Source organism: Brachionichthys hirsutus, chromosome 7 (assembly GCF_040956055.1).
Source record: "Brachionichthys hirsutus isolate HB-005 chromosome 7, CSIRO-AGI_Bhir_v1, whole genome shotgun sequence".
NCBI lineage: Eukaryota > Metazoa > Chordata > Actinopteri > Lophiiformes > Brachionichthyidae > Brachionichthys > Brachionichthys hirsutus.
This window is the reverse complement of record NC_090903.1, coordinates 6,668,994-6,957,351: the sequence shown is the minus strand read 5'-3', so window position 1 is coordinate 6,957,351 and position 288,358 is coordinate 6,668,994. Positions and strand designations below refer to the sequence as shown.

Sequence of the window (288,358 nt, the reverse complement as noted above, 5' to 3'; positions counted from 1 at the left end):
TTAGTCTGAAAACCTTCCCCGACCTCGCCATCGCCTCTCTGAGTGGGACGACAAATATATCCAACCTCTGCATTGCCAGAGGTGCTCCTGATGTTGAGCTTAATGTGTAAAGATGGGGGCGATGTGGAAACATGTAGGATGAGATATTTCTGAGTTGCAATAAGCACATAAATAAGGGAGCAGCACAAAGCTATCCCCCAGGACTGCTGTCAGCTGGCATCTTAGCACGCTGGATACTAATGAGGGACAATGCAATGCACCTTATGCAACATACAATGCTCAAATGGATAAGTTCCTTTTTTTTTTACAACCTTACAGTAAACTGGAGGCCTGTGGCATGATGCTTGCAACAGACATTCAGCAGACAACATCTGTTCTTGAGATACCAAAATACATTTAAGGCTCATTTTCATTGATAATAGATTGAAATATCACAGGTGGGCTTTAATAATACTCTTTTATGAAGCAATTATTTTAGCACAAACAGTTCAAGGTGGAATCTGTGCAGATGATGTTATTCTGTTGGCCTCATCGAGCCTGGACCTTCAGCATGTACTGGGAAGGTTTGCAGCCAAGAGCGAAGCGGGTCAGATGAGGATCAGCACTTCTAAATCTGAGGCCATGATTCAGAAAAAGGTAGGAGACACGCTGGAGAGACTCGGTCTCTTGGCTGACCTGGGACTGCCTCGGGATCCCCCCCTCCCCCCCGAAGAGCTAGAGGAGATATCTGGGGAGATTAAATTCTGGACATTCCTGGTCAGACTGTTGCTGCGTGGGTTCTCTCTGGGTTCTCCGGCTTCCTCCCACCTCCCAAAACACGCAACTTAGATAAAGTGGACATGCTAAATTGTCCGTAGGTCTGAATGTGAGTGCACATTTTTGTTTGTGTGTGGCCCTGTGGTGAGCTGGTGACTCATCCAGGGTGTAACCAGCCTCTCGTCTGTAGCCAACTGGGATAGGCTCCAGCATACCACGACCCGTATTTCGGATAAACGACTGAAGATAAAGCAACTACAATCTTCTTGTCTTCAAGAAGATGAATGAATGAATGAAAGGAGTTCTAAAACTACCTGAAACAAGCCACATATGCTCAGCTATTCTACTTCATAAATGTTAAATGACAAAGACCTGGGCATGCAGTGTTCCGGTTTAACAGGAAGGAAGTATGCAGTCCTGCAGTGGTTCCCAGTCAGCATGTTGGTGTGCAGCCTGCTCGTCACAACTGAAGATTGAGCTCAGTCAGTATAGACACAGCTCTGACCTTGCCTTCTGACATCAATCTCACATGAATGGTGACAAAGACACATTAGCATTCATTGTTGTTCATTGCTTGTGGAACTTAACAGCAACAGTAATGCAGAACGTGTCATGCCCACGCTGTAGAGCCTTTCCCCAGACCCTTCCATTCCCTTACTGCCTGGATATAGCCCTCCTTGTTGCCTGCTCCTTGTTGTCTGGTTCTGTGCTTTGGTTCTATTCATCCCTCCATTGGTTATCACAGAATGCCATGAATGAATGTAAACAAAGGTGATACAACCACAACCAATCAATATTTATTTCAATTTGAATGGAAGGTTTGAGCTAATGCTGCGCACGAGAATGCCTGAATCTGCTCCTGCATTTTGTTATTTAAGATTTAAATTCCCCAGTGATGCGCATTCAATCGAAGAGCGATAACAGCTCCACAGCTTCAGATCAGTGGAGCTCTGAGGCACCAGAGAACTGTGGTGGTGGTGGGGGGGGGGGGGGGATCTTGATAATTGGAGGTGGTGAGGGCTGCTTAAAGGTCTATATGAGCAACAAATTATATCTGAGACTTCAGAGATGAATGTTTTGGAAAATGTGAGAAATATTTTAACTTTCCAGATGTTTCCAATTCAACTCTGTAAAAAGTCATTAGATCCAAGCCTTGCATTTATCCAAACAGGTTGTTTCAGAAAGTGTTTCAATACGTGTGCATAATCCTTTGAAATCCATTAAAGTGTATTGATGACAACCACCAACATGAAATCTTGCCAAGCTCAGTGGCTTCAATCCACTCACTTATGACAAAGAGATAAGGGTGTGAGTACAAATGTGCAGACAGGGTGAGGATATGTATCCCTTTTGATGCAAACTTACACACCGCTAACCTTTATGTCTTTAAAGTGAAGTGACAGAATGTTTTTACAGGTTTTACAAGCAGAGATTTGCTGGAGTGTGGGCTGCAGAGAATGAGCACAAAGGCTGCATGCTTCATTAATGAAACCTTGTGCATTCCCGTCTATTAAAGCACATCATGTAAATAAGTGTTCAATTAAAATGCATATTCTCTTCAACCAGTGGGGGGAAAAAAGCTGTTTCAGGGCTGCTTCTGCTCTGCAGCTCAGAGAAGTGTAAGCCTCCTATAGCTGAAAAATGCTGAGGCTGAAGGTGATTGTTAGTGCCCCTATGAAAAATGATTTAGATGAGATTTTATGAAAGTGATGTGGGATAAAACTCTAGAAGTTTCAGAGTGTAATGCCAAGAAAACTTGAACAGTCATCCCCCCAAAAAAGAAAACTCAATAGAAACATATGAGACGATCGGTTCCATTGGAGGTGTGACACTGTGGAACAACCAGTCCTAACCAATGACCAGCAGTCAATTTACTGTACCAATATGGATATAACATTTGCTTTCCCCACAGTGATATTTTTCTGAATAGAAGAGTAAAATGTCTCAAAGCTAAATGTAATTATCTCCCTCAGTAATCATCTTTGTTCTGCTTTCAGTAATGACTTAATTTAGATTCAAAGTAATGGTTGCAATGCTTCAGCCCCGCCCCTGTATGACCCCCCCCCCCCCACCCCCATCCTCAATTTCTCTGGCTTCTTACCCAGGTGCAAATCAACATTTTCATTCCTCGGTCCAGTAAATGAATTCTGCTTTAATTACAGCACATTGAAAGTATTTAAACAGTGGTGTGAATAATCTTAATTGCTCAGTTTCAGTCCATTACTCATTCATTAATTCATGTGCTTCATTCACCACTTCTACCTGATAATGACTTGTTGTTGCTGGTTGTGTCGGATTTGAGTCAAAACCATTAAACTAAAGAAATGCAGGGAAGCACCAGTGGACAGGTCAGCTGTTCACACCAGCAAATCACTATTGATCGAGTCAGCACGCTGTTGCTGTTTTGTCACCATCTGTTAAAAATCTAAATGCACAGTAGCACTATTTAAGACTATAAAGATCATTTTTGAATTTTTACTAAGCTCTGTATAGATTGTTTAAAAAAAAAATCAAAAAGTTTTATATGGTCATTTACATTTTTATCTGACACCAAGGGCATTTGAGAGGATTCTGCCTGATTAGTAGGCAGAAAGCAACAGCCAGGAAAGTGAGCTGTGACACTTGAGAACCAGGAATCCTGAGGCACCATGATCTGGAGGTCTTTGATCAGTCTGGCATCCCCTGGCCAGTGAGGTGAACCAGTACCTAAGCAGAACAGGCCCTTTGAAGATCTCAATCATATGTTAGTGATAAGCCTATTATGCTGTTGCTCTGTGCCTTCAAGGCTGTAATCAAATGTGACACACACTGCCCTTCTGCTTCTCCCACAGGGAGGCAATGAGGTGTATGCCAGCAGAATTATGACAGGGGAGGCTGAGGGTGGGGTTGGTTGTAATAACCCTACTACCAGCTGCAAAGCCAGCAACCAAATGTTCCTATCTGCAGGTGTAAACTAGGAAAGTATGCACAGGTGGTACCACAGTGTCTTCATTCCCAAGGAATCCAAGAGAAAAATGCATGCATTCTATTACACTAATCTATATCAAAACCACCTCTTTTGATGTCACTTGTTTAAGCCTGGCACAGAGGAAAGGCTTTTATTTTGATAGCACAGCCTTGAGAAGTCACGAACACATTTTAATGAATATGCAATACATGCGTCGGAGTTCTGCTCAGCTGACATTAATATGTTATTAGTTGTCTCTTGGATGTCGTACACATAATTATCTCAGCTGCCACCACCTCTCAGTGTAAACATGAAGCAGAATCAAACAAAATCAGCCACATCATGACTAATTAGTGTGTGTATCAACTCGACTGTGCAGGACTGTGTGCGACATTCTCAGTTCTCATTATGGAAAAAAAGGATTTGTCTTCCACCTGTTGTAGAATACTGAACAGTTATCTTTGCTGCTAATTTTTGTTCAAATGGTTTGTGCGGTTTCCACGAGGCTATGCTGTTGCCATTCTCTTCATCATTTTTTTATATTAACTCAAATCACTCAACCCGACAATGCGATGAGCACACAGAATACGGAAAAAGAATAACAAGCATGGGGAAGACTTTAAAAATAAAAGTTTTCTCTCTAATCTTCTCCATCACACTCCTAAAATCCATTGGATTAGGCCTTGCACCCCTGAGCTCACTATCATAGTGGAGACTACTGGCGCATGAAACAACTCTTATCACCTTCATTTCATTTCTGCTATTCATGTCAAGCTTTCTCGCTCAAGCTCTGTCAGAGGGATTTTCTTTTGTGCAAATTCAAGAGTTTTATCAGACTGGCAGGATTTTTATTTTATTTTGAAATAGTCACTTTAAAGAAAAAAGACCACCTGTCCTTTACACTCCTTGTTCCATTCCACCTCTGTGAATTCATCATCATCTGCATTTCTTGTAATAAACAATATATCAATATTTTTGCTCCTCGCCGTGTCAAACCCTAGTGCCATTTTCTTTCCCTCTCTGGCCCCATTTACATTTCAAGTTCCACTCTAAAATAATCCATTCTAAGGGAGAGATTAAAAGCAAGAACCTTAAAATAAATAAACAGTCAGCCTCATCATCATTAAAGACTAAGTTATTTTCTAATTTTAATCAGCTGTTTTAAAGTTAAAATATTTCTGATGTAGCGCTGTTTTTAATCAGATGTTTGGCTTAATTATGAAAAATGAGTTTGCCTTTAATTAATGCCTTTGGTCTGCTGCAGGAACACCTCAGAACATTACATCAGGATGAAATCTGTGTTCTTGACTAGCAGTATCCGAGTGTGAGAGTGTTCCCTGCAGTCAGTTAGTCGCTGCTGTCTGCCTGGTCTCCAGCCGACCAGCTTTGCAGTCGACAACAACGTTCAAGACATTTTTGCGCTTAAAGCACCGCTTAGGAACAGGAGAACAACCAGACACACATCAGTCATCTGCAGCTACGCCTTCAGTAGCTCTTTGGCGCAGGCTGCAGCAAAGGCAGGACTTCCCTTTCCACGAGCAATTTCACCTGTTCCACCTTCTCAACAAATATCAATACAGCCTTGTTCATCCGAGCAGCACTTTTCATGACACTATACCCAATTCCCCCCCCCCCACCACTAGGGCCACCTTCTCCACCGTGCATGGAGAACTGGCTCCTACCTCGATGTCATTCTTCCTCAACAGTAAGGAGAGCCCATCAGAAGTCATGACGACATGTCAGCAGCCCGGCAACAAACACACAAAATAAAGAAATAAACTAACTAAAACTAGCAGAAACAACAATAATAATTAGAAAGAAGAAGAAGAAATTGTCCACACATTTGTTTTTGGTTAGGATTAACATAAATTAAGAACATCAGAAAGAAGCCGGACAAGGCCAACCTGAAGGTCACCAATCCATCATATGCTTGTTAAATGACTAAATTGGAACTCAAACAATAAAACTAGGAATCAATAGTATCTAAAGCTCATGGATCAGACCAACTCTTTTGACAGGGATTATCAGCCAATCTAGCTGCTTTTTTAAATGGCAAGCCTGGCAGTGAGCCCTTCAGTCAGTGGGATAAGCCACAGCTCTACTTCATGCACATTTCTCTCCCTTCTGTTGTGATATTTCTCCAGGCGTTGACCTTTGCAGTAATATTTTCAGGCACATATTGTTAATGGACATGGCTAACATACAAGGTTGACTTGACACCAAAGAGTCAGACTTTATAGCCACTACAGTCATTGACAGCTTGCTCAGTGTGTCTGTCACAGATCGCTGCCTCGGGGTAGCTGTTTGCTCATGTGAGCAGATGATTAGCAGTACAGTAATTACGAAACAACATCCTACTTGTATCATTGCATAGTTGAAACATATTAGAAATTAGTAATAATATTCAGCTTGATAGACTGAGTCTTCTTTTGTTACAGACCGAATCATTAAATTGTTGTATTTTTTAAATAATTCCATCTTTATTCTGTAATTGCAAACATTTATCAGAACAATTCAAGTAAGCAATATAGTAATTTGATGTATTTATTTATTTTTACCATAATTGTGGCATTATATTATTTCAAATGAATTAAGAGTAAACGGCATTCACTATAATGGGACTTATACTACCAATAGGCTATAAGGTTGAGGGGTTCCTACTCAGAAATATTTGAAATGCTGCTAATTCAAACAACTTTCCATTTATTCTTTTTATATAATGAAAAGCACCCTTCATGGTCATTACAGAATTATTCAATTTATCAAGACCTGGGCTCTAACCCCGTGAGTTATGTCTAATCAATAGCAGTAATGGTCATTGATAGTTTGCATTAGCCATAACCTCATATTGATTTGGTTGAATGAGCAGACTTAATGGGCTTTGAAAGTTGCTACAAGTTCGGGGATGCATAGGAAATACAGTGCAAAAAAAGTAGGAAAAAAACCTTAAACTTTAAGTCATTGTTGTTTGTTAATGATCTACTGAAAGATGTCGCTTCAGTCAACATTTGCAGTCAGTTTGATTACAGAAAAAATGGACACTTAATTGCACTCATTGTTATGCATTGTCACTTCACTGGTCAACACATTGTTGAATATCAATGTGGGCCTGATAATCATGTATGTGCTGAACACTCAGGGAACACAAAGGCAATTGCCCAATGTTGCTCCAAGGACATAAAAATCTAAATTAGATACTGACATGTGCTAAATGGAAAGAGGACTGAGGACAATCTTGAGAAAATAAAACACAATTTGGCCTACATTGTCAGTTAATAAATCCACTCTACTTAGTGAATGTACTTGTTGCTGTTGCTATTCTGTTGCTATTTTGCGCTATTTTGCGATTCACACTCTCTTTGTGTATATATATATTGTTTCTTAAGAGAGATAATTTCGTTTTTGTTTTTGATTATGTTATGATGTGTGCCTTAAGCCGTGGGCCTTCACACTATTTTATTATGTTTGCATAATGATAATAAAGTATCTTGAATCTTTATGCTTTAAATGCAGTAGAATGAGGTAATACTATGTGATTAAAAGTTTATTAATATAATGATTAAAATGAAGTCTGAGTTAAACAGAGAAGTGAATTCATTAACATAAATGGGAAACAAGTGTTTCATGTAAGTGGTGTTTGGTGCAAATCCAATAAAAAAAATGCATGTTAATTTTTAAACTTTTATAAAGACAAATGACAATAAAGTTCAAATTCAAGTATTTTAGGAGACTTGATTAAAAATGTCACTGTATTGGTGATACCAGTAACATCAGATTTTATTTATTTATTTATTTATTTCGACCACGTAAACAACAAAGAATAAAATAATAAAACAACGCCAAATACATGTGCACACATATACATAAACATATACACAGCACATATACATAAACATATACACATATATAAAGACATATTCACACACACACGCAGCACATGTAATAATAATTAGCATTAACTCAAACAATAAATATTAACCATAATACACTAACTATACAATTTACGTGAGTGAAAAGGAGTAGGAAGAAGTATTACTTATTTAACCCTACCCCTTCTAAACTTAAACATTATCTTTCCTTATCAATATACTAGCTAATGTACATAACATTCTTTACCTTTGTATAATCTACATTTATTGCTGATGAAGATAGCAATTCCCCCCATGTTTGATCAATTGTGTCAGGTATTGTCCCTGTATGTTTGTAAAATCATTTCCTTGTGTCTTCTTTTAAATAAAGTCAAACTCAACATATTTTTCATTTTATTTCTCAATCTATTCCACAGTCTTACTCCAGATTGTTCCTGTAAAGATTGCCGGATGGTATTTTTGAACTCTGTGTTATCTGCCCTCTTCCTCTCAAGGTGCATGACCCCTCTCAAAGCTCTGATCCAATACACCAGTTGTGCAATCTGCTTTTAACTCTGGAGTCTCTCTTACAGGTTTTAGGTGACCGTGCAGTAAGATCCTACTAAACAGAGCTTTAAGGCACTAAAAGGAACTGCATTTATACCAGTCTGTATAAATAGTACACACAACTCCTCGTGAGCTCATGGTGGAGGTGATGTTTTTCATTTTGGGTGTATTTTATTTTAGTCACTCACATGTAAAAATTATCTTCTAGCCCCAAACCGATAAACCTTAACCCATCCATGCTTGGGGTTGAGTTCATGCAGTTGCCTAGCTGACATATTTTTAAGTATATCTCACTGAACTGTGGAATAAACAGCAAAAATAAAGCAAAACAAAAAAAAAGCTTTTCAGACAATTCCTTAAAATTGGGCAAAACTGTAGCAGCCGCTATGTAGGAATATATCAGGGATAATGCAGACCTTGGGAGAAGCAGCGATGTCTTTGGGCCAATGGTCCATGAGCTATTTAATGAGGACTTGGGGATTGTCCCTCCCCAGTTTAGCGGGCCATATGGATTACAGCAGCTGCTCGTTATGAATGCTGATCACGAGTGGCGCTTGCGGCTTCGGAGCAATTGTGACTATTGCACCAGTTTATGGTAGCTTTACAATTTAGTGTTCAGAAAATATGGGAAACAATAAACTTTGAAGTGTCAGCATCATTATACACTTTAACTCTATCCACTCTGGAACAGCATACGTGAATATTCTGATAGAATGTAATGTTAATTTTCTGCTTTCTGTGATTGAGCCTAAACAACGCTTTGCTTTGGCTTTAGTATGGATTGCTACAAGGAAAGTACTTTACACCGTGATCCGCTGGAAGAAGCATATGACAATTAAACTGTAGGCTCATCTCCTCATTACACCACTGTGAGAGATCACCATTATTGGCATGAAGTAAAGCTAAATTAAAGGTAATTACAGGCTGCGTGTGAAAAGCATTATTGATGTGGCTAAAAGCTTTTCCAGCTGCAAGTCATTTAAACTTCCAAAATAAAATAGGTCAAAGGATTTAAATAATTTACAGCCAACCATGTTTCCACAGGTTCTTCTTTAGTGTATCAGTTTAAATTCTCTGTTGTCTCCTTTTTTATTTCCTCTGGTGTTTTCAACTGGTGACAGGGGAGTTGCTCTTGCCTTATAATACAGTACCGATTGATGTATTTTTCATCACAAGACAGCTTTGTAGGACATACAACATGCTCCTTTTAGAGCTTAAACTAAAAAGGCTCATATATAGAAACTAATGAACAATGCATCTCATCCACACAACACTAAATTCAGCCTTTGTTACACAAACACGAAACAGAACAGGCTGCTTTACATAACTAGAGTGCTTTGGCTCATGAAGAGCAGAGTGCCCCATTTGCATCAGACAATTGCAGAATTGTTAGTTATGAAATGAAAACACTTACTTTTGCATCAATATGGTGCAATTATGGTCTTCAGAAAAATAGCTCATGCAACAAAGCAATCCATATTTCTGTCACTTGCCACGTCTAAAGATGCAATCATAGGTACAATGGATGAAGTCAGATCCGAGCTAACGCATGTCTTTGCTGAGACAGAATAAAACACTTTCTAGAGAAAATTAGGTCCTAATGTCCCTTATTTAAGAAAATAAAAAACACCTAATTAAAGAAAAGCTATAGCAGCCACAGCTAACAGTGAAAAATATTCCTGTCTTTACTCTTAAAAATCATGAATAGGAAAAGGGAAAATTGGTATTGTACATAAATATGGTGTTCTGAGATTTACTTTCCACGCCGCCTCAAAATCATACACCAGAGTGTAATGAAGTCGAGGCTTGATCAAAAACTCTGCGAGAGGAGAAATGGAGCAGAACAAAAGCATCTGGAAGCAGCAAAGTATAGTTTCCTCAACGTGCTCGGTAGAACCACTGGAGAACGGGGCCAGTTTGCATGGTCTCCCACAGGGAAACATAACTGTGATTAATGACTGCTATTTAAATAAATGTTTGTTTAGCCACAAGAGGACACCAATGTGACTCTGCAAGGAATTAAATAGAACTAGTATTTTTATCTGTGCATTATTCTCTTTGTCCCTGCGTCGCGACGCAGGTGAACAGTCTGTAACATAGTTTCCTATACTCAAAAACATCCAGTTATACTACTCCACATATCTGACTAGTAATTCAACCATGCTGATTTTCTGGATTAATTAATTCAAAATAGCTCATTGAGATATTCAACTGAACAAATTACCATTGATGTGTGACCCATTGTCATCAACATCAATCACTGCTGCCGGTAAGTAATGGATAGATTTAATTTCTTGTGAATTGGACATGAGGTCACCCATTAAACAAAACTTCAATTCCACACAAAGGAAATTATCTTTACTCAAGTGGACCCAATCATTCTATCCGCCTTTATGAATGGGGAGTATACCAACATGAACAGAATCATAAAAGCAAAAATAAATAATAACTGGATGAATAGCTACACTTACACCATGCAGTCAGCGCTCAACATAAAATCGGCACATCAATGATAATGAGTGAGTTGTAGCGCACTTTAGCATCTCAGAAAGAAAACCAAAACACTTAATGGAAATCGGTGTCATGGGTCCATGATGCTTAGCATGGCATTGGAAAATAATCAGAACCATTTTGTACAGGATTCTTTCCAACAGAAGGATGTAAAATACAAAAGTGGTGCATAAGAAGGTCTTTGCCTCTCCTTGCTGGGTCCACTGCTCTCTTAAACCGACAGAGAGACTTCCGGAGGGAAAGTGAAGGTGATGGATGTTCTTCTGAGAAACATTATCTTGCAAAGTTTTAGGCTGCTGCAGCATTTATCAAATGGTAATTTCCCCCTCTTGTAAGTCGGGGTGCAGAGGGAGGTAAGTGGCTTTCCTCATCCGGTCTTTATTTCCTTACATGGGCCAGACTCTCTGCTCTAAACTAAGCTCTAAAACCTTGACAGAATCTTTATATAATAAAAAAATCTGTCGATATAGGTGAGAGTGCTTTGCTAACTCGATTACTTTGTGTCATCTATGAAAAAAATCACACAGATGAACACATAAAAGACTACCTTCTCCTGTTTGTTGATACTAGAGTGGATTACACAGAACAGAAAAGTACAATGACCAGTATTTGGATACATTATGGAAATACATTTTAGAATTCTTATATATTCAAGTTCAGTTATTTGTATCTCACACACCCCACACTCTAATGTTAATCTATATTGCTTCCAGTACAACAAACAATGCAGCCGTTTAACGAAGGATTTATGTCTTGGTACATTGAATTTAGTGCCTGCTCAGTGCAAAGTGAAGATCTTACTGAGCAACCGGGTCCCTTGTTCTAATACTGTACTTCACACTCCCTCCTCTGCCCGAAAAAGTGATTTTATTATACTAAGATAAGGAACTGATGGAAGTATGTCAGAAACGTATTTTGTCAGCGTGAAACTTCAGGATATGTGTGTTTTAAATGAATGTGATCCTTCTTTGCCGATTGTGAAACCTTATTTTAGTGGTGTGTTAAAAAGCATTGTAACAATGTCAAAGTAATTGTGAAAGTTGCTGGGAGTCTTTTAGCACCCTGTGATTATTTAAACTTCCAGCAAGACTGGATACCCAGAAACATTTCAGTCAGCTTTGATGTCACATTATTATCTGAAAGAACATTTAAAGCGGTTAACTACTAAATAATATTTTTATTATAAGTTGTTGGTACCATATTTTGTACTCTGAGGGAAGAAATCTCTATCTGTCTGACAGACAGGCAAACAAGCCAAAGCCGGTGATTACATAACCTCCGCCTCAGCGGAGATAATTAAAGGGCAAGTTAAATATATATTGACCTGTGACATAAAAACCGAATTATCCCATCTTCCCCTGTTTCTCTGTGAATATTTTAATGATGTAAGTCATTCCAACCTTGTGTTGTCCCTTGATCCCTGCTGAGAGCAGTGACGAGGGCGTCCTCTCTTGCTGACAGCTACAGGGTTGAGAAAGTATCACTTTGGATCTTTTGTCTCCGTTTTTGATTTCTTTCTTGTGTTTCAGAATATTAACTAGAAAGCCTGGCTTTCAACAGTAGAAAGGTTGGTGGTGGAACATTGGATTCAGTAGTACAGAAAGGGAAGGAAACCCATACTGTCCTTACATCTATAATCCTTCCCTGTCTGTATTTTTTCTCTTAATTGCAAACACGGCAGGCACGAGGGAATATCCGTCACGGTTCCACAGATGTTCACTGTTTTCTGTGGAAAACCCTGATGCGAGTTGCTTTGAACTCCAGATTAGAAGTGTCGCATCGACAGCATTCAACAGAACACCGATCACATCTCTGATTTTCCTGTCATCGCTGAGCTGGGTCGATGCTGGGGTTTTTTGTTTTTGTTTTTTTTAACTAAAATCATGCTCTTCACAGTGAAGCAGCTATCAAAGTGCAAAAGTGTTACTTAATAGATAGCTAAAAAGCTTGGAGACAGCTTATTAAAGAAGACCTAACTAATAAATACTCTAATTAGCAAGCTTTATAGGGGATTGTATCAATATAGTATTGGTTACCTTTATTCATAGTTTGCTGTTTCTCCTTAATTGCAATTTCATAAGTTGTATTGATCCTATTATCTAGCAGTAAATATACACTTTCCTTAAAAGTTAAGATATTCCTTTAACTTAGGTATGCAAAGATATCTGTATACTTACGATTCCTAAAAAAGTAAAACATAGAGGCTGAACAAAGTGAACTTACATATACCGGTAACTTGATATTGGTCTGGCGTGACATCGCTGTCTGAAAGTTGCAAACAACAGAAAATGATTTCATAAATCTGGTGGAAATGCCAAGAGAAAAGCAGATTATGAGGCCATAACAGAAGCCCGTCAGTGCATTTAAGTGTTAATTATGCATTTTTCTTCCCTCATAAATTTTAACTGCACTCTTTTGTAATTAAAACAAAAATAATTTCCACAAGATTATCCTTTGGGAACCGGCTTCCTTAAAGCCCTTTAAGAGAACAGTGAATAATAATAAGGCTCTAATAAAAACGATCCCTGGAGGATCCTGTCTATTTTTTTACTGTCCATGCTGCAGATGAGTTGTTGCGCTTAAATGAAGTCCACTTGGGCTCAGAAAGAGTGAGCAAACAATCACCATGCACATAAAGTACACAGCAGATGAACTCTATGTGGTCATAAAATATGCTATAGCCTCTGGGAGCTCTAATTGCCCAGTAATCAAGTTAGTGTGCATTATATTGGCTCTATGAGGTGGAGGTGTATCAACAGCAATTTCCTCTTTAATGTGTTTAGTGGATGGTTAATTTGATGGCTATTCAAAGGCAATATCAACCTACTTATCCTTGACACAACTAATCTCAAAAATGAAACCCTCCTCCCTTTTCATTCCAACACACACATATAGAACAGAAATGTTTCTAACCACATGAGCGGCAGATCAAACATGTGCATCATATTTGTTATTCACAGCCACATCTCTGTCCATCGACACCCACCACTAGATGTCACAATATCAACACCGGGCAGTATGACCTCACCAAATACCCAGCTCTGATTCATCAGTATTCTTACATAAATGCTGCAAAGGTATCCAGTTCCCACCCCCCCTCACGTGTCTCTAGCCCTTTCTCGCCAGCAATAAACATCCTCCTTGCTTGGCACAAACCCTGCCCATCAGCTGGAATTAAAAATAATTTGTGACGGCCAAAAAAATGATGCTTTAAACGTGGTCAGCGATAACATTGGCACAGGAAGGTAAGGATTACCCCAGTGGGAGCGTGCAGGTTATTATCCAGTCACTTCCCTGCTTCATCTGCAGCCAATAAAGATTTTATGCCAATTACCAGAATGTGATTTTAATGAGAGAGTAAAAGCATCATGCTAGAGCTCTGACACAAACAGATTCCCCCATGAAGCACTTTTAATTAAAACTATGATGTGGAAGGATTTTTTGCAGCTTTAACTTGAATATATAGGAACATAGGTTTTTCCTCATGGATTTCAAACGATCCGCTGCTGAATTACTTGTGGACATTATACATCTTATGCATGCATTATATATCTAACTCAGAGCTTGGGTGCATTTCCATAATGTTATTTTCCATACCTGCATGTGTCAGGGTTTGTACTGACCATGTGCAATCCTTCTTTGAATATTCATATACTGATACCTGAATGCAAACCCACTGTATTTCATTATATTTTTATTAGAGGCTACACAGAACTGCATGGAAGGCAACACAGACACTTTCAAGGTGCTATAGCACAGGAGGATGTTGATGCCACCATTACAGAGTGAATCTTCAAAATCAATCCATAGATTTCTGCTTTATTTTGCAAACAAACAATTAAATGTGGGTGATTAACCTCCCTCGGCCACTCTTTGGTGGAGGTGATACTTAGCACTTCATTGAAGGCACATATTTTGTCCACATTTAAATAGTTGCCATGTTCATTTCCTGTGATGGACTTCTAATAAACAGTTGCATCTGCCCTGAAGCATTCATAAAATATATGCAAAGCTACATTTGCATTGCATACATGGCTGTAATGCGTTCTTACTTTAAAACGGTTCACTTTGCAGCACAGGTGAGCTGAACTCACTCTAATTTTAATGTCTGTATCACCAGTGGACGGCGTTCTCCATGATATAGCATTTTGAATGGACCTGACCGAATAGTAAATGAACCGCATCCATCTTTGTGACACTGCATTACAGGGTGCTTTCCTCCACAATCATCTCCAGATGTCCTTGCTATTTTAAGTTTCTTGTTGATATACTCTCTGAAGGTAGGCTCATTTAATCGCCAGTGAACGATAAAACCAGCTGACATTACTGCGTCTGCATCGTGCTGATTTTAGTAAGACAGAAGGCATATGGAAGCTATTTATGAAGCTATTCTACCTATTCTTACACCCAACTATAGATCAAGCTTTTTGATTCTGTTAGATAGTTCTGTGATGAAGCATCAAGCAATGCCGAGTAGAAATATCCACGCATGCAACACTTTTAGCTGTTTATTTCTATACACTTTGTATTAATCACACACACATATATTAATAACATATAAAACATGATGACACATATCAAACTGATGCACAGTAGGAATAAGTCAGGTGGATAGTTAGCCCATCCCAGAAGGAGGGTGTAAAGACCCACTATTTAAGATCACTGCTGTAGAACATCCAGGACTCTTCTTCAGAATTGCGATTCTGCATCTGTTGAAGAGTCCAGCGCTATATTTCCTTACCAACTTTGTATTTAATTAAAAAACTTAGTAAACTTTATTCATTTTAAGATCTGAGGGAACATGGAAAATCATAACAATTAAATTAAATTTTTTGTTGCAGGACCAATAATTTCAGTGTACCATCATCATCATCATCATCACCATACATTTGACAGTGCCAGTAAGAAAAGCAGAAACTGTTGTTCCATTATCAGAAATAGTTTATGAGGAGATGCTTAGCATATAAGATATATAGTCAGAGCTAATTTGCAATCCCTGTCCCCGGCTAGGCCATTCAAACCTAGTCTATTCTTTTAAAAACTACATTTCCCAGCTGTTTTTGGAGTCCTTTGTGTTTGTGACCTATTTCTTAGGAATTGGCTTAGGCATTAATGGGCTATCATCGAATTTGTCGAGGCTTTGGAGATCATTATTTCGGATGTTCTGGTGTTCGACACTCTTTTGCTCATGAATATATACAGCTGTAGCAGCAATTTGCAATATTTCATTCAAATTACATTTCTTTTTATCTCTGTCTCTCCCCCGCCCTTGATAATGTTGAGGTGATTTATCAGTTAGGCCTTGCTATCTATAAAAGACACGTACTGCAGTGGATGTCAACAACAGAGAGAGAGAGAGAGTTGCTGAGGTTTGTAACGGAATCCAATTATTTTTCAGAAGCCTAAAACAACCTGAATGTTGTTGATAGATACATGTATACACCAACATTTAAATATTCATGTCCTTAATAAGCAATATCCCCCTTAAGCAATGAACAAATTAGGAGATATCCAGTCTGAAAAGGCCTCAAAATATTTTTATATCACTTACCAAGAACAGGTTTTCCAGAGAGACTCTTGTCTTGAAGGACTAAACGCTCATATTTACCCCCCAGACATGTTGGTTTCAAAGACCTTGTTTGGGTTAGTTTGGTATGAATAAGAAACAGCTACAAATAGTCAGAAACTAAAAGTTGCTGCTGTTTTTTTTTTTCTACAGTTTTACTTATGAACTTTCTACCTAAAGACAGCAGGTTATCATGTTAACTTCACAGGTATGCAGTGTCAACAGCACATACTGAATTTTAATAACCCAAAAGAAACTAATTATGTTTTTTTTCATTTCATATTTATGCAGGATTCTTATAGCCGTATGAGTGAAGACTTCTAAAGCATCCATTAAATGTAGGAGAAAATAATATTATCCATTTAGAAACTGCATAAACTAAGTGATCCAAATGTATTCATAACGCAAAGCAGACTATTAGCAAACCAGAGACCACATAAATATAAAATCCTGATATGTGGACATGTGTAACAATGAATATCTGATCATCATAACGTTTCCTTTTTTGTGTCCCTGTGTCCATTACACTGAACATAGTGTGGCTGTATTCTTTATGAATAGATATTTAATTTGTATATGTTTGTTTATGCTTTTAAGCACTTTGTTCCCACATTTAAAAAGATAAAGCTATAGTTCACACAAACACCGCAGCAGAACCTTGTCTTGAACTCAGACGGAAGCATATGGTTCAACCCTCAATTATGCAGGGCTAAATTCTTTAAGAGGGAATGAGCACAGTGTTATTTCGGTACGAGGTGACCTCTTTAACTGCGGTAACATTTGATGAGCATCAGGAAGGCTGGCAAATGTAGGAGCCACTAATTTTATTTAATTCTCATTGACATAACTATGACTTTCAAGCTTGTTATTTTCCTTATAAAACTGTTTCACTATTTGAAATACGTGTGCATGAAATACTTTACAGATGAGCGGGTGTTGCTGCAGTAATTCCAGTGACATTTGTATGAGACTTATTCAATTCAAGATTTGGGCAAAATGCATTCAGTACCTTTTGGGCAAATGATGAAGTATGTTCCAGCGAAAGCTCCATAATTAGTGTGCTACATCTAGCTATATAGAGTAATGAATTCCAGCAGAGGCCATAAAACTTACTGTGAAGTGACAAAGTTTGAGTTGAAGTAATTTACGAAGGCAAATATCTCAAATGCCCGTATACCATGATGATTCCCAACCGAGTTGGAGCAGTCTGAAAGGGGAATTTCATGATATATAAAAATCATAATTTGTTGCTACCATTTCAATCAGAATCCTAAACAGATTTTAAAAAATACCAGCACCGCAATTATTTAATATATCAAAGTCCAGCGGGGTTTCTCAGTGTATTTAGAAGATGCCTGGTTGCCAGCTGTTTACATATTCATTCATACATATGCACAATAATTTAAAGTCAACCAGTCTTTGCAGAAAATCATCCAGCCATGAATTAATTAAGGGTTTCTGCTCTGATAAGTACCAGCCAAGAAGAGAGGGTGCTGCATGCAGTCTTTCAAGAGTGTATAATCATTAACTCCCTGCTAAAGGGAATTTCACTCAAAGAGCTGGTCTTCTTATGAATGCTTGAACTGCTGCCAAAATATGCGTACATGGTATTAGGAACTCCTGAATTTCAACAAATCAGAAATCCAGTCTGAATGCAGACAGAAGGATCGTGAAAAGAACATTTTCTCGAATTACACAGATTTACTTTGGCAAAAATTTAATTTTCAAATTCCATTTTAATTGATCAAAAACTCATCAACTCATAACATTTACAGTATCTAATTGATGTTTCTTGTATGATTTACGCAGTAATTAAAATTATTCTTGACACAACTGTATTTTATGGCATCTGAAATATCATTGACAGCCTTTTACCGGTACTCAAAATTGGTTTTGCATTGAAACCGTTAAACCTACATGCAGACAGACAGACAGACAGAATAGTTTACTGCTTGTTCATTAGTTAATTGGAGCGAGGAGCAACTCTATCACTTTGTTGAGGAACGTTTCATAAAAAAATGACAGGAGATGTTGGCGGTTTTCTTGGCTTAACATTAACACTAGAGAAAGCGTTAATAAGGTAGATTTGGACTCGCTGAGGGAAGAAAGAAGACAGGAATCAGCACTTCTCACACCGTAGTATCAGTTTAACAGCAGCGTGGGGCTGGGCAGGGGTGGCTCTGCGAGTTATAAAACTGCTATTTTAATTACATTTCTAAGCAGATAAAGCTGTCTAGACTCTGAATCTTTCTTCTGCAGAAATGCGAGTTAGTGATGCGACCTACATTCATTCAGTGGACACATATGTGCCGCTGACAAATATATATTATGACGCTGACATCAGAAAACAATGCTTACAACTGATGACTACCACACACGAGGTTACGGACATGCTATCCAGTCATGCACGTGTCTCAGTCCAAATTAAACATGTCCATGTAAGCACTGTGCATGGATGCAAGTATGCATGGATGCACGTGCAATGTAGAGTGCAGCGAACCTTCATTTCATGTAGACTAATTAGGAGCTTGAATCACTCCAAATATCTTATCCAGGACAAAATAATTGATAGGCAAACCATGTTAGTTAGTGAGACTAAGAGGTGATGCTATGTGGGTTTTCTTACCATTAGTAAGAGGGAGACTGGCTTTATTGAGTTACAGCATCTGATCCTGATGGAACCATATGCCAGCCTGCTTGCATACATTCCTTAGTGGATAGTTATGGGACCGGTGTCAATCTTCTTATCAAACTCGAGATGAAAACTGCTTCAAACAGCTACTTTAAGTCTGTTATTGCCATTTTTGGTTCCTTTTTTCACATGTTCATCCATTGGTTTATAATAAAATAATAAAAAATTATGTTTAAGTGTGGAGGATTAATGGGGTGTTTTGGTAGAAATGCAACATACTATTCTTTATTATGTTTTGGTTGTTTTGTAATCACCTTTTTTTTAATCTGAAAAGTTGACTCGCATGCTTTCATGGTAGGTTAGAACAGACCAACACCACATCCAGAGAGTAACTGCTTAAATATAGGCTATATATAATTGTTTTTGCAGACACATAGGGGAGCAAAGGTGTATTTAGTTTAACATTGAGTGACCTCACTGTGAAATGGCAAAGGATTCTAGAATTGTGATGAGCACTAGAGCGTTCCTCAAAGCACTGCAAAGAGCCCCATTTAGCTGTACATCCAGACAAGTTTAATGTGTGATGAATATTAGCACCACTGTGAGACACTTACTTCTTTTCTTTTTTTTCCATTACCACCTTCAAGAAGGTTTTGTTTTTGATGCCGCTTGCCTGTTTGTCTCTTTATTAGCAGGATTACGGAAAAATGTATTTATCTTGATGCGGAAAAAAGACTGAAAATAGGTCTTGGTCTAAGTGAGACATCATCAAGTTTTGAGAGCAATCTGGATATCCGTCTAGATACAAAACAAATCTGTCTTTTCCCATTTACTTACCGGTAATAGTGACTTTCTACTTTAATCCAATTTTTGATATTGGTATTCTGTGTTCATGTGCTGAAATTAATTTACCATCATCACAGCACCAGTATCAATGCACATTTGTGTGTGTGTGTGTGTGTTTTATCTTTCTCTGTTTATGTTTTTTTTACACAAGCCACTTTAATCTCTGTCCTTGAGAGTAATCTTGCCTGCGTGCAAAATGGCTCACTTTATCAACTTGGTGGCAGCGTGCCCTGCCTGGAGTCTGGAGGCAGCAGCAGCAATGCTTTCCTCATGACAGCTCAGACAGAGCAGACGATCACCTTCTCTAGAGAGCCGCTGTGCATTCAGAAGGGATGAGGAACAGACTATGGGTGTTTTACGACTGATAGAACTCTGATCAAATGAACGTCCTCTATCAAGAGGTATCATTTTAAAGACAGCTGTCAAGCTACTTTCTTCACTAACTAATTAGATTAGTGTTAATATGAAACATATCTATTTTAAGTACTGTGAGTACTGTACATTGTTGACTATAAGACTGATACAATTTGCTTCTTTATGATGAATAGTAAGATAAAGCCAGCTTTTAATAAAATATATGAATAGATATTGTGTAACGTTTTAAAAATCTACAGTTAATCTTCTTTATCTAACTCATGCAATAACCAAGTAAAAAAATAATGAAGCTCCAGTTTTGCTATTGCTAAGCTAAACTTGCTCATGGGTATACTTTTATATTTAACAAACATATAGTATGAGCATGAAAGTGGTATTAATCTAACTCAGCAATTAAAGTGCTTCATTTGTCAGAATGTGATCCTATGTGAGTTTTATTCACGCATCTCATTGCTCATTCATACAATATGGCACGTTCACCTTTTTCTGGTCCACCAATATCTAATAATTCCTCCAAACCGCAGCAAATAGGAAGTTACTGTGTATTACCCAGTGCTTATTTCATGATTTCATGAAAAATCCAAGGTGTTTTTATTTCCCATGCCCATTCTCTGAATATGATGAAATAAAACTTAACAAACAAAATTGTTTGAGGGCATTTTAATGCAATATTACTGCATATTATAGCTTTCAGAGAAAGCACTTAAAAATGAGTCAATGAACCTTTGAATTATCGCTGGAAAACTCCTGCCGCTGAGCTGAGAGGTAGGGTTAGTTCTATTCACAGTTGTGATAAGTTCATTTATGTGTTTGTTGAGTGTCATTAAAAGCATTTGTGTAATGTCAAGAAACAATAATACAAGGCTACAAATGTCAAACTGAATCACTGATAGCATTTACACTGCAAAGAAAGACAATCAGCTTGATCATCTGGTGTTTGTTTAGCTGAAGCTGTTTGTGAGTGTTGCTGTATTGGACCCTCTGTTGAGTAAAGTATGTTTGTGTGCTGGAGGAACAATCAAGGGATCGTTTGTGGCTCAAACATCTGTTGTGAATAATTCAAAGTCACTGCTACCCCTGTGCACCATTTACTACAGCTTTTCTTCTTAAGCAGTGCACAAAACATATCTCTTAATAGTCACCAACTGTTTGACACATAGATCCGTATGTGAATTGTATAATGGTCAAGATCCCTTAAAGCTTGAACACATACCTGCTGAATTTATGTATTCCCCACACTCAGAGTATATTTCTAGTTTTATATACCGGTAGCTACTTTTTCAGTCCAAAAACCAATGACTGCTTTAACAAAAAACAAATAATCCAATCAGGGAGAAAAATAGAGAGACAACCATCTTCTTATACAGACATTCCGATTTAAGTATTGCTGTCTTAATGACTGACTCATGTCCAACTCCTCAAAAGGTCTCTGCTGACTCAAAATAATCAAATGATGGCAAATAGTAGCTGCTTCAATACATTAAATAAACCCAAATCATTTTAAATTCAAGAAGACTAGTGCCCCAAAAACATTTTTTTTCTTTTTTCATGTTAAAGCTTTTCCTCTCACCTCAATATAAATAGTACATCATGTATATTACCCAAGCAAGATGGGAGCGTTCCACAATAAACGAGCAGCAGAAGAGGCTCAGTGAATGAAAATGAGAGACAAGAGATTCGACAAGATAGTACTGCCTAAACAAAAGGGGTTTCACAGGAAAGTGTGCAGCTGTGCAATGGGGCATGAAGGAAGCCTAGGAGAGCAACAAAGGGAATCTGCAAAATCCAAAGCTTCTTTGAGGAGCACATTCTGTGTGTATCTGCCCTTTAGTGTCATTCATTTTACCTGGCACACTTTAGGTGACACAATCAATTTCTTTCCAACATGAACCTTTTACAAATACATGTTTTTAGATAGATGATAGATTGATATATAGATAGATAGATACCTGAAAGATCACATGTCCACCTACTTCCCTGGTGAGTTAGTGCTTCAGGGAAAGTGATCATTAGTAAAATAGTGCAGTGTTGTGGGTGTAGGATGCTGGCAGAGCGATGGATAACTCTGTTAGACATGGCAAACAGAGCAACAGTGAATGCAGTAAACAAATCAGACCTGATGGGCATCTCAAACAGAGAGCTCTCAGTTATTGGTTTATAACCCTTCTAATAATGATTAATGTAAACTGTGGGAGAAGGAAACAGCAAAACGTTCATGGCTTGTGCCAATAGTTGAGATTGTACCAGACAGGTTTGCTTAATTCGAAGACCTTGCAGTTGCTAATTCAGTGATGTATTTTTCTTCTTGAACTGGTGCTACGGTGAGAATATAAGGACTTGGTTCTCCTTGCTTTGGATGAATACCAATATTTTTTAATGCTTGTATCGCCCACAATTGTTCAGTATGCAGTGTGTGAGTTGCACCCCTTAAAAAATGCATGTATTCTTTCTGAATATTCAGAGGTACGTACTGTAATATCTGAGCACAATGTCCACAGTGATATGGCAGCAACTGCTGGGAGGCATTTGAAACAGTATATGCATTTGATCACTGAAGTTAAAAGTCAGTTAGACTCTCCGATATATTTGAGTTCTCTGCCATTCAAAAATTATACAAAGGCGCTGTTCCACGTGTTTAGATATTATTAGAAGTCCTACAGTGACCATTGCTTTTTAAATGTTACCTGTTTCTGGTTTGTTTATTCTTTTCAACGGTTTAAACTTTGATCAGACGGAACGTAACAATGATGCTCCTTTTGTATGCTGATGACGAAATATTAAGTATGAAAAAACAAAGATTTTAAGCAGAAAGTTTCTGCCACTTACTGTACTTAATAGAGATTGGAAAACCCGAAAGACTGGCATCTACAACCAAAGTTTTAACAATGAGAGTCGAGTTAGATAAAAAGGTAACTGAACAGTGAGAGGCAGCCTTTCAGAAAGGAGGTTGCCAAACGTGCACTTATCACATTTGTTCTGGTCAAGTTCACCAGAGTCCATGCCTCATCACATCCGGTCACCAGATCATGTTTGTCATCCATATACAACCCCAAATGTCTCGCCTCCATCCATCATACGGCTGACTTAAATTATCTAAAATGTATGTAGCATCCACATCAATAATGTGTGTGTGTGTAGCGCAGGTTCACAGAAAGGTTAGACAAACAGCATGTCCCTGATTAACATAAAGTAGTAGCTCTGATTCACAGCATGTTCACACAACGTACTAAATAGTAAATGTATTCAAAGATTTGCAGACGTGTGCAATGTTTTTATTTTTAATCCCAAGTAAACTGTCTTCATGGTTACATTGTGGGGCCATACATAGACATAAAACAACTCGTGCACACACGGACAATTTAGAGTGATTAATTCACCTAAATTGCATGTTTTTGGAGGTGGGTGAGAAGACCTACACAGCCATGGGGAGAACATACAAACTCTACACAGATAGGAATTGAACCTGCTACCTTCTTGTTGTGCCCTACCCACTGCACCACCTTGCCACCAAACAATGGGCTATTAAATCTAGAATTTGTCTTCATGTCGGCTTGAACACAAATTCTGATTAAGTAGTGTACATACAGTACAGAGCTGATTTCAACAAATACTATTGCTGCTGAATCTCATATTTTCTGACTGCAATCTTTAGCTTTTATCCTTTTCCTTTTAGCTTTCAGTTCATACAGTTGTGATTCTGTAAATGTGAACTAACATCTGTTTTCATCTGCATTATGTTCTGTCCTATTTATACTTGAATGACTTATAGATCCTCACATACAGCTCATATCAAGCTGCTGTAATTAAAAGCAAAGGGCTGTCCCTGGAGGTTCGGCCAGATGCATTGCCAGTAAGTTGCTCACAGCAAAAAAGGAACAGGAGCTCCTTCAATAAGTAACAGAGACTGAGCCTTTTCAGATGACAGTTTTTTTCTGCCAAAAGGAGAATCATCCAGTCAGTCGAACTGTTAATAGTTTACTCAGATGCCACTGCATCGACATCTGTCTCTGAATTCTTGTAATTGGTCAAGCAAATGGAGTTGCAGGGACAATTTATTACCATGGCGGATGTGCTTCTTCTGGGATGAGAGCCAAAATGATTCTCCTGTTAACTCCCACGCTACACACTATCTGCAACAATTCTGTGCACTATAACACAATAAACTTTATTCAACATTTCCATGTACAAAGACCTGCATCTTTGGTCTGGACCACAAACAGCTGAACCTTTTGTCTTGTTACGAAACAAATGTAACAATAATTTTGTTGTTTTCTATTTGGATGGATTTTTCCAAACCAAGAAATTTTGCTCAAAATCAAAGCATGTTCGGACTTTGCTACCAGTTTGTGGGTTCCATTGTTGTTTTCCATTGTGCATTGTTTAACATGTTCACAAACAAAGTGTGATGATGATGATTCAAATCTGAAGCAGCAGAAAACAGGATTGTTCTTTGTCTGAGATGTAAGAATAACAGATGTGTTTTGTAATGTGCATGGATGGTTACGTGCTGATGGCTGGTAAGAACCCCCCCCCCCCCACACACACACACACACACATTATTAGATAAAGGATAAAGACAGGAAAAAGCAATTAATTGTTTGATTTTTTCTGAAAGGAATGGAATTCAACCTAGAGGATCTCTAAAGATCTTTAATTAATTATGTTTTAAATTAATTTTGTATTTCCGAGTGAGATTAATTTTAAAATGACCAAATGTATCCAGTGTCATCCCTCAGCTGTTTGCTCTAGAGACTGTGAAAGTAAGCAGGTGGTAGTTTTGACATTGGAGTTGGGCCAGATGAGTGAGGGCTGCACTAACAGAAGCCCTATAGGTCTATTTCCATGAGCTCTCCCAAGGTCATGTAGAAAGAATTCAGTGCAGTGACAGGCTGCTTATCTTCTACTCTGGCAAGACCCGGTAGCCCCATAAATAAATCACTGGAAGTTCCAAGTCACTGACCAAATCAAGGTTTGTGTTTGCATGTAAACTTATGCACATGCATTCTAGCTTTATGAATTCAAGGTCTAAAAGTAGAGTCTGGTGATTCTCAAACTATACTGTTGTGGAGATGCATTACAACGAACCCAGTCCTGTCCTTATAGCAGGCCTCCAAATACTTGACGATGTGATTTTAATTTAAAGGATTACCAGTCCCCAGGTACAATAGAAAGATGCTGCCGAGTGTGAAACAGAAACATAGTTTCAATTGCAAACCTTAAAATAATAAATTGGCAAAACTGCAGATTAGTTTATTTTCCATCATTGTCTGTTACCAAAAGAGAAAGTGAGACAAAATACTTTGCATGTCTCTCAAGGTAGACTAGGATTTCCTAGTCCAGGAACAGTTTTTGTTGGAACATTAATTTGTATTAAATGTGTACAGAAATGGAAATAATTTACACAAATCTCCAATCTAAAACATATGCACACTGCAAAAATACATTAAATTACATTGCACATGCCTGTGTGATCTCTGGAGGAGCAACTCCATGAAGAAGTTGCCATAAGTGACGGGCTTACTTGTGAGAAAACACAAGAGGTATGTGTGGATGAGAAATTTGTTGGGAAGTCTGCACAGTCCTGTCCATCTCAAGTTGCTTTTATGTCTGTTAAGGATACAATTCCTTTCTTACAGATGATGATTAAATGTATGCTAGCAGATTGTGATCATCCCCCTCATCCTGGGCCTGCAGTGAAGAAGCAACACTGAAACACTGTCCTTGCCTTTCAACTGCTCCTCTGCTGCCTGCTGCCTTTGTCTGTCCAAAATCAGGAATTGTTCAACAACCCATTAAAGGACAATGACAAGTTTCACACTCAAATGTTCCCTTTGTACTTGCCATAGTGCGGCTGATTTTCACGTAAATGAGCTTTTTGTGCTGACCTCGGCATATGTTGCCATTTGCGGGCAAACTTTTACTAATTGTCATGATCATAGTTAGAAAGACTGTTTCTGTTATAGGTATAAGGTAAGCATGTTTTTAATACTACCATAGATTGCATCCTTTATGTTTCTCATCCACACTTCTATGCTGGTGTGCATATCCCGGAAGTAGAAGTGCTTGCTGATGATCGTTACGAGGCCATCTATTGTGAATGAGTAGGTTTGGGCATTGCCATGCTCTTCTGAGGTATTCCACTGTAAAGGCACACTGATTTTCATCACATCTTCACAATAGCAGTGTGATGCTACTTTAAGCTGACAGAGCAAAGCTTACACTTGGGTGTGTGTTGCTGCAAGGCCATGAGAGAAGACGTTTGAATGAGAGTGGATTAGAGCGATAGAACTCCTCACGTCTAACAGCCGTCCAGATGGATAGTGGATGTCATCTTAAAATATATATACGCAAGATGGTTGTATGCATATTGATTGGATGCAGAGTGATGTCAACACATGATCCACACGTGTTTTTCTTTTTTTTTATCGTTCAGCTTTGTCAACATTGAACAGCTCAGTTGTTTGTTTTTAGCATTAGGAACACAACCAGATGCAGTATGTACTTCAGAAAGCGAGAAGGGGCTTGGCGAGCGAAGCAACGTGACTGTCATCTGACATCCTTTTGGGATGTGATGGTCACGCCTTAATGGAGTAGATATGTCCCTGTAAAAGTTTCAATCCACAGAGATCAATCAACAGCTCATGGAGAACTCCCAGTGCTCTGTCAATGGTGCTGGAGAAAATGCTCGCTTTCACTTTGCTGGAAAACCTTTTACGGAAAGCCTCACCAATTGTAAAGACTTATTAGCAGACAGACAGCCCCATCAGAAACCAAAGCTCTCTCTCTTGATATAATATCAATTTGCTTGGTAGAGAACGCAATTTCAAAGATCTGTTTCAGTAGTTTCCACTTTGGATATCTGCACTTTGACAATTGTGTTTCACTTGCACTCGTCGAAACAAGTTCTTTCTCTTTAAAGCTTTTTGTCCGGGTGAAATGATGTCCTGCATCTTAGCTCACTTTATTAGAACAATAAGTTTTAAATTCAGACCCATTTTCTGAAGAGAAGCAGGGACTGGCCAATCCGGTCCAGCAGATATATGGCGCAAACCAGATGGGCTTAATGTGCTTTTGTTTAATAAACTCATTTACCATCCAGAGGAAGGAAAGTTTCATCTTGCTGTTAGAAATACTTATGGTGTGGTATAGAGGATGAACCCAATAATTTGCATTTCACACTTATAGTCAGAAGGCCTCGGCCAGTCTTTGGTGGTTTTTGATAAAATCAAGTTTTACATCCATGCACTAATAGCATCCATTGTGTATCTATAATAAAAATAAAATAAAGCAGTAACCTTAGAAATAGCATAACTGTCAATTGTTTCTCTCTCCGGCCTGTGATAGCAAGGCATTGAGGGAACCTCAAATGCACCACACCTAAAGGCAGCAAAGCAGCTGGCGGTGTTGGACTTATTTCACACTGCAGGCTGAAGTGACCCAAAAAATCTTTTTTGCCCAAATGCCCTAAATCCGGTACATATCCGATCTTTTGCTAAGACACTTCAGTCTGAACGGCCAGGTCGCATTTATCCGACCTACACCTGCATGCACATGTGGATTTCTCAGGGTCCAGACATACTGTATAGTTCTCAAAGCTAATTAATTTGGCTTTAATGTAAAAATATGATAATTGAGAGAGATGTAGTTTGTTTTGTAGTGTGTGGTTCTATGCCCAGCGGCAGGACAATCCCTCTTGACAAAGTAGCTCTGAGGAACTGCTGCAACAGTAGGGTACAGAGGAATTTGTACCAGCTGCCATGGTAATTAGTTCCTCACTGAATTATGCAGCAGCAAAAATGTCAAGAATCAACCACGATGTGATTTAGCCAAGTAGGACATGCTCCTGGATCGACACCCCACATCGCATATTTGTGGACTGGCGGTGCAGTCAACCAATCCAAGCAGTCTTGCATCGTCAGTGGAAGAGAGCTTTCTTCGAGCCACAACAACATAAGTATCTTTTAAGTTGGTGAATTATCTTGCCATTAAAGCCAAATTAATTAGCTTTGAGAACTATACAGTTGCCAGTGAAAATGCAAAAGCTATTTATAACTATGGGATATATATAGTATACACTACACTAGTGGTTCTGCAGGTAATGGCCACAGACCATTTCTGTTCTCATCCCTTCTGGCTCAGGTTTTGATCACTTTTACATTTTGTCAGTGCTCTCACCCCTGGAGGGTGCACGATGAAGTGCCTACAACCCAGTTGCTCAGGTGGTGCGGCTCATGGAGGATGGCACGTCAACATGAACTCTGGCAAGAATGTTAGCCGTCTCCCAGCACAGTGTCCAGAGCATAGATGAAGTACCAGGAGACAGGGCAGTACACCAGGAGACTTGAAGGGCGTGTAGGAGGACAACAACCCAACAGCAGGACCACTACCTCTTCCTTTGTGCAAGGAGGAACAAGAGGGTCACTCCCTGCAAAATGACCTTCGGTAGGCCAGTAATATATATGTTTCTGCTCAAACTGTAAGAAAACATCTCATCTTCTCTAAGGCTTAATTTCACACTGCAGGCTGAAGTGACCCAAATCCAAATCTGCCACCTCATTCAGAGCAGGCCTAGGCGTGGTAGGGACACTACTGTTGGACCAGCCTGTAATGGGATTTTGCACTTTCATTTCGAGTATGATTTCAAATCCAGACGTCCATGGACGTAATCCATGATTTTGATTTACATTGATCATTATTATGTTATTTTCTTCTCAATGCATTCCACTACGTAATGGAATAAAGATTTTCAACTGGAATATGGCTGATTTGCTGTGGTGACCCCTGATGGACCAAGCCAAAAGTAATAGTAGTAGCATTGAATTTTTAGATATTGATGAGGATGAGGGTGTCAAATTATGAATTAATCTGAAAAACCTACAAGCCTTTTGTTGTTCATGCGCTTACTTGTCATCAAGTTTGGGTGCAGCCACTTCTAATCAGTGTCCACAACGGGAATTTGTTTTATAATATTTAAACAAACAACTTAACAGATAATAGATCAGGCATATCTATTAAGAAAGCTTCGGTCATCTTAAGGCAGGGTATACATTTTTCTAAGGAAATAAATTGCAGCTAGATCAATAGATGCCATTTCATATTTCACATAAAAAGCAAATATACTTCAAAAGTGGATTTGAATTTGAAGTCTGCCAAATTTCGCTGTGTCAGACAGCTTATTGATTTTGAAATGTTTATCGTTGCATCATTAGAACATGATTCAAGTTGGGCTTTACTGCTCCAACCTCATCACTCCCAGTGGGTAGGTTCATATTGAGACATTGGGGAGTGATGAGCAAACTTACTGAACTCCCTTAACAAGAGCCTGCAGGTGGATGCTGCGCTGATGTTGGTGCTCAAACTGTTATACACATACAGAGTAGCAGCGGCAGCAGCACTGACAGGCGATGCGAGAGATGGAAAATTGTTGCAGCTCAAATAGACCACCACCTCCATCTAGACTGAAATTACAGCGTAGGCCTATTCTCAGTGTGGCCATGTCCTGTCAAAATCTTTGTGCCTACTGTCAGAAACTAAGCTATGGCTCTCTGAGCATGCTGCGCCGCCTCTGTGTAAGTGTCAGTCACCTTGAGCTTGGCTGCTGCCGAAATGACAGCGTTGTGAATACGAGGATACTCCCTTTGGCACCGAGCACAGATGGCAAAGCATTACATCCTGCTTACCACGTAGCCTAGTCATTCGGCTTTTTTTTTTTTTTCTTTTTTTTTAGAATGCATGATCTGAATGTTTGTAGCCGGAAAACACATTTCCTCTATTAATATTGGAAAACAACAGGATGAGTTTAACATGTTTTAACTTAACAAATAGGAGGAGAAAGCTAGTCAGAGCCATTCAAGTTCAAGTTAGCAGTACTGCTTGTCATGTCACAGTGCCAGGTCCTCCTTGCAGCCCAGTACTGTGTCTGCTGAAGCAGAAACAAGTGATTGAATGGGATAACCTCAGAACTCAAGGACTGAGATTGCTATTAGCTAGTATATTCTCAGAGGATAAGTTTTTCAGTCACTGTCTGCTGAGGATTTTCCTCAGAGCAGACACTGACATGCACACAGAAATATGTCAACCCATTCTGGAAGCAAAGCACATACTCAGATACACAGTACTGCCTCAGCGAACATAAAAAAACAAACACAAAACTTACTGAACCTTTGTATTCTGCACAAAAAGAAAAGTCTTATACAAATCAATAAGTGTTCGCTAACCAAATCCCTTGCCTCCCCCACTTGCTCTCAGTAGGTCATGCTTGTTGATTCAAGGCTAACCAGATTATAGACGAGTGTATTCATGATTCCATTTCCATGCATGCCTCCAATTTGAACAAGTTAAATATTTAAAATGTCTATCCAGAATCAGGAAATGTTGCGTGTCAGTAGAATTGAACATCTGAACTCTGGCTTGGGTTTACTCAATAGGCACTACTGAAACACGTCCTCTGTGTCATACAGCGGAAAAATAATATACATGAGTCTAAAACAGGAATTACCGTATTAGCTTGCAGGCATGTCTGTTGAACAGCAATTGAAGGTCGGTGAACATATTGTATTCTATAAAAATAACACAACTGTTAAAAAAAATTCTACAGTCTTTTTTGTAGCCACTCTGCATCCACTTCGCTAGTTTTCAATGTAAAATCCATCCAACTCATATATGATTACATTTTATCAAACCCACTCTAAAGCCTCCTGTGCCTCATATTTGCCATTGTCCACACCACCGTGTGATCAAGGCAGCAAATGCACTCTCGCCAAAATGTATTTTGAACCATATTACTGTAGTTGTATACAGTTTAATGTTGTTGAGACTACTAGATTCTGAGGATTTGAATGTTTGTCTGAGATAACAAACCATGTCACCAAAATCGGTTTTAGTGCAGCATGCCCAATGTTACTGCATTATGTGGGAAACACGATAACTATAACATAATGTGAATCATCCGTCTGATAGCGTTTAAGTTTGGAACTAACTCTTGGCCACTTGAATTGGATCTTATTTGGGTCATGAACTATGAGAGACAATACATATTTAACTTTAATGGTCCTGGGTGCTGGTTCGTGCAGACTTTGCAGTATGGGAAGCGCCTGCATGCCAGCACTTGCTGCCATCGGTTACGGCGGCACTATTACTGAGGTAATGTGTTTCAGGTCATCCTGGGCTGCTGTGCTGTGAGCAATCAGTTCAAAGGGATGAGTGCGATGGAGTTGATGCCACCATAATTCAACAGAGTTAAGTTACCCAAAGGATTAAATGTTTCCTGAAATTTGAGGTGAAAACATTTCAGAAGATAGAAACGATGGCTTCGTCTAACCTGGGAAAATGTATGATATATTTAAAGTAATGCAGTGCATGAGGAAATGAGTTTCTCTTGTTTCACCCCCTGTTCAATAAACCTGATTTATTCTGTCTTTACTTTACAACCTTGGTTTCATCGGTTTCCACTGTAATGTATTAAAAAAGCCTGGGATTTAAGGAAATATGTTATTTGGTATGTTTGTGTGTCTTTGTTCAGAAAATATGAGTGATAATTAAATCTGAGTCATGTATTTATTTAGAACATTTTGCTATGAGTATGTGTTCATGCGTGGATGCTATTCATGAGCATTAGGTAATTATTATTTACGAACAAAAGCAGTATATGTAAAAAATAAATAAAAAAATGCTTCTATCAAGGAAATATCTAATCTACATGGTAGAACTCCTCACATAGTATTGTATTCTGCCAAGTGTTTTTTTATTTATTTATGTAAGTGACTCATAATATCTACATGTTTCAGGACGCACAGGCTTACCTTGAAGCTATTAACCGCAATGCTGTTCTTTGCCATTTAGCTGTTGTGTAAAGCAGATTGCCTGATCATTTCATCTCCATTGGACAGACATGCTGGCTTCTACTGTGTTCTCTTGTGGAGATCTCATTCTGTAAGTGTTAGCACTGGGACGTGGTCCCAGAAAGAACCCAACGGCCCTGTTAATCTCCGCCTGGGCCCACAGCCCATCACTGGGGCCTGTAATCTACCTTGGGTGATTTTGTTATCTTTAGTGCTGCGTACTCAGCCATAGCTCTTGGCTCCAGCCAGCACTATAGGCCTCCTTTGTCCATATGCAGCTTTATCTTTGTTTGACAATTTCCATCTTCACTGTCCTGTCCTTGTTCATGGTCTTTACCAAAAGGATTTAATTGTGTAATCTTTTCTGCTATAATATACTTTTTTTTTTTTAACAGCCGGGGAAATACAATAGATAAGACCATCCAGTTCACTGTCAGAATGACAGGAGGATTTAGAGCTCGGATGACCAACTCTTCCACAAAGAGAATTTCTGTGATAAAAGTGTCCAGTTTTATCTTATGCAGTACTACAATACTATTTAAAACCAATTAAGAAAAACCTAATACACGTTTTTAACTTGAGTCAGCCAGTTTCTGACATTTGAAGGAGTTGGGAGAATGACGATGGCAATCCAGCTCACCCAAAATATCAATATGGACTCAAAGGTCAACGTGACGTTACAATTTTAGTCTTTTTCACCTTTCTCATCAGACAAGGGACTCTCCATCATAAGCAGAGAGCCATTAAGGTGTCTCCTGCTTAATGGACTTGTCGGGAAACCATAGATAGGCATAGATAGACTAGTGATAAATGGTAAATACTAAAAATGAAGGTGGTTAGGTGTGGAAAGATGGTGCGGGAGGGTAGGGGGTTGTCCTGAGCCCACACTGATTAATTTGTCAAATGACAGAGTCTAATCTCCTCACCACCAACACATTACTTTCCATCCTTGCCTCCATTAAAACAATACTGCAAGCACATCAGAGTGGCATATGCTAAAGACTGTTGGAAATGTAAGATAACATACTTTATAATGCATAGATGGTACTGATGCTTTGCAGGTTTCACAACAGGACTGTTATGCTTGTCCATTCAGATCCATCTCTTCCGGTGCAAATAATTAATGATAGCACTGGAAAAATCTTTAATGTACACATATTCAAAAATAATACTAGAATAAGTATAAGATAGGCAAATGTGTTAAAGACAGGTAACTGCTGGTTCTTATAACAGTAGAAACGTTTCGTCAGTTTAGTCAGTTTCAGCATGATAAATCAAAGCTGGATGGATAAAGCAGGATGGATAAAACAATGCTGTTTTACTTGTTTGATAGCCCAGTTATTTCCTTCATGCTGTTATTTTAGAACATACTATTATTTTAGACCGAACTGTACAACCCCAGCCTGCTGTGTGTAACACACGCCATACTACCGAATGTCTCAACAGGCCTTTCAACAACTGTGTATTTAGACTTGATCTTCTGAAAATTCATTACACGGTTTTGCAATATATCAAATATATTAGATATAAGACCACAAGACACGAGCATACACTGCCGCACCCCGATCACACAGAGATTTATCTCTAAGGGCACAGCTGCTTCAAAAACCCATTGGAAAAGTGGTTTGGTCAAAACAGTCTGCGCCTGTGGATCAGGGCTGTGTGTGAAACTTTTAACTCTCACTCACGTCTAAAAACCACTGGGGGGGGAAACCTGGCTGCAAAGTGGTTTGCACTTGGTCACATGATAACAGGAAGCTTTTTCCATCTTGTATTTGTATGAGGTTTCTTCCAAGAAGTGCAAGTTGATCCCATAGTCCAAAGCCATGTTAGTTAGGTTAACTAGTGACTATGATTAATAGTCACACAATAGTGGAAAATACTGTACAAATGTAGCCAAGAGAAGATGTTTCTGCTTGTGATGTGGCTGGAATTTTAGCTGACTGGACTGAATAAACAAAAGCCAAAGATCAATCAATATGTTCTTTTTCAGACACAGCCTCTACTTTGTGATACATTCTATAGCCTGGTCTCCTCTGCAGAGCAATTACACACACAGAGGACAGCCCTATAGTAAGGTTCATTTACAGTGGATGGAAAAAATGTTCATACCCCTTGAACCTTTCCACATTTTGTCACATTACAACCACAAACATAAGTATATTTTATTGGAATTTAATGTGAAAGACCAAAACAAAGTGGGACAAAAATATAAAGTCCAGATAAAACAGCTGTTCTAGGAAGACTCAGAGGTTAGTTAAAAGAATACTGGGCAGCAAACAGCATCATGAAGTCAAAGGGACACACCAGACAGGTCAGGGATACAGTTGTGGAGACGCATAAAGCAGGGTTAAAAGGATTTCACGAGCATTGACCTTCGAATGAGCACTGGTCAATCCATCCTTTGGAAATCAAAAGAGAATGGCAATCAGCAAACCTACCACGATGCAGCCCCAAGGCCCAAGGTGACCAAGACAGACAAACCCTGGCAACTCAGCGGAATTGAAAATGTTGTTACTTCATATTTTAGTCAGGCTGAGTAAGACAGGCAGCAAACCCTAAAGTGGGGTCATAGCCAATCCAAGTCTCCCTGTAGACCTGGGCCGGGCTGGGACAAGTGAAACAACGATGCTGATGCAAATAGCACAGACAGACACAGCATGCAGCACACAACTTGTGAAATTGAATATCCTTGTAAATGAAAACATAAGTTACAGCCTGTTTTACCCCCACTGGATCCCAAGATGCAGTTTCATCAAGGGAATCGTGCTGCGGGGAAAAACAGGACAAATAGCTTTCAAATGTTCTGACTTTTCCAATCTAACAGATTAATGATTCTCACAGGCCAGTGCCAACTTCATCCCCACTGAAATAGGACACATGGTGCTCTAAGATATATTTATAATACACCTACTACTAGTACTAATTATTATTATTATCATTAGTGTAGATAGATTGGAAATAACTGATACATCTGTATTGTGTGTATTTATTATTTTCTGTAAACATTCCAAAACACACGCACACACACACATAAACGAAACACAATGTCATCATTTCAACATATAGCAGTTTTTCTTCCCCCAAGCTTAGGACAAGAGCAACACTTCATAACGACCTCACTCCGAGCTGATGAGTCTGCGTATAAGACGCCGACAGACCTGTGGGGGACACTGAGAACCATTCCACAAAATATCTTCAGGTTACTCATTTACTTTTGGGTGTTTATGTCACCGTGCAGTGTTGACAAGAACACTTTATTCTCTAGGCTAATGCCCCAGGTTGCACCATACCAAGTCATATGAATGTGTTTGGTACGAATTTTTTTTTTTTTTTTATTGAAAACCTTGTTTGAATCCAAGTGCATCCATAGCTAAAATAGATGAATAAATATCTAGTTTTAACCACTGCGATGCACTGGCGAAGCATTCGGGGGTCGACTGGGATAGGCTCCAGCAAGACCCGTGATCTGCAAAGTGGATAGAACAGCTGAATGAACTGCAGATGATTTCATCCTCCCAAGGGCAGTTTCTGGCAGCCCATAGATGAAACCTATATGACAGGGGTTGACCTTGACCACTCACACTTAAGTTACATATCTAGAACTCCGCATCAGCCAGTCAAAACTGAAGAAGCCTCTTGAATGAGAGGTGAAACATCTTCAAGCTTTTCCTAAGAGTCCAGTTGCCTTTATTCAACTCAGAGATCTTTGCATTTGATTGTATCCACCTCCTAGCCCCAAGCGTTTGGTCCTCCATTTGCATTCGGGTTAGTTACCCATTTCATCACCTGCCTTGCTATGCATTTCCCTGTGCCTTTTGGATTTAATCTTTGTCTGGGCCTTGGGTTGTCTGCATTTGGAGCCTGTAGATTTTAAGCCGGATTTAAGCCTTTTGTAATTTAGAGACCCTTCATGTCAGGGTAAAAATAGAAATAAGAATAAAAATTTCCACATGAGAAATTCTTACCTCATGGCGGACAAGTAGTGCAATTTTTTTTCCAATTGCTTTGCCTCTTTGCTCAATGACCAAGTCTGAACCGGCTTTAAGGAGGACATGACCTGAATACTTCTGACAGCTTTTTGCATTATGGAGATATGGAATCCACGGTCATTCTCATTTATGTGTGATGCAAACAGTAGAGATTAATGGAGCTTAATCACTAAAAAAGCAATAAATGTCATGTTATCCAAGTAATCTTGCTTTTATGCTTCAGAGGCAAACAATAAACGAGCTCTGGAGTGTATTTAATAGAAAGTCTGTGACAACTGCCATTGTCATCTTTTATCAACATGAGCAAACTCATTTTACCAGGCAGGGAGAAATGTAATTATGTCTCCTAATTGAAACTGCCAGTGAAGTAGAGTGGAGCGAGGGGGAATAAAACGGCCTCGCCAGCATGAGGAGGAGTAAAATAAGTGACTAAGTTTGCAAACTTAAATGACAGTCCCACGAAAACGTCACATTTGCATGCCAGGGCTTCCTCTGGAAATCATTACACAGAAGGGACCAGAGGATTGACAAACAGATGCAATAATATATCCATCATGAGATAATGTTTCTTGGAAGATGATATCAATAGATATTACAAAATGACCTTCAAAGATCTTATCTCTGCCTCAATGTGGACGATAAACTGTTATTATAGCACATCTACTTAAATAAATCAGCAGGACATTGTAACCAGTTTGTATACACTGGCTGGATTTACGGTAGTAATGGGGTTTGGCCGTTTTTCGACAGAAGTACTGTGAATGCTTGCAGAAGGGAACATCAATATCAGACAGGAGATTTAGAAGCTGTGTGCAATAGACGAAGGCAGGGAGAGCAGACATTAATATCAAGCTGAGACAGAGGCAATAAAAGCACAGCTAGAAAATAACATCAGAAGAAGAGCGACTGTAGTGCAATGATTCTACACTCAAACAACGGAAAGAAATAGTTGTGTTGGATTACATCTTGTTTTGACAGAAATGTAAATTTAAAGCATCAAAGGAATGCGCACTATTGTACAATTAGTGTTAGTAGTAGGGGCTTTATGGTGTCTAGGAAAGCTGTCGGCAAGGAAACAGTGACATCTCCAATGTCTTACTGGTACATGCTCTGGTGCGCCATTTAAGCGACAGCACTGTTGTGCTCACTGACAGACAACACAGCTCAAGGGTGTGAGGGGCAGGGACTCCCCTTCCATTAAATTGCTGAAGTCGTCCAAACTCAGTTGGGAAATGCTCAGACTTTAATGTCAACTGATAACAAAATGCAGACATTAAAACTGAGCAGGGAAATTGAGGAACATCACGGATAAAAAAGATTGGAGACAAGCCAGTTATTTAGGAGAGCTATGACATTTGGCAGGTAGTAGTATGTAAAATACACAAAAGCTGTGCCTGGATTGATATGATTCTAATTCCTTTGATTTTTTTTGTTCCCTCCTGGTTATTTGGTGACATCTCCAGATGTTGATGGTCTCTGCTGTGTGAACGCACCCTAAATTCCTCTTTTCTGTCTGTCAGAGTCTCAATAAACAAGACATTCAACTTGTTTCCAGTATTTGCAGAAGTGTTTTGCATGTGTGTGAAGTTTGACAGGTTTGTCTTGTCCTCGCTCAGGGACTTTAATACTTTGGCAATTTTATTTTATGTATCAAAGGATAACTGAACTTTTCAACTACAATACTGCAGAGAAAAGAAATATGGCTATCTGTTTGTTTTTCCTGAACCTCTCAAGGTGGTATTTTAATTTGTTTGTGAATCTCACAGAAACAACAACAGATTTGCTTCGTGAGCTTAAAAAAAACACTGCAGGACAAAACAGACATTATGAGAACCAGAGAATTACAAGGCAACATGCAAATACCAGAAGTAACAAATACTTCTGGTATTTGTTACTTTTGTTAATTTGTAGTAGCACCGTTAAAATGTGTAGATGTCAGATGTCTCCATTAGTGTCATTGTTACTTTGCCCCTGTAGATGTGTTAAAAGCAAGGGCTGGAGACTTATTGCACAATCCTTAATGTAAAAAGTGACATTTTTTGTTCAACATTAAAATGATGAAAATATTTGGATACATATGGAATACAGTTCTTGAACGCATCACTTGAACTTGGGCCATCTGAAATAATATAACTATATAATCTTTAAAGTGCTTTTAAAGTGGGAGAGTGTGTTGCACAAAGCAACGCCCATGAAAACAAGGACACTAATTACAGCTGCTGCTCAGCAGGGTGTCGGCGCTGGGCGTTGTGAAGACGGAGAATGGGGGAAGACAAGGAAATTAAGTAATGGGAGACAATACGGGGGAAACTAGTGGCTTCACACCTGGTTTTGATAAATATGACAACCTGCCAGCCGCGGTTTTCTTTGGTGGGGGGCTGCTGGCAGTCAGTGACAAACAAAAGGCAATAGTGATAATTGAAGTTGAACAACTTTGTTCTGCTGTTTTAGCTGAGAAGAATACAAATTAAAGACGAGGAAATTACATTGGTTTCTTATTTTACAGCTCTTATTATAACTGTTTTGTGACATTCAATGTTTCCCTATGTGAGGATATCAATGCTGACAAGATTTTAGGGTCTACAGTATTCTTTAACATTTTGACCATAGAACTAGCTGCTTACTTTGGTAAAACATTCTGAGCATAGAGTTAGTGTAGTAATAGTCAGAGAAGATCTGGACAATCATCACCCTCAAATGAAATGAATAAAGCACAAAATAAGTAATGTGTACAAACAGAAATACTGTACATACATTAACAGTAAATAAATAGAATATGTATTCAATCTCTGTGCTTTATGGCTGTGTTCCTCTTAATAGTTGTCTGGTACTTCTACATTTAAGTCTTCTAGCTTGTGTTATTTGAAAGGTTGCAAAGAATTGTCGTGTGATGAATGGCAGAGAACTGAGCTGAAATAAATTAACTTTTGTCTGGATTTTAGAAGCCAGTGTCAAATTCAATGAAAGTTTTATTAAGAAGGATGTTGCATGGAAGACTCTCCATCCACTTGTTGTCTTTCCAGCATTAGGAATGAGGAGTCTGAGACTTTGCCAGTGATCATGCCGTTCCACCTGTTCATTCAGACTGTCATTCATCTGAATTATTTTTCTCAAGTGAACAGTAAACCAAGCTCATCACTTTTCAAACAATCTGATAATGTGAAATCCCTCTGCAAGGGTGGAAAATCAAATGGCATCATCATTATATCATCATCATTAAATTTGTTCCCTTTCAGGCAATATATACATCTATATACAATTAAGGGATGTTTGCCAATCAATTTATCTCTCTTTTTTTTCTTAAGAATATAAGCTTTGTTACCATTGACAGGTAATATAAATGTAAACTACACAATATTCAGCAAAACTGTGCAAATATATAAATTTCCTTTATGAAAACTTGACTGTTGTCAAGTTTGAAATCTTTCCCATTACATTTCACAGCTGTTACAACGGAGCATGCATATTTTCTCAGTGGAATGTAGTCGACTCATGTAAGACACAAAGATGCCATCAAAGCCTGTTTGGTTGGGATTCAAAGGGAAAGACAAACCCCCGTGGGAAACAAAATCATATGGGGGAGAAGGCAATGTCTTTGAAGCTTGAGTAAATTAGGCGCTTTTGCTCATCTGGGGAGTGGAGGCGAGAATGAGTGAGAGGATGCCTGTGAAGCAGATAGACAAACCTGCAGATAGATTGCTTCACAGTAAGGGCAAGTGCTACATATCTGCAGCTCTGTCATACATGAGGAATAAGGGCGGTATTGTGCTGCAGTGTGGGTTGGAGTGAATTGTGCGCACCTTATTTTCATGTACTCAAACCAACATTGTATTAACATCAAAAATGTGAAAGGTTTAATCTTTCAGCAAAATTAAGGAAATTAAATCCACATAATGCAAAATGCTTAAAAATTGAAAAAAATCTGTATGTAAATTAGCATGAAGAATGTCATTCTTATTTGCTTTTTTCTTGGGAGAAAAATATGATATGATACTTCAGATGCAATATTTGTCTCCAGCACATATAATGCTGCAAGTAAATTGTCAGTTTGAACAACAGGGAGCAGTAATTGAAACTGGAAAAGCAAACTGCATTTCCACAACAATAAACTATAGGATAAGGTCATCTTCTAAAAGTTTATGTACTGTGTTCCTTTGAGATATTTAATATTTATACTTTCCCTTCATTCAATTAAATCTGCTTTACTTGTCACTAAAGCACATGCACACTACACCCACATCCACATAATTAATTTAGTGGCAAATATTCCAAACTTGTAAGTGGCGGAATTACTCATCATGACTGTGTAGAATGTATTGATAAAGTGAATGAAATAGCAAGTGAAGATTAATCCAATCAATTCATCTGTTGTTCAAAGTGAAACACGCACATAAATATAACTTCTCCTAACTTAAAGTGATCATTTCTAAAACAGGTCAAAACAATCGCCACCTGTTAAGTAACTCAGGCCGTGTACAATAAGAGAGACTTTTGATCCTAGTGTGAAAAATACACCACAGAGAGCTGCAAAATAAATGCGATGGTTTAAAAAATCCTTAGAAATGCCACATATTTTGGAAAATATGAGAAATGCTACAAATTTACGATGCAAAACTCCTGTTTGTTATCCTTTCTCCTATTTTGATGGATTCTTTCCCCTGAAAGTAATTATACAAATGTTATCATTATACCCTGAGAGATGGGCTGTCGTCTCCCTAATCCTTCGCCGTGTGACATTTGGTGTAATTAATTTCCAGTTGAGCCTTCCATTTCTGGCTGTGCTGCCTCTAATGAAAGCTGGACTGTGCAGTTCTATCACCTCTAGCTAACAGGTTTTTTCTTCTTCTTTAAATCTCAACAAGGAGATCAAGCAATTAAACAAGATCACATTTGCATGAGTACAATTAGCAGTTAATTTTATTTTTTGATAATTAACTGAAACTCAAATGTTTCAAATTATTTTTGTTATTATGAATGTCTGCCTTATAACCTCTAATCTTTATTCAATTTGATGACAGACCAAGATCTTTAAAATATCTTGTGGTCTTGGTGGACGGTTATGGCCGTGAAGGAGGTAATTCTATTTTGGAATTGATTGCATTACAGAGTAGAAACCCAAATCATATTTTGACATCTATCTATCTAATTCATTCATGCATTCATTCATCATATTGAAGACGAGATGACAACAATTGCCTTGTCTTCAGTCGCTTATCCGGAGTTAGAGGTTGTGGGTTCTGCTGGATTCTATCCCAGCTGACTCTGGCGAGAGGTGGGATACACCCCGGATGAGATGCCAGCTTATCGCACGGCCACATGAAAGACAGTTAATCATTCATATGCACGTTCTCACTTACGGACAATTTGGGGTGATCAATTTACCTAAGTTGCGAGAACCCACGCAGATATGGGGAGAACATGCAAACTCTGCACAAAAAGCTCAAGGTGGACTCAAACCCAGGACCTTCTTACTGTGAGACAGCATCTTTCACATCAGACTGGTTAAGTCTGCAGATTTGAATATCAGCAAGGAGTGAACCTTTGGCGGCGTAGACAGAGATGTGCACACTACTTTAAATGTAAAAATCTTCCAATACCTGTCTGTCTGTTTGTCTATTGAGAACTTTCCTGAGCTTGATAAAATAACATTTGAATGACACTCCCCTTTGTTCTGAGGCACACAGGTTGTTTAATTTTCTTGTGAGTTAGCGCCCCAATTCTGCAGACTAAATAAAATGATATAGAAAAGAGAGAACTGAAGGAAAAAAAGACAATGAGAGCTCGGGCAGAGGAAGAGCACTAAGCTATCTGGAACTGCTGAGCTGTAATTTACTTGTGAGACGACAGGAACGATACAACCAGAAGTCTTGGACTGATAGCTTCTGGTTATGAGGGGAGTGGAGCATCAGTTATCTGGTGGTTAAGTGACAGAGCATGTTGATTGTACTCCAGCACAGCCACAACTCCTCAAATAGGAATGAAGGGTCTTAAATCAAAGAAAACTCCTGTTGTTTCTCTTTCACCTCCTGCTTCAATCTCTTTCACCTTAACATTTCCTCATATGAACATACTTCTAGGCCAGGGGTCGGCAACCTAAGACACACATGTCATGTCTGGCACGCGAGGGAATTTATGTTGACACGTGGAGAGGCAAAAACAAACAAACATTTAACGCCTCAGAAGAAGAAGAACACACTGCGACTGCACGGAAGTGAAGGCTCTTTGTTCCACTTGTTCTTTCCAACATGGTTGGACAAAGGATCATGGATTTATTTCAAGAAGAGACTGGAAGACAATTCATGTCCATCACACTTTCACAGCAAAGTGAAAGTGTGGTGTGATGGACATGGAGTGTGCGGCGTCATTTTGAGACTAAACAGGAAACAATGCTAGCACATATGCAATATGCTCATTGTAGCAGCACATTCAAGGCATTTTATATTGTTAAAACCCAGGCAACGGAGGCGAGTTAGATGCGCACTCTTATATATAATGGTTAACTAAGGCACTTGGTAGTTAAGTGAACATGTTTAAATACTCCCCTAGACTGTATTGGCTTGATTCATGCTAAAAAAAAAATTACTTTGCAAAATATTCGCCCAGCTTCAGTTTGCTCAAAATAGTTAAAGTGGAAAGGGAATGTGCATATTTTGACTCGGTGATGACAACTCTACTGCTCACAGGAGCAAGAGACATGCACCAAAATGTATTACACACTATGTTCACATAAGCTTTGCATGTTGCCTGCACATTTTCACTCTTTTGAGAAAGCCAAACTTTGCAAGATTGTTTCAAGTAAACACTTGACATAGGCAGCTGTGCCATGATATCAAATGAAAGCCAGTGTTATCCCAACAGCTACACAGCAGCAGGCAGAAGCTCCCATGGCTGAAGGCTTGAATTGGGCTGTCAGTGCAGACTTTGCAGACTTGAAGGAGCAGCACAGGGCCTCCAGCAGCAATTATCAGACTGGCAGCTCCTGATAACTGCCACCAGACAAAACAGGACAGTGAAATATTACTCCTCTATGCTCAACTTTTCATTTTCACATCCTCCACTCTAAACACCTTTGCGACCTCCCCTGCAGTCCAACTACATGTGCTCACCAAACCACCTCTTTTTGAAATTACAGCGCTGAGCTGCGTTCACTGGAAGTTATTAGAGTTATTATTTTTCTGCATATAGTTTTGCAGGGACTTGATTATAAGGATCTGCTGTTATATGTTCTTTGATTGGTTTGAATAATAATAAGGCATGATATGATATGATTCATGTCAATACCAACCTACCTATTTAAACTCTTCAAAACTGAGCTAAATATATGCCTTACAATAACGAAATACATCAAGATATGTGACACTTAAGTTAAAACATTTTGACAATTGTGTGCATATAGTTTTGCATATACAGTATTTGTTCTTTTTCTTTAATTATCAGTATAGTTAATCCAATCATCCATTTTCTTGTAGATGAGACAACCTCAATCGTCTCATGTGCAGCTGCTTTATCCGCCTTGTGTGACTCACAGCTTGAGCGGATCCCAGCTGACACAACGAACACATCGCCAGCGCATCGTGGGGCTCAGTAACCTCTTCAATTCAAATAAACTATATGATATTACTATTACATAGACATAGAATAATAATAATTAATCATAATATTAATCATCATCATCACAATGCATTTTCTTCCTGCAGCAACAACATTATAAGGACATTATAAGACATGAATGCTGTTGGATCATTTGTCTTCATTCTAACAACCATTTGCAATTATAAAATATCTAACCTGTCTGAGACAGACATATTGATGGACTTTTCTCTACAGTACGGGGATTCTTGTAGTTCTCGAGTCAAAGAAACATCTTGTCGAGCTCTGTTTGTTTTTCCAGTGTTAAAGGGACAGTTGCAAGTTGATATGTAACTGATTTGCACGACAAACCATGTGGAATAAAAGTTAACTCATGAATACAAATCAGAAACGATCTCCATTGAATTTTAACAGGCCGATTGTTTGGTACATTGTGAAAAAACTGATATATTACTCTTGAATAAACCTGAATCTGATGCGATGGGATGTGAGTGCTTCTGCTATTTCCTGTGCACACTGAATGCTACGTGACCACAGCTTCATGCCCCTGCCTATTGCTGCTGCTGCCTGCTCTCATCTGCATTCCAGGAGTGGTATAAATTATATCAAATAATCCTTCCATGTCAACTCCATGCTGGATATGCCAGAATGAGGACTTTGATGATTTATATTTTACAGCGTGGCCCCCAGTCGACTGCCTTGCAAGGGGAGAGCGCACAGCTAGATCCTTTCAATCATGTTCCAAATTGCACACATTTGATTTTTACTTGTTTGTGCTACAAACTGCAATAGATGAGCTTGAGGGTCAAAACTCAAGGCACAACGTTTGTATGAATTACATCCCGGTTGCATTCTACATCCAGCCTTTATTCATGGCAGCAGCATGAAGATATGTTGCTGAGCTGGTTCATCCAGTCAATTTATCCTCAACTACTAGCAAAAGTCGTTACTTTGTGCTTGTGGTTTGTAGATTCAGTTCTCTTCAGAGCTGTCAAAGCTCAGCTTCATTAATGTCAAAGAAAGTTGTTCTTTCAAAGTAAAATTGTAATTTTTTTTCTGCTGTCTTCATTCCTATTCTGTTCTATGTTCAGGTTTTCAACATTGTAAGAAAGGATCAGTTTTAAAAAAAAACACTTTTGTGCCGTTACTTCTAAAAAATGCCCATTTAGGCCTCTAGCAGCACATATCACGTACAGTATGTGACGTGAATTACACCTCCACATCTCATCTGATCTTTCTTTGCCCTGTTTGAAGGGACATTTTTGTCCGTTGTGTTGGACTATGTTGAGTTCCGTTATTGTTTCTGAGTTTGACGAGCCTCTCTTTTTAAAAGAAATGTACAAAATTCGTACACAAAGTGAAATCTATGTGGATGCACCTGTCATACTTTACATGAAACATATTGTTCTTCGCAGGTTCTCAAAAGGGAGCAAAGAAAGTTTAGTGCGAGTAAGTAATATGCGGCAAAAGAGAGAGGTTCACATTTTAGCCTGCACCTCTTCAAATACGATAAAACACTGTCGCTATACTGGCAGTGTTTTGAGCTTATGTGATTCTTTTTTTTCTTTTTTTACTCTGTTCTTAACAGAGTTGGACTTTTCTGATTTGGAGTTACTTACATATTACCGGTAAGTATACCCCTTTCAAGGGAATCAAAGAGAATAGCGGCGCCGTCTCAAACTTCATCCTGTCCTGACAGAGATGAAGGTATTCATCTCTTGCATTGCTGAAGCATTTAAAGAAGAATGGCAAAAAGGATGATAAAATCACACCATTTAGTAACCTGGCCATGTTATCCTTGACTTTGATAACAAGCAAGTTTAATTTGCACTTTCAAATTAATGCCGTATGTTTTATTATTAATTCAGCTGGGAATTTGAGAAGCAATTCTGATCCCGGTTCTGAGGGATGAGATTATTACCATTTTATCAATGTTTGTGAACCACCTCTTGGTGAAAATTATGCCTATCTTGACAAATTAGATTTTCTTTTTTTTAAATGATGGTTTTATCAACTGTCCTCCTTTAATGCAATGGAATATCCAAAATGACTCACTCACACTCAAAATAAATTCAAATCCCTTTCTCCATAAGGAGATGTGCTCCTATTATTGTGAATGTTTGCATGATACAGCCCGAGAGGGGCTGTGATTGTTTTGAAAAATAATCTATGCTATAATTATTGTCTGGATATCATGGGGAAACGATCATCTGACCAGTGTGAAGGAGGATTGGTATTAATTGTTATCACCAGTAATTCCCTCGTGATGCAACTTGTGAATATATCGGATGTGGTCAGGCCCTCATTAACATTACTTGTATAACATGCACAACCGCAAACTAGAAAACAATGGCAGGAATGATAATTAGTCAATTTGTGAATAATAAAATTGCCCTTTTAACCAAACTGAGATCTTGACAGATCATCCCTAAAATGTACAGTATTTGTGCTATTTTAATTGTATTTCAACAAGTTGCTTTACGCCGTAGTCATGTTTGCATTTTACAAGCACAGTAAATAATAACACTAATTTGTCAACTCCTGCTTAAACTGGTTATTTAGCTTTGCCTCTACATAGTTTATTTTATTTTATCACTTTTCTAGTGATGCCAAAGTCCTCAGGTGAAAGTCATGTCTGAGAACTGCTCAGGGCTCAGCTTTTATTAGACGTCAGTTAATTAAGTGGCTTAAAAAGGCTCCTCTTGACGGTTACTTTGTGGAGACCTTTGTGGAATGCATGATCAAACTAATGAGTTGTAATGCTTTGTTTCTTTTTGGTTTGTCCTTCATCAGTTTACGATCTCTGTGTGGGCATGGACATGTAATTTGTATAATTTCCTGTTACCGGTATATTCTTCTTGGTCCATTTGAGGACTTAAGTTGCTGCTGCAGTTATATTTTTTCAATTGTTGTAAATTTCTGCAATGTCAGAATTGTGCCTGTTGCAGAAACATAAACAAAAAAACAACAACACACTAATACATTATTTTTCTCATTCAACCTTAAGTTTACACAAGTTTGACAAATGGTCTTGCAAGTTATTGTTACCCAGCATGTGTGTTCTTTTATGTGAATTAAGTCTGAATGTATTGTTGATAGTTTGTGTTTCAACAAACCAGTCAAAGTAAGAATATCTTTATTAGCAGCCCCACTGAGGCAAGATGACTCAGAGTGAAAATGAGCTACGTAATCTTAATTCCTAAAACTGCTCTAATTCTATTTTCACAATGACTGATTTATATCTGTTTATGCCCCCCCCCCCCCCCCCCTTTTTTTTTTTGGGGCACAACAAATAGGATTACTTGCTGTCTTCACTACCTTATTCCAGCATTAGAACCCAGTTTATTGCATATTTATTATTATCTATAATGGATCTCCCTATGTTTGCTTATATATATATAAAGTTTAAAATCCAGAATGTGGTAATGTCTTTACTCAAATACCTCTTCAATCTATAATTGTACTCTAAACTAGCTTTTTTTTTAGATATATTTCTATTTGATGGTTCACCAGCTCAAATGTGAAAGTGAACAGTTAGATTAGATGGTGATTAATACGTAAACTGGGCTTTCTATCTTTCTATGACTAACATTTCTGTTATTGCTTTTTAGTCTTGCGTTGAATGGTGAATAATTACCATCTAAAACAGGGGTGGGCAATTATTTTTTCAATGAGGCCTAAATTCTGCATAATATTAATTGTATTTCTTTATAATAATTTAAAAAAGCAACAAATAGCATTGTTTTGACAAGCTTTTATAATTAAGTAATGAAAAATTGAGGTTGCCTTAAAAAAAAGTCCTTTATTCAATTAAATGTCTCAAAACAGTGGTAAAATAAATGTGAATGGTTTTTTTGCTTGTGGGTGCACAATTTAACTGAAAACCAGCACGATCACGGTCCGAATATTTATTTTTTATTTTCTTTAACAGTGGGAAACTGCTCCATCAGAGATTATTACAGGCTACACTATACTGACAAACGTTCTTCAGGGGGCAGTATTTAGTTGAAAAGACATAACAAATATGGTCACCTGAGCATCGGGGCACCCTTGGGACCATGTTTGTCACATGGCATCGCTCTTTGTCTGTAAAGAATAGTCTTTCACAGCCTTCACAGGTAGACAAAACTAGCAATATTGTTTAAGGAGCACACTGCCTCCTGAGTAGGAGTACAGGATTCAGATTGTTCTGCATATATTTGTCTTCTGCTTTAAGGACATGACACAAAACATAAATTGATCTTACTGCTGCTTCAAAAGTGAAAACTGTCGATAGCCAACTGATTGCAAATCTTGGTATTTGGAACACATTCAACAGTACCAATGAATACAATGACAACTTGCATTCTCATTACTCACTGAATATTCAATATTTCCCATTGGGCAATTGTCTCCGCTGCCAATCACTGTTGCCAAATCATCCAACACAGCAAGAAAAACATCCAAAAATAACTTTCATTTCTGAATTACTGTTCAGCATGATATTCTTTTAGACGTCTTATCCTCCCGTTTGTGGAAAAGTGCATCTTTTCTTCAGGCGCATTTCTTTCATCCCCTCGTGGCATTATTAACTTGATAAATATCCCATGTGTAATGCCAATATCTGCACAGAAGGAAAGACCTTATTGTCACTGTCCCACAACAGCAAATCAAAAGCCTTCGTTGCCATGGTTGCCTGATGCAGTTGCATTACAAGATGGCCACACTACAGTTCATTGAATTCAATGAGTTTTGTTGCAAAGACAACTTTCATTGTTGTGAAATGCAGAAATATGAAATATGCAGTTTTTGACTGAAGGCAAATATATAATATCTTCCCAAAACGGGAACATTGGGAAAACTTTATAATAACACTGTATACTGTCAATTTGTGTCAACTGACAAATCATTACTGCAACAGAAATACGTGTCGCAGCACGTAACCCAGAGCATACGTACAGACATGGTCAGATCAAATACATTCCATGCACAGCCTTCAAACTCAACTAAGGACTTCTCCCCAAACATGAACTATCTCATCGTGGGCTCTGATTTGCCACTGACAACAAAGGACAATCACTCTTAATATCAAAATGGCATAACACATCCGCTGGTGAAAAACAGGCAACCTTCTCACAATTGTTCATGATAGTTATATACAGGAAAAACTATATATAGTATCTATCTATATATAGTCCATATTTGGAATTTTATAGATTGACTCCAGGGTAAAATGACAACTTTATCTAATGACAGTATACATAGATCACCCTTTAGGTTTTTACTCTTTTGACCATTGTATCTTATGTTTCTCTTCACAATCTGGCCGACATTTAGTGTGTGATTACATGTTGCAATATAACATCAGACAGTGTGTCCGTGTTTTGTAATTATCATATGATACACTTTATCAAATGTTCTGCATGCTTTCTAATATTTGAATATCTTTTAAATTCTATAGCTAATTAAGGCACTCATAATGACTGATGCTGTCCAACACAGATTCTTTCCAGCGCAGCTCTCATTTTTGTTTGAGCATTTGATATTTTCACCAAGCCCCGAGAGCTCTTGTACATCCGTGTGTTGATTTTCTGTTAATTAGCCCTGTTCGTTTTATGCCCTGATGCTCTTGGTATATGTTCCGTAATGCAAGACACAAATGTGTGTGTTTACGTAATAAGTCTATTGCACAGTTAGTGCAAGTTATACTCTATGCTTCCAATGCCCATTTCTGTGATACAAACATCAAGGGGGAAACTTTGGAAATCTCCTTTCATTATTTTATCATTTATTGAAAAAAACCAAACATGATCATTAGTTGTTTATAATTAGTTCACTATTTGACTTTGATTATCTCATTATGTCTACTCTATGTCTGACTTGTTTGCTTGCAGAGCCTCTGTTTACACACCATGCTTGATATATAATTTTAACTGTAATCCAGGCAGGATCAATGAAGCTGTGTGATGTGAGCGTTGCATAATCTTCAATGTATCTACAATCACCACTAGTAGAGGCCATACTAGTGCTCATTATGCAAATGGTTTATCAAGGCTCATTTGGTGATAATAGCAATAATAATTAACTGTCATCGTAGTGTAATTGCATTTTGATTTGCAAATTCTCTGTAGATTGAAATGTGTGATTTGCTTTGGCGTGTTCTGTTTGTAGCCTTTATGTCGACCAACGACCAGCACAAACTACTTCCTTCCCTCCACTTCCCCGCAACACAACTCCAAACCTCAAGGAATTGCCGAAGTGGAATTTGCACTTCAGGGACGTACATCCAGCCATTTCCTGTGGCGAGCGTGAACAAGCAAAGCGTTTCATGCACAAAAAGGTCCTCCTGTGAAGCAATAACCTGTGAATTCTATTCAAAAGAAGAAATCATAGGAAGGTCACGACATATGAAAGTACTGAGCAAATAAAAGAATATACCAACAAGCATGTTTGTTGTTCATTCAGCAAAGATCCAGCAATACTCATGAAGTTATAGGCTACATGCAGTTGACATGCAATTCAATAATTAATAATAATATCTTTATTCTGTAGAGATGATGATGGGACACAGAAGTTAACCAATAATTCAATATAAGGACTTGAAATAATTACTATTACCTAACTTCAAATAAATGTATTAGAAAATAAATATCAATAAATTACTATGAAACACACATTTGTTGTATCTCAAAAACAATGACTGGCAGCTCAATCCTTCAGACCCGTTTATGTTAAATCTACATTTTACTGTGACATCACAGATTGTTGCTGACAGAGAAACACGCATGTTAAAGGGCAGCTGCTTAGTGTGGTTCATTTTAAAATTATATGCTACAATATTATTGTGCAGGTTACATAATTTGGACTGAAGGTTGCCTCTATTTATTTAACTATCATAGGCCTCAGGTTCGTGTGTTGCCATAGCAATTTCTCCAAGACAAGAATCAGGACCACAGCTGTGTGAGGCTGAAGCCAAATGAGCTGCTTGCAAACATGCTCCCAATCACAGCAGGAACATATTTATGTTTAGCAGTTCATTTTTAGAATGGTAAATATCTTATGCAGCATGTTGGCGTGTTAAACAGAAAGTATGGGGCGGGCGGTCCCAGTCGGTCTCTCTATCCATGCTTCAGCCTCATTCTAACATCAAACACATTCATTGCCATTCTCCGCTTGTCCACCACGTGTCCCTGGACGTTCCCTCCTTTCACTGTAACCAGAGTGGTTCACCCAACTACACCTTCCTTATTCCTACAACCGCCCTGATTCCACCCTCACACTGCTAATACTTAAATATCTGCAACTGCACAAATCTGAAACAAGTAAAACACAGAGAAGGCGTGGCCACGCAATCGCACACAAACACTCACTGCATCGTGGGGTTCTAATTCTCTCTTAAAATAAATAAATAATTAAAATAGATATTCTGTGGGCACCGTGGTCAAAGTTACCACAAATATAAACAATCGTGTTTTAAAAGGTTGCCTCCCTTGCCACGTTATCTATCTAAATTCATCGACACCACTGGATTCAGAACGGCATCGCAGTAAATCGTTGCTGATTGTGAACCTCTCCCTCCCACCCTGGCTCCCTCTCAACCACATCTTTGTTCTGGCCACGTCTTGAAGGCTGAGCATGGGAGCACTGACACTACAGGATGAGAAGAGAGCACAAAGCCAGAGCTAATTAAAGTCAGCAAACTTCAGTGGCCTTGTCTGGCTCTCATTGACCTTTATCGAAACACTGGCATTCATGTCGTGCAATTTCTGGCACAGACCACTGAAGGCAGCGTTTGGGGAAGCGATAAACAAACAGGGCCTCATTAGAGTGCACAAGAGGGTCCTATCACCTCTGTAATCTTGTGATGCTTAACAACTTCGTGCTACCCCCCCGTCCTCTGGGGATTAAAAGCTATGGATGGGTAATAATAGGTGCGTTAAAGATGCCAATAAATTGATTGTCACTTTTCATGTCATTAAATACAAACAAACCAAAAGTAATCAATCAGTTCTAAATATTTAATGATATCACTCTCATCGCTGATGGGCTTTCTTTTTTCCGATCATTTCAAGTGTACGCTTTTATACGTATTCTTGCCAACTGATGGGAATTTGTTCTGGGTTTTTTTTTTATCCGACTAAATAAGGTTGACAAAAGGAAGCTACCACTCCATGTCAGAGGAGAAAGCTTGGATGATCACACTCAACATTTTATCTATAACTCTAAATATGTTTTCATGTAATTTCCATGCACTGTTCATATTAAACTACTACAACTACTACTACTGGCTTGTCCCCTGAGGGGTCGCCACAGCAAATCAACCTTCTCCACTTCACCATGTCCTTTGCATCGTCCTCCGCAACACCAGCCACTCTCATGTCCTCCCTCACTACGTCCATGTATCTTCTCCTGGGCTATTCATATAGAATGAATGAGAATAAAGTCCCTATCTCTCCTCTGACCTAATCTCCAAAACGTATAACCTTCACTGTCCCATTTCTAATGTTCACATTAAACTAAATAACAACAAACACTTTAAAGGATGGGCACTGTTCTCTATGGCTTAGGATGTTAAAATATAGGTAAATATGCTTATATGCTAATCAATAATGCTATACATCGCACTGTGAAGTGATCTAAACAGCGTGTGGGTGGTGAAGCATCCAAGTTTGCTAAATAGAGATGGAGCAATCAAAGCGGCGTTAAGCGGAACTAACACAGAGCATCTTTTATAAAACATAAAAGTCATAATGCACCCAAGCTAGAGAACTGTTGAGTTTAAAATGAAACTCAGAGCAACAGTCTGTTTAATATTGTATGACTATGTTGTACTAATGTAATTATCCACTCATTTTCTAAATCCCTTCTCCTTTGCAGAATTGTCAGAGACTGGGAAAATCTGCAAATGAGCAACATCCTATGGGCAATTCAAAGGCTGCATCTTACCTGCGTGACTGAACTGCAGGATGCTACAATGGCAGAGGAAGCACTTGAGAACACAGGGAACATGCAAATTCAGCACAGGAAGGTCCCGGTTGTGTTCAAACCCAGAGGATGCTTGTTGTTAGGCCTTTTGTGATTAATTTGGTTCTATTTCCCAACCTGAACATTAAAATAATAATAATAATACAAATTATTCTCTTTTATGGTAATAAATGAAACTATGTTTAGACAAAAATGTAGCTGTAAAAGGTCTAATCATGGAACTATGATTTTCTTTCTTTTACTGAGGCTGATTATACTGCTAGCCTTCTCTGGTCTGACTGTTTTGCAACATGACAAAGATATGAGAGGGAAATACTTTGAAGAATAAAATGCAAAGAAGAACCCAAAGGGAGAAACCGATCTTGCCATAAATTATTGTTGCAATAGTTGGAAGTTCAGGGTTATTTTCAGCTTCAGCGGCAACAAGCAAAACACATTTCACTGTAATGACTCACGTCTTGTTTGATTATTCAGTGAAATTACTCGGGCAAAACATCCCAAGAGTGCATCGTCTGACAGAAGGAAACTGTGTGGAGTTGTTCCCACTCGTGGAGTTCAGGCATCAGTGGGAATGAATTACAGCACAGCCTTCACCTCCGCTGTTCCCTCAGCACCTTAGCTAAGACATTGTCCAGCCACCACTGAAGATTAGCCGTAGGGAAGACTTAACTCACGCTGACAGAACTCGCTGTCACAGTTTGACGCATTTTCTTCATGCTCAGAAAGTGACACTTGTAACAAACACAAGCAACGTGTGTTTTTATTTTTTACTCCTCACTGCTGTGTACATTTGCTCTTTCTTATGGCTCTTCCAACAGAGAACAGCAAGCGATGAAGTCCTTATCACTTCTTTTTCTTTCATATCCTCCTCTAAATCATTGTGGATGATGTGTCATCATGTGGGTTAGCAGACGGCCGGTGAAAGAAATGAATGAATGATGGAGGGGTACTGAAATGAATATGCATTTGTATTTGTTTAGATCCACATCAGATGGAATTCGCTCTCTGATTTGACCCATTCCTGTGGTGTGGCTGTTGGACAGTTTTACAGCACCTCACTCCAGGATACCATAGTATGTTAAGTATCAGCACTTCATCCATGAATCGATTCCTGATACGGAATGTACATACACATGTACACAATGATTCACTGCAGAGGGACACCATTTGTTATACTATGTAGTTGTGTCTTGATAATTCACATCTCTTGGACAATAATTATTTAGTAATTATTTAGCAAAATCATGATGTTGCTGGTTTTTATTCTCAAAAAAGATACCATATAAAGAAGAAGAGAAAAAAAGCATGATATAACTAAAACAATAATAAAAGATACACATGAATTTGTATATGCATTTTTATTTATTTGCTGTGCAACCTCTTATGACTATCACTTATACGTGAGTCACAATCAAACAATCAAACACACAATAGAAATGCACACAATCACTGTATACACACAAAAGTAAAAGCCTAACACAAGATATAAGATACAGAGGCGCCACAAGGGGAAAAAAACCCAGATCGATTCATACAGGGAGTAAATAAATATCTAGGGTTTCCGTCTTCCGTCTTTATTCCCTGTTACTCTAGATCTTTCTAAATCCCTGTCATCCCTTTACTGTCTTCCTGCCAAAGTGTAAACAAATGACTGTGTTGCGATTACTATTTTTATTTGGTTTAGTTTTAAAGGGCAGCACAGTGCTGTCCTATCGGTTCAGAATTTGTATGTTCTCCCCATGTCAGCGTGGGTTTTCTCCGATTTCCTCCCATCTCCTAAAACATGCAATTTAGGTGTATCTATGTGTATCACTGCGACGTGCTGGCGATGTGTCCGGAGTGAACTCCGCCTCTCGCCATTACCCAGCAGGGATAAGCTACAGCAACACCCATCACATGCAAGACAAATTTCTAGTCTACAAGAAAATGGATGAATGAAGGGTTTATTTCTTTTTCTGCTATTTATGTCATGATTAATAACCACAGGATCGAAAGCTAGAGCTGACTTCACCCTCAAAAGAAATGACTCACTTTTTCTCTTCTCTGTTGCTCTCTTTAGTTTCCCCCCTTTTTTTTTTTTGAATATCAAACCTTTAGGAGGCGGCTCGGCGGCGCAGTGGTAAGCACTGTTGCCTCACAGCGAGACGGTCGCGGGTTCGTCTCCGGCTTGTGGCCATTCTGTGAGGAGTTTGCATGTTCTCCCCGTGCCTGCGTGGGTTCTCTCCGGGTTCTCCGGCTTCCTCCCACCACCAAAAACATGCAGCCTAGGCTGAATGGTGACACTAAATTGCCCGTAGGTGTGAGTGTGTGTGTGGCTGGTTGTCTGTCTCTGTGTTGCCCTGCGATGAACTGGCGGCTTGTCCAGGGTGTCCCCTGCCTCTCGCCCATTGACTGCTGGGATTGGCTCCGGCTTGGCCCGCGACCCGATAGCGGAATAAGAGGTTAGAAAATGAAATGAAATGAAACCTTTAGTAGCACTGAATTATTTGTAGCAAGCCACCAACTGATAGCTTCATCTCGGGAACTGACGGCACTCTGTCGCATCACACATTTACTATAAGGACGGGAATTGAGGAAGCTTTTAAGTGATCTTTTCGATGGATCCAGCATTTCTCATTGTGTCTCACATCAACTCAACAGAAATTCAATAATTCTTGGGTCTCATTAAGTGTTGGCAAATCACCTTCTGTAACATTTCAGCAGCACATCTGCAGTGAGAGCCCTTTAGCACACTAAGTCTTGAGTGCACCACAACCTGCAGCAGCTCTGGCGGCTATTGTTCATGCAGCACCTCACTCTGGTGCCCAGTGCTTCACAATTCTTATTCAGAGAGAGCCCTTCTCACAGCTACTGCACATCCCATCCCTTTGCCACCACCAACAACAACAAAAAGGAGGAAATCAATGAAACCAAAGATCAATGGAACGCCTCCATCACCATATCCATCCGCTCCTTTTTTTTATAAGATAGTGTAATGTTCAGCAGTGAAAATAGCAGCAGCTTGACAACAAATCTTTCAGCTAATTGCTTTTAGTAATTATAAGTAAAAACTCATTTGAAAATGAAGAATAGCAAAACTAATTTTGCTCATTTTGGAAATACCTGCTACTACAATATATATATTTAATCAATTCGAATAAATTTACATCCTGTTCACCCTGACATTTTATCAAGGAGGATGCATGCCTTCTGATAAAATACCAAAAGCTGTAATCTATATTAATGCAAGGTACTTCTTCTCGCCTCTGCTTGTAGTTTGTCAAGCAACCTTTGTTTCCTCTTTATTTGCTAAACCAATCTATCACAGTACAGTATTTTAGAGAATACACATTATCGGCCTGTTGTGATTCAACCTTCACATTTCAAAACATGTCTCCTAATATTATCGCACGCTCACTTTTATCTCTGTTGTAACCAGGCATAGCATTTGTAACCGTTATCGCTGATACACAATGAAAGATTGTTGTGCCAAAGACCAAGACTTTACTTAGAATGAATGAGAATAAAGGACAGAGATTGTACAGATAATGGCAAACAATAATTCATGCCAGTGAGACAGTAGGTTACAAACTGCACACGAGTAAGGACATATTGATGGTGAATGGATTGCACTTTACCATCATATGGCGCTTTCTACACATTCACGGTGCCCAAAGTGTTTTTCAAACACATTCATCCGTTTCACGCACGCATTCACACTCCAGTGGGCAACTGCTACCATGCAAGGCATTGTCAGGCCCACTAGGAGAACTTGGCGGTTCAGTGCCTTGCCCAAGGACACTTTGTCAGAGCCAGGATTCGTGCTTCTGACCTATCAGTCACTGGACGACCCACTACCTACTGAGCCACAGCCGCCCCATGATGTATTGATGATGTAAATGAAGCAATAAAAAATGATAAAGAATGTGTATGTCCATTCGTCCATCAACATTTTATTCCCATAATAAATACAATCACTACTACAACAGGCCGATTTTACTCTCCCTTGATACACCCAATGAAAACACTGATCAACTACAGCGTGGTAGGTACATTCAGTATAATCACAAGAGCAGCTGAAGAGTTTAAATCGTGTTTTTTTTTTTTTTTTTTTTTTTTACATTCTGGAGAATGACTGATCTAACGCTACCTTGAGTAATTCACTTTATCAATGCTCTCGAGGATGATTGGAATGGATCCACAGTGCTGCGACCAATGACATAAATAAGTAACTGCACGGGTTGCAAAAAGGAGGAGAGGTAAAGTTTCAAGTGTTGGAAGGAGACAGACCAGTTACAATGACAGGAAGTATCCAGAGTGTGGAATCGTTTTAGTCTGAAAAAGAATGGAGGTTCCGTATCCATGCTTAACATCTGCCAACATCAAGTCCTGGCACAAAGCAGCGTTTACATTTTTATTAGTGAGACAGTGAAGTTCTTCTTGACATTTTTTTTTTGCCTTAGTAAGTGGCTGTTTGTCTGTGTCCTCATTTACAACAAGGAAGTGACAAAATGTCTTTGCAACATTCTGAGTTCAGGTTCGTCCATCTGTTCAAAAACAAATGCTTTTTTAGTTAGATGAGGGAGCAACCATTGTGTTTGGATTTGTGCCGTACATTGTTCCTATATGATGATACTATTGCTACCAAGCTCAGGAGTTAGTATCTTCTTCCATCTTCTTCCTGACATGCCTCTCAGCATGCTTTTAGAAGTCATCAATTATTTATGACATATTATGTTACCTCATTTCTTCCGCAGCAGTTTAATGTGTTTGGAAATTTTATTGAAGCACAAATTATCCTTTAATACTTAAGTATGAAATAATGTCATTTATATTACATAAGTATAACTGTTAGTTGAAGTGATCTAGTCCCGAATCAGCAAATTGGCATGCACACAGAGTCACAGTCCCCAATAATTACACTCTCCTACACGATGCTTGCAGGGAAGCGTTTCATGAACTGGAGTGACCCAGTCTCGTTTTTGTCTGCTTTTATCCCTCAAGGCACTGACTGCATCCTGTGTCTCCCCAGACAAGCTGTGTAAAGATATGGCTACAGGTGATTGATTGAATAATCTTCTGCATCCTTTATCTCAGCCCGCTTCATTACTCCATCCAACCTCCAGAGCAGATCTCCATATCTCTTCACACTAAAAGATGGGCTACAGGTGAAAACAGCGCTTTCAAGCCTATCTGCAGATCTATCTCAGTCTCTCTTTCATTTTTCAACCCTTTTTTTTTTTGTTCCTTCTCAAACATTATTCTGTGCTTTGTGTATAAAACATCTTACTGGTAAGTGTGTGCATAAATTAATTACATACATTAAGCTGTCTCTAATGTATTGTCATCTGTGAAATGTTAAGCCACCCATATTAACATGTCGTTACCACAACGATCTACATGTTGAGTATAAATCCACCCAACCCGCCTGCTGTTGGCCTATTTTTTATACTGTGGCCCTGCAAAGACCTTTTTTTCTCTTACTTATTACAGACTACAAATCAATGCTTGGCTCCACACTTTGACCTTGGGATGTCTTTAGTGGCTCCACATTGTAACCAGGCTTGACTTGAGCTAATTTAACTAAATGAGGATATCTCCCAGGTGAGATAGGAAGATGAAGGGGAACCTCAGCAGCTTGATTAATCTACCTACAGGAATGACTATGGGTGCATTGTAAGGCACTGCGGGCAACCTTATAGGACCCAAAGAGATTGTTAAAGTGACTGATAACTGAGGGTTTCTTCAGACGTCAACATTAAATTAGCAACACCGCTATAGGACACCAGCTAAGATACCATTTCACAGCCTTTCACATACAGAAATATAGAGGTTATTATGTTTGGTTATATATATCCCACAATGTGCTAGTGATGCATATGAGGTGTACCCCCCCTCCTCTCGCTCGTAGTTAGCTGGGATAAACTCCAGCAACAACCGTGACCCGCAAGGTGGATAAGCGGCTGTAGATGTGACGATTGAGGTTGTCTCATCTACAAGAGCATGGAGTTCAAGCAGCTGGTATCTAAATGAAGCTCAGTTTTTTCCAGAGCAGCCTTCAGAGAGTCCATCTTGTCCAACTGAGCCTCATAGGAGACTCAAATCCTGACCCCATCGTTCTTCCCTCCTGTGTGTTGATGGGGGTGGTCACATGGAAAATTGAGACAAGCATAAGTTCAGTCAGTTTGTCCAACAGTTTCCATCCACAGACCAATGGGCAGACAGAGAGAGCGCATGAACCAGAGATTGACTGCAGCCCTGAATTCTACCTCCTGAAGTTCCAATCTGGATTGGGTTGAATAGGCACACAATTCTTCCCTCTCCACTACGGCCACCGGTAGGACTACTTTTGAATGTGCAGTCAGAAATTATTGGGGTCGCACCCACTTCACCATGACCCCCTCCAGTAATGCCAGATAGGGCATTACTGCAATACTTAACAATAAAAAAGAGACTGCTGGTGAATAATTGAAAATAAATGAATGAATAATCATTTAATTGAGGATGCTGTGGAGGATCATTAAAATTACTGTGAATAACGACCATTCAAATGAGACTGAGAGCCCCATTGGTTTACATGAGATGGTGTACAATACATTATTACGTACTCAGCTTCAGTCTTTGTTCTTGGCAGAAGGGATGAGGATACAAGTTGACAACTGGGGACAGGCATGCATCACCTGCATATGGGACTCAATGTGCACCAAAATATTTTTTAAGTTCTTATCTTAAACCTAATTTTTCTGTGAGATTTGCTCTATGTCTGCAGTATTTATTTATTTATTTTTCAAGATAGAGCTAATGGGATTCCGAGGATAAAAATATTTCATCATTCATCTCCCTTTCTGATGGCCCACACATGTTGAGAGATATTGATGAAGTAAATCCAGTGGAATTAACTAATAAATAACAGCAAGGTTTTCGCAGCTCATTTCCTTTGACTGACTCAAGCTCACACTTACAAGGAAATGAGCCAGGGCAGGACTGACAAGCCTATTCAGTGTAATGCATTGATGTCTTTGTAACATTTGTGCTTGTTGCCACCATCCTCTGCCTTAGGAGTGGCTACTGAAGTGCGTTACCATGCCCAGGCACTTTGAGGAAATCACAGAATGGGACAATCCCTCACTCCAAGATAGGACAGAGGAGAGACTTGTGGCAGGGCAGATTTTAATTCCTGTCAGGAACCGACATGTTCAATAAATGAGCCTTTACTCTTTCCTATTTCGTCTGTCTGTTTACACACCTGTGGCCTGTGAAAGTAATTTCCACATTAGTTTAAAAGAAAACATAATTTATGCTGGTAAGAAGCAACCGTCCTACTCCCTCCCTCTGTGAGCCTCACAACACTGCAGCAACAAAACGGCCAGCCTTCTGTAAACCACACTGAAATGTTTCATCCCGAGTCGCTCTCACGCTGCAAAGACAGTGTGAGGCTATTGGGCATTGCTTGCTGTCAAATGAATTTGTGCTTGTGCATGCGTTCATACTAAACATTTGTTCTCATTATCGGAACCAGGACTTCCTGAGCTCAATTGCAAAACACAGAAATACCTATCCGTACATATTGAATATGGATGTGTTTACTGATGACTGAATACCGTTAACTTTATAATGAAGCAAGTAATGGAATAATAGAAGTAACATTGAGGTTCACTGAAAACCACTTGGAAAATAGAATATAGACTGTTAAAACATCACTTCTTAAAGCTTTAAAATAGTTGTAAAAGAGTGACACACAAATTTGAAGAGTTGTATGCTGTACAAATACACTCTAGTGTACCAAAGGTACAGACATATTCTGCATATTGGGTTCTACAATGACGGTCATTTAAAGAAATAATAATATCGAGCTGAGAGGATGGGTTCTCCAGACTAAAACAGAAAGAGTCCCATGTATGTGAGCAGTGATTGCAGAATCTAGATTCTAAAAAGCTTTCAGTTGAAAATAAAGACTACCGGCAGTCATGACTGGTGGACACTGCAGTGTTAGATGCTTTAAAGTGTATAAGAACATCTGGAATACACTCCACGCTACTGTTGACCCACTTCCTGTCTGTAACAGTATCTAAGCACTCTTTAGTGCCTCATTCATCATACTCACCCATAGCACATTTAGAAAGTACTGCTGGACGCATTACTGCCGTAACCTCCCGTTGCACAGAGGACGGTTGAATTCTATTCCACCTCAATCCGGGAACAAGTCTCATGCATTTTAGAGGAGCTGGCTTTCTCGTCCTCATGGTCTTAGACCATGAAAAGATCGAGGATCAACTCAGCGTATTCTTCAATGATTCCTTTTACTACTTGAGAAGGTGAAAGGCTTTGAGGCAATACTGAGGTTTAATCGCTCTTTTTCTTCAGATTGAATCCCTAAGGTGTCCTCCCTGTGCGCTGCATTCTTTATGGTGGAAAATGCCTGTTAATAAACTGATATATGAGGTACTTCTGAAAATTATATCACTAGTCCTTTCATAACAGATTTATGTTGTGTCCTCATTCAGTCATATGTAGACTAACACAGCAGTGGCGTGCATTTCAAAACCTCTCTCTATTGAAAAAACGCTTAATCTGACTGTTTAATGAAGTGACGGACAAGAAATCCTTAAGCACAAGAATAATGGAGCTTCATGGCCATTAATCACTTATTCACGGTCTTTCTGCCGGACCATCCCTTTACCGCTACTCTCTAGCCACTCTGCGGCTAAGCCATTTAGGAATCACACAGAGGACATGCTTCTTTAACTCGTTGCTATAAAAATGATTCAGAATGTGATATTTTGGGGACTCTCATAAGAAGCACAAATAATCTCATCTCTTGACTCTGTTTTCTGAATCATGAAAATTCTAATTAAATAATTGTGTTTGTTATGCAGGGCGGCTCGGTGGCGCAGTGGTTAGCACTGTTGCCTCACAGCGAGATGGTCGCAGGTTCGTCTCCGGCTTGTGGCCTTTCTGTGAGGAGTTTGCATGTTCTCCCCGTGTCTGCGTGGGTTCTCTCCGGGTTCTCCGGCTTCCTCCCACCACCAAAGACATGCAGCCTAGGCTGATTGGTGACACTAAATTGTCCGTAGGTGTGAGTGTGTGTGTGGCTGGTTGTCTGTCTCTGTGTTGCCCTGCGATGAACTGGCGGCTTGTCCAGGGTGTCCCCTGCCTCTCGCCCATTGACTGCTGGGATTGGCTCCAGCTTGGCCCGCGACCCGATAACGGAATAAGCGGTTAGAAAATGAAAAAAAAAAAAAAAAAAGGTTTGTTATGCATTTGCTCAACTTTGAAAGGATTCTAAATCCCAGTGTATAATGGCAAAATTAATTATGTCAGCATCATGAATTAACCCATGTGAGAATTAATTCCTGAAAAAATATTTTAAAAGTAAATTTCCCCAGTTGCACGTTAGCTCTTTTCAAAAATTGATTTTTATTTATTCTTTTTGCCATTTATTGACATTAAAATATTTTCTGCGTATGTTGTACATTGTCATTGATATTCCAGTACAAAATCCAAATCCAACACATAACCAACTGCATACGATGAAACAGACACAGAGATTCTGGTGACTTGTCAGCTGAGAGCTAGAAAGGCTGTTGAGATGAGACTCTCATGTGCTTTTTTTATTTCTAAATATTTTTTCTATGTTCATTGTTTCCCTCGTGTGTCTTCTTGTATTTGTTATGCAGTGGCAGGCAGAATATATTATACAAGAAGCTTGACTTGAACTTTCTGTCTGATGTTTGGTAAAGAAAATCTAATGTGGCTAACAAATAATGTCCATTATCTGAATTTGGCATGTTAAAATATATTTTGTGTCTTCCATGACATCTGTTATGGATATATATATATATATATGTGTGTGTGGTTCCCTCACTTTTTTGCTATGCTGAGTTTGCTCAGTCTGTATAACGTCTATTCATGGTAACAGATCTGACATTCCAAAATGATAAGGCAAAGAAGCTGCCATAAAAAATGATGGGATTACTTTATGTCATAAGTAGGTGTGTCAACATTTTAGCAGATCATTCCCCACCAGCTTGCACTTCAATGAACGCTATTCTACATGCTCATATGATTTAAAAAATACCAGCCAACGATATGGCTGCTCCTCCTCCAGTGTCCACAGATTGCATGGACTTTACCAAGTTAATCTCCTGTATGAGACTCACAATAAAGAATTTGAGGACTCGTGTGGAGTTTGCATGTTCTACCCGTGTCTGAATAGGTTCTCTCCAGGTTCTGCGGCTTCTTTCCACCACCAAAAACATCCAAAATTAGGCCCAATTGTCCGTAGGTGTGTGCGTGAATGATTGGCTGTCTTTGTGTGGCCCTGCGATGGACTGGTGGCTTGTCCAGGATGTATCCCACCTCTCGCCCATAGACTGCTGGGATAGGCTCCAGCACGACCCGCGACCCGGTAAAGGTCAAAGCGGTCAGGGAGATGAAAGAATTTAAAACCTGTTCAAATTTATGCAGCTGAAAGCTATTTCAGTGAAGTGAACGAGACGCACCTGTTACTCATCGCCCCTAATCAGCTCCTGCCTATTCGGACCTGACTCTCTGGACTGCTCTTTGCCAGAATCCGCTCTTCTCTGTGAGATGCTTCAGGCCTTCCTCGTTCGGTGAGTCTTCGCATATTTTCCAGCTTCGTTCAAACGTGCAAAGTAAGACCTATGATTCAAGATACTTTGTTATCATTATCATTATGCGAACATGGGGAGAAAGGATGCAATTATTGAGGGCTAGAAGAAAAAAAGTAACTTAAAGTAATAAGTAACCAGTTACTTTTGTAAGAAAAAAATAAGTAAAGTATTTACTTTTTTCAACAAGTAATTAGTAATATATTACTGATCTTGAGTAACTTCTGCAACACTGCCTACACTGCATTTACTGCATATACATTTACAAATAAGCCTGGTTTACAGACTTTAATACCTTCAACCGTCGGCTGACAGTTTTGCAGCTAAAAATGAAACCTGCAATCTTCAAATATCTGCTGCTGAGCCTGAGCCACATCCACATGCATACATGTGCCTGATAATAATTTTATCTGTCTTCTTTTGCTTGCTCATTAAAAGAGTGTGAGGTCCTTTGTGAGATGGGACATACAAAGCAGCTTTTCCCACATTGAATAGAAAGACTGATTGCTCCACAATTGCACCAGATGTAAGCCCACATTTGCAGAAAACCTGCCTTATCTGGAGCATATATCTATTGTCTGAAGGTAAAATGTAAGAGAACTGCATGTACAATATGCATGTGTGTTTTCCCCCTTGCCCTCTGCAGTATAATATAACTGCATAGCTCCTTCAGTACCATCCATCATCTTAAAGGTCTAGTTTTAACCATGTGTACATTTTACAGAAGAGTCATTGATGTGTGCTTCTAAAAAAGTGAAAAACGTTGTTTAACAGTACAAAGGAAGATTGCAGAATCAGTGTTTTTTACCTCTGCCGAAGCGGCGGTTATGTATACGCCGGCTGTTGTTTGTCTGTCCACCTGTTATCCTGAAGAGATCCTGGATTATGGATCATCTTGAAATTTGTGTTAACATTGTAGTCAATGGAGCTTCAAAATTTGTTCCTCAATATCTCGGTTGATTATTGACCAATGATTATGGAATTTGACAGTTATGTAGGGTGGAGAGCTCTAGCTCGCCACCGAATTTCATGTGGATCGGCTCCAGAATGGAGTCAGGAAAAAAAAAAAAAATTTAACTTTGAAAACTAAATTTATGGATTCAAAACTCATTTAAAAATACATATAATCCCCGAGTCAATTTTACTTTTGATAACTTTTTGATGATGTTCCAGATCACCATGTGGACGGTGTAAATGCAATTAGGAGGGGAAGGTCTGTGCTCTCTGAGTGCTTTTCTAGTTTTTACAGACTGGTCTTAGAATAAAGCTAGATGCGGAACAAACTGCATGAGAATACGTCACTGTGAAATATAATCGATGCTAGTCCTGCTACTAACACAAAAAAATATATCCTGCAGCCATGACCCAAAAATATTAAGACTGTATGTAGTACAGACCTCAGCTCGGATGTGATTCTATGTTTGCGCTTCACATTTGTAAAGCATCATTGGAAAATGTGTGTCAGCAGGGCTTGATCTTCCCTTTGCTCTCCAGAGAGCGATGATGATAGTACCACACGGGGCCATAGTGTTTCCTGTCAGTGAGCTGCTACTTCATTCCTCATCCATTAAGTACTTTCCTTCGAGTACACATTGTTGATGTACTGAACCAGTGCTCTCTTCACTCAATCCATGCATATATTAACACACTAATCTGTGTGCATGAATGCATTCATTCATTCTCTGAAATAAATACAAGGAACTCGAATAGACTGAAACAAAAGCTGGAAACCATATTTCAGTGTAGCAAATCCCTGTGCAACATGTAGGCTCCACAGACTTACAGCAGTAGTTCTATAAATGAGTTCTCTGTGTGTTTGAGTCAGATCAGATGCAATGATTCAACATCATTGATTTGTAAGATGATACGCATGTTGGACCCGTAGTGTTCTGTAATGACATTGCTCCTGATCCATCTCTGGCAGCGCTGCGTTCAGAATCTTTACTGCGATCAATTAAATCAATCACAGCGGTTTTACAAGCCTTTATTTCAAAAGTCCCCCCCCCCCCCCCCATAACTGTCCGTGGACGGATGCTCGTGGCGGCAGAGGCGCTGCCCAAGTTGCTGCATCCAGCCCCTCCCCGGTAGACTTCACCGGAGACACGTGATCCGCTCTGCCTGTGGCTCCTGACAGTCGCTGGAGAAACTCGGCAGGGAAGCAGATCGCGCCTTCTCCTCCGCGTAAATAACCGGATTTCAGCTGCGCGCCCGGACTCTGTCCATCCGGCGCGTTTATTCTCTCTCTTTGGGCGTTACATCTGGAAGCAAACTTGGAGGGCGGGCTTAAATTAAGGTAAATATTTTCTGTCTAAAGCGGTGGGTTTATTAGTAGAGTTGGAGTAAAAGTGTGCCATTCTCTCTCCCTCTCTCTCTCCCTCTCTCTCTCTCTCCCCATCTCACTGATGCTGAGATTCGTCTGAAGCAGATCTTGATGTGGAGGTTTCGCCCGAACGGCTCTGAGTTTACAGGCTTTCAAACACACCGACAATATGTACTGTCCTGATTTAGAGGATGTCAGCTCAGTGGAGCTTAAATTCATGATGCGTTATTTTGCTCCAACTATCTAGCGTCCCGTGTAGGTATTGGATTACATGTGTGGAAGGCATTTTTCACTAATGCGCGACTGCAAGATACTACGATCAAAATATTTTCCTAATTGCAGTCGGACCTTTTGAAGCTGCCTTTGTTTGTCAGATGTTTGTCATATTATTGATGATGTGATGAACCGGTGAATTCCGGTGCGGACTACGTTCCACCGGTTTTCATCACATTTGCTGTTTTCGTTGATGTTTCAGGCTGTTTAACACGATCTCTAGTATATGCAGCAGCTGCGTTTTTATTCTTTGCAATTAAACTAATCGCTGATATTTGTAAACTGTCTTTTTTTTTTTTTTTTACATTTCATTAATTAACGCGTTTTAGGGGTTGTAAGGAAAAGCAGATTCCGGCTCATATTTCGAGTGAGGAATATCGATAACATGATGAGGAGCCCATTTCGGGGGTCCGACCCGGTTCGGCTTCCACAAACCGACCATTGTGAATCAAATGACGCACTTTCTCTCGGGTTCGGTCTCCCAGAGAGGACAGACCAGAGAAATCCGACCGTATGTCGGAATGCTGCTGACAACGGGAACGTTCAAAGTGATAAAAAATAGTTTTGATATTTTATTTTCTTTTGACTAAAGTGTGAATCAGGCTGGCCGTTGGTGTTTGTTTTAGGACGATAAACATCTGGGCGCGTACAATGAGGCAGAGGAGGTGATGAGAGCTGATGTTTTTTATTGAAACGCCGCACAATGCTGAGCTGTGTTTTTTTTTCATTAAAATGCACGATTTTATTTAGATGAGAAAACTATATATTGTATCTGTGTATACTGTAATTCCTTTTCATGTATACACAGCATGCAAAAACACAGACCCCTGAGCTGAAGTATAAGTGTGGATGCAGTGATCGGGTCCAGAGCTGCTGTTTGCCTCCTGGAAACCCTGCTGAGATGAATCTGATAGAGCCTGTGTTTATTAATAAAGTCATTTTTATATGGAATAGGTTTGCTAACCAAGCCTTATCATAGTATCTCTGACTTTTGTATAAATATTTGGCCAAAGTGAGTCTGAAAATTATTATCTAAGCAGAAAATACTGGTAGTGTAATAAATGTGCATTTCTTTTGCAGAGCGCTTGGGGACAGACGACGGCCTTGAAACCAGACTGCTTATTTTTGCTGAGCTTATCAGCCAACGTTCCTCCATGTGTCATTTTTATTCTAATTGCTGCAAAGGATGCAGGGTGAAAGGCCCTAAGCAAAGGCTTCCAGTCGTCCGCCAAAGAATACTGGAATGAACATGAAGATTAAAGCTGCCATTTCATCTCAAGTGAAACCGTGCACACTCTAACTGGCACCAGAAGGGACAGCTCCATAATTACATGAATTAGACTGAATGTGGCCGGTGGATATTTGAAGGCTTCTAAATAACCATGGCAGAGAGGACCTTTGCACAGTTCAAACTATTTTGGCGTGAACAGTAAGAGGTTTGGCCTGCGGTCTGGATATTATAAGGGAATGTCGGCCAAGTCCTTTGCTAAGCAAACACACCATAACATTTAGTCTCATGTCTTACAATGCATCAGTTCATTCTTGTCTGTCAATGTAGACAGTCAGTTACTTGCCAGTTAAGTCTCCTGCAGTCGACACAACATATTTCCTGTTTGCGCAAAGGTTCTTAAAGATATATTCCACCCGTTAAGTCCCTATTCACCCACACTATTTGTGATCACACAATGGTTTTACAAAAGCAACATGGTGCCCATGTCATATGGCTTGGTCTGCTCATTTGGTGCTTTGTAGAAACAGGCACTTGCCTAGAATTTACGGGTGCGGAGGGTCAGTGGGCCAGATTTCCAGTGTGGAATGCATGTTGTGAAAGTGAAATGAGTTTTAACATGAAAACAAAAAGCTCCCAGGGACTTCTGGTTTACTTTGATGATGAGGGCTTCTGTGACTTTTTAGAACTTCTGATACTGAATGGTAAACTCAGCCTCCGTTTTTCCATCTTCTGTGCCGAGCCCGCAACCGTTGTGTCCGACGCAGCAGTCAACGATAGCCAGTGGCATGCGGTCACAATAAGGAGAAACTTTAAGAACACAACCCTAACAGTGGACGGCGAGGCAAAATGGGTGGAGGTGAAGTCAAAAAGACGGGATATGACTGTTTTTAGCGATTTGTTTGTTGGTGGAATACCACCGGAACTACAGTCTGTCGCATTACGACTGACATCAGCCACAGTCAAGGATCAGCCACCTGTCACTGGATGGATAACGGACATAAAGGTCAACAACACGGAGGCTGTCATGATCAACAATGAAGGAGTCTTGCGTGACCTCTGTGGGGTAGCCAACATGTGCTTAAATGGAGGAGTCTGCAGTTTAATCCACAACGAACCAACGTGCGACTGTTCTCAGACGGGGTTCCAAGGAATGGACTGCAGTGAAGGTAAGACATCTTTATTCAGTTTAGACCTTACATTCTATCAGGCAGACATACGACCTAAGCCTTTCCGGTCATCTACAATATGAACCAACGAACCAAATGAATTAAAACAAGTCCACCATTGTAATTTACATCAATCCTGAAGTAATACATTCCCTTCCTTGTGAGGCCTATATCTGTCTTAGCCTCACAACGTGTGCCAGCGATCTGCAACACAGTTTGTAATCAACAGATCTCCGGCAAGGCGTAATTAGCAAAGCATGCAGACGTTCTCCATCCCCAAAGGTGTCTCTCATTTTTGTCAAACAGGTCTGAAGGGATTGGTTGACCTATGAGATCTCCTCGCCAATGTGGTTACCTCAAATCCAAGTGCAGGAGTAACCATTTACAAATCAGATGGAGGGAACATGAATGATATCATTGTGTTGTGCCCAAGAAAGAAATGTGAAGATTTATGCTGTCAGCAGAAGAGGATTAAAATGCACTGAATCACTAGGTGACACTTTTCTATTAGCTGACAGCTGACAGGAGCATCGTTATTATCGACGAGGGTTTGTAGCTTTGCCATTAAAAGTGCAGAATTACGATCATTAGCATCACATTTTCTACAAACTAAAAGTAAATGCATCACAGCTTCATTGCTGGGCCTGTAATTCCAACAGGAGAGCAGCCCTAATTACTTTCTTTCGTGATTGTACAGAACACTGTTGCTTAATTCAGGTGAATGAGATGAGATGAAAACCCAGCTGATCAATGCTAAAAGGGAACATGGCGTTCTCTGTGTTAGCGAGACAAGTCTCTGTTGCACTAAAATAGGGTGATTATTGCGTCAAGATCTGTTTTTAATTCTCACACTCCTTATTATTCATGAAGAAGATGCATTTCTGAAAAAGGGCGGAGCTTCCCACATGTTAACAGTTTACCGTGGTGGAGAGGAGCTGGTCTGATGGTCAGACCATGAGCTGGGGGGGGTCTACATATGTGTATGTATGTGTGACTGGAAGTTTGAATGGTTTTGTCTCTTTTAAAAATCTCTCTTCATGATCTCATGTACCTTTTTATCCAAGCATGTACATGTCTTATTAACAAAAAGCTCATTAAACCAGCATTGGATGGGCTACTAATGCGGCAAAAGATATTCCCATCTGACTACCATCAGTCACTGAAGCACATAAGCAGAACCGCTAATTAAAATTTTCTGCCGTATCCAGGTTTTGTTGCGGTGTTTGTACATCGAGTGGAGGTTCTGTTTTTAACAAGCTCACACACAGACAGGACGGCTGAGTGTTGCTGTAGTTCGCTAAAAGGCTGCTGCTGTTGGGCGACATTAAGTGTGAGATTATTTAAAGCACTACACATCAATGATAAATGAGAGTTTGTATAGCAATTGAAGCTTCATGAATAAATCTGCATCGGAATTTAACTGTGGCAGTAAATATTCTTGGACACAGCAGCCAAATGGCTTTGTTGTTCCCTTTCTTGCTCTTATTAAATGCAGACTCTCCACAGTGTCATCGCACTAGGTTTTAACTGCATCACCACTATGCATTTCACTTGTTTGGTTTGTACCTGTGGATGAGAGATCAGTTTTGCTTTTAGTGTTTGAGTGTTAAAAAGAGAAATTATTGCATTGTTGCTTTTTCTATTATTCTTGCTAGTAGAGTTAAAAAAATTATTTTAAAGCGCAAATGTCCTCTTCGTGTCCTTTTCTATTTTATGGATGCTGCATTCCTCCAGAAGACTCTGTTGTATTTCACAGTAAAATCTCTGTCATACGACAGCAATGGTTTTACTTGACATGCATGCTGCTGGTGTTGACTTTTAAATCCCAGGTCACTAGCCAAATATATATATAAAATTTTTTTTTTAATATGAATTAGTGCTATTCAATTGCACATTTAAAGATGTTGGTAATATGCTTGAGTCAATAATAAAACTAATTTTCAAAGGTTAACTTGGCATTCCTCTATAAATAATTCAAGGCTTAATATTTAATAAGAAGGTAGAGAATTAGCTTATGAGTATTTTTATCCTACTGGCTCTTGAAGTGAGAAAATAAGTGCCAGTATTGACCTTATAAAGATGAAAATACATGTTTTGGACGCACACATGTACTGTAGTTAACCAAGGGTCAGACATTTTAATTACTGTATCAAAAAACAATTAATAACATACAAATACAGTCTTCCCTTATTTAAAGAATGAGTAGAGCTACAGAAACAGCATGAGGTATAAACAAACAACAATAACAAACCAACATAAATAAGCTGAATAGTGGTAGGGTGTCCAAACATTGCCTTTTGAACATCCAATTTAGAAAAAAAACACATTTTTCATAGTTGAGAAGAAACATTGATTTGGGCCTGCAAAAATAAAATAAAGAAACAAAGATTGGACTCAACCAGGGCTCTTCTAATTGAAGTTCCTATACATTGCACCTCTTTAGGTCACTTTTGCCACAACAAAAAGCCATGCAAGTGACTGGTAAGCAAGCAAGCAGTATGATGTCATGGTTAACCAATCAGGCAAAATGGACCGAGCAGACATAGTCGAAGTGCAAGCTAGTTTGGTACATCTGCACATTAACCTTATTTGTTTACATCGGAGTTTGAGATGAGAAAGCACATGCTCCCAGTGCTTCACTTCCACCATGTTTTCCATTTCCTCTCGATGGATTAGAGTGGCAGAAACTACACCCTTTTAGACAGGAGGGGTGAAGGCAGGCCTCTACGGTCGTTGGCAGGCTCGGATCATTTAGTCCCCGATAGAAAGCAAGTAGGCAGATGAGAATGGGAACAGGTGAGCATTACGCTCGGCCTCCTGAGTAACACTGTTTATTTATGGAAACCATGAATTGCCCAGAGAAGGGCAGAAAACGTGTCAAATGTGGAAGTGCCGCATTCAGTGAGTTGTGGCCCACTTTGTAAACTGGATTTTGCCTCTATCATTTGGTAAACTAGAAAAGGGTTGTATTCAAAAGGGTTTGAAACACCGACATATTAATTTAGCAGCAAAAAAAAAGAATTATAATACAATTTATGGAAGTTACATTCTTCAGGCTACCCTTGCCATTTCCTACAGACTTAGTTTTTATGAAAGATGAACTCATTTCACAAGTTTAAAGGTAAACAGTGAGAAGAAGAAAAGCGTCTGAAACATTTGTGTAGTCGTACGTAGATACTTGCACATCTGCTGTCATGCTCCTTATAGCTTTCCTGAGTTACAACACTGATCCATGCACCAGGCACTGCAGGTTACGAAAGTCATTGGATACACAGAATATGTCTGAAAGAATGTCAGCAATCGAAAATGTAGCGAACAAGAAAACACAGATTTGACCTCTCATTAATCCACTTCGTGCCAATATACTGATTTCTCTCTTGTGCATTTAAGTTTCAAACTTGCCTTTCCATTATATAATTAAAATGCTGTTGTATGACTTTGATCAGATGAAAAGATTACAGGATTTACCACCAGACCTGTTGACTGTCACCAGTGTAGCCATCCGTCTTCTCTCTCTGACACAGAAACACACACGCGCACACACACACACGTAATTCTCTTTAAGCGGTTAAAACAATCATTTAAATGCACTGTTCCATCTATGAGCAGAAGGTTCTCTCCTTTTCCCATTAGGGAAATAATGTAGATGTATCGCATTGTTTTGTCCCAATAAAGTGGTGTATGTATATGAGTGTGTAGCTTTTAAGACGTTGTTCCCGGTATCTGCCTGAGCCATTCACCCAGCTCGACGGTTACTGCCCCTAGTACCCCGATCACTACTGGCTTTCTTGCTCAGTGTGGATGTGGGGTTACGATGCAACCATTCTTCCATCATGCTCAGCATACTTGTACTCCCTTTCGCTTGGGTTTATTTATTTATTTAATTAAAAAGGATCCACATTAGTTGATACCGTGGCATCAGCTGGCCTTCCTGGTTAGTTTCATTCATTAGTTTATCAGAATAGAGTTACAAGGACATTTGTCCTTATACCTCATGTGCACAGATTTGATAACAAACATTGAATGCCCATGAACGTCCATCCCTCAGGTGGCGCTGTACTGAAAACTGAGGCGTCATTTCAAATTGACTTTATACAGTGTACATATATGCATCTCTCTTAAAGAGTCCTTCTGTTTGGATGCTCCTGCAGCTTCACAAAAGCAGATTAATAGTATACTGCTGTCTCTTAGTCCAGACACAGATATAGGGATCAAAAGATTAGAAGGATTTTCCTAGAGGATTGTTGCCTTGTTTAAATACTACTGCTCCCGCCTGTCAAAAGGTGTTTGTGAAATTATTTGACGCAAAACTTCTCCTTTAACAGGATTTGTTCCACGGCGTCAAATCAACACACCTAAATACCCCTGCCACACACACACTTGTATTACAGTACATGTACTCTAGTATATACCGGGGTCGACGATATGAGTTTAGAGAGAATAACTCTATTTATTGATTGAACGCAACCATTGTCTTGAAACGATTCCCGGAATATATAAATCCTTCCAGACTACTGGCCTCAGAGACCTCCTTTCTTTGTTCATTATACATTATGTTTTTTTTCCACACTTCTGCATTGTGTGGAAGAATATCTCACACTCCATAATTTCTGAATATTTTCTATTCAATCTAAACAGTTTGATCCCCCCAAGAAAATAGGAAAGTAGACCTCAAGGTTGACAGTCTCCGTCTTTAAATTCCAGGCTGTGAATGGTATTTTCATTTTGAACATCGGTTGCTTTTGATGCTGCTTGTTAGCACCATCAAACGTAAAAACAAGTTGAAAGTGTACTACCGTCATTTGAAATGTACAAATCATTTTTGGACATATTTGAATGTTTTTTAATCCTTAAACAGCAACAAAAATATAGCTAATATCTGATTTAATTATAGTATAGGTTGTGTGTCACATTTCACTGTTGTTTTTCCTTACTATTTTAAGAATCACATCTTCTAAACGATGTCTATGTAATTCAGCATATCTATGCACTTAATTGAGATTGTGAATTTAATAAGATGACTGCAGTCAGTGTTTTTCATCAGGGGTGTTTATGTAATCTATAAAGGAAATTTATGTAGCTTGGCAACAGTACATTACACAGAGCTTAGCTGTATTTAATGCTCAGTGTCTTTTATTATTTATTCTGTGTTTTATTTTTTATATTCTACTTTAGCTGAAGAGTTCCTCTTCAGATGGGGATTTGTTGCACAGCAAAAGCAGCCATGACTTCAGATTCCTTAAGAATGATACTGCTGAGCTGGAAAAGGTGCCTGGTGAACATTGGTTCACGTCACATGAACATGAGGCTGTGGTGTCTTTTTAGAATAAATTCTGTATAAGCTGAGCTGTTCTTCCAAACTTTCAGTTACCATTAATTGTTTTGCTCCCTAATAGTGATAAACATCCACTGCAATGCAGGAAAACAAATCTGCAGTTGTAATACATTTTCAGAGATATTCAATCCTGGGATTAAAATTATTAGAACGCTTACTCTATAAAATGCTCTGATTGTTCAATTGAATCATCCCAGCCTAGAAGATCTTTCATAAATCTGCTACAAACCTCTAGCCAGGAAACAGCTGCCTTTTATATTGAATATTGTCAGGCCATGTTTTCTGAGCACCGTGCAAATGAATCTTTGACATAGACAGAGGTGCTATATTACGAACAATCTTGAATATGAGGCGCAGAATCACAGAAACGCTCAGGGGCTGCAGTGACATGTACTGCGGAAGGGGCTCTGGTGATGATGCTGAATTCTAGACACTTTATGGAAGAGTTGGAGATGAAGACCAGAGGGTTGCAATTATTAGACAGCATTGGGGAATGCTTTTCAATTTTATAATTGGAAAATTAGCATGTAGCTCAGTCCATATGCATTAATTAAAAAACTGGATATGATTACAAGATTGATGAAGATTGCCTCGATGTCTGAGAGATAATCTTCACAAATCATCATTTAAATCAATATAGATTTATAGATTGAATTAAAAAAAAACTACACAGAGGAGCTCTGCATTGGGCAGTTCATAAAACACAATTATGATTGTCATAATCATATTCAACATTTGTTTAGATAAAACACATAATATCGACAAAAACATACATTTGAATTATCAACAAGCTTTGCATAAGACATTGCACAATCTCATTTTGTGTGTTCCAGTGTCAGTGCCGTGATCGCACACTAAAAGTAAAGTAACAACCTTACATATGGCCCCACTGGCCAAGTCTCCTGTTTGGTTCAAATTGTGCAGTGCAGCCTTTGCTGTGGGAGCTATCGATCTTCATCAGGGTGTCACCGTGAAAGGTTCCCCCCTCCACCCTTTCTGTTGCTTGAGGAGGATAATTAGGACGATGGTGGGTTGTGCAATGCCACGAACCCTCCTCTGGTACATAGCTGCATTACGTTTTTGCTGTGGAACTAAGGGACAAGCCCTCACTTGTACTCATTATTCCTGATTTGCTTCAAATTGTAATTTAACAACAACTCGATCCTCTGCTAGCTCTGACCTTTGCAGCAAGGCTTTTACATTTGCCTCTGTGACGACGCATTTTATTGCAGTCTTCCTGGTACTATTTTTAAAGTCTAAAACTGTCTGATGGTCTCGGTATTGATGCCATTTCTTCTCTTCGTTGTCGTTACTGCATGTATGATGATGAAATTTGCACCCCTTCACATTTTATATAAAAAAGATAATTTAATAAGAGCTCTTATTTGAAAAAAATCCATTTAGATTTTACAGAGTTGCATTTTGTCAGATGAGACCACGGAGAAAATATTCATGTATTTTATAAAAAAACCAAATTTGTTGCACTCCTGAAAGGTTAGAAAGTTAATTTCACTTGTCTTAGTTTTCATTAACAAATCAATGCACTTTTATTTAGTTTTCCTTTTAAGTGATGGAAAAATGTTCAGACAAAATATTTTGAAAACGAAGTTTTAGCTTTTCCAGTTTAAACTTAGCTGACCTACTTTGCTGCAATAATAAATGGTTTAGTATGTGGCTTTAAACGATGGAATTGAACTACTTGCATTAGTAATTCTCAGTTGCTTCCCAATTCATACGTTACAATCCATTCAATTCACTTAATTTTATTTTGTATAGAGCCAGATCATCTCAAGGCACTTTCCACATGGAGCTGCTTAAAGAACTGCTCTTATAGAACCAAACTTGTCCCACATGAGCAAGCAGTGATAGAGTCAAGGAAATACTTCCATGTAACAGGCAGAAACCTTGAACAGAACCCAAGACTCATAATGGGCGACCATCTGCCTTGACCGGGTGAGTGGAGAAAGGCAGAGAGACCATGACAGAGAGGGAGAGACAGAGATGAGGACATAGGAGAGAGAAAAATAGAGTGGGAAAGAGAGCGATGGAGAGACAACTACACAGAGCAGAAGGGAGCGGGACAGAGAGAACAGGAGCAGACAGAAGATAATGTCGATACAGTGGTTCATAATATGTGAAACTGCCGATGAAGCTCGTGACTTGAGAGCTCAGATGAAATACTTTAACTACAGACGCTAATGCGAGCAGTGACGATGATAGTTTGGCTGATGGGCTACATGTAGTGACAATCACAGGTCCCGGCTCCATAGACAAAAGGATCTGCAGACTGAAACGGATGGAGGCATGTAGCAAAGAAAAAGAGACAACATTAATTCAAAATATTTTTGAACCTGGAGATGGTGTCTGCCTCCCAAAACAAATCAGGGAGCTGATTCCACAATAAAGGAGCTTGATAACTAAAAGTGTTAGTGCAGAGATGCTAGCATATCTGGTTTATGTTAGAACACGAGCTGCTGAGTTCATTACTCCTTTTAGTTGAATCAAAATGATTATATTTGAAATTATCCAACATGCCCCTATCTAAGTCAGTCTCACTTCCTAACTCACCAATCTACCTCTTCAAGATATTACACTGAAAAAAAGGTATATTACACTACATTACATTTTTAAATATGCACAACTTTCACAGAGCGTTTGGGGCAATTGATTTTAGAGCTGTGGCATTACACACACAATTTCACTCTTAGAATAGGCTGCAGAAATAATTGTTGAACGGCTATGATTGCATTTTGATTAATTGTTAAACTGTTAAAAATGCACGGGAAAACAATGCATACTGATATTGTCTTGGTGTCAGCATGTAAAAAAAACTACAGCCTGTAAGTGAGGTTGTTGTTGTAATTATGATGGCATACAGCTGAATTTAGTCAAACACACATTGTTTCAAAGAACAAAGCTTCTTTGTTCTGCTTGTGAAAATCATTTTAGTATCCTCAGCGAACAGCAGGAGAGCAGGGAACATTCAGAGTTTCCTCTCAGGAAAAAAATGTGACGGTAACTAAAAGGGTCTGATCAATAATATGTTTTTTACACAACATTCACACAACAGTGCAAGAATGGACAGACCTGAAGCAGCTCAGATTCAGGCAGAAGAGATGCTCTCAAGTCGTCAAATGGGTGAGAAAAATGAATAAAATCCAATAGTAGACATTGTGTCTAGTGAATGTGACACATGTTCCATTTTGTGAAATGTAGCGTCGCCCTGAATCCTCTCCGCTCCTGTCGCTTCAGCCAGCACCATTCAGACAAGCTGCAGGACAGATGTGAATGTTTCTACGACATTTTGTTGAGATAGCTGATCGTAGCCTGCATGGATTATATTGGTGGACTGAACACTGCGGCCGCCATGTTGGCCTTTGTCAAAGCTTGAATGTGAGTCAGAGCCAGAGGTTTCAGAATCATCTTTTGAGAACGAGAAGATGCCACGGATCACCGTTTGGATATACAGTATTTAGTGTATTTGATTTGTTTCCGGTGCTGCACACCAGACTGTTGATTAGGTGAAGTTTAAATTTGAATAGCAATGTAATAATTATTTTTCTTTAAGGCATACTCTGTCCATGCCCATGATTAACGGCACAATACCATCTCCAATGCCGATTGTCTGATAGACAATTGAGTGCTTTTTGGTGGAGTGTTACCAGCACAATGGCACTGGGATCATTTTGTCAGGGGGATTAAATGGATTTACGCCTTTGGATTAGGATGTAACCAGCTGGATACATTTGTGGAAGCAAGTGTGTGTGTGTGCGTGTGTCTGTTATTGGGGGATTGTTTTAATGGTCTCTGTCAGATGATACTGCTGTTTGAGGGAAGCTCCTTTTTGTTCAGAACACTACCAAGTGAATCCTCTCATAGTAAAACCGCTGAAGATTGCCAAAGAATTACAAATGCAACTGGAGAGCATTTGCATAAATTGTTTTCCCTCTTCGGTTCAACTTTGCAATGCTCTGTTTTGTTTTGTTGTTAGACCAGCTTTTCACATTTAGGAATTTTTCTCATTTGTTTGGATTAATCTCACCTGTGTGTAGCCATCTCGTAGTTTAAAGAAAATATGATACAGTAGTGTGTATGAGTCACTTAGTATACTACCGGTAAATTGAAATGACAATACTGATCAAAATATACAAATCATGTATTATGATAGAATTGCAATTTTGGTTATTTAAGGAAGAGAATCACAACACTACAATATAAAACTTACAATATTATTAATAAAAATAGTGCAATTAAAAAGTCCTATTGTGCCAATGATTTCTTATCGTGGCAAAAATTAACATCAGTCTTTATGGTGCTGACATCACTGTAGTTTGACTCTGCCCCTGTCAGATTCATGCTTGCTTTTGCATTTTCAGCAGAGGGCTTTTCATCATAAAGCTGATTTTATTTTGTGAACAAAGTGCACTTTTTAGAATTGACCCTGTATATATCGTACTGTTGGAATTTGGAAATCCTTGTGATACACAAAGTTGTAAACAATGCCTTAATTAAAAAGATTGAACATTATGTACAAAATCCATGATTTGCAATACTGAAATTCAAGTTTTATTTTACTGTAGAAAACTATCCAAAGAAATAATCCCTAAATTATTTCTTGAATTTGCATTGTTTGCTTGTATGAAGAGTGTGTTGCACATTTTACACAAACATTGCATTGTTTTCTTTGCTCACAAACTGCTGATTTGGCATATTTATGTGCATGATTTCTCATTTGGAAGGACTGCCAGTGGTGATGGTAAGTTGCGGTTCAAACATTCTCTTGAATCTGGTCAAACATTTTAAAGAGGTAGGAACTTATTTTGCTGTCTGAAACATGGATTTGTGCCAAACTATCCATGTGGCCAGTAATTGGATGGATTTCACAAGCAAATTTTTTTTATACCTTATCTTACCACATAATAATGTCACACCTATTTATTTTCCTTCTGAAGCATGTCGTTTACCTAATTTATATATACACACCGGTATATATATTCTAGGAAAATTTAATTCCGAGGGCAATCCCCGTTTGCTTTCCCAACATGTGCCTATCACAAGGTCATTACTTCAATACTGTGACAAATTCACTTGAATAGAGTTTGCAGTCACAAGACCTTACGGCTTACTCTGAACCCTTAGAGGCGTATAACACAGAGCACTCTATTTACTGATTTGTTATTTTTCACTTGGAATGCATCACATGCACTGTGGAGCAGCAATTCATTTAAAAACAAAAAACAAGGAACACTATGATCAGATTCCCTTGAGTCTATGAAATTAAATAGCTGTTGAGGCTGACCGTTACAGTTCATAATAATTTAAACAAGTGAAATAAATATTTTACAGAGATGACAAAATTAGAATGAAAAGGCCTCACGATCAATCCTGGTTGTTCTGTCTTTTGACAAGTTGTTTCTTGTTATAGCAGATATTCAGAAGGGCTCATTCACTTGCAGCTCTGGTCTGTATTTCAAGTCAGTGATTGTGCAAAAACTGTGGAGGGCAAAAGGAAGGCCAATGCATAATTCAGCATTTCCTCTGCAGGGGCTACAATGGGTCACTTGCATGTTATGTTTAATGCCTTGCATGATGAGTACTATTACTAGTCTGCATGTTGCTTAATGAGTATCTTCCGCTCTTTTTCTTTGCCTGTCCGTGCTACCAGAAGACAAGTATACTGAAGGTGGGTATTTTGATGAGTGGCTTTAATTTGTCTGATATTTGCATGCATACACATTGTCATGCCAAAATATCCTTAAATAAATGTACGCAATTGGTTTATAATGCAATTTGTATCGAGTACACTGGACTAGTAAATTTGATTGGTCACGTTAAGCAGATTTTTCTAAAATGTTACACGTAAAAGATATCCTAATGAAAATCCACTTTCCCTCTTTGGTAAAATAGATGTTCAAGGTTTACCAATTAAAAGTTGAATAAGTTTACATAGTAAATATTTAATTGTAACCATTGTTCTCTCCACCTGTAACCATTGTAACCATTGTTCTCTCCACCTGTAGGCACAGGTGTGCATATTGATTTTCTTGAAACTTGATTTTGACTGACTTCAAAGTCGAGATAACTTAGCATTCTCTATTCTATTGTGACTATGTCTCTACTGACTCAAATATTCCACACAGATGGGGACCTTTTTAAAACACCTTGTTACAGGACTAGAAGAGTAACAGGAGCAGAGCAGTCAGTTTAACAAACCCAGAAACATCACCACTTGATGCAGAACTAGATGCAAATACATGACATGGCAACCGAGACTGACTCTGTAAAGAGAAAACGATGCTGCTGTGTTCAGCAAGTTGAAATACAGCAAATTCAGACCTAGCCTACCAGATAGTTACTGCATAGATCCAAGGTAAATATGTTCTTTTCACAGCACCACATGGGCACATTCTACCCATGGACTTGTGACCTATCGGACAGGAGGCAGGTGATACGCATGCATGCTGGATCAGTTCTTTGAACAATGGAGCAGCGTGAACAGGCATGACGTCTATCCAGACAGTCCTAGGAGTGGCCTGACTCAGTCTTATCACTATTCCACTACTGACATACCTAAACTTGCAAAGCTCCTTTTGCAATGACATGGCTGCCTTAATAGTAATTGGCAGAGGGCCTTGTACCAATAAGAACCAAGGAGACTGAGCTCGACTGGCCCCAGCTGCTATTTTGTTTGTCTTGAACCTCCGTCCATCACCTGATTCTGCAGGCTGTACCAGCTTGAGGGAAAATGTTTTCTGAAGGGGCTCACATTCACAGCTCTCACACAAGTATGCAAAGGTGCAAGGGACACCAGCAACCCTCTCCTCAAAATATGTTTGCATCGGGCAAATACGGAGTCAAGCTGTCTCTCAGATTTCAATCATGGGGTGACTGCTCCACCAAATGAGCTGAACTTCCAGCCCTGTGATATTGCATATCTTAGTGGTTTTGCATTTGCTGCACACTGCTGGTGTTGAGGATTAATGTGTAGAGAAGAAATTACATTTGGGTGGTTGTTTTTTTCTGTCTTCCTATGATTTTCACTTTTCCTGGGCAGACAATTGCCACCATATAAGTGAACCTTCACTACATGTCAGCACAGTGCTTCAATCATTGCTATTTGTAGCGCTGTAGTGCTTCTTATCACCCCTTGGTGTATAGACATTGAGACGACCTTTGTCAACATGGACGCAAGCTCCACTTCACTTCCAAGGTCCCAGTTTTACCGTCAACAGGACAGATGTTCAGAGGGATTATTTATTCTCTTTTTCTGGCTGTTTAGACTCAGAACGCTTTGCAGATTTCCCACTTCATGGGTCTGACTGAAAAGTAATAATGGAAGCAGCGTGCAAACTGGCAGCATAATATACTTAATATATGCCTGTCACCTCACAGTGGCTTTAGCTGGACTTAGTAGTGTCCAAATGACCATTGGCTTTGGCCATGGCATAATATTATCACACCTATTTGGCATACCAGAGATTGGAAACATGAAATGTAACAGAAACCTATTTCTAATAGCCTCAGTGCCTGACAGTGACCACCAGAAAGCTACACTGCTGGTACTGAAACTGACATAGCCATTCATCTCTGATGTATTTTCCCACCCTGCTTGGAATCTACAAGTGAGACAAGGGAGTCTGGGACATCACCCAGAAATGAGTGAGACACCAGCTCTCCTCTGCACATGCATGGTGGATATTTGACTGCTCAACTTGTGAGCAGATTAGCAGTTCCTGCTGCTTGTGCTTTGTCTTTCTCAATCTTTTATATTTTCAGCAACCATGTCAATTAGTGCTTCATATAGAATTTGTATGCCGGTCAGTGCTGTTCGTGTGAAATGTTATGACAGCTGAGCCCAATGTACAAATGGAATGTGTACCTAAGTGCACAGAGACTTTGTAAAATAGACAACATGGTATTGCAAAGCGTAAAAAGGTGATTTTCCCATGTTCACTTATGGTAGTGAAGTCAATGAAGTCACCTCTAACTTAATGTTGCTCAGTAATACTTTGAGTAGCTCCTGAAAAATGCTTGTCGTGTGAAGTGTAAAATGTTTAATATGTAAGTTAGCTATTGGCTGTCTTGGTATTCCACGTGGAAGGAGTGAATGATTGTAAGTATTAGTTTGTGGTGCAGATAAATTACATTGCATGCAAGTTACAATACACAAGTGTATACTACATAGCTTAAACCTAATCTTGGTAATGGAAAGGTCTAAAATTATATTGTTGGTTCTTAACATAAAGCCTCTTCTTATACCAACTTGCAGGCATCTATTCAACAGATGCTTCTATAGCACTAAACGCGTTGCGGTATTTCCAGTTTTGAAATGTTGCTCTCTATGTTTGATAACAACAAGACAGATGTCACCTGAATGCTAAAATAATTATGGAGAATTTACTGCATTGGTCATATGAAAACAACATAATTTAATCCTCTTCATCTTAATTTGCACTCAGAATCAGGATGGTCCAGTCGCATGACCGATCAGCCATTTTTTGGTTTAGATATGTGAACACTTGAGACTCGTTGGAGTTGAAGGTAAAGTGCATTTGCATACACTGTTGCACGGTGATTTCTCTCCGAGTCGCAGGTGGGAAAAAAGCATTTTGTTATTTTCATGTAAGGGAGAAGAATGTAAACCCTCGATCTGAATTTCTATTTCTGACCGATGACTCGTAAGTGGCTGATGATGCATTGCAACCTGAGCGGTTGACTAAATGCTCATCATAAGGACCTTGTCTGTGCACCCTCCTCTCTCTTGCCATCCCACTCTTCCTTATCCCAGTACACAGACATCTTCCCAGTAAGAGATGTCTGTGTGTGTGTCAGTTCCTCACAGCTTCCCATGATCCCTGGTTCTCTGCTGACTGTGCTCTTGTTTTCCTTTAAGGTCTGGCACACCTGATGATGGGCGACCAAGGTATGAATTCTGTTCCTTCTTCCCACCATTCCTCCATTGTTCCCACTGTGCTCTGAAATGTGTGTCCATGGAACATGGGCAATGCTCTGGCTTGAAGCTGAACATGTATAAATTGTCATTTTAATTGTTTTGGATGACCTAGTTCATTTTATTCTCCCGCTGAATCTTTTTCATGTGACCTCTTTTTTTAGTTTTCTATTACCAAATCTTCTGGTTGTTTCTTCCCATCTCTTCCTTTTTAAATAATTCAAAAGTTCTATAAATTCTAATGTTGTATTATGATTACATTTACTTTGCATAATTAAGAAGTAACGCATGGTGGAAATTAACTTATGGAATATTTAAGATAGTCCTTATCTGTCCATTCTTCTGTAATGCATGTTGCTGCTGTCTGAGCAGACGATCAATTAAATCTCCATTTCTCCATTTTTGTGGCTACAGCATATCCTTATCATGCAGCAGGAAGAGGTTTTGAAGTATTGCTCTTCTCTCTATTCTTTTCATCATTAGTCCCCCATTCCTTCTTTTATATTTGCATCCAAGCCTATTTCTCCCGTCGTCCCTTTTCCGACTTGAACATTTGGTGTCTCTTCTCCTGTGTTCCCTTTTTTGTATGGAATCTGCTTCCTTCATGGAACATTTCATCAAATCTCATAGGTAAAAGCAAAGGTACTGACCCTTTCATTATCTGAAATAACTCTACACATTCATGACGGCAGTGTTTTCTGACATGGCGCACACTTGTTAAATTAAGAACGTCATTCATTGGCATTTTCTCATCAAGGTAGGTTCTGCACTCACACATTTAAGCTGTGTCACCTATTTCTTTTCTTCTGTATTCATGGGGGTCATAAATGAGTCTTACACGGGCAGATGAACACAATAATCCCTGTTCTAGATACAGTAGTCCACCACCATTACCACCCAGGGGTAACCACACTCTTTCATGTTTTGCTTGATAATGAGTTTCGGGGTTGCGGGTGAGGCCTAATTGTTGTGTTGTGGGCCGTCCATCCTGGCTGTGATCCTCTTCTCCCTGAGGGGTAAGTGGACTTCTGATCTTTGCCATTTGACTCTCCTCCTTAGGGCAGAGAGGGGAAGTTTGGCTTTTAAGGTCCCTCCTGAGCATTCAAGGTAATTTTTTTTTTTGATTCTATCTCAAGTTTGTTACTTTTATTAAAAAAATAAAACATGACTTCTTGCTCGTGTTATGAAGTTACTGAGTTATTAGTTCTAGTTTTGCAAATTCTTAGAGATTTTGAGTTTTTATTATTTCTATAAACAAATTAAAATATATTGTTTTATGGTGAATGCTTTTTCATATCATATACCTGTGAAGCATCATATGAATAGGTAAGTCTCCAAACTGCTCTGTGGATGTGTCGGGCTCACCTTCATGCTGAACACAAATGTTATATCTGTATATAAACACAACACACCCATGCACTTACACACATGTGTAGATATATTCATGTAAATCAAACCACTACCCATTAAAAAATAAGGACATTGATTTTTCCATTCCCTAAGGTAAGTGTCACTTCAATAATCCTACATGTAGCTTTTGAGTCTGTAAACTAATGTGTGCTTTACAAAATATTTACAGAAAAAGTATTACAGTTTATTAAATCCTTGTAAGCTTTTATTGAACTATTTACAACTAATCAATTTTAATGCAGCACACCTGTCTCAGGTAAGCATGGAGCGAAATGGTGTTTAACTTGTCATTTATTGCTTAGCGTTAAATCCCTTTTATACACCTTATGCACACTTGCTGCTGACCTGTGTCCTGAATGTAAACTGTAATGCTTGTTCTGAAAGCCACAGATTTTATTTTTACTTTGAACGCAGACCCTCGTTTGATATGGCAGAAGGGAAGCCACAGGGGGACGTGGAGAGCATGCTGATGAGGCACAAATCTGAAAGCACTGCTTCTAATTTAGTCCATTGTTGGTTATGCCATGCGCCACAATGAGAAACTGTCAGGTCGATATATGTGTTGTCAAAAACGCATAACCCAGTTTGACGATTAAAGCTAGATGTGAGGACGGTGCCTGGATATACTGTCTGCTTCTTGCCCCCCCAGTGCACCTCCAGCCCCTATGAGAACCTCCTCTCGCATGCCCACTTGTTTGGCTATTGCTTCGCATCTGGTCCCTTGAGGATGAGATTCTTTGTGTTCTGTTTTTTATGGATTTTGAAGACCTGGTTTCCATTTAGCGGGAGAGAGCAGGGCACGGAATGCACAGGGTATTTAATTGCTGTCGTTGCAATGAACATTCATGTGCAGCTTAAGAGGACTTGCAGGCTGTGCAGACAGGCTTACAGGTACAACTGGGCTTTTTCTAAATTAGTGTACTTTTTCATTTCATTTTTTCATTTTCTAACCGCTTATTCAGTTATCGGGTCGCGGGCCAAGCCGGAGCCAATCCCAGCAGTCAATGGGCAAGAGGCAGGGGACACCCTGGACAGGCCGCCAGTTCATCGCAGGGCAACACAGAGACAGACAACCAGCCACACACACACTCACACCTACGGGCAATTTAGTGTCACCAATCAGCCTAGGCTGCATGTCTTTGGTGGTGGGAGGAAGCCGGAGAACCCGGAGAGAACCCACGCAGACACGGGGAGAACATGCAAACTCCTCACAGAATGGCCACAAGCCGGAGACGAACCCGCGACCATCTCGCTGTGAGGCAACAGTGCTTACCACTGCGCCACCGAGCCGCCCAAATTAGTGTACTTTCTAATGTAATTGCTTTCACGTTATAAATAAGGACACTGCCCTGTTTCATTATGCTATGCATACTCCTGGGGCTATCGGTGCGATCCCTTCGCTCATTTATTAGTATATGGTGTGTGACATCTCACATGTCAAATGGTTTACAGTGGTTCTTTTAATTTCTGAAAATACTCTTGAACATTTTTGCGGAAACCAGTTGCATATTGAGTTTGACCAGTGGAGCTCTGCATTGTGTTTGTGCAGGACAAAAATTTAACTCAGGACCAGGGCGCTGTTTGACGAGTGACTCCATTTAATGCTGACTTCAGTATACGAAATAACAAACATTCAGCTCTTCACTATGTAAAATTAATATCAATGACTAATCATATGAGCCTATTTTATGCATGTATGAATAAAACATGACTGGATTATATTATAATAACTTGAAATACATGAATGGACATAAGAGACTAACTTAACATATAAGGTTAGGACAAAATATTCATATAAACTGCAAGAAATAATACGATGTTATTGGATAACTGATAATAGGTAATGAATAAAAAGAGCAGAGGTCAGGGTATAACTAATATACAGATATTACTGCAAAAAGTAAATATGGGCAAGACAAAAGAAGCTGGAGTCAGTATAAAAAAAAGAATTGAAGCATTGAACTGATTGTGTGAAACTATCATTATAATAAAACTGGTCTAGTGACGTTTCCAAGTGCATTTTTAGATGCTACAGTTTACTGCTAGATTTGAATGAACGCGTGCCAAAACTGAGCACCACAATCTCACTTTTTCTGTAACATTGGGAGTTAACATGGTATTGGTATTCATCATGGTCGCACATAAATCCCCTACAGTTTATGGGAAATGACAATATAAACTATGTGTGTGCGATAAATGTTTTAATGGTCTACTTTGAGAGAGCATTAAATAAAAACAATGGCGAATTACTGTTTTGTCTACACAGCCTGTTGGCTTTGGCATTTGTCTAGGCAATAGCATGCGAATTATCAAATAAAATGATCAAATCCATGCAAGACCGATACGGATCGACATGAAGCTCTCTGTCTAAGGCAAAACAAACGACAACAAGGTAGAACTGTAGCGATATATGCTAATGTAAGTACCTTATCTCATGAACCTGTTCACTTAACACTGACAAAAGCATCTTGTAAGGCGATGTGCATATGTTTGCATTCGTAATGACACGGTATAGTGCTTACACTGAGATTCAGCTCAGTTCAGTGAGTGGGAGGATTTTTGGTTCAGTAAAAGACATTTAAAAAAGCCTCACTTAACATACAGTATGTGGGAAGTACCACCCGTGTACTTCAGCACAATCTCAGTGGGATGCATTCGCATCAAATTAGTGAAATTTTGACAGCCTGCAAAGCTGGTCATAATGTACTCGTAAAAAATATTTTTCTACCACTAGATTCTTCAATTCATACAAAAATAGTAACACTGACAGGCCACCTATATCCAGTAGTTTAAATGTATTTTTAGCATTCCACCATTCAATTATGCTCTCCGGCTTCCTAATGTGAAATTTGTTGCAGCAAATCTATTCCAGATGCACCGTGCAGCGCTTCCCCGGCTTTACTTGCCTCTGACAGCACCATGGCCAGCAGAGGAAATCATTTTCATTTTCTGGTATGTTTTGGTTTGCATAAGTGACTTCACTTGGGTTATGGACCAAAGTGAAGCGTAGCAGAATAAATCATCGAAGCCGCAGGTGAGAAAATACAGCAGAACAGGACACATTGGTCCCACGTGCACTGGCGTAAAGGTCAGGCTGGCTTTCCAACAGGCTTCACGAGTTCCTCCTGCTTAGCTGTTAGTTGGACAGCTTTGTGAGATGAAAGCTTAAAAGTGCTGTATTAAGAGTGCTTTTTGCACATCACTGTGCTTACATGTCAGTAAGAAATAACAGCCATTCGGACAAAACTGTCTGGGTTTACCACAGTTTTCTGAGCAATAATATATAAGCAATTTATAAGCAATAAGTCTTTCAGATAATGTGGACCGGCATGTCAGAGTTCAAATATTTGCCTTGTTAACTGACAATATATCTGAACTCCATGTAGCGTGCATTGAATTACAAACCATGCTTGGTTGCCTTTTTAACTTCACATAACTGGAAGATTTTCAGCTCCACAGATGTCTCTCAGGATTGCAATTTCACAGCTCTAACCTGAGATATTACACACGTCTGGGGTGGCAGACATTTCAATAATTAATGCTTGCCAAATTAAATTGAGGTCAGAATCTTATTAATCTTTATTGAGGGTGGCATTAAGTGTTTGTTTTTGAAGGTCTTCATCCATAATAATAACACCTGACAGTGAGCATTCCTCTGGACTCTCATTATGTTAAATGACACTGGATGCACTTTCAGAGAGGCTGACGCAGGATTTCAACCAAACTCAAAACTCAAGGATACTTTAAAATTACATTTGACTGAAGATGTGTTAAGAAAACAACAACTTTGGTTTTATAAGAGTAATTTCATCACACCCTTAATGCTTTGACATACGAGTATTCCGAGATAATCTCTTCTTTGCTCGAGATTACTGTATTATCGACTGTGATAAATGCTAATCCAGACAGTATTATATTTACCTAAGTTTATTTATTCGTACAAACGTCTTAAAGTGTATTATGTGGTTTTCAAGGAGATCCCAATACATAAAATTGTAACGATAGTAACAACATTCACATAAATAGTTAGCTACGTATGAACATAAAGTTCACAGTTATCCTTTCCTATAAGCGCTATTAGAAACATTTAAATGTAAATTAAACTGAAGCTGTGTTTAAACAACTTTGTTATGAGAGTAATTTTGTCACAACCTTAATGGAGTACAGTAATACCTCGACATACGAGGGCTTTGTCATAAGAGCGTTCCAATATAACTTTTCAGCACAATCTAACCATGCAGGATTTGAATTGTTTAAGTTTGGTTGAAGACATTTCATCTCTCATCCAAAAAAGCTTATTCAGTTCTAACTGACTGGTAGAGCATCCATATACTATATGTGTCTCTTGATTTACCTCGATCTGGATAACTGAGAACATACACAGAGATGTAGTCTAATTAATCATGACATGGGGCATGGGAGTTTTTTTAGAAGAAATGCAATTGCACTTGATAGGTCTCAGAAGCACCTTTCACTGTAACAAAGATGAGGAAACAGACTCCTCTGCAGTACAGAGAAAAGTGGCCTGTAATTGCCTGGAGTGAGATTTGTGTATCTTGACATGGAAAATTGGCAAGACTGCACTAAAGCTCCCCAGATTAGCACATTTCCACAGATTCTGTTCCAGAGGGGGATGCAGGAAGACAGACAGAGTGAAGGACTTAAAGCAAAGAGGCATTTAAACAATGAGCACAAGAAAAGGGGCAGAGAAACGAAGAGGAGTACTATGTGCAAAAAAAGGGTATGATAGAGCAGGGCTGCAAAATATAGGCATGCAATCAGAATTCAAATATATAATATATGGTAATTATTCTTCAATGGGACGCAATAAGACCATTTTTGAAGAACGTTGGGTTTGTTCTTTTCAAGAAAATCATTTATTTGCATTGATCACATCCGACTGTTTTACTGTCAGATTCATCACCAGCATCAAATGAAATGTAATATGCACAAATATTTCACTCGAATGAGGGAACCAGGTTTCATGTTTCCATCCTCTTGAGTAAACCTTAAATGGCTAATCCAGCATTAGACTTTAGATTAATAGTCATTAAAGCCTTTGCTAAAGAATATCTAATATTATAAATGCTGTCAAATACATATTATTTCCCAATCGAAAGAAAGGACAGAGAATGTAGCATAAAACGCTTGGATCAATATAAACAAGGCTCATCTGGCTCCCCAGGTAGACTGGAACGTTATCTCCTCCACATCAATATGGCTGATCAATGCCAAGGAGAGACTACAGTGATGAAAAACTATATTTCTTGGCTTGCATGAGGGATTTGATGGAGCTCAGCATAAAATGGATAAAAGGCAGATGCATGTACTTTAGTTGTGAATCTTGAAATCTAATGCTTGCATGTTGTTGAGCTTAGTTATGGTTCAGCTTTCAGATCAACGATAATAGAATGCTTCCATTAAGCTTTAGCATAATGATAATAAAACTCTTGAATCTTGAATATGGGGTATGAACTCATTCTTCAGCACATGCTATGAAATTAGATTCAAAGTTTTATAGAGTAATGCATGGTGTTGTGCTTCTTTGTTCAGGTGATTTATGAGAGCCCAACAGTGGTTTAGCGAGCGTCAGAAGAGATTTCCCCATATTAAGGGTCCATTAATCTTCTCCCATTTCACAGTAAATACTGGAGTGTGTAAGGCAGCAATACAGTGTGACTAAATTATATATAATAACTCATCATCCAATTTATGTTTCATGTCTTTATTATTATTGCTGCCCAGCTCTTTCATTGTGATGCTGCAGGGTTTATTGAAGGAAATTAGAATAAGCATGCATGAACAAAAGAACATCATTGTTATGAACTTCCATTATTGCCAAATGTACACATCGCTAATGAAAACAATGAGCACAATTGTAAAAAAAAATGCATACATTTTGTACAAACAGTTTTTAGAATGATTGACGGATTAAAATATTAAAATATTTCTTAATATATAGTTTAGTCAGTTAAGTCACATTGCAACATTTTTATATTTGAACGTTGACATCATGGCTCCGGTCTCATGTCTGACCATGTTTACATAAATATATATATATTGGGGAGTGACAAGCAAACTTCATGAACCCCCTTTAGCTTATACGTAGATTCTTTGATAATGAAATGCTTGAAAATGCATACAGATATATATATATACTGTGTATACAGTATATATACAGTATATAAGTAACAGCATCTTATTGTCAGAGATGGGGGTTGTTGCAGCTCAAATATGGCGAGGGTGTGTTTAGTAACAAGTGTGTGTGGGTGGGGGTTGCATGTCACATGTTTTTATACTTCTACAATGACTGCCTCAACTTTGTTCCCTTTAGGGGATTATGACCATCATGATTGTGTTCTTTGGGTATATAGTACATTATTTCTCTGTGACACGTGCATGTGTCAATCTTATTGTCAGATTTTCCCTCAATGGAACTAGATATACACCCCAAAACCACAAACACACACACATCAAAACATATATTTAACCTTAATTAATGTCACTGGTTGACTTTAATAAGTAAGCATAACCGATCAAACGTGAAAGTAGAGGCACTTTCATTGATGCAGAGTGAGGAAATGCAAGGATCCCTGTGGGAAATTGGAATAGTCTATTTCCAATCAAATATGCCCTGGAAAATCCATGGGGGTCAGTAGCAATTTGTCTCAGGAGGTCTGCACAGATAGTCATTAGCTGAAGACCAACATGTCCCTGGAAACAGGACCATTCTCTATTCCCCTTTGATCTATATATACAAATTCCCCTTTGCCCTTTTGGTTCCTCTTGCAAATAGGTGGGAATAGTTTCCCCTGTGTCGAGGTGTAACATATAAATTTTAAGTTCCACAGCAGCTGATAACAGCTAAAACAATCCTACCCAAATGATACTGAGGCAGCAGTTCATTCATTCGTTCATTCATTTGACAACCGCTTTATCCGTTACCGGGTCGCAGGCGAGATCAGCCACTCACACACCTACGGGCAATTTAGTGTCACCAATCCGCCTCGGCTGCATGTTTTTGGCGGTGGGAGGAAGCCGGAGAACCCGGAGAGAACCCACGCAGAGAACATGCAAACCTCCTTGCTGTGAGGCAACAGCGCTTACCGCTGCGCCACCGGGCCACCCACAGCAGTTCAGTAATATGTGTGTTTTACAAATTTCTCAGGTTCCTTATTTTCAAGTGTAGGACACACTTTGTAGTTGCTCTTGATTAAAGTGTCATGGTAACAGCCAGCACACGATCAGTCATCACAGTTTGCTCATGTTCCAGGAGGCAGGTGACCTTTGAGCAAGCACCAATTCAAAAACCTCACATAGTTTACCTGGGTTACGTGCAACGTGACTTCATGTCACCTTCATTATGTTCCTCGTGTTTTCTCAACATGTGGTTTTTGAAATTGCACAGTGTTTGCACGATAAAGCAACTCTCTGCTGGTCCAATCATGGAGGGGATGATTTTAGATTAAAAATATTGTAATGATCCTAGGGGGTTATTGTTGGTGTTATTGTTGCACTGTTCCTTTAAGTTATGTTATGTGCGTGCGCAGAATAGAGAGAGAGATAGAGCGGAGTGTTGTCCGTGAGTAAATGTTGGCGTGGGTTTCGGCCGAATAGTAACCCTGTATGATTGTTGCGTTTACTCGGTGCTGGAATAAATCCTGTTAAATAATCCATCATCTCCTGCTTCATGGTTTGCACCGACGTTACAATATAATATGTGCAAGAGAACATGAAAATGAGCAGGAACTTGATGAGATCAGACAAGCTAGCCATTAAAAAAGTTTAAAGTAGTTTATATTGTAATGTAATGTAATTTTTCATAGTCTTCTGGCAAAGGCTATTTGGACAATGCTTAAATAATAGAGACATTTTGCTTTTTGCTTTTATTTTGGAAGCAGTTTAACCAGCAATATTTTCACTGTAGATGCTGTAAATTTATCCACCTCCGTGTTATTCATGGCCCCTTCTTTCCCCACATTGGCTTTTCTCTCTCCTCCTCGGATTCAAATCATCTCCTTAGAGACTGGAATTGAGCCGATGAGATTTATTTACCCCAACTGATACATATAGCTGCTGCAACAACTACCGTACATTTTAGCCATAAGCGCAGTCTTGTTTTTGCCCATGGATGAGAGCTGCAGAGAAATATGAAAAAGCTAGCACTGTTTCTGTCTTTTAATTTTATAGTTGAGGTTCATAAAAATTGTGTTGTAGTTGCTCCGCAGTGTTCTGTTTAACTCGTGTAGTTGGTCCTAAAATACTAAATGAGGCTTCTTTTCAAGAATACAGTTTTCGAGAGTTGCGATTTCCAGACTACCTGTCATGGTCACTTGCAGTGCGTAAACGCCACACTATGAACTCAGGAAAACAGTTAAGGCACTAACAGGCTAAATGACAGTTTAGGAAGGGATGCTACCATGTAGTGGTACTGTATAATGTTTCACATAACATTTTAGAAGTGTGTAAACCAAAGCCTGAGACAGACTGGTCCAAAACTATGATGATGATGTAAATTATTACAAGAAACTCAGTTTGCGTTTTTAAGATCTAATCAATAAAATAGCTTTGAGTGGTCTGCTCCACCTGAACAATCAAGCTGACACTGACGAGTTTCATAAGCACCATCAAAAACAATATCACACCACAAAATCAATAAATGAAGAAATGACAACACCCGGGTTAAAGTCATGGCATGTGTTTGCTGTGCTGAGCTTGGATACTACTGGCTGAGTGAACATTAAATGTGTATTACAATATCTTAATGAGATAAAAGTGGGAATATTCTTCTCCCTAATGGCATTAACACCTCTCATGAATTATAGATGGATCTAATTATTTCAGTCGTGGTGGTTCCCTGTAGTGTTGGAGTAATCTGTCATTTATCTCCCTGATCTCTGTCACTGTTAAAGACAGCTATGTTTTGTAAACGCCTCATTGAAACCTCCCAGGGACAAATTACAAAGACGTGACCTTGTCTTCCTTGTTGTCACTGCACATCAAAACAAAAGGCAAAAAATATTGTGCATGTTGGAACTTTTTCAGACAACAGAATCAGGCTCACAATTTGCTTCCTAATAATTTAAGCATGATTCATTCGGATGTTTATGGTGATGATGATGATGATGATGATGAATATATTTATTAGATAGAATGTTAGAGTACAAGTACAGTAAAACAGTAGCATGTATTACAGTACAAGTGCAGTCAAACATTCTGTCTAAGAAGAGCATTTCAAAAAAGCCCTTGCGGTCTTGTTTCCATTGAAAGTCCTTCGTACATAAATCATCGACATTTAACAATACAAATGAAATAAAAATAAATTACTCCACAGATGCAGACCTCAGTTTGAAACTGCAAACACACATTTGGCACTTATTAGCGCCTGATAAATGCTGCAGCGACTGATATAATGAACTGTAAATATATTACTTTCATATGGTCTTGCTGAAACTATAATCTGCTGTCCCTGAACTGAGGTGAAGGTCACCGGGGAGCTGTCAAAAATGTCCACGCTCTTATGAACACGCTACCACAGTGCCGCTCCAAAGAATTAAAGTGGCTCTGTGAGCTGGCCTGGATCATCAGTTTTCATTTTTGTACTCAGTCAGCTGTTATTTATTCTTGACCTTTATAATTTTGAGCTTTTGGGAAGCAATAATTTCCTGAGGTATTGAGTTTATAATTTGGCAAAACAGCAACTCAGCCTTTCCAACCACCCTGAGATGTAAAACAGCATTATGGATTACAACAATTTAGAAATTAATAACAAGGCTAATAGTTATGGGGGGGGGGGGTCATCATCTCAGCTAAGAGTTGAGAGGAGTCCTTGGATCTCCTGGAAAACTGAATAGTGCTTTCCATCTTTTCTGTTTTGCCTGAGCTCTTATGCATTTTCTGCAGTTGCTGGTCACCTTACCCTGCAGGAAATTAAAAATCACAAACCTCTCCTACATGGCAGCAAACTCACAAAATCTCTTTCATATCCTGGTGCGGTTGTTCTGTTATCAGGGTATACAAATTTTAAACTTTCTACCTTGGACTGCTGGCCTGAAGCGTTCATGTCGTGTTGACGCCTCAATATTAAGCTTAAAATATTGCATTATGATAATTCAGCTTTTTGCATTAAAAAAAAAGGACATTTGAAATTGATGCTTTATTGCTAATCATGCTTCAATGAAGCTGTTCATGAGGACATTTATACTTTAACAGAAAAGTATTTTTAAAGTTTAGAATCTTGATCAAATAACAAATTTAATTGATTTAAGAAGCAGTATTAGTGACTAAAATAGTCCCACAGATAAAAAAGGACGAGGAAGCCTTGCTCATCAATAAGAATGAAGTATAAAAACTCATCCCTTGGCTGCCTACTGTTCCACCAGAGAGACAGCAGCTTGATAGGGTGCTGCAAAATTAAGCCTGGGAGAACTGCAGACCTACCTTCCTCAAGTTGCTTCATTTTAAAGCTGATCTGATGGGGCGCATTGAAGCACACCCCTCCATGATGGGTAAAATAAAACAGGTACAGCAGAAAGCTGATGCACTTTCAGGTTTTTATTTCTTTATCTCATAAAGTTCCCTTTGTGCAGGTATAGCAATGTGCAAACCTAAAGATCATCAGTTCACATGCAATGTCCTGCTAAGGAATAAAAAAAAGCATTATATAATCTGCAGAAAATTTGGAATATACTATGTTGAAAAGAAGGGCTATTGCCTCTCTTCTTCTGATTTCATTTTCTTTTCTCTATCTGCATGAAATTACTGACTGACTTGCTTTGTGCCACGACGGTCTTATTTTAGTGGTAGAGTGTTTGAATACATAATTTGGCAAGACGGCATCTTTCTCATTCCAACAGCTTTTAAACATGATCAAATACCACTTCAGTGAGTCATTCTGTTACATGCTTGCAACAGCAGTGTAATTAGCCACAATATAACAACGGCAACTGCAAGCGATCCGATCAGACTCCAACTTTGATTTACGAGACATTACGGGCAGTTTCGGTGCTTACTTGCGTGTTACATATAGTATATGTACTCTATGGGTGGGTATAGAGTCTGACACAGAATCATTGCTACCACGTGCAATTCCATGGTGACATTACAATTATTACTGTAAAAACCCACAACAATGTTCACATATAACATACAGTATATTTTAATAGTATTTTCTTACCGTTTAAAAATCTGTAATACACTGGGCATCCATTTGTGAGTTTAAAAACAATCTTAATTCTATAACCGTTTCTATGTTGGTACAACCCCAGATAACAACAAATAATCTACGGAACTAAATGTCTAAATGTATTTGTAGGTAGTGATCTTTATTTGAATATGGCGAGAGCAAGACAGGCAAGAAATATTTTTGTTTACCTCGGTGGAGAAGGATCATGGTCTACACAAGGTTTTTTTTTTTTTCCCTTAGAAAAACTTCTCAAATACTGCAGCCGATGGCTGAAGAAAGAGCTGACAAGGATTTCTGACATCAAAATGATTGTTAAGGCCTGTATCGGGAGCTGTATTTGAGAAACAAATGGTCCCGTCATCAGGAACAACCCATCTATAGTTCTTTGTCCTTCTTTCGTAAACAGTTATTCCGCCTATGTCGGCCTTGGTGCCAGAAGATAAATAAGGGGAATTAATTTGTGTCAGGATGACACCGCAGACAGAATTATTGATGATTAGATGTGTGGACTGCAAGGACCGCAGTCACTCAAGGGGAGGGCAGGAGAAGGGGAGCTGAGCCAGGAGGACAGGGATGATGCTGATGCAAGAATAGGGGGAATATTCAGCTCCGTGGCAAATCAATAGACGAATCTAGAATAAGGATTCTGGAACACTCCTCTGCACGCCTTACTTGTCCCAGTTGCCTTGCACAGGTCCCTTGCTGTGTGATGGTGCAATATACAAAGTAGACACCTCCCTGCTTGCAGGAGAACAATGTGTTTTGTTAAGGCAGCAGTCTGGTCTGTGGACCTGTGACCTCAACAACATAGATCACCCATTATTGTAGAAGAAGAGGCGTCTTCATCTCCTGTGTGTATCAACTGTATTTGTCATTGTTTTGCCTCATCTTTGTAATAGCAATAAGAACAATAGTTGCTCTTATTGCTATTTACTTACACCAATTTTTCACGACACAGAGAGAAACACTTTACTTCTTTCTCATGCTGACCCACCCCACAACCCCTTGTATTATGTAACTGCAATAACGTGTTGTTTAGCTACTCAAATCACGTTTCAACTGCTTTGAAGAGAGTTTGTTCAAACTGGTAACTAGCTGCTGAGAGTGTCACATTTATGCTTTCAGATACATTGGTATGATTTTAATAGATATTAATGGTTAGTCTGCGGCCTCAGCTATTTTAACAGCAGTTGTGAGTTAACGAAAATATTTGCCCTTCCAATATTCATGCATTTCAGGCTGCATGTTGCTCCAAACAAAACACCCAACTTAAATAAATATTATTATTATTAATAATAATTTATTTGCAACACTATCAGCACGAAGTCACTGCTGGGTTAAAACAAGAAAGCACTATAATTGGAAGAGCGGAAAGTCTGCATGGTTGCATTTCTATACCAGTGCTGCAGAATAGAATAGACAATAATATTAGTATTTTTTTTTTCTAGCAAGAACTTCAACACATGAGGCAATGAAGTCAGATTTCACAAACAATGAAACACACTGCAGTAAATGAGACACCAGAACTGAGCCAGGCCATGGGGTGAACGTTAGTGCAAGCCTGCAACATCTTCAAGCAAAAGGATGATGCAGAAAGCATTTCCCCCCACATGATTACTTTGCAAAGATGTAAACAAACGGGACGTTACCAGTTCAGAAGTTCAGGACTGAACACGCAAGATCTTGAACTAACGGCATGGTAGATCCAACTCTATATCAGATTCAGAGATCATTGCATTTTTGTTTGTTAACTTTACAATCAAAAGCTTTTAGTGCCTGTCATTGATCTCATTCTGTCACACGCATGTCATATGCTGCTATGTGTGTGGTGAGTGTGAAGTGCTTTTTTTTTTTTTATTACATAAAGGTCAAGCATGCACTTCATATTTTTGGTTGCGTGTGGGTGACTGAAGATTGCATCTCCAGAGCATTTAGCCATCACACCCACATGGTGCACGTTAATGTAATAGTCTGTTTGTTTTTTGCTCAGCTTTTTATGGGTGTGCAAGATGGGCTGGGAAGCTCATTAAAAAAATGCAATGAATTGCACAAATACAGACTATATGTGTCATCAGTTATCCCCAAAAATATTTATTTTATTAAGTATGCATGCAGGAAACCGCCTGTGTTACTTGGTGTGTACAAACAAATCTGGCAATAGATGAAGATAGCAGAGAGTGCAGGGGTCTAGACAAACATGTGATTATTCCTTTGTAATTAGCTTGCCAGCATCCCTGTAGTAAAAAACAAGGGTGGTAATTATGACGAGGAGGTCTTGGGACTACTATCTCTCTTCAAGAGACAAGTCACACCGGGGGATAAGACAATCAGACAGGGACAGGGGGCTTATGGAAAGGAGGGATGACTTATATTGAATGTGTTCATGTTGTCATAGAAGACAAAACAGAGTTTTAATTGCCATGCATTGAGGTTAACCACAGAACAGGGAAGCATTGATGTGGAATTAGAGTGAAAACTGTCTTCTTAGAAGTCACTGGAAAATGTGTTTAGCTCATTTGTTGGTGCAGGTGGGTGCATCATTAAAGTTCATCTGAATTTGTTGTCGTCACATTTTACTACACATTTTATTGCATCTTGTATATGTTCATGTCTCACAGTATCCCACATACAGTAATTGGCATGGACACTCTGTCTAAGTTGGAGGGCCAGAGGGTCACCAGGGGCAAATGGCGATCCATCACAGCCTCGACTACTGCTGGTTGGATTGCAAACACCATCCCTGGAATCACAGTGCTCGAATTTCTGCAGTTGCTTGGCAACCATTTCTGTAATTAGTCCAGAGATGTAGCACCTCAAGTCAGATGCTTAGTCTTCACCGCTAGGTCAGACCACAGTAGGAACAGAGCCACACCTACACAGACTGCAGCCACTCAAGTGAATTTATATTAGACAGAAGCACATTGTCAGCATGTGAGCAAAGGCAGCGTCGTCCTCTAATGGCCTTACAACTCATTTCCTTGGATTTGCTAACAGAGGTTAAATCGTCCACTTGAAATTATTTTCATAATGGTTATTGCATTTAAAAAATGTTAGTCCTTAAGTGTGTAAAGTAAAAGCAAAGCATTATTCCCAATATTTATATGCAGCAGGTTGAGATAAATAACAGAAAACAGTATTAATATCATACTGTAATTATTATTTTTTTGTATAATGAAAGAGTGATGATACAGCCCGTTAATATCAGTTCTCATCAAACACAGTGAGGCAAACATTTTTCCTTGGATAGATTTTGCTTCATCGGGGAAACTTGACAAATGAGATACGAAGGAAACGAAAAGCCACTTTTGGCAGAATAGGGGCGAATGACCCCCCCCCCCCCCCAGCAGTGGCCGCAAAGGCAAATGGAGGCTAAAATAAAGACAAATTGCCAAGGCTATATCTTGGCAAGATTGCATTTACCGATGGACGAAGAGAGTAACAGCACACTTTCCTGAGAGACACGGACATAAATAAATCATTCCATTTCATACAGTTGTGTATAGACACACACACACACACACACGGTCACAAAACCAAAAGAATATGCTGAAAGATTCTAAATTACACTGTCCCATTATCACACTGAGATCAAGAGAGTTTTGATAATTATGTGGGTTCTTCACTATACATGATCTTTTCTACATTTCAGGTTGCTTTTTATTGATTATAAAAAGTACCAATGACAGCAGCTCAGGTCATGCACCAGTAAAGTCAGTTAAACTTGCCTTCTCTATAAAAAAAGATGCTGATTTATACAGATTTAAATGTGTTTTATTATTTAGTCCCGAGATTAATATCAAGTCACTGACATGGTCTTGTTGGTTGTGATTCAAGATCCCCACTTTTATTGGTGACCCCTAAAAACTCTGCACATTGTCACGTGGTCAGTCCTGACTCGATAAAGTCAAAGACCAACTATCAGCATCCTCAGGAAGAGATGCAATGAAACAGACGTAGCTCATAAATGGGACCCTGTGGACCGAGGGATAGTCCCCCCCCTCTTTCTCTACTATGTGAGCAACATTGAAGTCAAACGTCTTTGTCCAGAGTTGCTTGCTTCGCCTCACAGCGAGAAGGTACTGGGTTCGAGTTCTATCTGTGTCTGTGTCTGCATGGGTTTTCACCTCCAAAAGCATAAGGTGATTTGGGCACGCTAAAATTGTCCGTAGGTGTGGTGTGTGAGTGAGTGAGTGGTTGTTTGTCCTTCGTGTGGCCCCATGAAGCGCTGGTATGTACCCCACCTCTCGTCCTTAGTAATCTTGGATAGGCTCCAGCAACACCCGTGGCCCGCACGGTGGATAAAGCAGCCGAGAAAATGAATGAATGATTTAATATAGCAGCAATAATATATGGAAATAGTATCAGTTGGATCCATGGTTGTGTCCACATGATTAATGTAATAATAATGTTCACACTCCTTTTGTAAAATTATCATGGTGCATATCTGGCTCCTTTAGTGCTGGGCAGATTATGGGCCGTTTTACAGCTTTTTCTCTACCCTATGAGACGGGTGAGGTTTTAAAGTGTGGACTAAATCAAGCAAATGTAGGTCAGAAAGCAAAACAGCAGACTAGAACTTGCTATCCAGGTACACAGAGTAGAAGACAACAGAAAGATTAGCTAGCACAGTTCTGTAAATTCAAGGCATTTGGACTGGAATTTGCTAACTGGAGAGTCATTATGTTGATGAGGTGTTGACATTTGTTGGTATGTTTTGAAAATGGACTCGGCTTGGTTAAGTTATTAAATATAATGGTTCTGTTTCAAACAAAGTTATATTTTATATTAAGATAAGTGTTTTCATACATTGAATTTTGTTCTTAAGTTTGTTTTTTTCCAGGCCTTTTTTAAATGTCATGGCAGCAGGGTGGCAGAGTGGTAAGCCCTGTCGCCTCACAGCAAGAAGGTACGGGTTTCGGATCCTATCTGTGCAGAGTTTCTATGTTCTCTCCGTGTCCATGTGGGTCCTCCCCGGGTTCTCCGGTTTCCTCCCACATCCAAACACATGCTGTTTAGGTCAATTGGCTACTACCATGCTGCAGTGAAAACCTCTTCTCTGTGCAACAACATATCCTTTCCCAAGATAGTCCCCCACTAATACCTTCACCTGGGTTCAGTTCTGGATAAAGACCCCTGTACAAAAACAAAGCACTTTGTCTCTGCCAGCTCAGACAGCCAATGCTAAAGATCATCTTCGTGGAGCTTTAGCATCCTGGACAGTCCCGCGGCTCGTGACATTTCAAATTGGACAAACAGCAGTCATGGAGACGCAGACATTTGATGCACAGAGGCACTTTAATTCCATTTTGGTCCATTTTGGTATGAACAACATGCCGTGAGAACGATGTAGATATAAACACACTTTTGACAAATGTTTCATTGGGTCCTTAACACTGTCCAATTCATGTTGCAAAAACATGGCTCTTATGTCACACACAATACACAAATGTGGATTGTCATGCTCAAGACATCAAGTTGAGCAGTAGAACGATGCAGAGATGAGGAGAGTGTTTCAGAGGTTTGGCTTGTTTCTCACCAGAACACACAGTTTTTCTTCACTTTTATACTTCTCGACTTTAAGTCTTCAGCCCACACATGGGGATGACATAATTTGAGTCAAACTTTAAGATTACTGCACAAGTCCCTCTGGAGTCACACAAAACATTCAACATCTTGTTTGACATTTAGTGCAATAGCCAGTCCCCCAGACATGTAAACAGACTTTGATGTGTAAAACTGGTAGAATTTGCCTCTCAAAATGAGGATTTAAGGCACATTTCAATGGCACAACAGCTACAAAGCTCATTTTCTCAACTGTAGTTACTAAGTGATTTTATCAGATGGTTTATGATAGATTTCATGTTCTCAGTAGCACCAGTGTGTTTTTTCAGACACTGAGACAAAACAGATCACTGGGGTGACATGTCTTTCCGATCAGTTAAAGGGGAAACGTCACATTAATGACGTATCAGCAGGGACATCTTCAGTTGTCTGTTGTACAGACTGCTTAAGAACTTTACTTCTCATGAATAGTGTTGACAGAATAAAAAAAAAAAACTGAAGTGGAAAAACTGTTTGGTTACTTTTCCAGGCAATAATTGAAGAAATGTTTATTTAATTTGTAGGTCGGATGTCATCTGTTGTGAAAATTCTACGAGATAAAAGTCTTACCTGGACTTGCTTAAGGTTGGTCGACCACCTGAAGAAGCCTCTTGGATGAGAGGTGAAACATCTTCAACAAACCTTAAGCAAGCCCAATTTAGTCTTTCACTTTTTTTTATTTACCTCGACCTGGATGACTGAGAACCTACATAAACAATTTCTACAGGATATTAATCATTAGCATGTCTTGCATTGATAAATCACGTCCATGTTTCTCAAATTGTTTTATTAATTTAGACATTCACAGAAAATAACTGACTACCGGTAATTGGCTCTTAAAAATGTATTATCGTCAACCTGTCATTGAATTAGTTGGAACAATGGTCCTGTGTGTGTGTGTGTGTGTGATTACAGTACTGCATACATTGTATGTCTTACTTTTGTCTGCCATGCAACATCTTTATAGTCTGAGTCGTGTCTGCAATAGTATTTATTATAGTTATTATATTTCTCTGCCCTCTTTTTCACTTCCTATAGCCCTAGGCCACAGGAAAAAACATATTGGGACAATCATGGGAGGTAACCATCAAAGTTGTAATCTCCTTAATACAAATAAATCCACAGTATCCCTTTATGCATAATGGTGGACAGGATGACAGAATGGCGCACAAGTGATGGTAGCAAAGACGGAATTTACCTAAAATTTACCTAAAAACATTTGTTCCAAATAATGTTTGCAACATTTTTATAACATTTTAATTCAAATGGGAGTTGTGTGAGTTGGTTGATGTACATAAAATAGTACACCGACTCCCTGCCAAACAACTGATCATCACCTGCTAACAGTCAGCGGTCAAACTGCTTAAGTAGCACTATACTAGAATTCAATTTGACTAATTATAGAAGGATGAAAGATGCCGGAAAATATGAATTTGACAAGTCTGACTCTCTGCCATCCAGATTGCTGAATAATGCACACCCAAACTCTGAAAATAAACCCTCTGCTGCTCCATTCGGCCTCATATCTCAGCACTGTCTGGAACTTCACTAACACTCCACTCTAAATAAAATATATCGGCCCCCTTTCTGTGCTGAGAATGACAGGAAGTGCAAAAAAGGGCATTAATTGAAATTACTTTTGGGACATTGCTTTTGTTTATGACCAGTGGCAGACAGCACTGATATTTTTTGAGTGTGGCTGTCTTGTCCTGAGATACAGAACCCTTATTCTTTGTCCTGGATTTATGGTGATTGGCCTGAGCACCCTCGGGCTCACAGCCGCGCCACAGACTTTTAGCTCTTGATTGATCTGCGATGTTGACAGACAGCGGCGTTTGATTCTGCTCCTGTTATCTGTAATGTAGCCGAAGCGCTCAATGGGCTGACAAGATTAGAATGCATTACTGTCAGAAAGCAGGGTGTCCTGGGGCTGCACCATGCTTGTTGAGTGTTAATGACTCAGACGCACCAGTGCAGGGCATGCGCTGACAATCCACATCGTCAGTTGCATCTCAATCAGAGTGGCTTCTTGCCCGAAAAGCAGAGAATGGCAGCTGATTTAATATGATTGATATCTATGCAGTATTAAAACAGTGCTGATGCCAGCTATATTATATTTCTTAAGTCACAGATGTGCCGGCTGACAGACGGATGTCAATTTTAGAACAGTCGGGTGTGTTTAAGAGCAGGAGATTAATCACTGATCATTTTGAATAAAACAATTGAAGTTGAAGTCCCATGTATTTTTTTATTTTTTTTACTACATGACCAACCTAGAGTGAAGGAATATCTTTATAATTGTTAAACTATATGAAGATAATATGTCATCCTCTGTGAATGTGGATATTAACGCTGTAACACAATGGCGGCAAGTCTTTGATGATTTTAAAATCTCCTTACACATTTGTCATTTGTAGTTCGTAACAGTTCCAAATATTTCTTATATGAAGAAAACTGTTAAACACTTTAGAAGTGCTTAACTTATCCCTTGGAAATGTGTTAATATTTTATGAAATACATTCGAGTGTGTGATTTACCCCTGCACGATATATGTCAGAAGCAGGTGTATGTCCTTGCTGTTTTCAAGTTGAGAATCCTGTCAGAAAGCGGTGGAGAGGTCCTCGTGGCTCCCGCAATGGGGGAATTGAATCATCAATCCTCAGGTCTTTAATAAGAGCCCGGGGGGAATATTAATATCCACTTACTACCCTGTGGCAGAGGTTGCTCATTTAATCGAGTAAGCAGTGTATTTTACTGCTCATATACAAGCAATTATCGTCTCAAAAATGCTACCTCTTTGATACCAGTGATTGACGATTTGCTTCTGCCTTTCTTTAAAACTGGCACTCGTAGGCATCAGACGCACCCATGTGTATGAGGAATGCAATGCTTTTTATTGAGCCTCACTTAAACACACAAAGCTTTTTACTGGCTTTGCTGCAGCTTCAATAAAAAGCCAGTGAGCCTGCTTTTGTTTGACATGCCAACAGTGCTGATAAAACCGTGTTCAGTGGCATAAGCACTGGCAAATGCTGATTCATTCACATACAAATGGTCACCTCATTACAGCATATTTTGACTTTACTCCAAGGATAACCTGTCCTTACCATTGCCATAGAGACAGGGATTCCATTGTGGAAGGTGCAACATCATTTGGACATTTTGCTTTGTGTCATACATACCAACATTACAACTGGAACTGGGTTTGGTTCCAAAAGGAAAAAAAAAGAATGTGCAACAGATCATATCAGGACATATTCAGATAATGGAGAGTTTTAAAAACAACATGTTATGCCAAAGATTGATGTGCATTTAGTTTATGTTCTAACCATATCTTTGTTTGAGTCATTTGATTGTTAGAAATACTTCATGGGGATGAATGTGCCAAGCATGCAAAAGAGGCAGTCTTGTCAGGTCTTTCTGGGCTTTGTGTTCCACTGGGTGCTGTTCTAAAAAACTATACAAGCTTCAAATGTCATTCACTGTTTTTTTATAAAGTGAGTTGTTGCTGTTCAGGGCTAAATTTTTCTATATATATCCTTTTATGTGAATTTAGAGAACACCTTGACTTACTTTGCTTCACATTCTCTCAGTTAATGTTCTATTTATTTTCATTGTACAGAATAGCTTTTTAAAAGGCAAGAACTTCTATGTAGAACTGCATTTAAACTACATTTTACATTATTCTATGCTGTCCGTGTATTTGAGTCAGTTGGATTTCTTTTTTAGGTTCCAATTTTAGTTCTTTGATCTCTTCCTTGACGTGTGTATCCATCCATCCATGTTTTTGGTGGTGGGAGGAAGCCGGAGAAATCTCACGCAGACACGGGGAGAACATACAAACTTCTCACAGAAACAAATCCAACCAGGAACATTCTTGCTGTGAGGCAACAATGCTACCCACTGCACCACCATGCGGCTGGTGTCAGAATATTTAAGGTTATTCATAAGTGCTGGCACTGTAGCTGTGTAAATATGAATTGAAACTGCCCTTCCTGGCTGGACTTAATTGGAGTGTTGCAAAGCCCTTTTAAATAAATGAGGTTTAAAAAAAAAATGTCTCCCATGCAAACTGCCCAACATGGACGCCATCATTACATCAATGAAGACATTTTGTTATTAAGATACATTTTTGCATGAACATTTGTTACACAACAAAATTAAGGACAAGTGGAAAAGATCTAAGATTTTTGACATTTGCGGCAGGTGAACACGGAAATTAGGAAATCCTTTTATGGCCATACGATAAGGACTGGATTATCTGATAACTAACATTCATAAAGCGCGTGTTGTTTGACGATAGGATCTTTGGGCTTTTACAATGAAATCAAAAGGGGAAAGTGTCTTTAGAACTGATTTGTCTTCCTGTGATCTTGAAATGTTTTTTTTTAATAACAAATCTGTTATCGAGTAGAACAACAGTATTGCAGCCTGATGCCTTTTACTCTGCATTACAGTGACATAGCCTCAGTGTGTAATATTTTATGGTCTTCCACTGTGTATTCTTGCACAGTCAAGATGCATGCGGTCAGGGAGGTCAGGCAGAGCAGTAGATAGTTGTAAATACTCTGTGGACCCAGGAAAAAAAAACCTTTTGCTTTTTTAAAGCCTACAAACGCACCTTGAAGCATGACAAAATGTCCTCATCATTGAACCCTGCAGAGAGCATGGCAATGGGACTGCATATAAGTGTGAGGGAGAAATAGAGATGCTCAGCGCATGACAGAAAGGCAGGAAAGTACCAAGTGTCCAAGGAGAGGACCACCTAAAACAAAACCTTGTTCTGTTATATAATTGTGCAACTGATGCTCTACAGGTGCACCAACCCCGTTATAGCTGTAATAGGGAGATTAAGCTAATACAACACCTCCATTTCCAATCGCTTCACACCACTACAATGGCCTCTAACGGCACAATAATTTAACATGTATGATTCAAATGACTTTATTGTAACGTATAGGATTGCATTCATCAGTCTCACTTACGACACTAATTTGTAGGCTGTGTGCCAGGCTGCCTTTCATGTGCTGTGTTGTTGCTGCTGTCAGCGGCTCCACTTTGCCGCACAGCTGAGGCTAACACTACACTTGTTACCGTATATGGGTGAGAGAGAGGGGGCAATCACAGCATCGAGCTTTCCATTACAAGGGCCACTGCAGAGAAATGACTGCTGGTTTCTTCTAAAGTCAGGTAATCCTGCATTTTTCATCACCAGACCATCCGCACCTCCCTCCTCTGTTCACCTCCTCTTCAGGTGTCAGCTTTACCAGGCAGTGAGATCCTCTCTTTTGCCCAGTGGCATAATGAATCACGTGGCATGGCACCGTTTGGCAGGGCCTTGTCTCCTCTCAGCTCCCTGAGGAGCCATGTCAGATTGATGTACCAGTCACCTACAGACTTCTGCACGTTGTGATTAGGGCAGCCAACCATCCACTCCAACTATGGAGGGCTTACCCACAGGACAGGCACACACTATTCCTCTTTCACTCTTACGCACACACTTATACACACATGAATGGACACAGCCTTAAATAGCAAAGGTGATGCAGCAGTCACACCAGCTTTGTCACAGGGCTTCAGTATGTTTGTGGCCCCCGGCAATGTTTCCTGATGTGAATCCACTCATTAAGCGCAAACCCATTCCCCTTGAACACAGCACGCTCCCAGCCATATTTTTAATTAGTTTATTTAGCCTTCCCTTTGACTCAAGGATGAAAACTGCCCTCTTCTGGCACTTGGCTATTCGTTAGTACTTTATTTAACTCTGCAGGGGCTTTAAGTGTGGCAGGATTTCAAATGGCAAGTGTGCTTACAAAGGTGATTCAGGCCTGCAGATTTGAAGACGTGAGAGTGAAGTTTGCGTTGTTGTTGTTTTGTTGCTGTTGTTGTCCTTGTGTAGCCAGGCAGAGATTCAGTTGGATGCCAGGAAAATTTAGAAGACATTAAACAACACAGAGCAAAACAAATTATGAAACTTTTGAACACCTAATCTATTAGAAAACCCCATTACTAGAATCATTGTAAAAAAAAATGTCTGTGGTTTTTATTGTATAAATGTCTACCTCATGAAAACATCTTTGTTTAATACTGAGTTTTTCCTGCTTCTTAAATAGCTTTTCTTGGATGGAACTTCTCAGATGCGTCATCTGTTCATTTTTCCTGTTCTAGCCAGTTTTAATCTGATAGCAAACTTTATAATACTGCTGATTATAAACAATAAATCTGAAAATAACGGACCATGCTGAAGTCCACAACTCAGTTGCTCAACAGAAAAAATATATATAATATACTTATACTATTTACTAATTTGTGGATTCATTAGGTTAGTGTGGAATTTTTAAAAACAACTTTCTCTTTTAGAATTTTTTTTCAATTACTTGGAAACAATATATACTTGTTTGGTGCATTGGCTTTAACATTATAAGAGTATACAGGTGCAGCAAACTATAACATATTGATGTAAATTAAGAACAAACATTTGTTTCAAGCTGTGTTTAATGTTGAGCTGGAGCGTTTGACTGATGGGGTAGCTAGAGGGATTGTCTGGGCGAGTAGGCATGTAAGCACACACACACACACACACACACACACACACCCGCCACCGCCTGCCAGTAAGAAGCTGAGATGGCACTTTCCCTCACAGATGGAAGGATTGAAAGGATACAAAGTGCAAATTAGCTCCATATCTCAGCTGGCAAAGGTTCATCTACCGGCCATCATTTCAATCGACAAGTAATCTGCCTGTATTTATTCATAAATTCCACTCATTCTTTATTCATCGCAGCCATTTTGTTTCACAAGCTCTTTATTGAGGCTCTGACATGCCGAAGAATGTGTGCACAAACACACACGCACACACACACATGCATGCATGTTTTCAGCTCCAGTGTAAGATTGCATCGCGCCCATGGTATTTCCTGAAACTACTTAACGTGCCAAGGATGTGATACAATGAAAGCAGATGATATGAGATGAAAGTGGGAAAAGAGTCTCCCAGTGTCTTAGCAGCGATCCCCCATCTCTTTATTCAGTAGAGAGGAAAAACATAATGCCAGTTTAAAAGCCATGTTCTGTACAGTACTTCCATCAAATTTACTGCTTCATTTATTTACTATCTGCAACTGAGGTCTGTGACAAGCTATATGAGAACATGAGCAGATACTGGGCTACAGGAAAGCTTCCCTCTGTCGACATCAAAAGTGTGACTATAAAAATGAACAGGCTGTACCTCATCATATAAAGAATTGTATTAGAGTACACTGCAAGTAAATTGTCTTGTTTTAATAGATTTGCCCGAGTACATTCTGAGGCTTTTTCAGCTTCCTGGCGCATTTACTCTATAAACAAGGTAGCTGTATTTCATCCTGATGAGGCGTCATGTGATTTAGTAGTATTAGATAGATACTGGGTAATATGTGTTGCATATTGTGTAATAGTTCAATGTCACCCCCATCAGCAGTCCTTTGGTATCACAGCTGTTTGTTTTAGCTGTAAGAAGTATCACCGGCCTTGTATGACACCTGGACCTATTTTCTCCTTGGACCTTCCTGGTGATGTCAGCACTCAGTTTTATATGGGATAAACGTAGATGATATGCCATTGGATGCCTCCTTTATCTTCCATTGCAGTCTGCTCTTCGCTTGTGCCCCTGTCTGCATTCATATATTCTTTTTTTATGGCTTCTGGCCTGCCCTCCTCTCTATCAGTGCTGCTCGCTGTCCTGACACGGAGCTGTGCACTGCAGGGCTGTTGGGATGGTTTGCATGCTAAGTAAGGACCTGGGATGGAGGGAGTTGATGCCAAGGCTAACACAGGTGACCTTGGGGCTGAAGTAATGACACCAATCACATGAACGGAGGGAAACATGCTATTTATACAAGCCCCTCAGAATGCTGCCTTTTGGAACACACAGAACGATAAGCAGCAGTCATTACATACTTTTTTCTCGTGACAGAATTAGGCTTCAATTTCAGTATTTTGCTTATCTCTCCCCCCTTTCTTTTGTTCTCTTTGCCTTCACACCAGTGGCCCTCCTCCGCTGTGAATAATGAAGTTCCTCTGCCGGCACAGCATCACAGAGCGCATCTCCTTTCCCAGGGAAAAGCTTGGGCACCCACTACCTTGTATGAATAAATCCTCTGCCAACAACATTAATCTATGTTGTAATTGGCCACCACTGACACAGCAGCTCGTGCTTTATGGGCAGACATACAATGGAACCATTCACTCACAAAAGCTGAACATTCAGTGGTGTAATCTAATGACATGGCTGTGTAAATAAGCAGTGGGGGGCAGTCAGTAGCAAATACACCCAGGCAAATACCAAATAACACTTAGAGCAAAGAACAATCTCCTCCAGAAATCCTTAACAATAATAAAAAGAGCAATGCCGTAATAGCTCGAAAATCACTCAGAGAGCTCAAACCTCCGCCAAGCAGCTCATTCCCCTCGTAATTGGATTTACACGGTCCACATGGTGATCTGGATCATCATCAAAAGGTACTAAATTATTCGTGGTATCTTTATGCACCAACCATGAGAAGTAAAAGTGAATCTGAGTTTTTTTTTAAACTGATTTTTGAATCCATAAATAGGGTTTTCAATGTTAACATTGAATATTTTTTCTGACCTCATTCAGATTCAGAAGACATTTTGCATGATAGTTCATATCAAACCCTTTATGACTCTGATTCGGATTTAAATATGTTGTTGGAGGTAAAATGTAATGTTGGCCTCAAATTGATTTTGTAAGAATATTAGAATCACAGATAACTATTGATCCCCCGAGGGGCATCTTGCTGTGCAGCCAACAGAACATAAAACAACACAAAACAGAAAGAAATCACAGCTCTGTGTGCAACCAGAGGAACTATACAGGCAAAGTATTCATCAAGCTTGTCTTAGTGTGACTTTTGGCATTAACGTCCTTTTGGGTGGGCAGAAGGTAAACTAATTCCATACTTCAATAGTTTCTTCCACAAAGCCAGGTCAAAGATGACAGGACAAATCAATTTACAGTGAGCAATGCAGTCACTGTAAATCATATGTTTTGAAGTGCACTTTAAATCTTCACTTATCATGAACCATTTTAATTCAGAATCTTCTTGAGAGCCTCGTCTGGTGTTCCATCATCACATTCAAGCAGATCCGTAAATGTTAATTAGAGAAGCTTAGGCTTCAACCAGTTTGAAAGTCAATGGGGCATGTCTTTGGCTCCCTCCAAATCTCCTATTAAGTTGTCCACAATGCAATGGAGAGTCATTTCTTTTGCGGTGGATTGATTCAAGTTAATAGGGAGCTGTAGATCCAGGCTGTCAACTCTAAGGCCATATTTACGGCTTAAAAGCAATTAAACATTGGTCTGATATCAGCCCTGCCTGACGGACTACCACCCTGGGGTCACAAGAAAAGGACGGTCGGACCTGCAAAGGGACAAGAATGGAGTTTCCACATCCGACTTAGTGCCTCAAGCTTTGTATCCTTTGGCTGTCTAAATTTGTTGACGCTGCTTTAATCTCAGTAAGCGCCGTGGTAAATGAGCGCAGGCATCAGTGTGAATTGCTTTCCTAACAATGCAGAGCCGATCGCTGCCGGTTTGGTTTATTTGGAAAGGCTTATGTGAAGTCATGCCCTTCACCATGCCTGATTGCCAACCCATCACAACCCCGCCCACCTGTCATTGTTGCTACTGCTGTTGCCCTGAGGTCTTCAAAGAGGACAACTAGTGACACTCATCGTTTGCCATTATGAGTATCTCAGTCTTCCATATTGTTGCATTGTCTCAGGTTGAAATCCAGTCAAGGAAGCTTCCTTTTGTTCTTGAATATAGTTGAAAAATATTCTTGGTCCCCCCAGCCCACCCCCCATATGCAATATCTGCTGCTTTCAGCAAACAAGCCTTTAAAACGTTATGCTGCTACCCTTCCTTGTTTCTTTGTTGTAGCGCTGGCTCTGTCACGGGCTGCTTGCATGGATGGTCAAGTTGTTAGATTTGAAATAAAGACAAAGGTTTGCACCATGTCTTAAAAACCTACATCCTTTCCACAAAATGCTCGGCAGTCAGTGTGTGCGTGACACACAGGTTTAAGTCGAAGCCGCATGACTGGCTGTATTGACTGCTTAGCATTGTAGCCCATCCATCTCCGAGAAGAGATCAATACGCTTTTCAACATGAGTCACGCACACGCTATAACTAAACGGTTCAGTCAAAACAACACATCAAACTTCATGCTAAGTGATCATGATCTTTTTTATATGTATAAATTCTATTAGCATTATTTGAACATGGTTTTCCCTCCACCCGCTCATTAGTCCAGGTAGCATCCAGGGGTTAATGCACTGTGATGGGTCTGGAGGTACGGCTGCATGAACAGCCCATTCAAACACAGTGAAGCTAAGCATTGCCTCTCAAATGCACATGCCACAGATTGGCCCTCTTGCATGAGAACACAAGTCAGCAAATGTGAGTAAACAATGCAAAAAGACAAGCGTAGAGATAATATGTTCCTGTTGGGGTACTCACAATCACCTCTGAGACCAGCGATTGTAATATCTGAACAAAAATAAAACTAATTTCCTCTTCAAGGACAGTGAAGCGACAGAGTGGGGTGACAGTGAAATGTCAGGAGGTGGTGAGTGTTAGCTGGCAGGAATCCTCCAGCAGCAGAACTCGGTTTGATCCCAGTGGCTCTGCTCCATCTGGCTTTATGCTGACCATGTTACTGGCTCTCCCTCACAGTAACAACACTGGCTGCTGTCTGGGAAGGCCTTTCAGTTCATTAACTGAACAATGCAGTGTTGTAATTATTATTATTATTATGAGTATTATCTAACATTAGCCATCATAAAGCCATGTCTTTGTAAACAATTCCTTTTTAAAATTCATCTATTCTTATTTAAATTAATATGCATTCATTTTGAAATGGTTAGATATTGTCATTTGTAATCACATGAAACCTACAATAATTGTATTTCCAAATACAAATGCAGATAGATTTTCAGTGTGGCCTCTCCCTGTGTTTGAAAGGCAACCATATGCGATCATTCCACCAAACGTTGCGTGATTTATGAAGTTCTTCAGCAATCGACGACGCTGGGGGATTCAACCTCCTGAATCCTTCGTATTATAAATGGTGACGCGCCACTCTGATAACCTTAATGAGGACCGCAGTGCTCCTTTCCATCCCATAATGAAATTTGCCCCAAGGGGAAATGACCAGAGATGCTTGGCGGAACATTGAGGCATATGGCAGAAACAGCCGTGGTTTCCATGGCAGGTGGCTGAAAACTGCAGATAGGTAAAAGGCTCCGTCACCCAGGGCTGTGGCACTGATGAGTGAGCGAGAGAAGGACTCTGCAGTACTTAGCGTGCCAAAAATGATCACATGTTTGCTGATAAGATGACATTCTCTGTGCTTTTGTCAGCATTAACCTGCATGCATGAAGAATAAATACACCCAGCTGTAATGATACATGTATACTACACCAATAGAGTGCGCTGTATTTACTGTCTGTGTTCATTTCATGTATTTCCTCCAAGTAGCAAAAAAAGAAGCTCATGCTATCACCAGTCTCTGGGGCAAATTTCAGAGGCAGAAAAAGCAACCCTGTTTGGGTAATTAATTTTTACATTTCAGCCTTTTATTGTCATGTTGTAGAAATGGAGCCATTCCCCCATGAGAAGTATCAGGAGAGACCTGCGATTACACACAAAGCGCTCACATTTCCAAGAACTGGTTTTGCATACTGCATGCATGTTGCAGCAGGAGTGATAAAACACAATTAGGTAGAGTGTACTGATCTATTCCTTTGTCTTTAAACCTGCAAAACAAAGAAATCCCGCTTAGTGCTGAGACTTTAGCAGGATCACATTGTGTGAGTACAAAGCAGACAAGTAAACAGAAAACAGCCTCCCAAAGACTGGAGAGATTTCCTGTACTTTACAGCAAGTGAAATATTTGAGATTGGATTTTCATATTCACTTTTGTTCAGTAATTTGTAAAGAATGTTAAACATGATCACCAGTATTGCAAAACAAGGAAATTATATATTCTGATTTATGCCTGTATAGAATCATATAATATGAAAGAAGAAATTAAAATGTATTTTCTTAAGAAAAATGACTTCTTCAGAACAAACACAGAATAAGCTAAAAAATCAATTTCAGCCCAGGGGATGGAACAAATCGGACTGAGCATTATATATGTGTTGGATGAGTCACCCTGATGGATGCGGACCCCGACCGATCATTTCACAGGGCTGACAGGATTGACAGCAACCTGAGAAAAGAGCTGTAAAGCAGTCAATAGCTCTCAGAGTATTGCTGCACTGTGATGACTGCTCTCGCCGATCACATGCATTCATTCCCATCTCCCGGCTGTTACAGCGCCCAGCAGAATGCAAAATAAAATGGCCAAGCTACAAAGCAGATCTATTTGTCACCACTTCGGACGCTCAGGGGGCAAAATGCAGGATGGCATATATATTTTTTTTCTTTCTCTGCTGTTTTACTCACGATCAAGGCTGATCTCTATCAGCCCATGTAGCCTTGACTCGAGTCACCATAACTGGCCACCCTTGCCTTCATCACTCAGACCTGCTGACAGCAGAGAGGCAGCTGGACAAATGACATTGGTCTGATGTTGACAGGGCCATAGCGGAGCTGAAACACTAACACCCCCCATCCCCATTGAGAAACCCTGAATCGGTTAGTATCTTTTTTTGATGGTCAACTTTGACTTTCGTTAAAGTTGAGGAAGGGGCTAGGTGATGGAAATGCTTTTGATGTCCTCATGAGACAACTCTCTGCAAACAGATTCGAGTGAAGGGCAGTCATTTTAATTATTATCGTGATGTTTGATCTGATTATGCACTTCAAAAATTAGGAATAGATTAACAGTACCGCATTCATAGCTTGTTTATTATTCTGTTGCTGGGCTGTTTAATTTGCCTATATATTTATATATTCTATTACCACACTGAATTTCATTAAAGTCTCAAGAGTGTTATTTATTTATTTTTGTTCAGATCGGAGCTGTAACGCAATTCCATGATTCCTTAACACCTGTCAAATAAAGACGCTGCTCTGTCATCTTAAATGAGGTGTTTTAGCATTTGAAGTAGCGTCTGGTGGAGGCATGGTATGAATGCTTCTTTTCTGCGTTCAGGCATTCTGCTTTCACCTGTGCTTCATCTCCATTGCGATTGAGTGTTTGGCTCAGCACAATACTCGTATCGCTTGTTCTCCTCTGCTAAGAATACATTACTGCAGGGGTGGGCAAACTTTTTGACTCGAGGGCCACAATGGGTTCTAAAATTTTACAGAGGGGCCAGTAACAGACGGATGGAGTGTTTGTGTGAACTAATATGAATGACATGTAAAAGCCATTACACGGAAGGATTTGGCCTTTTACAGGTAGCATTACAGGGGAAAGGTAAAATGAATGAGGTTTAATTCTAATAACATTTGATTTAATTATATAATTTGGTTTGCCCATGCCTGCCTTAGTGTGATCTTGTAGTTGGGAAGCTTTCCGTGAGACAGAGAGAGACATGCATTGTGTTTCCCAGCTCAAATGCCCCTTAGTGCAAGGCTGGCAGTGGAACAAGCGATTTGGGAGAGAAAAAAGCACTGGGCGTTTTGATGTTAAATGTACGCAGTAGGTCCTGTGAAATGTCACATGATCAGCCAAGTCTGTGACATACTGTGTCTCCAGAAGGGCAGATGCTGCAGTGTCCAGCATCAAAGAGAAATATTGCAGGACTACTGTCTTTATTCGTAAGAATGCATTAAAAATTGAAACTGAAAATGTTATAAATAGCAACGGAGGTTAGAAACTGAAATCCTGTGGCCAAGAAGGACAGAAACCTCCTCTGGTGTTGGTGACCTCGCCCAGCAGCTCAGTGAGGTGATGCTGGGATTCTGTCAAGCTTCACTGTCCTGTAGCAATTTGTTCATCAGAGCACATTTTCATACATGCAGTGATGGCGTTCCGAGTGCTGCTCCGTGTTCACACATGGTGCCCTACTCTATTGAATGACCACGAAAAGTAACACGATCACGGCGAAAAAAGAAAAACGCCATTCTACAAAAATGGCAAGATTCTTTGTTCTCCTGTCTGATCTGAGTGAGAACGAGAAGAGGTGAAGGTTTGGTTTAGATTCAGGATGCATTTATCTCAAGTTCACCTCACTGCACCTGAAAGAAGTGGTGCCGACAGACCACTTCACCAGCGCTGGTGCGTGGCAGGCATGAATGAGCAATCTGATGTCATTGTGTCGACTTTGGAACTGAAGGAGCAAAAGTTTGAATGTGTGGCAGTGGAAGACGTGAGGGTAGGAGTCTTCTACCACGGAGACACACAGGGAAAGGGTTGTTATATAAAAACGTCCCATTTTTCTTGCTTTGCTTTGCTTTGAAAATGAAAATGAAAGAAATAAAAAAATCTGGTAAAATTATGACTCAAACCGCCAGTTGAACTAGAACCCATAAGTGGAGTGTTCACCTTTGTTTTCATTTATATACACTGTGTGAGAGAGTTATGCGATCGTTTTGTGTGAAATGAAGGTTGTGGAAGTGAACCAGCTGACGATCGCTTTCCAAATTATATGGTTTAATTAGTTTTGGCAGCTCATAAAATAAGCCAGTAAGCGTTTTAGCCACAGTTGATTAAGTGGTTTTATTTCTATTGAGGTCCGAGTGCTGCTGACATAAAAATGTAACAATAAATCCTCAGTAGACAACTTGACATCACATCCATCTGTATTTCCAGGAAAACAAAAGCGTTGGAATCATTTCTCTCTTATTGTGATGGTGAACAGCTGTCTTTATCGACTTCTTATTTATTTCAACATTTTAACTCAATATCTAAAATTATTTACGACATATTTATGCATTGATGCGATGCCAAAAGAGTTAAAATAACAGGTTAATCAAATGTAGCAGTAACACTTTGTCCAAGTATTTAAATTACGGATAATGACAGTATAATACCTAGCATATGCGATAAACAATATAACTAAGTACATAGTGAGGATCTGTAGCTCCTGTACTTGAGTTAATGTACGAGTACAAAGGAAACTGTCTGTGCTGATGTGTCTGGGAGCGACCTTGCCATCATGGATATATGCTTGTATCAGACAAAGACTGGATCACAAAGATGAGCGCTGGGGAGACAATGGCTGCTTACTGAAATCACACGGGCAGCGTAATTAGAACATGAATTATTTCTGTGCTACGACACGGCTCAGTGGCTCTTAACTTTGCTCTCGTCTGAGGATCGTCTCCCCGTGTGCGATGCAAATGAGACGCCCAGTGAAAATGGCATTCCTTTACAGTCTGACGCCTCCTGCTCTAGTAATCAAAAGTGGACGGTAACATATGTTGTTCTCCTGCAGAATTCACTATAGCAACCATTTTATGGCCACTTGCACATTTTAAGTAGGGCTCATGCAGACAGGAATCTCCCATCAAATGTTAAGAGGCACCTGTTCACGCAGTTTATCAGTTTTCATCATAAATAATTGCTCGTATATTATCTTCATTTCTGACAAATTAGTCCTGATGGTTTCATTGAATTTTCTTTAGGGCAACACATAGTATTTATTCTCATCTTGTCATTAAACATTAAATATGTGTATGTAAGTGGTAGCCATACATTATTATCACAATGCTTCTACTTTGATGAGCATATTGATCTCCTCATCTCAACAAGGCTCACATGATTATCCGAAGGATTTACTTTGCAGAAATGGATTGGGCTTTGCGGATTAGTATTCAGCACAGTACACTCCCTCTTCACTGTAATGCTGTTGTGACTATAATGGGCTGAGACTGAATGAGAGCCCTGCAGCTGGACGTGTGCTGTTTAGTACACACATTCTTACAATGTTTGTTTGCCTGAGTACATAGTTTGTCACATGCATATTTTTTTTGTCTGAGTGTTTGTGTTGACGTTTTTCTCCTATTTTGATATCCCTTTAGATTCAGGTGCCTCTTGTTGGGTCTTGCTATTTCTGAACTGGAGAACTGGAGTGGTTTTGTGTGTGTCGATAAAAAGGCTTCTGCATATCATCAAGAGATTGACTCCCTCATCTCTTTCCGGGACCATTAAGTTCTCAAGATGCTGCTTTTTTTTTGGGGGGGGGGGGGGGGGCTGTTAAATCCACTGCTACGACATTTACCGGTATTGACATCCTTGAGCAAATAAATTGTGCAGTTATTAGCTCTCATTTTATACTGGCCTAAATCTCATCTCATCGTACATTCATACAAATGTAAGAATACCACAGCTACTATACTGTTAAAATCTCCTAGTTGCCTCCGCTCTGTGAACTTTATGCACTGATGATGTGCTATTGTCGTAAGCTAATTTCATTGTATACACTGGACTACATTTTCTTTCTTTTAAACATGTCGTGAGCCAAAACACTACATATTTTTTGCAATTTCTTTAGTGCGTCTTGCTATTTTCTTTCTGTTTTGTTCTGTTTCTTTCTTTCTTATTTTCTGACGCCTCGCTTGCATGTCACAGCAAGCAAATAACCGAGAAACCAAGAACTAACCCTCCCTACAAAACATGGTGCACTGTACAATACAGTAGTAATCAGGATACTCAAGTTATTGAGCATCAAGTGATACACACAAAAAGCATAATCTTGCTAGTGTGCATCAAGGGTATTTAAGAGAAGATGAGCATGAGCTCCACCGACCTTTGTGATATTGTTTCCTTGCACGGATGAAATTGTGCATGGGTGTATGCATCATCAACGCTGCATGCCATTTACAGCTGCGGATGATGTGGTTTTGTATCCTTGTTGGAGCTGGTCCCAGAGGAGGGCTGCCAATTAGAGTGAGCAGACATCGCCTGTGTTCTGGCTGACGCGCTCGAAAATGACAGTTTGAGTCTTTGTTAGAGCAAAATTTAATCAGATTATTATTTTTTTGCTGGCTTTCACTACTCAGAAACCATCTGCGCAGTAATCAAGGCAAAGGGTGGCTCTTTTGAATAATATTACATATAAAACATATTTCTTTCATAACTTTTTGTTTGCTATGTAATTCAATATAATATCTTCATAGTTTTTATGTATTTCTTACATATCTTCATGTAAAAAGTAATACAAATAAAGAAAAAAACATTGAATGAGAAGATATTTCCAAACGTTTGACTGGTATTGTATATATAAAAATAGTAATCTTACTAATATAAGTTGAAAGGAACATTTGGCCAATATATATATATATATATTTCTATAATATCAAATTGTAAAGTACATTACAAAGTTTTCAGTCTTTCTTTCAGATTGTCTGTAAAATAAGTTAAATGTAGTTTTGACATTTATATTATCCAATATGCCCATATCAGTAATATAATTGTCTTTCACGGTCATAAAATCATAATTATAATCACATTTATCATGGTAATCACTGTCAGGATTATTGTTAGTATATTTGTTCCATTTCTTCTGCAGCTAATATCCAGCATATTGATAGTGAGGGGAAAAAAACATGGACCACTGAGCAATGGCAAAGTCTAATGAGGCATCTTTCATCCTTTTCACCACATCTGGTTGAGTTTCCAATCCTTGCCACCAGATGTTGAACACCTGTGAGAAAGTAATTTGGTGAGCTGCTGCTCTGCATCACTATTTGTAATCTCGGGTTGAACAAGAACTGAGCCAAATTGGGTTGATATACACTGAGTCCCATTGCCATTATCAACATTATTTTCAATGTCCTGCACATCTTTGCAGATATATTTGCCGGAATATATCTATGTTTAAGGCCTGAGGGCTTTGGTTTGCTATGTGTTGACATTAACTAATGCAGAACTGTTTTCTAGAGAAAGAAAGAACTCTTTTATTGTTATCTGTACATATATTCAAATCAATCTACACACACACACACACACACACACAAGATGTCGTTTACACCCTACTGCTATTAGCGAAGCAACACAGTTATTAGTGCAGCCTCATGCATGTTGGTTGTGATGGGAAATGCTTTATCATTTCTTGCCATTGTAGGTTTGTGCCTGAATGTAAATTGAATGGCTTAATGAAATCAAATAGAGTAGGCAGCATAAACAGCTCTTTCACAAATCAGTGTAAATGTCAAATACAAAAATCACATTTTATGCTTCTCCTGTTCAGCTGACTTTGGGAGATGGGTAAGGTTTCGAAGGTCTTCACGCTCATGATCACATGGGAACCAGAGAGCCCTCAAGGAACACTGACACACACTGGCATAGTATGCAGGGAAACTTTACGCAGGAACTCCAGGACCCATATACATCTTTTTGTGAGGTGACACAGTGATAACCACAGTGATAACCACTTTGTGTTATGACATTATAATGTGGCTACTAATAATATGGAAAGCAGCCATATCTGTACTTTGGACAAACTGCTTCTGTTGATTGACATTGGGGGAGGGTACTCGCAGAAAACTGCAGCACATCCTTCATACTGTGAATCTAAATGACAGTGCGTGTTGAGCCCAGTATGGCGTCTGAGTTTAACAAGAGTAACACCCACATATGCACGCACAAACACACACACACACACACACACACACACACACTAATCTTGGTATCTAACTGAGCTAATTGAGGTATTGTTTCCCACTCCTGCAGCTCAACATTGTCAGCAATGTAAACTTCATATATTTTTTTATTTCATGTTGCTTTCATATACAAAATAAATGTTTATATGAAGTACAGCAAATAATAAATGTCTTCCCTCCAAGGAGAGAGTAGTATGATACATTTTATTATGTCGTTTTAATAGTGTGATAATCGCGTAATAAAATGTGTTCTTTAAAGAATGCAGCTCTTCAGAATCTCTTCTGTCATGAGCTTTAGGTTTATGCTGGCTTCATGACGGTAACTTGTTATCATTTTAATAAGCTGCCAGACACTAACTTCTGTATCATTTTAATAGTCTGCCAGTCAAACAGAGTGAATGGGAACAGAGTGAAATCCAGTGTCAGTCACATAGCCTTGCCACCGAGGATAAAACAACTTAGCCTGAGCATCCAGTTTTATTTATGGCACAGCTAGTCCTTAAAAATCCACAGGTGCTCTTCTAACAGAAGGTTGTCTCACTGTTACCTCCTACTGAACCTTAAACCGACAACGGTGCAACTTTTTATCTCAGCTGGAAGAAGGGTATTTTTAGCCGTGCAAAGCGGGTGTGTGTTCGTGAGACAGGGAAACAGTGGTGCAGAGCAAGTTAATGCTGGAGACTCTCATGAGTGAGGCGACAATGTTGGAGGTGGGTTATAGGAGTCTCAGATTTAGCTATGTCTATAATACCCCCTAAACCAGCCCATTAATACACCTTAGTGTCAGTGGAGCACAATCTTAACGCTGTCATTAATAACTTGATTTTAACTGATGAACAACATTGACATTTTTATTGAAGCATGTCTTCCCTAATTTAACAAATTTCATAATCGCACCACTGAGACAAATAGGTTGAATAACTTTAGTTAAAATGATGACTGGGTCGCAGGTCGTGCTGGAGCCTATCCCAACAGTCAATGGGCGAGAGGCGGGGCACACCCTGGACAAGCTGCCAGTTCATCACAGGGCCACACACAGACAGACACTCACAAACACACACTCACAAAGGGCACAGAAAGGCCTGCGACCTTCCTGCTGTGAGGCAACGGCGCCTACCGCCGCGCTCACCCTTACTGAGCATGCTTCTGTCTATTGTGTCATGATTTGATGTTGACAGACACAGTTCTCCCCTGGGTGCTGGCTAATTTAAAAAGCAGCCATAAAGTAGCAGACGCCAGATTAGTGTCAGAGCAAAGTGAGTGATGAGGAGCCTCCTGGTCTCTGAGTCACATGCTGGCAGTGTTGTACATATGCTCCAGCGTGTGACCCATTATAAATGAGAGATTTAGTTCCACACACTCAGCAGATATTTACGCTGCCTCTTCTTTTTGCAGTCATGTGCACCTAGCTGTTTGTAGTGGCTTTGTGCCGGGCCATTCCTCTTTGTCACGCTAATTTAATTTGAACGGAGAATAATTGTATTACTTCCATCAATATGGACAGTTAAGCGCTGCACCACGACCACAAATGTAATGTGACCACAGAGACTGCGGCTCCTGAATGGGACTAGCAATTACATGCCATTGATTTACAATTACTGATATGGAAGGGGAGAATTGTAAATTCAGGAGATTATAAGGAAATCAGAGTCACAGCGGAGTCTCTCGGGAGTCTTTGACTAGAAACTGTGACTTAAAATATCTTCTGCATGATAGATGTTACATCTTATGAACATCTTAGTTCTTAGTAAAGGCACTTGAATTCTCTTCAAAAAAAAAAAAAAGCACTTGAGTGATGCGGAACAACAGTCAGCAGCAAGTCTTTTTCATCTATGCTTCTCTTTATGGTCATTCCCTCTGAGACATTCAGTTCATGTCTTTTTTTCTATCTTCTGCTCTGTGAAAACACACTCAAGGTTGTTATCCATGTTCCCATGCAGTTCCATGATTCAATACTATTAAGATATCAGGAGATGGGTGCAGTTTGATAAACCACAGACCACGAGACAGCACGGAGATACACGTACGACATGTCCAAATACCCATTAGCGTAAATTGACTGCACGGCTTAAGCTTCTTCAACATCTAGTCCTGTTTTTGTGCAGTTATGGCAAATCTCAGTGATGCATCTGCTGCTGGAACACTGCAGGTTGCTCTCTGCTGTGATGTGATGCCGTGACTGAAAGAGATTCACACGGAGAATGTTTGCCAGTTGTTCTGCTTTGGTGCTCCTTTCAAGGTTCAGAAATAATTCACTAAATGTATAGAATATCCAGGGACCTCATTGCAAATGTATACTGAATTTAGGTGGACAGAATTAATTGTTTAAACCATAATTGTATGGAATATTTTTCAAATATATATATATATATATATTGCTTTAGGAATGTGCTATAGCTATAGTAGTCTTTCTATATTGTGTTACACTCCACTTTTCAACCTTTAATACCTACAATATGAAATCAGGGAGACTGTAGAATATTGTACATATATTGTAGATCCTTTTGTTAGCATTTTCTGAAATGTTAAAACATTTTTGTGAAAATAGTATTACTTGGGGGGGGGGGGGGGGGGGGGGTTATTGAAAATCAAGTGTAATTTCAAGCAAACTACAAACTATTGTTTTGTCTGCAAACATGAAAAAAACAAGTTTGGATGATGCCACTGTTAGTGTGACAGCACCACCACCGTTCAAAACAACATTGATAGGATTTTTGCCTTTGTACAAGTGTGTGATTGCTTGCACTCTGAGTGTGTGTGAATGGGTGAATGCTGCGGTGTGTGTGTCGTAAAGTGCATTGAGAACAATCCATTTTCCGTATGGTTTACATTAGTGTGCAGCATAGCGCCAGTGTTTGACAGGAAATATGATTTTAAGGAGTTGTATGCCCTTCGTCCTTAAACTATCTCTGGGCTGTGTTGTAAATTTGTTAAAAAAAGAAAATGGCCCTGCCGGACACACACAATTCATTCTCCGTTGGTTAGGGGAATTAACTGTGAAATGCAGGCAAAGGGATAAGTGGCGTGAGAGATGAGAATGCAGCAGTATTGGGATTATTTGTTATGTGGTCACTGAGGCTAAGAGCAGAGATGTGTGGATTTAGTGAAGAGGGTGGAGGTCTCTTATTTTCACTGATAGGGGGCTCAGACTTGAGGGAAAGCCCAAAGACCATTGAAATCCAGTCAACTTCAATAATGGCCCCCTTGCAGTTATCCCAAAGGAGCGCTCTAGTACCACTACGAGGGAATCAATGAGGTGACAAATTGTTGTGGACAGCAACCCATTTTCTTTGTTGTGTTGTTGTATATATATAGCTGGATGCGACTCCAAGCATGTGTCTGCTTGTAGTGCTGAATTTCTGCGCTATATAAATGTGCCATCCGCTCTCGTTGTCATAATTGAATGCTTTGGTCCATTTGTAATTTGGCGTTTTATTTTCTGCCAGTTGCTTTATTGGCTTGTTATCGGTCTAAACCCATTTTTAAATGCTTTTTAATGGGTGCTCACATGCATCTATCCCCCTCCGACGCTCGCAGACATTCTGTTTACGTCTCCGCCAACAGTGTTGAGGCTTTTCTCAAGGTCAGTTTTGCCTTTTCAATCTCCTGTCATATCTGCCGATATCTAATGGATGAAGACTTGTGGCTACAATTATGGGAGTCTATACAAAAGCTGTCTCGGAGATGTTGTGTCCTTGAACAATTGTATTCTGGTGCATTTTTATATTTTACAGTCTGATTCAGTATCTTCACTTTGGGCTCTGTCCTAAGATGCTAGAAAGAGTCCGTGTGAGCAAAAAAAGCAAAACCTAGGTGCAGGACAGAGACGCAACACAGTGATTGGCTGTTTCTTCTTGTCTCTATAGTTTTATATGATCTATTTGATCACTTCATATCAAAGGAAAACGTCCAAAGATTATAATTGTTATCTGCATAAATGGTGTCTAATATATGTTTGCTCAGCTCATTGATCAGATTTCAATACATTGTCAACAAAAAGGCAATGCTAATACAATTCAGTCTCCTTATTGCCTGAGACTTTCCAAAACCATTTTCCCCAAACCATTTTTTGATAGTCAGGAAGTGATGAACATATCCTATGTGAAGGTCAAACAATAGCTCAGTGTTTATTTCGCCTGTGGTTTATGTTAGATGTGTGTTTTTCCCCCTGCTGAGGACATTATCATATTATCAATACACACAATTCAATTGTTTGTACTAGTGTAATCCATAACAGTGAACACACATGCCACTGTACCTGATTTAGACATGGGGTAGGATATATTCTACTTACATGTGGCTAAATGGGGTTTTCCTGTCATATTATTTTATGTGTGTGTGTCTTCGTGTGGTTTATTAATGTAATGCCAGATCAGCTGGGCGGACGTGAAGTCTACTGTTAAATCTTCTCAACAGGGTGACTTAAATTGCTCATAAGTAGTCTAATTAGCATTTGGTACAAATGTGTGCAAACCGTTTAAATGTGTTCTCATGTACTAATGATTGATTCTGCACCCTACTGTTTTGTTGCACTGGTCTCAAATGCCATTATGAATCATAATTATCCTACCTAATCAAAATCATGCCATATCATCACACAGACACTAAACTGATGTAGCTACCTTGTACCTTGCTAACAAGCCATCTGATATAATAGTACAGAATAAAATCTCTATGTATAATTACTGAAACCTAAATGTTGGCAGTTGAGTCATTAATCATTGTAGTTCCCCAGCCTTGATTGCAAGGAAAGTACAGAGTGAGAAACGAGAACCAGTAACATGGGAGTTTGTTGTATCGTGTCATTGTACAGTGATGTATTCCACACACCTGTGCTTTTCCCCCTAAGGTAGGTACTAGCTGTCCATTAGTAGCATATGTAAGTGTACCTGGACATGTCAGCTTGCCACCTCACTCCAAATCCAAACAGGCACCCAAGAGTCTAAGACATTAATATAAGATATTTCCCTTTTTTTTTTGTTGTCTCTGCAGGAAAAGAAGAATACGTTGCAACCTTCAAGGGATCCGAGTTCTTCTGCTACGACTTGTCCTTGAACCCAATTCAAAGCAGCAGTGATGAAATTACGTTGTCATTCAGAACCCTGCAGAGGAATGGACTTATGCTGCACACGGGCAAATCAGCTGATTACGTCAACCTGGCACTGAAAAATGGGGCCGTCTCACTCGTCATTAATTTGGGGTCTGGAGCCTTTGAAGCTCTTGTGGAGCCAGTCAATGGGAAATTTAATGACAATGATTGGCATGATGTCAAAGTAACAAGGAATCTACGTCAGGTAACAGTACAGAGGGTGATGCAGAGACGCAGAAAACAAATCAAGACAAATGCACTTAAATCATTACCATCATGCAATAGATTATTGTTTTTCCAGACATTGTAATTGGATTGCTAAATTGAATCATTGTATGTGCATGGTGGAGATAAAACAGAACCGCAAGTGAGCAGGGACATCTAGATGTGAAACAAGACCTTTATTGAGTTACAGTTTGATCGAAAAAAGACAGATGCTACTCAAATGCAGCATTTAAAGAAGCCATGCTGTTCTGGATTTTTGTCAAGAGTGGTATTTGAGTTGAATGTGTTCTACCTTAGTAAACCTTTGCCGTTTCTGTATGAAAACATACTCTTAAATCCAAATATGACAGTTTTCAATCTTCTTAAAAAATAGTGTCTCAAATCGGCAAAATAGTTGGGTCAAGCAGTTTTTAAACTGAATTTTGTTTGGCTGCTTGATATTTGGACACTGTTTTATGCAACACAAGACTCTCAGCAATTTATTTTCATGAGAAAATAGAATAACTTTAATGATTGGTGTATGAATGTAGAAACATATCATTAAGCATCTAGAGCCAAGCTTTGCAATTAAGTTCTATGAACACGACATTTAAGACGCACACCCACAATTAGAATTTGTGACAATGTGGATTGCTTCAGAAACTCAGTTAAGCAGCATGTACCACTTTCATCAGCATCAGGAGACATCTGGTAGTATTATTCACATTAGTAATGTCCGCTCATAACTGGGATCCCACCAATGTATCAACACAATTGGCTCTGGTTTTCACCATGAGCAAAGGAATCAGATGGGAAGAAGTGAACATGTAAAGCAGAGACTCTGGACATAGATCAAGTACAAACACACCTGCAGGAACAGCTTGCACTGGCAAGAGTGACGCTACAGAGCTCACTGAGTGTTTTTGTGTTACAAACGGATTCTAACCAAGCACACACAGTTGCTTGCTTAATGGTGTCAGGATGCAGCTGCCACTCTGCTAGTGGCAGGCCGCCCTTACACGTGAAAGCAGTGCCAAACTGTTGGAGCCTTGAAAAATCAAACGGCACCAAAGGATGGCCGAGGCACACATCTAAACAATCTCAATAGGTTTCAATACCAACAACAGGCTGTGGCTCATATCACTGCTGGTGGCTATTAGCCAGCACTGTGCTATGTGGATTGTTTTTTTTCCCCTCCAGTGTATTGGGACCTGATTGGCCATAGGAAGATATGAACCACAAGTTGCACAGATCACTGTGTCTCATCGCTTTGGGTGCAGTAGCCTGTAAGCAGTAACGACTATGCACTAGCTGCAGCTACAGGCTCTATAAGAGTCCACATCCTCAGAATTCAGAGACTCATATTGTTAATAGGTTTACCCATTAATTGATTATGTTAATCGAATTAGGTTTAGAAGGACACGAGGGAGATTGCATTGTAGAAATGAAGTTATGGCTGGCTTCAAGATCTTTGGGTGCTGGAAATAAGTGAATGAGTCCTTACATAATCCTTACATATACTGGCTTTCAAAATATTTCAAAGCTGTTTTTATAGGCATGGAGAAATTGGTCAGGCTGTTAAAGAGAAGAAGAAAAAAATATTTTTAACACAATAGTAAAATGAATTATTTTTTTGACTTTCATAAATCAGATCAGGATGAATACCGACTCAGGACTTTACAAATACATCATTTAGGTAACAGGTATCTAGATTTGTTCCTCCTCATTTGGTGGGAAACATTTGTCTTCACCTGAGTAGCAAAGCTGCTACTTTTTGCATAATTAGCAAAAACCTTATTGGCAAACCTAAGCATTAACCAGGCTGAAATTCACTGCATTTCAATTGGGAAAGAAAACCAAGCCCAGCGAGTGCATGCTCTGTGGGAGAATCAAATTTGCCATCCTCCTCATCCTGTGTCAGGCTCTACTTTGCTTTGTCTCATTGCAGTAAAATGATCCTAAGGTTCATCAATAAGACCGAACAGAGGTACAGTATTGTATGAGCGCAAGAAAGCGGGATTCAATTGGTTTTTCTCGAGCCTTTAACCCAGTACAAAAGAAGGAAAACACTGATATCAATTAAATAAATGCTAAAAAAAATAATGTTTTAAACATGGGACTTTGTTAAAAACTAAACAGGATGATCACAAGGTGCAAGGCAACTTAGGGAGTCACTGGTTGAGCTGTGGCACCTCCGGTGGAGCATTCTTATAATTTACTTGCTCTGCTTTTTTCTTGTTAAAAACTTATTTTGCCCCTTTTCTCTCTGTTACTAACATGCGTTGGAAACTAACATCATCATGGAATGTGTCATTCTACTAACCAGTATGGTTTTTTTTCCCGTTTAACAATGTACTAACAGTATTGACCATCATATATTATTTGAGTAACAATCGTATTCTGTTCACAGTTTTAAATTTCCTTTCTCCCCCCTTTTCCACAAAGCACTCAGGCATTGGACACGCTATGGTAAACAAACTACATTGTTCGGTAGATATCATTCTAATTGTTTCTTAGTTTGGGTTTGTCGTGTGTTTCTTTTCTTTCTTTTCTTTTTTTACTGTAGACGTCATTTACAAAAAAAGGGAAATTGCGGTTGGTACACTTCTGTTTACTTTTTGAATCCTTTTGAATTTCTTTTGTTTTTTCATTGATTTCACCCGCTTTATTGCACCTGTTTCCTGTCCAATTCTGTTTGATCCACCTATAGGAGCATCATTGCCGAGCCTTTTGCTTCAGACTGTGGTTAATAATGAGGAAGTTCTGTCTGGCTGGCCTGATGCTCTTTGGTTCAGCCAGTTCTATCCCCATTCACTTTGCATGGCATGCGCTTTGACTACATTGTTGCAAATATCACACTCCCCATTTGTCAACCTGAATGTGACAGTCGAGGTGTGTTTGTTATTGGTGTTTTGCTGGTGCTTTCCATTTTCTTTTTCGTGGTTTGTAAACTCACCAGGCTTTTGCATGCATTCTTTAAGTGTCAAAAATACTGATCCTGTGTCCCAATTAAGAATCTTTCTTTTTGTATGATCCCAATCAAAAAGAAAAGATGAGCGCATGTATTGTATTTTGTCTAACATCCTCAACCACTGTCCCGTACTAAAAGGTGATTGTGCTTTTCAGCACATGCAATCCCCCACTAACCCACCAGCACGTTTTGATTTATTTTGTTCAACTGTTGGATGTACTAAGATTGAATTAACAGTAAAACTAACCTAGATGACATTCTACTAACACCATTTCTGTGTCTGCTAAAGTTCTTTTAAGTTGCAATAGGGGTGATACTAACACTGAAAGACGGGCCACTTACTAACTACAACATCGTGTGAAGGCTTGCCGTCTTCCAACTAATCAAACTGGACAAAATAAAAATGAAGACAAGAAAAAAGAGAAACATAAAAACAGACATGAAAATGGGTTTGAAAACATTATAGGGAAGTCTAACATAGGCAACAAGGAGAACAATCATTTTGCCCTATATAGGCTGTCTCAGTATAGTTGTTCTTTTCCTGTGCTTGTCTTTTTTTTTTGTCTAGGTGACAATATCGGTCGACGGGATTCTGACCACTACAGGATATACTCAAGAGGACTACACCATGCTAGGCTCTGATGACTTTTTCTATGTCGGAGGGAGTCCTAGCACGGCTGACCTTCCCGGATCTCCAGTTAGCAACAACTTCATGGGCTGCCTCAAGGAGGTAAACACCAGTTTTGTGTGCAGTCTGAGGCTGGTGGGTGTACGGGGTGTGACCTGCCTCACCTTAGGAAACCAAAAACAGGCACTTCCACCCACATATCGACTTTGTCTCAGTATTTCCACACTGCTGTATTTTATTACGCCTGCCTTCTTCACATACTTCTATGCAAACCTTACATTTTCCTCAGCCACCTCCTCACTGCGCACATTATTTTATTCACATCAAGATGTCTGGAGTACTAAGCAACCACACATCTATGCAATTAGAGTAGGAATTACCACAAGCTTTCATCCAGCTCTGCCAGGTGGATTTCAAAGTTGTGAAGTTGAAAATAAATCGGCCATTAAATGACACGTTCAGAGAGACAGGGACTATATCAGTAGAAGGATTCTGAGGATGGAACTGCCAGGGAACAGGGCTAGAGGTCGACGCAGGAGAAGATACATGGACGTAGTGAGGAAGGACATGGGAGTGTCTGGTGTTGGGGAGGACGATGCAAAGGACAGGGTGAAGTGGAGAAGGTTGATTTGCTGTGCTAATTACAATCAATCCAGCTATTATGTTTGATGTTAAAATTTAGTATATGTCTCTTTTCTTTTCACAATGCTATACATATGAGTTTAAACTGTCACCTTTAAAAAACAGCACAAAGCAATGTGCAGACGTGCGGCCCTTTGAATCTTGCCAATGACTTACAGTATGCATTAAATAAATAAATCATAAATTTATGTTTTCATACGTTTATAAGATGGGGAGAGGTAATATTTTCCAAAGAGAAGTTAGTGAATCTCATCTTTCATTTTTAGAGGGGGTTTTCTCTCTCTCTCATTTTTGCTAAAGTTTCTGACTTTTAAAACGTTCTTCTGGAGCCACCAGGTACAGTATATGTGCATAAGATGTCTGCCAGGCAAATCTCCAAGGTACTGCAAAAATGATTCAGGTCATTTATCTTTTAATTTCAAAGGCTGTTTCACCTTATCCTCTTCTCTATCTTTTCTATTTTTGCCATTTCTCTTGCTGCTTAGGTGTCCTACATTTTGTCTCCGACCTCTAGGAAAGGTTGTCGTCTTCAGTGAACCTCTCAGAGAGGTCTGAGGCAGCTCTGTTTAATGAGCATGCTGGGTCCTGACTACATGTCCACACTCCATTACAGGTCTGGTTGTTACGGGAGTGTCTTATTTAACTGCATGTCTCTGGAGTGCTGCAGATGTGTTGACGATGGAAAGGAGGTTGCTATATGGGGAAAAATGTGGTGAGCTACCCTCACTGTTCTCAGTGAGAACTAACCGCGTTCCTCAGATTTATATTGTATTGCTTTAGGTCTTAAAATATGGTTATCTTGCTGCAATCGGTCACTGGAGATGTGGATGAAATAATATCTCTTCCAGTTTTATAAGGTAATGCAGAAATAAATGAGAGGCAAAGGTTATATGCTCTGAAATCTAAATTGAGTGTGGCTTAACTGGCTGGTATTGCATTGCATTGAGAAGTTATCTGTGTCATCAAATATTGCTAAATTAAAGAGGCTCATTTTGGGACATGATCTACAAATATCACCATTACATGTGAGCGGTGATGGAACAGACTTTACGGCCCTGATCGATTGCATCAGTTTCATGCTTTTAGTACTGATGGCAGAACAAACAGTGGTGCAGTAATAGCTCAGTTGTCACAGCCCTCGCTTGATGACAGATTAGTGCAGCACTACTAGTGCAGCACAGTTGTAGCTCAGACCAAAGCTCATTTGGCTGTGGAAGGTGCCCTTTATCTTGACCACAAGAAAATAGATTTTGGTTTATTGGCTGTTTCTGTTTCACCTTTAGTCTGTATGACTGTAGTCGAGCAAAGACAGCAGTATCTTCTGTTCATTTGTATTCTCTTTTACATTAATCAATGTGTCTTGAGATTCATGTTGAATTACCTTTTATTTTATTTCTAATACTATTTCTATGACATCTTGCAGGAATAAAAACATTACATTTTTTATTTCCTGCTTCTCTTTTCTTTTCTTAGAGTTAAATGGAGCCACAAAGCATTTACTGAAAAAATAAAAATAAGCCTGGGATTTCCTAAATCTAAAGCATTGCCATGAGCTCCATCTACCTGAACAGTTAGGCGCAGTAGATTTTACTCAGTGATAAACATAATGCTCCATGCAAATGCAATCGGATGTGTTCCTGGTTTCAGGTGGACGCTTTGGATGACAACACATAAAGAACATGGGCAGATGTAACTAATTTGATTTGCCCTGCTCAAAGCAATATAGATTTGCCTTTAGATCTTTTTTGTTGTGTGAATAAATATACATAGCAACCATAAAGGTTTACACACTGACTATATTCAAGTCTTGTTTGAGCAGTGTGGAGGAGATCATTGACTTTGTGCCTTCTGTTATAGACAACGTGTTTGTTCATATTTCTGCCTTTTGTTTTGAATTAGTTATGTTTTTTTGGAGACGGATTGACACACAATGGTCAAACTCTTCAAACCCGTTTGCATGTATTCAATGTTTTGATATGAAACAATTAGATCATTGATGCTTTATTGGAAATGTTTTGTCATCCAGTCTTAGATCATTTGTCCCATGAAAATTGGCTGTCACTAGACACATGGACTTTCACTGCTACACTTGGAATAGATTCTCTCTCATTACAGTGATTGGATAATGACAGGGTTATGGCTGACTCCAAGTTTTGTTTCAAGACTGCTGCCAAGTATTACACTCATTGTAGCTTCCCCCTCGTCTCAAGGGAGATGTTTTAATCAATACTTTCAAGATGCGATTTACTTGGAGAATTTAATTTACCTCTTGTGCTGTCCTTTAACAGGACATCAAGAACGAGTTTTATAATGATATTCCAGTTCGTTCATTGAATGGGTTGCTACTGACTGTCACGTCTGCGCCTTACAGAACTTGGCATCTCAAAGGTCACAGCACTATTGCACTTTAATGAGATAAACGCTCTAATGCCAAACTGTCTTGTTTACCATGTTTGAGAATATTAACGGAACTGCTATTCATTGAGGGGTTCAAAATAAATCATGCAGATTTCTTTTCATTTTATTATAATTTTTTTCTAAATTGCACTGAACGTTGCTCTGCCCATATGTCTGCTCATGGACTCATTTTTAATTTGTTTTTAGAGAGGTTCATCTTCTGCCCACCTTAATTTTAAACATAGCATGCAACTGAGGCCTTAACCATCCTTTTACTCTACACCTGCAATCAAGGCAGCCGTTGAAATATATCACTCTTTATCTCACTTTTCACATTTAGTCAAAGGGGATGGGACACGGTGGAATCATTTTCTTACATCATACCCATTAATTGATGATGCTAACCTACGTTCTCTCTGGGTTCTCTGGTTTCCTCTCACCACCAAAAACATGCAGCTTTGGTGAATTGGTCATGCTAAAATGGTTGTGAGTGTGTGTGTGAATGATTGTCTGTCTATGTGTGGCCCTGTGATGAACTTGTCCAGGGACGCCGGGATAGGCTTCAGTAGAGCCCAGATTTTGGATCAAGGGGTCAAGAAAATGAATTAACACATTCTCACCATTGGCTTTAAAGTCTGAAAGTTATTATACGCAAGTATTATGAAATTACCTGTAATATGTGCACTCTTAAATTAGTCAATCAAATCTTCTCCTCTGTGAATGTATATGACCCTAAAACATTTTTTTCTGCTTCCAATTCAGGTTGTGTACAAGAACAATGATGTAAGGCTTGAACTGTCAAGGCTGGCCAAGCTGGGCGATCCTAAGATGAAGATCCATGGAACTGTGGCTTTCAAATGTGAGAACGTGGCCACTTTAGACCCCATCACCTTTGAGACGCCACAGTCTTTTATCATCCTCAACAAGTGGAACGCGAAGAAGACAGGTTCCATTTCATTCGACTTCCGCACCACAGAACCCAACGGCCTTCTTCTCTTCAGCCATGGCAAGCCTAAGCAGCAGCCCAAAGACTCAAAGAGTCCCCAAACTCTCAAGGTGGACTTCTTCGCCATTGAGATGCTGGATGGACATCTGTACTTGCTGTTAGACATGGGCTCAGGCACCACAAAGACCAAGGCAGTCAACAAGAAAGTAAATGATGGCGAGTGGTACCACGTCGACTTCCAGCGAGATGGTAGATCAGGTAATTTATCTGATTATTCTCTAGAATTATCAGAAAGGTGTGGGATGTTGCTGCCGCCCGCGGTGGCCCCGAGTACTCAAATGTTGTCATCTATGTAAATACATGTAAATAGAAAACAATTGTGGGACATAAAACATATGGAGCTGCAAAAACAAAAAATGGAAACGTACACGTAAATGGACTGCACTTATATAGCGCTTTTTCCACCTTGCTGGTGCTCGAAGCACTTTACATGAGGCCTCACATTCACCCATTCACACTTCAGTAGGTGACTGCTGCCATGCAAGATGCTGCCAGACCCACTGGGAGCAATTTGGGGTTCAGTCCACACTTTGACACGCAGACAGTCAGACTCGACTCGAACCACCGATTTACTAAGCACTGGACGACCCACTCTACCAACTGAGCCACAGCCGCCCCAAAGAAACCACCTGAAGACTCTTCTAATCACTATTCATTTAAAAGAATCAGATCCAACGATCTGTTTCATGAAAATTAAATGTTTTAAATCCAGTCGGCTAAATTTAAGCAGTGCCAATTCTAGATTCCAGAAGCATATTTTCTGTGAAATATATTTTCCCCTCTGCTGTTGTGTCCTCTGTGCCCCAGGCTGCGCTGCTCCAGTCCTTTTTGATTTGCTTATCTAAGCAGCAATTTGTTAGCATGTGCTTAAAGTCAAGGCCTCACAATGTCATACTGCAAATTAGATATACCCCTTGACCATGTTTTTCGCTCCATCTCAAGAGGTGGGAATTAGATTAACTCTTTCATTATCCCATCACCCCAAAAACGCAATGTGGTCTAGACTGAGTACTGAATAAGATAAAATCAGTGCATTGATAATTTATCTTTGAATCCATTACTGTAATTCAGGGGGAAGAATAAAATCATATCATTTATGTACAGTAACTGATGGCTTAAGTGGCTTGGATACAAATTAACCTATAGAAGAAAAAATAAATAACATGAATCAACAACAGAATTAAGTTAAGGTAGACCAGACCGTCTTGCTAAATTAGATTATATTCATCATCCGTCTTTTGTCATCCATTCCCACATACAACACTCACACACAGTAACACATACACGTACACATAAGCTATAGAACATCGTCTTTTGTTAGTTGAGCTCACTCCACTCCCCGCTCTCTCTGTCTACCCAGCCTAAGTTTCCATGGAAACAGGAGGTGGTCTCTCCCAGGACGGAGACAGTTACTGCACAGTATGATGCTGTGCTGAGCCGTGCACTAATGACATTTGACAATAACTTTTCTTCCTTTCCAGAAGTCATCAGCTCTTACAAAAGGACATGAAAAGACCTTTGCATGATTGTGACTTGAATGACTAGAATGTCAAGAGAGTGCCCTCGCACAAAGTGCTTCAGGTTACAAAGAAGATTTTCAAATTAATCAGCACCATTTTTTATCTTTGGTCACCCTATGATTTTTAGGCAATTAAATTATTCAGTCCTTCAAAATCTAAAATCTTGATATTTTCATGGGCTGCACAAAGCACATTTGTTATCGTGGCATGGAGTGATATGAGCATAACACAAATAGAATGATGAGGATGCAGGATATCATGACGCAGGTTGGATCTATAAAAGCTGAGCCATGACTAGAGGTGAAGGTAGTGCTTAAAAAAAAAAAAGGGGGGGGGGGGGGGCATTTAAAACATTGTGTACAGTATTAATTTTTCTGATTGAGTGTGTTCTACACATTGATGTATCGCACTGTAATCAATTTGTGCCTTCACCCACACATTGTTATGCATCCCAGAATGAACATCATTAGCTCCTTCAATTGAAGTCCTCACGTCATGCCTGATAAAACAGGGCTAGCTTAGTTTAGCTTAGCATTTTTTTTGGAAACCTACAATAGTTTTATAACAAACATTATTTACCAATGCACCAGTAGCATAACTCAAAAAACATATGCTAAGCTATGTTTTTTTTTAAATCTGAATCTCAAATGACTTATTAATACAAACCAGCAAGCACGTCACTCCAAACAGAAGTACAACACAGCAGCCAAACTAAATTATTTGCAGTCGAACCCTCCATGTGTGCTCTGTCTTGCAGCCATGACTGCGGTGGATAATGATCATTGCCCTATTTAGTTTAGCTGGCTCTGCCTCCCGGAAGCAGTGCCCTAAAAGGACTTTCACTGTCAGACAGCATGTTCTAACCTCAATGCATTAGAGATGCTAGGAGACACTCTGCTTTTAAGTGAGGGGTTCTGGGCCAGGAGTGCTGGATGTCACTCACAAGAGACATTACATGGACATTTCTCCATTATAGCTCCCACTTCCTCTCTTCACACACAAACATTTGATGCACTTTCCAGTTCACATAGAGATGCGTACACATAGATGCAAGCATAGACAACTCCCTGCAAGCCCACTCGGAAGCTTTTTACTCTTCTGAGGATTCACTCACAGAGAGAGATTTGGCCATATCGTCCTCACTGGATTGAAGTAATCTCCTGTGTAGCATGTTCTAGGGATGTGCGAGTGGGGTTAGGCAACATCATGCCAAGCTGATCCTGGGTGCTGATGCAGAAAGTGTGAGAGAGGTCTGAGTTGTTATTTTGGACCCCTGCCTTTAGGTTTAATAGAGTACCGTATACAGGTCAGACCACACAGAGACAGACAAGCGTTTGATGGGCTTTAAACGTGGCTGTATTGTTGATCTTTTTCAGCATTATTCATCCTCATTTACTGCCTGCATCATCATTTTGATCAACTCTCTCAAATGCTACACCATGCACTCTCTTTTATGGATTTTATTTACTGCCGTGTTCCTTTGCCTGCTTTCTTATCTGTCATCATATAGCCTTACCTCATCTTCTTCCTAGACACCTTTATCTCCATGTTCCCATCTTGTTCTCTATCCATCTCCTCCCATTTTATGCTGGCTTGTGTTCACAGAGACACATCCCCTTCTGCTTTGGGCCACGAATTCTGTTCCAAACACAAGCAGCTCTGCACGGCGCGTATGTGTGCTTCCTGCTGCTAGCCTGGTGATGGAACATGTCCCCATGGGATTTGTATAGTGTCTTCTGACTTACCATAGCTTGACTGTGTACACAAATGTCCTTACAGGACTGTTACAAGTGAGCATGCAGCGTGTACTCTGAACAGACGCCTGAAATATCCTGACATCTCACTGCTGCCTTCTATTTACATCAGTGCAGACATGCTTGTTGGAAGATTCCAGCTTCCTTGTTTGATGTTAAGGTCTGTTATGAGACTAAATTAGAGATACCACCGTTGAGTAATCATTAATTTAGAATACATAAAGCAGTGTTGCGAACCACTTACTGCCTGTCATGTCCTGAGATGCAAGCCACGTGGAGTATCATGATTCCACACTGATTTAGTTCAGTCAGCACCTGCCCTATTCTGAGAGAAGTTTCCTCGCCAGTGAGTCTATGGTAGTGAGCTCATTAGCTATAAACTAAGAGAGCTGTTCTGGCTGCATGACGGGTGGCCGCTGCCAAGTGTGGAAAGCTTGGAGATCACAACAGCCGTGGCTGTCGAGAGAAGGGGCAGCGGTTAGCGGAAGGAAGGAGCTGGAACAGATGCCTCGGGCCAACACCCTGGGAAAATAACTGGAGCATGTTAGTGGGACCAGGTTAATCACTGTGCAAGAGGTTCTTAAGCATCTCAAGTACTTTTGGAGGAAGATTGGCTCATGTTGTCTCTAAAGTATGTAAAATACTGTACTTGACACAGAACATTATGATCTTGCCTTTGCTTTTATTCAATCTTATGCAGCAGTTCATTGGATTTAGCCATTCGAAAAGTAAAGAACAGCCCAAAATGTTTCGTTCTTTCTTTGACTATTGTTGCAGCCATTTTCCTGGCTCACAGTTGAACTGAGAATAAAGTCTTTCAAACGGAACTAATGGTCACAAGAAGTGTTTTATTTGAAGCCTCAAAGGTACAGCGTCGTACAGAGTGCGATTAATAAAAACTTACATAGAACGTATATACCGTAATGAGATGAGGTGTGTGTTTGTATATGTGTATTAGTATGTGACAGGAGAACAGGACAGAGTGGAAAAGGAAGGGTTGTGTGGGAAACAAAGCATCTTCTAGTTTACTGTCCAACAGGTGCAGACAAACTATGCTCGTAGACAAAATATTGTGCCACATGGAAGTATCAAGGCTAGATGAGCAGACCGTATCAGCAGTATGAAAAACACATACAAACATACAATTAAAAGTGATATGAACATCTTATGCACATTAATGGAAGCTACAATGGAATGTATAAAGCCACATTGAATGTCTAAAGCACATCTGAGAGGTATGCTGAATATTCTTGCATGTCTTTGACCTCGTTTCCATAAAAAATAAACATGTATATCCTCCTGAGACACAGCCAGCTAGCATGTCCTCTGTAGTGGACATTTGTCCATTACAGAGGATGCACGTCAGCGGGCTGGATCTCAGGAGGATATCCATCCACATTGCTTTATGTATTCCCTTCTGTCTTCCTCCATTTATACGTCCCTCTAATAGTATTCTTGATATGTTATTCCTACATGTAGCTGAGTTTTCTTGAGTCGTATTATTTTCTCCAGGTGTGAACTTTTGCTTTGATCCTTTTATTACTGCTTCATTTGTGATATTGTCTGTCCAGGAGACCTTCAGCATTATACGATAGGTCCACATCTCAAAGGCAATTCTGATTCTGCAATTTAAATGATGACTTTATGGTATTTATATTTTTTTGGCACCCTTCTGCTACAATTGTTCTGCCTCTCTCCCTAAGGCAGTGGCCAGTGTGGATCCTCAGCACCATGGTATATAGATTACTGGAGTAGTGTGCAGGCAGTAGAGACAGTCACCATTAATTAAAGATCCACAATGGCTTCTGCACTGAGAGTAACAGATCTATATACAAATTAATCACCTGACTTGAGTCCCTTAGTAAGGCCTTCCGCAGCTTTACAGTCCAGTCATGTCCGTTGTTGTTTACCGTTCTCCAGATCAAGAATTAAACCTGAATGAGGGCGATAAATCATGGTGAGGAAACACAAACTCACATTGCAGGTTTATGTGTTGGAGAAGCAGGCACCGGAAGAGACAGGGTGAAAAAACAGCCTGCAGTTCGTTAATCAAGTACGGAAAAATGGCGATGTGTGTGTGTGTGTGTGTGAGAGAGATTGTGTTCTTTGGTTGTTTGTTTGGCTGAAATGATGGATAGGAGCAACAATGTTTCTTTTCCTCTTTTTTTTCTGACCACTGTTTTATAGATAAAATAGATTTATTATGGTAAATCCAAGAAAAATGGAGAGGATTCTCTCAGGATCTCAGATTAGACCACTAATAGACTAGCTGTCCTGTGATTAATGGGTCTTATCAACAATCAGTCAGCCTAAATGAGTATAATCCTGACCCTGTCCTGATGGATAACGCTAATTAAGATCATTTCTTCATCAAATTGTCTTTAAATAGGTCACCGCTGTATGTTTATGTTACTGCAGGGAAGGTTGAGTTCCATCTACAGTCAGCAATGTAACCTGTCCTCCTGGTCGAAGAACCTCATTTATCTCTATTTTTTAGGTACCATTTCTATCAACACCCTGCGGACTGCTTATACGGCCCCTGGTGAAAGTGAGATCCTGGACTTGGATGACAATCTCTACCTTGGGGGTCTTCCAGAGAACAAGATGGGACTAGTTTTTCCCACAGAGGTGTGGACAGCGCTACTCAACTATGGCTATGTGGGATGCATCAGGGATCTATTCATTGATGGACAGAGTAAGGATATCCGGCGCCTGGCTGAGATCCAGAAGGCTGCAGGGGTCAAACCCTCGTGCTCTAAGGAGCCTCCGAAACAATGTTTAAGCAATCCCTGCCAAAACAATGGGGTGTGTAGAGAGGGCTGGAACCGCTACGTGTGTGACTGCTCTGGGACTGGATACCTGGGACGCTCCTGTGAAAGAGGTAAGACTTTGTTTCTTACCTCATTGCTGCTAGCTGCAATACTCTGTGTATTTATCTTGTCAAATTTTGACATTTGCATCACACACCTCAACATGAATGTATACATGAGTGAATATAAGCAGAATCAACAGCATCCAAAAGAGACTGATTACATTAATATACACTATGTTTGAAAATGAGCTCCTTGCAAGTGCAGGCTGAAAAGCATCACGCAACAAAAGCTTGTAGGCTTTTGAACTTGTACATCTCTCAGGCAGAAAACTGAAATGAAAGCAATAGTAGATGAAAGAGAAAATGTGCATGTGGTGAGTGTCGCAGATTGGCAAGGGGTGCAAAGTGTTGAATGGATGATGCTAGCGTATGTTGAGTGGCAGGTGACCGATTCACCACTGACAAATGTCTGGTCATACTTGCGATGCGCAAAGACTGTAAATTGGTTCTCTTCTGCCATTCCGCTCATCAAACCACCCACTTGTGATCAAGGCTGGTGTAGAATACTTACCCCTGTTACTTGCACAGACTAAAAATGGCAAAAATGCCCGGGTTTCACTGTTGTAGCTTCAGTAATTGTTGGGGCAGACGCAGATCTGACTGCAGTTGTTAATCGTATGGAATTCACACGTGTTCGTATTAAAGCCAACATTTTCTCAGCTTTATCAGTCGTTTTTCTCCTTGGGATGATCCCAGTAACACATTTCCTAGGGAAGAAGCTTAGATTTGACTGAAAGGAGGAAAACATCCATTAAAATAGAGCACAATATAAGAGCCATTACAACCCAAATCATGCTAAACAAGTCAGCGCCAAATGTTGTTGCCTGACAGAGATGAAAGTATAGAGCATGAAAGAGACTTCACCATCCCTGATAAGTGTAGTTATGTCTCAACAGTCAATGCAGATAATACTCACAATTTGTATTCATGTGTTCTGCTTGTTTCATTTGTCATATTTTGTGCAGCACTTTGTGCAACGCTGTGTTGAATTTTGTCTTGACCAGGACAACGCATCTAACTGCAAGAAACATCTAGCAAAGTCTAAATATACCTAAAAGCTGTACAATCTGATAACAACTAATGTTTACATAATCAGACTGAGTGAATAAATACAGTAGATGTGACGTTAATTTAATCAATGAGGGATTGGCATTATTACCTTAATGAAATGGCTTCATGATGTCTTTTTTATTATCACCACTGCAGATAACCAATCCATATGATATGGATGATGGGATGATATTCCTATTGATTGTTTGTGTTTCAACTGTAAACTTGTTTTTATTATTTATTTTCTTTATCATGCACGATGTGAAAACCAGTGAGTGTGTTTTCAAGAAACCTGACTAGCACATCTTGTAAATTTCATATTCTTCATTTATTTTATTCTATTTTAAGTTTATACTAAATAAATCCCAAATTACAATTTTTTATTCAAATTAATTTAGCATTTTATATTTTGAGATGTTTATTGTAATTTACGAATTGGTCTTCAACATACTTTACAATTGTATAATTTGTTATGTCAGGCAGGTTGTGTTGATGTTTGATGATGATATCCAAAGGAATACACGATCCTTTGATGGCTCTTCTTCGGTAGTTTATGATAATATGTCCATCAGCTGGAAGTGATGTTATTATTTGAAGTGAATTTATCACATACTATTTACAAGCTATTTACTGAATTAATCACCTTTTATTATAATGTGGCATTACCATAATTACACCCCTAGTTAACTCGTGTAATGCTTACTGGTAGTGTAGCTTATATTTGCATGCATACACATTTCATTTTTACATTTAAGCATCAAAAAGAGTCCAAGCATGTCACACTGTTATTACAGCAGGATGAGTCTGTACTTTAACCACAGCAGAGGTTCTCACATGGGAGAAACAAATTCTAACTCCAAGTTATAATAAAAATACCTCAAGTGTAATGCCGCACATTCCAGTCAGTACACACGTGCTTGTCTGTCTTGTCTTTGCTGAAGTCATTCACCTTGGGAAATATTGTCGCCTAAATGTCCTGTAGTTGGGATATGGAATATCTCTAGCTGAGATTGAAATGTTATGGCCGGATGCTGATTGGAATCTGGCACATAAATTGGAAGAAAATTATTCAGAAACAGTTTTACCAGAAATATATTTCATTTCCTGTTCATTGGCGTAAATGCAGTTTATTGAGTCAAGAATACCTTGACAAAGCCTTGCAATTATCTTGTAAAAAGTATTGTAGTTAATTCTTAAATAGAATGTATTTATATAGACACAATGTATTAGTTATATAATTGCACAATAAAACTAAATGACTTTACGGAGCAGAGTAGGAGAATAACAAAATCTTCTCCCTCTCTGGTAAACGTCTTTGCAAGCCTTGCATCTGCGCTGTTCTTAGACTCCACCTGTGCACTTCTGTTGCAGCTAATGAGTTGTTGGGAATTAGGGCATGGTATATGAGCAAACGGGGTGAATAGTGGGGCATGTGATACAGATCATCTCACTTCAGTTAGATAATTACTTATTGCCGTGACATTCAACAGGATATAATCTATAATGCCAAAGCAGGAAACATGCAGTTTTGTGTTTGAACATGCTTCACAGGAAGTAGTTCATGTTACAGATATCTCACACACCCCCAACACTGGAGCATCTTCTGCCGTATTGCCCCGCCCCCATTCATCACTCTTGCTCTATGGCTGTCTCTGCTCTGTGTGTGCGACTGGCATCAGTAAGGGTTTGTGTGGGAGCAGTGGTATGGCGGATGGGCCCGGGCATGCTGCCAGCTGTTTTGATGGCACCAGATTGCTGCTGCACTGGTAGAATTGAGGAAGCACCAGCAGGCTGAGGAGCTGTCAAAAGAATTATTCCTGCGCTCACGTATCCATGCATGGTGTACCACCCGGTGGCAAAATACAGCTACTGCATTGACAGAGGAACAGGAGAACAACGAGAGGAACAGGAGGTGGAGAGCTGCAGAAGAGAACCACGGAGCTATTTGCCCTATTTTGAGTGATTTTAATTAAGCAGACAGAGCAATTTCCCCCCTCGCATCCCAAATGCCTTTCCCTCCATTGTTACTACAGTTGCTAATTAGCCCAAATATTAGTCTTACACTGGGAGACAAAGGCAGCTGCTCCCAGATGGTGTGGTAGGCGTGTTGTAGGACATGAACAAAATTCCCCAATGAGGAATGACGCGCTTCGTCCCAACGCTGACAGCATACATTATTTTACATTTACAGCAGCTACCCATGGATGTTTACTTACAAAATGACCAGTAGGTAGAGATCAACCTACAGTACCACACACAACTACAGTATGCTTTTGTGAACTATATGTGAAAGGTACACATTAATATATTTCAAACTATTTTGTGTTTAATTATTAAATGCAGTGGTCCTGTGTTTGTTTTTTGAAGTAAATCTTTGGAGGCATGGATCCATAACAATGCAATAATATGAATTAAATATTGAAATTGTGTTAAAAAACAAATCCGACAAATAGTTCAATGTAAACATTTTAAGTATTGTGGATCTTTTTGGTTATCAATTTGATCCAGTTTAATTTGACAAAGTATAATTGTGTTGTTTCACGATTTCATGAATTTATGGTCCAAGATACGTTCCACCTCCCAATGCTTAAATTTGAAATAGCATAAAATGTAATAAAAAAAAATTGGGATGTAATTTTTCCTCATTATTGAATCCAACTATGCAGTGTAAATGTGCAAATTTATTCCATCAATTCTGTAATTAATTTGTAAAAAAACAAAATTGGGGGGGGGGGGGTGTATGTATTGTCCTGAAGCTGAAGCCAAGAAGTGCAGAAAGTTACTGCTTAATTGTGAAATGCGCTCAAAAGGGAATATGAGTTTTAGCATTAAACACAGGTAAGTCATATTGACAGCACACTGTGTATTCATCATCATTCATCACATTAGAGTATTGCCATAACTGGTTGCCTCATTCCCTCACCATGAACACTGATGCACACAAAACCATCTGAAAATTAGTTGTTTTTTTTTCTGGGGATGTCAGTCCGTTTTATTATTATCATGATTTTGCAAAGAAAGAGATAGACAGTCAGGTTTATTTTATGGATTGACCTTTATGGATATAATCCTCAAATTGTTTTTATTTTATGTTAATGCCTTACATTATAGTTTAGTTTAGGTGTCATTACAGAGACCTTCATAGCACAGCAAGCCTCAAGATTAGCTGGTAAATCATTAAATAAAGTGGTGAATGCCCTTAAATAGTCTCAGTGGGCTGAAAACCTAATTGCTGCATACTAAGTCTGGATTATTGACTCTTCTCACTAAATTGCAGGTTACATCCAGCACTCTGAATGGGCACACTGATTCGCTCTCTTTGCTATTATCTTGTAGTTCCGATGCGGATGATGCATGGAGCTACAGAAGTCAACTTACAATTGTATTGCTTTTTTCTGTGTAGAAAGAAAATAGATTCCCTGTCTCTGGAAATTTACTTAGCAGGCGGGCTATTGTCGTATTTTTTAAAAGCCAATCAGCCTGTTTCTTGGATTGTATACACCAAGATACTCCAAGTGAGTTGTGGTGAAGAAGACATGAGCACCACTGAATTATTTATTATATCTCTGACTCATGAAAACATTTTCCAAAAACCGTTGGCAGGTGTGTCCTGAAACTTTTGAATCGGATTGGGCCTGATGCCCTGATACTGTGGGACATCACCATCCTGTGACATGCAGCTGACAGGTCTTCCTTCTTGCAGAGCCTGTTCTCTTTGAGGGTGGAGGAAGAGCTATGTGCCTGTCTTTCAGTACGCCCCCTTGTTAGTAGCACAGCATTATTTGTTACTTTTGTAAGTGGGTCCACACATACCTGCAATAACTCCTTGTTTTCTTGTAAAATAAACAATGTTGTATTTCGCTCTACAAGATGGAAAATGAATGCTTGGTTTAGTTTGGTATGCTCTGTCTCCCTTCTGACAGCCTCCTGTTGGGTTGGCAGTTTGGCACAGACAAAAACTCCAGCTTCAAACCTCTTTTTTCACGATTAAAGATGGAGTGCCATTAAAAATGATTTGGCTTGTACTCTTTGATTTTTGACAGGTGTTCAATTTGCATTAGGTAATGATTCCATCACATGCCATACTCCATATTTCATATCTATTTGAACTCCCCTTACTTTTGACATGTTGGACAGTGTCTTATATGGATTTGAGCAGCGGTGACAACTTGAATGAAATGCAATATTTACTACAGCTGTGATTAATTTGATTTGTCTATTCAGTCAAGAAGAGTTTATTCATATAAACATCACATCGTTACATCACACATTGCGTCTGTATTTACTCTACAACAGCTTTTCTCACTTATTTCACCATCAACTGCCATTTCATCAGGGACGAAGCAAAATTATTCTGATCTTGAACTAATATTGAATTAATTCAAATTCAACAAAACCACGTTTCAATGTCAACAACTGACTCAACACATGACAGGACAGCTGTCATATGATCAGACTAATATATACATATGAGTTAGTTTTTGTGGCTCGTGAAACAAACAAGTAGAAAAAAAAGTTCCAGAATGCTCTGAGACATCAACAGTCGACATCCAGTGGTGGCTGGAGAAAAACATGTAGCAAGACAAACAATCACAATCAGGGATCCATCATGCCCACTCCCTACGTGGTTTGAAATTGTCAAGCCAAGCAATGGTTTCACGCAAACCTAGAAGACACCTGACAACAAACCATCTATCAGTAACCAGAAAAGTGCAGCGTATTAAAATGATGAATGATGAACGGTGCAAAAGTGACAGACAGACTTGCCACTGCTGGCACGGAAGCAACTGGCGTCTACAGTTGCGCCCCCCCCCCCCAAAAAAAAGGCATGCCTTTGGGCAGGTTTGTGATTTCACTGCAGGGGGAGGAGTTTAGTAGAGCCTTGCAGTTGTGGATCAGCAGCTTTGCGTCAGCCACCGATCCCTGCCAGATTAGAGCGGTTCTGTGCATCAAAGCATTCTCGGCTTTCCCACTTCAGCTCTGGAAAACAACTGATGCACCAGCACAGGAAGGTCACCGCTGAATCCAAATTAATTAATTAGCAATATGTGGGCTCAGCTTTTCTTCTTGAGTTTTGTTTTCCTTCCTACATTGCGTAAATTTTATTCAATATGTAAGGACCCATCCCAAAAGGAAGCATTTCAAAAGGGGTGGGGTTTATTCAGAAGTAGGAAATTATTTTGTGACACAGCCAAGACTTAATAGAATATTTTGTGTAATGAGTCATCAGTGTGGCCTCCAACAGCATTTAGAACTCTTTATTGACTTCTAACGGACAAGAAGAGGTGGAAGTGATAAGCATTAATAACAGTTGTAATCCTGTTTATTATGGATTTACACAGCAAATGATAAACTCTTTTCATGCAGTATACCAATAGCTACCTTACATATAGATAATAAAAGCACATTTCAAATAGAGGAGAGGTTTTCTCAGATTAGACCAACAAATGAATGGTGCATTTTTAAATCCCTTGACAGATTAGGAGAGATTGAAAAGTAGCACAATTGTTCCTGGCACCTACTAGCGTTAATGCAGCCCTTTGCTTTAGCTGAGTTGTAGAAAGTCCACAGTTTAGCGGTGAGAACTTGTTTGTCAGACGCCCCTGTCATCTGCCGCATACCCCGGGAGAGCATGTTGAAATTGGATTTGGGTGAGGAATGTGATGAAATCATCCCTGGGGATGGATGTCACATTGGTGCTTTGCGAGGAGAAGGTGGTGATGAGGTGCTGTGTGTGTGCTGGTATCCCATTTCCCGTCCCTCCAACTCGGCTTCTATCTGCCTCAGCATGGCAGCAGCAGTAATGGTTTTCTTATTAGGTTATGGTTTAGTTACACTGCCGGAAATGATGCTACCACCTTCTGTCAGCATTACCGACTCTCCCCGACATTTCTGCCTGATGCTGTGAGCAAATGCAACCCTGAGAAGAGGCTCAACCTTCAGACTCAATTGACTATAATCATTATGTTGTCTGCTATCCACTTTATAGTAAATCCCATGCAAGTACTTATTTTGTTTTGTGTTTTTGTTGGTCATGTGATCCTGACTCAGCATACTGATGACCTCCATTGAATGAATGCATATTTGACATTTACTCTCTTTAATATATTTCCATCAAGTCTCGACTCGGTAAACTACTACCAAAGCAGGACTCTCCAGTCAGTGGTTTTCCTTAGAACTGCTGAATTCTATTTTTCACTCATATATTTCTTTTATTTATTCTGTCTGCAGAAGCAACCATCCTCAGCTACGACGGCGGCAAGTTCATGAAGGTCCAGTTGCCGGTGGTGATGCACACGGAAGCCGAGGACGTGTCTCTGCGCTTTCGTTCACAGCGAGCCTACGGCATCCTAATAGCCACCACCTCTCGGGACTCGGCTGACACCCTGCGTCTCGAGCTGGAGAGCGGCCGTGTCCGCCTGACCGTCAATCTAGGTAACGCCTCTGACATGCACCTACTGAAGCGGTAAATGTCATATAGATTCACTTTCGGTCTCTCAGCCACACTTTGAACTCAAGGTGAAGGTGTAAAAGTCTTTCATTGCAAGAGTCTGCGGCTCTCCGCTCACTGCCAGTGGAGCACACAGCTGCCATTGCCCAGCAGGGAATGCTCGCCGCCTACCCCAGCAACTAACCTCAAATCGGGATACAATTGCTCTGAAGGGAATTGCATTTACAGAACATATGGCACTGTTCTGTTTCAAATTCATCTGGTTAACAATCACAGTATACGAGGCCCCTAATAATTAATCAAATCAAATCTTATTTAATGTATAATTCATTCCTTCGTGGAACGAAATATAACATATCAATCGATTGTGAATTGTGGCTAATCATTAACATGCATTTTTCATATATGGAGCAATGTATGGTTGCACATAAATTCACAACAATGCCTTGAATGGGATGACTCGATCTCCCACCCACAGCAAAAGCATAACCACAAAATGAAACAATGTGAATTTGTGAGTTTTCCTATCTGCTAAAAAAAAGAATTCAATGATGCCTGTAGAAAGTTTAATCTCCAAAACTTAGCACCGCCACACAAATGATAACCATCGATTTGTCCTTTCCGCTGGCTAAACAGAAATGGGCTCCTTAAGTGGAGTTGTAGCGATGCATAGAAAGTACAGTCTGTCTGCTTACTACCACAAGCAAGCACACTCCCCCCCGTTCACGATACAACAGCACCACGGACCGACATGGCTGATAAATCAGAGCATTACTGCAGCACAAATATTTTTTCTACTGAAAACAACAGATCATTGCGTGTTTGTTTATTTTTTAAATTAGCTTTGACACATTTGAACGTCTTTGTGCTTATCCCTCGTGGCCCGTCTTCCCGGTTCCCTCCTTCAAAGACAGAGCATTCCCTGCTGATGAAGGCTGGTGTTGGTCTCTGGCTGTTGGCGACCACTTTTCTGCTGTGGTTGACGACACATGACAGGCAGGGCCAAATGGGAAGGAGGGGACTTTGATGTGGGTCACCTTTCTCAGAAGGCAGCATGAGCTCAGCCTTAGGGAGCAGGAGGTAGGACAGAGATGCAGAGATAGTAACCGTCTATATGGCATCGCTGTGTGTAGCTATGTTAATGTAATGCTTTAAGAAATTAGCTGCATGAGGAAACATGGTTTTGTTCTCCTGGTCTCTATTTGTGGAACAAGAATTCAGATGCGAATTATGATTTGTAGTGGCACATTAATGATTAAGCCCCGTTTACAAAAGCGCTGCAACACCTACGGTACATGTTTTTACTTACTTAGTTCCTGTCTCTAATGTATGAAGCTTATTAATATTTGATATAGCAGATGGATTGGATACTCATCACTGTATTTTGATTATAGCAGTAAGAACGGTAGAAGCACTGATGCACAATTTGCATCTTTCACTTTACTTTTTAGTTTAAAGTGATGACAAATAACAGTGCAAAGAAAATTCTGCTGTATTATTGGGGTGTTAAGACAGATAGACAGAAATACATGGAGAATTAGAATTGTTTCTATCTGGCCCTGTCTGACCCTGACTGAAATCTGATGCTCTCGTACTTTACCAAAACAAAGAAGAGGAATTGGCTACGATGCAACACACACACCACAAATAATATTCTATAATTAAACGTGACTTCCTATATCTTGCTGTTTCGCATTGCTATAAAAGTGTCTTTTTATAAAATATGCTTCAGGCCGGGGGGTCGTGGGTATGAGCATCAGAGGACGGACAGTGTCCATGTGTGTGTCCCCAGAGGGGTGGACTGTATGCTTTCATGATGTCTGCAGATGTAACATTGAAAGATAAATGTGTCTCTCATTTATTCTTCCCCGTCTAGATTGTATGAGGATTAACTGTACCACCAGTAAGTTACTGTTCACCTTTCTTCTTTTTCTTCTCCTTTCTCTTATCTGACTGTTTCTTGACGTTTAGCCTCTAAATTTGTTGGAACATATTGTTATTTCTTCTCTGCAGCTCTTATATGATCCTGAAATTACCACCGAGCTGTAGAAATGAGAATTGAATCAGTGCATGTTTGTAACATCATTCTAAATGCAATGCCTGATGTAAACGTTGCATTTCAGGTGGACAGGGCGTTTCATCACACCAAATGAAAAACTTGCTGGTCGATTGTGATTGTTTAATTTTCCTTGCGTCATCAAAGATGGAGGTCTGGGGCGGCTTGGCTTTGGTTTAATGACAACCCCACATATTATAATGAGCTATGATTCCACACTAAGTTGTTTCTATTTAGCAAACCATTTCACTCATGAAGTCAAGCAGCCATAAACCCATGCGCGTTGGACGTGGGGGTCTTTTAGACATGCACAATTTCCCATTCCCCCACTGTGCATCTTTCTTTGTTTCCCTTCTATGTTGCAAGGTGTAAATTGATGATGCCATTCAAGGCACAGAGGAAATACAGAGTGTGATTTTATTATTCTCATTAACCTGCCTCACAGAGCAGAACGAAAGCGATAAAGAGGGAGGGAGAGAGGACTGTCACAGGATTCGCTTTGGAAACACGTGTGTCTTTTGCTTGTTTATTTCAACACAGAATATGCATCATATTATTCTGGGATGTAAGTGTCCCCGGTGTTTAATACTGAGGTGTTAAGTTAATAATTACCATGCTGGAGTCATCATAAACAATGATCTTCTTCAGTGCCTGCATTGTTGAATGCCAACAGACATTAAACACTTAAAGCTCACAGATTGGATGTAAGGTGAAATGTTTTTCTCTGGACTCAGTGTAAGTGTCGAACCGCTTTATGTGTGAAGTGTTACAGCGATAGAAGGTCATTGCCAAATCAGAACTGACTTACACAACAATGCCCCCTGACCAAATCATATGATGTGACCTCTAACCATGCCTCTGTGCGCCAGGCACCCTTAACACCTTTCTAAATGCTAAATAGAATTGCGCATGCCTCTTGGATTGCATCCATTGTTTGTGTCTGCAAATGACAAGCTCTAAACTCTAATTTTTAAAAGGTCATTCTCGGTTTATGAGAATGGTGTGAAGACAATGTTCTTTGGGAATGCACAAATGCCACATATGAGTACGAGTACCTGTAATACATTTGAGTACATGGTACAACAAGAATGTGATGTAACTGACATAGCAGTGGTACCTTAGAGGAGAGTGAATGCACCGTTCAGTTGACTGTACAGTATCTGTGAAAGGTGGGAACTGGTGATGCACAGCGACTGCTCCACACTGGGGAGGCACTGGGCTAACACTGCCAGTCCAAATACCAGCGGTGACGCTGAAGTCTCAAATTATTTATGCAATACAATACTTTGCTACTACAATATTAAGAACTTGGAAATATCATACAAATGATAGCTAATGGGGCTAATGTGATTCTTGGAACTCTGCTTTATTTTGTCATCATCACTTACATTGAAACATTTCTACACTGCTTGCATTGCGCCTCCTCTGCTTCCTCCTTGCAGCTCATTCAGGATGAAGTAAGGCCTGGAAGGAGTTGCATTCCCAATACTTAATACATACAGTAAAGTATGATATTACTGTCCAGCAGAGTTAGTTAATAATCTTATTATTTTGCCTAAACTGGGAGAATAATTAATGATTACAACACTAATGGCCTAGTTTTGCATTTAAGTAATTTGCTGAAGACATGTATTCACCATTAAATTGTTTTATTTTTAGGTATTTATTATAGTAGTTCTCTTATTCACAAGAACAATTTCTTAAATAGTATTGTCAATTACCTTAATAAATTGAAAGAACGATATTGTATATTCTAATCTACACACAATTAATCTGGTGCAAGAAAAATATTTTGCAAGCAAAGAACAGCATGTTTTATTTTTCTATAACATTGAAACTATTGAAAATACTTAATCTGGTGGATGGCCCTTTACGAAGATTTAGGTTTTATTTCATGTTTTCCAATGTTTTTCTTTTTCCTAATGCTATTTTTGTCCTGTTTTCATTCCACCCCCCCACCCCCGTATCAATTAATGTGTCTTGTCAGGTGCTGCTGCTTGGTGAATGAAAATTTTCAGCAGCAACTCAAAGAACACATCACTGTCAATTAGGAAGCTCGACTCCCTGGGGCCGCCCTGAGCCGTCTGAGCAAAACACGCTGCCACTTCGGCTTAAAAACTGTTAACTGGCACCGAGTGACAACAAGCTAAAAATATCTTCTGATAGATTGACTTTTTCGTCTGTCGTTCTGGTCCTCTATTATTCATTACCTTGAACTTCAGGGTAATCACACTTTGCAGTGTGGCCAACATCTGGTAATAATGATAGCAACTTTGTGTCATTATTCTCTCTATGACCTTCCGTGGCTAATTTTCTCTCATAATTGATCTTTTCCACATACAAATCCTTAATTATTGACTAATTTTGTGGGGGAGCTTCTGGATGTTCTTTCATATTACACCAAAGTCCAAGTTAGAAATGATACAGAAGAAGGGGAAGACACATGGTTGCTCGTTTGTCGAACATAATTTATTCCGTAATACTGTTCGAAAACCAAAACTATATTTCACATAATGGAAAGTTGATTAATCCGTTCCTAAGCAACAGATAAATGCTCATTTACATGCCTGCAGTTGCATTAATATGTAACTATGTGTATCTAAAAAACAGATAACACATGAAAGTGTAAATAGTATGAAAAACAAAAGCATAATGAAATTAAATTTAACCCAATTCTGTGTCATTTATATACCTTTTAGTCTGTGGTATGGCAGTGGATGGATGTGGCGAGAGGGAAGGGGGAAGGGTTATTCCTTTGAAATGACTCCCAAAACCCAATAAATGACTCCAAAAAACTCCCTAAAATGACTCCAAAAAACTCCCTAAAATGACTCCAAAAACTCAAGAAAATGAATGCGTAACAGTCCTTAAGTCGAAATTGTCGATTTCGCCATACCGTACTGCGCAGCAAAATCCGAGACATGAACGCCATTTTCATATTTGGCGATTAGTTCCTTCTTCAATTCAACAGTAGTTCTCGCTGCTGCATTTCTTTGGCTAAGAGCTCAAAAGAATAAATGCGAAAAACCACACGCAGAAAGCGAAATATTCGCACATTTTATGTCCTACGGCAAGTCAACTCAAACTGAATCTGTGCCGAGTCCGCATTGCTGCAGACGCTGCACCGATCCGCCCATCGATCTCCCGCTCCATCCTTTCCTCACTCGTGAACAAGACCCCGAGGTACTTTAACTCCTCCACTTGGGGTAGGATCTCCTCCACAACCTGGAGGGTACTCACCACCCTTTTTTCGGCTGAGAACCATGGCCTCGGATTTAGAGGTGCCGATTCTCATCCCGATCCCGAACCAATCCAGTGAGAGCTGGACTTCCCAGGAGTCACAGTGTCCGGACAGGCACACCAGAATCTGGCCAGTCATCCAGCCAGCCAGAGCTGCTTGACTGGATAATCACATCTTCTCATGCTGCTTCACACACTTCTCCACTGTTCCCCCTAGGCCTGAAGTCAATGAGGCAGGATGGGATCACTGCCGATCCATCACTACAGATAGATCACATCAGTAAGAGCACTAGAGAGAGCTAGATATGACAGACAAAGTGACTTGAAGCATGTATCGTCTGGTCTGACCACCAGCTGGCTGTTTGCACTGCAGACATAACCTCTATAGAGTATTAGATGTGGTGCAGGAATGTGCTTCTCGATACAACTGAACTCCTTTCCCCTCTCCTTTTTTATTCTCCTTGGAGAGCAACAAGAGCAGAGTGATGGAAGGCAAAGATCAAACATGCTTTCAAGTCCACCTCCATCCCATTATTTCATATCTCTCCTCTCTAATCCCGCGCCATCCGTCTGGTTTCAATCCTGCCCCGGCATGCAGTGCTTACAAAGCAGAACTGTACTTCGGAGACTGAGTGTGTCCCTGTATTTTAGCACCCTCAGATTTGCATACACATTTCATCAAGGCTTTGAAGATTGCAGAAAATTGAAAAAAATAAAAACAAAAATAGCCAGAAATTGTTGCTAGAGAATGAATTTGGCACCAATCTAAAAGGCTCCGTACAGCGAGCAAGATACCGGTGGGGAGGGATCTTGAGAGTTTAATGCTGTCAGAGTGGCACATCCTTATTGGCCTGCAAAGAGGAGGAGGAATGTATTTCCTCCATTGGACTAAATACAGAGATGCTTCCCAGACATCGCAGACATTTGGTGCAGGTGTTCTGGTTGATCTCTGATTATCAGTCTTTTCTCATTTTTCATTCAGTGACATCTTCATTACTGCCCGTCAGCAGTGATGAGTGTCGGGCTGCTTGAAAGATGTGGAATATTATATGTTATTAAATGTTATTGTGTTGCATGGACGTGCGGTATTATTTCTGGATTTGATGGGAATGCATCAGCATGAATTAGTTTATATAGCATTCTGATCCATCTGCTGTTTTTAAAAAAAATCCATTTATGTTTGAGGCTTCTGCTAAAAAAATTAAATAAAATCACATTCTGTGTTTCCTGAATTTCCATGATCATGTCTGTGTAGCTTTTAACGGGTTGTTTTCACCACAAGCACATTTCGTCCATCACAGCGGTATTTCATTTCATGAGGTGGATATGAGAGGAATCAAATACTGGGTTGCACATTCATAGGTAAACAAGATGGGGAGTGATGCTCGGGGAGGAAGCGGATTCATCCGTCATAAGCTTTTGGTAGTTTTTTGCTGCCACCAAGTGGTGTTATTTATCTTTATTTAGATGCTATACATTATAGTGTTGGTTAAAACAATTATTGCCTCTCTTCTCCTGGGTGAAAGGAAAAAGTTCAGATTCAGAAATAATCCAGAAATGTGATGCTCTAACTAATGGTGCCATGAGTGCAGAAATGCAAGTCAGAAAAGTGCTTTTATGGACCATTTACTATTCTACTTGAATGTTCTCTGCATTTCTCCAACTCCTCTGCTGTGTCCACCTTTTGATCTCCCCCTCCGCTCTATCTCTCAGCCTGTCTGTAAGCGTTTTATATTCGCGCTTGTGTGTTAACCGTTCTTTGGACTATTCTGCAGGCAAAGGTCCGGAAACAATTTTTGCTGGTCAGACTCTGAACGATAATGAGTGGCACACAGTACGTGTGTTCAGGAGGGGCAAGAGTTTGAAACTGACCGTAGATGATCTGCTCCCTGTGGAAGGTACTCCTCATCCTCGGTTCCTCTGACTGTCAGTTTATTTATTTATTAATTATTAAAGTAAAATATCAGTAACTGAATCTGGGAAAGAAAAGCACACAATGGCAACAACTAAAACGACTTCAAGTTTCATTGTAACCATCATTTAATTTTACTTTTTTAAACTGATTGTCTTTAAATCTCCATTCAAAAGTTTGGGGTCAATTACAAATTCCCGTATTTTTGAAAATAACTCTTTTTCAATGAAGATAACTTTAAACTGATCAGAAATACACTCTCTACATTGCTAATGTGCTAAATGACTATTCTAGCTGCAAATGCAACATCTACATAGACCGAGGCCCATTTCCAGCAACCATCACTCCAGTGTTCTAATGGTCCGATGTGTTTGCTCATCGCGTCAGAAGGCTAATGGATGAGTAGGAAACCCTGTGCAATCGTGTTAGCACAGCTGAAAACACTATAGCTGGTTAGAGAAGCTGTGAAACGGACCTGGGTGGCCCCAAACCTTTGAACGGTGGTGTAGATTACCATTCGCTGTTCATGCAGAAAACCAGAAATTAAACAGGACAGATCATTTTTAATTTGAGGATAGATTTGTTTCCAATATATATATATATATATTGTCATTTATCTTACAATTATATGTCACTTTTGTAGAATTAATATTGGGTTTCTTCAATTAGTCAATTAATAATTATGTGGCGGGTCCTTAAGCCTTTATTTACAAAGTTCTGGCCATTTAATTGCCCTGCCCCCCCCCCCCCCCCCCCCTTCTGCTTATCCAAGGTCAAATGGCAGGAGACCACACCCAACTGGAGTTCCACAACATTGAGACGGGCATTGTGACAGAGAAGCGCTTCATGTCCATGGTACCATCCAACTTCATTGGCCACCTCCAGAGCCTCTCCTTTAATGGCATGGCCTACATTGACCTCTGTAAAAATGGTGACATCGATTACTGTGAGCTCAATGCCATGATTGGATTCAAGAACATCATCGCTGACCCCGTCACCTTCAAGTCCCGCTCCAGCTACGTGACCCTCAACACCCTGCAGGCCTACTACTCCATGCACCTTTTCTTTCAGTTCAAAACCACCTCCTCCGATGGCCTTATCCTGTATAACAGCGGGGATGGAAATGACTTCATTGTGGTGGAGCTGGTCAAAGGGTAAGAGAATTCTCCTCCGTATCAATACAAGTGTTCGGCTGACTGACCTCTTTCGAGTGGACATAGTCTACTCTAGAGAACAAGAACAGGCACATAAGAGAAATGTGTGCCCTTAGGTAAGGGGTACTTACTAACCCTAACCCTACGGTCCTGCCTAAGGATAACTTATCATTAAACAGTACTGCATATACCGGTACATAGCAGATGGGGATAATACCAGTACCATGGAATTTGTACTGGTAACTAACTGCAAGAAAAATAAAAAATATACATCAATGAGTAGCATCGGTAAAGAGCCGCTTTACATCTGTTGGTGTTTTTTCTTGTCACTATCAGTAATTCTCCACAATATATTGTTTACAAGTACATCACGTTTAATTTGGGTTAAAATGTGTGTTGAAACGTTGGACATAGTCAAAATGAAAATTGTTTTAGAGAATTAAAAATCATGAGTGACTTCTTGTTGCCGACTGGTTGCAGTTTGTGTTTGAGCGGGGTGCTAACACTAGCTCTGGCTGCTGCAGGCTATTTGGCTCTCATGTGCTCAAACACAGTTCACTCTTGAGCTTAAGGATGTATTTAGCATTTGACCAGGTTACACACGTTATAGATATCTCTTTACTATCAGTTACTCTCTCTTCCAAATGTGCTCCCAGGGTACAAATAATTTAAAGTTCATTCCTATTTGGCAAGACCAACATGACTTGGATTGGCACAATATTTATTATTCTAAGATTCTCCACATAACAGATTCATAACTTCTAAAATGCAGCTTTTAATGGTATATGACAGTTTCCAAGCAGAATGGATTATTACTCTTGGGATTAAAATTCTTTCTTATCACCTCTGAGCCAGAACATTTACTGAAAGAACTGTCGGCTACCGTTTTTCTTTTTAATAATTGTGAGAGTACAACAAATACCACACATTAAAGTGAATTAATCACACAAGGATGCGTTTTTATTGCTAAACCGCAGCTATGGGATGACCTCCTTTTAATGCCTTAATTACAATGTGTTGCTCAATGTGCTGAGCATTGAAGTCCTAAAATTTTAATTAAAATGAATATTCAAATCAGAAATTGCCAGAAAACCAGATAATAAAAGACCACTTTGTTCGGCAAAGCCCAGAACCATTTGTTAACTCTTCATCCTGCAAATGATTTAGCTCTTTTTCAGACATATGCACTTTCTGATATCATATTATATCAACACATTTGTGCACATAGTGGCACTAACACACACACACACACACACACACACACACTCACTCTCCTTCCAGTTTACAGTTTAAATTTTAGTTTTTTATTATTATTCCACAAACAGTCACAATGCTGCCCATTGTTGCATTATCATTTGTGCTGTTCAATATTTGCTTCCAGGTACCTGCACTATGTGTCCGACCTGGGAAACGGAGCCCACTTGATCAAAGGCAATTCAAACAAGCCCCTAAATGACAACCACTGGCACAACATCATAGTCTCCAGGGACAGCAATAACCTCCACACAGTCAAGATTGATACCAAGGTTACCACACAGACCACAACAGGAGCCAAGAACCTGGACCTGAAGGGTGCGTGAATCTGACCTTTTTATTTTATTTTTCATAAATTGGGATAAGAATAAAGTTAAGCTATAACAGTAAAAAAAAGAATTCTGCTGTAGCGACAAGAGTTAGACTAGGTCCTGAGAAAATATATAATTTAAGAAATGTATATTTCACCCCTTGTCATAACCCCAAGCTCAGCAGTGGGGTTAATATGATTATCAAATATAATGAAAATGAAAATTCAGCATGACAGTGAGAATTAACTTGAGCTGATTGTCATAACTATTACACCAGATTGCTGGACTCAGAGACTCGGATAACCTTTTTGTATGATGCCAACAACACGGACAGCCCCTCCCTAAAACAAACAATGCATCTTAGGAATGACTGGCTTGACATTATTCATATGATTTACTATTTATTTACAGAAAGTGAAGAGACACTTTAACCCATGTATATTGGTATATAGGGTTCTACCTTCAATAATTTGTGTCAAAATATGTTCTGGCATCATGTATTAATAATGTGTAATGCTTCCTTTAAATAATAATAATATATATATACACCCCCAAATCAAATGCATGTGCTTTCAAGTGCATGCTCCAGGAAATTTGGTGCCACACTCTCCTTCCACTAGAGGTCAGTATTTCCATATTTGTCATCTCTGCACAGGCAACCTTTACGTTGGCGGGGTGGCGAAAGAGATGTACAAGGAGCTGCCGAAACTGGTGCATGCAAAGGAGGGATTCCAAGGTTGCCTGGCATCAGTGGATCTGAACGGGCGGCTCCCAGACTTGATGTCAGACGCTCTGGACTGTGTGGGGCTGATAGAGAGAGGATGTGAAGGTGAGTAGTCCCTCAGCTCACTGAGGAAACTTGCACCCTGTATCTTGCTCCCAGACTTAAATCAAAATTTTATTTCAGTGATTAATCTGTAAAGATTTATTCTCTAAATGACCCTAATTTCTCCTCACTTTCTTCAGCTATCTGAAGGCCATTTGGGCACCATGGCGTGCTGTGCTTACCCTTCAGTAGCTCTGTTACCACACCTACCCATACATACTATCAGACACACCCACCAACCTGTGGCTCATAATACAGCATCCATAAAGTGTCTTAGTATTCTGCTCGAATGTATCAAGCACTGACACTCCTCCACAAACAACCATTTCTATCCCACTTAGCCATTATCTGATTATTCTCTCTGCCAGATTTGTCCTGCCAGTGTTATTTCCCATTTTATCCCCATTCTATTTTGCTCTATGCATGCTTACTGGATCTGGGAGTTTGCCAGAAGCAATCCCTTTGAATTATGTATGAAGCCTTTGTTGCATGTATGAATATAATTTACCCAGTCTAATGTGTGTGCCACATCCAGATACAATATTTGATTTATTTTTCAACCTTACTCTCAGTTTAATTTCACAATTGAGCCACTTGTTTTCTTGTATGCAACTTGCGATCTTTCATGGGCCAATGTTACAAATGTAATCACATTTTCCACCCAGTCTGTGTCTGTTGAACTGGCGGTTTTGTTCCAAGAGGAATTGTCCTCTGAAAATGTCTTCCATGTGACATTAACTGATTAATGCTAAAGAACTCAGAAGGTAACATATAGTTGCAGCAAGCTTTTAACAATAACTTAATGAACTTGTTAATATGAGACGAGTAGGCGATACTTTTTATCTGACTCTTTGTGGACAGAAACCCTCCTCAACCCTCGCTCTGTCGCTCCTGCTTCAACATTCTGTGAGTTTGTCGCTCCCTCTCTCTCTGGTTCTTGACTAACAGCTGGAATACTTTGCCTTTTCCTTTCCGATTATTTTGCTGACAAAAGTTGCATTGATGAAAGCTGACTTGCAAGGTAGACAGCTTTGTCTGTTTGATACAGAGCCTGATTTCCCTCCCTTCTATGCATCTGCAATGCTTCCCCCCCTCTACCTCCACCCCCCCCCCACCCCCCCACCCCAAGCAAGATGACTGTGAGTTTAAATTTCCCCCACCTGTCACAGGAAACGGGTTTCAGTCCCATAGGAATACAAGTAGCACCAACATCTTGTATCCCAATCTATGGGCCTCACATTTCGATTTGTTCTCACATGTTGTGTGTTGCTCTTTTGTGTGGATTATACTCTCAATAACAATTGTTGCATGACTTATTGATATATTATTTAATTATGACTATGTCTTAGATGAAAATGGCTGTTGTGGTTATTAGTGCTGCCTTTATCCATGATATATTCCCCATAAAAACGCTCATTTACACATAGTATATCAGAAAGCAGAAAAAGTATTGTAGAATTTAACTACGAAAATTGCAACATACCAAACAAATAGCACTGCAGACAAGATAAGTAGCTATATAAGTATATTATAATCGCAGGTTTCGCATCAGTTTTAATTGTAATTCTGTTTTTTGCAAGACGGCACAGAAACTGGATCTCCTCTTCACTGTACTTTAATTGTTCCTAATAGTTTTGTGCGATAATCCCAAACACTTATGATTTAGCTTTTTGCACATCTTCCATCTCATTCTGTGTTTGCAAGTCAAATTTCACCTCTTAAAATTAATATGCTTGGAAATGTGTTTGTAAATGTTTGTACTGGTATTCACAAATGAATATGTTAAAATGAACACTATATGCGGTATTTTATCTTTTGCATTTCTCAGCCTTGAGTGGGCTGAGACAAACTCTTAGGTGGTTACCATAGCTACTCTGAGGCTGAGCAGCAGTTGTTTAATGAAAAAAAGACAATGTGTATGAGTGCTGCTGTAATATCTGCCTGCACTTAACAGCTGTGCAAAATGGTAAATGCACTGTTATAAATGTATGTATGCTTTTATAAATGTAACAGTAATGGACAAACTATCAGAGATATAGATGCATTTTCCATGAGTAATTACTGCTGTCTATAGGGGTGAAGCGTGCATGCAAATGTCCCATTATTCAGATTGTATTATGCATAGTGTGTCATAATGGTGTTTAAATATCTAGATGCTCACCATGATCAATAATAAAGAACCGATAGAGTAAGTTATCCAGGAAGCATCTGATAAACATGGGACAATAACGTCATCATTACTAAAATTCCATAAAGGCTTCGTCATTGACTGTTGTAATTCAGCATCTCTGTCACACAAACACACTGTCAAGTGGTTTTGCTGTGTGCACACAGGCTCAAGTGAAGGCTTTGTACACATGTAGGAAACACTATTACATGTAGGAAATGTGATTTGTTGTTTCACAGACCAAATTGCAGCACAGCGGTGACTGTTACAGGAGCTGCTTCCTAAAAAAACGTGTTGTCTGTGGTCCATCTTATTTGTTTCACAGAAATAGAGACTGACTTATTTTAAGCCTTCACATCGTAAGCTTTCATATTTTTGCAACACTCAGTTAGCCCCCCAAGGCTAACTGAGTTTGCATTCCACTGAGATCTTATGCTAATGGTTTCCTTTTGTAATGTTGTACTCTTTGCTATTTTCCCCGTTTAAATGCAGTTATAACTCTTGGATGCTTCCACGGGACTAATATTCTCTGCTAAAGCAAATAGAGCTTTAGCCATCTTTTTGACACAAAGAAGTCTCCATTTAGCCACGTAGAACACGAATCCTACCTGAAATCATCAATAGTTGGACAGTTTAACTGAGGACATCAATATGTCTAACCAGGTCCCAGGCATGTTTGTACACACTGTAAGATTTAAAAAAATCTTAATAATCAAGCGGCAACAGATCCAGACACATTATTAATACAAGTTTAAATATTCTGAACCAGATGTAGATGTTCTTTGACCCAAGCACACATAATATTCTGTATATTCTGTATCTATTTAATATCAGTTTAATCAGAGTTTCTCAATTATTTAAACTTTTTAACATACTTATTTCTTTAACTTGTTTTTGTTCGATGTTTTCTTGCATCTGTTCAATGAATAAAATTTGGAAATGTTTCACAACGTTTGTAGAAAGATTCCAAGCTATGACAAAAGTCAGTCTTCGGAGTGATGGCACAGAAAATGTGTCTCTGTGCTGTTGTCATGTTTGTTCGCTTTCATCCGCAGAAGCCTTTTGTGGTTATCTTGTGTGTGACATTTAATTTCACTGCAGTCGTTCTGCAGACTGTGCAGCATATTATTATAAAAACATCTGCTCACCAAGTTCCTATTTATCTCCATATTCAGGGCCCAGCACTACATGCCAAGAGGACTCATGTGCCAACCAGGGTGTGTGTCTGCAGCAGTGGGAGGGCTTCAGCTGTGACTGCAGCATGACGACGTTTGGTGGACCACTCTGCAATGATGGTAGGATTCCACTTCCTGGTTCTCTCCCTGTGTGCGGTTAAATATGCCTGGTGGTTTAAGATTAATTCATGTCCTTTAGAATGTCATGCTGTTTATGCATTTCACAGAATTAGACTGTAGGATTATTAAACGTGTCTGAGAAACTGTTGACATCAGACCTTTACATGTGGGTGTTAGTATCAACAGTGGGGCTATTTGTGCCTTCGTTTTTAGACTTAATGTTGCAGCTCATGTTTTTCTGTCTGCTTGCTATATCTGTGCAAAACCTGGCGTTTGCCAGAAATATGATATTTCTGCTTTGCAAATTCCCCAATTGAACTAAGCAAAGTCTAAAACTGTAGCGGCATGACTGATGTGTTGTAACTTGGAGAGGTGGAATGAATCTTGATGCAACTTTTGATTCCATTTGTACTGCTTTTGATTTGTTTAGTCTTCAGAAGGCTCTTGGGAATGTTGTGTGGTATAACATCTGAGATTCCAGGCCAGCAGTTCAGTGAAATAACTATCATTAACGATGGAAACCGACAGAGTTCTGTTTAAAAAAATCATTAACTGCAAGTTAATAATAACAAAGTGACATAAACCAGCCAAGCATGCATGAATCAGAATCTTAACAGAATGCAGGCCGTTTTGTTTTGCATTCACTGATACCGATTTTAGCTTCATACACATCATGAAAAGTCAGACTCACAATGAGCCACATTATGCCACTTAAAAGTTCTGTAATATTAATCTCTCTTAAAGCTACTGCCATTGAATTGTTTAAAGGAGCGCCTGCTCATTAATGTATAGCTTTTGAGAGATCTAGGCCAATGTCTGTGCTACCTTTTTGAAAATGGGCTACTTTCTCATGCAAAACATGCACAAGAGATTTTGTTTGGTCATTATTTTCTTCTGCAGCAGTTCACACAGTAAGGGGCGAATGGGCAAAGTGCTGAACTGCATTAAGGAGAAAAGAACAGACTGGCCACACCGGAGATGACACAAAAGCAGAGGAGCGAGCGCCATAAATGTTAATGCATTCTGTCTCTGTTCTACCAACTTCGGACTCCGTCTTTTCTTATCTGCTGAAAAGCGTTAATAGATTCCCATGGAGCCACACACTGCCAACAAATCTTATATGATAACACTAAAAGGATTCTTCTGTCCGTGAGGTGGAGTGTAGCTCGTCCTTATCCAAGCCTGTCTCTGCTCGTTTTGCTCTCCCTTTTATTCCTCAGACCTTGTCTGGATCAATAGAGGAGTTGCTCTGTGCTTGAGGTACTGAGGGATATTTTTTGATGGCGAACTCCTCCTGAACCCTCCTTGAGCTTTAAAGTGAAGGGAAAGGTACTTTGGAACCTTTTTTTATTTTTTCTCTGTCATACATATTCATCCTGAGAAGGCCCATAGAGCTCATTTAAAGCAGCGGGGCTGCACTGCTGAGAGAAGCTGCCGTAGCTTGTCTCGTTATTTTTGCTGACCTGATAAAACAATAGGACGTAACAGTGCACAGGCCCAAGTGGATACAGTTTGTAACCACAAAAAAACATGCTTTCCAAGAAATGGAACGCCGATGCGATTCACTCTGCCAGGAAAAATCTATGAGTGGAGAGAATGAAGCTGGAGATGGTTGGGTTTTATCTGTGCTGATGGATTGTCACAGGGCGAGAGGAGGAGGAGGAAGCTGCAAAAGAACGACAGAAGCCTCTCTGAGGGAAATATCACTTTCTTTTAGAGATGCATTTACATAAGCTGAAAGGCAGGCAATTTACAACATTGCAATTTTTGAGAGAGTAACTTGCTTAGGGAACTCAAAGCATTGCCTTCTTTTTCTCAAGCGCGTTATCAAAAGGAGAAAACCCTTATTGCACAGCCCTTGGCCCCATAACATTTACAGCAGAAAGAATTGTGCAGCCGTCATTCACAAATCATAAAGGAGCTCGTATCATGTCTGATATACCAGCTCATTGTTCAACTACTTTTCCTTTTCTGCAGATAACTGTGTTGAAACCTTCTCTCTGCCAGAGAACATTATATGATAGCCAGTTGATGCTGAATTTATTTGAATAATGTTCTAATGCAGATTAGTCTGAGAAATATTTACTTGAAGGAAAACAGTAAACTCAAAGACAGATAGTAGCTTTCAGAGCCGAGATGATTTCTTTTGACCAAATAAATACCAGCACACATGATTTAAAGTGGAATAAGTTATGCCATTTAGGAAACAGAAATTAAGTGATTGCTGTCTGAAATACTGTGTATCAAACATCATGTACAAGTTTCAAAATCCTTATTTGTAAAGGACAATGCACAATTAAGAAAGACGGGTTTTATAGCCGTTTCAAATGAATACATACAATTTGATTTTGCATTCTTAAATATTTTTCTCTGTGGTTTACAGTTCCACAAATAGTTCTGTGATATCATTGAGACAGTACCAAGTACAGATCATTTGAACATGCAGCGATTTAAAGGGTAGAACATGTTAATTTTCTGCTGTTGTTTGACTACTAAACTAATGCTTTTTATGAATATGTCTGCATTTAATAAGCAATCTAAATTAAACACCATCTATGTGGTGCATATATATCTACACCCATGCTGGGCTCTATTTAAATACACCGTTTCCAGTGTCTTATGATAAACGTATTTCAACTTTTCAGAATAGCGCTGTAGCAGTCGCCTCAGAATAATTAGCAAGATGATGACTGGCATAAAACCCATCTTCAGATCTCGCTTCATCGTCTCCCCAGAAATTCACTCTGCCCATGTGCATGCATTTTCTTTCAGTGGATTGCCGTGGTTACAGCGTCTTACGTTTGTATTTATTGAACCTATCAATGCTATTGGATTCCTATAGTGAGTAAAACTGCAAAGAAAAACACACGCTGCTCAATATGAATCGCAGATCTGTGTAATAAAAAAATCTGTGAAATGAGTGAATAACGATGTTTAGTAATAGCAAAGTAGGAGTAGTAAATGAAATTACTGCTGTTGTGCAACTGTGTATAATCCCGTTAAATAGCCAAAAGCAAATCAGCAGCGCCCTCTTAGATCTTACAGTTCTATGATTGTTACCATATTGCATTTTGTTTTCTCTGTAATGTTAAGCGGGATTAAAAAGCAAAGCATTCTAGTAAAGGCGGTGGGGGTAGGGTGTTGGGGAACTTGAACTCCAGCCTAGAGTTTGCCTGCAGTAGTCAAGCATCTGAATGTAATGTGCACCGACAAACAGGATGGTATTTGCCGTTGTGCTGAAGTGGGTCATGGGGAGGCTACAATAAGCCGAAAGCCTGGCCTTCACGCCATTTCTGTCCTGCCTGGTTGCTCCTTCACCCAGATTTGCCGCCAGAGCTATTAATGCCTTGTCAATATTGTATCAACAATGGTGGCTGTGCGTGGGTCGAGTCTCCATTGTCTCTGCCCAAGGGGCAAAGGCGTGCTCATCTCGCTTGGTTTCTAATGGGTCTGTCAATGCTCAATCTTCTGTGTTTGTACCTTGTGGATAGTCTGTCTGGGCCCCAGGGTCCCGATCTATGATGTGATCTGCTGCAGACACGGGCCTGTCATTTCTTAAGCACATGCAGTATAAAATCAAATAACTCTTGTGCCTTATTTCACCAAGTTGCATAAAGACTTGTAGAACACGTGTTTATTGCATCAGATTGTAAAACATCAGAAAATATACTGCAAAGAAAGACCAGAAGTCTCCCGTAAAGAGCTTGAGATTTCACTGACTTTGACACACTGTATTATCTGTATTGTTTATTCTAATTAGTCAAGTGTACCGTTTCGAATCTAGAAGTATTTGCCCCACTTGAGTCTGCTGTGAATCTTCAGGCATGTTAATGGAATGTTCTCAGAAAAATAGGTCACTTGTGTTCCACTACAGTCATTGTGATGCTCCAGATTTATCATGCTGACACACACACACACACACACACACACACAAGTTCGCCCGTGCTGAAAACCGTTTTGTCCCTTCCCTCTGTGGTGGCATGCTGGGATCGAGCCACTTAGTTTGGTTTCAATCAATACAAGAGGACATGCATTGCAGTAGTGAGGCCATGGAGACATGGGGCACTGGAGCAAACATCATGCTGTCACGTGAAACTAATATCCACTTTGCCCTAAATGTGGCCTTCTTTTAATACAGCTCTGTGAAAAGGGTTCGGAGATATTTGGGTTTCACGTCTGTAATGAAAGCTTTGAACAGCCAGTATGCCTTAGGTACAAGAGAATCAGTTTAAAGCGCATTAACTTCAGCAGCCATTCCCCTAAACGCGCACGTGCACCGACATTACAGCAGGACCACTGTGAAGTTTGCTTGTAAATGAAAAGCAAATCACTCATTAACATTTACTCAATGTGCACATCAAATAACTATTTCACGCTAATAATCAATGGCATTTTTTAAATATTAATATTGTCAAATGAGCCGACTAAGGCATCCTTTTGTCCCTCTTCCTCACCACCAGCTCAATTCCAATAGTCACTCGCTGGCTTCCCTCATGGTGACTGAATGTCATGATTTAAAGGGGCTTTGGAGCAGTGGCCATATTTAGGTAAAGGCTGTTGGCATGGAAACCAGGTTTCCTTTCCTCCCACTGTGGATGCTTTAATGTCTCTGTAACCTTTTCCCAAACAGTTGGAGCCCTGCAGAAAGTGGTGCATTCGCTGATATATTTTAGTTAACTGTGGAGAATATTGAATTCTCATGAAATGGACTTGCACACGCATACAGATACATGAATACGTAACTTGACTAGGGTTAAAATACAGCTGTGAGGATGCATATTATGCGGCGACATGGCAGGGTTAATGAATCTAGAGGAGCAGCAGTGTCTTTATTGGGCGACAGCACTCAAATTCAACAATTCAAACCCAGTTGAGGTTTGCATTGTTTTTTTCTATTGCAATAGAGTTTCTGACTTTTCTGTGTCAATGAACAGTATGAGGCCAGATGAGAATTGAGCATGACCACCGCACACATTTAGCTGTCTTCATGGTAATCTTTGCTGTGATCAGAATCTCATCTCGGGCTCATTGCGGTGCAGTGGCTAGAGCCGAATCTTTGAGGTGGTTTTTATTAATCGGTAGCCTGAAGGGGCATGTTGACAGGAAATGAGAAGCTGTTGTTTCTCCACAACACAATACCAAGTAAAGTGTTGACTAGTAGACGGAGTGTCTGCTAAACTACCCTGCTGGGTGTATATACCCCAACTCAGGAAAGCTCACTCTTTCCAAAAATATTACATGCTTCTACTTAACTATTCAAAAATAAATAAAAATTGATTGCTGCTGTTGAAATTCAGCGAATGCATTCACAGTCTGAAGTTGTTTAATTGGGGAGAAAATTTTATTTTCACTTCGGTGAATTGCAATTTGGAGATACTGATGGACACTGTAATCACTTGCACTGGGAAAAAAAATAATTCCATTGCTCTGCAGCTAAATTCTAAACATTTATTTTCAAGTGCAGAATTATAAATGGGTGTTATGGCAACATATTCAACATCTAACATCTAACTTGCAGAATCTGGTAAAAAGATCACGACAACAGATATGGGATTTAACATAGGGAATTTGGGATTTTTCCTCTGGCATTAATGAAGTATTCTGATTGATATGCCATATCTCAAACTGCAAATAAAATAAAAAAAACACCTGAAAGAACCATGTATATTTTATGTGAACAATACTTATCTGTTGCAGAGTGCCATCACAACAGTTTACCTACTGTTTTGTACTGTTTTGGTTCTTGATTATGTACTTTTGTTTGTCTGTAAAAACACTTTGTGAATTTTATTTCTTGAAAGGTGCTATATAAATAAAGCGTATTATTATTATTATCACAGTGACACCTGTAATCATGTTACCCACTTCATTGAAAGCAATCTTTTCTGTCTGGCTTCCATTCTCAATCAATATGTATAAATGCTAACCATATATTTAGGGGCTATCTATCATTATTTATTCATTGATAACCCTGTTGTGTCCTTGGCAACATGCAGAGCAATAGGTTGCTAAATTAGAGCGTTCCAACTGTGACTACAGTTAATCTGTTGCAACAACTCCTGCTGCGACATTGACAGCAAGCCGATCAATGAGTCTGACTGTATGGAATCGGGCAGTTGAAATTGAACAGGAATAATAGGAGAGATTTTAAAAAGGGAAAGTTGAAACCCAACTTGTGTCAGAGGTGCACATTTTACAGAGCTGCTTCTGGGGCTGAATGCTACTTGTGCATTTCTAACAACGACACCGCAGCAGGCCTCTTTTCCATTTCAATGATATGACAGTGCTGGCTCCACAGGGAGACAGGTTTGGAGACGGATTATTTGTCCCTCACCATGTTGCAACCAAGACAGTTTCTATGAGTGAAGGACACATTGAGCTTAGATCATCTCCGATCTGCACACCGTGAGGTTGGAAAGCACAAACACCTCACTCACTGTCTTAAACAAAGTCGGTCCCAGCATCAGAGCCATCCTGACGGAGGACCTTTGAGAGAAACCCGTGCTTAAGTTCTACTTTGGACCAGATCTCTAGCTGTTGGAGAATGTATGTTGGTCTATCCTGGTGATGCTGTTGTAATCATTCACTGCAAAACAGCCTTGCATGAGACTTAGTGTGACAGGGACCCGGTTTAACTGTATACAACATCAATAAGAAAAAGGCCTTGTTCAAAAATATTTCACAACTCAAGCTAAGAGTTTGCTTCCAATAACTTTGGTTAATATGAACTGCTTGTAAGATAAGGTACAAGTATGGTTAAGGGTATTTGATGCATATTGCTGTACTATTTTAAGCAACCTGGCCTAAACTCCACCTGTTGCACAATATATAAGCAACCGATACCAAAACCCCACAACGCAAAATACCGGTAGTTAAGGCAACAGTGCCAAGACACACCGTTAGATTTATCTTGCATGCCACCGTTGCCATAATTGCTGTCTGGGCTGCACAGCAGTCTCCTCTGTTTCTAATAGCAAAGGTCACTTTATCTTATTGCTGTTCATGTTTCAGGATGGCAGCAACACATTCAGGTGGTATTTTCCTCTGAGACACCTCGGACTAAAAACCCAAAGGCGGAGTGGGTGAGACTCGTGTTTGTTAGCAGCCCATACTTCACCTTTGGTCAGTGTTTGAACTTGATAACTTTTCAGTCGGATGTGCCCATAAGCTCACCACCTGCTTCTCTATCAGGCATTGCTACGTTGCTCCTCTCCACACTCTCATGTCAAAATGAGTGAATGTATCTGATCAGACACCTCAGCTTTCAAGAAGAGCAAAAATAAGAATCAACTGGACTTGCTTAAGGTTTGCTGAAGATGTTTCACCTCTCATCCAAGAGGTTTCTTCAGTTATTCAGCCAACCTTAAGCAAGTCCAGTTGATTCTTTTTTGTTGTTGTTGTTGTTGCTCAAATTCTGTGGTCCCCAAACTATGGCCCGCCTCCACATTTGGCCCGGCCCCCTGACCAATATCAGAGAGAAAAACAATATCTATATATATACATATATATATATATATATATTTGGTGATGTTGTTGCTGCTCTAAATGATTTACCTCTACCTTGACGACTGAGAACCTACACAGACATGTTGGAACAAACTCCCTCTGACTGCTACGGGAGTATGCTATGGGAAACACCTTTGTTTCAACATCAAATGTAGATGGAGCAAGATTATTCCCAGGAGCCTACAACTGGGATCCACAAGAAAATGACATGGAGCAGAACAAATTATACGGACAGGTTCATTCCACTATTGATGCACTGGCTACCAAATCAGAACTAACGAAGCATCTTGGTTGAGAAGTGAAACTTCTTCAACCAAACTTAAACAAATCCAGTTGATTCTGTATTTGTTCTTCTTGATTTAACTCATCCTGAAAGACTGATAAACTACACAAACATGCCTCAGCTTTGTTTCCTCCATGGCAGCAGGGCCGTTTGCCCAGCACAGCTTCATCTTCTTTTTCAAAGCAGCAGCACAATATTCACTCTCAATCTTTAGAGCGTTGTATTTTTAGAGTAATAGCCTAGAGTTTGAGCCTCAGGTTGAATGTACCTACTGCACAGTCTGCCATAAAGGTGAGCGGGAGAGAGACACTGAGGACCAAACAATCCACACATTTATCTGTGAAGGTTCATCTCTTTCGTATTTAATTTCATGGTGTTTGAATGATTCAGAACTGAGACAGGACTGAAAAACACAGAGATTAGTACTTGAAATGTACAATGTGCCATGCGTTTGACTTTGGTATGTTTTAGAGTGCATATGCTTCATTCGTCGAACACTGGAAAATGCCAGCAGTGGTAACGGTCATGTATTGCATGTTTTCTTCAAACAGCACATGTAGATATGTACAGCAAAGAATCTTATACTGCATTCATGTACTTTTAATTGCATAGACATGTACTAGCAAAGAAGCTGCGAACTACTGAAGGGAGGTGCAGTCTGTCCTTGACTTGTTCCGAATGAAGCGCTCTGAGAGGGTAACGGATCTACTTTGTGCCCTGGTGGCCCACTGCATCTTGGAAACTGTCAGAGGAGATACAGAGAAAGTCTTCAGAGAGCTTCTGACAAGTGACACACCCCCCCCCCCAATCGCTCACTGAAATTTTGGACTTGGTTCCGGAAACATCACCATTGCACATAATCTCACCCACATGGAAGTACAAACACAGACATAATGTATATAATTTCCCTGTGGGATTATTAAAGTATTCTGATTCTGATACAAGGTACAAGAATCTCGGACTCGGATTGGTATTTCCTATGTGCACGAGTCTAACATGGTAAGACATGGTTTTATGAAAATGAATAACACTATTGTGACATCATTGGCCCTATGCATTGAAAAGAAAGGAAAAATGTTGCTATATCAAACAAATTCAAAGAATGCATCTCCAGCAGAAAGCAGTGAATGACAGGAGCGAACCAAGTCCATTGGCTTTAAAAAAAATATTCAGTGTGCAATGAGCAAAAGTCCATGTGGTTATCTTCAACATGTTTAGTTTGGGCCTGCTCCAGCTGCAGTAATGGAAAGGATGCCGTGCAGTGTGTATATCACGATATCTGTGTATGTCTGCATGTTTATGCTAAACATAACGAGGGAACAGCATCATTATCTGACTAGAACCAGGACACAGTGCTTTGGGATGATAAATTGCTCTGCATAGCAACATTTGCATCATGGTTTATTAGTACATATACAATTGTTGCACCGTACAGGATGCCTGAAATAAACATCCATGTAGAAAATAATGCTGCAATGCACAAACATCAAGAGTGAATATATAAGAATATATATTCAACTTGTTAGGCCCGAGCGCCTATTCTAGGCGTAATTAGGCCCGAGCGCCTATTCTAGGCGTAAGGGGCTATTGCTTTTGCAACGCAGAAGACGACAAGTTGACGAGCGCAGCTCGTCAACCCTCGACAAAGTTGACGAGCGCAGCTCGTCAACCCTCAGCATCCAACTTTGCCATGCTGTTGAGGACGACCAACACACTCACGCACACACACACCGACACTCAACAGCACACACACACACACGACACTAAACAACACAAATGCACACACACAGAGATCCACAAACACGAGTTGACGAGCGCAGCGAGTCAACTCGTGTTTGTAACTGTCTTCCGATGGTTGACGAGCGCAGCGAGTCAACCATCGGGCGACCAACACACCCACGCCCACACCCACGACACTCAACAGCACACACACACACACCCCGACACTAAACAACACAGACACACAGACACACACGCACACACACAAACACGAGTTGACGAGCGAAGCTCGTCAACTCGTGTTTGTGTGCCCCCACAGACGCGTAGCCCTCGTCGAGACCATTCCAAAAACGTATTTTGTGTAGAAATCGCATACTCAGAAAAAAAGTTATATTGTTTTTGCAAAAATTCTTTATTCTTTTTCTTTTTAGGCCCGAGCGCCTATTCTAGGCGTAAGGGGCTATTGCTTTTGCAACGCAGAAGACAAGTTGACGAGCGTAGCGAGTCAACCCTCGACAAAGTTGACGAGCGCAGCTCGTCAACCCTCGGCATCCAACTTTGCCATGCTGTTGAGGACGACCAACACACTCACGCACACACACACCGACACTCAACAGCACACACACACACACCGACACTAAACAACACAAATGCACACACACACAGAGATCCACAAACACGAGTTGACGAGCGCAGCGAGTCAACTCGTGTTTGTAACTGTCTTCCGATGGTTGACGAGCGCAGCGAGTCAACCATCGGGCGACCAACACACCCACGCCCACACCCACGACACTCAACAGCACACACACACACACCCCGACACTAAACAACACAGACACACAGACACACACACACACACACAAACACGAGTTGACGAGCGAAGCTCGTCAACTCGTGTTTGTGTGCCCCCACAGACGCGTAGCCCTCGTCGAGACCATTCCGAAAATGTATTTTGTGTAGAAATCGCACACTCAGAAAAAAAGTTATATTGTTTTTGCAAAAATTCTTTATTCTTTATTCTTTATTCTTTATTCTGCTGTTTAAACGGCAATTTGACCCCCTGAACATGCTCGAAAACTCACCAAACTTTGAACCAAGCTCAGAACCGGCGAAAAATTAATTATTTTATGTGTTTTAAAATTGGGAATGAAAAAGTGGCGCGCTAGCGCCACCTACAAAAATCACAATGCATTGTGCCTATGGGGGGTCCGACGCCAACTTTGTCGGATAGCCACGAAATTCGGTACACACATGCGTCAAGTCAGGGCAAAAAAAAAAAAAAATTATGGCCACGCCCCCAAACACACAGGAAGGCGGCCATATTGGATATAATTTTAAAAACTGCAGAGTCAGCGTTTGCACACACACACACTCCAATCCAAACCAAATTTTAAACACTTATTGACCCTTCCTACCTGGACACTTTAAAAGGGAAACTTTGACAATCAGCCTTACAGCGCCCCCTAGAGAACGATAACAAAAATTGAATGGGAATTAAAAAAATACTTTGCCAGAAATGATTGAAACTTACCAGAAAAGTCCCTCATGTGGTCCCGATCAAAAAACACAATCGTAACCATGTTGTTTTTACGCTGTTGCCATGGCGATGGCAACCCCTCCTATGGGGAGGGGTCCGACGCCAACTTTGTCGGACAGCCACGAAATTCGGTACAGACATGCGTCATGTCAGGGCAAAAAAAAAATGTATTGTGGCCACGCCCCCAGACACACAGGAAGGCGGCCATATTGGATTGAAACTCCTGATGGCAGATGGCCATATAATCCAAATAACGATTTGACTAAACTGTGACCTACTCATGCAGCTCAAATCTAAACACTTGCGAAGCACTCAGGACAAAAGCGGCGCGCGTCGGCGGGTCAGCTCAACGGCCTGTCGGCCGGCGAGGGCCTACAACGCCGCTTGCGGCTTTAATTAGGCCCGAGCGCCTATTCTAGGCGTAAGGGGCTATTGCTTTTGCAACGCAGAAGACAAGTTGACGAGCGTAGCGAGTCAACCCTCGACAAAGTTGACGAGCGCAGCTCGTCAACCCTCGGCATCCAACTTTGCCATGCTGTTGAGGACGACCAACACACCCATGCACACACACACCGACACTCAACAGCACACACACACACCCCGACACTAAACAACACAAATGCACACACACAGAGATCCACAAACACGAGTTGACGAGCGCAGCGAGTCAACTCGTGTTTGTAACTGTCTTCCGATGGTTGACGAGCGCAGCGAGTCAACCATCGGGCGACCAACACACCCACGCCCACACCCACGACACTCAACAGCACACACACACACACCCCGACACTAAACAACACAGACACGCAGACACACACACACACACACAAACACGAGTTGACGAGCGAAGCTCGTCAACTCGTGTTTGTGTGCCCCCACAGACGCGTAGCCCTCGTCGAGACCATTCCGAAAATGTATTTTGTGTAGAAATCGCACACTCAGAAAAAAAGTTATATTGTTTTTGCAAAAATTCTTTATTCTTCTTTATTTTTCTTTTTCTTTTTCTTCTTTGTTCTGCTGTTTAAACGGCAATTTGACCCCCTGAACATGCTCGAAAACTCACCAAACTTTGAACCAAGCTCAGAACCGGCGAAAAATTAATTATTTTATGTGTTTTAAAATTGGGCATGAAAAAGTGGCGCGCTAGCGCCACCTACAAAAATCACAATGCATTGTGCCTATGGGGGGTCCGACGCCAACTTTGTCGGACAGCCACGAAATTCGGTACACACATGCGTCAAGTCAAGGCAAAAAAAAAAAAGTATTATGGCCACGCCCCCAGACACACAGGAAGGCGGCCATATTGGATATAATTTTAAAAACTGCAGAGTCAGCGTTTGCACACACACACACTCCAATCCAAACCAGATTTTAAACACTTATTGACCCTTCCTACCTGGACATTTTAAAAGTGAAACTTTGACAATCAGCCTTACAGCGCCCCCTAGAGAACAATAACAAAAATTGAATGGGAATTAAAAAAATACTTTGCCAGAAATGATTGAAACTTACCAGAAAAGTCCCTCATGTGGTCCCGATCAAAAAACACAATCGTAACCATGTTGTTGTTTTTACGGTGTTGCCGTGGCGATGGCAACCCCTCCTATGGGGAGTGGTCCGACGCCAACTTTGTCGGACAGCCACGAAATTCGGTACAGACATGCGTCATGTCAGGGCAAAAAAAAAAAGTATTATGGCCACGCCCCCAGACACACAGGAAGGCGGCCATATTGGATTGAAACTCCTGATGGCAGATGGCCATATAATCCAAATAACGATTTGACTAAACTGTGAGCTACCAATGCAGCTCAAATCTAAACACTTGCGAAGCACTCAGGACAAAAGCGGCGTGCGTCGGCGGGTCAGCTCAACGGCCTGTCGGCCGGCGAGGGCCTACAACGCCGCTTGCGGCTTTAATTCTTCTTTATTCTTCTTTGTTCTGCTGTTTAAACGGCAATTTGACCCCCTGAACATGCTCGAAAACTCACCAAACTTTGAACCAAGCTCAGAACCGGCGAAAAATTAATTATTTTATGTGTTTTAAAATTGGGCATGAAAAAGTGGCGCGCTAGCGCCACCTACAAAAATCACAATGCATTGTGCCTATGGGGGTTCCGACGCCAACTTTGTCGGACAGCCACGAAATTCGGTACACACATGCGTCAAGTCAGGGCAAAAAAAAATAAAAATTATGGCCACGCCCCCAAACACACAGGAAGGCGGCCATATTGGATATAATTTTAAAAACTGCAGAGTCAGCGTTTGCACACACACACACTCCAATCCAAACCAAATTTTAAACACTTATTGACCCTTCCTACCTGGACACTTTAAAAGGGAAACTTTGACAATCAGCCTTACAGCGCCCCCTAGAGAACGATAACAAAAATTGAATGGGAATTAAAAAAATACTTTGCCAGAAATGATTGAAACTTACCAGAAAAGTCCCTCATGTGGTCCCGATCAAAAAACACAGCCGTAACCATGTTGTTGTTTTTACTGTGTTGCCGTGGCGATGGCAACCCCGCCTATGGTGAGGGGTCCGACGCCAACTTTGTCGGACAGCCACGAAATTCGGTACAGACATGCGTCATGTCAGGGCAAAAAAAAAATGTATTGTGGCCACGCCCCCAGACACACAGGAAGGCGGCCATATTGGATTGAAACTCCTGATGGCAGATAATCCAAATAACGATTTGACTAAACTGTAAGCTACTAATGCAGCTCAAATCTAAACACTTGCGAAGCACTCAGGACAAAAGCGGCGTGCGTCGGCGGGTCAGCTCAACGGCCTGTTGGCCGGCGAGGGCCTACAACGCCGCTTGCGGCTTTAATTCTTCTTTATTCTTCTTCTTTGTTCTGCTGTTTAAACGGCAATTTGACCCCCTGAACATGCTCGAAAACTCACCAAACTTTGAACCAAGCTCAGAACCGGCGAAAAATTAATTATTTTATGTGTTTCAAAATTGGGCATGAAAAAGTGGCGCGCTAGCGCCACCTACAAAAATCACAATGCATTGTGCCTATGGGGGGTCCGACGCCAACTTTGTCGGACAGCCACGAAATTCGGTACACACATGCGTCAAGTCAGGGCAAAAAAAAAAAAGTATTATGGCCACGCCCCCAGACACACAGGAAGGCGGCCATATTGGATATAATTTTAAAAACTGCTGAGTCAGCGTTTGCACACACACACACTCCAATCCAAACCAAATTTTAAACACTTATTGACCCTTCCTACCTGGACACTTTAAAAGGGAAACTTTGACAATCAGCCTTACAGCGCCCCCTAGAGAACGATAACAAAAATTGAATGGGAATTAAAAAAATACTTTGCCAGAAATGATTGAAACTTACCAGAAAATTCACTCATGTGGTCCCGATCAAAAAACACAATCGTAACCATGATGTTGTTTTTACGCTGTTGCCATGGCGATGGCAACCCCTCCTATGGGGAGGGGTCCGACGCCAACTTTGTCGGACAGCCACGAAATTCGGTACAGACATGCGTCATGTCAGGGCAAAAAAAAAAAGTATTATGGCCACGCCCCCAGACACACAGGAAGGCGGCCATATTGGATTGAAACTCCTGACGGCAGATGGCCATAATCCAAATAACGATTTGACTAAACTGTAAGCTACTCATGCAGCTCAAATCTAAACACTTGCGAAGCACTCAGGACAAAAGCGGCGTGCGTCGGCGGGTCAGCTCATCGGCCTGTCGGCCGGCGAGGGCCTACAACGCCGCTTGCGGCATTAATTCTTTATTCTTTATTCTTTATTCTTTGTTCTGCTGTTTAAACGGCAATTTGACCCCCTGAACATGCTCGAAAACTCACCAAACTTTGAACCAAGCTCAGAACCGGCGAAAAATTAATTATTTTATGTGTTTCAAAATTGGGAATGAAAAAGTGGCGCGCTAGCGCCACCTACAAAAATCACAATGCATTGTGCCTATGGGGGGTCCGACGCCAACTTTGTCGGACAGCCACGAAATTCGGTACACACATGCGTCAAGTCAGGGGAAAAAAAAAAAGTATTATGGCCACGCCCCCAGACACACAGGAAGGCGGCCATATTGGATATAATTTTAAAAACTGATGAGTCAGCGTTTGCACACACACACACACACTCCAATCCAAACCAAATTTTAAACACTTATTGACCCTTCCTACCTGGACACTTTAAAAGGGAAACTTTGACAATCAGCCTTACAGCGCCCCCTAGAGAACGATAACAAAAATTGAATGGGAATTAAAAACACACTTTGCCAGAAATGATTGAAACTTACCAGAAAAGTCCCTCATGTGGTCCCGATCAAAAAACACAATCGTAACCATGTTGTTGGTTTTACGGTGTTGCCGTGGCGATGGCAACCCCTCCTATGGGGAGGGGTCCGACGCCAACTTTGTCGGACAGCCACGAAATTCGGTACAGACATGCGTCATGTCAGGGCAAAAAAAAAATGTATTGCGGCCACGCCCCCAGACACACAGGAAGGCGGCCATATTGGATTGAAACTCCTGATGGCATATGGCCATATAATCCAAATAACGATTCGACTAAACTGTGAGCTACTAATGCGGCTAAAATCTAAACACTTGCGAAGCACTCAGGACAAAAGCGGCGTGCGTCGGCGGGTCAGCTCAACGGCTTGTCGGCCGGCGAGGGCCTACAACGCCGCTTGCGGCTTTAATTCTTTTTCTTTTTCTTTTTCTTTTTCTTTGTTCTGCTGTTTAAACGGCAATTTGACCCCCTGAACATGCTCGAAAACTCACCAAACTTTGAACCAAGCTCAGAACCGGCGAAAAATTAATTATTTTATGTGTTTCAAAATTGGGCATGAAAAAGTGGCGCGCTAGCGCCACCTACAAAAATCACAATGCATTGTGCCTATGGGGGGTCCGATGCCAACTTTGTCGGACAGCCACGAAATTCGGTACACACATGCGTCAAGTCAGGGCAAAAAAAAAAAAGTATTATGGCCACGCCCCCAGACACACAGGAAGGCGGCCATATTGGATATAATTTTAAAAATTGCTGAGTCAGCGTTTGCACACACACACACTCCAATCCAAACCAAATTTTAAACACTTATTGACCCTTCGTACCTGGACACTTTAAAAGGGAAACTTTGACAATCAGCCTTACAGCGCCCCCTAGAGAACGATAACAAAAATTGAATGGGAATTAAAAAAATAGTTTGCCAGAAATGATTGAAACTTACCAGAAAAGTCCCTCATGTGGTCCCGATCAAAAAACACAATCGTAACCACGTTGTTGTTTTTACGCTGTTGCCATGGCAATGGCAACCCCTCCTATGGGGAGGGGTCTGACGCCAACTTTGTCGGACAGCCACGAAATTCGGTACAGACATGCGTCATGTCAGGGCAAAAAAAAAATGTATTGTGGCCACGCCCCCAGACACACAGGAAGGCGGCCATATTGGATTGAAACTCCTGACGGCAGATGGCCATATAATCCAAATAACGATTTGACTAAACTGTGAGCTACTAATGCAGCTAAAATCTAAACACTCAGGACAAAAGCGGCGTGGGTCGGCGGGTCAGCTCAACGGCCTGTCGGCCGGCGAGGGCCTACAACGCCGCTTGCGGCTTTAATTCTTTTTCTTTTTCTTTTTCTTTTTCTTTTTCTTTTTCTTTGTTCTGCTGTTTAAACGGCAATTTGACCCCCTGAACATGCTCGAAAACTCACCAAACTTTGAACCAAGCTCAGAACCGGCGAAAAATTAATTATTTTATGTGTTTCAAAATTGGGCATGAAAAAGTGGCGCGCTAGCGCCACCTACAAAAATCACAATGCATTGTGCCTATGGGGGGTCCGATGCCAACTTTGTCGGACAGCCACGAAATTCGGTACACACATGCGTCAAGTCAGGGCAAAAAAAAAAAAGTATTATGGCCACGCCCCCAGACACACAGGAAGGCGGCCATATTGGATATAATTTTAAAAATTGCTGAGTCAGCGTTTGCACACACACACACTCCAATCCAAACCAAATTTTAAACACTTATTGACCCTTCGTACCTGGACACTTTAAAAGGGAAACTTTGACAATCAGCCTTACAGCGCCCCCTAGAGAACGATAACAAAAATTGAATGGGAATTAAAAAAATAGTTTGCCAGAAATGATTGAAACTTACCAGAAAAGTCCCTCATGTGGTCCCGATCAAAAAACACAATCGTAACCACGTTGTTGTTTTTACGCTGTTGCCATGGCAATGGCAACCCCTCCTATGGGGAGGGGTCTGACGCCAACTTTGTCGGACAGCCACGAAATTCGGTACAGACATGCGTCATGTCAGGGCAAAAAAAAAATGTATTGTGGCCACGCCCCCAGACACACAGGAAGGCGGCCATATTGGATTGAAACTCCTGACGGCAGATGGCCATATAATCCAAATAACGATTTGACTAAACTGTGAGCTACTAATGCAGCTAAAATCTAAACACTCAGGACAAAAGCGGCGTGGGTCGGCGGGTCAGCTCAACGGCCTGTCGGCCGGCGAGGGCCTACAACGCCGCTTGCGGCTTTAATTCTTTTTCTTTTTCTTTTTCTTTTTCTTTTTCTTTTTCTTTGTTCTGCTGTTTAAACGGCAATTTGACCCCCTGAACATGCTCGAAAACTCACCAAACTTTGAACCAAGCTCAGAACCGGCGAAAAATTAATTATTTTATGTGTTTCAAAATTGGGCATGAAAAAGTGGCGCGCTAGCGCCACCTACAAAAATCACAATGCATTGTGCCTATGGGGGGTCCGATGCCAACTTTGTCGGACAGCCACGAAATTCGGTACACACATGCGTCAAGTCAGGGCAAAAAAAAAAAAGTATTATGGCCACGCCCCCAGACACACAGGAAGGCGGCCATATTGGATATAATTTTAAAAATTGCTGAGTCAGCGTTTGCACACACACACACTCCAATCCAAACCAAATTTTAAACACTTATTGACCCTTCGTACCTGGACACTTTAAAAGGGAAACTTTGACAATCAGCCTTACAGCGCCCCCTAGAGAACGATAACAAAAATTGAATGGGAATTAAAAAAATAGTTTGCCAGAAATGATTGAAACTTACCAGAAAAGTCCCTCATGTGGTCCCGATCAAAAAACACAATCGTAACCACGTTGTTGTTTTTACGCTGTTGCCATGGCAATGGCAACCCCTCCTATGGGGAGGGGTCTGACGCCAACTTTGTCGGACAGCCACGAAATTCGGTACAGACATGCGTCATGTCAGGGCAAAAAAAAAATGTATTGTGGCCACGCCCCCAGACACACAGGAAGGCGGCCATATTGGATTGAAACTCCTGACGGCAGATGGCCATATAATCCAAATAACGATTTGACTAAACTGTGAGCTACTAATGCAGCTAAAATCTAAACACTCAGGACAAAAGCGGCGTGGGTCGGCGGGTCAGCTCAACGGCCTGTCGGCCGGCGAGGGCCTACAACGCCGCTTGCGGCTTTAATTAGGCCCGAGCGCCTATCCTAGGCGTAAGGGGCTATTGCTTTTGCAACGCAGAAGACAAGTTGACGAGCGTAGCGAGTCAACCCTCGACAAAGTTGACGAGCGCAGCTCGTCAACCCTCGGCATCCAACTTTGCCATGCTGTTGAGGACGACCAACACACTCACGCACACACACACCGACACTCAACAGCACACACACACACACCGACACTAAACAACACAAATGCACACACACAGAGATCCACAAACACGAGTTGACGAGCGCAGCGAGTCAACTCGTGTTTGTAACTGTCTTCCGATGGTTGACGAGCGCAGCGAGTCAACCATCGGGCGACCAACACACCCACGCCCACACCCACGACACTCAACAGCACACACACACACACCCCGACACTAAACAACACAGACGCACAGACACACACACACACACACAAACACGAGTTGACGAGCGAAGCTCGTCAACTCGTGTTTGTGTGCCCCCACAGACGCGTGGCCTTCGTCGAGACCATTCCGAAAATGTATTTTGTGTAGAAATCGCATACTCAGAAAAAAAGTTATATTGTTTTTGCAAAAATTCTTTATTCTTCTTTATTTTTCTTTTTCTTCTTTGTTCTGCTGTTTAAACGGCAATTTGACCCCCTGAACATGCTCGAAAACTCACCAAACTTTGAACCAAGCTCAGAACCGGCGAAAAATTAATTATTTTATGTGTTTTAAAATTGGGCATGAAAAAGTGGCGCGCTAGCGCCACCTACAAAAATCACAATGCATTGTGCCTATGGGGGGTCCGACGCCAACTTTGTCGGACAGCCACGAAATTCGGTACACACATGCGTCAAGTCAGGGCAAAAAAAAAAAAAAATTATGGCCACGCCCCCAAACACACAGGAAGGCGGCCATATTGGATTGAAACTTAAAAACTGCTGAGTCAGAGTTTGCACACACACACACTCCAATCCAAACCAAATTTTAAACACTTTTTGACCCTTCCTACCTGGACATTTTAAAAGTGAAACTTTGACAATCAGCCTTACAGCGCCCCCTAGAGAACGATAACAAAAATTGAAAGGGAATTAAAAAAGTACTTTGCCAGAAATGATTGAAACTTACCAGAAAAGTCCCTCACGTGGTCCCGATCAAAAAACACAATCGTAACCACGTTGTTGTTTTTACGCTGTTGCCATGGCGATGGCAACCCCTCCTATGGGGAGGGGTCCGACCCCAACTTTGTCGGCCAGCCACGAAATTCGGTACAGACATGCGTCATGTCAGGGCAAAAAAAAAATGTATTATGGCCACGCCCCCAGACACACAGGAAGGCGGCCATATTGGATTGAAACTTAAAAACTCCTGACTGCAGATGGCCATATAATCCAAATAGCGATTTGACTAAACTGTGAGCTACTCATCCAGCTCAAATCTAAACACTTGCGAAGCACTCAGGACAAAAGCGGCGTGCGTCGGCGGGTCAGCTCAACGGCCTGTCGGCCGGCGAGGGCCTACAACGCCGCTTGCGGCTTTAATTCTTCTTTATTTTTCTTTTTCTTCTTTGTTCTGCTGTTTAAACGGCAATTTGACCCCCTGAACATGCTCGAAAACTCACCAAACTTTGAACCAAGCTCAGAACCGGCGAAAAATTAATTATTTTATGTGTTTCAAAATTGGGTATGAAAAAGTGGCGCGCTAGCGCCACCTACAAGAATCACAATGCATTGTGCCTATGGGGGGTCCAACGCCAACTTTGTCGGACAGCCACGAAATTCGGTACACACATGCGTCAAGTCAAGGCAAAAAAAAAAAAGTATTATGGCCACGCCCCCAGACACACAGGAAGGCGGCCATATTGGATATAATTTAAAAAACTGCAGAGTCAGCGTTTGCACACACACACACTCCAATCCAAACCAAATTTTAAACACTTACTGACCCTTCCTACCTGGACACTTTAAAAGGGAAACTTTGACAATCAGCCTTACAGCGCCCCCTAGAGAACGATAACAAAAATTGAATGGGAATTAAAAAAATACTTTGCCAGAAATGATTGAAACTTACCAGAAAAGTCCCTCATGTGGTCCCGATCAAAAAACACAATCGTAACCATGTTGTTTTTACGCTGTTGCCGTGGCGATGGCAACCCCTCCTATGGGGAGGGGTCCGACGCCAACTTTGTCGGACAGCCACGAAATTCGGTACAGACATGCGTCATGTCAGGGCAAAAAAAAAATGTATTGTGGCCACGCCCCCAGACACACAGGAAGGCGGCCATATTGGATTGAAACTCCTGACGGCAGATGGCCATATAATCCAAATAACGATTTGACTAAACTGTGAGCTACTCATGCAGCTCAAATCTAAACACTTGCGAAGCACTCAGGACAAAAGCGGCGTGCGTCGGCGGGTCAGCTCAACGGCCTGTCGGCCGGCGAGGGCCTACAACGCCGCTTGCGGCTTTAATTTTTTTGTCTTCTTGCATTTATCTGTTGGATTAAATATAGTCATTTGAGACACAATGATACTCAGGATGAATGAGAACAGATGCAGCATTGCTAATTGCTTTGCTTTGCTTTGCCTCGAGAGAATGCAGCGCTGATATGATTCTACTACCCTCACTCTGCACACCACTTCCTATAAGTGGGATGTTTCATCAGCTTGGTGTTATTTATGTCGTCTTCACAGCTTGGATGATGTGCAGCATTTTCAGGGTTCTACGTGGAACAAGAGTGTTTCTGTATTTTACATGAATCTTAACACTTCCTGTCTAAACGGCTGATTGGCCTTACATGATGTGTGTGTGTGTGTGCTCTAGTTATTTAATATGAGTGCTTAACTCTTGCACATGCCTGATGTACTTTGTGTATACAGTATGCTTGATTGAGCTGAGCATCTAATAGAGAATATTCATGGCCTTAGTGGTGACTTAAGTCTTGAGCTTCGAGGCTCCGCAGAACAAATCGATACCGTTTTTAACCTGCAGAGGTCAGAGGTTACTTTACTCACTCTGACTGATCCAGCAGGGTAATCAGGCAGACAGGAACCCTGATTAATATTGTCATCCAGTGACATGACAGTCTCACCTCCCAGTGTGTAGCGACATGTTGAAATACAGTGCAACGAGTGTTTGTATCGAGTGTTGCCTCCCTGTGTCTGTCTGTTCTTATCGTGTCACTTCTAATGATGACTAAGGTGGAACTCTGTTGCTATTCCTGTACTCGGCATCAGCGCTTTGTGTGCTCTGTTCTACGTTTGAAAATCATGTTTGCTTGTGTAATGACAGGTTTAAGCTCTGCTTTAATATTCTGCGCCTCTGTAAGATTGGCAATATTCGTCTTGAATTTTTTTGTCTGCAGTACAAGTGCACCGATGTGTTGGGTCTAAAATGAATAAACCCAGAGAGGCCTTGCACCGAAGAGACAAAACGAGGCAGAACTGTAATTATTAGATTTTTAAGCAACTTCACAGATGTCTGTTCCATTGACTGTATTTTGTGTAAACCAAACTATAAATTTGAAGTTTTAACACATAATTTAACAACCTGAACATTTATCAGTCGATCGCGTGAACATGTCCTGATTATCAGGTTACTTGGTCAGGTGATCCCCCCCCCCCCCCCGCCTTTATTACATTGTGCACATTGTAGTTTATCCTCTCTGTGCAGCACATCCCCGAGATAACGGCTCTCATTTGTAGGGTCGCATATGTCGCGGCGCCTGACAGATGTGTCACTGTGGCACACAGCAGGTCTACCCGACTCGCGCTTGACTTGGGCTACGTGCTAGATCTTCTCTAAACCAACAATTACATCTAATGCACTAAACTGCACCTGATTAGAAAAGTGTGTCACGGTGTGAAAACTGCTGTTATCCTCAGTATTCAACCAATCGTATAAATTAAAATAGCGTGTCATTAGGGGCTACAGTCGTGGCTCCCGCGGAGGAGCGGCATCGCTGTGAAAGCGGTTCTAAGTGCCCATTCTTCTGTAAAGTGTCTCTCCACGTGTGATTAACTGTTGTCTGATGGGCCCGTAAGTGATTTAAAGCCCTTGCTCAAGTCAGGTCAGGTACTTATCAACCACCCCTCTGTTACTATCCGGACTATATTTCTTCGCTCCTACAAAAATCATCTTAACTCAGTGCACTTTAGTTTCTCTCCTAAGTGAATATTATTAGATAGAGTTGATCTATTTGAATTGTGATCCCTGAACAGAATAACAGAGATTGTGTTTTCCCATTCATACTCCTCTACTCTCTAAGGGATGCTATTCACAAGTCAAATTGTTCCTTCTCTCATTGATCATTTAGTCTTGTGGCGATTTGTAGTGTCCCCATTTTTTTTCTTTTTAGTTAATTCTCAATTGATTCGCTCTTATTTTAATCATTTAAGGAAAAAACAAGAATAAAAAAAGTCACTGAAATATGTAGGTCCAAAAAATAAAAGGGGGGTGGTGGTGGTGGGGGGGTGTTCTCCAAGCTTCAAATGCATTCGAGACTTTTACAATCTTTTGGGAAACAAAGAAGAGCTGTTCTTGGCTCGCTATCAAAAAGACATCTACTAACAGAAACAAGAGTCAAAATGCAATGGGAACAGAAAAAACCTCTCCATGATAAAAGCTGTGAGAGAGTAGTTTCTCATTTTGTTTTTCACACACTAGAATCATCTGGTTAAAGGCAATTAGATCTGCAAGTGTGCTGAAATTAGTTTAGGTCGGGGTCCCAGGTGTTTGGTTTTATATGCAGGCAGATGGAATTCAGTTGTGTAAGTTTCCCCTGCAGCTATGTGCTCAGCCTTTGAATTTCTTGTTCGATTTCTTTATTCTTTAGACCCGAAAGGTCAACCTGCTGAGGTCTTTTTTGTGTTTCGGTAGAGGTGAACCTACAGGAATTAATCAGGATCAGAACAATGCCATCACAACGGATGGTCATAGTCTAACAAATACCAAGTGTAAAGAAAGTATTTAATCTGGTTGAACACTAACAATCTCATGTTGTGCTAAATACGTTAAAACATCCAATGAGCTGCAGGCTTTGAAGCTTTATTGCTCTTTTGTGCACTTCTCGGTTTGGCCACATGGGGGCACAAATGAACAAGCAACTAATGAGCCACCTGATTAAGGCACCAACTCAACGCTGTTGCCATGAACTTTAGTTGCTGAATACTACCACAGTATTTCTACTAAATATTCATTTCTCAATAAAAGAAGCATAAAGTGTATGTATTGCTTTTATCTGAATTTAATAAAGCTCTCCATATTATGGCATCATTTTGTGTCTCTGTTAAAGTTTGCTCTTGAGGACATTGTAGGCCAGGTTGTTGTCCTTGGCAAGTAACCCTGATAGATTGCCTTATTAGGTGCAATTATGCAGATTGCACTGCTGATAATTATAAAAGTGTAAACACATTCAGCAAGAACATTCCTTTTCACCATTGCAAATGAGAAGAGAGGCGTGGTTCCATGCCGCTGACTTCTTAGCACCAGGTGGCTGCACTAAGTTATTGAGATTCTACAAGGTGAGCGCAACACGGTGCTTAATGTGTTCAGCATCTGCTCACTACTGCAATGGCATGTTGTTACCGTATAGGTAGGAACAAAATACTAGCCACCCAGAAATGTCAGGTTTCCTCATCTGTCCAAATGCCAGATGGCAAATTTAATTAATCTTACATCTTCAGTTGTGCTTATGTCCTAACAATAAAAGGACTGTTCTTTAGAAATTGCTATACAATTTTATTGAATTAACTCAGTTAACAGATCGAGTGAAATTTAATTGGTTTCTTCTTTCCTTGGAGCTTCTGTCATTGTCTTCGTGTGGCAGCGAAGCGAAGAAGAAAATGGAGAAGGACACATTATCCTCCGTGTCACGCTGGCTAAGTTGGCTTTCTTTGAGCATGAAACGCCTGTGTATTCCCTGTAAACCGTAAAGATCAGCTCAGCAGTGCTTACAGTGGTTTTTTTCCCCATCTTCTTTTTCTGCAGCTTAGTGCACTGCAATTGGAAGGGGAGGATGGTGAATGGCTAGTGCGCAAACAGAAACAGGCACACTGCAGCTGAGCCTTCTGCTCCCCAGTTCTGAACTCCAAACACACCTCCCAGCTGAACCGGATTGTGTTTATCAGTGCGGCTTTTATGTCCACATGTTCTCTGCTTTACTTTTACCCATGCACAGCACACCGAGTCTGAGATCAGCACCTGCCACCCCCACTCTTGTGGGAATCACTCTTATTAGCAGGCGAGGCAGACTTGCCCAGATTCAGCACCCTATCTGTGGACAGTTCCCAAAAGCCCTGACTCTGTCCGTGCGTTGTTTGCATACAGTATGTGACATGCCTGTGTGTGCATTCATACAGTGTGTGTTTGTGATATTAACAGAGAGGGGAGCGGTGCATGTGAGCTGCATCATTCTTCTAAAAGACACTGCAGTCCTGTTTAGGGTATATAGAATTATTTAGTTTTTTTAGTGCGTAGGACTGTCATTGAAAAATTAAAAGACAGAAAGACAAGGAAGGAGGAGAAGGAAAAAGACAGCAAGAGGAAGAAGAGAAGGAACCTTGTGGGAATCACATAGTAAGATTTGGCATTTCATCATGGATGAAAGTAGCAACAGAAATGATTCAAGCATGCTTCTGGTCATTCATTTGGTCATGAATGTCCGCATTGGAGAGTGGACTGAAAAAGACGGGGGGGTTGTGAATGGAATCAGAGCTGGGGGGTATAGCTTCAATTCATTCTATTCTGCCTAAATAGGCTCTTGCTCTGTAATGCACTCAGGCTCCAGTGATTCGCTATGTGAATGCTTCGCATTTGCATAGCCACTCTCGTTCCTGCTTCCTGGCTGGCTGTTGAAGCTCCCCCTCCCTCTGTCCTCCTCCTCCTCCTCCTCCTCCTTCTCCTCCTTCTCCTCCTTGCTCTCCTCATTCTCTTGCGCACATCTTCTGGAACTGCGCTGCTGATGCTGCCTGTGCGATTGTGTGTGTGTGTGTGAGTGTGTGTGTGTGTGCTCCTGCCCGGGGCTGCTCTCTCAGGTACTGTCGCTGCTATTGCTCGGTCTCATTGAGAGCAGAGACCTCTGGATGGGGAACGGGTGCGCTACTTGGCACAACTTACATGTGCGATCGTGCCATCTCCCGCGCACCGCCGCAGCTGTCCGACACATGCAAATGAGACTCGGATGTAACTATGGTCCTATTCCTGTGGACATCCTTTGAAACCCCTGGAGGAGGAAAAGGAGGGAAACTGCAGCATCTACTTTGCGCAGGTTCTTTCACTGTCTGCTCAAGTTGGCTTTTGTTTTTTTCCTGCATTTTTTTGGAATATTTACAGTTTTTGGTGGGGAATGTTTTTCTAATTTTGTGAAGGCGAAAGAGAAAGAAAATAAGCAAACTCGGGGAATTGGAGCGTGCTGGGATATCTCCACTGCTGTTTGGGGTTGTCCAAATTTTGAGTGAGTGTTTTTGATGATGAGATGATTTATGACACTTCACTTCTTCCCTGATCGCCGCTACGGATTTCCGAACACAGCGGGGAACATTAAGGGGTTCATTTTACCCCACAACCGACATTTTGTGTGGTGGCCCTTTTTTTTCCTTACTTATATGTGGATCGGCGCGAGAACCTCGTGCATAGTAAGATTTGGCATGGTGAAAATCATGGGGCTGTAAGGCTCGCTGAAGTTTCACCTTGATCTGAAGCCTCATCCAGCCACTCAGGGAAGATGTTTGGATGCTGGAGGACACCGTTTGCTCCCCTGAGGGCCCTTACACAGCCCCTAAATCGGAATTCAGCTCCAGTCACCCATCTGGCCTTGTGGATCTCTGCTCTTGCCCTGAGTTTTGTGGTAGGATCACAGCCTGGCACCGTGGAGAACCTCCACCACATTCACCTCTCCCACGGAAACAAGCGTCACCATATTGTGCCTATTGCTATCCATAGATCACCTGCATCCCTAAGAGCAGGGCACAGTAAGTAATTCCTACTCAGCCCCTACGCATTTTCTGCACACAGTAACTTCTTTTTTTTTATTATTAGTTATTTTTATGTACATGCTATTGGAGACTCCGTCTTTACATACTCCTTACATGCATTTATTTGTATTGAAGATTATCTTCCCTAAGAAACACACACACAGTATCACTAATATATATATCCCCTTTCTTTCTGTCTCAGCAAAATGTTGTGTCTATGTCTGAGATTAGCCATATCCCCATCGCCAGATGCCCCACTGTGTCCAGATTAGTCAGGATTAGAAGGTTGCGGTGCTCTGTGTTGCCCCCGGGTGTTTGGGACAGACAAAGATGTGTTGCCTCGAGCCCTGCAGGGCGTCGAGCTGCTCCTGACCCCTGCCCAGCATGCACTGGAGACGAGGCCTCTTCATCCCGTTTGCCAAAAGGTTCATGACAAAGGCATTCAGAGTGAAGGAGAGCAAGAAAAGAGGAACAATCTCAAAAATGAGGAATTATATAACCTCACCCCAAGTCTTCCTGGTGGACTGCAGCGTGCCCGCCTGAATACAGTCGTGTACAATTGATTTGAACTACGGTTCAGTTTGGATTTTCTCTCTCACATTTCTTGCAGTATTACCGTGAATTTCCGCTCTAGCTCAGCGATGCTGACGTTTGAGGTGGAGGCAGAATGACACTCTTCAGAACAAAATCATCTTTTTCTTTCGTTACATTGTTTCCGATTGACGTAATCACTATGGGTGTGATACTGATGTAATGCTGAACTACCTTGAATTCTATCGAGATATAATTTCATATTGTAGAATAAATCTTTCCTGCAGCAGAATGTCTGATACTAAAATGTAGCAATGGATGACGGCAAGCTTTGGGGGGCATTTTGAGGACGTTTTGATCGGACTCTGGAGCAGTTTGACCTGTACAAACAAGGGAATCTGTGCTCCTCTGTGATGAAGATGGAAGGTTTGCTGGCTTACTAAGCAAAGTCATGACCCGTATGCAGCGGACAGTGCTCAGCTTGTCCCCTGGTCTCCAAGGGCCCCCGGAGGGTGTGTGATTCCTTCAGGCAGACTCCACGAGTTAATATCACATCATTAATATCATTGCCACTCCTTTACGCTATTATTACAAGGGGGGAGGGGGGGGCATAGGACTCACAAATAAGTCATTTTGGGTTGACGAGCGCAGGGAGAGTCTGTGAATGCCAACGGGGAGATGGGCTGTTCGACAGTCCTTCACTCAGGACAAAGCCCGCTGCAGAACAGCCCCCCTGTTTCTGTCTCATCTTCACTGCAATTGGTCTCATTTTCATGGGGCTTGTCCCTAACTTGAAATGTCTCTTCAGTGCAGCACTTGAACATGTACAACTCCATTCCCAGTTTAATCAGTGACATGCCCTAAGGTGTCTTAACGGTATCATTTTATACCCATGTAATGTCTATGTATTAAACTACAGTAACTAGATGCTCCCAACCCCATCCATCTCTTTCTCTCTCATTCTTCTGGTGTCCCCATCAAGGTTAATCCGGTGCAATACTTATATAACTACACGTGTCTTCCACCATTGTCGTCTCGGTGCATTTAATGTTGTCTCAAGTGATTAGAACAAATTAAGCTAAGAGAGCTGACAATTCATTCTCTGCAATGTGAAAATGCACTTTTTCCACTAAGCGTGTAGCTAAATTTGATCCATATGGCTCTCATTACTGGACCAGTCATCCATTTGTCCAAATTCTCTCCACTTCATGCACACAAAAAATAAATAAATATTGATTTCTTTGGAAAACACCAATTTCTCCAAAACAACATACTCCAAGAGAAGACAACCTTTGTTTCCAGCTCTGTCACTGATTTATGTGGAAAGAATATGAAAATTACCATGGTCAGGATGTATGAAATTGAGTTGGAGTGTGATGCATTGTTTGTTTAGGGCTAGCAGTAATGAGTTTCAGACAGCATCACGTCAGAGTAGCAAGCATACCATTTGTCATGAACAGACTCCCAGAGGTGACAGCCTTCTTTCCCAGAGATGGATCCGACACTCAATATGTTGGATAACTAGGTTATCATATTTTCACCTGTACTTGGCTCTTCTTATTCATTGAGACTGGATCAATGATGTGATTTGATCAATGCGATGAAGTGTTTGAGTCTAAATAAATGCTCTTCAGCAGTAAAATCTAATCCGTAGATACAGAATTTTGACTTCTGCAAGTCAATAAAGAAGTATCCCTCATCCGTGGCTACTTTACATCCTCTCAGATCAAGTGGAAGTGTTTTGATGTGGAAGATTCATGATGATTATGTGACGTACCTTCCATGTTGGAGGAAACCTCTGCTTTTACACCTCCTCCATCAACTTAAGTTCAATTCACTTTTGTGTCTCAAATCGGTGGTTTTGATCAAAGTCAGTGAAGCAAATCAAGTGATTATTAGCCATCATAAAGCTCTCCAGCTTCAGAGCTAACAGGCGAGTGTATTACAGACAAAGTTCGTCCATATAGAAACGGACCCCATCGGGAGTGTTGGAGAAATATAGAGGCAAGAAATCGAATGGAGGAAGTGGAGAAAGAAAGAGGAGGAAGAAAGACCTCTGATGTTGCTGGTGTGATGTGGGCTTGTATAATATAATTACTCCCATGTCTCTGAGCTGATGCCATTCTGTGATAGGGTGAGATGGCAGTGTATCTGCCTCTGAGAGGCAGCGGAGATGATAGCTAGCCTGATAACAATCGGAGTACATGCTTGTCTGCTCTAGAGGGAGCACAGGCAGTTATTGACCCGCGAACGAGCGAGTGATGACCACAGTCGTTTTTTTTTCTCTCCTCTTCTTCCGATGTTTGAGAACACACACTTTTTAACTCTACTTCTATCTCACTCACATATTAGTTATTGTGTTGTTTTTTACTTGTGTCCACCCAACTTCATCTCTTCCTAACCCCCCCCCCCCCCCCCCGGCTTCCTCCCTTGTCCACAGAACCCATCCAAGCACACAGAGTGGGCTGCCTATTTAGCCTGCAGTGGTCTGTATGGGTTTCGGTGGTGACCAGGGTATAGTAGGCATGAAGGGAAATGAGACCTGACTGTGTGTGCGGTGGGCAGCGAGGGGTCAGCTGAGTAATGTGTCTGATTTCAGATTAGAGGGGGGGCGAAGAACGTACCATTTTCCCAAAGGAGATGTCTGCACCCCTCACATGGATCGGTCTTTGATGAGTTTATGTCAGGGAGCTCTTTACCCATAAGGCACTCCGTGAATCATCATCAACAGCGTTGGCATATCTGTCATCTCCCTCTGTCTTTTTTTAGTCTGTGTTTCTATTTACTTCTCCGGCTTTCCTTTAAAAAAAATTGTTTTCACTTTAAAACTACCTGAACATCATAAATGGTCTAGACTACACCAGATGCATAAATACAATTGGGTTATAAACATAACCCTTCTGATGAAATGCATTTGTTTTAACAGCAGGATACGTCAAAACAAGAGTATGACAAATATCGCAATGTCCTACATAACAAAACATCATAATGATGTTCGAAATGACAGGAATTAAAAAAGATTTGCACGAAGACTTAGGGAAAAAAAAGATTGAAAGTAAAAAAGTGAGGAAAGGAATAATTTTAGAAGAAATGCATTATAAATAAACAGTTAAAATAATATTTTTCTACATTCACAAGTAAATATGCTTGAGCCAGTAAGGAACTTTGCATGGCAACAGTAGCTGTATGTAAGACAGGAACCATGGAGAAGTGGAGCAGCTCGTATTAATGTCCCGATGATGCTAATCAAGCCTTTACAGCATCATTCACAGCCCATTCTGACAGACTCCATGGAACTCGTGCACACTCATACCACAGACGGCACAATAAAGAGAAATACATGGAATACAATCGATTGAAATAGTTCAAGATTTAATAGAGATCAAGAATGCAAATGCACATAAAAAAAAAAAATCACATTTAGATTGATGCTTCTCTAGGGTGACTGAACGCATTGTCTGCCATCACAATAAGACAGCACCTATCTCAGTGCTCGTCAGGCCTGTGAAAACACACTCATGCACACTCACCCCACAAATGCACAAAGCTCACCACACAGACAAAGAGCTCTCTCCCAAATCGTCTTTCATCTCTTTGATTACCCCAAATTGTCATAACCGAGGAATGTGAATTTGAACGTCTGAAGTTGAAATTTCTACTAATTCCTGTAGTATATAACACATCATTGGTCAGAGTTTGAAATGGGCCATGAAGGAAAATTATGATTGTGGAATGTAATAAAGATAAAATTGCCCAGACCGACAATGGTTCCAGCAGTACATTGCTAATAATGATGGGATAACGGTCTCTGGGAAAAGTCAGTAAAGAGAAGTTTAGATGGAGTGCAGAATCTTTCAGCCTTTAAAAACTGATAACCTCAGCAGCAAGGGAGGTCACCGATGGGTTTCTGGGACAGGCAGCTCACAAGCGACAACAATGCAAGATTGGCATTGATCATCCAATTAATAACGAGCCTCTGCTTGAATTTCACGGCTCCTTTGGAAGAGAAACACAACTTGAGCCCTTGTACGTGGGTGCCGTGATTGACAGCGTGACAATTATTCTACACCAACCAATCATTTTCTAACAATTTTATTTATGCTCATGCATGCTGGCTTAATGATAGCCTCAAATACGTTTGTAAAGAAAGGAAGGCTTTAAAAATGAATGGCTGCTCTGTATTGTAACAATAAGAGGCCTCAATAATAAATAGAAGTCATAAGGTTTTTTTTTTTTTCCTTCTCTTACTATTTGCAATTGCTCACCTGCAGCAGAGTGGCAACAGAAAGAAAGTTGCCCCTTAATCCACTCTAATAGGATTGCGTGGGATTTCACCTTCCTCATTGCTCCTTCCATCTTGGTGCCTGAAGCCTGCTGGCAAGAGCTGATAAAAAATATGCTTGCCTAACACCTAAGTGCAAGCTAATATTAGCACACAGTTCGAAACATAGTGTAGAAACACAACATGCCCACACACATTTCTTATTTGTTTCCGTTATATACGTGGCATCAGTGTAGGATGGAGGACGGTGTTTTTAAAGATGTCTTCCTTTGCTTATTGATAAGGAGGAGGCAGAGCTGTACATAAAGTGTAAAACAGTCATGCTGCATGACAAAACTCCCTCTCATACACCTCGGCGCATCAGCATATGCACATTTATTTTTGGATGTTTTTTTTTTCTTTCAACAGTCTACAGCTTCGTTTTAGTCTGTCAGTTCTACGAAAACTGCAGCTAATTAAATAATATCTCACTGTTTAGTAGAGGCTTACTTACAAAGTGAGGCTACTCAGTAATAGGCAAAGCAGATGTTTAATCCTGCAATTAAAGCCAAGGCATTCTTGCCGTCTCCTGGGTACTGCATACCAAAAGGAGTAAACAGAAAAGAATGAAGCGATGTCATGCAGGAATGACTTGGAAATTAGACACATCAGCATGGATAAAAGGCTTTTTTTTGTTTGTATGACAAAGTGCATTTTTAGCCATGCAAGGAGGTTTTTTTTTTGTTCTAATATTTTATTAGTCCATTTTTGTATCATTTATACAAGTCATATATGAGAGGTATATGACGTAATTTATATATAATGGATATTTCCAATGTTGACTATTCTTAGCAAAGCACCACCGCTCTGTTTGATCTTAAAGCATCTTCTTTGTGAGAGTAGTTTGGCTGATGAAGCTGGGCTGCGTGCGGTGATGGGCAGCCCAAGTTGTCTCGAGTCTGAGATCTGAGTTCTGGCCCTGGACTCTGTTTTCCGCCTCACTTCCACTGTGCAATTATCTCACACACTTGTCTTTTTTTATGTAATTAGAACTGCAGTCATACTCCACATCTGTTGGCTCCCTAATAGAGAAGACAACAGCTTCCACGGACTGTTTGGTAGCTGCACATACACACTGAAGCTAGATAATGCACCGATGTATTTTGGCACGCAATCAGTCAAAGAGGCTTTAAACTGGGAATGAAAAAGCAGAGAGTCGACCGATGCCTGATTTGATATGAGTCTAACTGATACGTGTTTTGGCTGGCATGAAAATTAAACAGCGGATCCCGAAAAATATAATCAACAAATTGCTGGTAAACAAAATGGCTGACCCGAGCTGGGAGAAAGGGAGCGTTGTGCGCGAGGAGCAAACGAGGCAAGTGATGATGAGAGAGTAAATTAGAAGCTGTCGATACTGTGAGACACCTCTATCAGAGCCATGGCTGTTGGCTGGGGAGGCAGATACGCAGCTGGTCGGGGTAACAAAGGGCTCCATTAAGACACTGGGTCTTGTCAGCTCTGCCTGGATGTGCCATTCTGCTCCACAAGGCAGGGGACTCATGTATCACTTAGGGCTTAAGGGAAGGGAGAATGTTGGAGGAGGGGGCAGGAGGGTGTGAGTGACATTGGTCGACTGAACATTCATGGCATAATGTTGCCAACCCAGGAGGCAGAACTTTACCTCAACCGTGAATTGATGGTGGCCCACCATGAAGAGGGAGGATGGCTGATAATTTCTGTCCGAGGTCTATCTGACGTTCCGGATGTTTGTCAGAAGAGTAACTTTTGCTGACTGTACTGAAGAAAATAGCAAACAATATTTGTTTGCTACATTTATGTTGTTGTTTTTTGTGCAGCAATCTTAGCTAAATCAAAGTTCTTCCAAAGTATGTTCCAAAGTTACTTTTCTTTGGTTCATTCTCTTTATGATTCCCCAAACGGTGTTTTCTTGTTGAGTTGCTGCAAAGCGATCTCTTTCTTGCAGTTCTTCACCGATCAGAGTCCACAGTCCAGCTCCAAAGTTCAGCTAAAGTGATTAAATTCTTTATAGCACACTTTAGTGTTTATTGTAGCTATTGATCACTGTAGATTTGCTAGGCTTACCAATTTTATTGTCATTGAGATGATTTACAAAAGCATGAATGATTCCGTGTCTCTCCTGGACCACCCAAAAAAATATACAACAGTACATATTTGACCAGTTAATTCATGACATTTTAAGACTGATCTTAGAGAAATCACCTGTTCACACATGTAACCGTACTTAACAGTCATGTGACTGCACACATGTACATCACAGCATCCAGATGGGAAGAAAAATACAGCCAAGACTGTTTTTAAGCTGGTCTTTAAAGCATGTATTTTAAAAGTTATGGTATTATTTAAATATACAGGAAAGGCTGTTCGTCTGTGAAATTGGCTTTGGATATTGCTCTCCACAGTAAAACAACATGAAACAAATTTCTAGTCAACCCCATATCGATCAAAATCTCTTACTGCTCTTCATTGCTGCTGTGGTCATTTTGTACTGGACTTGCCTTGCCTTAAGGTTTGACTTAAGAGCTCCCAAGTTTCATTTCACTCTCCTCACATTTATTACGTTCATTATGATTTTGAAGCTGTGCAATAAGGATGGTAGTCACTGATGCAGGCAGGCATCAATGGCCCTCTTTTAGTCTCTATTTAATTTAATTACATTAAATCAGCAAGGCACGGAGAAAGGGGGTCGGGGTGGGGGATTAATACTTTGTGGCTTCGGAAGCCAGGTTGGATGCCGTCAGCTATCCTCTGCAGAAATGCTTTGGGATTGTCTTCATTAGAAGGAGCTTAAAGCTGACATGTTTTTGCGTTTATAATATAGCAGGGCAAACAGCAGATAGAACCATGTAGTCTATGGGCAATGAACTGTGAAAGTTCATATTGACCGTGGCTGTATGCCAATATGCCCAGAGTTATTAATCCACCACAAAGTCAGCAGCCATTCTTTGTCTCTTCTACGTTCTGCTGACTGCGATGAGAATAGCTCAGCCTTCTGAGAAAGACCGAAGCGAGGATTTATCACTTAAAATTGAAAAGGTGTTTTATATCGAGGGTTCGTTTCATCAGAGAGCTGCAGCGGGTAGGGACAAGCTGGCAAAACTGCTCGCTTGCCGCTCCCTGCTCCTCTTGTTCAGGGAATCATGACCCTGCATGTATAATTTAGATCACCACATTAGGCTTGTGGTGCTTTCACTTCAGAAGTCTCTTGAACAGGATTGTTCCAGCTTCAACCCGTCACAAAACCATTTCCCATGCATGCTGCTGGTTCGGGTCGAACTGCCTGTCCATTATAAGGTGTAGGCAGCCGTTTGTGGTGAGAGAGGATTAAGACAAGTCAGCAAGCCAAAGCCTTTTTAGGCTCCCACAGGACTCCTCATACACCACCGAAGATAGAGAATGGCTCTTTTCCAGGAGTAAGGCTTTGAGAGCCAGGTTTTAAAGTGTTGAGAGGATCTAACTGTACTACGATCGGACATTAAACAGATATAGAGTATAGCTGGGGAGCGAGGGTGTAGAGACTCTTGGGATTTCATTGTATTCACTATGTCTCGCTGTTGTCCATTTTTCATTGTCCAGCTGATTCCTTTGTCAACCAGAGGCTGCACTCTAACTTCTGACTTCAAACAACTGGAAGAACAACTGTTCTCAACTCATTATCTCATGTTATCTGAGCTGCTGTTCGCTGTACTGAATTATCCCGCCTTATAGAGGCTGCCAGTCAGAGGTGACAGGCAATTAATTACCTCGCATGTCAAAGGCTTGGGTTACATCAGCTAAAGTGTGACACCATGGCAAGATGGCCCATTTAACTGAAACAAGTTTGATTTCTAAGAGGAACAGGACAGGATGCAATACAATTTGTTGAATTATCAAAATTAGAATGATTGACAAAAAGCTAGACCCTCAAAATTCACCAATTAACTGACAAATCAGCTATTTTATATATATATATATATTCCACTACAGTATAGTACAGATATTCAATCATATTCTATGTAATTAATATTATTTCCTTTACCAAAATATTTAAACTGTAACATGATTCATCTGAACAGTGTTTTTTCATTGTAATGTATTTATATAAAGCTACAGATTCCCTTTCATCGTTTACAGGTGAAGTGGCTCTTGAGTTTCAACCTACTGAAATAATTGTAAGATTAAAGGGAAAATTGTAGCTCACATTTTAATAAGTTAACTTTACTTAAAAAATTACTAAAGCTGAATACCATTTAAAACTTGTACTTGCACACCATATAAACTTGTAATTAATTATGTACTTTACATGAAAGATTTCAGCAAAATTAAAGTCAATGTAGTATAATTTATAATGTATAATTAATTGACAGAATTGTTTTAAATAATTTAATATAAAATAACATTTTAATTTCTATCATTCTCCTTTGATTATTGGTAGATCATGTCAGTTGATCAGTTTTTTGAGAAATATTCATTATCATTATATCATTTATAGGGTGTTTTTTTATTTTTTATGAGATGTGATTTTTATTGGACTGAGTTGGTGCCCCAACACAGCTATCTCTCATTTACAGCTTTGAGTAAGAAAGAACATGCTGAAAAAGCACAAAAAGGAATGCCTGGGATTCAAATCTCGTGCTCCAGTTACCAACTTATCTCCACAATTGCCTGACCATTTATTTGCCCCGACATTTAACATGTAATAAGAAAGGCAGAACATAGAAAGAAAGAAAAAAGGGATTCTGTTGACGAGCATGTTTCCTTCATGGTAGTAAATCGTCAGGAGAATTCAGTGGAAAGCTCCTTTAACAGATACCGACGGTGTTTGATCAGATAATACTGTCCTCATAAATCGTTGTAATGATTTCTCTGGAAACTGAAATGGTAATCTAATAGACCTCATTAAGCTTCCTTTAATTATGCGCCTCCCAGGGGAGGGCACAGACCAAATATAAACCTAAATGATATTCTTAACATAGTTTTATCTTTTTAAATGCTCAGTGGGTGAAGAAAATGCAACAGTTTATGTAAATGTTCAACCCATTTGTTTCTCTCAGTCACAAGGTAAACTATTGCATGGATCTTCCACACATCACTCCCAATCAGCTCATTGCTATCGTAAAGTTGTACAGCTAGAGAGTATGAGATAACAACAATAATCAAGTGGCGATTAAGAAAATAGGTTATATTTCTGTGAAGAGATTTGCCGGGATGTAAACACTACGACTCCGTACTATGTGCCTCATCTTGGGTCATCTATTTTTACGCAGCAGCCATTACAGGAATCCTTGGCAGCAAATAGCAACACAAGTGTTGGGTGCTGAAGCGGAGAAAATCCATAATGTCATCTCCCCTTTTCATATTTCTATCACAACTATGTAATTATGATTGGATTCATCCACAGTTTTCCCGGCAGAGGTGGTAATATGAGGCTCGTTACGATGCTGATGCTGGAGGTCAGAGGAAAGACAGTCTTCGAGCACCACAGCCCAAAACCCTGCCTGGTTGGTGCATCCTTACCAACTCAAACGCTGCACTAAGGCACAGCGCCAGGGCAGTTTGCTTTTCTGACAGTGATTTCTTTTTCTTTTTTTAAATGGGACTACAGTTTAACATACGGTGGTCAGAATAGAGAGTGGTTTTACTACAAGCTCTTCTGCAGAGAGCAGTCTTGCCAGGAGGGCTCTTACACAAAGGCTGTGTTTGTCTACTATCCCACACACATCTTTGTCCCAATGTGGGTGAACTCCTGGAATAATGGCTGCATTTTTAATGAAAGTACAGCATTGATCTGCCAATGTTTGTCTTCTTTAATGCTAAGTGACACAGCACGGAGCAGCCAGCTCTCAATGTAGTCCAATATGATGGCAGATTAATCCATTATCCCTTAAAAGGGAGGCTTGTGGTCCCAGTTCATCCTGAAGGCCTGATTGTCTGTAACATGCACCGATGCCTCCTCTCGATTCAGGCTGCCTGACCTCGTTGGAGACACGCATATGAATGTACAAGATGGGAGTACACGTGGGGATATGTGAAGCTACAAAATCTTAATTGCACCCCGTTTCACAGGGGGCTGTATTTTGTAGCGCTACACCTCTAAGCACTTTGTTTCTCAACCCCCCCCCCCCTCATTACCTACCGCCGTCTTGTCCTTTTATTTGTTTTTTTATGAGACAGTGGGTGAACAGGGAATAAACGCAAACTCTTGTCAAACTGAAGAGACAACAATCAGGCAAGTATTTCCAGGACACTACTTTATCTAATGGCTACAACAGATCCAGGTGTCCCAAGAGAACATGCAAATAACAAATACGGAGCGAGTGCATAATTACTGCCTCCAATAGAGCTGTGCAAGCACGTGTCTGCTGATTTCATACCACTGCACAACAGTGTAGGTTTGCATCAGCCAAGTATCTCCATGTACTGATATCTTAATCTCTCGCAGCCCCTTACAGTTTTTCTTCTCCCACCACTTTTACATCATGTGGATTTCTGGCTGCTTTGCCACATATCGACAACCTTAATATGGGCTATGTCTTGCTGTGTTTTGGAACCATCTACTGTCTATGTCACAAAGCAGTTAGTTTACAAGACCTTCTGCAAATTGTTGTAAGATAATATTGTTATTGGTCCATTTGGCTTCAGGGTGTTACAAGCAAGATCTGCACAGAGATCTCCACTGACATGAGCGCCCTTCATATCATGGTGTTTTTGGAGAGGATGTTACCAACAATAAATAGGCTGTCATTGGGATAAAGTGGGTGTCAAGTCATGTGAATAGATAGAGGGGGAATGAAAGCTTAAGGGCCAGTGCATTGCAATACTGACACGGTTCGAAAGAGCTAAATTATAATAAGCTGCAGCATGGAGTGAGTGTTTGGTGGCTTGAGGGGGGAAGATCCGGAGACAGTGCGAACCGTCCATGGCAAGCTGCACAAACCGGGGGTCGCTCTGTGACGGGGCCAACATCAAATCTGCATTAGTGTAACAAGAAGGGGTTCCGGCTGTAGCTGCCAGACCTCATAAAAAAGAAGTTATTTCTGTCTCGCAAATATATTACACATAATGACTCTTTCTTTAGAAGTCATCAGGCTTCACGGGGCTTTATCCATCAGGAAAACAAGAACACTCGTGTTATTATTTCATTACATTTTACAAATGCGAGCTAAGCTTTGTGAAAACAATAAATCCCACCGTAGATCGGTCTTTTCATCTTGACTTCATTTGTTAAACATATTATTTTTAATTCATGATGCAATTATTTTTAGCTAATGGTTGACAGTGTGCATTGACTCCAATGAGGGAGTGAAATTGGAAAAGGAGCGAGCGAGCGAGAGAGAGTGACACACTGATCATTGTGCCGTCATGAAACGCCAGAGGGAGGAAAGCAACAGAAATATATAACTAATGGCAACAGATATCAATAATTTTATATCCCTGTCAACTGGTTCACAAGAGAATATTGGAATTACAGTCAGAATGATTTATAATATATTCGAGCAAAGGCTGTTTAACTCCCTGCCCCTACGAATATTAACACTTTGCGTCTTTCACTAACATGATCTCGCTGTTTCTCCTTCTCGCCCTCACACACCCACGCACACACACACACTTACACATTCATACATAACACTAGCAGAGCTGCCTGTCTAATTTCTCATAAAGATAGCTGTTTTTATGCTAATATGACAGCGGCATTAATTTTTGAAGTTTCACGCCAGAATTTATTTCCCAATCACACACACATTGGTTTATTACACCAAAAAAAAATTCATTGTCCTGGCAAGCGTGAATTGAGGTGCTATTGCCGTTGAAGGTTTTTACTGGAGTAAATATGCGCTCGTTTGTTTAGGACAATTCTGGAACATTGCACCGCTGGATAAATGCCAAACGATCAAAATATGCGATTCTCTCTCACCTAATTAAAAAAACACTTCATAATTAATCACGTCTTGATTGTATTCATCAGTTTGAACAGATCACTGGCAGAATAACAAGTGACTCTTTTACACTGAATAGCTAGATAATTAGAAGCACTCGTCTGCCTAGCAGGTCATCTTCAAACCTTTCATAGGGCTGCTAAACACCGGGAGGTAAGGCAGTGAGACAGGAAATTGCCTGTTTGGAGGTTATAAGAAGGACATAATTGGACCAGTTAGTCAATAATGCTGCGGGCTGAGTGAGTCTGAGGAGCGCGAGAGACAAGCCGGTTTAACTTATCCTGGAGACCCGACTGCAGATATGCTCGCCCTTCCGTTCTAATTTTCTGGAAGCTGCTGAGTGATGTGTCATCCAGTTTTTTACAAAGACATCCACGATAAAATGCTACAGATTGACCGTGCAAGCACAAAGTCTGCTGGCTTTGCTGTGTTAATAAGATTTTTTGTGTCGACAGAGGTTCATTCCTGTAGACTGTGAAGTGAATTATATGATTAACACCATCTGTTTGCTCTCTTTTTATTTCCTTCAGCGGGAACAACATACATATTTGGCCGAGATGGTGGACTGGTCACTTACACATGGCCGCCAAATGACCGTCCCAGCACGCGGGCAGACCGGCTGGCCATCGGCTTCAGCACGCACCTGAAGGATGCTGTCCTGGTGAAGGTGGACAGCTCCTCAGGTCTTGGAGACTTCTTGAAGCTCCACATTGTAAGTCAAGAATCCATCAAGATCATGTACCATACACCAAATGCATTATCTGCATTTCAAAATCTTCATCTTACTACGGCAGTTTAGGTTGTTTCACATATCTTTTTTTGGTATATTGAAGGCTAATTTGAGGGCAAAATGAATCAGACTGTACCCCAGAAAACTTTCAAAGAGAGAGAAAAGCTACAGACCAGCACAAATGCAGAAAATTGGTTTTCATTCCCAGCTGGCCACACGTCGAGATTCATACATACAGTAAGTGCTTGTACACCTGTTCTGAGGACACATATTAGCCATGATGCTGTCCTCGTGAGACACCCATGTAGTTATCCCGTATGGGTTGTTTTTTCTCCACCTACTTGTAGTCGAAGAGTAATTCAAGTGAACACAATATGTGCTTCAGATTTCTGCAAATAAATGATGCTGGTCAAACCTTAGTGGAAGCATCTCTAAGAACGCTCAGCCCATATGAAGCTTTTAGATTCACTGTAGACGAGTGAATGGTGTCAGAGGTGAGACATCCGAGCAACACAGACGTCAGAGTTTCACATCAGAGAGAACATGCCGCCTACAACATGCATAGCCTTGTTGGTGTGACATGAAGTGTTACATTGACATTTAACGGGGAGAAAATGTTAAGGCATCTTCTGATAGCAGGAGCAGTGGATTGTGAATCTCTTCTACATCAGCAGGGACTCTGAATACTTCCTCGGATGTATTTTTTTTTTTTCAAATCTCATCACATTAATCTGAGGATTTGTATTTTTTGAATGCTGCATTTCCTCAGAAAGTGAGAAAAGCATTTGAAAAAAAGCACTCTAAAGAAACACAGGAGAAGCATAATCGGGGACTTTTACACACATTTTACACAAGTACACAAATTACACAAACGGACAGTGTATTCTTAAATAAATGGTTCATGTTGAAATTGCACCTTGCAAAAAATTGTTTTAGTCTAATGGTAGAATAGTACACCCTTTTTCCACAAGTTAACGCAGTTCCCAAACACTCATATGAAATATCTGTGACAGTCCTTGGTCCAATTAGCAAACATATGCTGCAGGACAGCGTACCTCCTTTTTGTCTCAAACAACTCTGTCAGAAACGCCTCTGAAAATGAAACCAAAACGAAGTTCATAGTGGGCACGTGCGCAACTGGTGAGGTGACTTTTTTAGCACACACTAAAACATTTGTGGAATTTTTAGCCAGAACATTACCACCAAAAATGAACTTTATCCACTCTATTCTTCGACTCATGCACGAGCCACAGGTAGAGCATTGACGTGCGGCGTACAGATACGGGGAGAGTGCACACATATCTTGTGCATGTCCCCCCATTGTGACGTCACAACGGGGAAAAGTGCTGTCAAACATGTTTCAATACTTGATTACAGAACTACGCAGGATTGACTGGATGGTTTAATTTTGCAGTTTTTTGTTGTTAATGACCTGAAATCACCAAAATAGTCGTGTAGAAACATGGGGAAAGTGATTTTTTCATATGTCCCCTTTAAATGAGTCAGTCCTGTGCAAGATGTACCCCAGGTCAAACCCATGGTCTGCTGAGATATAGGCCCCAGCCACAGTCCTGCAACGTGTCAGCAAATATAGAAGATTTGTAGCCATGGCAACACATTGTAGGATTCAGTAAAAAAATGTGGCAAGTATGAAATGGAAGTCGGCAAAACTGTTGCTGTGTTTGATGACCTTCAACAAAGCAAAATTAATTGCAATGTTTCATTGGGAAATTTTCTAACCTATTTTGCTGCCGTCAAATGGAAGAATTTAAGCAAATAAATCAAAAATATATAATAAAACGGGAATGTTGTGATAGCAACTCCCCCTATTTGTTGCACATTGTAAAGTGAAATAAATATATTTGATGATTCTGTTCCCCCACTTATCAGATCATTGTACTGACAAAAAAAGCTTCACTATCTTTAGCCAAATGATTCCGTTTCCACATCTAAACTTCCATAACCATGAGCTAGATATGGCAGACTGTTAAATATGTTGATTATTATAAAATTTAGAAGTGCCGATTTTCCAAATGTTATATTATAAAGCCGATTTCTAGCAGTACACCCCTCATTCATTGACTTCAGCTGTGAGCAGAAATGTCTTTGGAGGGGGAGTGTATCCTCTGCTGTATAGGATTAGACCAGATTTCAGTATTTACCCCCCTCCTTCTCCATTCTACATCCCTCACCCCCCTAATCTCCTGCTCCCATATCACGATGACAGGAAACCCAGTGGGGCTTGAAGGACGGCCATCTCAGCTCATACTCTCATAAGGGAATTTTACTAAGTAAAATGTGGTGACTATATTATAAATGCACCTCAAAGGAATTTTGATCCTCCCTTTTCTATTGCCGATAAAGACAATGACTATGAAGTCAGTGAACCACCAAATGTATGACAATCACTTTCCTCACGCTCATTACTGTAGCACACATGGAAGGAGGACTAGATTCATAATAATGCCTCTGCAGCTTCTCCAATTATGATGTTTCTTGACAATCTTTTTCAAAGGTGAAGCATATTCCTAAGGCTACTTGTAGAAGTGTCGCATGTTGACGTAGCAATTGTCTGCATATGAAAGTGTGCCCTGGTAATGTGTCTATATTCTATATATAACTGACTGAATGTCAACTCCAGGCAAATATTAAAAGTGACTTCATGCAAAACATGGGAATTATGTATGGAATGATCCTCGACCTTCACAGCGATCCATTGAAAAGAAGAATGTTGGTTTCCAATATCTTCTTTGTTGCACATGCTAATGTGTTTTACTGTGCAGTGTAGAGTTTTTTTACCATGTAATATTGAAGTATATTTCTGCCATTAATGCATTTGATCTTCCATAGATGGGTGTAATTTGTTTTTTTCTGACCAAGGTGTCTGTGAAATTGAGATTTTGCAGTTATTTTCTTCTCTTTTTGTTGTGGATGAGCAGCAGTGACAGTGACTGTCAGACACTCTCCTCAGCCTATGGCAGAGGCCCTTTGGGGTCCACTAAGCTTGTTTTGTGTTGGTACTCAGTCTCTCTTTGGGGGTTTGGGACTATTCCAAGTACTTTCTTCTTCCCCTCCTTCTAATTGCATGCATCCTTTAAAAAAACATGCAAGCAATGATGGTGCTCTGGCTAAGAGTGTCATTGTGAAGTTAATGTATTCCGTAGCGCAGAGGAGATGGTGGAGAAATAATGACTTCTCTGGTGGTGCATTGCTCCCCTTGGCCCTCCTTGAGCTGACTACCAGGAAAGGCATTCTTCTTCTGATGGAAGACACCTTTAATTGTAGTTTCAACTGTGACTCTCTTCCCTATTAATCATGTAAAATGGTGTGAGAAGCGAGACCACCAGGCCCACTGTTTCCGATTCCATGTAAGAAAATGTAATGTTTTTATGTCTTTTTGCAGTTCACTCTTATGTTGGTGTTACAATTACCCACAGTTGAATGCTTCATTAAGTGAATCCTTAAAAATGTGATTTGATGCTACATGTGACATTGTTACCGGGGAGAGGTGCTGCAGGTCTCAGGAGCGAACCAGAGTCACGCTATTCCCTGTACTCTTATTAAAAATACCACCCAGGGAAGAAATCTTATTCTCGCCTACTACTCCTGGAAAGATCTCAGGCCCAGTAATTACCTCCCATGCATGCTCTGCACATACTGATCGACTAGCCTTGCATGCAATACCCCCAGGATTCACTGGCTTACAGCTTCCCTGTTGCATTATTGGTCAATGCACATCAGTCAGTTGTTAGCAGGCCTTCAGAGCAACTGATGGATAATGTTCTTAAAATACTGGACAGCAGTACTATACAACTACAGATGAAAAAGATGCTGCTAAAATTTAATATCCGTCATCCACTGCATGGGTGCTAATAAAAAAAGAAATGATCACAGCTATGACCGAAATGCTTTTGAAGGTTTTTCATTTGGTGAGTTTCATTGTCATGCTTAACTTTCTTTTTTTACTTCACTGCTGGAAACCCTCTTTTTCTCTGCATTAATTTATTAACTGTTGCTTAGGTAACATTCAAAGTGTAGTATTGGAATGGCGGTCCAAGTGTCACGGTGCAATCCAGTCACCAAAATGAATAGTTGCACTCTATCTGCAAACAATGGATTTGGTTGGACATTTATTTTCTTCCTATTTAAGCTTTCAGTTTTACCTGCTGGTAAAGTTATGGTAATAGTAGAACTACATTAAAGTACAGAACACTTGTTTAGGGCATGAAATATCACGTTCTGCCTCAGAGTACCTGGTTTCACCCCCAAAATGTCTAAATTCTACTGACTGTCTGTTGTCCATTGTTAAAATGAGTCACTCTTCCGTTTGGTTTAAAGTGGACTCAAACAGTGGTGTCTTGCTTAACAGTAAATGTCTCCAACATAAAATCTCTTATTCACGTTCATCACTTCAGACATGAGAAAGATGAAAGTTGTTTTGATGTATTTGTTGTTTAAAATAGGATCCCGAGTTGTCTTAATCACGGCTGAAAATGTTTAAGACGCTAGAATTAGCTGGTTGGTAGCCATCAAGCTGAAATGATACTGACCCCTCCATCCATTCATTCATTCATTCGTGTCCTCTTCAACTGTTTCTGGTCAAGGGGGGTTTCAGCCTCTCCTACAGGACATTCGGCAGGAGGTGGTGTACACACTGGACAAGTTGCCCAGTTGTTGTATGGCCGTATAAGAGTCAAACATCCAATCACCCATTCATTCATCCCATGGGCAATTTTGAGTCATCAGTTCAGCTATATTGCCAGAGAATTCAGAGCGAACCCGCACATACACGGGTAGAACAAGCAAAAGTAGAGGTCCACGTAGGGTATGAACCCTTCTTGCTGCAAGGCAACCGTGCTATCACTGTGCCACCGCACTGTTGGAGTCAATTGAGACAAAAAAATGTATTTGTTATTACAATTTGAGGGATGACTTGAGTGTGGATTAGTTCAGCTTTGCCCCTTGGGTAAAGGATTAGCATTGCTACGCTAAGGCAGTCGGTTTTACTTCCTATACCGTTTGTTAAAATTATGAGGTTTTAATTTAAGATATCCATTCACTTGTCAAGATGTTTATGGATGGGTTGGCATGAATGAAGGAGAGTGAGTATGCGTGTGGAGCATGGAGCCACCATAGTTGACTTTTGACACAGCTGCCCCAGCCTTCAGGGTGAGATAAAAATAGTCTCCATCCATCTCACTCCATTGCAAATAGCACAGTGTCCCCTAACTCACACACATGGAGCACATATTCTTTATAATCTCTATGTAGGAATGTAATATATCTATAAAAAAATACATTTTCATATCAGATTTCAAGAAATGTACAGGATACTGTATGCAAGAATGAATACATGAATGAAATAATTATGAAATATTTCAAAATGTCAAGAAATCAGTGTTAATTATTTCATTTTACAGATTCATGTGGGTAGTGACATTGCCTGGCAGTAACAACTTGATTGCTTTCTGTGTGTGGAGTTTGTGTTCTCCCCGTGTCTGAGTGGGTTCTATCCCGGTGCTTCAGCTCCATCCTCCAAAAACACGCAGCTTCGGTGAATTGGTCACACCAAATTGTCCGTCGGTGAGATTGTGAGCGTGTGTGTTTGTCTTTTGTGTGGCCCCACGATGAGCCGGCGTCTCATCCTCTGTGTATCCCTTCTTTCCCCCCCATAGCCAGCTGAGATAGGCTCCAGCTGACCTGTGACCCGCAAAAGGCGGATAAGCGGCTGTAGTGGGAACGATCGCGATTGTCTTGTCTACAGGAAAATTGAAGGATGGATGGATGAGTAGTTCTAGCATTATCTTCCTGAGTATTCTTCAGGAAGCACCCAATTTTATTTCGACTTACAATGAAGGTATGTCTTGACATGTATTTTGTTAATGTAATGTCTTTGGGAGTGGGCAGTAAAAATTGCCCATGTTAGAACTTCATTGGCAGTAAAAATGTAGGGGTCATATTTGGTGCTGGGGGATGTTAGTATTAGACCCTCAAGGGTCCGAATGCTACTCTGCTCATCCACCTGGACTCTAGTCATCACTTCATGTGTGTGTTCATTAATGTAGAGATTGCCAAAATGCTGCCACCTACACCCATGAAAGAAGGATAGTCAGCATGACGTTAGCTCCACAACTCTCCATGTGAAAGCTTTTTAGCCTGCCTTACTCCTGTATCTTACAACTTCTTATTGCATTGCAGACTTTCACTAAGAGTCGTCATTATGACACTGCACACAGCAAAGACAGCATAGACCAGTCCTAGTCTGAAATTACTTACACAACTACTGAAATACAGATCCCTGAACAAGAACAATATTCCAGGGTGCCTCCGCTCCGAGCTAATTATTCCATACTAGTAGTTTGTGCCCTGTTGTTGATGGCTTCCACAGTGCTTTGTGTGGGGCTGCATGAAATATTAAATAGATGGCTCATCTTGTTCTGGTCAACTTAATCACCTCCTTCCTGTATTGCTCTCATCTGCAGTCCCATGTGCTTGCAATAGAAGCCTGTTTAAATATAATGGACACATTGTATATGCATGCTGTTTTTAATTATGTGCTACTGTAGAAACATTTTGGTCCGTGCAACAGTGGGTGAACTATTCCACACCATTGGTGGCCTAGCGCAGGTAATTATTATAATTTGAAAGAAGAAAAAAAAGATTCAACCTCTCTTTTGTTCTATTTATCTAACACTGGTTTATTGCCATCTATACGTGCCAGGAAAAGGAAATTATGCTGTATTGCTGCACTCCGCTTCATAAAGCATTCAATGAACAGCAGGATGCTACATACATATTGTGTTGGCAAAGGTAAATCTGCACAACTGAAACCACTCTAGAGTCGGGTTGGTGAGGTAGTGCACTTTTATACATGTCAGCAGAAACACCACGTTTATGATGACCCTCCTTATATCCTTCATAGCGTCCAGTCAATATTGCTCAGGTCCATCTGTGCAACACAGTTTTTAACTCCAATTATACAACGAGCAGCCTTAACATTTGAGTTAAATGTTGCAAAGTTCTTGTTTTTTTATCTTTGTTATTGCCGTTAAGGCAGACTGTCTAGTTAGTTGGCTAGTTTGTTGTCTCAGCTCAGAGGGTTACATGACAGAGCCTCTGGTCATAGATTACTAATTCCACAGCCTCATCAACCTACCAGCGTGTGTGTGTGTGTGTGTCTTATGTGCTGCAAACTATTTTTCTCCCTCTGCTGTAATAAGAGATGTGCAGTGAACTGGTGCAAGAGCAGAAAGTCCGTGACGTGTCAGCAGCCTGCATGTGCAGAGCACCTCATCCATGCAGTGTGATCAAACAGGCAGGAACATGTTCTTCCTTTGTCCTCTTTCATCCCTCAGGTGAGCGCATGAGGTGAGAAGAGCACCCATGGACCAGTGTCCTCATTCTGCTCAGTTTATCATCTATGCAGCCACATTATGACAGAAGAGAAGAGAGGTGTTAGAGAGAGAGGGCTGAGTTTACTTTGTATTGCAGTGAAGGTTGCATCCCAGACAAGGTTTTCAACTTCATGGCTCAATCTTTGGGTCTTCTGAGTAGTTGGTATGAATGATGGTTTGGTTTGATTTTGCCAGATGGGCGAAGCAAGCACCATGACAAATTATAAGTGCATGGAAGCCTAATTCATTTTCTTCTCTTTTATCCTCCCTTCACTTGGCCTAATAAATCACTTATGCTTGAAGTATCTGCTTCTCTTTAAGTCTTTATATCACAAATGCATTCTGTGAAATAGCCTTGTGTCTGACGAGGAGCCGCTGTAAAAGATGTAAAAAGAAATGGTTGTGGGAATTCTTTGTCTCTGCTGGATTGAACCTGAGCTTGACATTTGAAGACATCAAAATCTGACTCCGCAATGTTTAATTAAATATTATGCTAAAACATCCAAATTATAAAATGTACATCTGAAGATTACCGTAGTTTGCCAACACTTTGAATAATAACTGTCTAAATTAAGAGAGGTGCAAAAAGTGAAGGGCTGTCAAGCCCAGTGGATATGGGGTTTTTTCGAGGGGGCGTTGTACCATATCCAGGCAATTTCAGCAAACATCCCAGTAGGATTCAATGCAAAAAGAAGAAGAAGATGCCATCAAATACAAATGATCACTTTGCAGTTCAATAATTAATGTTTTTTAATGTCAAATTCCCATTCCAAATGTACATCAGATTGCAGTGATGTCAGAGGGCCCTTCATTATTCTTTTCACCAAAGGTGGGCGCCATTTTGTTATCATCAATGTGGCACCTGGAGCCAGCAATCCAGACTTTAGCGGACACCAGAGTTGGCTAATGTTTGATTTTAGGAAGCTAATTTGCTGACTTTGATGTCATTATCTTAACAGCTACATAATTAAACTTCTGAGGATTTTTAAATTGGTGGATGGATGGAGGTATATATTTTTCAATATATACATGATATTTTTATGCTTTTATTTTATTTTTTTGTTTGTTTTTTGCACTTGCCGATTGCTTTTCTAGTTTTTTTATGTCAGTTTCAGCAGTCTCAATGATCAGTTTGGTAGATACTGTAGTTGGCAAGCACGTTTTTAAATCTTGTAAAATATACAAGTATTCTTGTGTGTGTAGCACGTAGTTGCATGAATCTAAGTAGGAGGATTAACACTGTCAAAGGTGGAACCAAATAAAATGGAAAGGCGGAGTGGCGGCTGAACAGTGGAGTACTCACCCACCAGGGTTTATCAGTCTGCCATATTATCTTACAACAAAGAAGCACAGGGGGGCTTGTCTCACACCCATCTCCCAGATAAGGTCTGCCACCACAAGTAAATAATAAAAGACAAAAAGGAGGGTGTGAGAGAACAAAATTACATCGTGGACCAGGGATCTCGCAATGTGTTCGTCTTTTATTACCCTCTCCCCCAAAACCCAAAGACAATGAAGGAGGGAAAGACAGGTGAGCAGTTGGAGGAAAGAGAAAGGATAAAACTGAGAAGATAAAACATACGGACTGTGAAAGGATCCAAGCATTTAATTGGGAAAAAAGTCTGGTGTTTGCACAAGGGGGCGGTGTGGATGAAAAGGAAATGACTAAAGTGGTGGGATTAAGGACATGTGGGGTGCATGCACACGCACATGAGCTCCTGTCTGTTCTACCAGTATACCGTATTCTGTTTCTGTTTTCTTAGCATTATGAGAACTGGTGACAGGATGTTGGCCTGGATCGTCAGAACCACTTCCTCTGTAGTTCTCGGACTTAGATATACAACGCTATTATGTATAAGCATGTGCGGAAGTTATTCAGTTTGTGTGACTTTCTTCTGTTGAGGAGATAACCTAGCAGAAATGCAAGATCCGAGTTTATCCAGGAGGCTGGCATGGCGAATAAGAGGTTTTGTTGATGTGGGGGCAAATGCCTTTTATCATTGGTCTTTACTCAAACAAGACACACAACAGTAAACACGAAGAGTCATGAACATTTAAAAAGAATTGTACAGGAGCAGCACATTATACATGCTTCCTTTTCTCACTGAGCTCTGTGCTCTGCTAGGAGGAGTTGCAGGCCAGCGTGGACACAGCAATCCAGTCAGGCATAATGCACGACATTTATCATTATGGCAGCAGTGTTTGCCTCCATGACCCGATCAGTCCCTCTGTTATAAACTGTGATTCTGAAAGAGTGCCGAGTCAGGAACGGCCTGAACTCAGATCAGTTTGAAGCTTATACAAACGTTACATTAACTCGCATTATATGACATCCTGTTGGTCTATTTTCAAGAAGCGATACATACAGAGTCGTGGAAATTATAGTGGGATAAAGCTAATGAGTCATACGATGAAGTTAGGGGAAAAAGTAGTTGAGGCTAGAGTAAGGACAGATGTACAATATGGTTCTTACTTCATTTTACCAACCAGTGTTTTTTTATTATCCCATGTTCGCCTTTCCAGTGACACGTAATTTCGTAAATATTAGATAAATGACTGCAGCTACGGAATGGACCTTCGTCATAGCCTAGCAAAGCTAAGGCTAAGGCTTTTCCAGGAAATGATTTCAGCACCATGAAATCTTGATTTATATGTATTGGTTCTGGAAAATGGTGAGAATCCACTCATGCTGCCTGCCAGCGCTGATGACCATGAATTTTCAGTAGACATATAGAAATCAGAGTTATAGTTGGCTATGGAGGATAGATCTTGTGGACATCAATATGTATGCGCATGTGTGTGTGTGTGTTAGTGAGTGCGAATTGTTCAATAAACCCATCACAGTCCTCATAAAGAACGTTGACATTTACAGCAAAGCACAAAGGTCAAGGAGCTGGACATGATGTGATCATGATGGAGGAAAGGTTTTCTTATCCCAGCCGCCTCAGGAAATTAATAGTGTGGGAGTGAGAAATGAAAACAATAAAAACATCACAAGCATTACAAGATTCATCTGGTGAATAAATAATATTTCACTTTAGATGGGTGAGGTGTTTAAAAAAAAAATCAATGATGTGGATGAGGCGCTTCGGTTATAGCGCAGCTAGAACAAAGATCTTGAGTAATCACGGAGATGCCTGAATCTAAAAGGTAGGTGACGGGGCCAATATGGACAGACAGTCTAATAATGTAGATCTAATTAAACCCAAACTGGGACCAGTGTGAGTCTGCCAACCTACACACAGCGAGCACAATCATGTCCTCATTAGCACCAACAATGTCGCCGGGGCTGGCTGACAAAATGTGCGAGAGAGCAAAATGTGCCTGAACACTGTGTGCATCATGGTGCACTAAAACCAAGGCCCGACTGCAACCGTGAGTTGTGTCTGGAGACAAAATTAATGAAGACAGTAGCTACGTGTGCAGCAGACTTTAGTCTTTGAAAAGGCTCCAGTTCTGAGTTTGGGGACTGAAAGTGTTGCCAGATTGGCAGCAGAACCTCATGGACTCCTCGTACCTTTGATGACGCTGAGGCAGAGCTGACAGGCACGCTTCTTTTGGCCAATTTCTGTTGTTCATCTTCTGTGTCTCTGTTGTCTGACTTTGTCAGATCTGTGACTTTTTTTGTTTTGTGTGTGTAGGAATGGTGGAGCAAAGGAGCGAGATAGCGTAAATGAGTTAGATAGACATTGTGCATGTCTTTGTGTCTCCTCCTGTGTGTGTTCTGGGTGAGCAGGGATCTGATGAACTGCTTCACCGTGGCTGGGAGTTGTGCTCACCCTAGACAGTGAGATTGTGTTGATGCTGTGGTGGTTAACAATACTCTCCCACAACTCACAGAACAGCAGTAAGAGATCAGCAGACCTGGAAACGTCATCTCCCAGGTAAAAGATGGCCCAGCTTTGATTAGAGGGGGAGTTATGGGAGTTGTATAATAAAAGAACCTTTTCCAATTGTGTTCTGGAGCCAATTTAAGAGCACCGAATGGAGACAGACATTGTCATAGGCAAACTGAAAAGCCAACAGTCACTCGGCATTTTGTCAGGTAGAGGGACCTTTTAATACAGCGACCAAGACTCCTGCCTTGAAAGGGACAGGGCATAATTCAAAACCAAAGCCTACTGTGCACTTTCAGCCATTGTTCCTCCCGGTTCAGTCAAATCAGGCTTTAATGCAACACTCAGTTATACTTGTGTTTTCTAACACAGGTTTGTGTTGCTTTCTGTATAAATAAAGTGACAAATGAGAAGCTGCCAGACTTGTTAAATCTGGCGTAAATGAAGGAAGGATTTTGCTGCATCAGCTCTACTAGGCCTTATTCTACAGTTTGTCGATTGTGTTCATTTTAGCCAGGGGGGAGTCGGTTCATTCCTATTACATACCAGGTGCTTCTACTGAAAACTGTAATAAATACCAAATGGTGTGTTTGGACTGCCAGGAACTCTGTGGCAGCAAAAAACTGGCTTTGTCATGGTTCCAATCATGCTGGTTTTGAGTGAGAAGTGATGCAATTATTATACAGGAAACAATGATGTGGAACTCCAGGACAAACAAGCAGACTTGTGAGTAAGTTTGTCATGACATGTGAAAACTTTGCAACACTGACCAGAAGACAAATCATGCATCTTCTCCTGGGTGCTCTCCCTCTGTGTTCATTATGAGGGTACTCCCAAATCTCTAATTATGTAATCGGTCTTTCTCAGACTCAGAAGAAACAAATAAGTTATTTCCTAAACAACGGCATTGTTCAAATTGTCACAAAATCCACCGGTATAATAGGTGGCATTCGACACAAAATAGAAAAATTATTATGGTGATGCAAACTGCATAAACACGTATAATATCTAATTATCTTTCCTGTATTTATTAATATAGGGATGACCAAAGGGAGAATGATCTATGCAATATGTACATGTTTGTGAAGTAGTTATTTATATATGTCCACATTCAATTTGTGATATTGTGAAGGCGCTTATGCAGTCTAACTATTTACATGTTTATTGCCTGAAGCCTTTGCACAAGTGATATCCCCTCAAGTGAAGAAGATGCTGGAACCTTCGTCACCCATCTCGTTCATTGTGTTAGAACAAACTTTTCACTCAGGTGCCATCTCAATCTTAGTGACTCATTAGACTGTCAGTCTCAGCACACCATTTTATTTTATCATATTTGACTTCCTTTTGAATTCCCACAGCCTTCATCACAAATGTCTTCGTTTTCCAGAAGAGTATTGTCAGCAGCCTCCCTTTTTTTTTTTTTTGCTTGTATTCTGATCTTTATTTCACATATTTATGGAACTTGTTTGATAGTTATTATCATCCTGTCAAGCAGACTGAGGACTTTGTCAAAGCGAGAGACGGTTCAGGCGATGGTGCTGCAGTAAAGGAGCCATCTTACAGACAAGCTTCTTCATTTCAAAGGCAGAAATGTGTAAGAGTCACAACAAAGACATAGAACACAGTCCTTTTCTTCAGCTCGTCTCCTTTTCACTTTCTCCACTGGAATATACGATGTCACAGCGTTGCAACTTTCTTTGTTTTGTTCCTTCTCTGTCTCCAGTATCCGTCTTTATCGCTCTCTGGAATTATTAGATTAATCAGGCTGTCTTGGCTTGTCATTGATGCGCTCTGCTGATGGTGCTCTTCCACAGGAGAGGCTGGTGGGTGGGTGTCAGCCATTAGAACATGGTAGCACTTTGATCTGTTGGGCAGATTTACAAAATTGCACTTCCAGCTTCTTGTCGATGGGTAAGGGAGCAGGAAAATGTGAGAGAATGAGCTGTTAGATGACATGTTTCCCAGCCATCTTAAATGTGAAATGCGACCGCGGAGCTTCTACTTGCGCTGTGGGTGAATCTGTAAAAGTCCGGACACTCGGTCGGTGTTTCTCTACTTTTTCTGCGTGACATTTCTCTTTATCTCTTAACCTATAAACAGTTTATTTTACGAGGCACAAATAAACATAATCTAACATGTCGTCCACATTCACTCAGAGTAATGACTAGAAAGCAATCCATCTGCCGTAACTACCACTTTGACCACATACGTACACCTTGCTCTGTCAACTCAGCTTAATTAGCAACACATAATGGCCAGTAGTGAATTATTGTTTTTAATTAAACAAATTTACTCCCGCTACAAATAAAATCTGGTTGTTATGGACTGAATGAGAGGCAGCAAACAAGGAATCACTTTCCGTCAATTTCTCCCCTCCAAGATGAAGTGAGGAAGAATCAACATGCAGCAGCTGAATAGAGAAAATTAAATCCAATTTGCATTACAATGGTAAAGTGATTACATCACATTAGAGAACGCCCGATAGCTAAAAATGGAAATATGAGCACATGCATGTGCAGGCCTCCCCTCAGCAGAATGCAACATATCTTATTCAATCCTATCTCATATGCACACTCACAAATACACGCCCAGATGCACACATACAGATATAGGTATAAAGAGTCTATTGAGCCGCCGCATGGATTAATGCTTGGTAGAGTGGGCTTGGATTTTCTCTAGCTATAACGAAGCTCCAGCGCTTCCCCTCTGCTTGGATATCCAGCCTATATGTGACTGTTACACCTGGATGCTTCTGCTAATGGAAGCATTTTATTACACTTGCATGCAAGAGGCCTGGCACGACCTGGTCCACGTTCCCTCCTTTTCATGCCTGTGGCCACTACATAAGGTCCCGTGCACACATGCTATTACAGACACTTATGAACTATTGGCTATAAGCCCGGTGCAGCATTTTTATGTGCATATACTAAAAGCTGGTGATGCAGATGCATTAAAGTTTTTTATGTTTCTTGCCATGGGCAGCATAGTGGCGTAGTGGTTAGCGCTGTCTCCTCACAGCAAAAAGGTATCGACTTTCTTTGCGGATGTTTGTATTTTTCTCCGTGTTTGCGTGGGTTTTCTCCGGATTCTCCGATTTCCTCCCACCTCCAAAAAAACATGTGATTTAGGTGAATTGATCACTTCAGATTGTCCGTAGGTGTGAGTGTGTGCGGTTGTCTGTTGTGCGTGTGTGTGGCCCCGCGATGCGCTGGCATTGCGTCTGAGGCGTACCCCGCCTCTCACCCGTAGTCAGCTGGGATAGGCTCCAGCACCACCCGTGACCCGCAAGGCAGATAAGCGGCTGTAAACGAGACTATAGGGTTGTCTCAGCTACAAGAAAAAGGATGGATGGACGGATGTTTCTTGCCACCCATGTTTTTCCCCACCACTGCCACAGTAGTTTCTCTAAAACAAGAAAAACAATGTACTGCAAACTGATATTCATAAGTTTAAATGTCAAATCAATGTAATAGTCAGGAAATGCAAGCCGTATCTGGAGGCTGACTGGTGTTACCTTTATATCTGATGAAGAACTCCGATACAGTCCCCCCCCCCCCCATCTGCAAGCAATGGGGGGGGCGGGGGGGGGGGGGGGGGGGGGTGCTGTTCTGAACAGTGACTGCACCTCCACTGAAAACCTTCTCATTTGCTGTAAAATGTAATTGTGCCTCTCTGAAAAGGAGAGCCTTCTGGCAGTAAAATGCAATGAATTGGAAACATCTCCTGTATATGTTGCAATTTGAATGGCCATTCTTAATTTCTTGAAGACTGTTTTCATGGTGAAACCTGATCACTCCCTAATAACTTCTGGCAAAACAGGCCATTTCTTTAAGTCATGCTGAGAAACAATTCTAGGCAGTATGATAAATATTGTGGGGGCCATTCAACCAAATGCAATATCCCAGAGAACAGTGCAAGTATGTATTTGAAAAATTGGATATTAGAACATTGGAGCTTTAGCTGTGTGTGTGTGTGTGTATTTTTTTATTTATGCATGTGTGCCAGCCACATTGAATGGGTGGCCAGGACTGCTCTTATCAGGACCCCCACAGATCAATAAAATAAACCACTTGTAAATCGGTCTGCTTAGCCTACAAAAGCATCTAAGGTGACTGCATCAACCCGTCCTCCTTCCTGCGTATGTCTGTGCGTCTGGAACAGCTGGATGAAACCTCTGATGCTCCATTGCCAAATGTCACAAGTAGTCCATCCTTCTGGGGAAATAAATTGGCTCTCTCTTAAGCATGAAGTATGCTGACAGGAGGTGCAACATATGGTGAGAATTGGACAACTGAAGATGACAGTTTTTTCTCTTTTGGCTTTTCTCATTAGGATCTCATCAGAAATTTGATGGTGAATGTGTCTTTGTGAAGAATTCATTTTCGGGAAACCTGTGAATTATTCATGAGTAGCAGAACAAGAGAAACATGTTTCTCGTCAGGTACAGTTTACTGTCAGATACCTGAGGACCTGATAAATGAGGCGTTTCATATTGGCTGAAACAGAATAAATATCTAGAAAAACTTGGTTTCATCCAGCTGTTCCATGCTCACAATGGGAATGCTAACATGCTAGTTCCACAGGTATAATTTTACATACCAGCCAATAGTTTAGCAAAAAAAGCTTGTTTCGTCAAAATAATGATATTATGTCGAGGACATAATAGTCACTGTTTTTTTTAATCATTGTATCTGTTAGCATTAACCCTGAAACAGTGGCTAATTATTGCACTGCAGAGGCATCAGCGAAAGTAATGCTGGCTGCTGCAGTTTTTTTATTCATTTTTTTTATTTTATATGTAGCTCATTATTTTCTCTCATCACTACACGTGGCTAAAGATTTTAAAGATCCCATTATATCCATTCATAGTATTACACATATCCCATATCTGACATTCAAACACACAGATCATCTCTTTGCCCAGAATATTACACTCATAAGGTTTCCAGATGTTTTGATATAGGATAATTTTAATGGATCAAAAGAATAAAGTAAAAACAAAGTAAAAGCAGGAGCTTTGCGAGACGTCCCTTCATCCCACACAGAGCACAGTAGACATACCTTAGGCATTAGGACTGTCCATTCCCTTCACTATAAATACTTCAAAGGAAGGCACTCACTGTTTTTTCCTCCCCTTCTCATCCTTTTTTTTTTTACAAAGTGGGTAAAGCTCCACCATCAAAGAGCCTCACCTGGAAGTAGCCCTCATGCCATCACCTTCCCCATGAGACTGTTGCATCCATTGCATCAATTTATTTCACTTTATTTTGTCTAATCCCACAGTGCAGCCATGGTTAGCAGGCCCTACTGAAGTCACTGCAGTATTTGTCGTGGTATTTTCACTATACATCTGTGTTGGATTCAAGTGCATACATGTTTTTTTTCCGTGAAGACTTAATTTACCTTTTCTTTCATCGTCTGCCAATACATTTAGACAGCCTAGCGCAGGGGTGGGCAAACGTTTTGACTCGCGGGCCACAATGGGTTCTAAAATTTGACAGAGGGGCCGGGTCAGGAACAGATGGATGGAGTGTCTGTGTGAACTAATATAAATGACATGTAAAAGCCATTACATGAAAGGATTTGGCCTTTTACAGGTAAAAGGTAAAATTAATAAGCCTTAATTATAACAAAATTTTATTTAATAATGTAATTTGGGCAAGTTCGGCGGGCCGGATTAAAAAGCCCAATGGGCCACATATGGCCCCCGTGCCTTAGTTTGCCCATGCCTGGCCTAGCGAGAGGGCAACAAATTGCTATATAAATAAACTGGACCTAAACCATGTAGCTGTGAAGTCTGAGGCTCAGTAATTCTGAGGCTCTGAGGAATATACAGGAGGCGGAGCTGCAAGTGGCGGAGATGAAGATGCTGAGGTTATCCTTGGGAGTGACCCAAGTGCTTCAATTTGCCTTAAATTCAAGAAATTTCAAACCTGATGTAAAATAAACATTTTTCAACCAACTAATTAAACCATTGAAAAACAAAGTTATATAAAATGAATAGTAATAAGTTGATCAGCACCATTACCTCAGGAGCAGGTAATGGTGCTGTAATACATGCTACTGTGTGACTGTACTTGTACTCTAACATGCTATCTAATAAATATATTCATCAGCAGCAGCAGCAGAGCATCTAAAGCATTTTAACCAAAAAGACAAAACTAAATAAAACAAATTGTGTTGATTTGAATGCTCGGTGCAACAAAGTAAAAAATACCAGAGGAGCTAATGCTCCCTGCACATGCTGTGATAATTAGTTAATGAAACACTACATATATATGCAGACGTGTATATGTGAGAGTGCCACTGCCACCTGCTGTAGCGGATGAGCAATTACACTTTATTCTCGTATGGCAGTGAAAAAGAAAATGGTAGCCTCGTCGTGTAGATGTGTGCAAATAAGAATAAATGTTCTTCTGTACATGAGCTTCAAGGGTAACTGGATGAAGTTTGCTATGTGCGTAGTTACATATAGAGGAAGAGATGGCACAAGCCAAGATGTATGCTTGGCTGGAGAAGTTCATAAAACTGAAGCTGTGTTATGATGAATATGGAAAGGACCATAAAAGAGAATGTATGTCGTGAATCTTCCCAGTGAGCAGCGCTGAACAGCCTGGTGAGCACACCCAGGGGAAGGCTTTTTGAATGTGCAGCCCTCTCCGACACTTGTAACACTGGAAAGTCAGCATACAGTACGATTGAGCATCAATAAGACAACTATGGTGTCTGGACATTGACAAATATAATCATTCCTGCTGAGGCAAAACAGCAGTGATTAATCACATTAGTTTGACTTTAACACAGGAGGGTATCTTCTCGCACCATGTGAAATCCATTCAATGTCAGGTGTCTGATAACTATGTGGGTATGCTGATTACACTCTCTCAGGTGAGGTCACTGGGTGCTCGAGACAACACACACGCACACACCCCTGCCCTGTGCTCCTGTGGTAGTAGAAGTGCTTCCCTGTTACATGTTACTTGTTAACGTGCGAATATTAGAAGGACTCATTTTGCAAATATTCATTTCATGGAAGGACTGAGGATAATATTTGTGCAGAATGCTCGATGTTTAATATGCAGTAGTATGCATGCAGCTCTTATTACAGTATAATGAAATACCCATCCAGACATGGAGAAAGGGGTTCTTAAGTGCAGATAGCTGAATGAAAACAGCATACTCTAGTCTAAAATACAAAACAAAACAAGGACAGGGATTATTCTTTTTGTAGTATGCTTTCACCAACACTTCATTGTTTTGTATTACAGATTTTGAAGTGGAAGGCATACATGTGAAGTGACAGGAGACTGCAATCTATCAAACTCTACCAGCCACCTAAAAGTTTAATCTGTACAATTTGAATTAATCATTCATCCATGTGCAAATGTACAGTTTAGAATTCCACCATTCCAATGTGGTATTCCGAGCCAGATAAATATGACCGTTTGTGAGTAGTTATATATTTGAATGACCAATTTCTTTCCCCTAACTCGTTTCCTGTAGCTGGAAACTGAAGCTGGGGAAACGCAGAAAGAATGGTGGAGTCTTTGTGAGCACAGCCATGGCAACTGTTCATTTTTTGCCTGAGTTGCTCTGAGAGAAGCTGGTTGCCCCGCTGATGACAAATACCTCTGTACACCGAGCTATCTCAAAACAGCAGCACACTTTAAACCCCGACAGCCGCAGCCTCAGATCTCAAATCAATGGCAGCCTGTTCCTGCTCCAGCCAATGACTTTTTAAGGCATATATACCTCTGCATCATTTCACTACATAGTAGTATTGCTGGTTGGTGATGCTCATGTGCAGTGCAGATGGTACCTCAGTGACCTTGTGATGGCCCAGGGGTTATCACAAATGCACTATTCGTAGCTGTGAAGCCGGCGTCTGTGCTTGAGAGATAGAGTACCGTAATGGGTTGTGATGGGGGAGGTACCATAATAACTATGATTGCTATCTGTGTATGGATAACCAGACATCTGGACAAGATGGAATGATGAAGCCGACCTTGTGAATATACTCCAGCAGGTTCCCTGAAGACCAGCTCCCACTGTGTGCCTTAATACCCTGTGTGTTTTTTTTTTCTCTTGTGTGCTTCTCTGTAATCAAGTTCTCATCTTTCCACTGTCACTTTTCAGCCATTCAGTCTCTCCTTTCTGTTCTCTTTGACTTGTCTTCCCCTCACCAGTCACTCCCTGTGAATCAGGCACTGGGCCAGGAGATTAATGTTGGTTGGGAAGCTTTTGCAGTGTCTTATTTTCTATTATCAAAACTGATCTGCCTCAGCCACGCTATTTGCTGCCGGTTTTTGCTCTGCTATCATCGAACTTGCTTTCAGCACCTAATTCAAAAATGATTGAAGTCTGTTAAACTGGCATGTTTCAAATTACAGCACAGCAAGAGCTTCTGTCACATAGACAGTGTGATCCTAATGCAGCAGCACACCTTAATTTAAAAAGGGAAATTTGCGTTCATAGATTAAATGTTTTTGTCAAAGTAATAAACCTAAACCTCTTTCACATAATTATAAAATTTGGTCATGTTTGAGTGTTTGTCTTTTTAACAACAAAAAAGCAAGTTTACCTGCAAAGACAACTGATACATTTTCACTTTCAGGGCAGTCTTAGCATTAACAGTTGTCATAACTGTAATAATATAGTAACTAACAATCATTAAATGTCTGCATTTAGCTATTTTATTACCTTTTTTGTTAATATTTTTATTAAAGTGAACATCTTGACTGCAACCTTGCTCCAGATTGCATGGGTCATCTGAGTAGATCAATACTGGGGGAGGATTCCAAACGGGTGATATCAAGTGACTGAATCTAGGTGCGCATTTATGTGCATGGTAGTTGAAACCATGTTTGCAACTCTGGCGTACTTACAGAGACTATTCTGTCCCGAGACAACAAAGTTATGCGAAGTTTGTATAAGTGGCTGCTTCAACATGAGGAGGAGACTGACAAGGAAAGGATAAGAAACATGGAAAATGAGATTGAAAAGGGAGAGGGGAACTGAGTAGGCGGCAAAATCAGGAGAAAGCAAAGCGAGGGGTGGAAGAAATAGGACACCGTGAACATTGTGGCAAGCGATAGAGGAAAGCAAGGGGAAAAGACTAAGAGCCTCGGGCTGAGAGGCACCAGCCCAAGTATCACAGTCAATTAATATTCCAGCCCAACACTAATTCTCAGTCTATTTTAGACCATTAATTATGTGCACCATCAGTTCCAGCTCACTTGGCCTGACACAAGTCTTCATCACATTGCCTCGGCCCCTACGGATCATGTTTTACCAGAGAAAGGGCTGAAGTTAACACATTCATGATGAGATTTAGATGAAACCTGTATGGATCTAGAGCCTTCTTATGAAACCAACCTCTATATTTAAGGAGATATTTATTCTATGATGCAATAGAATAGATATTAAAACTTTCTCTATATTAAATTTGACTGATTTCTGAATAGTTTGCTTGCAGTAATGAGGCTAAAGCAGTGGTTCTCAAATGGTGGGGCGCGCCCCCCTAGGGGGGCGCGGTGCGATGTCAGGGGGGGCGCCTGTGTCCGCGGAGAAAATGTTTTTTTTTGCCTTACGAGAGTAAAGTGTAATTGCACATCCACTCCAGTAGTTGGCAGTGGTGCCCTGATTGTCAGAGTGCGCGCAGGGAGGATTAGCAGAAGAAGAGTGGTTGTATACAATATACGGTGGGAGAAGAAGAAAGACTTGACTTCCTTATTTTTGGTAAAATCATCACATTGCTTTTCTTCCAATGACCGACCTTAACTACTGGAGAGACTAGATCGAAGGGGCTGTGCTTTTCTGTTTTTTAAGGTAGCTTGTAATAAGACCTGGATGCCTTGTTCTAATTTTATCACAAGCAGGAACAGTGCCTTTACGTGCCATAACTGGTTGTCCAGAAAACAACCAGGAAGTAGACAACCACTTACAGTAAAAAAAAATCGAGTGGTAAGTGCTGTTGTAAATGGGAAAACTAAAAAATGTCTCAAAAATGGCCCAAGTTACTCTTATACTGCCATGGCATGTTTGATTTACGAACATCGACCGTTTGGAGGTGGAAATGTATGAAACAACTATGCTGCCCCACGGCAAGAAGATACCGGGTTCGAATCCTATCTGTGTGGAGTTTGTATGTTTTCGCCGTGTCCGCGTGGGTTTTCTCCAGGTTCTCCGGTTTCCTCTCACCTCCAAAACCACGTAATTTAGGTAAATTGAGTACTCTAAATTGTCTGTAGTGTGTGCATGAATGGTTGTTTGTCTCTGTGTGGCCCCGCGATGTGCTGGGGACGTATCCGGGTTGAGTCCCGCCTCTCACCCATAGCAAGCTGGGATAGGCTCCAGCAACTCCGGCCAAGTGGAAAAGCAATGCCACACGTGAGCTTCATTAGACAGAGCTCAATGATAATCAAAATAAATTAGACATTTTCTTCCTTCAGTTTCTTCTCATTACAGCGAATGCAACCGGCTTCCTCTTCACACATCAATTAAAATGTGTCAATACCTCCGCCACCTAACCATCCAATCACTACACAGTGTGGCGTTTCAAAGTTCAGCCCCTCAAATATAATCAATCGATGAATATCAAATGTCCAACACAGACTCTGTGAAGATAAATGAGGCAGTGGCATGAGCAGCCAAATCTCAGCACAGGGAGTCAGCCATTCATTGCCATGGTGTGGCTACTAGTAGCTACCATTGTATGCAGCATCCATCGATCATAGCTCGCTTTAACAGAGCAACAAATACGCCACTGCCTTTAAAAATAGTGTGAAGATCATTTGACATGCTGCACTATAGGAATATAGGGAGGGAATGGAAGCAGCATCAAGGCTATAATCAAACCACAATGAGCTAAAATAAAAGTGCCTGCTCAGCTCAACTGGGGATCATCCACATCCAAATATCTCTCACTTGGCATCACCTTCAAGAGGAGCTGTCCGCACCACTGTCACGTTGTCCACAGGCAGACTTAGCACCTCACACCGTTTATCCCTGTGCAGGTGTTCCTTACTGAACTCACAATGAATGATGATGAATATATATTTAGATAGAATGTTAGAGTACAAGTACAGTCACACAGTGGCATGTATTACAGTACAAATAAAGTCAAACATCCTGTCTAAGAGGAGCATTTCAAAAAACCCATTGCGGTCTTGTTTCCATTGAAAGTCCCTAGTACTAAATAAATAAATGACAAGTGAGAATAATTGGATAAAATCCTGAAATTGAGTGTGTTGGATGATGCAATTTCTTACCTCCTCAAATGGAAAAAAAACAAAAACGAATGGCATATTATGGTTATGATTTGAATAAAACTAAGCCAATCCAAATGATTGCAATGCAACTTCAGTCGCTTTGAAAAGAGATGGAGAGAAGTACTGCTTTGTATTTCTTATTGTTTCTTTTATAGTGACGGATCCTGGCTAGACGTGTCACCTTACCCTCGGGCCATGCAGTCATTTTCTTTGGCATCCTATTATTAGCCTGCTATAGGATAGAGGACAGAAAGGGGGTTTAACCATTGCAGAATATACTGTATGCAGACACTGGAGGTGATGAGCTTTTGGAAACTTATAACAAAGTATTTCAGTTGAACATTATTTGGTACATAAACCTATACCTCACATTCACATATCTTGTTCCAGCTCAGAAAACCATACCATGTATTTAATGGTCATTCAGCTGTATAATCAACTGACCTCCAGAGAAATCTGATGTCATTTCAGAAAAGATCAGAACAGGCTTAAGACAATATAGTTTCCAATATTCCCGGTTCTAGAAAGGTTGCGGTTTACTAACCATCCTCTGCAGTATATCAAAGCATTCATCAGCACAGAGATTTTGCAGCCATTTTCACTCAAACGCTGCTGGACCAGGGATAAAGACAATGATCAATTTATCTTTATGGTGCTCTGTGCAAGTATCAGGCGCCCTTGTGTTTTGAAAAGATATGGCGAGAAGCAGACAGGCATTTGAGGACTATCTGAGAAAAACGACAATTCAGGAAAGATCCCATTTGCTGCAGAATGCACACATTTTCATGGTTATCCCTTGTGATGATTTGGTTGTGTTATGTTTTGAGTTCATTGCAAATACGAATACACTGTAAAGTAGGACATCACAGTCCTGTGTGTCTGTTCACTACTGCTACACCCAAAATAGTATGCGAGGACACTGAAGTAATTTTAATAAAATAAAAAAATAAAAGGTTAAAATCAATATTAAGGAACGGTGTATGTTTTTGTCTTTCTGACTAGGAATTTACTCCATGTGAATCATTCATTCATTCATGAATGAGTGAGTGAATTAAGGCAAATACATGCAAATAGAAGAGACCACAGAAACTGCATCAAGGCAGTCCTTGTCTAAATTTGTGGCTCTTATTCCAGATCTATTTATGTATTCCTCTTCACTGAAGGAATTAGATTTTTTTAAAACATTCAATGTTAGTAATATAGTAATAAAAGAGAAGCCATTGGACAGTATTTAGTGAGGCCACTACAGTGATGCTGGAATCAAAGAGAAACAGGAATGGATGGGGCGGGGGTGCACGGAGGCTGATGGGAAATAATGTCAAAGAAGTCCAAAAAAAGAAGTTGTCCACGAAATTGCTTGTTGTATCTTTTAAAAAGTCTTGATTTATGTTGGCAATTTTGAAGGATGGCAGCAGCTCTGTGGAAGTATTAGAAACATATACTCCAGGGTTGTCTTAGAGGAAAAAGGTACCGGTAGCCTGAAACATTTTAGCCCAGATAAATAAAAGTGAGGCGGCTCGGTGGCGCAGTGGTAAGCACTGTTGCCTCACAGCGAGATGGTCGTAGGTTCGTCCCCGGCTTGTGGCCATTCTGTGAGGAGTTTGCATGTTCTCCCCATGTCTGCGTGGGTTCTCTCCGGGTTCTCCGGCTTCCTCCCACCACCAAAGACATGCGGCCTAGGCTGATTGGTGACACTAAAAAATTGCCCGTAGGTGTGAGTGTGTGTGTGGCTGGTTGTCTGTCTCTGTGTTGCCCTGCGATGAACTGGCGGCTTGTCCAGGGTGTCCCCTGCCTCTCGCCCATTGACTGCTGGGATTGGCTCCAGCTTGGCCCGCGACCCGATAGCGGAATAAGCGGTTAGAAAAAATGATGATGATAGGCAATCGTTATTTCTGGGCCTGGGTTTGGTAGCTTATCATGTTGGAGATTATGCTTGGCTTCTGCAGAGGGCAACTAAGCAAATGTTGCAGGCATTCTCTTGTGTCTAATTTAAGCTATTTTTGGTTTCTGTGCTGTTAGTTTTTATCCAAATTTTCATGCTGGCCTATTAAATAGATATTCATTATCTAGTAAAACAAATATAAAATGCTAATTTTAGGCCTCTTTATAATTACTTAGTGTTATTTATGTATCTATTGTGCTTTTTTTAATGATTGCACTCGTGACAATTGCCCTGTGTGATTGTTGTACAAAAGACACTAAAGCCTTTATTAACTAATTGATAATTTAATTGATCAATTGACAAGTTTTATTCAACATTCTTTACACAGGTTATAATTTCTAAACAGCCACAAAGTGAAGGTGATACATTGAGAACTATGTGAAAGGAATAATAATAAATAATAATAATAATAAACTATTTTACAACTGTTGAAATAGGCAAAGGCGATAAATCATCAAAATCCTTCAAACTTCCTAAAGAAATAACTAAAAGCTCTCTTTATGAGACTAATTCTGAAAAAACTGATGAAAAGACATTGTGTTGCCCTCACTCAGTTGTATGTCATAAAAGCACTTGAGGGGTCATGCATTTTTGAAGCTGTAATTTACTTCATTCCTGCAATGTTCTTAATTAACTCACCAACAAAAATCAACTCTCTAAAGGAAATGTCAAGATATGTAGGCAGACATCCAGATGCCTAAACCTGCCGCGTGTCATGGATCAGACTGTGTTTAGCAATTAGCCAGTATTCCTTGCAATTTGAAGATTTCAGAATATGAATATACATGGTGCATGAAGTTGACATATTTTATAGTAAAAGCCGTCCATCTGTCTGAAGTCTGATGTCAGTGAGGTGTCATAAAAACATTTAGCTTAATCTACAGCAGGAGGCACAAAGGAATGGAGGTGTGAGTTATCTCTGAGTTCTTAATTCAACAATTTATATCTATATTTGTAAGCCCGACATCAGCCCCCATCAACCTTGTTCCAAAATCCAATGACATTTTTCTCAGCTTTAACCTCTAATAACATGAATAAAAGCAAATTATAATTCCAGCTTTAACAGTTTATAAACTGTTAATCTGATGGACTGCACTTCTTACATGGGTTTTCCACTAAAATGTTTTTCAGTAAAGCTTAAAAGTCACATAAAATGACTTGTCAGTATAAGAGAGAGTTTAGATGGGATTAACTGATTTTAGAAGCGCAAGTTCTCATTTGCAAGAGAGAAATGTAGTGAGCATTTATTTTAAGTTGTTTTTTTGTTTTTTTTATTAAGTGTCATTTTTACACTCATCTGGTCCGGATTTACATGATGTCTATTGTTATGCCAAATTACTTGTATTGATAAAATACTAGAGTCCTGTAATCTTAGTCCATCAGATGTGTAATGTGAAGGAAGCAATGGCGCTTTGCTGGTGGCTTTCCTTTCAGCCCAGTGTTCTACTGTATTTCATTTTATAGAGCAGTGGTCCCCAACCTTTTTCCTGCCACGGACCGGTTTCATGGCGGGCAATTTTTTCGTGGACCAGGGGGGTAATTAAATAAGAGGAATATGATCTTACCAATAAAGTTTATATTATGCTCTTGCAATAACTATTACACAAGTATTACACCAATATCTACTCACCATTAGTTGTGGTCTCAATAATCGCTTCTGTCCTTCATGGTCACGTTTTTTGGGTCATAAACTCCACGTTCTTGTCTTTTATTCCAGGGTTCTTGGTGTCTATGTGTCAAAGCAGTTTTGAGCCCTTCATTGCTCGTTAACGAAGCCAGTCAGCTGTTGTAGATAAACCCGAGTTTTAAGTATCACTCCTGGTTTGTCTGTTAAAATAAGTTTTATTTTCTTCCTGCTCCTCAGTCGGACTTTCCCATTAGCAAAGAAGCTCTCCAAAGACCTTTGTTTTTTAATTTAATTTTTGCTAGTTCACATCTGTTTTTAGTAACGTATCACGTAAAGCATGAAAATTCACAGGCGAATGTTACGTTGGCGAAAATCCGGTCATTTTTCAAAATAGAACACCTTTTCGACGTTAATAATCAATGCAACGGAAATTGTATACATTAGTTATTCTTTCTGTAAGGCCCGGTAACAAACGCCTCACGGACCGGTACCGGGCCGTGGCCCGGTGGTTGGGGACCACTGTTATAGAGTACATAACTTTACATGCGTGAACTCAAATTCACAGATGAATCTTTTCTCTATCAAAAACGACAAGGAAATAAAGTATGATAATTGTTTATCACAGCAGAGGATGTTTTTGTTAATTAATTACAATTATCCGTCAGAAAGCAAAACATGGAGTCCAGACACTGGTGGTGGTGGCCGATGACGTTGCTAAGACTGGTGGTGCAGCGATGAAGGGCGGGTAAATAGAGGTTTATGCATGACAGCAGCATGAATGTACAAGAGGTACAGTGCAACTCATAATCCAAATAATGAAATTAATCTCTCAATTGAAAGCCTCAGACAACAACATCAGGGAATTAAGGTATGAACAAAAGGATAGAGTGAAAAAATGCTAATCAGAACTTTTCGGGTCTAAGTGTGAAAAGATTTATTTGCCCTGAATCCACACCGCTGCTTAGTAACCCATTTCATTTAATACATGTACTGTTATGTCAGTCACAGATAAATGACAACTATGAATTGAATACGCATTTACATAATTAGGGAAATGTGACTTAATTTGGCCTGAACTGTGTTGAAAATCTGATTTTGTGGTCCTTAAGTGAATGCACGCAACACCTTGTACAAGATTAGCAAACCTGTCGCATAATTAGAAGATGAGCACCTACTACAGTGACAAAACATGGTGGAACAGATCCCAGTGGAACAGGAAGTGCATATTTATGAGATTTTTTTGCTCATTATTATGACAAAACCTGCTCAGTAAAACCCCTGAAAAAAACTGCCTTTTCTTCAAGCCACTGCCTTGACAATGAATTAAACTACCCCACCATTACATTTATATCTGCTATACGGTATATGTGCTGGATTCATTCAGTTTTGTTCTACAGAGCTATATAATCTAGTAAATACATCACGGTCATTCTGTGTTTCTAATAACATTGAGTGTCTGGAGGTGTTGGTCCTGGGACTGAGGTCGGGCATAGCCTACATTTCCTTCCTTCAGGGGTTCAGTGAGTCTCCACCTGAGCTCTATTCGGTTCACACCTTTCCCCTTTCTCCTCCTTTCTCATCCCACCGTAAATTCACACTCGATTATATTTGATATTTATAGACGAAGCTAGGCGGACTCCGAGAATGCTCAGAGGGATGCAGGATGGAGAGAGGACAGAGATGAAGGTCGTCTCACCCCTGACTGCACTCCAGCTGTCGCATGTGAACAGATGTGCGAGTCACCTAAAACCTGAATTGATTTATTTGAGAGAAAGAATGAAATTTCAAATATCTGTTGTCCTCCCATGATGCAACATGTCACAGGCGGACCAAAGATAAAGCAAGAGAATCAAGTAGAGACAGACAGCAAATGTCATTTCACAAAAAGACGAGCAGTGCCTTTTGAAAGTGTTCCTAACGTCCAAGTGAATGAACTTTTAAACAGACTGTAATAGTATTTAGTATAAAGCGGAATTTTTACTAGTGGATATGTACCACATCTAACAATGAAATTACTACTTTATATATATTTTCACATTGAATTCCCTGCAATGATACAGATGCTGTTATTCTCGTTCACACAGCCGCTGGCTGGTTTGATCATTTAGGCATTTGATGAGCTACTACTGTACTTTCAGCTTGTCCCATCAGGGGTCGCCACAGCAAATCATCGTTCTCCACTTCACCCTGTCCTTTGCATCGTCCTCCCCAACACCAGCCACTCATGTCCTCCCTCACTACGTCCACGTATCTTCTCCTTGGCCGACCTCTAGACCTGTTCACTGGCAGTTCCATCCTCAACTTATCCCAGCTCTGACCGTCCACATGTCGACGTGTCCTTGGGCAAGACACTGAACCCCAAATTGCTCCCAGTGGGCCGGGCAGCGCCTTGCATTCCAGCAGTCTCCCACTGGAGTGTGAGTGGGGGGATGTGAGGCTTAATTGTAAAGCACTTTGGGCACCACGAAGGTGTAGAAAGCGCTATATAAGCGCAGCCAATTTACCATTTCAACATCCTTCTACCGATATAGTCCCCGTCTCTCCTCTGGACACGTCCAAACAATTGAAGTCTGCCCATCTGACCTTATCTCCAAACTGTCTAACCTTCACTGCCCTTATTCTCTCATGTCTAATCCTATCCAACCTGGTCACTCCCAAGGAGAACCTCAGCATCTTCATCTCCTCCACCTCCTGTCTTTTCCTCAGAGCCACCATCTTGGTAGCCATCCTTAAATTGCTTGCAATATTAGATCTTCTTTTAGACTGAAATATCATTATTTGCAACATCAAAATGGTGCTTTTACACTATTTGTTATGAATTTATCACACTGTAAAAAATAACTATTCTCTTGAATATATATATGCTTGTTTTTTCCACCTTTAATTGGATGTGTAGACATAAACGGCAGCATTATATGAGAAAATTGTAATCCTAAATCTTTTATTCTGTCTATAATTTAATTAACAAATTTTTGCTAAAATAAATGGGGGGCATGCATAACACTGTCAGAGTTAATTAAAAGATAAGGTGAACAGTACAGTCTGGCTGTCTGAGTAGCATTAAGACATTTAACGTCCATAATCAGAACTTACTATCTCAACACACACAGAACACACACTAAAGGGACGGCAGGGGTGCTTTTCCACCTGGCAGCGGAACCTTCAGAGACAGGTGTACTGGTAGCATATGATTTGCAGTCACATGGCGTTGGGTGAGATATGAAATGTGACATGTGTGTAATGGTTGACAACATGAATGACTCAAAAACAAGGAGACGATTAGGACAGCCCACGCCTTGTGTCCATGTTTTGCGGAGATCCTCACTTCCTTCCTGTTTGTTTGACCCTCAAGCAAATTGCCAACAAGATTCCATATTCTTAAAGGTCCCATATTATGAAAAACTCACTTTTCCCATGTTTCTGCATGACTATTGTGGTGATTTTGGGTCCTTGTCAACCTAAAAACTGCTAAATAAACCATCCAGTCAATCCTTTGTAGTTTTCGTAGGTCTGTAATCACCTACTGAAACGCTTCTGGAACAAATCCCTCTCGTCTTGACGTGTGTGTGTGTGTGTAGAGAGACACTCTACCCTGATTGCGCCCCGCACGTAAAGCTATTCCTCAGTCTCCTGCATGAGTCGAAGAGCAGAGTGGATAATTGTTCCGGCGAATTTGTATGTGCCGAAGGCTCACAGTTTACCATGGTAGCGTGCATGCATGCGTGCTCGCAATGAACGTACGTTTGCTTCCGGGTTTAGAACGTTTCTGGCAGAGCGGTTTGAGACATGAATGACGGACGCTGTCCTGCAGCATCTGTTTGCTATTTTGGCCAAAGACTGGCCGATATTTCATATTTTTGGGGGTGTTTAGAAACGACATTAACTTGGGACCTTTAAAATATAAAAACAAATTTTTATTTATTTATTATTCATGAGAAAAAGATTGTCACAGTCTCATCTAAATGTAAAAGCTTTGGTTTACAGTAGGTAAATCAGCTTAAATGTCCTCAAGCATTTAGCTCGTACATGATTTTGGTGACGTGATGAAGAAAATGAACGATCAATCAGTGTTACGTGTAATTACAGAGAAAAATAAACTATTCCTTCTCAGAGATTGTTGTGCAGCTAGTAAAACAAGTGTCCCTGTGGTTGTATAATGAGTGCAGATGGAGAGTTTTAACGAGAAACTGACACCCTTGCTTCTACAGCTGCAAGATGAGAATTCTAAAAAAAAAAAAAAAAAAAAAAAAATTAGAGAATGGTGGATCAACTTCATCAGTCAATGAAACTCGATTGCAGCTTGATGAGCAATTAATCAAAGCAGCATGTCAGGCAGGCTTGAGTTCTACGGGTGGGGTTTATGTCTATCATACTGTATGTCCCCAGCGGGGGAAACCCTACGGGTAACAGCACTTACCAAGTGAGCAGTCCAAAAATTGTACTGGGCTTGGTTTGATGGAAGCAGCTATCCAGTCACTCCCTGACATAAGCTTGTACTCTATTATTAGCTCCCGGTTTAGACCCCTCCCAACTCGAGCTTTTAAAGCAGAGGCAACAACAGTCAAAGCTAATCAAAACCAAAGCTTTTAGACTGGGCTTTAAGCATGTCAGAAATTTTACTTTATATTTCCCCAGCATGAAGAGTTAGCTCTTATCTTTTCATCTGATATCTGACTCCGTAAATCTAATGGGCTTGGGTCTTGTCCTTTGTCTGTTTCGCCGTTTCATCTACCTCTTGATCTCTTCCAAGCCTGTGAAGTATGTTTTTTTATGCTATGGAAATTTGAGTTGGCAGATTGTGACTAAATGCAGTAAATTTAATAATGAGACAGTAGGGAACATTAAAAGTCAATTGAAGGAGGCTATTAAAAGCAGAATTTTAATTGGATTGGTCCTTCCACTTTTTTTTTCTAAGAGCGACGGCTCTTGCAAAGTTCTGAATTAATGTGTTCAGTGTGTGGTCCCCGATAGAAAGTTTGGAAGATGCTACTGCTGACAGATTTGACTGCTTTTGAGGACTTGGAATATTAAAAACTGTGTGGGGAAAATTGTGAGGTCTGATGAATGCAGAGGCATTGTGCTGGCTGTTTCTTTTGGAGCGTTGTCCTGCTGTGGGGCTGCTGTCTCTGTCTCTTGCTAAAGGGGGTCAAGGGGGGCAAATCTACAACTTAATACAGTGCGTTTGTGCATGTGGGAGAGTTCGAGAGCTGTAGTGTACTATTGGCTGTGCTGACTGGATAATGGGATGCCGAGTGTTGCGTTGTTACAGTAGGTTGAATCTAAAACCAGACGCTCGTTTTTGCTGCAGCTCATAAACAGAGGAAAAGGCTGAACCAACATTTACATTCATCGCCGATGGATTAAGCCAGGCATGGGGAAACCAAGGCCCGGGGGCCATATGCGGCCCGTTGGGCTATTTAATCTGGCCCGCCGAACTTGTCCAAATTATATCATTAAATTAAATTTTACTAGAATTAAACCTGATTCATTTGACCTTTTCCCTGTAATGCTACCTGTAAAAGGCCAAATCCTTTCATGTAATGGCTTTTACATGTCATTTATATTAGCTCACACAAATACTCCATCCATCTGTTCCTCGCCCGGCCCCTCTGTCAAATTTTAGAACCCATTGTGGCCCGCGAGTCAAAAAGTTTGCCCACCCCTGGATTAAGCAGTAGGACTTGGAGACTTCAATCATATACTGTAAAAAGGGTTATTAGAGGAGGAACCCATCACATGTGGATCTGAGGAGGCCGAGGTTAAGCTGGGTTCAGACAGTCTTTGAGACATCCCCTTTATGTTTCCGTGTTTATGACTTCCTACTCTCCTTGTAATGATTGGCGCTTTCACTGAAATTTAATGATGCAAGCTGCTCAGAGTCGACGGTATCCTGTCAGCAAGCTCTGACGCTCCTTTCGGCTTTAATAGTGATGAAAAGGGCGTGTCTACATCATTTTGAATTGTAGGCACAGAGGATCGGATGCACGTTTGTGAACAGATGAAGGACATATGGGTGTGTTTACAGCACTTTAAAGAACCACATGGCACCATCACACAGACAGCAGGAACAAAGAGCCCTGGAGCATGAGAAGATGCTCCTAACTGTTAACTATGAAGCTTGTATAACTGATCACTGGGAAAGAAACTAAAATGCACAGTTTGCCTGTCTGCACTATTAAACTGGAGGGAGATATAACATAACGGCCTCTTAAAGGTAACAAGCCACGCTGTAAGTTCCTTCCTAGCGGTTACAGTCTAACGCATCGGTGCTACACATGCTTCACTGTTCTTATTTTAGATCATTTTCTGTTTGCTATTTGTAATAGTGTTTTCTTTTAAAAAATACCAGAGGAGATTTCAGTTTACAGACAAGTAATCAACATTAAGTCAGAGTTTAATGCAAAAACATAATTGTCTATTACAATTGAATTTGTAAACCTAAATGTTTTCTAATAATGTCTTCCCCATCTTATAATATGTGCCGTTTACAAAGCATACAATCATCCTAATTTTAGATTTAAAATGTGTTGTTTTACTTGGTGGTTCTCCAACTTCCTCTCAAGCTACAGGATAAATTATTAGATGATACCTGCCATGCAAATGAAGATGAAAATAATGACTCCACATTCTATAAAACAAACATCCGCTTTCATTTCACTAAAACCTTGATTCTCTTTTTCTCGTTTCAGGAGAAAGGAAATATTGCTGTTGTATTTAATGTCGGAACGGATGATATCAACATTGAGGAGACATCAAAGTTTGTAAATGACGGAAAGTACCATATAGTGAAGTTTACGAGGAGTGGGGGTAATGCCACTCTGCAGGTGGATGACCTGCCAGTCATAGAGCGCTACCCTACAGGTGAGTCACTCAGTCTGCCTTTAGTTACCTCTCATACCAATTGTAAGCAATGAAAGAGCAAACAGGTTGTCAAGCCAAACTTTAGATTGTTATATTTCATGAAGCTCTTATGTTGAATTGGCATGTGCTTTAATGGTTTTTTTATGCTTCTGTTGAGAATAATACCAGTGTTGTGGAGTTTCTATCATTGCTCAAGTTTCTCACTTTATATTCAGTCAATGCTGTGAAATATTCTCAGTCCTTGTAAGAAGGTTGCATTGTATCAATTTAAAAATAGCATAAAGGGCCACCGCCCAGCGTCTACCCGTCTGGAAGTAATTCTGTGTCCGCGCCAAATTTATCTGTCTGTCAATACAGTAGATTGATTGGATTAAGATGCTGGGTCTGACAGGCCTGTAATAACAATCACACTGCATGAATATCTGAATTAATCTGCTGTTCATTTTAATTACATGCCAGATTACCAGCTAAATTCTAGCATCTGCTTTAACCATACTCATGCACTTGTATAATGGTGTATCATTAGCATTATTACTTATATAAAGTAACAAAGTTGGTGATTGTTGCCAAAATCAGTTAATTTATTTAAAGGAATACATAGAAAAGGTTCTGCATTATACAATTGACTATCTACACTACTCAGCAACACTGGTATGTTTCAGTAAAATGTCAAGACATTACTAATGTTAACACTCAAAAGAAATTAAACTGTCACCGTTTGTGTTGTTCAAAATGTTATGTTTTTGTACCTGCTTAAATGCTTTGACAAAAGCTAGAGAGGACTGAAGGAGTGTGAATATTATATCCCTGCTAATTTTCCTGTTTGTCAATGATCAAAATACCAAAATCACTCTGACGCGCATCTAAATCCGCACAAGGCAAAACTGCATCCTCAGAGCAGAAGCCTGATTGGAAGCATGAAGAAAACACAAAAATAAGACAAATCCAAACTGTGTCTAACCTTTTGTATAATATTCACAAACCATTTTAGCTATGAACTTTGTCAGCCGTTGAATGCAAGCGGGTTTTATGACTAGGACTCAACCTCACCGCCTTCTTTCGGCAGGAACTCTAATCCCTTCGCCTTGATGTGGATAGAGCAGAGTTAAATATCCGGGTGCAATTTGGATCGTTGTCTACACACCTATGATCCATGCAGATCTGCGGCACAAGTATCAATTGTTATAATATGATGAGAATAAATTCTGCTAAATAGACAATTCACCACCTGGTAAAGCAAAATCAAGCCAGATAATAAGCATGAAGTAACTTTAACAAAGTTACGTTTTTGGACTATTCAATGCCAAGTCATGGTAAATGGCCCATTTTTTAATATTGGTTATTTACATAGTGTAAGGGAACAAAATCTATTAAATTCTTGGTTACTTTACTTGAAATATAGAAGACAGATAATAGAACTTACAAGAACGGGTGGAAACTGAGTCACAAATGCAGGTGACCAATCATATTTCCACCAATCAGGCGACAGTGACAATACCACGTTGACCTACCTTAGTCTCAATGCAGACTAATCACATCTGATCACAATAACTGCAGTTCCTCCGCTCACCCCTAGCACACAAAGCAATTATTCTTATTGCTCGAATGCAGTTTGATTATTATCCACGTATGCCTAACAAACTCACAATAGCAGCCCTCAGCCACTCTTAGGCCACTCACAGATCAACAGTGATAACAATAAGAGAAGACAGCAAAGATAAAAATCATGGCTGGAGAGTAAGGGGGAGATTACATGGGAGGGAGCGATCATTCTCAAAGCAAAGAAATAATTGCTTCACCGGGGCTTACATTGCTGTACTCGTAATCTCATTAAAAAAGTCTTGTACTGCATTCTTATCGGCCATTAAAAGTCTTTAGCACAATTATAAGAATCTAAAATGCTCAGATGCACATGCAGACATAACCAGCTCTACATTTGTTTGTTTCTTCTTGGCCCATTTTTATTTTGTGCCACAGACAAACATCCCCTTCTTCCGAGTCTTGGCCATGGAAGTAATACCATCACAATGGTGCTGCCAGGCCCGCGGGGTACAGTGCAGCATTCTTCCAGAGCACCCAATGAACAGTCACTGCACACAGTGATAATTGGAGAAGTCCTCAGCCTTATTCTTTTGCTGTTATCAGAGCATGGAGCACTTACAGTGATCTCTGTCTCTCACTCCTCAAGTCTCAGTTCCCTCTTCTCTGTCCTTTTTACACTCGGGCCATCCACCCCTGCCCTCTGTCTAATTCATCCTGTGTCCTGTTTTCCCACCTTGCAGTGTGGAGTCTAATTTGTGGGATGGAAGCGAGAAGGGGGGGGGGGTCAAGCTTTTAGTTTGATCCATTGAAATGCCATGCCATCCGCTCTGGTTTTGCCTCTGTTCTATCCATGAGCCCATTCAGTCTATTACGTAGGGAGTCATCACTGAGCATGCTTAAGTAAAATGGTGCATTGGCAACCAAAGCCAGAGCGGCCAAAAAGGGCAGCAGAATAATGGAAATAAAATGGTGAGATTCGGTTTCTCCTTTTTTAATTCACCCAGCTCCATGAACAAGGGAGGCATTTGCATATTTGTTCATTTAATGTGGCGAGTGTCCTCGGGCTTGTAATGAGATAAAGCCCTACCTTATCTGACCACTTTATTAATAAAAACGAAAACAAGGAACTGAGGGCAAAGCGGGTCAGTTGGGACAGCTCAGCTGAACTGCTGCTGTCTGGCAGAGGAGATAAGCCAGGCTATCCCATACCAACCCAAATCAACACTCTGCAGCAGTCACATGCTCCTCTTGCAGAAAGGATAAATGGCTCCTGCTGCTGTATCGAAGCCCAGGGGATAGCATTGTTTAGCACTCTGCTATCCCACAGTGGGAATCAATATATGAGCCGACCCTGATATCCAAACTCAATTAACCTTAGTATAAGGATAGACTGAGCACGGCACAAGGTGCAATAGAAAAATGACCAAATGTGAATGCCTTTAAAAATGGTGGAGAAGTCGACAATTTTTGCACATTAGTCGGGAGGATTGTGCATGTTTCATGTACATGGGGTAGCAGTGGCTCAGTGGGTTGAGCCCTGGCCTGGGAAGCGGAGAATTCCACTGCTTCCCTGGTGGAATGGTGACTGGAGAGGGGCCAGTCTGCCTCCAGAGCACTGCCGAGGTGCCCTTGAGCAAGGCACCGTCCCTGCTAACGGCTCCAGGTGCACCCTACTCCCTCTCCGTGTGCTAGGGCCCTTTGATACACGTATTAGTGTGTGGTTGTTTCAAGGGGCCCGTTGTTCTAGGGTGAAAAATCGATTTCATTGTGTGCGTCCGCAGATGATGATTAATAAAAAAAGTATTTCATTTACATGTGCACCTACTTCTGTGCCATCCTCATCAAGCACACATTGGAAAAAATACATTTTCAATCTCATGGAATGCCAGACACTCAAAAGATTTGTTTGATTTGTTGAAGCAGAGCAGCCCGGCGGCGCACCATGTATGAAATGAACATTGATGAATACATCGTAGTATATGCCAAAGTCAGTGTTACTTTTCATGGTGTAAATATATAATCATCCTTGCTGCCCTCTGAACAGCTGCATGCGAAATATTCTCCAGAGTCCTATTTGATACTAAATCTCCTTCAGATGGGGCATCACAGCAGCAGAGAACAGAGGTGGCACATCAAAGCAACACCTAGTGACTGAGGCGAAAGGAATAAACAAATACACAGTCCAGCCATGTAGGCTTTTGAATATTCGTCAGTTTGTTTCCTTGCATATGACACTTCCACAGCGCTCAGAAGATTTAGGCCATGCAGAGCTTCAAGAATCTTGCGTGAGGGAAATATTTTGTGCATTCAACACAAAATAGCGTGAACAGTAGAAGAACATCACAAAGCAAACTGGAGGCTGGTGTGCTGTTTACACCTACCTGAAAGAAGCTTAGGGATTTTCTACCTGCTGCATAAATTTGATATATTTTCTACAACTGCACAGCCATTACAGTTTTCTGCAACTACAGAATTAGTGTTTATAATTCAGGCAAGGTGCTATGTTCATCAGTGTTGTTTGTGTATTTAACTTCCATACACAGTCTGAAAATTATTCAATCCCCATCACAGAGTTAACACCACTGCACCAGGTGGCATTTCGTCTCGTTATATTCTTGTATTAATTTGCAGTTCTTGCACCCATTTAATTACATTTACCCAAGATTCCAACTCCATAGGAATTGTTGAAAACAAATAGAGAATGTCGCCAGCTTTATCCTTGAACATCATGAAGTCTGTCATAAATGTGCACACTTCATAGGTGACTTCCTGTTTAGCATGAAGGTGCTCCATTTACGGTGACTCGATTCACGGTGCGAATGTTGGCTGGGCATTGTTTCAGAAACGCAGCTCACAAAATAATTTTTTTAGATACCCATTAAATGTCCACGTGTAACATTGTTGTAATGCAGAGTGTATCTTTTTTGCATCAACGTCGAAGGCGATGCGGTCCACTAAATCTCCTCCACAAGTCTTTGTGTGACAGCAAGGGACCATCGACTGCAGCCACATTCCATGAGCTGCATAGACGAGCTTTAAAGCCCCCCCCCCCCTTCTATATCACTGATCCCCTACAGTAATTCAAGCCGATGCGATTAAAAAGTGTATTTTAACTCAAAAACCTTTCACAAAGGTTACCTCTTCCCATAATGTCGCTGCGATTCTTTGTGCTGTCCGAACTATTCACCGAATAATTGTCAGCTGCTGGATCTTTATCCGCAAGAACTGAATTAACATCCTTGATGGGACAAATATTGGCAATCTGCAGGAAGAACGGAACTGACTGAATTCAATCTCTGCAGACAATACTAGGGGAGAAGCAGCCAAAGACAGCGGCACTTTGCTGAAAGTCTTCTGTTCAGGAGGTTGTTGGTCTTGACAAAAGAGTGATGCAGAATTTACCCTCATTGTTACCCTCATAATTGCCCCCAATCCTGGTGCGAGATTTTTTCTTTATCCGGTTTCCTCCCTTTCCTCATACTTTCTTGCTTTCTTGCTCTGAATACTGTTGGAAAACAATTTGGATTGACTCCACTTTGCGATATCGGTTAAACCCATGTCTTCTACTTCTTTATAACTCATAGCTATTGTCAAAGACATTTTATAAAAAGTTTTATAATTGCTGTACCTGCTTTGACATTGTCTTCTGACTTTTTCCCAATCAGATGCTCTGAATGTGTACTGTGTTTACTGTTGTATTGCTATTAACATTGTTTCTCTCAATTTATAAATGGGTTTTTGTAATATGATAAAGTTAAATTAGTTAATCCATAAAAGGTTGATTCAACGATAAATTTAAATGGTGTTCTTTTTTTGTAAATGTATATAACTAGTTTAAAAGACAGTTTAAAAGCTGAACCTTTTGTAATGGTTTAGATAAATTTGTGATGTGGGTTGGTTTATAACAACTTAATGTCGATGAAACAGCATAGTAGTTCACTTATTTTCACTTAATATAGGCCTAATTCTTTGCTAAAATAAACTAAGTGTTCAAATAATGTTTCGGTAAATATTGCTTTTTTAAAAACATAAAACGTTTTAATTATAAAAACTTTGTGTAATTGTATAACTCCAGTATTAAGTATGAACATTTAACCTTTGACCTTACAGCTTTTAACCAATGAAATGTCTCTTTAAACTTTAAAGGCAACAATGATAACGAACGCCTGGCGATTGCTAGACAGCGAATCCCATACCGTCTTGGTCGAGTAGTTGACGAATGGCTACTCGACAAAGGTAAAATCACTGATTAAAATTTCAAATAAAATAATTTTATCATAATCAAGGTTAGAAATATTTTGTAAATACCAAATCTAAAAATTAAATGTTCAGTAAAACATTAAAAACTAAATGATTTGTACAGTTAAATTTAGTTTGTAATGTTTCATACTTTTCAGAATAATGTATTTATTTTAGAGATGTCAGCATTTTTAAAACGTGTTCATTTTCAAGTTACGGTTAAAGGGACTGTAATTAAGAATTTAAATCCACTTACTGAAGTAATATATCAGTAATGTTAAAATTTTGATAAATTACTGTAGCGATTTTCTGTAAACATCTAAATGGTAAATGTAAACTTTGTAGTTCAGTAATTCATTAGTGTTGTTTGAAACACTTTTGAAGCATATGCAGTACATATACTGCAATGCAATGATAAATAGAGTAATATGAATTGGAATGAGAATTTTGAGTCCCTTTAACAGACATTGTAAATATGGCATTAGATAAATGAACTGTAATATAAAACAAACTGAATGCATGCTTTGTTCTTTATACTTTAACAACTAATTCATTTTTTTACTGCTCACTTAAAATGTGAAATGAGCCCTGTCATTTCTGCTTTTTTGTTTGTATGTTCTTGTTGGTTGGTTTTCTTCTTTGTGTTATGACAGTACTGTCATCAATTCTATTTTTGTTTACCATGTGCCCAAGCATAGCAGTTTGATTTTATTTAGTTGCTTTTGCTAAAGGGACCAAAAGTTTTAATTTACTGGAAGTATTTCCTTCTTTCTGTGGGATAGCATCAACAACTTTTTACAGCCTTTAGCAGTTTCAGTATTTTTGAACTTGCTCGTAACTCCTGAAGTTTTAGGAGAAATTGTAAGATAACATAAGCAAAGTATAATGAAACATATGCTTTTAGCTGTGGTGGCTTTTATCCTAGTCTCCAGGCAATTTTTTTCTAAATCTATCGCTTACCACCAATATTCATATTTACGATTAATCATCGTTCCTGTTTAACATTAGACTGCCCTTTTAGCAAAGCTGCATTGATTCTAACTTCTGTGTTTTCATTATTTTATTTTTTTCCTAGGCATCTCATCTTTATAACTCCAATAAATTACTGGGGTTTGCTTGCATAGCCCATAATTTATTGGTCTCATTAGCCACTCGGCAAATAATCAGTCTTTTCTGATTTTTATTTTTTCCTGTTTAGTAAAAGTCCACAAGTCAGCATTCTTGTATATATGTAACATTGTTTTTCCACAGGGCGACAGCTTACGATCTTCAACAGCCAAACCACTATACAGATTGGGGGCTGGGAACGAGACCGGAGTAGCTCCTTTCAGGGCCAGCTCTCGGGCCTCTACTATAACGGGTTGAAGGTGTTCAACATGGCCGCTGAGGGCGATCCCAACATTAAGATCCAGGGCAGTGCGCGACTTGTGGGGGATTCGCCGTCCTCTATCACGCCACAGTCGAGTACAACAGCCAACCGCTCAGAGACGTCCACATCCATCATGGAAATCACCACCACCACGGCATCCAGCAGACGAGTCAAGCAGACAACCCCACGAGAGCCTCAGCAAGTAAGATCATCTTTAAACGATTCTGTTGGTAATGACCGGCGGCTCATGTCATCTGGTTTCAACTTTATCTGTTTTAAAATACTCACAATGCACAGCATACATCAAAGCACATCCTGGATTAGTTTGATCACGGCTTAATTATTTCTTACAAATGTAGTTTAGAACTCATTTTGGATTAATGAAATAAAGATTAGAAGATTAATAGGCAAACATGGTCCCCAATTTTCCTATGTTAATTCTTTTTTAACAGAATTTTGAACTTTTCCTGTCAATTTTTTCACTGAGGAATTATTGAATGCAAACATGATTTCAAGAACTTGAGTATAAAACATGCCAGCGCCTTCCATTAGATGCAATTTCCAGAAGCAATTCAAACAATATTTTGCAATACTTTTCACATACCATCCATTCATTACTTTATCTGGAAGGAATATGAAAAAGAAATTGAACCTTGAATGTCAAAGTATATAAAATATGAAGTGATACTTACCAGTACTTTATATTGGCTTTTATATAAATCTTTGAAAAATGTACTTCACACAAACTAAAGAAATTGGTTTAAAATATTATAACATGACACACTCACACCTATTCCACTTTACAGCAGCAACGGTGCCATTTCTCCTCACTCTGTCTCCCTCTTTCTGACCTCTGGCAGTCTTAATGGTTTGTTTGAGGGTCTGCAGATGGTGACAAATAACACAATCATAAATATTGATCCTTAAGAATAATTTCTCTCAGACTCATCAGGGTTCCTGAATTATAACAGGAGCATGTAATGCAGGATAGATATTATACAGACTAATTATGTTCCTGCTCCATGCTGTGTTAGAAATTGCCACCAAGGAACCAAGAGACTGCCAGAAAAATATGGAGAGGAAAATAGCAACTATGATGATTTAGAAATGCAGAGAATTAAAGAGCTACAGCATACTTTACACAAAACTGAATACAGCCTGAATACATTTGTCAGATTATGTTGCATGAAACCAGTCCGTGGCAGGAAAAAGGTTGGGGACCACTGATGAAAAAGGTTGAAAAATATAGAGCATAGTCAAGGATAAGATTGACACGTTAGGCGTTATCCAATGCGTTCATACAGGAAATAAGGTCACTGGATTAAAGAGTGCTTCTGTGATATGGGCAGAGAGATGAATGAGGCATACAAAAACACATGCAGTGGCAGATGTCAGCGTGCTCAGTGCGATTCAATCTGACAACCTTTCCACAGAGAGCTCCTGCAGCAGGACATTATTGTCTCAGGACACTACGTTTACAAAGGCATCATGTCTGGCCTCTGCAAAAAGAGATGACGCATTCACTGTCCTCTCCCTCCAATCGTCAGCATTTTAATGGTTGTCCAGCTGTTCCATCTCCCTTGGATGGCAAATGCAATTCAGCAAAAGCCTTTATACCTTTAGAGCATTACGTTACGAGGACGCACACTTTTTAGGAGGCTTGCTGCTTTGCGAATTGGACGGCCAACACTCTCGGGCCCTAACCATTGAAGCTTGACGAAAATGGTGCTCTGGAAAGTTTTAATCCGTCTGTCAAAGGCGACCAACGGCAAACGGAAAAGTACATCTTTATAGGCCGCTCTAACAATGAGAGGTTGTGGTGAAGGCATTTTGGCATTAAATCAATACATGTACATATCTTTAAGCCACTTGTGGTTAGTGCCTGATGCTTTCAAATATCAATATTTCAAGAGGTCATAATCATTTCATTATATTAATGGATCAAATGCAGCTCAGCATGTTTCGCTCAACTGTATGGCGTTAAAGCATCTACCAGCTTAGTGTTTTATTTTATGATGGCCCATAATTCCTGAATTCTCATCAATCAATAAAAAGGAAGTATGTGTCCAACACCACTGTCTTTCTGATGCTACAGCATTAAAATGACATCATTCAGTGACACCGGCTCTGCAGATTTAGTCGTCTTGCATCTTATCTCCAGGAGGATAACGTCTGAGCTAATCATCATTATTAGAATAACTTGGAAGTGTCTGAGGGAATTTTGCCTTCTCAGGTGTCCTATGAAAAAGTTCTCTAAATACTCAACTGGGGTTATATTGTTATTGAATGCAATGGACCTTGACTTATGGGAAACATTACATTAATGTCATTCCTCACAAATCACTGGGTGTCCACTCATGCTTTATTAACAAGGACATTATCATCTTAGAACACACTAGCCTAATCAAGAAAGAAATGCACCATGGGGAAAAAACTGATGAGTCAGTGACTCATATAATAGTGATACAAATTTCCTCTTGGTTAAGGGATTATAATATATAATAAGATTGATTCTATTCCAGGATTTACAAGTCACTCAACAAGAGAAATTAAATTCATATTGTGATCTAGCCATCATGTTGTAATTATCCCTTGTCATGAACAAAGTCAGTAGGTGGATATATGAATGGACACAACAACCGAGCATTGAAATGATGCTATTTTCCAAGACTGTCCTTGCTTGTATTTTTATTTATTTTGTTTCCAGCGATGCGCTGGCGACGCGTCCGTACCCCTCCCCCCGCCCGTAGTCGGCTGCTATAGGCTCCAGCAAAACCCGTGACTCACGTGAGGAATAAAACGTCTGTAGGCGTATAAAATTGTAATCGTTAGCTATTGTTGTTTTGTCAATAAAATTAGTCATCACTGGCAGGTGATATTTCACACTTGTTTTTCCAAGTTTTTTGTTTTGGGATTTCTTTTAGCTTGAGTCTAGCCTTCATTTAGCCCGCCAACAATACACACTTTCCACAGAATTCAAAATATAAAAGATTGATGGGAGCATCATCAGTTTTGTACAGCTGGTTCTCATTTAACGACAGTGTTATGTTCCTTAGAGATTGACACATTTACACTGCACATACGTAACGATGAGAGAGAGAGAGAGCCACCAGTGATGGTGGTACAAACCTTTTAACCTGAACCAATTTATTTTAAGATTTCTTGACAACTGAAGTTATTGTGCTGCATGGACAGATAATTTCACTGGAATAAATACGTGTATTTTTTTGCAATGCAATTTCTTTTTATAGCTTGTTGTTGGTGGAAATTCAAGAAATGTAGATTATAGCCTGTTCCTTGGGAGAACGAATGGCCACTAAGTCACATCATCGGCACCAAATAGCCAATTGGCCCCGCTCCGAGTGAATTGACCCGAGGTGAGTTGGGTGTAATGGCCATTTAGCGGAAGTGAGGAACATTCAAAACACATCGTGTGGGCCATTTCATTTGCACTCACTGCACATGGTTCAGTTCCATCTGAACTGGCTTCTAGTGGCTCCGTTTGCCCTGCGATGAGGGGCATAAACATGGATTTGCGATATTTCACTTGGACAATCAATGATTTGATACTGCTGCACCTTCAGCGCCAAACGTGGCTACCTACTAGCCTCCCTTGTTGATGCTTACAAACACTCCATAATAAGTAACAATTCTGTCTGCCGCTCCACTCTTTTTTTTGAGTCATCCATGACTCTTTATTCTTCCTAGTAATACCTTTAGGCATCGTAATGATTGTCTTGATACTGGCAGGGATAACCAACAACAGCAGAGAGAATATTCAACAGCGAGTCCAAAATACTAATTTATATACAAGCTGACTAACCTAACAATATACACTTAATTAGTCAAAAGGCACTTTCCTCCTCAGCTAAGGTAAAGGAAAATACAAGCATCTAACTAAATAGCCACAAATGTAGTCTGTATAGCTGGCAGTTAGCGTTAATGATCCTGTTCATGTTATTGCAGGAAGCATTCTAGGTTTAGAATAAATGTTGCACCCAACCGTGCCTGTGCCAGTCTAAACTGCGTGAGCATGACTCAAGGACAAACCACTATTGCTGCTGCATCCATCATGAGATTCAGGTTGGATATTTTTACAAGATGGCTTTATTTTTTTAACATCGTCAGTCAGGAACTGAGCAGACTTCATTTGGAAATTACCTATTTGCAGAGCTGCTTAAACATGTTTTTTTGTTTTATTTCCTCTTCAGTGTTTTGTATTATATCGATAGGAATTTATCAGATTGTTAACCAACTGAAATTTTACTCAACTCATTTACCAACAGATCTTATTACAAAACAAGAAAATGTGCTTGTTTTTTTATTATTTCCACATCTGTGTGCTCGGCAATTAAAATAAAAAATGAGTTGCAATAAAGGAAGTAGGATAGTGTTTCAGAGGGTCTTTAGTCACGTCACAGGATATTGAGCCTATTGTATACAGACTCACTGCAGTGTTCAGTCTGAGTGTCGGTGGCCTGTGAGGTTGTGTGGTGCCTTCAATTATTCACTGAAAAGAAAACAACCTCAGGATAAGGTTTCCCCTGCAATGCAGATGTATGAGACTGACCAACATACTGCGATATTGTGAGCTTGAGGAAATAGAGAAATATATCCACTGGTATCAAATACCTCACTTCACTGACAGACACGTTATTGATCTCTTTTCCTTTGGATTTTTCTGGTTTATTCCACATTTATTGTCCCTCAAGAAAATGTCTGGTGACATCAGCTATATGCCGAAGAAACGTAAACACAGTGAGTTGCTAATGCAGTGGCTGCACAGTATGTACCAGTCACTCTGCTGAAAACCAGGTTGGATTCAAGTTGTGGTGATGGGCAGCTCTGCTTTGCTGCCCTTGTGTGGCTTGCCGACCTCCTCCAAACTGCCCCCAAACTACTGTGTGCTGCCGCGGGTGGTCCTGGCAGTTTGTGCCACCTAATGCTGACAGATGGCAAAGAAGGCAACACCATAGACCTGCATGGCCCCAGGCCATGGCGCTCACTCCTAGCGCCAGACCACATCCATCATCTCAGCTTCACCAGGGGCCATTAGGGATGCTGCCCTTTAACATCATGTTGTACCACACCTAGGGTCTGTCTGACTTGCAGATCCACTCCACTTTGTGTGATGATTGTGTTGATCCACACAATTCATCCACATAAATTGATTAGAGTTTGTACATGTGTACGTATAATCCATATGATCTGCAGATCAGCCGAGCCAGCATTATTGTTGGCTTGTTTTAAGAGTTGTCTGAGACAAGGTCATGATGCTGCTACTATTGACACATATGGGAGCAACATATTTGGTTTTGCAGTTCTCACACTGGCAGATTTCATAAATGACTACAGATGGTCTCACTGCAGCTGTTTGGATGATGAGAATGAAACCCACGCAGTGTGAAGGTTTCCACTCTTCTTTTATAAAGTAGTGAATTGTGTGCAAAGGCGATGCTGACAACTTGTCATGTTTCACCGACCATGTCGCTGCCTCTCACGACATTTACGGTTATGATTTCAAGAAAGAGAAAATAGTCTGGGACCAAATGATTAACATCAAATTAAATTTGTTTCACAGCAATTTGTTCCAACCTGCAAGAATTTAAAATCAGTTGGTTTATGCACGGCCTTCATGAACACAAGCTCAGTGCCAACTGCTCACTGAGATGGGCTAAGCTCTACATGTTTAAACCATAAAAAGAATCATGCACAAACTGGCAGATGCATCTAAAAACGACTTAACTGATGATACAAGTGCTGCAAGTTACAAATCAGTTCTCATCAAAATAAAACATTAAATTTAAAAAAACCGTCCTTCATGTAGGTTAGGTTCACCTTAGGTTGGAGATCACACACTGCACAGGCCAGGATGCTGTGTCTATTTATAGAGCAGTCATTATGGTCTGATGTTAAACCAGATCATGTAATACCAAAGCCTATTTAGGGATGAGGGGCGAGGGTAACATAAAATAACCTCATTACCAGATAAATTACATTAAGATAAACCAAATTCCAGGAGGTACAGAAATCTGCATGCTGTTAGTTTGTCAGTCAAATGAACAGAGGATGGAGAGTAATGGAGAAATGACTCTGGGAAGGTAGTTCAACTCAATTGTCCAGCCAACAAGTGCTTTTAATTCCAATTAATTATTATTATAAGCCACAGTTTGGGGAAATAATCAGTAGATGAGGTTTTACCATATATGTTTCCAGTAATATACAGATTAAATAAACAAGGTGTTACACAGAGTGTGACAACCTGTTTCCAATGTGCATGCCACTCAGATAATGTGGATGCTGTCAGAAGCTTCCCAATTACCATTCAGACATGGAGAGGATGTTTGTGGTCTTTGTTAAATCGTAACAGGATGAGTGGATTATTCTGGAACCATATTTTCCTAAATAATTAACAACTCATACCATTTTTTTTGCATGAACAAAGCAAATATGTCAAAACGAGACAGTTTCTATAAATAATTAAAAACAGTTCAGGTCAAAATGTACAATATTGAAAAGTCTGTCATTACAACACTCACGTGAATGGATGACTTTGAAAATGGTTCATAATTTAAGCTTTGTATTATTTGGATGTGTTGTTTTGCTTCCTCTCTATTGAATGAAGCAGTGCTTGTTTGTTTGTTTGTGCCCCCCCAGTCCTGACAGTCAGACCTGGAGGACAGGAATCTGATTACGGTGATGCACCACGGGCGACCTGGTCTGCTGTTCTAGGACAAAGTTGCGCTTCCTCTTTCGTCATGTCATGTTTTTGCAAACGTTACAGAAGGGAATTAGGCCAAAGTACATTCATCTCTGCAATGATGGCATCTGTATTAGGATGACAAATTTGTTCCTGCCACCTGATGAAGGACTGGGACCGCATGTCAAGACGCAGGGAAGTCAGGTAGACGGGGCTTTGTTGCCAAACTGCATGCAGCGCTTTCTCAAAACACACACAGCCACAATACTTTGATTTGCCATATATTTTTAGATTTTGAGGGAAAGGAACATGAAAATGAAATATCACACAGACTTTGGTTTAGCAATTTCCACTAAATGACAATTGTTTTACATTCGCATTCAGATGGATCTTGATGACAAGATGTTTTCAGTTATTCCTTCCTGCTAGTTTAGTGTATGATATTCCTCCTGGGCAGCTCTCTGCTCTCAGGTGAAATTACCACTAAATCAGGCTGCAGACTTCCAGATTTGATTTCTGTAATGCCTCAAAGAAAACAGATTTCATTTATCTGAGAAATTTTAAAGCAAGGAGGGTAGGGGGGGGGGGGGGGGGGGGGGGGGGTTGAACATCTAATACACTTATATGGAGAAGTGCTTATGCATAGGCATGAGCGAAAAGAAAAGAGAACAAGAGGGCGAGCGTAGGAGGTAGATGGAAGCAGATCAGATAGTGTTATGAATTTCATATTAAGATGTTATCATGTAGCTAACAGAAGGCATCCAGCTCTGTGTAATCTGCAACAAGCTGTAGTCTGCATGGCAGCCATTCAATGTGCGCTCTGCACTGTGGAATGACTGCAGGCACTCATCCATATTGTGTACACATTATTTATACATCATAAATAATGAGTATCAGGCCTGTTTGGAAATCCATGTCTTGAGTCTTGAATTGTGCGAGGAGTGAATGAGCCACTAGTGACACATGGATCCCTCTGAATCGGTGACTGACACGGTGGCCGCGTGACGCAGGTGCTGACTGGGGATGAACTTTGTGTCACACAGCCAGGCAGGCTACTTTCTTGATTAGTGACTGAGCCACAGCATAGAGTACACATGTGCTGATTTTGCATGAAGGCAATGTGGGCGACTGCCTCTGGAAAACAAGTGCAATTTGGGTCCTTGGGGGGACTTGAGGAAGATTTACAAATCAGTAGAGCAGTGCCCGCTTTCAAGCAGCCACATGAAAAAAGAAGTCCTCTCAAGGCAGTGTTTTAAGTGTCCCCAAGAGATGTTTAATGAGGGCGTGGGCATGTCTACAATTTAAAGCAGTTTTACATTCACTTCATCCTCTTGTACAACACACCAACACAGACATAACCTGTAGCTTTGTATCACTCTCTTAAATGCAGCATTCTTTGGCCTTTGTGCATGAAGCCAGCAATTGAGCCGTTACCGCTTTCTCCTCCCTGAATCTTTGAGTTTAGTTTTTTGATTTTTTCTTTTTTTAATTCACAGAGACCGGAGCTGCTGTTTTTTCACTAGTCTCCTACTTGCAATTTCAAACACAGAATGCCGGTACAATTTTGAAGAGACACATCAATGGCAGTTCATCAATACATTGCTGAGATGTTCCCCCACAAAAACGCCTGGAGGAGAATATCTACCAAAAAATGTTCGGTATCCACCATCATCATTATCATTTTAAATTGTTTCCAACTGGATTTTTCTCTGAGTACATCATTGCACCATCCTAACGGGTCTATGGGAGCCCTTCAACTTTGACCCAGCAGGTGACCTGAGGCTGCTTTCTGATTGGGCGCTTTCTGCATACTGGACCCTCCCACTTCTCCTGGCAGAGAAATGGCATTGTTTTTATGTTTTCTTTTGGTCTGATGCGACTGGACAGCTTCAATGGAAGTATACTGACTGTCTACTGACCGTAACTAGTTAGCTGGTCGGACCTTTTAAAATTAACTGATTTCCCAGCAGAAATAAACATCACACATGTGGTAGTGGGACTGGTGATAGTTCTACCTGTTAACTGGATAGCACAGGTAGGCTAACATTCAGGCTAAGATGTGGTGAGATATCCTGTCTTCCTATATTTCATCTTGATTTAACCCTGTATCCTGGCTTTAATCTGGATTAATGAACAATTAACTTCAGTGTTTAAACATTGAGATGGGTTGTGTTTTTGGAAATGTGTTCCTCCCCAAACAATTCTATCACCAGCTACTACAGGTTAACAAATAATGGGATGCTGAATCCACCAGACTATTGATCCGAAAGAGATATAATCAAAAGTAGAGTATTTTCTCTCATGCACATTTCTTCTTATTCTAAAGCAGATTTAAGATTTACAGTGCTAGGAAAAGGCCATTGCCATCAACTGTGAAATGTGTGTGCTCCCTTTTGACACTACGCCTGTGTGTGGCTTGGCACACCACTGCGCACTGTGGTAAAGGTGTACTAAGCTGCCTCCCAGCACCTCGTTAGACCGTCTGGGATGCGGTGACTTAAGCCTCGAGGAAGATGTATGGGGAGACAGGAACATGAGGGCACCAAGGGAGGAGATGGAAAGCCTGACATTCTTTTTTTTTTTAATGACACTGATGCTCTGCCTGAGGTCCAGCTGCAGCAACAGCTGCTTCATTTTAAATAAAACCGAGGCTTTCTGCCCAGCCCTCCCCCTCTCCCTCCCTGGCTCTCTCCACTTCCACAAGCAGTCACAACACAGAGAAGTAACATTTATTCAGCGTTAATTGCCTTTGAGAAATAACCGTCTTTTTTGCATTTTTCCTCTGGTGCTGTGAAACATCACACTTCTTGTACAGTGTACTCACATGCCCGTTTATATCCATAGTAAAGCATGACATGATGTCCCGGGTAATTCCCAGCAGCTTTGAACTACGGGCCCCTTTTGTGGCCCTTTTTTTCATGTTTCTTCAGTTGAAATCACTGGAATTACGAGCAGATACATGTCTTGTTATTCATCAGAAAATTGTGAGGGTGTAGTAGAATATTTAGTTGACTCAAAGCCACTAGTGGCAAACTGTTGTGTTTCTAATGCAGAAGTCAGGCTACTCTTCACAAACATAATAACACTGTATAATAAGGAAGTTATCGAGCAATTTAGATTTGACAACTTTAATAAAGCACATTTTAATTTTGTTTTTTCACATTTTGGTAACATCTCAGCTCCTTGTTTCCTGAGAATAATGATGAAGCACTTGATCCCCTTTCTTTCATAGACAGGTTCTATCGACTGATATTTTCCTGCAGTGCCTCTTCTGAAGCTTTGCGGATCCATGTCCCCAAAATCATCAAATCTGATGTCAGTCCTTTTCAGTACACTTGAAAATAGCGCAATTATTTTCCTGATTTGTATTTTATTACCACCATTTATCACTTTCCTCTTCGAGACATGTCACCGCATTATTTTAGCAATTTGTTGTGTCAAAACAAAGAGTTGCACCACATTCCAGAAAATCAAAGTTTCAACACGACCGGTCTATATCTAGAAGCACCGGTGCACAGCTGCACTCGGATAGTGATAGCGCCTTGCCATTGTCTTCAGTCTCGTTGAAGTTTGTATCTTTGTGCATGATGTTGACAGTTTGGCAGAACAGCTGCAGGAAGAGTGTGGGCGAAGGGCAATGCAATACACAGAGCTGGACACGCCTTCATTATTCAGTTGGAATCTATTGAGCATCTGGGACTAAATTATTCATCAACATCGACCTAGTTCCAGGGTGCTTAAGTTAGATACTTGGATGTTATCAGACATTCTGATAAGAGTGGTTGCTGCAGTGTGATAGCTGCCATGGGCACATTTGTTGCGTGTCTAACCATGAGCATGCCTCTCACTGGTGCATTAATGAGGTGTTGCTCCAGGATCGACGCTGTGGACAGCAAGTTCCTCCCAATTAGTCTGTGCAGACCACACCTCTAGTTAGAAGTGGTCACCGGCAGGCCCGTGGAAAACAGTGCCAGCAGTAACAGCACATCGTCTGAGCAGGGACAGACATGGAATACTGATAGAAGCTCAAGCGTCACAGGATGCCGATAGACTACATTTGTACCTACGCTATTGACTTAAAATGTGTTATTGAGACTTCGTTTAATGATGCATTCAGAATTATCTTGTGAGAATGGAAATAAAAGAAACAAAGGGTCAATGAAAACTACAGTTGGAGCAGCCTTGTAGCAGTTAGGGATTTCTTTTCTGACTTGGCGCCGATTCTTTTTTCCCCCCAGATGTATTTTGACTGCCGAATTTATGAAGGTTAATTACAACAGTTCAGTGTATTATCTGGTGATTCACCCATTCTGGGAATATTTAGAAACAATTGTACTTTTCTTTTCCAAAATAATAATAATATTATATTGCCATTTACTGGAGCGATACAAACATACTAATTAAGATCTGAATATCGTGCTCAGATCAACTTTGCTGAAATTAAAGTTAGTGTTGCAATAATGAAATAAAGATTGATTGGTGTAGATTCTCATCCATCCAAGCCAAATCAGAAGGGCAATAAAATATATTTCAAAGATAGATAAAGATAACATTTTACATTAGTGTCAAGTAGCTCGACAACAGTTTCAGTGCATGTTTTTATAACATGCACAACAAATGGAGAGACCTTTAGACAGTCCGCTTCTAGTCTCAGGGATTTCTTATTCGAATGGGACAGCCTGAACATGGCGACAGCCTGTAGGGAACACTTATTCAGTAGGACGAACACGAACGCACGTCTAATGGAAGTATATGGGTCGTGTACAAGAGGGCTCAGGCACAATGAGACAAAGAACTATTAAAGTTATGTTTTTTTTTGCAGCATTACACGTAGGGTTTTTACGCGTGAAGATTTTCTCTTCCGTTTTTTATTTTATTAAGCCAGAATCTTCAGCCTAATTATAAATTCAGCTCAACACACCAGCTCCTAATTAGCAACAGATTGTGGACATTGATGAAAAATGTCACAAATTGTATTAAAGTTAGCAATCAGAAAAGAGAGACCGTGAGAGACAAAGCAAGCGCTCATGTTGGACCAAAAAAAGAGGGCTTAAGGGGAAACACGAAAAGCCAGAGAGAGGAAAGAAAACAGCAAGTATCCTCAGCGGAATATATTACCGACACTCCGGAGCAATGCTTCGGATAAACCCTTCAGATGCCTTCAGTGTCCTCCTGACATTCAGCTCATCTCCAAAGAGACATGTTGTGTGCCAGAGAGCATCCATCAAATTAGACCGGAGAGAAAACAATGTGAAAAACCTGGGCCTCCCATTGGAGGCATGCAGACAGGTTATCACAGAGAGACGGTGACTCTTGCTCTTGAGCTCCGGGGCAGCACAGCAGCATCCTCTATGAAAAGCACCCACCCGTCCTTGGGCAAAACACCTCACCCACATTGCCTGTGTGAACGCAGTGAGCAAGTTAATGTCGGCGGTGGTCAGGAGGGCCGATGGCGCAAATTGGCAGCCTCGTTTCTGTCAGTCGGCCCCAGGGCAGCTGTGGCTACAATAGTAGCTTACCACCACCAAATATGGAGTGAATGAATAGTGCACAATGTTTGAGTGCTTTGAAAAGCGTGATATAAAACCAATGCATTATTATTATTATCAGAGGGGAATGCAGGCATTCAAGGAAGAAGTGTACAGCATCATAACAAATTCACTTCTCCTAAACGGCACACATTTTTGGAGTGGCTTTGAATGCCATGTAGTTGAGCATAAGTGGGGAACAGACAAGTGTTTGTAGGGTTGCAGATAACCTGGTGTCCAGCTGAATAAGACTGCTGACTAAGCTTTAATGAAGTACATGCGAACCACAGCCCGGCCTTGACAGCTCATTAAGGAGGACCATTATCAATCCTCAGGGCTTGAAAGCCAGCATGACAGTGCTAAAGAAAAAGCACAAGGCGCCTTTGGCTGAGTCAAGTCAGAATTTCCTCGTCCACATCCCCTTTAATGGTTCGGTCAGTGGACAGGCCAAGGTCAGTCAATATCTTTACTTCCCCACAAGTTCTACTAAGACATATTCATTTGGCTTTCTGCACATAAGGTATTTGAAGTTACACTGTACTTGGAAACTATCAAAATTCCCATGCATTTTTGCATGAACACCAAAAAGCAACTTTCACTCTACAGTCTCGTTTTCTTCCACGTTTTCTTCATGCTCCCAACTGTCTCCCTAGGTTTTCTTATTACAACTCGTAGGGCTTTGCTCTATGTTGCTCAGAGCCGAGGCAGATAAATGAGCTGTACCGCAGGTTCACCATGGCTTCAGAACTTTGCCGCTAGATTAATGATGCTTTGCCAGCCCCAAGCCTTCACATTTAGCATTTTAGAGGCACCTTCATAAAATGAACTCCGGGAACATCTTGTTTATGCGCTAATCTATTGGAACATCTTTCCTGCGGGCATGAGGCTCTTTGCATCAGTAAACCTAGCTCCACTGAGCTAATGATCCATTCGGTATTTCTGGAACACTTAAGAAAAATATGCCCTTCCTCATCTTATTTTTTGACTCAAAATCATTGCAAGCATGTCCACGCAACCCCGGAAGAAAACATCCACCAATATATCAGTGTCCATTTCAGATACCACAGTCTGGAAGGCTGTCAGTTTTCATCACTGCTAAATTGCATGGTAACCCACACCAAACTGTCACAGCTGATAGAAGTAGCCAAGTGTTGGAAAGGGACACCATGAATTGGTGACGCTATTTGATTGAAACGAGGTCAGGACAGGACTGCGCCAAAATGTTGACCTACAGTAATCCTGTCTGACAGAGCGATGTCCAGAAACATGTGAATTCATTTTGCTGTTGAATCTGTAGGCGTACATCCCCTACACACATGATTTGTTTCAAAGATTCAGCATAAGTTTGATATTTGCATAAAAGCAAATACGATTTGGATGCCGAGTTGGTTTAAAGGCACTTCTGAGCTTCGCAGCCTTTGTCCTATAATAATATAATAGTACATTATGATTGGTATACATATCATGAAGAGCGAAATGTGATTCATAAAACTTGAACTATAACGTTTATTTGGGGAGAACAGTTGGTTTTTACACAGGCTAAGCCAGACATGGGCAAACCCAGGCCCGGGGGCCATACGCGGCCCGTTGGTCTTTTTAATCCGGCCCGCCGAACTTGTCCAAATTATGTCATTAAATATAATTGTATTATAATTAAACCTCATTCATTTGACCTTTTCCCTGTAATTCTACCTGTAAAAGGCCAAATCCTTTAATGCAATAGCTTTCATGTGTCATTTAGTCATTTAGCTCACACAAACACTCCATCCATCTGTTCTTGGTCCGGCCCCTCTGTCAAATTTTAGAACCTATTGTGGCCCGCGAGTCAAAAAGTTTGCCCACACCTGGGCTAAGCTAAAGTAAGTAAAGTTAACAAGCATTCCCCACAATATTAAACTATATTTTCAACAGCTCTTTATTTACAGTGTATGGCATTATAACGGTTGCGTAATTGCATCTTGGTCAAATAAAAGTCTAATATAATGAAGATCTCAAAGGTCCATCCATATCGTCATTGATTTGTTCTGCGCACCTTTAATTATCAAATTATAAGGTTCTCTTGTAAAGGGATAAAAGTATATTCATAACTATTTCACTGTGTTGAAAGAGTTCAAGTCTCAATTTGCAGCTTTCTTACCCCTTATGGAGACAGAAATATGAATACGAGGCATCACACACCTTGGAGATTTAACCTACATCTGCACCAGCATGCCCACAGCATGGGCATGTCTGTTTGCAAATAAATATGAAGGGCAGAGCTGAAAGGGAACGGAGAGGAGAAGCAGGATATGTGAGGCAGAAGAAGAGTGCTGAGGAGGGAAGTAGAGAGCGGGAGTATTGATTCCTTGATTCCCGTACCTCTGCCAGTGAGTGCAGAGTGTCAAGATCTCCCGCCAGGAAAAACAAATCACGAAGCTGAAGTGATGGATGTGGCACTCCAGGATCCGGCAGTTTTGCCATCTGGATGGCCGACACTGTATATCAGCTTCATGCACAGCAAATTAAATTTACATTTGGACGGCTTCCCCGGGCCTCTCCCAGCACAGATGTACCAAAAACAGCCCTCCACCCCAACTCACCCTAATGGGTTTGATCTATCATTTCCAGGTCTATTATGTAAAGATGATGTTGGTCCGTGTTCAGAATGTCAAAAATGACGTTAGTCGCAATGCAATCGCATTATATGCAGCCAAATGGATGCTAAGCAAAATGACATCACCTTTCATTTCTTGGAGATGAGTCGATGCTAATCCAACTTGCAGATACATTTTTATGTTCAGTCAAACAGCAGTGAAACACAAATTGAATAAAACCCCGAGTTCATCTTCATTTTTGAGATGTAATGCAGCCCTTACCGCTTTTATCTTTGCTGTCATTTATATGTTTGTGCTATGGCTGTGACACATGTGAATAATCAGTCAGAAATACATTATTGATCCCCCCACAGGAAGATCGTAGAATGCTACTTGATCACACTTACAATTATGAACGGATTTAGAACACTTAGTGACAAGTGTGCATCTGAGGATTTAAAGATTTTAGCATAAAAAGGATAAGTAGAGGTGCATGACTTCAGAAGGTTATTCTGCTTAGCAGCACCTCTAACTGGAATATTTGAAGAGGCTGTCTTGCTTAAATGAAATTGACCTTTAATGCAGAGCTGCTCAAATGGCCTGCAGCAAGACTATAAAAGGACACTGCAGTGTCATGTTTTACAGTGTACATTTTCTGGTCCTTTGTTTGCCCTCTCCTATTTTAAAGGATGATATAATGTATCATGTTTGGCAGCTGAGGAAGTGCATCACATTCTTCTAATTGGATTTGGTATCGATTGGACTGGATTGAAACGCCACTGCATGCTATGGATTGAGGTTGATTTTGGATGCTTTTTTGTAGATTAGAGAAATATATTCATTTAATCGCTGTTCTTCTGCCCTTTTCCCCCTCAAAGCTTTCGTCGCTGGTTGTCCTTTGTCAAAGGTGTTTTGTGATGGTTCTTAACAGGCCCTTAATGGACAATGCTAAGAACACGCTGCAGTACGATTTGACCATTGCAGACATTTTATGCTGTGACCTTTACCCGTCACTGTTTCTCAATAATCAGATCTTATATCATGGCAGGCAGCACCTGACCATGTTGACACACAACGCAGATAGAGATCCGGGTATATACCTGTCCCCTAACCCTCTGGAAACACCATTTCTGGCTATTCTGAATGGGAGGCGTCTCACACCATTGATGTGGCCAAGTATTTCATGCCCTCACCACTCTCCTGTGTGCGTCTCTTTTTTCAGACAACGGACGACCTGCTGGTGGCGTCAGCCGAGTGCCCAAGCGATGATGAGGACATTGATCCCTGTGAGCCGAGCTCAGGTGGGTTAGGTTAGTCATCGCTTTTTATTCTACTTCTCGCTGCGTGTGTCAGTGTTTCTCTGTGTGTCATAGCCCACCCACAACAAGACATTCCTGGCTAAGGTAGACTGTTTAATTGAGAAGACTCAGGTGTTAGTTAGAGCTAAAAGAGTTCTAAGAGCCAGAGTCGTTCTTCCTCCAATTTATATTGACTTCATGATTCAAGCTTGGGTCTCTTAAAGTCTGTCTGGAAAACGTTCGTTAATTCAGCTTTTACTCCTTCAAGAACTTTAAGTAAAATAATTAAATCAGAATATTTCTTTACATTCAAGCATTAATTGTTTTTTTATAGAGAGCAGATCTGTCTTATCTGGATTGTGTCAGGGTAAGACAATGGACTTTTTAAATACTCTTGCTTAGAGTTAGATTTTTATATTTTTTCAAAAAATGCACATTTGTGAACTACATATAAAGTTTCAGTCAACATACTTAGATTAGCATAAAGATTGGAATCAGATCAGATGGAAAAATCTAGCCTCAACATTCCATAGATAACCAGAGCTCCTGAAGCCAACTCACTGCATCTACGCAAGAAACAGTGTATAGCAAAACCTACCCATAAAGGTATAATGTGTCACATTTATACTTGGATTTAAAACAAAACAAAATAAATAGAAATCCAATATATTGAGAACTTTGAGATTCGAGGTGCTGCTAGGTTTCTGTGCCACCTTTGTTCTGTGGTATTATTGTGGTGAGGAGTAGTATTATAAGATACAATGCTTTCTATTTGGTTCTTAATGGATTTAATATATTTAAGAAACGTCTAGCCTGGATAAGGATTTAATGTCTTTATAAGAACTTTGAGTCTAGCAACTTCATGCAACTATACTAAAGCAACCCGATCTTGGGTGAAAGCAGCAATTACTCTTGTTTCATTCTCGCACCGTTTTCATGCGCGCCCAGCTAATGGAACTACGCATACGCAAAGAAGAGAATCAGAGAGCATCGCAGCGCTATGATTATCAGACTCACAGGACTCTTAATACATGATATCAAGGAGGGTAAACCTGGAGGAGCGTGTGAAGGATGATTGTTACACCGTGTAGAGAGCCCCCACTATTATTACTTATAATCTATAGCAAGGAGAGGGAGCTCATCTCGCTCCTCATGAACTATTGTTATTGATAGCAGTAAACACCTGCAGGTCTCTTCATAAAATGGACATATTGATAAACACACATTTTCTGATAGATTTTAATGAAAATAATCATTTCAATGAGAACATAATGCTGGTATAGAGATATAGATATATATACACAGTATCTAACTCTGCACGTCTGTTTTGTTGCATCCTGACTAAAAACATTTCACGATTTTTCACGAAACTTGCCAAATACATTATGGTTATATGTATAATTTTAATGCTCTGTATTTTTTATAGCTACAAGATATATCCATCCTTTGTTTTAAGCATTTCTTCTAAACAGTGTATTATCTTTTTGATCTATCCACTTCACTTCCATATAAATACCCGGAGTTACAAAATATATACTTTGCTCGTTACAAAATAATGTCATTTTTGTTGTCTTTGGCAAAACCTGTGTTGGACATGGCCTCAGAAGTTTGCAGGGTTTATTCCCAGAGTGTATAGCTATTGTATTTTCATCTAATAATTTTTACATGTGCAAGCAGTTTTCATTATCACGATATTTGTCTAACTGACTGCTAAACTGAAGGAACTCAAAATCATGCAAATGCACTGGGGTGGATGTTGCGGTGTCTCCCTCTCAAAGCCTGTCAAAATACTTTAATTTGACAAAACAGGGATTATAAACCTGCTAAATCTATTTTTTTTCTCTGCTGCGCAACCGAATCTCTTATCTTGCCACACATGGAAAGCAATAAAGAGCAACCTTTAGCTCCTGATTGTGAATGGAAGGATTTTCAAATGCAGTCTGAGGTGATGACATGCACGGGGAACAATTAAGTCCAGACTCAAGGCCCCACTCCATTTAGATATACTATCGATCAGTATGTGGTCATAAAACCTCCACTAAATTAACTTCTGGCCTGCAGCAAAGACTATCAACTTTCTAGTCTGCCTCTCTTCCTGTTCATCTAGCCTTCCACCGGCAATATTAGCTTTTGCCAGTTATGCCCTCCCTATATCTCTCGTACGGCACATTAGAGTGATATTCCCATTGGGCAGCGTCACAATAGGTACTTCCGATGTTCGGGAGATTGGTGGGTGTACCGATTCACACTAGCAGCTTATGATACTTTTGACAAGGGTATCTGCCAAAACATCAGTTGCGAACTGTGTGATGCTTAGGGACACACTCCCAGAGCAAAGTATCCCTGTCCTTCAGTGATCACTGAAGGGGATTTGACACCAGAGCTGTGGGCTCCAGGGTGGCAGCTGTCTAACACCGTATCCCGATTAATATCTATGTTCAGAACAATTCACACACACTGTTGAGCACTCAACACATCTCAGCAGAAGAACTGGATCCACCCTCCCTGACATAGGACCACTTTCTCATATTACTGTTAAGCCATCTCCTTTTAATGACGTGAATAATATATCATTTCTCAAACAATGCCTTAATAGTCTAGCAAAAGCAGATGGACACGCTTTTCTTACCTGCCGGTCTCTCGATTTGGTGCTCAGGAATCATAGCAGGCATGCAGTAGGATAATGTTAGTCCATATCGATCCCAAGAGGATAGTGTTGAAGCTCAGTGTGGTGAATTGTCTATGGCCCAAGGTCAGCTGTAGATCAACCTGGATACCACTGTAGTTTCATCCTGCAGCAATCACCCATTGAGTGGCATCAGTCAGGCAAACGTATTTATTGCCATGGTTTATTTCTCATACCTCCAAAGCCATGGAAAGCCAGCGGTACCAGCAGAGATCATCACACGGCAAGACTCAGATTAGATCACACTGCAGCAAATTGATCCCCCCCACCCATTTTGGGAAAACATTGAGGAATGCACAGGCCCACGATGCTGCAACACATCTGATGTGTAATGGGATGCTGGTTTGGGAAGTATGACTGTTCAGCAGTGTGGCTCCGACGGCTGAAAATCACAGCGACTACAACTACAAGCACACATTAATGCATCCATCATCTCTGGGAATCCTCTTGGAGAGATTGCTAAAAGAAATGAACTCCTGTAAGTGCTGTAGCCTCCATGTTAGAAATATAGTGTGATTCCGGACTTTAGTTTGAAATAGTCCATTACAAAAAGTATATACGCACTTAAAGGCTGGGAAGAAGTGCTGGTCAATCATCTGGAGAAAATATAGATGTAATTTTTGAAAGTGTGAAAATAGACTGTTGAGGCAGTGGCTGGTCCTGATTTTGAAGTATCAGTATCAGTTTTTATGGTGAAAGTTAATGTAACAGGTTTTTGCTGAGCTGCACGGAGGTGAATGCTGTACTTTACTCATATACAGCAAATACCTTCATCTATAATCAATGTTTTTCTTCCCCATTAATCATTTTGGCTCTTCACTATATAAGAATTAATATTTTAGTCACCATTTCTGACAAATTGTTTGATGGCGAAACAGGCGACTGAGCCTTACGTCAGTGTCGACATGATAATATATTTTGTTTCTTATAGAAATGTGGCAAATTTAACACAATCCAACAGAAAAACAGTGACTTTATTTTGTTCATTCATGACCAGGCGGAGGTGAAGGCCGATGGATAGATCCTTTGTTGTGCTTAGGTTGTTGGGGGTTTTTTGGCTGGTGAAGATGTACTTTAGTCTGAGGGAAGACATGACCTGATTATGAGGACCAAAAATATGCAGTAAATAAGGCAAAGAAGGAGAGTAGGAGGGGGAGGGGCGGGAGAGAAGAAACACATGCTAAAAAGGAACATTGAGACATTTTGTTTTCCAGAGTCAGATTAGGAGATTTCTTTATCATGATATGCGTTATAAATATATCAGGCTTGCCTGAGGGTAAGACGTGGGAAGAAGGGGAAAGCACAGCCGAGCTCTGTCCATCTAAAACCTGCTAATTAACGCTAATTATGAATGGAACAGTTTCCTAGTTGGGTTCCTGTTTCCTCATTTTACTGATCTGGGAGGTTAACAGTCGTAACATCTTCATCCAACTGCTAGAACGTATGCAGTCAATGGATACTTCTTCATGAGTACTGCAGTCATGTTGAGTGATGCTCAGTGAAAATGTTTGCTCACCATATATTGATATACACATGCATTATAGGAAACAGCGACTAAGATGTGATTGGAAATGTTTTATTATTCTGATATTTATAATTTCACAACAGTTTTTATCACAGAACCAAGTTTGAATAAAAACCAATTAACTGGTGATGCCCATAGCGAACCCCAGTAGACCCGTGACCCGCAAGGGAGATAAGTGACAGTACGAGGTGATTTTAATACCTGGTCTCCTCTAAAAGAAACTTGATGGATGATTTCAATGTCTCGTTTGTACTTTGAACTCTCTGATCCGAGAGTGATACACCCTAAAGTAAAGTACCAAGAGAAAAGTCAGTATTACATTCATCTTCTGTGTTCACATCTTTACCTTTTACACCAACATAGATTGCACATGTAACATGTGACACGTCATTGCTATGCAAAGAGTCTGTATCCGTAAACAGAGTTTTCTACATTTTACAAATAATCACGTACTCTTAGGCATTCCACGGCGAAGAGGGACTGAAGCTATCGGCAGGTGAAGGTTAATCGCGTCTAGTTTCTTCTCCCTCTGCTCCCTCATCATTTTCTGTCCTCGAGCATACTTCAGTGACATTAAAAGCTACTAATGTTTTTGACATTTGTTCTATTAGCTTTAATTTACGGCTGGGGAAACAATGCAGAAAGCAAACAATAAATCATATGGCAAACGAACACCCTCTTCAACCCGATGGCATTGACTGGAATGCACCCAGCTGGGAGGGGAGAAAAATTAGAGGAAATTATTGTTTTAAACGTAGCTGGGAGATTAATGAAACATTGAGAGCACTGTGTTGGCTTAAGAGGTGACTGGCCACATTTAATAGGTTATTCAATCACACCCAGTAGGAGCTCTGCGTGTGTCCATTCCTTCCTCTGCACAGTGGCATGCACCTCGCATGCCAACAGACAGCCGCTTGCTAAAATGAAAACCGGATGCCCTCTGAAATAATTCTAAGCTAATGCCCATCAAAGACGCTGATGATCTTCAAGCAAAAAAAACATTTTATACATTTCCCATTCATACATACAATTTTAAAGAATTTTTATTCATTTTTTTCTGCACTCTTTCAGTGAAGATTATACTGCCCAAGTGTTCTTTCTACAATCTAGTTTAAACGACGCGTGTTCGAGAGAAAACAGGATTTCACACCCACTGTCAGTCTTTATCCTCACTTATCCCACCATATTTATATTTTCAATTAATTGTATTTTTCTACCTCATCTTTTGGGTGTGCTGACATCGATGCCAACACAATGTGTCTGTTTATAAGTCTAAGTAGGGCATGAAAGACTTCTGCTTTCCCCCACCCAAAGGTCAGTCATGGGAATGTTGGAAGTAAGTTGAGACAGTTGCACAAGTCACTACTCACTAATCAGGTAAATGCTTTTTGGAGATTACTCCTAGTATTGCTTTCAGAGCAGGAAAAATTATACATGTAAGCGATGGCCATTCTTTTCATTTCAAAGTTAGTAAATCTCTCGTTCCAGTATGATTTACAGCCAAACCCTCCAGGTTATATTTTCATTTATTGGAGCCATTATCTTGTAATTAAATTGTTTTTCATGTGTTGAGAATCTGTAATAACAATGGAAAGACTTCCACACATCTCTAAGAAAACTCTAAGACCAAGGAACCTGAATCCAATCGAGCTGTTCTCCAGAATTACCCCCCTTCTGTCATCTTGCCTGGTTTAGAGGAAGCCCTGTCGGCATACGACTCAAACTGCTTCATACCTTCCACCAGGCCATTTCAAACACTTTTTTTTTACTCTCACTTGGACCTCATTTCATGCTCAATTAGGTCCCTGTCCATCGCCCACTATTAGCTGAGCAGAGGCCATCTCAGGATCACACGTCTGTTGTCATCAGGCCTACTGCCAGCATGTCACAAGTACAGGGTGGCGTGCATCACTTCGAGGACATGCAGATAATTAAAGAGGGGAAAAGGGATTTAATAAGTGTTTTTGGCTCTGCTGCAGTTGATACAGTGACCTGTCTGCAGCCTAATCCCCAACTCTATGACAACTCTGACAGCTTGTGATTATGGTTGGACATGTGTGATGCAAGAAGATGGTATAACATTAATCTGTCTCAATAACAGCAATGTGTCACCGAACATGCCAGCTAAGACCAGTTTGCTCCCAAGGCAACAGTCACACCTCACAGCGACACGTGCTGATACTGTTGCAGGTCAGTGTCTTGTTCATGAAAAATCTGCATTTATTGTCCTCTTACTAAAAATAACTTACTTTGACCCATAATGCTTGCAGTTCCAAGAAGAAAAAAAGTGTGTGCTACAAAAGATCCATTGCCACCACCACTTATTGAAAGGTCAAGCTGGACTACCTATTCAATCTATCCTAAGTAAACCCAGTTGCTCCATTACCTTTCATCAGGCCTCATGAACACCTGAACCAAATCCTACAGATCCACTTTTCATGGTTTCCCTTCATCCATTACAAATTCAAAAGCAAATGAACCATCTCGCTGGAGACAAATGAGGGCAAATTGTCTTTAAAGAGAGCCATTTGTTTAAATCCCAAACGATGGCGTTGGATCTCTGATCCCATTCCTCTTTGATGTGACAAAAATAAGTCGGGCAACAAGGAAACAAATCAGGTGGTTCAGAGGGTTTTTATTGACAAGTTCAATCCCACCAATGCTAATTTCTCTCGTGAGCGGTGAGCTCAGGTAGCTACACTGAAGAATCCAGGGAGAACAGTGGAATAGACCCTGCAGTAACCAGAACACTGAAGCCAAACCAATCTCAGCACCATTGTTCCCTTCAGTGCCTCGCTGGATGACAAACGCAATTCCTTGTCAGGCTATTTCCTTTCCTTCACTAACATTCAAGTGTCAGGGTCATATAGGGTCATTCATGGCTTTCTGCTTATGGCTTTGCGAGCTTATTTGTTCCAGTGGAGTCTCAGAAAAGGCTTGGTGAAAAATAGATTTCCTAATAAATGACTCATACATTGGACGTTGCCCTTGAAAATAGAAATGGTAAAGACTTTAGGTCGATGCTACTGTAATCACTTTGGGATTTGACAGAGGAGGAAGTTGTTTTTGAAGCTTTTGTATGATTTCACTCCTTTGAAAGTTAACCTCCCAGATTTTACCGCTATCGCTTCACAAGTGCACCCCCGCCGTGCTGCCATGTAGCTCGGCACCACTTTAAGGTCATTTCCCCCCCATGTCTAATTTTACCCTTGGGTTCGCTTGAGTTGAGCGCATGAGAGCAGCCATCATTTTTAAACACTTGTTTCAGGCTTCATTTCTTTCCAGGTTTATGTGACTCCATTCTGAGGTGATGGAGTGCTAATGAACGGACAGGCAGATGCTTTTTGACTGAAGTCTATCCTCTCAAACTCAGTGTGTTGAACCTGCTCTTCTTACCTGAACCAACATCAAGGTAGAACAGGACAGGGTTAACTCATAGCAAAACTAACTACGAGCATAAACCTCCGCCAAGCAGCTCACTCTCCTCGTAATTACAATTGTGCCAAAAATGATAGTCTTATTTTTATTTTATTTACATTTTTAGATTCAGTGGCCATTAATCACACATTTAGCAATTTAATTCACATTGATACCAAGTCAGTAGTTATCCATTACATCCGTGTTAAATTTAATGATGTATCAAATGCATGTATTATTTTATTTTTTTCCTGGACCTACATGTTGATCCGGCTCATCAACAAAAGGTTCTAAATTATTCTTGGTATCTTTGTACATCAACCATGAAAAGTAAAAGTGAAGAGTTGCGTATTTTACTGATTTTTGAATCCGTAAATGGGGTTTTAATGTCATAATTTTTCCTGACCTCAGTCTGGATCAGATCTCGAAGACATTTTGAATGGCCCTTTTATGACTGATTTTTGGTGAGTGAATTGTAAGCATATTTTACAATATGTGATTTTTTTTTTTTACCTCAATTATAAGTAAATGGGAATTTTTTGTTTTTGTGGCCAGACAGGTATCCGGCTCACTCTCACATTTTGATGGGATCTAAGTTAGACCAAGACCCAGCCAGCAGTTTTTCCATAATCCTGCTAACAAACAGCCCAAAAACATAACCTCCTTGGCAAAGGTAAAAATTTGCATCATCAGATATATCAGATAACACCAAGGGACCAGCAAAGATGTTTGTGCACATACACACCGCTGAGACTAGCTGCAATCTAATGAGCTGCAATGAATGCTAATATTTTCAGACAAAGCATGGCTGTATCAGCACTGAGCTGAAAGCACTATTAATCCTTTATGTTCTGATCACTCTTCAGATTCCTGTATCCAGATGTCAAACGAGACTTAGCCGACTCTTTTGGTAAATCTTAAACTGAATTATAGAGTCTTATTTCATAGTTGCAATCGTTGAAGCATGTTTGTGGTCAGTTTACTGGGGGCTTCTTATTGCTGAGGCTTGTAAATGCAACCTGTGGGGAGCCAATCAACAGATTGATACAAGCAGAGTTATCACAGCCCAGAGATACAGGCGTTCGATCACAGAAAGAATGTGGCTCAGTTACCACATGAATCACTCCTGAAAGCAGAATAATTCCACCCAACCTTTCCCAACTCACCTTGCTGCCGAATTCAACAGAAGTCCCATATTTACCCCTCGAGTACCACATTAAAGTTCTCCCCTCCATAAACCTTCCCCTTTCACCCTTTTGACCCCAAACTAAAGATAGATAGCAAATATAAAAGAAACTCGCCATCAGTGTCCACATGATGCACTTGCTAGGAAAGGGCCGTGTCAACCAGTGGCTCTTGCCCACAAGGCGAGAGCATCCTTCGCACCTGTCCGCTAGGATAAGTGGGCTTGTCACAGGCAGAGCTAATCTGTTGCAACGCTCAGTCACACTCAATCCCCAGTGGAACTCCCCACTTGTCCTTGAGTGTCTGCTGGCATTGGAGCCATCCCGAGGTCACTGATCAGTCTAACCATGGTGGATAACATGTCAACAAACAGCAGCAGCATCTCCTATACAGATGGACGGGAGAACCTCTGCCCTGGACAGGTTACACTTTTTCCATCGACTCCATTTTGACATGATCAAGAGCCATCTGTAGGATTGTGTTGGGTCATTAGCTGATGTTAAGCTATTCAAAAGAATACTGGAGCAGTCGCTCAAAATGGGAAACATCTATAATCAGAAGTGCTTCATGTTTACAACCATGAACTTTGAGTGAGACATGAGAGAAACAATGAGGCTTTTAAAGATGAAGAACATGAACAGTATGAAGTGGACATATACTGATGCGTAATCATGGCCCTATCTACCAATATTATTACGTCAGTGTCAACATATACTTAGCATTCTTTTATGAGTAGTCTGTGATAATTATCAGACTACTCAAAAGTCCTTGAATATATATAATATAATAACCAAAGCTATATTTATCGTGAAATAGATGCAGCGTGTATAAAAAGGAGGAAGTGCAACGGAAGCAAAGAGGCTGATGGCCGACCCTTGGAAGTGAAGTCTGTCCATCCCATTTGTTGAGTACTGCTACCATACTGAATTACCAAGCAGAGATAAGCAAATTTTATCAAATCAAAAGCAGTGTGATATTCACTCTGGTAGATGTAAAATATTTCCAAGTATGCGCTAATGTGACACTGAAAGGCAATGTATAGCAAAGGAGGCCATTAGAGGTGGCATGTACTAAGGACTTAACGGAAACAAGACCGCAAGGGCTTTTTTGAAATGCTCCTCTTATACAGGATGTCTGACTGTACTTGTACTCTAACATTCTATCTCAAATATATTCATCAACATCATGTGATAAATACATTTGATAAACACCAAACATGCCTTGCATCAAAGCAAATAACACTTTTTAATGTGGAGGTACTTCACATGAATATGGCCGTCTTGCAGCTGGGCTGTGCACACAGCCCTTAACATTAATCTCAAATCCAAGCAAACGTTCATTAAATTGGTAAATTGAACGTGGTCTGAGGAACATAGAATCTCTGTGTTAGTCACGTGAAATGTAGCAGTAGCCACTTACAAAAGAACTAAAAAGGACATCTTCCTGTCAATACAACTAGGAGCTTGTTGTAAATTCCACATTTAGGGTTTTTTTTTCTTTTTTCTAAATTTCCAAATCCAAATGTTTGGAAATGAGCGCTTGCAAATCACAAATGCAACAAAGGGCTTTCAGCAGAAATGATGACTGTTACAAACACACACACACACACACAGATCTGCCAGGAGTGAATAATTTCAGGGGGTTGACATGGTTCTCAGAATATGCTCTACTGAATGGCACCATCTGAGAACAGAAGCGGGGACAGCCTTTGGCTAAATCGGCTGACTCAATTGAAGATTTGTTTGTCTGTGAAAGATGCATTTTCAGAGAGTATATTATAGAGTCATGCTGCTTGGAGATGTAGTAAATGTTGGAAATGTGTTCCGTTCATTCATGACTGTGCTGCAAGACCCAATTTAGAAGTGTGAGCGTTTGACTGCGACTCTTAATGAATCCTTAACTTACTGGTCTTCTTGCCAGCATCTCACCTTCTCCTTTCTGCAATATATTGTAGGGAATTTCCATATTAGATGGGATTCCACAATGTGGAATTCTTTAGATGCCAAAGGATGTCAAATAGTCTTTAGAGCGTATAAGGAAAGCTAGGCTCTTAGCTGTATCTCGAAATCTTAGCAACCGGATCATGAAAGGCAGAAATATGTATTCTTCCATCTTAATACATTTTAATACGTTTCTTCACTTTTCGCAGCGCATGACGATTTTATCAAACAGCAAAGCCAATATCAACTTTCAACATCCTTAATATGTCACATTGTTCCACACAAGAAATGCATTCATTCTGTACCATAAATCTAGTGATGATGATAACGTGCTAATATTCCTTCTGCCCTGCAGCCAATCCCACTGGCTCTCGACCGAAGGGTTATCCCGGGACGTCGGAAGTCTTCCGGGAGTCAGGCAGCACGACAGGAATGGTGGTTGGCATCGTAGCAGCAGCCGCGCTGTGTATTCTCATCCTGCTCTACGCTATGTACAAATACCGGAACAGAGATGAAGGTTCGTACCACGTGGATGAGAGTCGCAACTACATCAGTAACTCAGCACAGTCCAACGGCACCATTGTCAAAGAGAAACCGGTCAACACCACAAAAACCTCAAGCAAGAGCAAGAAGAACAAGGACAAGGAGTACTATGTGTGATTGTCAGAAGGTGTGGTCTTTTCCAGACCAGCATGAACATTTAGTGAAAAGACAAGGGCGGCGACATGTGTACAGTATAAGAACAAAGATGAACATTATTTAGTTTTGTTTTTTTTCTCCTCCTAGCAAATGGTCAAAAAAAACTTGAAAAATCATTCAACTGAAAAAATAACTTTCGTTTCAAGTGCTGGACAGTGCAATGGATTCACTGTCCGGAAAGAGAATGGACAATTGCTCTATTTGAAAGTGAACTGAATACATATCTAACACGTCAGCCAAACAACTTTAACCCATCTGTGACTTTAACCCAAGATCATGCACTCACTCCCTTGTTTCCGGCAAACGGGGGGGAAGCACAGATGCATTTCTGCAGAGGATGTTGAGCATAACAAACGACGTACATTTTAATTTGCATTGCCTGTGTTTGTACTGTTGCCACTTTTTATACAGAAAATGAAATGCATTAATGAATACGAATACAAATACAACAGACAGTTATTGTGGATGCAAAACGAGCAGATGACAGCGAGAAAACAGAGAATAAATTCCCCGATGGACATTCATGAAATGAGCCAAAGTACACACTGACAAGCCTGCAGTGATGGCGAAGACGGATACCTGGCGGAGCTGCAGTGCAATGATGAGAATGAATGGCAGTTTCCCTGGAAAGACTATTTTAAAAAGATGAATATGCCCATGCTGCCAGTAAGAAATCGGGAAGTCTTCGTTTTCACCCTGTGTGAACTTACAGGAGAGAATTTCCTCGGACTCACGGGGACGTCTCGCTGGTGTTCAGATGGGAGCAATGCACGCAAAATTATCTTACTATGGTACATATGTTGATACAGTGCAACACATCTATATGTGCTTTCTGGACTGTGACAAAGTGGTGTTTTATAGCCTGTTGTATAGATGATGCAAACTATATCTGCTCCCCAACCATTTTTGGAATAAAACTACAAAAAGGACAAAAAGAAGACATAAGTGTTAATAAGTGTTGCTAGACATAGAAGATTTTATGAAGACATCCACATTTGTTTTCAGTTGAATAATTTAAATCCCCAATTTTTACATGTGTTCCAACAGTTTTTAGACACATTCCAACCTGAGATAGCTGATCCTGGACCAGTAGTAGCCTGACAAAACCCAACAGCCGCACAAGGTGTCGGTAGTATGGCGTTACTCATGTGGCTCTCTTCCAAGGATGATGGTAGAATCACTGCCTTCCTCCTCAATCCTGACTTACATGAGAGAATAAAGAAGACCATGATGACAATGACGATGATGATGATGACTACAATTTTCTGTGTGTATTTCCATAGAATCGTCCAACGTGTGCTCGGACCGATGCAAAACCAGAGGAGATTAGCTCAAATAAGTCTCCGTTTCAAACTGTTCTGTGTTTGTTTCGCCATTCTATCAGCCAATCCGATTTTCCAGATACCTGTACTTGGAATGAGTATGAGGCAAATGACTATGAACTATAAATGATTATACATTTGGTTTGTTTGCTCCTCTTTCATTTTTCCCAGGGTGTCATATGTTCCGGAATATCTCTTGTACCCCACATGCGTAAGCCAGGCAGCACACCACTAATTCACTAACATTGTCTGGTTGATGGACAGTCCAAACAAAAGGTGATACAGATTTTATGAAATTTTGCACTGGCCCCTCTGGGCAAAAAAAAAAAGGCAGGGGGGGGGTTATACAGGAGGAACAAAAAAAATGGTGAAACAACAGACATAACTTTAGCACTTATTTAAGAATAATTAAAGCTTGATTATTTTACAACTGGCCAGATAGATTTGCAATCCACGCTGTATGGTTAAGCGCGTAAACTTCTGTCAGAATGAACTGTCTTGATCTAAAGCTACGGCGTTAACAACTTCACATATATTCAAAGATCAAGCATCAATATTACATCCTAGCCCAGCAGCAGAAAGGCCTGCATCATGCGTGTTTTGCATCATAAAGCTGTCTATGTGTAAAAATAAGATTACCGTAACTCTTCTCCCACCTCTTCCATTCCGAGTTGCGTCCTGGTTAAGATAATTATCAGACATTTATGCATTGGCAAACGGATGCAATCGTTGGATCGCTCACTTCCATATCAGATTTCTGTTCTGCTGGATCTCCATTAAATGCCTGGTTAGCTCCTTTTAACGCATTTCTAATTCTATACCAGCCTGTTGCTGCTACCTTTATCAACTAGTGACACATTTGATCTCACTTGCAAGGCACAATAGAATACTCATATCAATACGCACATAAAACACAAACTGCATGCAATAACATGTATTGCCCAAAACTGCATTAAAAAAGCAGGTAAAAACACGCAAATAAAGATTTCTCTGACATTTCAGAATTGACATAAGTCAGACATTCCTACAATGATTTAACATTGTTACATTATTATTTGTGAAGATATATAGGATTTCATCTGCTACTGCTACCTCCCATCCCTGAGTCTGTATCTGAAAGCACTTTATTTGAAGGGCCATCTGGAGGGCTGGATGACCAGTAGTCCTCCTAGAGAAAGGACACACTTCCCTACAATTGTGATTGGGTCAAACACTCCAGCTTAATACCCCTGGTTAGTGGTGCAGCATAGTGCTCTGGAGCCACCCTTTTCTCATGGACGAAAGCCATTTCGTGCTGCAACTACATGAATTTAGGGTTCAAGAAAATGTTCGATCAGAGTGACAGAAATGTTGGGTCACATGGCAAAAGACAACAGAGCATTTAATGAGGCAATATGATGCTATTTAAGACTGGGACTGTAAAAGCATCTACCAGCAAAGAATGTACAAGATGGGGTGGGGTGCAGATCGCTCTGCATTGTGTTGCAACAAAGAGTAAAAAAATAGTTAAACTTTAACTATGTGTTATTTTGTCAGATTGCTCTGCAATAAGGTCCCCACTGTGTTAATGAGGAAGAGTGTTGCCCAGATGAAGCACACCCAGTGACACAGTAGCACATCACATATGTTATCCCAGCTGACTTTTTCCTGCCAATGTGAAATTCTGCTTGCACATGTGAGATTTCTGACTGCTCTCAAATGTTCTGGACATGTTAGCATGACATAAATAATTATGTCGTGCATTTCAAGACATTCAAAGTCGCTTCACAAAAGGTACATACATTAAAATCAACAAGGCAATAGAGACAAATAAATAAAAACATGTGAACATGGCCTGCACATTTTAGAGACATTAAGATGTTTTATGGAATTCATTAAAATTGGTGCTGTAACCATAAACAGTGAGAATATGATGAAACATGGAATTATTAAAGATGAGGATAGAACCTCATACCCGGTGGTACATTCCAAACAATGTGTCCACGGCTCCCAAAACGAATATTAAATCATGCATTATATAATTATGACTATGGTGGTTAAATCTCCTCGATTCATTCATTGAAATTATATTCATGCTTGCTCCCCACAATGAGGACAAAAGGGACATGCTTTTCAGTATATTATAAACAAAGTATAAATAAATGAATGAAAATGCATATATATATTTTAAATACATCACATTTAAGTAAATATAATTAGTTTTGTATAATCTTGGAGGACCTGCTCTCACACAGTTGAAAAAACTAATAAAAATGCAAACTTCAGTCGGTAAAGTTTCAAGAATCTAGGATCGCATCAGAAACAGATGGAACAGATGTAGCCAAAATTACAAGCAAGACCAAACTGGACCTTTTATAATGTGAGGGTAGTACAAAATACAAATCCCCACTTTGATTGGTCACTTCCAACGTGAACAAACCCTCCTTCAACCCTGATTGACAGACTCTGAACAACATTTATAGAAAATGGCCAGACACATTATTTTTCAAATATCACAGTTCTGACAAGGAAAGTAATTTTCCCAGCAGATGTCCCTGGGCAACGTAACCATTATCCAATTTGAAATAATTAGTTTAACCTCCCCGACTTTTGACAGGGCAATAATGTTTATCCAGTCTATTATTTTCAGAACACTGAGGGTCTCATTAATAAATTCATCCCACCTGCCTATCGAGAGAACCAAATAAAGTAAATTCCACATTTCCAAAAGAGGTAGACACACACACACACACAAACAAGCACGAGCACTGTCAACATCGTAGTCGGCGCTTGGATGCCACGCTGCTGTGTCATTCACTGTCACCAGATGTAAGCAAAGGGAGTAGGCCAGGCAGGAGGACCGTAAATGCGAGCGGAACCAGCACAGTGAGATGCCAAATAAGATTGTAGAGAAGAACAGGGAAATAAAGGGATGGTATGCAAAACAAAAACAAAGGCAGCTACAACCAGCTGTGAGCATTTATTTTTCATCATTACCGGTACCTTAAATCATTTAACTGTTAGCTGAGCGCCGCATTGCATTAGTTAACTCCAATTTGCTAGCAACTTCCTAATAAAATCTCTATCACACTTGGAACTTGCCACACAAACCACACAAGTTTACTTCTTTCAGTCCTGCATAGTCTGAATTCTTTGTCCACTGGCTCGACATTTCTGTCTGAACGTGTTGTTTCGGTCCTGAAGGCCAAACCACAGACAGAATACATGCTTCATTAATGCTTCCGTCCACTGATCTTTGCCTGTGAAGATTTGACCTCCACATACAGCATCTTTAACAAGGGCGGCTGTTCCCTAAAGGTGGTTCAAAGCTCTCATTATTCCTTGATGTAGAGCGCACGCTGAAGTCTGTGGCGCAGCAGCAGTGAAGCCGCGTTCCGCTGCCGGAACCAGCATTGTGCTTAAAGGAGGCGGTCGGGCAGGGCAAGCTTCCGACGCTGGACTGAGATCCTGTCTGTGTGAGGCTGCAACAACCTTGTTACGGACTACGTCCTCAGCAGTCATCTAATATGTGTGATACCGCCCGGTTGACCGGACACCATTTGCTGATCTGTGTCCAGCTCGAACTCAGAATCTTGTTGATTAGATGGTGCTGCAAGCGTCGAACCACCTCCTGCTCCAGTTTCAACAATTTGTCATCTTTTTAGACGCTACCAAAGTTATCAATAAATGTATTTGTCAAAAAAGGATTAAGAAATTCTCAGATTCCATTTAATGGCTTATTCGACAGTGCATCTTAATTCATGCACTTGATGGATGTGATATTCTGCTCCAGACTAATGAAAATCTAAGCGTACTTCCTTTGAAAGGTTCGCTTGTAAATGGCGGTTTTAAACTGCAGCAGGCTGCTTGGACCCGACTTGTCGCTCTTCTATTTCTGCTGTGTCATTGTTCCTAATAGATAATGTGACTAATTAAATTTTGCTCATGGCCACAAATTCTCTCTCTGAAGTAAAGAAGAAACAACTGAAGAAGCCTCTTGGAGGAGAGGTGGTTGTTCTTTTTCTAGGTGCACGGTGGTGCAGTGGGAAGCACTGTTGCCTCACACCCAGAAGGTCCATGGTTCAGTTCCCCCTGGGGCTCGCCTGTGCAGAGTTTGTATGTTCTCCCCGTGTCGCGTGGGTTCTCTCTGGGACGTCCCACCCACCTCCAAAAACGTGCAAGTTAGGTGAACTGGTCACTCTAGAGTAGGTGTGAGCGCGAGTGTGTGTCTTTCCAGGTCACCCTATGATAAACTGGTGACTTATCTAGGGTGTACCCTGCTTCCTGCATTATGTCATCTTGGACAGGCCCCAGCCTAAACCTGCGACCCGGATAAGCAAGAAGATTACTGGTAGTCTTGCCTTCAGGAAAATGAATGAATGAATGTTCTTGTTGTCTTGCGCTATTCTCCTCACCCTGGTCACGAGGTGTACATCTGTGGACAATTTCAGAGGGACAACAGGACTTTTTAACGCACAACCCTTTCAGAGAGATACTATTAAAATCATGAACATATTAAAAAGTCAACGCAGTAAGAAAATAGCACAAACAGTGCAGTTACCTGTAGCCCCAGAGCGTGACAGCAGGCGAGAAATAATATGATGCCTTAGCTGTACGTCATGCTGTGTTTTAGCTACCTGTAAATGTTGTCAGCAGGTTTGATTCATTATCTTGTTTCTCTCCATCTGCCGGTGATAAAGGCTGCAATGTCCTCCAAATGTCAAGTATATCTGATGCAGCACAACTAAAACTTACACCACGTCATTTTAAGGCCCTTCAGATCATGCTTAATGCATGTGCTGCCTCTCAAATGGTACCGCCAAACATCCCATGTTGCCATCAGGAAGAAAAGAAGTCTAGACGAGCAGGACCGATGTGTTTGAACATTTTGACAATGGTGTTGTTTTCACGGAAACTGAGAGAGAAGACAAAACTTACAAGTCAATCAACCGAGAAATTGAGGAAAAGATTTTCCAGCTCCATTGCCTGCAATGTTACCGAAAATTTCAAACTGATCCATAATCCAGGAGCTCTTCTGGATCATCACTAAAATGTAATTCATCTGTTCCTGGTAACATTCCTAACAATTCCAGAAAATTGAATCAAGATCCGTCCAGACCGTCGAGTCATCTTGCTAATGGACGGACGGACAAACAAACACCGGAGATTACATAACCTCATTCTCCATATTTAATGATTATAATTTATAAATAGTATAAGGCAACACTTTGACAGAAACATTAATACTTTGATCTACCTGGGACCGCCAGGAGTTAAATATCCAACAAACTGGCAAGTTTACAGTTTCAGATAATGGACCCAGACAGCTTTACTGGTTTTAAATTAGAAAATATAAAATGCATTAGATCTCCTTAATGATGTCATTTTAATGTTTTCTTTCATTTGCCCTCAGCATCCTTTCGTTCTTTCCTAGTAGCCGGTAACCAACTGCCCCCCCCCCCCCTCCTCTAAGGAGACACTGCACGCAAAACCCCAAAATAATAAAATAACGACAACAAGCTCAAAGCTTTATTTCAGCACACATTGTCTCTGCCAATAGATGAAAACTCGTGTTCTGAGGTATTTCTAGCATCGTGCTTATCCTCTCCTCTCATCCAAACCTCCTCTGCTTCTCTCACACACGATGTCTTTGTCCCCGTCTTTTGCATTCATCTTATGCCATCCCCCCCTCCCCCCCCCAGGCTCTATCTCAGCTGGAAATACCAGACGTCTCTTTAATTCGACACACTAATGTAATTCGCCTTCTCTGTAATCATCCATTTTCCCGTTTTCATGCCCTCTCCCCGAACTTGAGACGCGTCTTGTGGATTCTGTTTCACAGCAGTGCACCAGCCTGCATCAGTTTCCATTTAATTTATTCTGTATTTGTTTGGAAACCCCCCCCTGCTGATCTGACACAAATCAACATGGCTTAATAGATGTTAGCCTTGCTGACCAGGGGAAAGTAGATGCCTGGAGCTAATGGTAAAATGTGATTTTAATATTCTGAATCAAATGAAAAGGAATTGGAATTCATAAAGAAAAAGCATCCAATTTCAGGAGATTTACTGCAGTGAGCATTTATCTTTTAGCCACACAATATAGAAATGGAGCACTCACGCAGAACACTCCGTGCATCTGCAAACACCCATTTAGTGTTAGCCACATCACTAAGCAACTTCTAATAATCGGTCTTTAAGCTTCAAAGTCTGGCTCCCCTTTACTCCATCATCTCAAGGGGATTGAGGCCGTAGCTTATTCCCTGCATTGCCAAGTCATTGTCAAGTTTTTTCCCCCCCATCCTTATTTCACAGACATGTCATTAACATTTGCATTTTTAATATTACAATTTATCCCTGGTTACATTACGTGGCATTAATGATGAACTATTTCTAGACTTTCTAGAAGGGTTTTGATGACGTTTGTCTTTGTCTTGCTGGATCAATTTATTAACCCAGCTCCAACCCAAAATTGTTAAAATTACGGGGCTCAATTACAGGGAAAATTTACCACAGTCAATGACAAATACATTTGACGATAGATCAGATTATGGATGGATCTTTTTTGGTTTGGTTATGGAGGACAAAGGCAATATCATGATCACCTTTAACTCTGATTGGCTTGTTATTATGATGACTCAATTGACAGACAGGGTACATGAATAACATCACCATGACGCTGATCAGAGGCGGATTAGGGCAGGTCATGGTGATGCTGCAGTATGCTTAGGAAATCTGCTTGCCAGCGGTTTTTGCCCCCTCAGTACCCTCTGGTGTTCCGCACATTACAGCATTTTGTCGTGGTGGCATGAAGCTTTTTGTTTGCCAATACTGTTGCATTACTTCTGGTGGTGTCTGATACAGTTGCTGAAAAGTGTAAATGTGCTGCAATAGCCATGATATCTGGATTAAGAGAAACAGGCTTCAGAAATTATGGCATTGAAAACTATAGCAATAGAAATGTATTGTGAATCCAAGACAAGATGCCGCAGAAAAAGATAGACTTTTGCTGTAAAGGTTCTACTAATACAGGAATGATGCAATGCATGCTGGGTAGCTAAAATTGCTGGCAATGTCTGCAGCTTCTCCACCCTGTCAGAGGGGTTAAGGTTGAAGCTTTAGGCCAATCCCAGCAGGCGAGCGCCCGCTCCCGGAGAAGAAGTCAAGATGGCAAGGGCACCAAACACATCCAGGATGCATGGGCACCATTTATCATGGTTGACAACTGCACCTCTCTGTGCCATTTGGCTTTATTACCGGTACATTTCTCCCCACATAATGATGTTTTCTTAGCACTTGTCCCCTGAGAGCAGCTTCAATGAAAAACTGCAGCAGAAACATCAAGGTGACAGCATTTCTATTTATTTATTTTTTACACGAAGTTTGCTCCATATGACTTCTAAAGACATGAAAATATAGCAAAGCGGTAGCAGATTCTTGGTCGTGCTACAAGTTTGATTCCTGCACATCAGCACACAGCAGAGGCTAAAAAACTAAATTGTGTTGAAGGTTTTTTTTTTTTGAATAATATATTAATGAATGGTGAACTTTCATGATGGAAATAGTAAATCAAGCATCCGACATTCAAGCAATGTTAAAGTCAGCGTTCACGAGTCACAAGGATGGTGGCGCAATCTAATCTATATGGGGGGCGGGGGCTGCGTCTGAATATTGAGTGTCTGAAAATTGATTTTTGCAGGGGAAGGATTCCGATTGAGATCGTCCTGAAGTATCCAAGTGGTAACTAATCACTTATTCACATACAACGGAAATATATTTCACAACTTCCTTTCTTATCCATCTCTTAATATAGGATACACTGGACCATCCCGTATGACAACAAAATTATGTTGTCCCACAAGTCCCTGAAGCAGCAACATTTAAATCTGTGCACCAATCACCAGAGCACTAAAACAAATAATCAACATACCTCAAAGCTATAAAGTACAAGCAGGCAGCATTTCAAAGTATTTACTGATTTGTTTGGTATTTCTCAAACTTAGAATCATATGCTTCCATTCAGATTCAGATGCCATGATCCAAATGATTCCAATTCTGCATGGTTAAAACTTTAAAGTGTGCTGTAATAGTCAATGTGATACTTTTGATGCAGTTGTCCTAATTTGAGCACATTGCTCATCGCAGAAAATAGCAAACCTGCTAACAAATATACAAAACAAGTAAATCAACAATGCAGAACTCATCCATTAAAAATGAAAGGAAGTGAAGCAGGAGAGAAAGACCTTCAGTGCAGTCAGGGTTGATTTGTAAGGATAAGGCAGGAATATCCCGCCCCAAAAATCCCCTGATGAACAAGGTTTTTTACGGCCCCAACAGTTAACAGGCATGTCTGGCCTGCCACTTCAACGTACACGATAGCAGTTGGATAAATGCGGCGATCGGCATGAGCACAGGAAACGTCTATGTCTGGCCCCACCCTTTCAGAACTGAGGAGAGTTTGCGCACTGCCTGTGTCAAGTAAAGCTAGTCGAGGTACAGTAAATAAATAAGCAGATTTAGCTTTTCGGGAGGGGCAGTTAGCTTTCTTATGCCCCTCCTGGACACAGAAAAAACAAACAAGTGTCTTGGTGGAAGGCTTAACTTTGCTAGAGTTTACATTTTCTTCTCTAGACCTAGTTAGCGCACCCCCCCCGCCGCACTGGACCACCACCCATACCGGAGGCCGCAGACTTACCCTTTGATGTGGTGCCCTGGGACAGGGGGTCGAACCTGAAGCTCTTTGGTCCTCGTCTAGCAGAGGGGAAGTTCTCCACAAACGCATCTGTTGCACGCCCAGAAGCCGGGTTACGCTCCTTAACCCAAACGCTCAACTCCGATGACAGCGAACGGTAGAACTGCTCGAGAGTGAGGACCTCGTCCACTTGCTCCTTTGTCTTCTCCGGCCGCATCCACTTGAGGTACACGTCTTTAAGGCGGTTGCTGAACTCCCACGGTGTTTCTCCGGGATGGTGGTCAGGCTCACAGATCCGGCGACGATACACATCCTCATTTATTTAATATTTTTCTCAAAATTGCCTCCTTCACATTTTTTGCAGTTGCACGAATCTTCACAAGCCAAGGCCACAGGCCTTACCAGTCAAATACAGGATTAGCGTCACTGCCCAGGCCCTCTCTGGCCATTGGTTAGCGGTGGCTAGTCCCTCAAAGGTGATGAAATATTGCTCAAAGTCATCTCCATCTTCCAACCTGGGAACAGCTGACTGTGACCCGCCTCTTGCCATGTGCTCCTGTAGCATAGGAGACCTGGGTCCAGCCTGTTGCCGTGGAGGGGGGGGGGTTAATGGGTCAACCCTAGGCCCGGGTGCTTCACTAAGGCGACTGCCCTGCGCCCGCATCTGCCCCCATCGATCTTGCTTCTGCGTCTCCCCGCTCCAGTGAGTACTCAGCTCGTTCTGAGACTGAATACATTTTTGAAGCGTGCCTACAATGGAGGACAAATCACCAACACCTGGTAGCGCCTCTTTAGATGGCTCCTTCCTCCCAAGTCTCTTTCTCCGATGTGACTTCCATTAGTTTTGTCTCAGGGCCCGTCGGGTTGTGGGGTGCACTCAGACTAGCAGCGACAATCCCACTTCTGACACCAAATGCAAGATTTAGTTGTTGTGCAGGCCTCTTACTAATGCAGAATAGCCACGGTGTCTGAGTGGTTGAAGAAACACGACGGAGCCTCGCAGCATCGTAGGCTCAGCACTTTATTCCACACCACAGAAGACAGTGTTTCCCCTCCACAAGCAAAATGCAACTGCCCCAAACATACCCAGCACTCCTTAAACAAGAGGTCCTAAATTATACAATCCAAATTGGAGGGGTGAATTAATTCACATTTAACAGAGATTTACATTTTCAATCAGGTTAATTTACCCAATGCATTTTAGCAATAACAATCAACCTTAAAAGGAGACAGTATATGGAGTTACCCCCTAAACTGTGACTTTAAAAACACTACCAAATACACTCCACAGTTTAACCTCCCCTCCCCATGAGGCCACTTGGAACAGTCTCATTAGGGGCGATGATGTACACCTGGCCTGCACTCACATGGGCGCGCCTCCATGTCAGTGCCCCCGCCCATCACCTCAAAGAAAGGAGAAACTGACCCAATAACTTCTGTGTGACAACCAAGTAAATAAGGATGCAATCATTAGCAGTTGAGCCAAAGACTAATTGGGAAAGAAATGCAAGATATTAACTGAATGAATGGAATGGTGGAGAATAAAATATTTACAAAATATATAAAATAATGAAGGTGCAAATGGGGGGGCATACACCTGATCAGTGAGGGAGGAGGGACAACACTATTGCAACACCGTGAGGATAACGGTGTTTCAGAGAGACTTCAGTCTGCAGGACATTTCACAGAAAAATCTCCCTCTCCCCAGCCTGTTTTCATGTTTACTGCAAATCCTTAGCTCCCAAATGAAAATATTTATTTTATTTTTTATTGTTTACCTTTGCTGAGGCAGGGTTTATGTAATCACCCGGATTTGTTTGTTTGTTTGTTAGCAAGATAACTCAAACGGTTGACATTTTCAGGAAGTGTTGGCAATGTTACCAGGAACAGATGATTACATGCTGGTGATGATCAAAAAGAGATCCTGGATTATGGATCATTTTTAAGGTTTTTTACATTGCAGTCAATGGAGCTTAAAGATGTGTTCCTCAATATCTCGGTTGATTATTGACCAATGTTTGTGGAATTTGGCAGAGACATGTAGGGCGGTCATCTCTATCTTACCACCGGATTGCATCTGGATCGGATCCAGAATGAGGTCAGAAAAAAATATAACATTTTAACATTGAAGCCCCCATTTACGGATTCAAAAATCAGTTAAAAATACACATCGACTCTGATTCATTGTTTGTGTATAAAGATACCAAGAACAAGTTAGAACCTTTTTATGATCCATATCACCATGTGGATGGTGTAAATCTAAATTACAAGGGGAATGAGCTGCTTGGCGGACGTCTGCGCTCTCTGAGTGCTTTTCTAGTTTTTACTAAGACATATTTATCATCAAACCGTCCCACGTTATCCAGCCTGCATGATCTGAAGTGTCTCTTTTGATGCATTTAGCCAATTATCATCACATTGTCGTTTCACCTCAGCAGGCCCGCACCAGTAACATCTGTTTCTGTGTGTCTGCAAAGCTGCAGCTCTGTTCACACTACAGGCAGAAGAGACTCAAGTCACATTGATTCTGATCTTAACATTTGATTTGAGGTAAAGAAAAAGAGTTTAGGAAGACAACGAGATGTTAACCTGCATCTACCAATGCTGAAATCTGAACATTGGGACATTTGGTTTGACATATGTTTTGATGAGTCAAACATGTGCCAGCATTAAGATGAGCAGCTATCAATGAAATAGCTAAAATTACAAAAAAAAGTGTAGAAAATCTCATGTTGAAGTAATACTGATATACCGTATATTAAATCCGGAGGAAATGACTGACTTAATTAGCTTAGTAAATGATTCCACAAAGATTTCTGGATCGAAGATTTGGCGATTTTATTTAAGTTCTCTGTGTTTTTTAGACTTTCAAAGTTCCATAAAAATATTGAGCTACGCTTGTCAAAGATAAACAATAGTTTTGTTGAAGAGGTTCCTTTCCGAACACTGATTTTTAAAATATCTCTGAAGTTCTTTGAAATTCCGGAGCTGCAGTGCAGCACAGGTCATAATGTAAATAGACTCATCCTGCATATCTATTGTCTTATCTTAAGAGCACTTTATCTTTGACAACTCCTTTAATCTTAGCCTTAAAGGAATGATCTCATTAGCACAAGTCACATTCTTTGCCTGAGATAGCACCCATCATTATTTTTGTTATGGTGCTGATGCTGGTGATGAAGATGATGAACCACTGATTGATTTGTGCCAACGGGTATAATCTTTGTTCACAGAATTAAGTATGCTCTTTCAAATGAAATTTATTTTCTTCTCCTCGGATCCATCATAATGCTCAAATCGATATCTAATAACGACTGAATGAGTAGATCCGTCAAATGTTTTGAGGATCTAAAAAAACAAAAATTGAGATTCTTTCCCATTTCATGGATGATTACAGTATTGCTCTAAACATTCCCCTGCAAGCAAAGGTGTGGCTCAAGAGAAGAGAAATACACTTTTCTAAAATCTGTTAAGGATGTCTTTTATTTTTATCTTCTTATAACAAAACAAAAAAAGTAAAAAACTAACATGTATTAATATATAATTTAAAAAAATTGTGAAAAATGAATTAAGCCATAATGATTTTAATTGTGAGAACTTTTCTTGCCTCGATATATTTACATGTGCTTGGAGAGGACTCTGCTTTTATCCGGGCTTGGGACTGGCTCAAGGGAGAAACAGCCAATGCTACGTTAGCTACTGCTAACCGCACCGTGCTAGGGTAAAGTGGAGAAGGTTGATTTGCTGTGGCGACCCCTCACGGGACAAGCCGAAAGTACAGTACAGTAGTCGTCTTAGTACTCTATATGAAGCTGATTTCGACGTAACGCAATGGAGATAAAGGTGGTTGGTTGCACAGTAATGAGCACAATTTTAAATAAATAAATAAAAATCATTTTAATTTTAATGTCCTGAATGTTGTGCATTTTTTTAAATAAGTTTATTATTGCAGTTCTTGCCTTCAGAAGTGAGAAGACACTTTTTCTGTCCACCATTTAATTGGATGCTCAGCTCTCCTGTCTTACACATAAGCAGCGCAGAGCACAGACATGCTGTCAACATTGCACTGAGTCACCATAATTATAGCAAGGTCTATCCTGTTAACAAATGTGTCCACATGTAACTCCTGTCAGTTTTGCCTCAGTCAACTCTGTGATGTGTACACATATAGCCATGGCATGGCAAGTAGAGAAATCAGTGACTGCACACTTTCACTTGTTGTTTTATGAAAACGAGGTTTCCAAGCAATTGCTTTTCAGCCCAGATCCTGTAACTAAACAGTTATTTAGTTTGAACAGCAGAGAAGATCGAACTAAACATAAAATGTGATATGTGTCAAGAATTTGACAAAATAACAATACAATCAAGGAAAGCATTTCAGATTGGGAATGTAATTATTGTCATACTTCAGCAGAAAAAAACATTTCTGTGTACACTGTGTACACTGCAAGTGAGTCAAGAAGAACCAAGAAGGTTTTACAGATGTTTTCATCTCTGTGATCTTCTCCAATCCATCTATCTATCCATCCATCTGTCCGTCTTCCACCGCTTATCCGGGGGGGGCGGGTCGCGGAGGCAACAGCCTCAGCAGAGATTTCCAGACTTCCCTGTCCCCAGAGACCTCCTCCTGCTGTTCCAGGGGGCATCCCGAGGCGTTCCTAGGACATCTTTCTAACTTCTTCCATTACATAATTAAAACTGGAATTCATTCACCATTTTCCATGACACAAAGTGGCATGGATGTGTTCTAGGTATCTTTAATGAGTGTTCTCATCCTACAGGGACTGCCATGATCAAAGGCTCCATACGGCTCTGCATAATTACATTTGCTGACTCAGGCATGTGCTCATCTGCAGGAACACTATGACAGCCTGATAACCGAGCAAAAACTCACCCCCGTACAAGCTGTGATATTGTCGTCTTATCCTCAATGATTTATTTAAAATATTTAATGTACGCTTCCCTGCTACTGCCCTACTGTAGCAAAGAAGGGCAGTGCCTAGCAGTGTTGCTTCCTGTGATCCTTCTTTCTGTGTGGCATGTTATCTGCCTGGGATTCCTCATAGATTCCCACCACAGGCCAGAGTTAGTCATCAGCCCTGTGGTTATGTCCTGGGTTTTACCCAGTTTCTCACCCAATCCTTTGGTCTCAGCTTGAACAACTTCCATGACAACTCCACCTCTTTGTCAGGCACTGCCAAGAAAGCAATGAGGAGTCACTGCCGTGTGCCTATACAGTGACATGAAAAAGAAAAATGTCAAGTTATATCAGCTCACATATGTTTGCTTCTGCTCAAACTAAATTGCCTTGTTCTTTGCATTGAAATCAAAGTTTCCAAACAGTTAGCATGGCCTCTCAAAATAGGATTACAAATGATGTATGAATGAAGATGTATTTATAAATGTTTTGGCAGACTTGAATCTATAACTATATTTATTTGAGAGTCTCGAGCCAAAGAACAGCAGCGAGGCAGAAGCCGTGGCTGCATTAGCCCTTGCAGTAGGATATGTCCAGAGGACCATCCACAACCTGAGCTGCTTTGAGCGGACAGCAATTTGTCATAGCTTTGGACAGAAACTGAATCATTCTGCGGAACTGCCAGCTTTTGTTGGATGCTGATGCCAAAAAAAAAAAAAAAGAAATATTCTGTCTGTGTTAATATGGATGAAAGCTTTACTCCTCTCTTTGGCAGAGGAATGCTTGACACCCTTCGAATTTCAAATTGAAAAAAGACCACCTGGGCCAAAGAGCAGATGAGAATTTAGTATGTATTTTTTGACACTTAAAGCGTTTGTCCTCCAAAGAATTACCTGTAGGCGAAGAAATATCTGTGTTGTTGTCAGAATGCCTGCCAGTAAAATTCTCCTCCACTCTCAATGTAGCAAGGAGTGAGGAATTTATAATTTCAGTTGCTGAGATTCACCATCTCTTAGACTTGCACCTGCTTTTCTTAATGTGATTGTATATGTTATATTTACGGTATTATTTTTTTATTTTTTTATTTCTTTTTAAAATAGTTGATTAATCTCAATGGGATATATACTGGTTAAATAAAGACTCAATAAAAATACATACACACACATAAACATACATACATATTGTATGTAAAAAATAATGTAAAAAGTATGTAAAAAAGGCAGCAAAGGTAAACTTAGCAGCATCTGCTTCTTCTGCATCTGCAGAACCTTTCTGGATTCTGCTAACATTATAACACTGGTGCATCCTCGAGGTGGATGCTGTTTCAATATAGACAGCTCATCAAGATGAGTGACATGTGTGGCAGGACTATCAATGCATGTCTTATCTCAAAGTGAAGACATGTCCCATATTGCAGCTATAACTGGGAAAGAAAACTCACAGAAAATGATCTTCCTCCTTGATGGATTCTAAAGGTGTTGACTAATCACAGTTATTCTTTCATGCACTGGGCTGCGTCTGCTTCAGCAACATCAGTTAGTTTTAATTTGTTTAGTAAATGCAAACAGACGAATGCAGGATTAATAACAACCCAATATAGTTTTCAACTTGACTGTGTAAATTCAAAACATAATACCTTGAATCTTTTAATCTTTCTATCACTGCATATTGAATGCAATGCTCCTTAGTATGGACATCGGGAATTGCCACAGACTTGTTGACCGACAGATTTACAATCATTTCCAACATACATAGTCTTACATTCACAAAAGTGAAGTAACAAGTAAAAGTGTTCATAAAATGAAACTGCAGGGGAAAACATTAAGTATCCTAAGAATTCTGTACTCTTAAATATCAAAAATAAACTATATGAAAGGTTACTGTAAGTCTTTAATCTATTGCATATATTTATATGAATTCATATATACTTAAAGTTTATCTCGTGACCTGCAGTCTCAGATAATATTTTGGCATGATCTGTCCTTCTCATGCCTTTGCCATAAAAAAAAAAACTTGCTGAATGATGTGCATCACTGGGGATTTGAGGTTATGCAATGTCAACTGAAAAACAAGTAGGTGTGTCATACAGAGTACCTGCAAGGATTCAGCACTACTGCAGTTAGTCTATTACCTGCATTACCAAGATGCATTGTGGTCGAGCACTGACTTTTTTCATTTAATTTTTAATGAATTCATTTATTTATTTTTCACGCACGTTTCGAGAGCATTTAGTTCCTTTTTTTAAATACATGTGCAGTTTTCTAAAACCTCTCTGCGTGAATGTTTCAGCCTGATAGATCGTTCCTGTTAATGAACGGTTTGCTGTTTTGACAATTATCATACCAGAAACACAAAATAAAAATTGAAGTGTGGTGTCACATAGCAGTTAGGAATCCCTGCATGCTCAACAAAGAATGTTGATCATAAATACCATTTCGTTGGTGGTTATACTTGCTTAATTTCACACTTTTAATTTTAACGTCTCTGAATTCTGATGTCAGTAACGACTATATCAAAGACAGTGCGACATGATTAGTGAGCTAAATCTGGCTACTCCGTGCCATAATGTTAACACATTTCTTAACATTTTATTGTTAATCTTATGGTAGTTTTTGCTTCGTGACTCAGGTCAATGCAAACATACATAAATACACTATTGTTTTCTTTAATGCACACTTTGCTGGCATATCAGATGGTTTATACACACCAATGTACTGCTGATGCAGACGTTTTGGAGGAGGGCAGACTTGTTTAGTTAACTCCAAATGGTGACACAAAAATCAACAAGCTGATCAATCAGAGATTGCAGACCCTCTCCTCCAAGTGCCCTATCTCGCAATATTAAAGAATCCTCCCATCATGCCATTCGTGTCCCTCCCTCTTAAAGCGACACTCCCATGTTACAGCACAGGCACAATTCCAGATGTAAAAATAAATTCTAGAATCTGGATCCAGATCCGGATCAATGCCATTCTCGTGGGAGGACCGAGCCACGGACAGAACCTTGCTTGTGTAAAAATTTCAAATCGATTGGGTTACTAGTTTTTGAGTTATGCACGCGGACAGACAAACAAACAAACAAACAAACAAACAGACAAACAGACAAACTGACCGAATTGCAATACCCTCGCCTCCCCTTCGGCGAGGGTAATAACCCAGAAAAATGGACCAACAAGGCTCAACGTGGCATTAAAGATGATGAAATATCTTAGCATTTATTAATTTATTGTTGTCATTTCCTGCAATCTCACCCTTATATCAGCCAAGAATTAATGCTTTCAGCCTCAGCCTTTGCGTATAGATGCCTTGAATGGCTGGCTGGGTGGAAAATCAGAAGAAATCCACAGCTGACTCCACACTTACTATTTCAGTGTTGTTTGTTCCTCTGTGATGAGACTCAGGTCACAAGAGACAAGTTATTTGAAGAAAAAGCCAGTTGGTTGTTTTCTACCCTTTATATTTTTCAATCAATATCTTTGCACCAACTTCATTGAGACTAGCCATCGATCGATCACCACCTTTTCCTTTCATATTGTAGTTGTTCCTGCTGTCTGGAAGGCATGATGTATCTTTGTTTGCAGCTCAAGGTCATTTCCGTGTTCAGTTGTAACACATGTATAACACAAAGACATCGCTGCAGTGAAGGCCTTGTATGCCCATATCTACAGATGTTATATACTGTATATGATATATAGACATGTTTCTGATGTCATGGGCTTTTGTGTTTTGTACAGTCAGGTACACACGTCCTCGTTTCTGAACTGCTGTAGATACACATCATTTTACTTTGCCTATTTTATGGCATCAATTGATTTGAACCTCTTTGGCCTCCCACCCTCAGCTCCTGCTTAGATGAATCTGGTCCCCCTGATCTTGACCTATACAGTCGAACAACTGCATCAGAGCAACAATAAATTGCTTTGTGTGTGCGGCACCAACTTGCATGTATCTGTTGCGGTTCGGGAACAGTATGTGTGTGTGAATTTCTGTTGAGCATGAGGTATTGGGGTCACTGTGCAATTTCGCTCTGAGCCACCAGCAGCTCATATAAAAAGGAAGAAAACACAATGCAAGCAGAAAGTGTCACTTCAGCATGTTTGCCTTACATTTAACATTTTTGCCCAAACAGAAGAGCAAAGGATGTCAACAACGCCAACAAGTGTTTGGGTGACTGTTTCACAAGAGAAAACTGTAACAGAACGGGATGATGGCTCACAGCGATACATCCTATATCCCATGCAGCTTAAAAGCCTTGTCACATTTTTAATATAGTGGATGACAGACTGTAATAGAGTGCTGTGTTCGCAAGGAGGACACAGTGGCACTCGCCTATTGCTTCTCATCATACCAGTGTATTGCAATTAAAAAGCCATCAACTGCCTCCCAACTGATTATACCTATAGTGTCATGTAACCTTGTTGTTAGTATTTATAGAATGTGTTGAATTATTTCTTTATCATTTGCAATACTATATGCACAGTTCAATATGATTTTTTCTTAATCACTCTTCATAATGATTACAAATGTTTATACAACTTACACTACGATTATGATACACTATAATTTATCAAATTTCTCAGAGTTAATTTAAAATCACTTAAATAACCCAAGTTAGAAAAAAAAAAACTGGGGTTGATTTGCAAAAACTAATAAATCACAAAAGCTTTGTAATCAGTCACACGGGAGGGACATCAAGATTTCTTTTGCAATTTTGGTGAAACAGAAATGTTGGATAAATAATTTTTACAACTTACATGTTTTAACAATAATAGCTCATTTAATTCTGAAATATAGAACACCAGGTGAATAATGCATTTATTTACACGAGAATTAATTTTATATTTATGATATTCATACAACAGATTGCACAACGTCAGAAGTAGTTCAACTCTTTTTGGGAAAGGACGGAGCCATTGGCTCCTTCAACACCCTCAAAATTAATTTACTATGAGATACGGACTTCAAAGATCACCAGCTGCACTCCTCACGGTTGCTGGCGCCACATCACAGGTTCCTGTCTCATTGGTAAACCCAATTTCCCTCTGAAATTACACTCCTGTGACCCGTTTCTTGTTTTTAACTTTAATTCTAGTGCCGTTTAGACTGTTTGAATTGTGCAGGTGAATAATAAATGCCTCGCCTGAAATGTAAAAGCATATTGCAAAGAGAAACAAATTAGTCTGCTCAAAAACTGTTCCTTAAAACCAGTCAAAAGTTGACTCAAATTTTTATGTTGAAGGCTTTTGCACTACACACTAATTATGAACTTCACAATGTTTGTTACTATTCAGACCACAAATTTGATTCAGTGTGCAGAAACCGCAGGCTTGTGGCCCGGCTTTCAGGAATCTTTCATCCCTCTGATGAGACCATATTATTCCTCTTTATGTCACCACCTTTCAGAGCGCCATTGCTCTTATCAGAGGCAGAGTGCTGATGGAGCATTTGGGCTGCTAGATGCTGTTGGGCAGCAGAATTAGTTTGGTTCCACTGAATAATGAACTAGAATGTATGCCCAGTGTTCGAATTAAAACCCATGGTCATCCATCTATCTCATTGATACAATGCCTTGCAGTACAATTTTGTCCCAAATGTACTATTCCAGACTGTGTTCCCTGCTCTATCAGCCTTTGCAGATCAAGAAGGGCTTTGTGCCAAATATACGAGCCAACATTGACTCACCACATCTCTTACCTGCCAAACCTATGGACACTTACAAACAAGAAAACAAACACAAACAGACATACATTAAGTTACAAAATGTTTCACAACCATCATTTCTGACAGACACATGAAGATGTATAATTGGCTGTAAAAACCTTTTTCCAGAGTAGTAATTCTCCAATCACAGCTTAGGCACAGCAGGTTGTCTGACCTTGGATTTGTTTGAGGACATTTTAAAGTGGTATCCAACAGCTCAAAGAACAGCAATGTGCCATCTTATAGGTTTATCGGACTCTTT

The 288,358-nt window shown here is 40.3% G+C and overlaps 1 protein-coding gene across 4 annotated transcripts; it reads left to right on the top strand.

Annotated features, from left to right (window-relative positions):
* The first annotated feature begins 67,322 nt into the window (after positions 1–67,322).
* LOC137895858 (neurexin-1a-like) lies at positions 67,323–267,447 on the top strand. Of its 4 annotated transcripts, XM_068741382.1 has the most exons (23): positions 67,323–68,034; positions 79,035–79,052; positions 82,263–82,292; positions 82,950–82,961; positions 83,379–83,426; positions 124,073–124,374; positions 126,819–126,842; positions 127,913–128,074; positions 131,774–132,215; positions 137,789–138,172; positions 145,445–145,648; positions 147,541–147,567; positions 152,736–152,858; positions 153,645–154,026; positions 155,408–155,598; positions 156,247–156,420; positions 159,760–159,879; positions 199,656–199,837; positions 232,614–232,785; positions 238,474–238,563; positions 239,818–240,137; positions 255,959–256,046; positions 267,143–267,447. In XM_068741382.1, the coding sequence occupies exons 1-23, from the start codon at positions 67,323–67,325 to the stop codon at positions 267,445–267,447; spliced, it is 4,512 nt and encodes a 1,503-aa protein (XP_068597483.1). The 4 variants fall into 4 exon arrangements, with proteins under 4 accessions (XP_068597483.1, XP_068597484.1, XP_068597482.1 ...); XM_068741383.1 differs by lacking the exon at positions 82,950–82,961; XM_068741381.1 differs by lacking the exons at positions 79,035–79,052; positions 82,950–82,961 and adding an exon at positions 157,412–157,438 and having other exon boundaries at positions 67,323–68,052; positions 126,819–126,863.
* Positions 267,448–288,358: the final 20,911 nt, after the last annotated feature.

What these genes read in the sequence shown, in the direction of transcription:
- LOC137895858 (XM_068741381.1), top strand. Translation starts at nt 67,323, where the DNA reads ATGGTTTTACAAAAGCAACATGGTGCCCATGTCATATGGCTTGGTCTG. An exon ending in TAAACAAACTACATTGTTCG is followed by an intron (nt 126,864 to 127,912) that starts GTAGATATCATT and finishes TTTTTTGTCTAG; the next exon opens with GTGACAATATCGGTCGACGG. An exon ending in ACTTCTTGAAGCTCCACATT is followed by an intron (nt 199,838 to 232,613) that starts GTAAGTCAAGAA and finishes TTCTCGTTTCAG; the next exon opens with GAGAAAGGAAATATTGCTGT.